General features: G+C 46.2%; 2 protein-coding genes across 16 annotated transcripts in view; both read right to left on the minus strand.

The window, feature by feature from the left end:
• Positions 1-51,474: 51,474 nt before the first annotated feature.
• Cacna1b (calcium voltage-gated channel subunit alpha1 B) lies at positions 51,475-227,440 on the minus strand. 9 transcript variants are annotated; one of them, XM_076937500.1, is made up of 47 exons: positions 227,046-227,440; positions 226,058-226,163; positions 222,841-222,980; positions 197,565-197,656; positions 195,680-195,832; positions 194,168-194,358; positions 174,549-174,652; positions 173,297-173,412; positions 172,375-172,431; positions 171,593-171,682; positions 160,288-160,497; positions 157,123-157,235; positions 151,890-152,002; positions 149,944-150,075; positions 149,651-149,723; positions 143,187-143,304; positions 140,185-140,252; positions 137,146-137,252; positions 134,210-134,272; positions 129,991-130,773; positions 128,977-129,194; positions 110,022-110,145; positions 107,287-107,416; positions 106,940-106,999; positions 105,795-105,901; positions 103,176-103,272; positions 101,655-101,815; positions 99,836-99,973; positions 99,177-99,378; positions 98,755-98,919; positions 97,626-97,736; positions 96,899-96,982; positions 86,643-86,759; positions 86,210-86,275; positions 84,926-85,017; positions 82,632-82,776; positions 79,953-80,080; positions 73,052-73,148; positions 70,372-70,480; positions 66,428-66,535; positions 65,861-65,973; positions 64,986-65,113; positions 58,530-58,665; positions 58,272-58,388; positions 55,507-55,711; positions 55,005-55,249; positions 51,475-54,658 (listed from the first exon to the last, which is right to left on the minus strand). In XM_076937500.1, the coding sequence occupies exons 1-47, from the start codon at positions 227,327-227,329 to the stop codon at positions 54,128-54,130; spliced, it is 7,047 nt and encodes a 2,348-aa protein (XP_076793615.1). In that variant the 5' UTR covers positions 227,330-227,440; the 3' UTR covers positions 51,475-54,127. The 9 variants fall into 9 exon arrangements, with proteins under 9 accessions (XP_076793615.1, XP_076793614.1, XP_076793612.1 ...); XM_076937499.1 differs by having other exon boundaries at positions 129,991-130,770; positions 171,593-171,685; XM_076937497.1 differs by having other exon boundaries at positions 171,593-171,685.
• Positions 227,441-253,111: 25,671 nt separating this feature from the next.
• The window catches only part of Ehmt1 (euchromatic histone lysine methyltransferase 1), a 137,378-nt gene continuing 129,955 nt past the window's right edge, over positions 253,112-260,534 (minus strand). For all 7 annotated transcript variants that reach the window (XM_034505488.2, XM_034505490.2, XM_034505487.2 and 4 more), the window contains 2 exons: positions 255,398-255,573; positions 253,112-255,244 (listed from right to left, as the gene is read on the minus strand). In XM_034505488.2, coding sequence (XP_034361379.2) covers positions 255,064-255,244; positions 255,398-255,573 — 357 coding nt within the window. In that variant the 3' untranslated portion in view covers positions 253,112-255,063. The remainder of the gene's footprint in view (positions 255,245-255,397; positions 255,574-260,534) is intronic.

The following is a 260,534-nucleotide window of genomic DNA, read 5'->3' on the forward strand; positions in this document are numbered from 1 at the left end:
TGAGAGTAAAGATAGTTCATTTCTTTTATATGTCCCACCCTTGTATGAATCCAGTTCTCACCTCACTTTTTTAAGTGTATGCATATATTTTTAGGTGCTTTTTATAAATCTGTGAAACGCTCAAGTTATGATGCCATCTTGTAATACCCCAAATTAACCTTTAAACCCCACCTGCCCAAGGGCCAGGTAACTTCCTGTAATGCTGGGAGCTGTAGTTCTTAGAAAATAATAGCAAAGCCTCATGGGAAAGTATGGTGGCCTATGGGTTTGTCCTTATAAATGCCAGCAAAACAAACAAACAAACAAACAAGCAAAACGTGTCTGTGTCTTGAGGCCACTTAGTGGGGAATTCCAGGGAGTGGTCCTGAAGTGGTCCAAAGCCCATTGTAGTCAGTATTTAATTAAAAGTTTGCCTTTAAATCAACTGATAGAACTGGTTTTTCTCCAGCAAATGTCAGGATTAACAATGTATGTAATGAGACATTTTAACAAAGTTGAATACAGAGTACAAAGCAGGATAAGGTAGCAAGGCCCTGGACTATGGGAAGACAAGCAGGGTGGCTACGAAGGTGACCTTGAGGAGCGCTCTGAAGGTCCAGTATGCAAATGAATGTAAATTGGTCTTGGGATCCATCAGATACAGGAATATTAAATAAAAAAATAATTAAAACATAAAAATATTAGTCACTTAAAAAGTTATGCGCCACATGTTTTTACCATATTTTAGATGAAAAAGTTGGGCCATAAATTTAATATTAAAATTTAAACACATGGATAATACTGCTGAACTATATATTCTCTACCCTCTTTGGGATGATTATTAGAAAATTTCATATTTCATTGTGGAATTGTATGTGAAAAATGGGAACAGGACCTCTTTGTGACAAGGCACAGTTAAGGAGAAGACTTCGTGACAAGGCGTGGCTGAGGAGAAGGCTTTTATTATAAGTATGAAGGAGAAAATAGCCAGAGGCATCTGAAAGTATTTAGACCAAACTGGACCATGAGAGGAGAGAGAGGAAGAGAAGAGCTGGGCCAAAAGACCAACAGGTCAAGAGACTGTGTGACTAATATGGCTGGGTTTTCATAGGAAAGAGAAGCTGAGAGCAGGGATGCAAAGATAAGCCACTGAGCTGGAGTTTAGGATAGGGGGTAAGTTCTGAGAGGTACTGGGAGGACCCATAGGTAGTGAGCCCTGTCCTGTGTTTCTTTGGGACCTGAAAGTATATATTTGTGTTAAACTGGAGTTTCTAGTAGAAGCAATTTTAAAAAAAAGACAAATATAGTATTTGTGAGTCAGTGGAAGGTTTTAAAGCCTGAACCAAATGAGTCCAGATGGGGAAGTTCAAATGATTCCAGGCGCACCGTCTGCTATGACATGAGATATTCTCGGGTGGGAAGCACCCAAGCCACTCCTCAGATTCATCGATGTGTTATTAATGTGCAAAATACTTGGGCTTTGTGGATACTGGGGCAGAGAACACTGCAGTTTATGACAACCCCAAAAAGCACTAGGACATATCTTAGCATACCTCTGGGGAGTTGTAAAGCTCTTGAGATAATGGCACCGTAAGAAGCGTAAAATTACTGATAAAATTACTTTGAAAATTCTACAACAGCTTATACCTATAAATGTAAAAGATAAAATAAATATAAACTTAAAAGGTATTCTTGGGAATCTGGCAGACATTCATAGTACATCTTGCTCAAATTGTACATCATCTGGAAAACTTGATAAACTGAGGTGCCATGTTAGATTGGCATCAAAGGTTTTGAGAATATTTTATAACAATCTAAGACAGCTATGAGCTTCATGGCTTCAGTGTCCCTTCATGTTAAAAGTCAGGAGAAGTTCATAAGGCTATCTCTGGGAACTATAGCCCACCACATACACATACAGAGAGAGACAGAGAGAAAGAGGGGGGAAGGGAGAGGGAGAGGGAGAGGGAGAGGGAGAGGGAGAGGGAGAGGGAGAGGGAGAGGGAGAGGGAGAGGGAGAGGGAGAGGGAGAGGGAGAGGGAGAGGGAGAGGGAGAGGGAGAGGGAGAGGGAGAGGGAGAGGGAGAGGGAGAGGGAGAGGGAGAGGGAGAGGGGATAGGGGAAAGGAGGGCAGTTTTGGTGGTGGGAGATCCCAGATGTCTATTGGGGCAAGGCTTTATAGTAAGCAGCAAGCAGGAAATACGCGTGCAAGCATCTAATTGGAAAGTTACTGTGGCCTTTAACCTAATTGTCTGGTGTTAGGAGTCATATCATAAACGTAACTTCTGCTCCCCTCTGCACTGCTGCTCAGTAGGCACGGGGTGGTAGGCTTATAACCTGGGGTGCAGGTTTGTCGGAGACACTGGTCTTGTTGAGGGTGTAACCTGGAAATTCTGCTCTTGTTGTGGATTAGCCTAGAGACTGGAGCTAGGCTCAGGTTTTGTTGGGAGGCAACTTGGAAACTTGTCTCGGACTGCTCTGTTGCTCTGGTCCTTGGGTCAGGGCCTAGCAAGAGACTTGAAGAATGGAGACAAGACAGGGTGTGTGATCAAGTCCAGTTTCTCGTTTATTGGCTCTCTTCATGTCTCTCTTATTGGCCCTTCCTGTCTCTCCTCTTGCCTCTCTTCTTGTCTCTCATTTATTGTCTCTCTCTTATTGAAGGGAAGAGTGGGGTATTTATACACTTTGTCACGTGCCTTGTAGGCACGTGGATACCAAGTGCCTTGCAGGTGTGGATATGACGTAAGCCTTACAGGCGTGTATAGTGTGGATAGCATGTGCACCGTGCGCCTTGCAGGCGTGGATACCACGTGCGCCTTGCAGCTGGGGGCACTAAACAGCAAAACAAGATATGTGAGATATCAGAGTGTACTTTGCTGTTGTAGGCTGTTGAAAACCAAGTCCCATGTTAGGGTATATGGCTCGAGATGGCTGCAAAGCTGATAGCCGCCTTCTGCTACAAGTCGGCTCCCAACAGAAACTAATGTTAGGTACCAGCCTGTTAGTTTACCTGAGTTCAAACTTAGGTCAGGTTCTCTAAAATGGAGTCTGAACTTAAAAGCTTTGGCATCTCAGTGTGTCATCATCTTTTTATCTAGGTGAGCAGACATTACATTTCCACCTCTAGCCCTAAACCTGACTCTAACTCTTAACATTAACCCTAACCCTTAACCCCACCCAGTCCCATCCAAGCCACTTTTCAAGTCTGACCTATGTGGGTTGAGTTCTGAGTCCAGTAGACAAGTCTGGAGCTAGAGGCCACTGCTGGAAATGGTCTTATGTCTGAGTCCCAAGCCCAGGCTTCCAGTGTGAGGAGGATCCTCTCTGAGGGCCAACTGGACAACTGCTGGCTTATTGCTCAGACCTGAGGCTCCTCTCCTTAGTCCTTCAAGTCCTGCCCTGCTCTGCCCACCCTGCTCCACAGATGCAGAGGCCTGTGTTTCTTTTTGGGACTGGTATTTTTTTTTTCCATTTCAACTGTGATCAGAAGAAACGGGCATAGAAAGCTCCAGAACTACAGAGTCCAGCCGTAGGACCCCACCCTGAAGCAGTAGTAAAGTTGAGACAGAGGGAGACCCATAACTTTTATGCAGTAAGTTAGCTCTTTGCTTAGCTCTGGCTAGAGTGGAAACTGTTACCTTAGCACCCACAGGAATGAAGTGAGTTGGGTCCCCTGGCCTGCTGAGTTGACAGGCCTGGCATGACTGAGGGAAGGGGTTACAGGACTTCTGGTGAAAGCTTCCTGCCCATATGCCATATCAGGAGGCCACACCTGATTGGCAATTGACCCTTTAAATAATCACTTAAGGATAAGATAAATAGCATCTGAACTTCTACCACCTTGATAATCTTACCACATATAGGTATGTGGATATTTACACACACACACACACACACACACACACACACACACACACACACACCTATTAGATCAACTTTCACAAACCACCACTCTTCCCACTTCCAGGAGAGCCCTGTCACTAATACCACACGGACTCTGCAAACACAACAGTCAACACTACATACACACCTCCCGGTTTTAGATGACACAGATCTGTCCCACTAGCTCAAGAGAAAGCTATGACAGGGCAGGTTCCTTTGCAACAGCTATCTTTGTATGTCCCTGCTGTGTATCCTGTCCACCTTCCTTCCAGATTGAAACATTCCATCTTGCAGGGAAGCTCTTTAAGACAGAAGGTAAACTACTCATATTAGCTTCAGGAAGTCCCTGAAACTGACCAGATTCACTAGGCCCCTCCCTCCCAAGAGTAAACAGTAAATTCTGCTCAGCATCTCTCTCAGAGAAGCCAACCTGCAAAGAAGAAGCTAAGACCAGACCAGCTGCCTGAAAATCAGAAACCAGACTACCTGCCTGAAAGAGGGTTAGATGAATTGAGTGACTTAAAAGGGACATTCTTCAACAAAGCTGCCTGCAGACTGTGCGGTGTGTGCTCTAGGTTCCCATCCTGAGCTGGTGGGTTTGGATAATGGCAGCTGTCTTCAAGTTGTCTGCTCCTGTAATTCACCCCTTACCCAATAACTCCAATAAGACTCACTAGTTCACCAAGTTGGACTTTGGTGGTATCCACACTTTGGTCTGCCCTGGACTCTCTATCTGGGGTGAGTAGATGTCTATGTTGTGTCTCCCCAAAACAAGTCTTGTCACACAATAGCCTCACCGTGGTAGAATTTGTGAAATATTGTACACCAAGTAGGTCCATCAGGAGATGCTGAACGAGGGTTGGGGTATCAAAGATCTACTAAGGAGAAGGTCCAAACAATGCCATACATTAATCGGAATGTTTTCTAACTCCAAATCTTCCACAATAGAATAGAGACACATTTGTTAGTGGCAACAGGCATGTTACCTTTTGATAACAAGTTTATACTGCAATGCTTTCCATCTGAACAAGGGCAATAAGGCACTAATGTAAGGTTTGAAAAGGTTTCATTCATAAAACATTCTCTTTTTTTGGGTTTTTTTTTTTTTTTTTTTTTTTTTGGTTTTTCAAGACAGGGTTTCTCTGTGTAGCCCTGGCTGTACCTGGAACTCACTCTGTAGACCAGGCTAGCCTCGAACTCAGAAATCCACCTGCCTCTGCCTCCCAAGTGCTTCATAAAACATTCTTAGCTTAGTGACTGGTTCACTATTCATACACCCAAGGATCAGCCACTGGTACTAGTGACAATCATATCATAAGAAACAAGGCCACATAATCCTACAGGGAGATGAGCGCATGGGAGACATTAGCCTACAGGGAAATAAAACCACTGGTTGACAAACTTCTTCTGTAAAGAACCATATATTAGAGTAAACATGTTAACATGTTAGCCAAGGCTAACCTTATGTATTCACCATAAAAGCCATAGGGTTTTTTGTACCTTATATTGATAATTGAAAGAGTATTCTTGGGTTATATTGATAATTGAAAGAGTATTCTTGGGTTATATTGATAATTGAAAGAGTATTCTTGGGTTATATTGATAATTGAAAGAGTATTCTTGGGTTATATTGATAATTGAAAGAGTATTCTTGGGTTATATTGATCATTGAAAGAATATTCTTGGGTTATATTGATCATTGAAAGAGTATTCTTGGGTTATATTGATAATTGAAAGAGTATTCTTGGGTTATATTGATAATTGAAAGAGTATTCTTGGGTTATATTGATAATTGAAAGAGTATTCTTAGGTTATATTGATCATTGAAAGAGTATTCTTGGGTTATATTGATAATTGAAAGAGTATTCTTGGGTTATATTGATAATTGAAAGAGTATTCTTGGGTTATATTGATAATTGAAAGAGTATTCTTGGGTTATATTGATAATTGAAAGAGTATTCTTGGGTTATATTGATAATTGAAAGAGTATTCTTGGGTTATATTGATAATTGAAAGAGTATTCTTGGGTTATATTGATAATTGAAAGAGTATTCTTGGGTTATATTGATAATTGAAAGAGTATTCTTAGGTTATATTGATAATTGAAAGAGTATTCTTAGGTTATATTGATAATTGAAAGAGTATTCTTAGGTTATATTGATAATTAAAAGAGTATTATTAGGTTATATTGATAATTGAAAGAGATTCTTAGGTTATATTGATAATTGAAAGAGTATTCTTAGGTTATATTGATAATTGAAAGAGTATTCTTAGGTTATATTGATAATTGAAAGAGTATTCTGGGGGGCTGGAGAGATGGCTCAGTGGGTAAGAGCACTGACTGCTCTTCTAGAGGTCCTGAGTTCAATTCCCAGCAACCACATGGTGGCTCACAACCATCTGTAGTGGGATCTGATGTTCTCTTCTGGTGTATCTGAAAACAGTGATAGTGGATTCATGTACATAAATAAAATAAATATATCTTTTAAAAAAAGAAAAAAGAAAGAGTATTCTGGGTTTGTTAACCTATGCAGACATCTGGAGATGCTGCCTGGAGGTTCCCCCTCCTCTTCTCCGTGTCCTCCTTTCTCTTCCTCCTCCTCCTCTCATTGCCTTTCCTCCTTCATGATGACTGTTAACTATGTTAAATTATATTTTTAGTTTATAACAGAAAGTGAAACTGTGTGAGTTAAGAGAAAATTCTCTTATCCTCAGATTTCTCTTTTTGCTTCATTTTCTGGAGGCCTGTCTCTGTTCCATGGCTCTTACTACACAGAGGGGCAAAGACATCGGTCCATCCTACAATATGCATATCTCTGTGCACCAAGACTTCTATGCAGAGGCTGTTTCTCATCTTCCTGAACTTTTAAGAGTAACTTCAGACTTGTCATTTTCTTCCTGGGGAAGCCAAGATGAGAGATTAAGTGTTTGTGTCATTATGGTGATACCCATAGATGTTTCGGGAAATACTAAAAAAGAACAGCAAGTTCTCAAGCTAAACCCAGCTACTCTTGGCCCCAGCAGGCTGGCTGGCCTGTTCTTATCTCATGGAGGCTCTGACTCAGAGCTCCAAAATCTCTCCACCCAGCTCGCTAAGTTCCCACTGGTGAGTCACTACCACAACAGCCCCATGCTTCAAAACCCTCTGTAGTGCACATTTGGCAAACCCATGCTTTCCATCGTACCTTTCTCTCTGGAACCGAGACAAGCAGCTGTGTGAAAGAAAACACAACACAAACTTAGTTCAGAAACAATGGTAACTCAATCTCTGGGTGCAACAACTAGAATCCTATTCTAGTAAGCCATATTAAATCTAAATCCTCCCGAAGCAAATCCTGGCAGATCCGCCATTGAAACTGGGAGACACTAGTAGCTACATCTTGTCCTGTAGCTGTCCCATCCAAAAGGCCCTCACTCTCTCCTGCTTCCTCTCTTCCTCTGTCCAACCTGGAAGTCCCACCTACTCACCCACTGATTGGTTCCTTTATTCATTGGTTCCTTTATTCATTAGGAAATGGTTCACAAGAAGTCACCCAAAGTGCAATTAACATCAAAATACAAGCAACACCAGGGCTATCCACAACACATAAACGGGGATGTTTTGCCAGCTAAGCTCTGAACCAAAAGCCTCTTATAAGGAGAAAAAAATTTTCTCAGTGTGAAATGTGTTTTCTGTGGCATAGGAATTTCAATACCAAAAATGTTATCATTACTGTGGCAGGACCTTTTTTGTCCATTGTATTTGCAGTGGATCTCTGTCATTGGATTGAGAAGAGGTGGGCAGAGCTAGGAGTGGGGAAGAGGAAGGAATGGGAGAGAAGGAGGGAGGAGGAGAGGTAAGATGGCAGGAGACCCTTGTGTCTCTAGCAGTTATTCATATCAAGGTTAGATAATTTGGGTTAACAATTCTAATTGTGTGGGCATCTTGTGTATTGAGTATTTGTTGATATATAAATCTATTTGGTTAATTTTTAGCATTAAGAGTCTTATTTCGCCAGGTAGTGGTGGCGCACGCCTTTAATCCCAGCACTTGGGAGGCAGAGGCAGATTGCTGAGCTCCAGGACAGCCTGGTCTACAGAGTGAGTTTCAGGACAGCCAGGACTACACAGAGAAGCCCTGTCTCTAAAAACAAAACAAAACAAAACAAAAAAAGTCTTATTTCTACTGGGTACTGGAATTGTTATATCTACCACATGGGGGTGGCAGAGTTGGCCCAGGAACCATGATTAGGGCCATAGACTCCATGGAGCTGACCAGCAGAGGCAGCAGCCATGCCATCGTCTTGTGGGTCCTGGGGTTGGTGCCACTGGCCAATCATTAGCCATTAGTGTAGAAACTTAGAGTGGGGACATGGCAGCCAGGCAGGGAGATAGTTGGACCTGCTGCTTTCTCTAATATTTCTCACAACAGTTACTATTAACCTATTATTAAAAGTTAAATCAAATTATTGTTATTAAAAATACTCTAATATTTCAAGCTTCTGAGGCTTCTGTGGAGACAGCATCCTTCACCAAACAGCTTTGGTGGGGCTTTGTGATATTGTGACAACATCCTTAATGAAAGCAATTAAATCAGAAGGCAGAGCATCACAAATTAGTATAATGTTCATTTGTTTTGGTCATTAGGAATACTTGATACATAGGAGAAAGACAATTTTTAAGAAAGAAATTTAAAACAATATACCATCTTTATCAACTTCCTGTATAGTGTGACTATTCACTCACTTTTCACAAGTAGAATCTGGCATGATAGCAAGATAATGAGATGAATCAAATATAGTCCACAAATAAACTTTACATTATATAATGATATACTTTGTTGATTCCAAGTTTGTCTTGTAGTATATATCTTTCACATAAACACTGCTATCTATTATCTCATTTAAGTAGCTTTGACTTGAACTTGGCAATGGGAAATAAACCCTCAATTAGTCATGACAGAGAAGAGCAGCTGCTTGTTCCAAATGCTGAGCGTGCTCTCCAGTTGAGATACTCTGGTGTGTGGAGGGAAGGATCTTGCTGACAGCACTGTGTAGATGTGATAATTAAACTACTCTGTTGCCGCCAGCAGCAACCGGGTTCACCTGTAAGAGAGGCTGAGAATAGGGAAACGAGCGGGAAGAAATGAAGCCAAGACAAAGTTCTCTGATCAAGGCTCAAAGTTTAATAATTTGCTTTCACATATAAAGGGAAAGCCCCACCCCCCAGAGTCTCTTCTCAGTTCAGCCCAGGGGCTGGGCAAGGAGATAGCAGTCTGGAAGGTGTCAAGGATAGCTCAGCAGGCAGTCCATTCTTCTTAGCTTATGTAGCAGGCTCCAAGGTGCCAAGGCTGGTAATGCAATGCATCTCCTAGGTCCTACTGTTGCTTGGTCTATTGTGGTAAATGACTTTGCAGGCCTGCTCAGGCCTGGGGAAGGGCACAGTTCCCCCCCTTAATTTTTTAAAATGGCAGTGCCAATATCTGGACGGGGCACAATTTCATTCCATCTAGGGTCTCGAGTGGCCGGGCGACCATGCCTGTCTTAAGTTGGCGTTTATATTACTCCTATATTACCCGTCATTGAGGAAATCATACATAGCATATTGATGTATGCCTCTGCCTTAGATTTATGGGAGCTAAAAATTACTCCTATAATTACCCGTCATCGAGGAAATCATACATAGCATAATGATATATGCCTCTGTCTTAGGTTTATAGGAGCTCAAAACACTCTTACCCATCATTGACTAACCAGCCATCATTGGCACACTCTTTAGACCAAGACCACATTCAGACCAAAGGACCTGTGGGCATGCACTGCATGCAGTTCTTCACAGCGATGTGTAACTGCCATGATGAATAGCTGAGCTTGCTGAGAGCAATCCTGTGTGAGGGCAATCAATCTGCTTAAAATATAAGATTCAAAGGTTAAAAGCAACATGATTATTCAAGCAATGTAGAAAATAAGGTTGGAAGTGGAAGTATTTCATTATCTAATCCAACTGCTAATTAGCAGGGATCAGACACAAAGTCTGGCCACCAGGTGGGTGGCTTAGTAAAAATTACTCTCCAATAAGAGTGGAGACTATATACCAAGTTAAATAACCTGGTTGATAAAGATTTTGAGCCATCTTCATCATTAGAATCATAATTATTAGGCTCAAGATCTGTGTCCACTTGAGGACCAGTCTTTCAGGCAGCCATCGGGCTCCATTCTCTTTGTCTGAAAAATGTAGATTGACCCATGACCCTAAATTAAAGCAGGATCAGGACCACACCAGGATCAGGACCATTAAGGGGTCTCTCCACAAGACCCTGGCAAATGAGCTAGAAGTAACTGGATGCCAGTAGCAATCCACTGCAGACTGACCTTTAGCATCAGTTTGCAGAAATTTTAAAACAAGACAAAAGCAAGGTATGCTTTTGGTGACCTTGGGGGGGTGGTATAATTCCCCCTTTCTAGTTTAAAAAAGCCAATTTTTTTTAAAGAATTACTTGTAAAACCAGGGAAGAAGCACCATTAGCTGCTTTTCCCATATTTAGAGAGTTATGAAAATATTATTTTAAAGTTTCATAATCTCTTTCACAATTTCTTGTCCTTGAGGATAATAAGGAAATATCAGTAATATTAAATTGTCAACAAAACATCTCAAATGTTTGATTGTAGCCAAATAACTGTAATGGCCAGTTCCATTATCTATCTTAGTCTGATATGGAACACCAAGTATAGGAAAATAATATAGGCAATAACTAATTATATTTTTAGTTGCTCTCTTGTTAAAGTAGTTGCAACTAAAATGTCTAAAAGGTGTCAACTCACATGTACATATTTTAATTTTTTTAATAAAAAATGAGTAACATCTATCTGTCAAAATTGGTTACATATAAGTCCTCAAGGCTTAACACCATTATGAAAAAATTGAAGATATTGAAAACAAGTTTTTGCAATTTAACTTGCATACATTTTAGAAATGACAAATTGTTATCTTAAGCTATTACTCTTCTGGTGTTGTAAAGAATAAGATTGTATGGCCAATTATTTTTGAAAGGCCTAGAATATGTCTAGTATACAAATCTGCTCTGGCATTGTCCTGTGGTTCAGACAATCCAATGAGCTTTTAATTGCCTTATAAAGTTAAGAAACAGTACATGTTTCATAAATTAAGCTGCATTTTTATAAATAAAATGTGAGAATTAGCTATATTTAAAAAAGAAACAATTTTAAGCAATTATAAATCATGAGCCATATACTGGCTATGAGTATATAAATTGAAAGCTTGATTTTTTTTAGCATTTCAAACAGTGGCTACAACACATAATTTAATTATTTGTGTTGAAGCAGGGGAAACTCAAGAAGATAATCATATGATTTAATTACATATACTGTCTTCTCAATAGATGAGGCATCTGTAAATATAGTAAATATAGCAAACATTTTTTTCTATGGGCTGCATGCATAGTAAATTTTAGGAAATATAAAAGCATGTATAGAGGAAAAACTGTAACATATGATTATCAAATTTGTCTAAAATGTTTGCCATGTAATAGGCCAAATATTATTTTTCAATAACCAATTTAATTGCTATTTGGAATAAAGGAATAAACCTTTTATCCAAAATGTTTTTAGGATTTTATCATATAATCTTGTATAAACACAATTATAATTTAATAATAGGATGTTTAAACTTTATTTGTAAATATAGAAAAATAAATCCACATTAATGCTTTCTTTTGTCAAAGGGCTGCTGTGGACATATGAGTAGTAACAACACAAATAGCCAACAATTTATCATAGTCTATATAATTTATCCGTTGATAACTAACAGCTTACTCTATTTTCAGCAAAGCTATCTCTCCTTTATTAGTTAATTGTCAAGGGGAATTAGGACTTGCATCCCTTTGAAAATATCAAACAGAGGTTTAAATCCTCCTATAGTAAGCTTAAGATGAGGTTTTAGCCAATTAATATCTCTTAACAACTTTTAAAAATCATTAAACGCAAATCAAGATTAAAAGCAAACCTTTTTCTTTTTTGCATGTACACTTACAAGCCACAAGATGGCGCTAGATCCCTACCACAAATGGTTGTGAGCCCCCATGTGGTTGCTGGGAATTCAATTTTTCTCTAGCCTTTAACGGCTGAGCCATCTCTCTAGCCCCAGCTATCTATTTTTATTAGAATTTTCTGTGTCACAATCTGCTTAGGATATAACTGAGGTCTCAAATATTGAAAGGATACTGCCTTTGAATCCTTTCTGGAGCAACGAGTACTCCAAAAATTTTTAAAGCTCGTTATATTGGAACAAAGGCTTGCAGAAAAACTTCTTTAGAGAAATCCGCTAATAAAGTATCACATAATGAATAATATACACTAAAAGATTTAAACTCTTAATTTTTTGTATTAAAGCAACAACAACAATATATAGATATAGATATAAATATAAATATAGATATAAATATAAATATAGATATAAATAGATATAGATAGATATAGATAGATATAGATATATTGTAAAGCAATTAACCATTCTTTGAAGCAATCATTTTTAACAATAGCACTTCATGGGCTCTCAAAAATTACGAGCAAATTTACTGACTGCAAACCTCCCACCTTTACCAGAAATGTAAAGGAATGGTATAAAAACATCTTTTGTATCTATAATAATTCTATATGTGTTTATTGGAATGGCAGCTGGAGTAGGCAAGTCAGGCTGTATAAGTCTTAAATTTGAACTTTATTTTGGATTAATTTAATAACCAATCTTTTTTAGCTGAGTGAGAATATCAGATAAAAGCCAACTTTATCCTCTAATAATTGTTACATACATTAGAGGAACCCAAAGCATCTCATTTTTAACAACTTTGGATATAAAGGAATAAAACAAATTGAACAATATTTTATCAGCAGGTACAATTATAACTCATGGAGGGAAGTAGGCATAATTTTAATGTCTCCAGTATAATTATAACTCTCGGCCCACAGACTGTTGTAAAGTCTTTGGGTCTTAGATTTATCCCTCCTCCACTGTAGAAACAAGCAAGGCAAAAGACAAATTCTGGTAAACACATTTCTAGGACCTGGTCCTGAAGGCCCAGGACAAAAGGGAGGCTAGCACCTGGGCTTCTGCAGCTTAGTCTGCATTGTCTTAATTCAAAGGTAAATGCTCTTAATCTCAGGCCTGTTCTCTGAGGCCTGGCTAGGCCTGAACTGCACATTTTTTTTTTAACTTTAAATTTTAACTTTAAACTTTAAAAGACACCTGTTGTATCTTTTCTCTATAAACATAGGTAAATCAAAAAAATCTCAAACTCTCGATAGAACTGCCAACTGTAGCCAATGGAATATTGGCAGTTTAACTATATTTTTAAGCCTCTTTTGCAACATTAGAGTATAACCATATTTTTGAGAAACAAAGCCAATCTTTAACGATGGAAGCAATCTATTTTCTCTAAAATCAACACCAAGTAGATTACCTTTATGCTATAAAGTTTTGCTGCCAATTCTTATATATGAATACATGATAATGCAGCTTTTAATATCTCACTAAAGACACATTGTTCTTAAATCCTATCTTTATACATCTGGTTTCTGAATGACTCTAACCCTGAGTTACCAATCTTAAGCCAACCTTTGTTACCAAGGTTGTAAACTTTTTTTTTTTATATCCAATAACTTTAGGCCTATAATCTATAACTAAGACATGTAGAACATATTTATACCTTAAAACCAATTAGAAACAAAATGAAGTGACAGCACATCTTATATATTTAAACCAAACAAAATTTCTTGCTTTCTCTAGCTGTAATTTTAAGATAAAAGCACCTCGTCACAGAGATTTTTCTATGACAAACAACTCTTAACTTCCTTATTGAATCCAAAAAACCTGCTGGTCACTTTAAAAACAGCCTTTCCAGCTGAGCTCCACTCTTAGCTACAGGTGTTAAGCAAACTTATCAGCCACTGCTTTGCATATTAAAACTGCCTTTGAAAACCAAGTTAAACTAGACCAAGTGTTAGATCAAGCAATTTTAATGATCTTTTGAACATTAAACATAGAACACAAAACATAGACGACCAATGATCCATACAATGAGACACGTGGACAGAAACACAATGAGACACGTGGACATTGGCACACCAAGGGACAAAGAAAGCAGAATTATGGATTCTGTTCAGTGCTCTGCTCTCTTTTGTTTTTCAAATTCTTTTAAACCCAGTTCCTCTTGTCTAAGGCCACCTCTCTTGGGCCTGCCAAATACTCTCCTTTCCCCAACTCACTGTCACCCCCTATTCGATTATCAATAGCATCTTTTACAAGCTCCCAAAGGCAAAGGGTGTTAGGATCTGCCTTTGTAGTTCGTGAAACCTGTCCAACTGTTTCCCAGGTTTTCTTATTCAAGGTTCCTTCCTGTGGGAACCATGGGCAGTATGAATTTATCTCTGCCAAAAATTTTTCTAACATACTATTTGAAACCCCTGATCCTCCCGCCTGGAGCAATCCTTGTAAGCTGCGGGCAAATGCGGTTTTGAATTCTCCTGTCCCATAATTCGTTGTCACCACCTAGGTAAATTCGACGCCGGGCCAACGCCTATTTCCTAGACCCTATCCCTGACAAACACACTTCCTGCAAACACGGCCTTCAACAATTAACCATAACTAGCGCTAGTATCAAAATTGTTTGCTACTTACTAAGTGTGCAGGATAAAACTTCTTCTTCCATTTTCCGTAGAGCTCTACACAAGACAACGTTCCTCAGCTTGTCCCTCTCTTGTCCTCAGGTCCGTCCCTGTTCAAGGCGCCATTCTGTTGCCACCAGCAGCAACAGTGTGTAACCGGGTTCACCTGTAAGAGAGGCTGAGAATAGGGAAATGGGCAGGAGAGATGAAGCCAAGACAAAGTTCTCTGATCAAGGCTCAAAGTTTAATAATTTGCTTTCACATATAAAGGGAAAGCCCCACCCCCCAGAGTCTCTTTGTGGTTCAGCCCAGGGACTGGGCAAGGAGATAGCAGTCTGGAAGGCGTCAAGGATAGCTCAGCAGGCAGTCCATTCTTCTTAGCTTATGTAGCAGGCTCCAAGGTGCCAAGGCTGGTAATGCAATGCATCTCCTAGGTCCTACTGTTGCTTGGTCTATTGTGGTAAATGACCTTGCAGGCCTGCTCAGGCCTGGGGAAGGGCACACTAGTCAAAACATGGCATGGCATAAAGTGAGGATTACAGAGATTCTTTCATCAGTAAAATGCATGCTGGGTAAGCACAGCAACCCATGCTATAACAGGCCGGAGAAAAGATCACTAGGGCTTGTGCACAGCTAGTTTGCTAAATAGATGAGCTCCAAGTTCAGTGAGAGACTCTGCCTTAAAGAGTAGTGTGGCACACAGTTAAGGAGACTGGCACCAGACTGCCACCTCTGGCACATGCCCAGACCATGCCTACAGGATAAGGATAGCTAATGAGAGAAGCCTGCATCCAAAACAACGAAAAAAGGGAACCATTGAGCATGTGTCAGCCTACAGCACTTCCAGTCTGTGTATATTTGATTTGATATTTGGAATATTGGAAACAAATCATTTCTTTAAAGCTAGGGCCTCACTGTGTGGCATGGAACTCACAGACAGACCATCCTGGCCTTGAACTCACAGAGAGCTGCCTGCCTCTGCCTCCTGAATGCTGGGATTAAAGGTGCATGCCACCATGCCCAGCAAATTATATTTCAGTTTAGTTTAATCTGCTTTTGTTTTGGTTCAGTTTGGTTTGGTTTTACTGGTCAGTTCAATTGTGTAGCCATGACCTCGTGTGGAAGAGTTAATTCCAATTCTAGAAAAAAACCCTTTAATATCTAAGTTATTATAAATCTTATTTGTGGATTATAATTTGATTTGTCCAATTGTTATCAATCTAGATTCTACTTGTGGGAAGTGAGCAAGTAGTCACATGACAGAAGACGTTAATAATGAAGGCATATTGTTTTAAATTTCTTTCTAAAACAGTTGTCTCCTATGTACCAAGTGTTACTAATGACTAAGAGAACATATATGAGAAGTGACTTCTGAAATAACTAAATTGACTGTTCAGCAAATGATGAAAGTGGAAGTTAAGAAACCGTGTTTTTGTGATTGCCATTTATTTTCCATGCACACAGCATGAAAATTATTTAGTGTTTTTAATTCTGGCTAACTATACTATGGATTATCTCAAACCCTCATTTAACCTGGAAATGTGGACTATTGAGGTTAGAAGTTTTCTTTTCTTTATTTTTTTAAATAATAGTCTCAGCATAGGCCATGAATATTTTTCTAAGATATGTCCTTTAAAAAAATTTTTTTTTAGATAACTTAGCTAGTTTTGATGGTCACTTTTGGCTTTAGCATCTGGCTAACTTTGAAAACCACATAAGTGTTTTAATTAGAGGCTGACTTTTTCTGTATAAAAATCATAAATGCATAATAGATGTTACATACATTATATTACATTGGATATTATAGATGAATATTATATACTTACATTATTCATAGAAATGGATAAACTCATAGATGCCCTGACTGTGAGGGGCAAGATGTGTACTTGTCTGCTACATGGGACTGTGAAGCATTAGTCCCCTGGGTCACCAAAAAACTAAAGATCAGTCACTTAACTTCTCTTGATTCATTAGCTAAAGTCATATTATAAAACAGAAGAGGGCTTGACCTTCTCTTCATGCAACAAGAAAGTTTACGTATGGCTCTAGGTAAACAATGCTGTTTTATGCTAATCATTTAAAAATAATTGTAAAAAGTCTAAACTTAGTCGAAGAACCATAAAGAGAGAGCCAACAAAATCTGGTATAAAAGTTTGTAACTTGTCCCCCGGCCTCAGAGAAAAATTAAAGTCAATGGTTTGACTCACTGGAACACTCAAAGTGGGGGATGTTGAGGCCTGTCTCCCCCACTTAAACCCTCTGGTATAGCTGTAGCCATGTTGTTCCAGTCCCCTAGCTATGTCATATTGTTGCTGTAACATGCCTGCCAGTCACTCACACAGAGAAGTTACTTGATTCAGAGCAAGGTCATGCTGATCACACATCTTGTGATGTTCTATATGACCTTTGTTAATCTTAAATTCCACAAAGCTTTATGTAGGCCCATCAAATTAAAGGTCAATATGAACTGTTATATCTAAAACGACTTTAGTCAGAGACGACCACCAGGTAGCATTTCCTGCACCTGCATATGAGTTCACTGTGGAATTTGCAGTTTTAGCCTTTATAAGCTGACAGGGAAAGATGTTCAGGTTTGTAGCCTCAACTCCAGAATTCTGAACTATAGCCCTGATAGATCAGTCTTAGGGTGTTCTTTCAATAAACCATCCCTGTCTGACTAAGATTGGTGTTTATGTGGTTTGTGGGGCAACTCTTGGACTCCAACATAATATAATACCCCAATGAGAGCAAATTCAGAAAGAAAGTTTTAGTTTGTTTTGGCTCACAGTTCAGCATGATATATGGTCTACCATGATAGAGAAGTCAAAGACGCATGACCTGGTCATGTGATCTCATCCAACTCAGGAAGCAGAAAGTAATGACTCCATCTTATACGGTCTAGGACCCAAAAGCCCAAGGAATGGTGTCACCCAGTTTTACATATCTTCTTGCCTGAATTAACCCAATCAATGCAATCCTTCACAGGCATAACAGAAGATAAATGTGTGTGACTAGAGGCTTGTCTCCTAGGTGAATCTAGATCCTGGTAATATTAACCATGATTACTCCACAAACCTTTATTTTTTAATTTTTTAGAAATTTGTATGTGTATGAATATTTTGTGTCTATGCCATGTTCATGTCTGCTACCCACTGAGCCAGAAGAGGGTTTCTATCTCCTAGAATTGGAGCTACAGATGGTTATTAGCTGCCATGTAGAAGCTGGGAATCAAACCCAGGACCTCTGGAAGAGCAGCCACTGCTCTTACCAACTGAGCCATCTCAGCAAAGCCTTTCTAATAATTAAAAAATTTTAGTATCAATATTAACATAGTACCTCAACTGATTAGACACAGTTAATACTTTTTTTAAAGTAAGATTTATTCTTTGGAGAATCTACGAAGTTGGATTTAAAGTAGAGATAATCCCATAAATTTAATTCCTCTTTGAAGATTTATAATAGGCTCCTGTTGAGTTAAAAATTAGATATATTTTTGATCCAACTAATAATGAATTATTGTATGAAGGTCATAAAAATTGAGTCTTTTTAAACATAAAGACTTGGTTCAAATAAAGTGTGGGCAAACAGTTTTAAGGAAGAGGTGATGGCTGAAAGGATCTGGGACTTTCCTCCTCATGAGCAATGTGACTGCAAATAGCTCAGACTTTAAAAATATCTAAATATAAAAGGGCTTTTAAAATATGGTATAGAGGAGCTGAGGAGATGGCTCAGTGGTTAAGAGCACTGGCTGCTCTTCTGGAGGACCTGGGTTCAATTCCTAGCACCCTCATGGCAGCTTACAACTGTCTGTAAACCTAGTCCCAACACACACACACACACACACACACACACAAGGTCTAGAGAGCTCCGATGCATGGCATGAAGCTCTGTTGGGTTTCCCTACTGACTTTTACTCTTTCTCTGATGCTCCACTCCCCACCGTATGCCTGCCTGCTACTTGCCCACCATGTGGTTGATGTCTATACCAACTTAACTCAAGCAGTATGCTTTTTCTCTCCTCTTAAACTCCCACCAATGAATAGATAATAAACATATCTCTAAAACTCTCTGTCTTTGGTCCATGAATTTCATTCTTCAAATTCTCAAGACAAGAACCTGGAAGTGTGGGTGCATGGAGGCTTTTGTGACCATTTAGCTTCCAGAAGTCTCTAACTCTCTAAGAAAGACTTTTGTCATTCTCAAAGACACCCCAGTGTCCCCATGCTATTTCTGGTATGTTGGCTAGGACTGATTCTGAGGGAGACCGAGTACATAGAACAACATTCTACAGTTTTGCCTTGTTCTCCATTTCCCACTTCCCCCAGCTATAGGCAGCTACAGGTATTTGGTCTTCCCTGTCCCTTATACCTTCCTTTCCTTTTGCACATCTCTTGCTTGGGCAGTAAGCAAATTTATTTGAAACAAGGTAGAGAGAGATGAGAGATGAGAGATGAGAGATGAGAGATGAGAGGGAGGGGTATAGATGGTAGATGAATCGATAGATGATAGGCTGATAGGTTGGTTAATTGATGTGGAAGACCTGAGTAAGCCTCTTTCTTCTGCTTTCTTTTTCTATTACTTGTGAGGTCAGGAGCTGAAGTATGTCTAGGCCTTTCCCTACTCTGTGCCTGGATAGGGAAGTGCACAGCAGTGGCAGGTGCCAGGAGCACTTTTAAAGAATTCACACATATTCACAGAGACCCAGTATCAAATCCCTCCTATGATATGAATGTGAATTTCTAGATGTGAGAAGGTTGATAAGGTGCATACGTGAGCAAATTTTGGCTCTACAAGGTCTTAAAGTCTGCTGTTTCTTTCTTTCTTTTTTTTTTTTTTAGATTTATTTATTTATTTCATGTATGTGAGTACACTGTAGCTGTCTTCAGACACACCAGAAGAGGGCATCAGATCCCATTACAGATGGTTGTGAGCCACCATGTGGTTGCTGGGAATTGAAGTCAGGACCTCTGGAAGAGCAGTCAGTGCTCTTAACTGCTGAGCCATCTCACCAGCTCCAAGTCTGCTGTTTCTAACCAGTGTGGTACTTGGTACTTTACAAGCCCAGGCTCTTATATGAGGCTCCTATTCTCTGGGATGATGATGACATATACAATATACATTTAATGCCTCTCTTTCTTTCTTCCTTCCTTTCTTCCTTCCTTCCTTCCTTTCTTTCTTTCCTTCTTTCTTTCTTCCTTCCTTTCTTTCTTTCTTTCTTTCTTTCTTTCTTTCTTTCTTTCTTTCTTTCTTTTTGGTTTTTCAAGACAGGGTTTCTCTGTGTAGCCCTGGCTGTCCTGGAACTCACTCTGTAGACCAGGCTGGCCTTGAACTCAGAAATCCGCCTGCCTCTGCCTCCCGGGTGCTGGGATTAAAGGCGTGTGCCACTACTGCCCGGCAATGCCTCTCTTTCTTGGTCAGTTTTTCATTTGTCTGTGACTGCCCTCCATGTGGTAGGAGACACATGTTACATTTAACTTCCTATCTTCTCTGCCTGGGCATGAGATTTCATCTCCTTTACCTCTCTACTGTAATTTCCTCAGAGAACTAGGGAGTCCTCAGATGGCATCTGGTGTGGGTACACCTGACTCTGCCTCGGGACACAGTGCCCAGGTAAGACATAAAGCAGCTGAAACTTTAATTCAAGATTAGCATTTTATTTTGGTTTTTGAGATAGGGTTTCTTTGTGTAGCTCTGGCTGTCCTGGAACTCACCCTGTAGACCAGGCTGGCCTCAGTGATTCACCTGCCTCTAAGATTAACTATTTTTAACAAGTTGATTTATATGAGACATGATCTCATGGAGATCACTGATCTATCTGAGCTTAGCCCACTGCCTGCTTGGATGGGACAAAAGTAACACTGAGATCACTTTCTCCTTCCATTTCCCCCACACATTCCAAAAGAAACAGCACCACACATGGGCATTGGGCACATCTCTCTACTTTGTCTGCTTCTTTAATGGGTTCCTTCTCAACAGCAGCTTGTACCTCAGAGATGAGGGGAAAACAAGATACAGACGACATCATTTGATATTCCAAGTTATAATTGGCAGTGGGGTATGTGGACTCACCTTCCTTTTGTAGACACCATGAAGTGTCTTCCTCCTTTCTGCTGCCTTGACTTGTTTGGGGTTTACATGCCTATGTCATACATTCTGCTATACCCAGGCTGACCTAACTTGGGTGTTTTTGTATAAAAACAAGGGGTAAACTGTCCATATTTAAACTGTGAGATGTGTTGAACACACATGGATTCCTGCCATGATGGACCTTTTTTATCATGGAGCTTATTTCTCCACAAGAACAAAAATACCATGCAACTTTGTATCAGTTTGGGCTAATGCCATTATCAAGATGGAGGTGACCATGTGCCTTGACTGATACCTTAGCTGGTAGCATCATCAAGGTTACAAAATATCAGTACCCATAAATCTTGTCTTTGAGCCCTCAGGAAATTACCATAGCCATAGAAAATTCATAGGCGTTTAGCCACACAGACTAATTCTCTTCTCCCAATCTTGTTTGCTTTTTGATTTTCACATTTCTAGATGCTAGATTGGTAATAGGATCATGGAAATGGAATACCAGTGTGGCATTCCAATGCAGGCTCTTACTGCCATGTGATGATTCAATATATCTCCTGTATCAGACTAAGAGAGTAATACTAGAACTCCATGGTAGGTTATTTGGATTTAGACACATTATATAGTTACAGTCTATACTAACTGGGTTAAGGGAGACTCAAGTGTTTCCCCCAGCCATGTGTCTCCTACACTGCCCAGCTACCAAAGGAGTCAGCACTTTGGGATGACTATATGTGGGAAACTAATTTTCAGTAGCCCAGGACTTAGTCTTGGGAAATCACAGATCCCAACCAGGACCCAAATGATAGACCAGACAATCTGCTGCTCTCGGGATCAGCACACTGGAGTGGGAGGCTACGGTGTGAGCTCAGTGGGGTCTTCATGTCTACTCGTTCTACCAAGGCTCTTGGGGACTGCTTTTCTGTAGCTAAGATAAAACACTGTCATTCCCCCAAGCCCCTTTGCTGCCCACTTGTCTGCTTTGTTTGGGCCGGTCATGTCTTGGGTGCCCTCACCTTTGCTTTGACTTTTCAATGTGTGTGACATAGATAGACTAAGGAAAGAAAACATTCTGTTATCTTTTCAAGTTTTTATAGCTGTTACTATTTTCTGTGTACATTGTTCTCTGTTGGAGGACTTAATTCCAAGTTACATGTGGTAAATTACAAAATGACTCTCCTAATCCAGATATCACCTTTAAAAGGAAAATTCACCCAGAACACTACTGTACTTGTCTCTTATCCTGATTCATGGGATGGTCAAGAGGGAACCTGGAATAAATGACTGAATTAATAATATGTAAATAAAAGACTGGGCTTTAGGTCTGCATGAGATGAGCTAGCAGCAAATGATTGCAGTTTTTTGTTTTGTTTTAGAATTTTTTTTTCTAGAAGGAGCTGGGTTGTCTGGAGATCTCTGGAGAGTGAATGCAGCTCTTTTAGATTTTTTTTTTTTCTAACAGGATTTCTGATTTTGGTCAGAAAATCCATGGAGAACAAACACAGCTCTTTTAGATTTTTTTCTAACAGAATTTCTGACCTTGGTTGGAAATCCCAAGAATTACTTAGGGAGCTAATACTGCTCTTTTAGAATGTTTTCTAGCAGCTACCCGGAAAGAGCTGCTTGGAGAGTAAACACAGCTTTTATAGAAATTTTTCTAGAAAATAGAAGAATTTTTTTTCTCGCAGCTTTTCTGACTTTGGTTGGAAAATTCATGGGCTATGTAGTGGGATATCTTCCCACTACATTTGTACAAAGCTCAGCGATTGGGCTATATGAGAGGTAGGCAGAGTGAGGAGTCGGGAGGAAGGGAGAGGGAGGAAAGGAAACGGAGGGAGGAGAGGAAAGGAAAGACGTAGCAGCCATGGAGAACTATGAATGGTTCCAGAGCAGTCCTGGGTAACAATTTATATCTAAATTTAGGTATTGGGTAACAACTCTAATTATGTGGGCATCTTGCTAATTGAGCATTTCCAAATATATAAATATTGGATAGTCTTTAAGCATTAGAGTCTTCATTTTACCGGGTACCTCAGGCATGGCAGATATTCTGGGGTTCAGTCAAGCTTTGTGGAGACAGCACGCTGAATTGGCAGAGCCAACCACCATACTGGCATCTCGTGGGTGTCAGGGCTGGTGCTTCTAGCTAGCCAGAGCCGAGGTCCAGACCCAGAACCATGGGAACATGGCAGCTGCTTAAGAATAAGCCAGACTGGGCACCAGTTTTATTAAATATTACCCCCCTACAGAGCTATCCGAAGAACATTTAATTTTTTTTTTCTAACATGAGAGAACTGTCTTCAGCAAAGAGCTGACTTCTTGAGCTGACGACAGAGCCAAGAACTATTTGCTAAGAGCTGACTAGGGAGCCATCTGGAGCAGACTCCAAGGCTGTCAGCTTGCATCAATGATTTGACTCTGAGTTCCTGCTCTCCAACACCCCTTCTCTCAGAAACCCTTCTCCAAGCCAAGGCTGGTCCTTGGAAGGATGTTCTAAATGTCATTTTGCAAATATTTTGCTATGTACCCACTGATTCTATTTGCTACTTGCAAAAAGCATGCTTATGGTAGATCATTCTCTAGATTATAAAAACAACAACAACAAAAAAATCACTTTGGGCTCCCATTGGCTTCCTCTAAGATTTTTCTAGAAACTTACAAATCTTCATAGTTTACCAATCTGTATACAGGTAATGGCAATATACTATATTAGACTATGTATGTGCTTGGAGTGAATTTTCTTTTAATGAAAAGATAAATGTATCTGTAATATTGCTATGTCTTATAAGAAAGGAAAGGGAAGGGAAAGGAAGACAAGGGAGGGGAGGGGAGGGGAGGGGAGGGGAGGGGAGGGGAGGGGAGGGGAGGGGAGGGGAGGGAAGGGAAGGGAAGGGAAGGGAAGGGAAGGGAAGGGAAGGGAAGGGAAGGGAAGGGAAGGGAAGGGAAGGGAAGGGAAGGAAGCCAGTAAGACACAGAAATGTTACAAGGGTGTAAGAGCAAAGGTGTTTTTACAAAAGAATGACTTTGATTTGATAATGCTTTGTCCTAAGAGAGCTGGGTGCTTCAAAAATGGAAACTATAAACACAAAGCTGACAATGTTAGACAAGTCATTAAGTTCTGAGTAAGGCACATGAAAGGTAAGACTCAGAGATGATATATACATGTTATGAAAATTGCTAATGTCAAGGTTCAGGGCATTGGTATGACACCTCTACTAAAATCAAGGGAGTTCTCTTTAAGTTGTTGAACTGTTCTTGTTAACACTGACTTAAAAAAACAAAAATATCTGTCTAATCGGGGTTTATTTAAAGTATTTTGGTTTTGCCCAAGCTTTATATGAATATTACACAGTAATTGAAAATGCCAGAGAGGTGTAATTAATCTTCTGGATGTTTAAAAACCATACTTAGAGGCCTGTACTAATGTGGTCTGAGGGACCAGTGCAGGCTCTGTCTATCAGCATGTGACCCACACATTTTTCTGTATCAGACTAAGAAGGTAATGCCTGAACATAGGGGCTCTTGCCACGGGATGCTGGAGCATCTTCCGGAGTGTTCTTATTGCTTCTGTAGTGGTTTGACAAGTCAAGTGCAACAATTTATCCTTCATGTGTTACCACTTGGCCCTTGCTACTCTGGGATCCAATTATGTCCCTTGTATTTAGGGCACACCTTTAAGGCCAATGGAAACTCTAATTCCCCAAACTCCAAAACACAGTCTAAATATCAAGAAATGAGTTCAATCTAGACCCCAAGGGGATTTTCTGTTAGATAAAAGCCAGAATTCATCAGAAACTTGTGAAACTGGCATTTTCTGGTACCATGGCTACCCATGGTACCTATCAGCACCAAAAGTACCTGTTACACATTCCAAAGCCCCTAGCATCCTAGCCCCTCTCACTTCCTCCCCTGCCCTAAACTCCCTTCAGCTCATGCCCCCTCCCCAGCTATTCATGCTCCTTCTAGCCCTGCTCTGTGCTCTGCTCCTGCTTCTGTTTTCTCTACTCTCTCCCTCTGATTCCCTCCTCTTGTCTAGTCTGCTGGCCATGTTCACCCTACTTCTTTCTCTCTCTGCTCTGGACTCTTCCAGATGCCTCTGGCTATTTTCTCTCTCATATCTACAATAACAATCTTCCCTTTAACCATACCATGGAGCAGTCATGTTGCCAGTTTATACATCTGGTACCAACTACCCAGACGTGGCACAAATGAATCCCTTTCAAAGGGGGTGAGCCTCTCCTAACTGAGCCAAGCTGGTAACTTGACTCTCCTAAAGTATGGACCATTTGTTTCTACTGGCTTCTGCTGCCCACCATAGTTAACTCCAAATTTTAGAATCTAAGTCTGCAGCTGTTTCATCTGTCCATTGTTCTCCTCAGTACATGGCTAAGGGTCACTACAGACTTGCCTGCTCTGCCTCTGCTGGCTCCTGGAACCTGCTACTGCCACAAGTTATACCTGTCTCAGGCAGCTTCTCACACCATACTGAACACACATCACATAGAAAGGGATGCCTCTCCTTTTTGATTTGGGACATTATCTCTTAGCAGTTTCTTGGTCTGCTTGGGGATGCCTGGATTGGAATTCTTGTCACCAAGACACCCTTGTCTCTCCCATCTTTACTCTTTCTCCCCACATGTTCTCAGCTTGCTCCAGGAGTTTGCTCTGTCTTTCTTGTTCATCCTTTACTCTGCTCCCAGCTGCCTCCTTGCTAGCTCTGTCTCTCAGCTTCTTCCTGGAGCTTATTCTGTTTCTCAGCAAGGCTAACCGCTTGTCTCTCCTCATATGTCCCTAAGAGCTGCCTGCTCTGTCTCTGTTCCCCTCCTTACTTGCTGAAGCCTGCTGCTAAGTCCTGCAGGCACATCAGGCAGTTCCCCTACAGCCTCCTGGGTCTCTAAGATATTGGAATGCTACCTCTGATGGAGTTGCTGATGGTGAACCTTTTTCCTAAGCCTCTCACACCTTCTCTTCACTCTGCTTCTAAAGGATGCCTTTCCTGCTTGCTCCATCTCTCTGCTCTCTCTGACCATGAACTCTTCCAATTTGCAATACTCCTCACCTCTCTCTCTAATCTTTCCTTGTTGACCTCAGAAATTTCATTAAGGTTAGATGTCTTACTGCAAACATTTTGGCCTTGGCACAGCTCAATGGCCAAAGATGGTACACCAGATTTCCAAATTTTCACCGGTTGTAACAGCTCCTGCCACTGCACAAATGATTATAGAATCTCTTACCTCCAAACTTTCTCTGCTCTCCGCTCTCAACAATCGCTTTCTGAGCCTCCTCTGTCCCCTGCTGCTGTCTGATTGCCCAGTCCTCTCTGCTCTGCTTGTCCTAATCCTGCTCACTAACTTATGCTTTACAGATGCCTTTGGGATATGAATAATATTTAAATATTGTCAAATGTGGCTCTGGAATTGGGTTATGGCCCTCCCTCTTCAGCCCCATTAAAACTTTCCTCCAAAATCTCTGTCCTGAGACAGACCACCTGACAAGGAGAGCTAAACAGAACACCAGGAAAATACATGATTAAAACAGATAAAATGTAAACTACTTCCAGTATGGATTTCTGCTGATTTCATACTCCTCTTCTTAATTTTATTTAATTCTGTAAATACTCTCTTCTCTTGTATCTCTAAAACTTTTGTGTACATTTATCTTAAGATTTGTACAACTATTGTGTAAACTTTCTATAGCTCAGGATGTATAAGTTCATTGGGTGCGGTTTAAAAAAATTGAAAAATCTGTAACAAAAAAATTATTTAAATTTTATAATAAAAAGGGTTTGTAGTTTAAAAATCTATAGCATGCTTATAGGTAACTTAAATTCAACTCTTGTTTAGGAAAATAGATGGTTTCTAAAAAGGAAAAAAGTGTGTGCGTGTGTGTGTGTGTGTGTGTGTGTGTGCGTGTGTGTGTGCCTGAAGGCTCAGCTTGCAGTAATTTTTAGCAGCCATTCTTGTTGCCATCTTCACTGAAGTCCTCAACAGAATAGAAGCAACAATGTGACCATCAACCATCTCTACTAAGGTTAAAGAGAAGCTAGAGGAATGGCTCAGCAGTTAAAAGCACTGGCTGCTCTTCCAGGGGATCTGGGTTCAATACCCATCACCCAGATGGCAGCCCACAACTGTGTTGTTGTGGGTGGCTCTGTGCTGCCTGCATTCTGATGTTAATTCTGCTCTCCTGGGAGGGGCTTCAGACAAGGAGTGAGTCACTCAGGTGACTTCTTGTGAATCAGTCCTAATGAATAAAGGAGCCAATCACTGGGTGAGTAGGTGGGACTTTCAGGTTGGATGGGGAAGAGAGAGAAGCCTTTTTGGATCCGGGATAGTATAAGGGCAAGATGTAGCTGCGAGTGTCTCCCGGTTTTATGGTGGATCCACCAGAATTCGTCACCGGAGGAATTAGATTTATATGGCTTACAAAATTCGGATTCTGGTTGTTGCCCCAGCGATTGAGTTACCATTGTTTCTAAACTAAGTTTGTGTTGTGTTTTTTTTTTTCTCGCAGTGACTCGACTGAGTTCAAGAGAGAAAGGTACGGTGGCAAAGCATGGGTTTGCCTGGTGTGTGCCACAAAGGCCATGGGGGGTTTTGGCGTGGTAGTGACCTGCCAGAGAGAACTTAACAAGTTGGTTGAAGAGATTTTGGAGCTCTGGTGCCACGGGCCCGCTGGTGCTGGGCTTAGCAAGGGAACTGCCATTCTTTTTTAATATTTCCCGCAACAGTTTGTAACTTTCATTCCAGTGTGTCCTTCATCCCCACACAGAGTCATACACAGGCAAAACACCAATGTGCATAAAACAAATAGGGGAGACAGGACATGCCATGTGATATCTCCACCTCGTGTGAGCCGACTAAGGCAGCATTCGTACATCTGAGCCCTCCACTCGTCACTGTCTCCTTTAGACTAAGGAGGCAACAGTAGTTCTCAAAAATACTTTGGATTAGAATGCACTTTTGTATGATGATTGCTGTCCTGAGCGTAATAATAATGAGGTGAACCGAATCATTGACAAGGCTTATGGAAAATAAGACTTAAAAACAATGTTTCATGAATAAGGTGTATTTGCTTAAGGTCTACTCAAGTTAACAAACTGACTTAGAGATATGCATCTAACACTTATTTCCTTGCTAACTGTGTTCAACAGGTTTCTAGAAAATTTTAGATAAGGAACAACACATGTTTGACGAATAAAATATTTCTGATTAACGAGGTTTATGAATTCCTAATGTCTATTTGGGCTAGCAGAAACTGACCTGAAGGTGTATGTTTGGCCTCTTTGTCTTCGATAACTTTGTTAAGCTTTAGCTATTTACATAAACTGAGCCATAAAAAATGTGATATTCTGTAAAGGTGCACCGTAAAAGGAACAGGAAAGTAAGGTGGATTAGTCTCTCTGTGGACTGTATTCATGATTTAAAGTTTTATTTTGATGCTAAAGGATCTTCAGTTAAATCTTCAATTCAAAATTTCAGACTCAGACTTAACAAGGATAAAACTGTAAAGTCCTAATCTTATAAAAGGTACTAAACTGTTAAAAGATAAGGAAGACAAGCAAGTTAATGGCCAGTCACCTTATAAATGGTCAAATTTTCTTTAATGTTCTCAGAACTATGCTTTTAGTTATGCTAAGTACACATGTAATTAATTCACAGGAACAGCTTTAGCCTTCTGTCTGTGCTGCCAAAGTTGATCCTGCAGCAAGTGACTAAGAATTAGCAAAGTTTATTTAAAATCAGGTGTACTTAATAGGCTAGATGATATCCCTCAAACTCCCCTAGAGAGATCTGCTGAATATGGCATTTAATGTGTTTAATTTAAAGGGCTTCCCTGATAGAAACTCCAGCTCTCAGTAGCAGCAGCTGAGGCTATCTTAAAGCAGATGGGCAGCAATGAACTCCAAATGAAGCTTACTTCAATCATGGTAATCCTGACCACTGGACAGTATTACCCATGTAACACTGGACAAAGAACTGTCCATGCCTTGCCTACCACCGGGGCCCTGCTCAAATTGTGGACACTGTTGGATTGACTATAAGGAAAATGCCTCCATTTTAGGGTTAAAATCACCTTATAGTAAAGACAAGCTAGGTTTCGGATTAAATCTCTGTTTCACAAGGAGTGGGCTGTGCCCCACCTGTGACCTTAACTGCAAATGGTTCTGTACTGCGTGTTCCAGGATGGCATTCCAGTCGTTGTTTCAAAAAGTTGTTTATCTTGCAACACTACCTTTGTTTTAAGAGGTTATATGACCGCCTATGACTACCTTGTTTTGTCCACCTTGCAGCCATGTCTTTGTTTCAGGATGCCTATGTTCTGCTCCTGTAACCCAATCTATTTTGGAAACCACCTACCCCTGAGCTATAAAATCCTCATCATCCCCATACCCAATGCTCACCTCTCAAACCCCTTAGCTGGAGCTTAGCCGGCAGCTGCTTCAGATGTAAAAACCAGGCCCATATATTTGAATGAAAAAGCTTCCTTTAATTAATTGTTTGCTTGAATTAGTTTGGCCATGGTGATATGGGTCAAAGATCTTTCCCCTCCCATCATTGCCTTGCCAGAGTAGGTCAGTTATCCCAAGTTTCTCCTGCACAGGAAAATCTCTTAGGCTTTTTGGGTCTGTCAGCTGAAGGCTGATGCTACCCCATGAAGTCGATGGAGACTTCATGTTGTCCCTGACAACCGCTGCCCCAGCAAAGCCATAGAAATCACCATGGCAGCTCAGGCTGATGATCCAGGTAGCAGGTAAATCTCTGTCATTTTAATTGATACAGAGGCCATTTGGCTTATATTTGCTTGCTCAGATTTTATCCTTCTCAGATCTCTGATGGTGTTGATAGCAAGCTGTGCTGACCGTGACTCATCCTGTTACACACACCGAAGCCCCACTCTAGCCGGGCTCTACCAACTCCCCCTCCAGTGCTAGTTTGCAGTTTATGGGCTCCTCTCCTGTCTCAGCTGCTTTCCTTTATAACCCACAAGGCTGCTCCTTTTTCTGACCCTGATGAGTCCCCCAGATGCCTCTAGCTGATCTCGTTCCTGTTGGCACTAAACCTCCAGCCCATCCATGGAGCAGTCTGGATGGGAGCTTCACCACCCTCCCTTACAGGAGTAGCTTTAGTATTTTCCCACGGCCAGTCCTCAGTGTATAGCAAACTGGTGCATCTTTGGATTGCACCCTGATACAGAATTTGCTTTTTCAAACTTCTACTTGTGCTTCTGTAAGGATGTAATCTGAATGTACGGATGTTATTTCAGGTCTCGGCTTGAACTTAAAATGAAAAGATCCTTAAGTTTACACTCAAAGATTAGCTGTCCCCGAGGCACAGCCCGGGAGAAGCACATTCCAAAGACGCAAACAAACATTCCAGGAAGAAAGACCCAAGATAGGAGTTTATCAGAGAGATGGGCCCTTAAAACAATAAACCTGGGTAAACAGAAGCCACTTAAGCTGACCCTCTTTGTTGTAAAAGATAAGGTGCAAATTTGAGTTACTTAGAAACCAGGCCTGGGAATGGAAACCAGGCCTGGGAACGGCTGTTTAAAATCCTTTATGGTTACTGTCTAAAAAAATAATTAACCGTCCTTATGAACTCTGTAAAAATGGTATATAAGCTGCTTGTAGCTTCAGCTCAGGGTTCCTCTTGTCTGCATACAGGGGAACCCCAATATACTGGTTATCATCTTATCATCAATAGCCTCATGTTATTGCAGTGAATCCCATCTGTGAGTGTTTCTGGGGGAGCATGTCCCCTGGTTTTGGATCTTTAAGTCCAACACTTCTGGCCCTATTTTTTAAAATCACATTAATTTTGGCTTGGGATTTACAATTTCCAACCATTTCTGAACTGTTCCTAAACACATTTCTGAACTTTCATGGCATTCATGTGAAGCAATGTTTTTAGCAATAACTATAAAATTAAAATATCAACTCTAAAATCATGTTGATGCTTTCTGCTTTCTATGTACAGTATAAACATTCAGCTAAGATTTCATTCTTTGTGTAAAATAATCGAACATCTCTATCTCATTAGCATGCAAATTTGCTTTAATTTTTAATAAATGGAAATATATGTATATGAACCATTTGAAGATTAATTTCCTTATAATTTATTTTAAGTAATTTTTTTTATAGAAGGCAGCTTTACTCTTCTGAGCTGTATGGGTGCAAATATCCCAGGAACTTTGTGGGGCATTTCCCTGCTTATAAGGGGGGTGTTTATGTACATATTTTATACATGTATGTTCCCAGGATCCTCTGTGCTAGAAGAAAGGCCACTATGCCTGTCAAAGATGATGATGAGCTTTCCGGGTAAAGTAGCCTCCGTTTTGTATAAGATCATAGCTGTACTTTCCTTTTATATCTGACCACAATTCTTTGCTTCTGCTAAAGCACAGCCACCTAAAAACATATGGGAAAATTATTGGGCATACTAAGGACCACCAAAAGTCCTTTGCTCTCATTCTCAGGTTCCTGGGAGCTTCCCCATCCCCCACACCACTTTCAATGACTCCCTGCCAATGGCTACACTAAGAGCCAATGAGACATGTTTCCACCATTGCCACATTTTCCCTATGGTGTGCTCCATACCCCTAGTGCTGGCTGGGTGTCATTTCTCTATCCGACCAGCAGACAGGAACAAGGCAACTCGGAGTTCTTCTCAACACAGTTTATTCAGGATCCTTAACCATCCCCTCTCTCTCAAAACCCCTCTCTCCTCTCTCTCTGGAAGCCCTTCTCTCCTCTCTCTCTAGAAGCCCTTCTGCTTCAGCCCCTTAACGGCCATCCTTTTATACCCCTGCCTGTCCCAATCAGCACCTGCCACATGGGCATGTCTCATTGGTGCACCTCAAACAGCTCGATTCTGCATGGCAGTGAGTCTACGCAGCAGTTCTGTGGTCGTGGCTCTGTTAGGGAAAGGCGGGCAGCACGCAAACCGCCAAGAAGTGGCGCTCCTCACAATTCCCCCTTATTTATTAATTTTGGCAGAGAGAGTGCCTGTCTTAGGTTGTCCCTTTCAAGCAATGCTCCTTACCCGTCATGGAGAGTCAAACAGCTTTGGTTTGGTCCCTGTCTTAGGTTGGTAATGTGCCCAAGGAGTCTTACCCATCTTTGACTACCTCTCTAGCATGCCAAGCCACACTTGAGGAGACTGTCCATCTCCACTGCTGCAAACACTTGTCCTGAGATGTTTTCTGTTGGGCTTTCATCTGACACATGCACCAAAAGGCAAGGCAACTGATGGGGACCAGGCACATAGCAACCTTCCCGATTCCCACCCACTCCTTGATGTGGGACATTGCTTGAAGAGTCCAGCTAGTCAATCCGGAGGCCAGGGAGGCATCCACTCTGGTCGAGTTAATGTGAACAATGGACTGTCGTAATTCTCTCAATCAATTTCCTGTAAGAAACTGAGAAAGGCTTTTGGAAAGATTACTAGCATGGCTTATAAAAACTAGCATTGCTCCTTATCGCTGGTAGCATCCACATCAGCAGAAGAGTCTTCCTTAGCATCTCCATTCCTGTCTTCTTGCTGTATAACCCTGGTAAGTCTTTTTGGAACCCAAATTGGCTGATGTTGATCCTGAGGAAACACACAAACAGACCCTCTCACCCACACCAATACTGGGTCAGGGCCACTCCATTTTCCTGTCAATATGTCCTTCCACATTACCATGCCTTTATGGGTAGCATCGGGATCAGTATGGCGATCAGCTGCAGACTGTCCCTGCTTATCCAGAGTCAAAAAAATTTAGGGTAAAGAGGGCTATAGCCACTCTCTCTCTAGGCTTGAGCTGGAGGCTATTCCCCCTCTTTGTTTAAGAAGACATTCCTTTAGGGTGCGGTGTGCCCATTCAGCAATGCCCTGCCCCTCAGGATTATAAGGCAAACCATGGTTAAGGTGAACTCCCATGGTCTTACAAAAGGACACAAAGGAAGTAGAGGTGTACGCAGGTCCATTATCTGTCTTTAAACATTTAGGCATGCCCCAGGCTCCCCAGGCTTCAAAACAATGAGCAATGACATGGCAAGCCTTCTCCCCGGAATGCAGGGAGGCAAACATAATTCCAGAAGCACTATCTATAGATACATGGATATATTTTAATCTTCTAAACTCAGGGAAATGGGTGACATCCATTTGCCATGAATGTAGGGGGCATAGGCCTCGGGGATTAACCCCGATTCCCATCTGGGGTAACAATGGAGCACAAGCTTGACAAGCTTTCACTATATCTCTAGCACCAGCATGAGGAATGCCAAAGCGAGATGATAGGGTTTTAGAATTTACATGAAACTGACTATGAAAGTGTCTTGCTAACTCCAGGGAATCATAGAGCACAAAATTTGCAACACCAAAACAGGTCTTTGAAGCTTTATAAACAATATCATTTCCTTCGGTCAATGGACCAGGTAAACCAGTATGGACATGAATATATTGAATAAAAAAGGGTTGTTCCCTATTCCAAATAAGAAATTGCAATTGGGTAAGTAACTCTCCTATGATGGACTTTAGGTTTATTTTACCTACAATTTCCAATTGTTTAATAGCATTTACTACATATTGACTATCAGATATCAAATTAAAGGAACGAGAAAATCATTCAAAAACCTTTATCACAATCTGTAATTCTATAACTTGAGGGGACGCTGGAGGAAATTGGGTGGTTACAGGCAACAATCCTGCAACCAAAAATGCTCCACATCCTGTCTTAGAACCATCTGTAAAAATAGTAGGGCGATTTAACAAAGGCTTTCTATGGGTGATCCGTGGAAAGACCACAGGATGAGCATTAATCAATTGTAATATAGGGTCCTTTGGAAAATGATTATCCATTGTCCCATTAAAAGTACATCTCAAAATTGCCCAATCATCCACAGTGGCCGTCAATACTTCAAGTTGAGCGGCTGTATATGGTATACCTTGTTGAACCAGCAGTAAAGCTGCCCTAGCTTCCTCAGTGAGCTGCCTAGGAGAATTCAAATTTGGATCACCAGGTAGGATATCATACAATGGTTGTAGCTGCCTGTTGGATAAGCGAAGGTACGGTCTTACCCTTTGTATATCTCCCAATAATCTTTGAAAGTCATTCAATGTCCCCAGGACATCTGTACAAATATGAATCTTTTGGGGAACTATCCATTCAGCTGATATCCTAGTTCCCAAGTACTCAACAACACTACCTTTTTGTACCTTTTCTGGGGCTATGACTAATTGTTTTGTCTTTAGATTAAATATAATAAAATTGTAGGCATCATCAAGCATTTGTTCTGTAAACTATCTATCATTCTGCAGTCTAAAACTAGTGAGACTTCCAAACTACAACAGTCTGACTTAACAATGTATTAATAATGAACACATGACCTGAACTTTTACTCTCTTGCTTGATGTAATGTTTGTCTTAAAAGTTAAGAAATCAAGTCTTAGAAGCACAAGGGCCTTTTATTTTTAATGCAATTTAAAAAAGAAATCCCTTAAATACTGTGTGTTCTTCTTATTCAAGGGCTAGGCTAGTACCAAAGTTTACAGAAAATTAAGAGGGGTGCATCAATTCACTACCCTTTCTTAAGCCAATTTAAAAACACCCAAACTTTTGCTGACCTCGTTCCTTCGATAGATACTAATAGAGGGGGGAAAAAAGAAACAAAGATGGTTTGGTACTCCTGGAAAAACTTCTGTGGTTGGTATCGAGTGCCTTTTACTCCCATGACTGGTACCCCTCGTTCCTCGGCCGTCTTAAGGTCCTTTCCCAAAACCGAAACCTTATCCACGGCCTGTAAGAACTTTTTGTTTCACTTTTAACTCGTCCCAAAACTGGGAAATTATATCGTCTTATCTGAGAACTTAACTTGTCCCACTTGCCTGAGAACTTTATAGTCTCTGAACCAAGAGCTTTCTTTTGTCCTACTTACCTGGGAACTTACCAGGTAGCTGCCCTGACTGCACTGAGTTCAGAACTCCCCGTATGGGCCACCACTTGTCGCTTCTCTATCCAACCAGCAGACAGGAACAAGGCAACTCGGAGTTCTTCCCAACAGTTTATTCAGGACCCTTAACCATCCTCTCTCTCTCTCAAAACCCCTCTATCTTCTCTCTCTGGAAGCCCTTCTCTCCTCTCTCTCTAGAAGCCCTTCTGCCTCAGCCCCTTAACGGCCATCCTTTTATACCCCTGCCTGTCCCAATCAGCACCTGCCACGTGGGCATGCCTCATTGGTGCACCTCAAACAACCTGATTCTGCGTGGCAGTGAGTCTGCGCAGTAGTTCTGCAGTTGTGGCTCTGTTAGGGAAAGGTGGGCGGCGCGCAAACCGCCAAAAAGCGGTGCTCGAGCGCACCCGCTCCTCACAGCTGGGTTTGTGTGTCAACTTGACACAAGCTAGAGGCATCAGAGAGAAAGGAGCCTCGGTTGAGGAAATGCCTCCTCCGTGAGGCCCGGCAGTATGACATTTTTTCAATTAGTAATCAATGGGGGAGGGCCCAGCCCATTGTGGGTGGAGCCATCCCTGGGCTGGTGCTCCTAGGCTCTATAAGAAAGCAGGCTGAGCAAGCCACAGGAGCAAGCAGATAAGCAGCACCCTCCATGGCTTCTGCCCTGCTTGAGTTCCTATCTTGACTTTCTTCAGTAATGAACAGTGCTGTGGAAGTGTAAGTCAAATAAATCCCTCTCTCCCCAAATTGCCTTTGGTCATGGTGTTTCATCTTGGCAATAGAAACCCTAACTAAGCCACCCTCTATAAAGCCCACCATCACAGTTGTTGTTACTGTGCCTATTGTTGGCAATCAGGCACCTCCATGGCTTGCCTCCTTGGCGATGGTCAGCCCGTGGGATTCAGCAACAACAGGACATGCCCAGAGGCCACACATTCCCATTGCCTCCTCTCACATGTCCTGCATATGCACCTTGCCCCAATAAAAGGCCACACTTTTCTTCCCTCCCCCTTCCTCCCTTCCTCCACTAGAGACAGCATCTTCAACCTGAACCCCTCCTCTTAATAAATTTCCCATGTGAGGCCTATTGTGCCGTGTTAGTTTGTCAGATTTCCCCACTTACACTATCCTAGATCCACCAGTGGTGGTGTCACTTGGATCCTTTGTTCCAGTGCTAATGCACCCTACCGTGGGTGGGGTGAGCCCACAGGCCAGGACCCTATCCTAACAAGTCTACCTGCTGCACGTGCTCACTTTCCGGCCATTGGATCACTAGATTTCTGCATTCAACTCTGGCTGATTGGTGAGTTTCCTCTCCTGTTGGCTTAAATGCCCCCTTGGACCTGAGGAATCAACTGTTGAGCTCCTGGCACCCTTCTGGTGTCCTTTGAGATGGAGGACCACCCCGCCCATCCCTTCATGACTACAGCTAGCCCTTTTTGTCAGCCCCACAACAGACCTCTTCCCTTGGGCAAAGTTTCTTCTCTCTTCTCAAGGACAGCGCCTCCCTTTTCTCTCAAAAATCTTGGTACCAGGTGATCTGTGTCTCTCAGTCATCTGTGCTGCCCCACCCCAAGCCCCACCTCCTGCCCTGGATATCATATAGCCTGATAAGCCAGCTTGAACCATGAGTGGTCTTATTGCCTCTTCCCTTGGGACTCCGATAGTGGTTGGCAATGATAATCTTTCTCCTCACCCATGGGAGTTACAACTTCCTCTATACCTCCAGGTTCCCCACTGGGATGCCTCATGAAGAACCTCAAACCCCTACACCTAGCCCCTCATTTAAAGGTTTCTAGACTCATGTACCTTTGCAGACAGACTTGACCTCTACACCCACGAGATGAAGACTCTGAATGGCCTCCTAATGGTACTTTTGATCCCATTATTATGGGGGATCTTTATAATCATTGCCAGTGATCCACAAAATGGAAGGTTTCCTACATTCAGGCCCTTCCTTACCTCCACTCCAAACCTCTCTATTCTTCTTGTTCCCTAACTTAGCTCCTTCTAGCTATGAAATCTCAACCAGACAGAAACTTAGACTATTCTTGATCCAGCTAATGAGCCTCCTCCTTACCATCTTCATCCAGCTTCTCCAGTCTCCCCAAGTCTCTTCAGCTTCCTCTCCTCACCCAGCTTCTCCAGACTTATTCCCCTCCCATCTCCAGCTACAGGCCACACTAACCATCCCAGGCCAAACCTATTTTCACCCCACCTATATATAGCTTTTAGCCCTCCCAATACATGCTCTCCTTCCACAGCCAAACTCCCTCCTCCTTCCCCAACCCAGTGCAACCTAGCCTCAGTTCTTTCTTTGCAGGGAGACCCTGAGGTGGATGGTCTAGTCAGGGTACATGTCCCTTTCTTGTTAAGTGAACTTTCTCAAAGAGAAAAACGACTGGGATCCTATACCTCTAACTCCTCCATCTTAATTAAGGAATTTCAATATATCACTCAATCTTAAAGTCTCAATTTCCATGATATATACACAATCCTCACAAACTTCCTGAGGAGCACAGGTGAGTTTGGAAGCAGGCTAGAGCACATGCAGATGAAATATACTAGACCAATGCAGCACAGCCAGTCGGGTCTGAGGCAGTGCCAGACAAGGATCCCCAATGGAATGGCAATACCCCATGCAACATTTTAGCTAGACAGCAATGTACAACTTGCCTCCTGGACAGTGTCCTTAAGGCTGCTCTTAAACCAGTAAATTATGAAAATTTGTAAGAGGTCATCCAGGACAAACAGGAAAACTTGTCTCAATATGTAGAGTGCCTTACAAAGGCCCTCTTACAATATACTAATCTATACCCTGAAAAACCAGAAGGCAAACAACTTCTGTTGACATGTTTCTTTTCACAAAGCTACCCTGATATTAAGGCCAAGCTTAAATGTTGGAGAGAGAGCCCCTATCTCCACAGGAAGAAGTCTTAGAAGTGGCCTTTAAGGTGTTCCATTGGAGAGATGAGAGAGCCTGCTAACAAAAATACCACATGCTGGCCAAGGCTGTTTAACTAGCTTTGGCAATTGCCCTGGCTCCCTGGCCTCCTAAGACTTGGAAATCACCAGGTCCCTGTCTCAAATGTAGTCAGGAGAGTAACTGGCCATGGGCCTGCCCTATTCCCCGAAAGCCATGGGGACTGTACTGGCTGGTTTTGTGTCAACTTGACTCAAGCTGGAGTTATCACAGAAAGGAGCTTTCCTTGAGGAAATGCCTCCTTGAGATCCAGCTGTAAGGCATTTTCTCAATTAGTGATCAAGGGGGGAGGGCCCATTGTGGATGGTACCATCCCCAGGCTGGTAGTCTTGGGTTCCCTGAGCAAGCCAGGGGAAGCAAGCCAGTAAGTAACATCCCTCCATGGCTTCTGCATAAGCTCCTGCTTCCTGACTTGCTTGAGTTCCAGTCCTGACTTCCTTTAGTGATGAACAGCAATTCAGAAGTGTAAGCTGGATAAACCCTTTCCTCCCCAACTTGCTTCTTGGTCATGATGTTTGTGCAGGAATAGAAACCCTGACTAAGACAGGGACAATGTCCAAAATGCCATCAAAAGAGACACTGGGCTATCTATTGCCCCTGCAGTTCCAGAGCAGCCCACATCTATTTGGCTAGGCCTTGGCATCTGATCTGCTCTACTCTTTCTCTTCTAGATCAAAGCTTATTCAGTTTGTTGATGACATTCTCCTCTGCAGTCCCTCTCTACAAATTAGCCAAACTAACACTTCTGCTCTTCTAAATTTCCTGTGCAGCCAAGGTCCAATTGCCCACCCCTCAGGTCACCTACTTGGGAATTGCAGGGAGCCGAGGCGAGCAGTGACAACATTTGCCATTACAAGATGGCACTGGCATCTGGTGCTCCCACAAGTAAACAACTAAACTGTGCAGGTGCAAGAGGCGAAAGCACACCAAGCCACTGCCCATCCCGGGGCGTAATATGGAGTGATGAGTGAACAGCCAATCAGAAGTGAACACGCTACTCTAGGGTGCATATAAGCAGTGCCTTTTCCGGGTTTGGGGTCTTCTGCTTCAGCTGATACAAGAATAAAGCCTCGCTGTAGTAACTACCTGAACACTGCCTCCCGTGTCTCTCTTGCGGGCAAGGGGACTCGGAAGGGGCGCGGAACATCTGGTGCCGAAAACCCGGGAACTTCAAGGCGCCGCGGAGACCCCCGCCCCCTGAGACTCGGGGCGGGTTAAAAGACTACAGGATCGAGGTACGTCTCTGAGAGGTATGTTTGGGGTGCAAGCCTTGGTTGCGAACGGATTTTCACTCATTGCCACCACTGCACTAGTTGGCCTCTTGCTTGTGTTGCTTTTGCTTTTAGCTTATTTGTGTTGTGAAGATCCAGCTTGCAGCACAGCTATTAATGCAAGTCAAGAGGTTTTAGAAGAGGTCCACTCCAGTGTATCAGAAACAGAGCATGTTAGCCGGCATCAGGCCAAGGAGCCTGGGGGAAAAGATAAGGGAGGGAAGCAGGCAAGAAGGCCTGGACGAAAGAAGCAGACCCAAGAGTCTGATAAAAAGGGAGAGTACTCAAAAGAAACAGAGGCCACTGCAGGGCCTGTTAAGAATAAGGACCCTTCACTGGCTGGTGAAGAGAGAGTGGAGGTCAAAAGGACCCCCCTTTACCCCATTAAGGAGCTTGCCGCCATAGACCTTAGCAGCTCTGAAGAAGATCTAACGCAAGGAGAGGAAGAAAGCCTAGAGGAAGAGGCAGCCGCCTATGAACAAAACAGATATGGACCAAAAAATAACCGTCCTGAGATAAGACTAAGAAAGACCTTGAATCCCTCGGCCCCTCTCTTGCCTCTGGCCTACACCCTGGGCAGCATCTCTAATTCATTTCTCAGCCCAGGAGATCAGAGACAGCTACAGCTGGCATTTCCGGTCTTTGAAGGGGCAGAGGGAGCCCATGTTCATGCCCCAGTAGAGTATAGGCAGGTCAAAGAATTAGCTGAGGCAGTACGTGCATATGGAATTGGGGCTAATTTTACCGTATCCCAAGTGGAGAGATTAAGTGCAGCTGCTATGACGCCAGGAGACTGGCAGGACACAGTGAAGGCGGTACTTACCAATATGGGCCAATATTTGGAATGGAAAGCACTCTGGCATGAGCAGTTACAAGCACAAGCCAGAGCTAATGCAAGCATTGAGGGTCAACAATTATGGACTTTTGACATGCTGGCTGGAGTTGGCGTACACGAGAACGACCAGACCACTCATCCCGGGGAGGTCTATGCACAGATAGCATCAGCCGCAATAAAGGCATGGAAGTCTCTCCCTAGGAAGGAAGGCAGTAACCTTTATTTGTCCAAGATAATTCAAACATCTAATGAGTCTTTTTCTGATTTTGTGGCCCGAATGACCGAGGCAGCGGGTAGGATTTTTGGTGACCCAGAACAGGTGATGCCATTGATAGAACAAATGGTCTTTGAAAATGCTACAGCGGAATGCCGCACAGTCATTGCCCCTCTTAGGAACAGAGGGTTACAAGACTGGTTAAGAATCTGTCTCGGCCTGGGGGGCCCCCTTACTAATGCAGGACTCGCGGCAGCTAATTTAGAGATGGCTGCTGTCCTTCTACAAGGTCAGGGATGCCATAGACCCCTGCCACGGCCTGCAATTAAGTGCTTTGCCTATGTGGTTAATGATAAGGTTACATCCAAACAATACCATGAAACCTCACCTCAAATTGTGGAATGCCTAGTGGTGTCAGAGGTTCTGGAGATCTTTCCAGGTCCCTTAAATATTGTTTCAGATTCCTTCTATGTGGTTAATGCAGTAAAAACATTAGAAGTTGCTGGGTTAATTAAGACATCTAGCAGACTTGTAGAAGTTTTTCAAAAGATTCAGCTTACCCTGGCTAAGCAAAGATTCCCTGTCTTTATAACTCATATTAGGGCTCACTCAGGCTTACGGGGACCTATGTCCCGTGGAAATGACCTGGCAGATCGAGCCACAAAGTTGATTGCAATTGCCCTTTTGCCAAAATTGGATTTTCATAAAAAGTTTCATAAAAGGTTTCATGTGACAGCTGAGACGCTACGATGTCGATTTAACATCACTAGAAAGGAGGCTAGAGATATCGTGACTCAATGCCAAAACTGCTGTCAATTCCTACCTGTTCCCCATACCAGAATTAACCCTCAGGGAATTAGGCCATTACAGATCTGGCAAATGGATGTTACCCACATCCCATCCTTTGGCAAATTACAATATTTGCATGTCTCCATTGATACCTGTTCTGGAGTTATGTTTGCCTCTCCATTGACTGGAGAAAAGGCGGCCCATGTTATTCAACATTGTCTCGAGGCTTGGAGTGCCTGGGGAAAGCCTAAAAATCCTTAAAACTGACAATGGACCAGCCTACACTTCTCAAAAGTTTGGACAATTTTGTCGCCAAATGGAGGTGACACACCTGACCGGTCTTCCTTACAACCCTCAGGGACAGGGCATCATTGAGCGTGCTCATTGTACCCTTAAAACTTATTTGATAAAACAAAAAGGAGAAGTTGAGGAAGCTCTGCCCACGGTGCCACAGGTTATTGTCTCTCTGGCACTTTTTACTCTTAATTTTTTGAATTTGGACAGTCAGGGCAACACGGCGGCTGATCGCCATTGCCTGGAACCAACTAGGCCAAAAGAAATGATAAAATGGAAAGATGTTTTGGCTGGTCAATGGAAAGGCCCGGATCCTATTTTAATAAGATCCAGGGGAGCGGTTTGTGTTTTTCCACAGGAAGAAGACAACCCGTTTTGGTTGCCGGAACGCCTGACGCGACGCCTCACAGTTGTGGATGATGATTCCTCAGTGGGTTACCCTACGAATGCTTTTGATCACTACATGGATTCTCCAAGCTTGGGTTCCTAGTATATATAGTGAATTTAGATGGGCTATCCTATCTGCTTTTCCAAAACCTATGCCCTTGCCTTCTTAAAAGGCGCCGCTTCTGCTAAACAGAATTTCTCCTATACCTTTAACTATACCGAGCGAATTAATGCCTCACTCCAGTTTGTGTGTATCCTTCATTTCTTTTCATCTTATCCAACCACTCCTTTAATACTTGTACCAATGTAACTTGCTTTATGTCCCAGTGCTGGTCTGCTCTTGTCTATAAGCAGGCCCTAATAGCCAGAATACCACAATGGATCCCTATCCCCGTTCAGACGTCTGGGACCTTGACTTTATTTCGACAGAAGAGAGATTTTGATATAATGGCAGCCATTGTCACAGCTATTATGCTCGGAGCAGACGGTGCTACCATTGGAGCTATTGCCATGTTTCACCAAGTACAAACCACTGAATTTGTCAATATTTGGCAGAAAGAGTTAGCCAGGCAATGGCTACCCACTCTTCCTCCACAGCAGAATTGAAAGGAGGTATTATGATACTCAATCAGAGATTAGATTTGGTTGAGGAAAGACTGGATATCTTATTTCAGTTGACATAAATTGGCTGTGACAGGAAATTCGGAGCTTTGTGTATTACCAACATTCAATACGAAAACTTTACAAAAGCAGCCAATCTCTCGCGTAAATTGTCCTTATATCTTTCAGGAAATTGGTCTGAAAATTTTGGTAATCTTCTTGAACAACTTCACAGAGAAATTATTCTTGTCAACTCCACCCGCCTGGATCCCTCCATCATTAAAGGACTTTCTTCTTGAATTTCTTCTGCCTTTTCTTTCTTTAAGGAAAGGATAGGCCTGTTTGGTGCAGCCCTATGTTGTGGATTAGTGTTCATGTTATGGTTGGTCTGTAAGCTCAGAGCCCAACAAAAACGTGACAAGGTCGCTATCGCCCAAGCACTCATAGCCTTGGAACAAGGATCTTCCCCTGAAATTTGGCTATCTATGCTAAGAAGGTAACTGATGACTGAGACCCTCAGTCGATGCATCCCAAGGGTTCAGCCCATTGCACTGGGTCAATGAGAGGTCTAAGTCTAGCCAGCCCTTGCCTGAATAACTGTGGTACCTGAATGTTTAGAGGTGTTTGCAAGTGAGTACTTGACAGGGAATGTTCCACGAGTGTGGATAGATTTCCCGAAAGTATGCCTGATTGCACAAAGGTTTGATGCCAAGAAACCTCCTCCCCTGGTGGCGCCCCAGGGTGGAGGCTCCCTTTCCCCAACAAAAGGCATCGAGATGGGTATGGGAAGTATTACTCATTGCACGACAACAAGAGAAGAAACCCATTACAATATCTCATTTTGCACAGGGGATCAGGCCTCTGCTTTCCCTCACTGAGTTGGTACCGCACTTGATAGGCAAAAGGCTGTTCCATCTTAATAAAATAGAAAGGGGGAGATGTAGGGAGCCGCAGCGAGCGGTGACAACATTTGCCATTACTAGATGGCACTGGCATCCGGTGCTCCCACAAGTAAACAACTAAACTGCGCAGGTGCAAGAGGCGAAAGTGCACCAAGCCACTGCCCATCCCGAGGCATAATATGGGGTGATTAGTGAACAGCCAATCAGAAGTGAACACGGCACTCTAGGGTGCATATAAGCAGTGCCTTTTCCGGGCTTGGGGTCTTCCGCTTCAGCTGATACAAGAATAAAGCCTCGTTGTAGTAACTACCCGAACACTGCCTCCCGTGTCTCTCTTGCGGGCGAGGGGACTCAGAAGGGGCGCGGAACAGGGAATAACAATTACTCCAACCCACAAAGCCATTACCTTAGACAGAAAATACCTAATCCAGTCTCCAGCAGTCCCCTCTACTAAAGAGGAGATTTTATCATTCCTAGAAATATCTGGCTTCTTACATTCCTGGGTCTCTTCCTTTCCCCTCTTTTCCTGCCCCTTATTTGAAGCAGCCTTAGGCCCCACCCCAGAATTTCTTCTCAATTGGTTACTGTGCCCTTTCAAAGGCTCCATCAGACCCTTCTTTGGGCCCCAGCCTTATACCTCCCAGAGATAACCTGTCCCTTCTCCCTCTATGTAATAAAAAAGAGGGATGTGGCTTTGGGGTCCTAGGTCACCAACTAGGACCCTCCTTTGTACCCTTAGTGTACTTGCCAAAAACATTAGACCTGACCCCCCAGGGATAGGCACCCTGCATACATGCTTTCACAGATGATGAGCCCCTTGCTTTCACAGATGCTGAGCCCCTTATTCAAGAGTCCAACAACACTAACCTTTGGGTCACCTATCACTATCTTCTCTTCTCATAACCTACCACAGCATCTAACTTACAAAGGCTTACAGATTCTACTTCCTTCCAGGGTTCTTTCCCTTCAGAAAGCACTAATAGAAGACTCCACACTTACTTTCCAATCATGCCCACCTCTTAATATTTCCAATCTTTTCTCAACCAAACACTAATCACTCCCTATCCCACTCCTGCACTGAAACTTTAGAGGAACTATTACCTCATCCTTCACACACACAGGAGGGCACATTGCATCAGGCCATCTATATCCGGTATACAGATGGCAGCTTCTTTTACATAAAGCACTATAGTGTCAGATACGGAGGTGGTTGAGGTATGGGCCAGATACTTATTCTGCTACATTGTATTCACAGTGGAGCTTAGTGATTAGGCAGTAGAAGAGGAGGTGGAGCTGGGAGATAAAGAGAGGAAGGGGAGGGGGAAAAGAGGAAGGGAAGAGGAGAAATAGAGGAAGGGGAGGAGAGAGAGGCTATCAGCCATGGAGAACCACGGATGGGGCAAAAGCTGTCCTGGGTAGCAACTTCTATCAAAAGGTTAGACATTGGGTAACAACTCTACCTGTGTGGGCATCTTGTTTCTAAATACATAATCCTTTAGATGATCATTAAGCTTTAAGAGTCTTATTTCTACCAGGTACTGTGAGGGTAGCAGATGTTGTCTGGGATTCAGCCGAGCTTTGTGGATGCCATGTGGTGAATTGGCAGAGCCATCCCACACACTGGTGTCTTGTGGGTGCCAGGGCCTGTGCATCTAGCTAGCCAGAGCCTAGGTCAGAGCTGAGCAGCAGCAGGAACATGGTGGATGCCTGGGAACAAACCGGACCAAGTCCCATTTTCTAAATATCACCCCTACATGGACCCTCCCTGCCCACATCACTAATCAACAGGCTGAACTAATAGCTCTTACCCAGTGCCTTTCAATCAGCACAGGAACAATCCCTAAACATCTATACAGACTCCAAATATGTCTTCCTTATCGTCCTATCCCATGCTGCTATCTGGAAAGAGTATGGGCTACTTACCTACAACAAAAGTAGGATCAATAACTAATGAGGTCCATTTCCTTTCATTTCCCCACAGCTACTGAAATCATTCACTGTCAGTCCCACCAGGTAGACAACTCTATCATCTCTATGGGAAACAACCTGCTGATGAGGCAGTTAGAACTTCAGCCCTTGGGGAACCTAGACTGGTTTCACCCACCTCAGGACATTCTCACACTATGGCCCACTCCCCCCACGCCCACCCTCACCCCATCAACCTGATAGTTGTCAAACTCTGTCCTATCTACACCAGCTCTTTCATCCTAACAGCCAAGCCTTATTTTGTTAAAACCCACCTACAGCCCACCCCTGAGGACCTGTGTTTCTTAAGATCTATCACTGCCTCTTACAAAATCTGTCAGATGTCAGACCCCCAAATCCAGGTATCATAGGCATCCTTTTCTTACATACCAGCTAGAAGTTCCCTCCCTGGGACCAACTGGCAACCTCCCCACATGCCCACTGCAAAAAGTGCCAAGTACCTCCTGATCTTGGTGGACACCTTTTCAGGGTGGGTGGAGGCATTCCTCACTCTCAACAAAAGGGCTCAGATAGTCTCTGATCTCCTTCATGAGATCATCCCTCAACTTGGAATTCCAGCCTCCCTCCAATAAGACAATGGCCTGGAATTCACCTCCCAAGCCTCTCAAACCCTATCTAAAGCCCTCAACACCCCTTGGTATTTTCATATTCCACACCACAGCCAGTCCTCAAAAAAGACAGAACAGACTAACCATTCCTTGAAAAACACCCTTGCTAAACTGCCACAGGAACTTCACCTCGATTGGGTGAAACTCCTTCCCCTGGCTCTTTTCAGGCTATAGGCTCTCCCTAAGTGACCTTTCCTCATCTCACCATTTGAGCTCACGTATGGACAACTAGTTCTGACTCCGGGTCTTTTACCCAAACCCTCCCCATCCCTGATCACCTCCTCACCCCCTAACATCCTCTCTGCTCCCTCCTATGGGACTTACTGACCACCATCTACCATGGGCACATACTGTCTCCTGTCTACTCCCTATCAACACTGGAGATCAGGCCCTTCTCTCCCCTCCAGACCTAACTCCTTTTCTTTAAGTGGCAGGGTCCCTTCAAGGTAATTCTCATAACCCCCACAGCCGCTAAGCTTGAAGGACTCTTTCATTGGCTTCACCTGTCTCACATCCAGCTCTTTTCCCCTCCACCTCAAAATAACTCTCTTATACATCGACTCCAACAGGACCCTGCTTCCTTTAAGCTTCAGAAGGCAATGGGACTAACCACCTTGCTCCTAATTTTATAAGAATGAGGCTCTGCTCAGTCAGCAGCACTCAACCCTACTGGATTGGACATGAGTTTCTCTTAGCTCCCCCCCCCCATTCATTTCTATCCAGGGTAACCTTATATATGGAGATTCGAAGGTCGAGAAACCCTCACTTATAACAAGGTCGAGAAACCCTCACTTATGACAAGCAGACTCTCCAAATAGGATCAGAGAGTTGCTCTAAAACAGGATGCCAGGAGCCAATCAGAATTCTATCACCCCTATATCCACTATTCCTTCTAAATATTATGACCTTTTTGTTTGTTTCCTTTTTGACCAAGGGATTATTGTTAGAAATGGCCAGACAAATATGAGGACTACCCATATTCATCTTGCCAATTACTTATGGCAACATCACAAACCATTCACCTCTTCTATCTATGACATCAGACCCTCTCTTTTAGATCCAGGACCCATGGGATCCCAGGTGGGAAACAGGCATTGCTGGTAAACTCTACTACACCAAAAATCTGGGCTCCCCAAAAGCATGATTCATATCCAGAGAAATTCTGTCCTAATTATCCAAACTCTAGAGATAGGGGAAATAGGAGATGTAATTAAACACTCCTCCAAGGTCATTACTACTTTGACATCCCTTCTCCTAAATTATGCTACCTTGTCATTTAACCTGCTCCAGACCCTGACCTTGGCCTATCAACCCCTTAATGCTACCCAACCTGGCCACTTTGGAGATTGCTGGTTGAGTGTGCCCCCTGGAACCAGCTCACAACTGTCACAACTTCTCCAATGACTCTGTCAAATAGTCTTGCTTCACCTTTCACCAACTGCCCTTACCCTGGTGTTGCCATGACACCCTACCTCTTCTATATTACCCTCTTTGGCATGGCAGACTATTTTAAGGCATCTGGGACACATTCTGTAGGACCATTAAGTTCCCTAGACTGTAACAAAACCATAATTCTAGATACCTCATCTTGATCATAGTTCCCTATAGTACAGAACATGTCCATTCTCTGTGGTACTCAGGTATATCATCACCTACCTGCCAATTAGCCAGGAGTTTCTACCTTGATGTTTCTCTTTCCTAAATTAGTGGTGATACACGGAGAGGAGCCCCTACCGATCCCAATGGGTGTGGACTCACTCAATAGCTGCCAGGCATAACAGGGTAATTCAAAGTTTGCCTGCCTGGCTGTTACAGGAATCAAGTGTTGCCACAGGAACAGCAGGACTGGCCACTTCTGGAACATTTCTCTTCCCAGTTTATCCAAGATCTTAAACAGGTGGCCCAAACCATACTCACTCGCCAAGGACAGATCGATTTCCTGGCAGCAGTGGTACTTCACAACTAACTGACAGGGACTAGACATTCTTACAGTTGAGGAGGGTGACCTTTGCCTTTTTCTCCAAGAAGAATACAGCTTCTGCACCAACCAGCTGGGTGTAGTAAAGAACAAACTCTAACAACTCCAAACAGACCTCCAAAAATATAAGGAACAACTCAATGCCTCTGATCCCCGAATCTCTGAAAACCCCATATGGAAATGGATACCCCCCTTTCTGACCCCTCTTCTTCTCATTTTTCTGCTTTTATTATTTGCACCCTGCTTTATCAACCTCCTCTCCACATTCTTCCAATGACAAATTCAAAAAGTTTCCAACCAAACAATTAATCAGTTCCTCTTACAGGATTAACAACCTCTGGCCACAGAGGAGCCTGATGCCAACAACTATGGAATGTGTCCTGATGGTGAGGATCAACTGCACCCCAAAACTGACAATGCCCTGGACAGCAGGAAGCAGTTTAAGAGAACCAGCACCCCTATCCCTGTATCTCCATCCCTCCCCTTTTAGCTATCCTTTTTATGATAAGAAAGAGAGGAATGTTGGCAATCAGGCACCTCCATGGTCAGCCCTTGGGACTTGGAGACAATGAGACTATCAGGCACCACCATGGCCAGCTCTTGGGACCTAGAGACAATGGGACCATCAGGTACCTCCAAGGCCAGCCCCTGGGACCTGGAGACAATAGGACCATCAGGCACCTTCATGGCTAGCCTGAGGGACTCTGACAAGACACAACTAGCTTCCCAGAAGGGACACGTTCCCACTGTTGCCTCTGTGGCATGTCCTCCTGTACATGTGCCACAGCCCCAATAAAAGGTCCTGCTTTCCCTCCCTTCTTCCCTTCCTCCACCCAGATGCAGCCTGTGTCCCCTTACCCCTCCCTCTTAATAAACCTCCCATGTGAGACCTGTTGCATGATGTGATTTTGTTGGATTTCACTGCTCAGATCCATCACCTATCCTGGATCAGAGGCAGCCAATCCCCTACCCCCAATCCCTGAATTAAGCTCTTGAGTGAGGTTTATTGCTTGGCATGATTTTTTTAAATTTAAAGCTTTATTGATGTATGTGAGTACACTGTCACTATCTTCAGACACACCAGAAGAGGGCACAGGCTATTACAGATAGTTGTGAGCTACCATGTGGTTGCTGGGAATTGAACTCAGGACCTCTGAAAGAGCAGCCAGTGCTCTCAACCAATGAGCTATCTTTCTAGCCCCTTGGTGTGATTTTTGTGGTATTCTTTGGCCCCTGATCACCAAGATACTATTTGAAGGGACTCTCACCAGTCTGAGCACGGTGAGCATGGCTCTGGCAGGCCTTGCCTTTCTCCCCAATTCCTTCTGCCTTGCTGAAACCATTAGATTAGATTCCTAAAGCTAGCCCGCAAAGACTATTCCCTTATTTGACCTCTTCTTCCTCCTGAGTCTGACTACTAAGGTCCAGCTATCAAAGTATTGAAGTCTGGCAATCAAAAGCCCCTTTGGCTCACCAAGTTAACATGCCCAATTAAAATTAAACACCTCATCCTAACACAGAGTTCCCCCTTGTACCTTTATAAACTGCATTATTCCTATGTGCCACTCTCTAAAACAAATACCCCTCTCTCTTGATCCCCCCTTTTCCCCTCTCCTTTGTTCCCTTTGCCTCTCCCTCTTCTGTCTTTGTCCTTTATTCCTGTCCCCTGTCCCCCTGGGACTGTGCTGAAACCTTGGTGGGGGGGGGGGGTCCTGAGCTGGTAATTTTCCTTTTACTATTTCACTGCAAAACCCTTTCAAAACTGTTTTTATTCTTCCAATTAGGAAAAATATGCTGAGATTAGTTGTCTGGCCAGAGCTTCCTGAAATCCATGAAACAGTGCATAAGACTACAGATAACGTATATGAGGTAAATCTGCAACCAAGTGTTTCCACTCAAAACCATTAGGGAACATGTAGGATGTGAGGGCACCCTGGCTGGCACATCTGTCGCCTCATGGATTCAGCTGACATAGCTGATTACACTGGTTCCTCCTTCCTCCCTCACCACACTTGGTGCATCCCTCCTGAGGCTGCATGCCTAGTCAGAGGACGACCTTCCCCCAACCAGAGGAGGACCGGCCTTCAGTCAAGGATATACCAGTAGCTGTGTTCTCCTGATAGAAACTCTCAAGGGACTACTTAAGTGGGACCAGTAAGAATGAAAGAAGTAAGGGTCTGCTTGCACCAAGCAACTGGACCAAACTAACCCAGCCTTGCTTCTGGAGAGGGCAAAGACTGCAGTGGCCACTGCAGTGGCCTCTATGACTTGCAATGCAGAGTCTGCCTGGGGAAGCTCGGTGCTGCCAGGAAAAATGGGCTGTGCTCTAGCCAATACCTAACAGGCGCCTGACCTCACTTTCTTCAAGTTTATTTCATGAGTTCATGGGGGAGACATGAAACAAACATCATTCCATGACAAACTGGGGAGGGGTTAGCTGAAGAAAAAAAGATTCCATCAGATCCCACTTGGGAAATAACTGACTGTCTTAGGGTTACTCACTGGAGCATGGGGGACAGAAACATTCTCCCCTCGTCAACCTTTGACCTCTGATACAATTTAGCACCACACCTTCTGGATGGGTGGGGGTAGTAAATGGAATCTTGGCGGGGGGGGGAGTATCTTCAATCTCCTTATATCCAGAAGGAAAATTTCAAAGACCTATTACTGTTACCATATACCTAATGTAGCTAAGGAAATGGTCACAAAACAGAAGTGTTTATTTTAAAAGCTTGTCTCTCCTACAACTTAGAAGGGCCTCAGAACCCAACACCAACTTCTCTAAAATATAATCAAGAATAACCCATCATCAAGTAGGAAAAGCCAGTTTCCAAGACCCTGGAAGAAGACACAACCAAATAAACCGAGCACTTGAAGCTGCTTTTACACTCAGACCACAATGTAACTAAAAGCCAGAAAAAAAGCTAGCATCTCTTTCATCTGTATCTCTCTCGCTTTTTGGGTCTATCTAGAATTGGCAGTACCTTGCCTATTTCATTCAGTCAAGACAGAAGCACAGAGAAGAGTGACCCAAGGCATCATACAGTCAGATTTTTGGAATGTCTTGCTCCAAACACCCTCAGAGGGCAGCTAAAAGTATCAAATCAGCATCATCCTACCCCTGTAAGTTACCTTGGATTTCAGGAACAGCAGAGGCTTGCAGAACACTCTCCCTAGATGGAATTGATTGCCCTCCATGATAAAAACTCCCCCAAAACCCTAGAAAAGCAACCACTTCCTGAGAACCGGTTTGTACCCTCAGAAAAGAACTTTGGACCACTTTGCAGATCTAGAATAGACACAATGACCAACTAGACCACACCCTTGATGGGGACTTAATTATGGATACCTCTCTTCTCATCCTCCCAATTCTTTATTTAAGGCTAATACCGTGTCAGTGCCCAGTTGAACATGGATCCCTTTAGATGGTCTTGCACATTAACTCTCCTTTGCTTCCCACTATTCCTCTTATCTTTGTCATGTTTTTTTTAGATGGCAGTGGCCTTAAAACTATTAGACAACTGCCTCATATACTGTTAACCTCGTCGTGTGATTGGCCCACTCTTTGTCCTTGCCCACAGTTCACACTTCACATTTCTTGTTCTAGATTTAAAGCAGTCAAATCAGTGTGGGACTGATGCCTTTTTAGGCTCTTGACTTTTAAGGAAGTGAACAACAGTGTCAGAGCGGCCTGTTGTTAGAGCCTGTAGTTCAGACGTGAATCTCCCAGTGGCCTCAAGAGCTGCAGAACCTCAATACACCCATCCACACTGGAAGAGTCTGGGTACGTACAGCCTTTCCTTCCTACCTAGCCCTCTCTGTAGTGTCTTCTGAGAACCACAGGGCACCAGCACCTTTCCAGCAACTAAGGATTCTGGGTATTATTGCTCTGCATAATCTAGACAACTCTCATGGGGTTCCAAGCAAAGCTCACTGCTATTGTCAAGCCACATCTTGCTCCTGCATTGACCCCAGTGCTCACAAGCACACTGTTGAAGTTCTCCATTCCTCTTGAGCCCTCCTGGCACTGCACCCTCTCCACCGACGCACTGAGACACACTGTCCTCAGGTATCACCCAGCTGCATCCTGGATTTTGATTTTGATTTTTTTGGTTGTTTTTATTTAATCCAAGGACTTTGCTTTATACAAAAAGTCATTGTAGAAACAAGAGCAGAATCCAAAGTTTGGTTTGTAAATATTATTCAGGCAGCAAACTAGTCAAAGGACCTTTTTTTAAAGTAGATCCCATTTGTGTTTCATGATTGGATTTCTCTCTCTCTCTCTCTCTCTCTCTCTCTCTCTCTCTCTCTCTCAACACTGTTAAATATAAATTTTTGCGACAAACCTTCAATTTATATCAAATATAATTAAAAACTAACAAATGAATACATTGTATCAAAAAGTACGAAGATATACATTTCATGCACATACTTATATAATGTATATATGTGTATATTTTACATGCACACATAACTTGTTCAAACTACAGCCACTGCTTGGCAGGTTCCAGATGCAGACAGCTGGTTGTTGCATTTCAAATTTGGCAACTCACTATGAAATTTCAGGGGGGACAGACAACATCTTGAGAAGAGACAGTACAGAAACAAACCCAAAGTCAGAAAGCAAGACATCATGTCTCCTTTTCTTGCCTCTTGTGAGTTTCATGTATGCCAATGCTTGGAAGAAAAGCCAGCTCTGTGAATGTGGGATACAGATGATTCCCAACCCAAGACTGTCTAGCAGCTGTAGTTCCACACAGAATGTATACATTCAACACTCAAGAGAAAAGGGGCTGGAGCTGGAACAGAGACAGAACATCACTATCAAATGCACATCCTTTTCTGTTGCAACATGGGTGCAGTCACATGCGCAGTCCAAGGGTCCTGTTTATTTTTACCCTACTGGAATAAAATACTCTGTTATCTTTAAAGTTTCAGGGTATTGTGCCTTCATATAAGGAAATTCTATAAAAGGTTTGGTCACAATCATGCTGAAACTCTAGACCAAGTGGTGGTCTTGTGTTTTGTTTCTACTAATGTGTCTTTTGTTGCATAGCCCTATGGTTGACAATAGCCACTTGAACACACCTACACACACATACACACACACACACCTGAATCTCCTATGACGTGTGCATGCTTACACACACTCACGCACGCTAACACACATACACACACACACTCGCTAACACACACATGCAATCACACACACCGCTTCTGTGAGAAACATGGGGTAGAAACCAACAATCCACTAAGAAGTCATCAGAAGTTTCAAAACACAGAGAACACACCAAGGAGTGCCTGCCTGTCTATGTGCAACCTTTCTCTCCTAGCCTCCCAGCCATCTGTGCACACTCAGCACTTTCCTGAACATGGGTTTTCCCTTTGCAAAGTAGCCATGAGGTTTTATTTGACTGTTGCCTCCCCAGTGCTGGGCCAGGGATCTGACTCAGCTCTAGACACCTAGCCTGTTCCAGAGCTAGTTCCTCCCTGCCAGTTTCTAGTTGTGCTGCCAGTGCAGGCTTCTTCCTCTAACCCCAGCCCCTTCTTTGCTAGCGTTTTGCGCTCTTCAGCATCCAGTGAACACTAGGTTTGTTTTGTTTTTGTTGTTGTTGTTGTTGTTTTTTTAAAAACACAACAGAAACCATACCCTACTTGGCAGGCATCCCATCCCTGAGAATCAGATTTAAAAGGCTAACAGTGCCTCATGCGAGCACACATTGCGCTGCTCTGGCTTCTTCAGAACCCATCACTCAGGGAGAAACATGGGCACTACAGCTGCTTCTCTGACATGCTGCTGGACGCTGTCAGTGTCCCTAAGACACAAGGCCCAGTGCTGCTCTGAGCAGCATTCACCCAACCCACCCAATGCTTCCTGAGGCTGTACCTCATCCACGATGCTCAGAACCAGAGATCAGGCACTTGGTTGAGCAGAGGAGCCAGGGTCATTGAGGACATCCCAGGCAGGGTAGAACACATACAGGTACATTGCACACAAGTCACTGAAACAATGCAAAATGGAGACCTTCCTACATGTTGACTTTTTTTAAAAGTTACACAAACATTTCCTTCCCTGTTTTGATTTGTTTTTCTAGGTCAACTATATAGAAATGACAAACAGTGAAAGTGTTGTGACTGAAAACCAGAATCAACAGCAAGGACATCCTCCAGATTTGGTCCCTATTATGAAGACAATGTAGGTGAAAGGCAGGCCCTTGAGTGCATCTCTGCATACATGTGCTATTTGACTCGAAGACCACAACAGATGGGAGATTACTGACGCTGGCAGGTGCTGCCAGGCCACAGTTGAGCTCCTTTCCTTGCTTTCAGGGATACCCTATCCCCCATGCCACACATTTGGACAAACCACACTCTCCATGAGGCTCAGACCTCCTAAGAAAGTCCCAAGGACCCACCCTGGATGCTGGAGGCCATGACATAGGATTTGGATTTGCTGGGTCCATCTCAACTCAGCTACCTCCTGCTTAGGATCCAACATCTGGCATGGAACCCAGGAAGGCAGTACACAGGAGGATAGAGAGAACCATATCCCTCTAAGAAAGGGCTTTATTAGTCTATCCAGTGTAAAAGGGAGGGAGGGAGAGAAGCAGGAGCCTCCACCACAGAGGCCACGATGTGAGGGCCCTCCTCCCAGGGCTGTGACCCCACAGCCCAGAGCGGATGATAAAACTCATCAACTGGAACCCGCACCCATGGAGCTGGTGCGTGGGTGGTCGTGGTGCAGCTAGCACCAGTGATCCTGGTCTGGGTGGTGGTAGCTGTGCCGAGCCCGGACGCCGGTGCTGAGTCCCAAAGTGCAGTGGTAGCCATTGGGTACACGACGGAGAGGGTGAGACTGGGAAGTGAGGGAGGACACATAGGAAGTCCTGGAGGAACGGCCAGAGTTGGTGGCCACTGCCTCTTCAAAGGTGAGTGTATCCTCAGGCAGGGTGTGGGCTGAGGCCTCACTGTCCAGACGCTGCCCTAGGTAAGGGTCAGAGCCAATGCGGGAGCCAGGAGCTAGAGGCTGGCTCAGGGGCTCTTTCTGGAGCAGGGCGTTGTGTTCAGAAAGGCCGCGGCTGAGACGGCCAGGGGAGAAGGCTGGAAGGCCACTCTGACCCTCAGCAAAGTGGACAGGCGAGGAATTGGCGGTCTTGTAGGTAATGCTGGGGCGTGGGGTCAGGGGAGTCTGGGGGAGCTGCCTCCGCCCACCTCGGCCTGGGGTGCTAGCACCAGATGTTGACATCAAGGGGCTCCCATTAACGGAACCACTGCCCTACATGAAAAAGGGAACAGCAAATAAAAATGAAAATCACATTAAACAAACACAGTACACAGACAATAGAGTTATTGTTATGATGGGGTGCAGGGAGGGCCCGAGGCAAATGGAAGGGAAGCAGGAAGGGGGGATGCACTGATCAAGTGCTAGAATTCCAGTCAGAGAGGAAAATAAAGAAGAGTGATTAGAAGTACGTGCTGTTAATTTAGGACAACTGACCAACTAACTGATCCAGGGGCTTAGTGGCCAGAAAGGCAGACATGGGGGCGGCGGAACACAGAGGTGCTCAAAGGTCTGGGGAAAGCAAAATTGGAACATTTGAACCATACTCCCGCTTGATTACCTGTGGGTGGGGTCCTGGCTCTAGTGCCGCTGTTGGTGATGTGGGGTGGCTACTGAGGGAGGGCTTAGGTTGTGGGGGCTCCCGGCTCCCAAAGCGGTCACAGGAATAGAAGCGCTGCTTCTCTGAAGAAGAGGACGAAGGCTGCCTCCGCTCCTGGGACCGGCCTCGCTCCTGCTTCCGGTCCCGCCGGCAGCCCGTGGACCCTTCTCCATGGGGCAGGCCAGATCCTACAGCAGTGCTTGGTGCTGGCCAAGAAGTAGAGAAGTTAGTTTAGTTGAGTCCTGAGCGGGGCAGAAACCTCTGGCTCTAGACCTACAGACTCGGTGCTTGAGGTAGCCAATGGCCCTGCCTGCTCCCCAGAACTGGGACTCATATCCCCTCCTGCTGTGGGCAGATTCTGGACCCATATGGTACACCAAAGAAGATGGCCCTATGGACCACCAAACCCTATCCCAGGCAGGCCATAAGCACTTATGAGGCTCCTGGGACCCTGTATACGCACCGCCTTCTGTGTCAACAGACAGGCTGGGCCCCTTTTCCAGGGACCTTTGCTTCTTGTCCCTGCGCCGGTGGCAGCGGTGGTGGTGGTGATGTGACCCCTGGCTAGGAGGAGGCCGGTCCAGGACTGTGTTGCAAAGCTGTGTCCCATGCGGGCGTGGAGCCAGTGTGGAGATGGAGCGCTTCATGGGGCTGGCATTTGGGGCCGGCTGCGACAAAGGGCACGGGATGACGAGGCACATGGCCAGAGGTAGCAGCGAGGACAGAATAGGAGTTAGACAGGTAGGGAGGGGCCATGGCTCAGTAATATTAAAGGTAATGAATTTCCAAGATGGCCAGCTTTGTCCCTAGACCTGAGACAAAAGCTTAGCAGCTTAAAACAAAGGCCTTATAAGCTTTTGTTCTCCCACCTGCAGCAAGCCCCTGGCTGATGGGCTGGCCCAGCCAGCAGCATCAGGGTGGTTTTTTTTGTTGTTGTTGGTTTTTTTTTTTAAATTTTTTCTTGGATATTTTATTTATTTACAGTCCCGATGTCATGCCCTTTCCCCATTTCCCCTCCCTAGAACCCTCTACCTCACCCCTCCTCCTTTTTGCTTTATACCATTTGAATTACATGCAAGTATTCAGGTCAGTTCTAGGTTAAGGGACTAGCAACACAACAGATGCAAATAGTCAAAGAACGAGCAAGACAATAAACACAAATAGTCAAAGAACAAGCAAGGCAATAACAAAATTATGTGAGCACTCTCGTGATCACTGTTTCTAAAGGCTTATCAGGATGACCAAAGTATGAATTATGAGCCTACTTCCCTGTCCTAGTCCTAGGTCATTTTCATGTTTGAAGCCTACTTCCTTGTTCTAGCCTAAAATTTAGATTCCTATCTGAAATTACTTCTTTGTTCTAGCCTAAGATTTAGATTCCTGCCTGAATCTTTGTTCTAGACTAATGTCAGCTTCCTGCCTGAAGCCTACTTCCTTGTCCTTGGCTAATGTCATACTCCTGCCAAGCAGTCCATTTCCATGTCCTTGGCCCATGTCATATTCTTGCCAAGCAGCCCCAAAGGCTCTCTGCCTCTCCCCCTTTTTTATTTCATTAACAAGACTGAGCCTGTCTTAGGTCGTTCTGGTATCAGGATGTATTACAGGACAGTCAATCAACTATATTCAGACCAGTTAACCCTGAATTAGAGGAGAAAAATCTTCAGAGACTTAAAACAATGTCAGCTGTCAGGAAGAGACTGGATTTTTGGCTTCCCAAGTGGGTCTTGTTCTCCATGTGTCTGCTGCATGTGTGTGTGTGTGTGTGTGTGTGTGTGTGTGTGTGTGTGTGTGTGTGTGTGTGTCTGTGTGTGTGTATGTCTGTGTGTGTGTATGTGTGTGTGTGTGTGTATGTCTGTGTGTGTGTGTGTGTCTGTGTGTATGTCTGTGTGTGTGTGAGTATGTGTGTGTGTGTGTGCGCGCACACACACACACGCACGCGCACGAGCAAGCATGTGTGTCCCCTCTCCAGATAAACCTTTTCCGGTGCCAAATGATCCTGTCTGTGCTGTCTGTGGTGCTGGAGATTTCTCCAGTGCTACCTGTGTCCTTGAAGTTCTTTCCGACCTTTTACTTCTTTCACTGGCAGAGAAAGTGAACCTGAGCAAGCCCCAGTCAAGCCAGAAGGAGCCATTTGTGGGACAGAAGTCTGTGGGTGGGGCATCCCTCCAGGCAGACTGGAAGCTGGGTTGCTGGCTTGACTGAGGAACCCTAGTGGGACCCACACCTGGCTAGAGGGAGATGAGTTCTTTTGGTCCATGCAGAGGATTGACTCATCCCCACCCCAATCATGACATACAGAAGCAGGACATATGGAAAGAAACTGCAGTGGAGTATAGCCGTAGCCATCTCAACATTAAAGACTAGAAGGAAGCACCTCAGCACGTGACACCATGGGTTGGGGCCACAGCAAGGTTTCTGGAAAAGAGGGCAGAACGGGGTGGAAAAGCACTGTAGGCTACAGCCATTGGGACACTAAAGGGAAGACATGGCTGGTGGGGATGAGAAGGGTGAAATAAAGAGACATGACACATCCATAACCACAGAAAGGAGGAGGATACCACCAAAATACAGAATACAGGCCTGGCAGACCCTAAGGACGCAGATCAGCCGGAGGCCTCTTCTTGGCTTCAAAAGTGACCTTGAGAAAGGGCTTGTCAACTCTAAGTTGGGTGTCCCACTCCTGGTTAAATGTACTCATGAGAAAAAAAACCTCACAAAAGGCCAAGAAAAGAATAAGGGTTCAGGGACAAGGCAGAAAGGGTCATCCCAGAGCCCCAAACAGCAAAAGGGTAAACTGAGGTGCAGGCATTACTTTCTGGATTGTAGCATTTGTTCTGGTCCTAAAGTCGAACCCAAGGAGAGAAGATGGCTCAATAGAGCTGGAGGCAGCAGGGTGGAAGGGTCTGAGGGCCAAAGGAGACAGGAGAGTCTGGGAGGCAAGTGCTGGGGGACACCAGAAGTGGGGGTACCAGAGCTAGAGGAAGACACCAAAGCTGTAGGCCCAGAACTCAATGGTTAATGTCTCTTTGTCTCTGGCCTTAGGATCGTCCTAGTGAGGTAGGCACTTTGTAACCCAAGGGCAGGAGCTGTCCAGAGTTCTACAGTAGGTGACTTAAGGCAGACTATCCAGGAGCCACCCAGCCTCCTCTCTCTATGGACACCATCAAGCCCTCTCCTCTGCTGCCATCCCATCCTCTCCACAGCTTAGATGGTTCCAAGACAAAATACCTGTGTTTCTGCCGCCAGGCGTGGCATAGAGGCTGCTCGGCCTTGGCTCTCCAGCCCAGGCTGGGGCTCCTCATCAGGTCCTTTCAATGTCATGTTCTGCATCTGGACATCCACAGCCTGGAGGACAGCAGGCTGCTAAGTAGCACCTCCCAGAGCCACCCACCCCTGTCTCACACATCCTCATCCCCAGCTTCTGTATTCCTGGTATGTCTCACACTCCCCGTCCTCCCTCAGACAAGGTCCCCAGGAAGGGCTCACCAGTGTTCCTGGCTGCCCCACAGGGATCTCTGCAGAGTGGCCACGTTCTAGAGGTGCTCTGGCCTCATAAAGTGCATCCTGGGTCCTCTGCGTGCCCCAGGACAGCGACTCCTTGATGCCACTTTCCTGAGTTTGTCTGGGGAAAGAAATGTCCTACAGGGTTAGAGACCCATGGGCTACAGATCACAATTTCTGGGAATCTCCACCAGCCAAAGTCTTGGCAAGTAAGGGCCAGTCCCATTCCTCCCTGACCTCCCATGCATCCCAGCACAGGACCTCCAGCATGGCCCCCAAGCCAAGGTATAGTACACAGCATGGGCTCACTATGGTTCCAAGCTAAACAGTACTCTCAAGGCAGAGGACTTGAAACACTTATTCTGAGGAAAATCAGTTCCATCATCCCATAATCTGGTGACAATCAGCAAGTTCTTCAACCCTAGTGGTTCTTCTGCAATATGGGCATCAAGCATCTGTCACAGACCATGGTGGGAGGGGACAACTATGTGGTGAATGTAAATAACCAACAGCTAAAGACACTCCAAGACCCTTCCTAGGCCTCTTCCCTCAGGAGTCTCTTACTGATAACTTTTCCTCACACCCAGCTCTCTACACATCTCTATCGGCTTCCTAATTACCAGCCCACAGATGGTCTCACTGCCTGCCCCTCACACTATGTCTGCTCCTCATGGTGCCTGGAAGCAGTCACATTCAGGGTAAGATGCCTACAAAGCACTGACTCCTCCCAGGCAGCCCCTCTCCAAGGACTACATGTACATCATACAGGTTGGATGACACGTGACCGCAGTCAGCTCAGCACACTCAGTACAGGACCTGACTTCTGAACACAGAGGATGCTCACACAGTAGGCCAGATCTATCCTCGCTGGGTATTTTAAACAAGAATCATCCATTGTCTTCTGGGTATACTGCAAGCCATTTCACCTGAATGACTCTTGAGGCAACCCCAGGAATGGGCTCTAGATGAGAGGGGGGGTCAGGCTAAACACCGGCACACTGCCAGCCCTGAGGTCACAGTATAGCTCAGACTCTCTGTTGCTGGAACAGTGAGATAGGGTGTTCTCTGACTGTGTGGAGTGATATTATTGGAGGTGTGGCCTTGTTGGAGGAAGTGTGTCACTGGGGTGCACTTTGGTGTTTTAGAAGCTCAAGCCAGGCCCAGGAATTAAAGAAAAGTTTAGGGACAGTGTGGTGGCACATACCCTTTAATCCCAGCAGTCAGGAGGCAGAGGCAGGTGGGATCTTGAGCTTGAGGCTAGCCTGATCTACAGAGTTTCAGGACAGCCAAGCTTAGTCAGTGAAGGAAACCACTGAAAACAGAAAGCTGGTGGAAAGGTATTGGAACGAGGAGACCATGTTCCAGCCAAGAAGAACTTGGCAGCTTCAGTCACATGGTTCTGGCTTTAGAGTCAAGGATACTAGAAAGGGGTTATGGAATCGCCTTCTGCAACTAAGGAAAGCCACTGAGGCCAGTCATATGTCAGGGGTGTCTCTGCATGGAAGCCCAGAGGCCATTGTGTGAATCTGTGAGGGTGAAGCCTGGATTGTGTTGGAGACCCCAAGATGCTGGAGATAACAGAGCCTTGGGATACCTGTCAGGGAAAGCTGCTATCAGGGAGTGGAACCAACCCAAGAAAGAAAGAAGTGTACTGCAGTCAACAAGGCTGAAAGGAGCTGGAGATTCAAAGAGCATTCTGACATCAGACACAGAAATCCAGAGTCTGGAGTTGGCCCAGTTTTCTGGGTTTTCCCCCATTTCTTTCTTTGGTCCAGTATTTCCTCTCCACGCCCTCTTTCCTCACTCTGGGAATAGTAATGTATATTATATGCCATTGTATGTTGGAAGCACATGATCTACTTTTCATTTTTATTTTACAAGGGTTACAGTTGAGAGACCTTAGGCTTTTAAACATTGCTGAGACTGTGATAGACTACAGGGACTTTTGAAGTTGGACTAAATGTATTTTGCATTATGATTTGGCCATAAGCCTATGGGGCCAGGGAATGGAATGTGGTGGTCTGAATGAAAATGTCTCCCATAGACTCATAAGGAGTGGTGCTATATAAGGTATGACCTTGCTAGATAGGTATGGCCTTGTTGAAGTGTGATAGGCTTTGAGGTTTCAGAAGCTCAAGACACACCCAGTATCACCCTCTCCCCTTCTACTGCCTGCCAATCCAGATCCAGCAACTGGATCCACCCTTTCATCTCCTTCTCCAGCACCACGTCTGCCTGCATGCCACCATGCTCCCCACCATGACAATAATGGACTGAACCTCTGAACCTGTAAGCCAGCCCCAATTAAATGTTTTCCTTCATAAGAGTTGCTCTGGTCATGGCATCTATTCACAGTAATAAAACCCTAGGACACTGACCTTCACTGACCTTCCATGAAAGCCTTCACAGCCTATAATTATCAAAGTATTGTGTCTTATTTCCCTTCTGGAAGCCTGGATCAAATCAAGTCAAAGGCATCTCACATTTTATAGACTATAGTCATGTGTTCCTCTAAGATACACATCTCACAGAACATACATCCCTTCTCACACAGTTGCATATACTTCCACAAGAGGGACCCTAACTAACTTGTACAAGGGAAAGCATGTAACTGAGGTTGCTTGCAGGGTTCTGTGTGGCAGCTCTTAGGATGCACTTCCACAACTTAGAGCCACTTCTTTTTTTTGTTTTTGTTTTTGTTTTTCGAGACAGGGTTTCTCTGTGTAGCCCTGGCTGTCCTGGAACTCACTCGGTAGACCAGGCTGGCCTTGAACTCAGAGATCCACCTGCCTCTGCCTCCCAAGTGCTGGGATTATAGGCGTGCGCCACCACTGCCCGGCGCTTAGAGCCACTTCTAACACACTTGTAGTCAGGATTCCCCTCTGCATTGCCTGCTGCCCACAGCGTGAACTTGAGCCTGACTGCATGAGGCTGATAGGGATACCGCCTGTAAAACAGAAACAGGTCCAGACAAGATCTGCATGTTGATCTCTTGCCATTTTCAGGGCCAACTTGAGGTGGTGAGTCCCTCAGAGCCAACAGATGAGGAAAGATCACTACTCCTGGAAGCCAGCTATGTAGGAAAGCTGAACGAGCCTGCCTTCAGTGTGTAACCAGCCCTGCTCAGAGCCTGTCCACAGCCTTGGGTGAGAAATGTGATCCTAGATTGATTTCAAGAAACACTGTCTAAGAGTAAGGTGAAACAAAAGGACCTGGCCTTCATTTGTCTATGAAATACAATAGCCTCAAAAATCAAAGCCAAAATGGGAAACCAGGTGAAAAAAATTGGCTCAGCAGAACCAGGAAGATCAGAATTATAATTGTCTATGAAGAGGCATTTGATAGCTCAAGGAAGAAACAATTTCTTTTTATTTTTAAAAGATTTATTTATTTATTTATTTATTTATTTATTTATTTATTTAATATGTGTGCTCTATCTGCATGCCAGAAGAGGGCATCAGATCTTATTATAGATGGTTATGAGCAACCATGTGGTTTTTGGGAATTGAACTCAGTACCTTTGGAAGAGCACAGACTTGTTGAAACACATGAGTCTATGGGTGCCATACCTAGGCATAGCATAATGCAAAATACATTTAGTCCAGCTTCCAAAGTCCCAAAGTCTGTAATAGTCTCAACAATGTCAAAAGTCCAAAGTTCAAAGTCTCTTTTGACTTTGCAACCTTTTAACTGTAATCCCCTACTAAACCAAAAATCAAAAAGCAGATCACATACCTCCAACATTACAGGACATACATTACCATTCCAGAACACCACAGTGAGGAAGTCATGGACCAGGGTTAGACCAAAAACCAGCTGGACAAACCCCAAACTCTGGGTCTCCATGTCTGATGTCAAAGTGCTCTTTAAATCTCCAACTCCTTTCATCCTTGTTGACAAATCTGGCATTCAACAGCAACAAACTTCATTCTCCTGGGCTGGTTCCACTCCCTGTTAGCAGCTTTCCTTGGCAGATATCCCACAGATCTGGCATCTCTAACATCTTAGGGTCTCCAAGGCAATTTCAGCATTACAGCTTCTTGTTCCAATGTCTGGGATCCACACATGATCTTCTGGGCTCCTCCAAAGGGCTTGTGTCACACCCTAAGCTCCACCCTCTGTAGCACTCTAGGCTCTGGCTGACTCCACTCCACTGCTGCTGCTGTTCCTGGTGGTCATCCAATGGCACCGGCAACTCCAGCATGCTGGGGTCTTCCACAGCAACTAGGCCTCACCAATAGCCTCACATTGGGTCACTTACTTCATGGTGCCAAACCTCAACTTCTTTGTTTGACCCTTAAGTCCTGGGCTGTCAACTGCAACTGAGGCTGTACCTTCTCAAGTGGTCTATCCTGGCCTCTCAGTGTCAAGCCTCAGCTGCTCTCCATGACCCACTCATACCTTCAAAACCAGTACCACCTGGTGGTTCTTACATATTACCAAGTCCAGTTGCAGCATGAGATACAACCTTGCTTATCTCTAGAACACAGCTTCTTTGTGCTCTCAGAAAACACTGCCCAAAAGATTTCACCTCAGTGATGCTGATCTCTTCTTAATCACAGCTAATTTCTTAGCTTTAGCTAACCAGCATCAATTGTCCTAGTCAGCCCTTCTACTCTTGACTCTAAAGCCAGAGCCACATGGCCGAACCTGCAGAGTTCTGCTGCTTGCTGGGGCTGGAACATGACCCCCTTGTTCTATTACATCTTTCATTGCCTAAGCTTGGCTGTCCTGGAACTTGCTCTGTAAACTGATCTTGAACTCAGAGATTTGCATGTCTCTGTCTCCTGAGTTCTGGGATTAAAAGGCTGTACCACCATGCCTGGAACAGGAACTTGGAAATTGCTCTGTACCAGGCTGGCCTTGAACTCAGAGATCTGCTTGCCTCTCTATCCTGGGATTAACAGTGTGTATCAACATGCCTGGACCTAAGGTTTTCAGGGCCACAATTCTTCAAGATCCAGATCAAAAGCCTGTATCTTCCAGCCACAAGATCTGGATCACAGGTGTGCCCTAAATTGTTGGATTGTGGTTCATTTAAGATTAAAAGTCCAAATAAAAACACTAACTAATAATAACGCCTAACATGACATAACCATTCCTTGTTAAATGACAAATAAATAAACAATAAGCTTAGCTAGGTGGGCTCTTGCCCCAAAGTCATAACCCACTTAATCTGTTTCTTTCCTTGATTCAGCGCCATTGCACGTCCAGGTACCCTTTTATTACTTGAACCATGAATTTTGTATTTTTCCTTTATAAGCTTGCTATGCTTGATCGGAATGCTCTTCATGAGAGTAAACCGTAGGGAAAAGTCTCTGCTGGACTTTTCCAAGACTTCCTTTGTCAATGCGATTAAATCAAAACCACTTTACCTTAGCCTCAGGTAGACTCTTCAGATAAGGACAAAGAGGTACCACATTCTTCACCAAAACATCACAAGAACAGTCTCTAGGTCACATACTAAAATTATTCTCCTCTGAAACCTCTTGTGCTAGCAGGCCTCCACAGTTCACCCTCAGCTTCACCATCTTCCATATTCCCGCTAGGTTGGTCCATTAAGCCTCACTTAAAACATGCCATCGCTTTCCAGAGTCCCACAATCCCCATTCCCCCAAACAAAAACATGGCCAAGCCTATCACAACAACACCCCAGTCCCTGGTACCAGTCTTAATTAGGTTTCTATTCCTGTGAAGAGACACCATGACCAAGGCAACTCTTATAAAGGACAACATTTAACTGGGGCTGGCTTACAGGTTCAGAAGCCCAGTCTATTATCATCAAGGCGGGAACATGGCAAGGTCCGGGCAAGCATGGAGCAGGAGGAACTGAGAGTTCTGCATGTTGATCTGACTGCAGCCAGGAGAAACTGAGTCTTCCACACTGTACAGAGCTTCAAAGCCCGCCTCCACAGGGACACACTTCCTCCAACAAGGCCACACCTCCTAACAGTACCACTCCCTATGGGCCAAGCACATTCAAACCACCACAGCCAGGTACATGCAGTGCCTGTCACCTCAGGAGCAGCACAGCTACCTACTCAGTCTCAGTGATATCTACCTAATTCGGTGAAGCTCATCTCAAAGTCCACCATGGAAACCAGCAAATAGAAAAGCCTAGCTGCAACCATCTTTATCAGGTTCCAAGTGTCTGGTGTACCCAAGGGTAGAGGTCGACATTAAGTTGCTTCAGAGCTCATCCCTGGAAGTGGGATGGGACCTGAGAACCTCCCATCCTCAGAGAACTGTTCTTGTTTTGGATGAGTCTCAGGTATTTCGGGATGTGAACTAGAGGCCAGACTCTAGGCAGTGTGTGGGGACAGATACACACACACACACACACACACACACACACACACACACACACACAAACACACATTGGCCTTGAGTTCTTCTAACCAGCACTCACAGGCCACACCCACATGCCCCACCCAAACTCACATGGCACCTCCATTGCTGAGGGAAGTTGCACTCTTTTGCCGAAGGAAAACCCGAGCTCCTCGGAGCACAGCGGGCTGTGTCTGCTCCAGGGTGGCCTTCAGAGGGTGGAACAGAGAAACAGGACCCATCTACAAAGGAGAACAAGGAAGAGAAGAGGCCTGTGCCTGAGGACCTCAGCCTGGTACAGCATGTAATAAAGTCCAGTCTCCTTATTCTGCAGCATAAAACCTTCTGCTTTCCCAAGAGGAGCATGCAAACAGAACAAGGCAGGCTCAGGGACCCTTCTAGTATCGCCTCAGCTTTCCCCCATAAAGGACTTCAGGAAAACAGTCACCTAACCCAGAGCCTCAGTTTTTCTACCTACAGAGATGGGTATTGGTCATATACAAAATCAGTCATCTCATCTGTAGGTTACAGTGGCTGGCACCTGGAATTCCAGGCCAGAGACTGGGAGGATATCTAGTGAATATGCCGTGACATGGGGCCAGATAAACATCACTAGAAGCTTTGTGTGTCTACAACAGAACCTCCACATGGTGGTCACCAAAGACACAACTGTGGTAGCACCGGAGAGATGTATCCCACGCCTCCTAGACAGCCATGAGCAAGGACAGCAACAACTCTGGCCTACAGCATGCATCTCTCTGGTGTGTGCTTGTGTGTGCATCTCTTTCCATCCTCTAAAAGTCCTTCTCAGATACATTATATCCTCTCCTGACAACCACAGAAAAGGTGACACTGCCAGGGCTTCTGTCTTACCCCTAAACCCAGCTCTTAAACTCAAGGCTCCACAACACTCCCGAGCAAGTGGCTAGCAGAGAGCAGGCAGTTCAGCCATTAAACTCTGAGCAGCAATATGTCTCCCACAACTGTACCTGCGATAGGCCTCCAGGAGCTGGGTGAGTCTGATCTCTGGTGGTTTTGTTCTGTTTGTAGAAGTCAAATATCATGAGAGCCGCATATACCTTCCCCACTGTCATCTCATCAGCTAAAGAGAACAGACGAAGAGCCAGAGGGCGAGGTTTGGAGGACATACAATACAAAGAAGCCACAGAAAACGTAGCCAGGTAAGGAGGCAGTTTCTTTCTCTCATCCCATGTGGGCTCAGCCACAGGTGCTAGTGCCGTGTCTCCTCTAGTTACAGAACAGTGCACTCTGAGCAACTGTTCCTGTGTCTCCTATGTTGGACTGATGCATCCCTACAAGAGGCCATCAAATTGAGCACCAATACTAGGCTTTGCTCTTGCATTTTTTAAAGTGTTGTGAGATATATTGTCAAAGTAGGAAGACTCCAGGTCATCGCTTATGGCCCCTGTGCTACTCAGCATGGCTACACAGGGATGAAGGGAGCCCATCTCTCCAAAGCAATGCATTCTCTAGCTATGCTCCCATATGCCCTGAGGGAAGGTGGGGTCAGAGGCTACCTTTCACTCTCCACTTACGTTTGTGGGGTGGTACCAGTAAGTCCAGAGTCTTCTGGGGCAGATTAGCCCACACAGAAGATATCTCCTTTCTCAGCTCAGCATCACACTGGTGCTGCTTTGTTCCCGCTGGGACAGGACAAGAGGGAAAGGAAAGACATGTCAGAAGCAGCCCTGCAGGCCCCTCCTTCAGGCAGAGACCATGTGTGAGGAGGCACATGTAGAGGAAGATAGGATGGAGTCGGTGCTAAAAGGAAGATACAGTGTGAAGACACAGTGACACGCAGACTAGCTGGAGACCTTCCTGCACAGTAGAAGGTACTACAACTGTGTGTATATGTATTTGTGTGAGTGTGCAAAACAGAATCCAGGGTATGTGTGTGTGTGTGTGCATGAGTGTGTTCATGTGTGTTCGTGTCTGTGTGTCTGTGTGTGCATGTATAGGATAGAATCCAGGGCCTCTGTTCTGCAACAGAGCTATAACCCCAGCACCTCAAATATCTTTTGAAGAGTAAAAGTTTTAATTTTGATGTTTAATTTATTAGTTTTTTATATGGTTCATGCATTTATTTATTTATGTCTATATGTTGTGTGTGTGACTGTAGAGTTGCCCATGGAGGCCAGAAGAAAGGGGCACCAGATCCTATTTGTGAACCTCCTGCTAGGGTCCAAAACCTGATACTCTGAAGAGTAGTAAACACACTTAACAACTGGATTCATGCATTTTTCTAAAAAGAAATCTCCACTAATCTCAGTTGTCAACATTTTTTTCCTTCTAGAGGTTTTTATCATTTTAAATTTATGACCTCTTTCAAGTTAAGTTTTGTAGGAGGTCAAACTATGTGCTATGTACTGAAAAGTATGCCCACTATTGCTATGCAGAAGTCATAAGGACCAGTGAAGCCCAGAAGATAGTTAAAAGTGCCCTATTTTCTAGGCAGAAAAACCCAGAAGATAGTTAAAAGTGCCCTTCTGAGAAGATAGCAGAAATCTTGCTCAACCTCTCACTGTGAAAGCACAGAGCAAGAGGAGACCTCAGACTAAAACCCACCCTGCTAGCACCTCAAGAGTGGAATCAGAGTTTCTAGAACCCTGAGAGATGTATTCCCTGGGCAAGCGGCCCAGTGTGTGGTGTGCTGTGCCAGTGCCCATGATGTTTAAACTTGACAGAATTTAGAGTTGCTTTGTAGGCAGATGCTAGGCATGTGTGTGAAGGTGTCTTCAAAGAGGGTTAACCAAGAAGGGAAACTGTATAAATGCAGGCTACAGCACTCTGGGCTGAATAAAGGGAAGTGAGTGGTAGCAGGCACTTCTGCTTCCTGCTTAGGGCTGCTCTGGCACCTCCCACCATACGTGATGGACTACCCCTCGAGCAGTTAGCTAAAATAAGGCCTTCCTCTTTAAAGTTGCTTTCTGTCAGCAATTTTGTCAGAGCAACAAGAGATAATTCTCTTATATTCAGAATGTGTCCATCTCACTAATGTACACATTCTGAGCTGACTGTGAGTCAAAAATCTTTTCCTTTGTAAATGGCTGTCTGACTTTACAACCACTGCTCTTTGGGAAGGAACAGTATCTTTTCCATATCAATTCCCTTCTCAAATGTGCAGAAAATCAGTTGGCCCTATGTGTGTGGGTTTCTCCCAGCCACACCTTGACCAGCATAACTTCATGGGAAGAGGCTGTTTCCTGCCTTTTCTTCTTTTCAACAGGGTCATTCAAGTTCTACATTTCTCCATAACCTTTGGAACTGACTGTCTGTTGGAATTCTGTCTGTATGACAGCGATTAGGACAAGGACAGGACTGATACATCTCATCCACAACATATTCTGATCCGTAAACAAACCCAGGCTACTCTTACTTATTTAGGTCTCTGATTCTTCTTATAAATATTTTAAAACCCACAGGATAAAGTGTACAGACAGACTTTTAGAGTTATCCAGGATACAGAAACATTTTCAAGGAGGCATTTTAAGAAAACATTTTGGAGTTATTTTCTATTGTTAGTTACTAGAACACAAATGCTTCTGTATGCTACCTTTGTATACGTGTCAGTTTCAGTAACTTTAAAAACAGCCTGAAATTCTGCAGATAATGATACAACTCTGACAACAAGCACTTTCATTTCTTGCTCTTTTTATTATATTTTTATTGTTGAAAACAGTCCTTAAGTTTAAAGCTATTTTGATCATCTCCTCTCTCTCCCTTTCTTACTCTTGCTCTTTCCCTTGTTTTGTTGAAATGGTTAGCTGCAGTGTTTCATAGATATCCTTTATCATATATTTCTTGGATGTCTCATTTAATTTCAGGTCCACAAAGGACTATTCTTAGCAAGAATGACCACTGGGTCCTGTCAAGGCTCTTCCCTATGTGACCGTGGAGGCTTCACGCAGTTCCTATTATTGTTTTGTGTAGTAAGTTATACTGTCCGAGCTTTAGAACACCGAACCAGTCTCCCACGACTGGGATAAACCCCAAGTGGCCCCGTATATTATCCTCGTTCATGTACTGATAGATTTAGTTTGCTAAAATTGCACTGAAGAGTTTTATGTCTAGAGTCAGTTCACTAAAACTACATTGAAGAACTTTATGTCCACATTCAAGTGAAGATTGTTTAATTTCCTGCCATGTCTTTGTTTGTTATGTCATAATAAAGTACATTTAAACTAAGAGTAAGAGTCTAGATGGTCTGTATTCACTAAACTGATAAGACTTCATCAACAAAGCCAGCTAGGCTGGAATTTCCTGCTGGAAGGTTGTTTGTTATCAGTTTATCTAAGAGGTAACAGTGTTACAAAGGTTCTCTCATATTTTCACACTGTGTGCACATGTGTGAGGTGCATGTGCACCTGTGTGCTCATGCTTGTGTGAGCCACCTCTCTGTGCATGTGTGGAGGCCAGAGGAAAACCTCAAGCATCATCTTCAGGAGCCTAAAGTTCACAAATTAAGCTTGGCCAGAACCTCAAAGAAATGTGCCTGTCCCCCCAGTTCCCACAGTACTGGAATTGTAAGCACACATTACCATGCCAAACATTTTATGTGAATTCTGGATTTATCAAGTAAGCCATTCCTTATCCCTAAGCTTATCTACTCTTGAATGAGTTTGGTAGTTTATATTCTTCAAAGGACTCATACATTCTCCTAAGATGTTGTACTCAGAAAAGCCAAACAACAACAACAAAACTACACAGGAAGTAGAATCTGAGGAAGGCTACAGACTGGGCAAAGCCTGAGAACCACCTGAGAGAAGTTGACAGAGACTAGGCCCTTGAGTAGCTGGTTCTTATGAAGGAAGAAAAGGAGGAACATAATGGACTAGGAGATACTCCTTTTAAAGAAAGGAATCTAAGAGTGTGCTCACATATTGGCACACATAACCCCAAACAGAGAAAACAACAAAGCAAGAAGCAGACAATCAAACAATGGGTACCAACCTTAGGGATACAGTGAGAAAAGATGGGACCTGGTGCACAGAGGGCTGACCTCCACCCCTCACCAAAGTAGCCAAGCTGTATGGCAAAGATGAAGGAGAGTGATGAGGTACAGGATGCCCCCAGTAGAGGGGAAGGGAAAAGAAAGGGGAGATGGTTCATGTTGCCTATAACACGACTGGGGCAGGCTATTATTGCTGGATGTAATGACTAGAGCAAGGGATTGCACTTCACCATGCAGTTTCCTCCTTAAACATGAGATAGTATGGTACTAATGCAGTTGTCACAGGAACAGTCAGTGCCAAATAGAGCAGGTGAGTCTATCCAGTTGTCCCCCAGGCAGAGCCCATCCCTTTATGCTCCTCTTTACATGCCTAAGTAGATTACTTTATTTTGTGCATGTGTGTGTGTGTGTGTGTGTGTGTTGTTTTGCTTTGAAATAGGCAGTCCCACTAGTTACCCAAGGCTACCAGGAAACCTGATAAGGATTGGCTGACCAGTGCCCTCCCTTTCCCAAGGCTATGTGACTCACCTGGGGCAAGCTTGATCTCCAGTGCTGTCCGGATGAGGGCCATCAGGGTGGATGTAAAGTGTACCGTCATGTCCTCATTGGATATGGGCATGTTCATGCGAACCAGGCGCTGGGGATGAGTAGGGGCAGATCAGGGCCAAGCATATTACGGTCACTCCCACCCTAGAATTAGTGTTTGGGCTCTGGAGCTTGGCTTGGCGTCCTGAGAGTGGTTCTGGCAGGTGCCTGGTCCAGAAGGCTGGGTGGGTGGAAGTTTTGCCAGCATTCTCTCCTCCCGGACCCCACTCTCATCTGAGCTGAGATTCTCCTGGCTAGAGAAGAGCAGAAATCCAAGGAAAAGCTGTAGCAGAAGCCAGGCCCAGGAGCCTGAGTCCTGCCCACTGACTATTAATGCCACAAGTGGGTATGGTCCTGGCTGAGGAAGAAGGACCTAAGGCAGAGTGTCACTCCCTGGGACAGCCTAGCACATAATTGGAGAGCCTATCCTATGGCTTTGCTTACCTGTCCTCTATCTGCAACTGGATCACTGGGTAAGAAGTGGCAGGCAAGAGGCCTCTCTGAGGTCCAGTCCCAGTGAGGCACTCCTCAAGAGAGATGTTCTTGCTTAACTCAGGTCTTAACCACAAACATGGGGCCAGAACATACACTTGAAGACAGACGTAAATGCATGAAGAGTCTTAAGAGACCTTCTAAGGGTCAGAGCAGAGCAAGCTGCTCCCATCTCTCTGAGTGGCCGGCTCCCTTTCTTTTCTTGTTTTTCAGAGACAAAACATCTTGAAACCGGGATGTGTCTGAGTCATTCCTCTGGGTAGACTCAGCAACTGCAAGAGACTTCAGCTCTCAGAACATCTGAGGGAGGATACGGGTCTCAGGTGCATCTGAGAACACTCGGTTGGCCATGAAGCAACCCAGGAATACTAATGTCCTCTATATTGGTTTGAAAACTAGAGACAGGGCTTCCTCCCTGAGGCAAGCACCCTTCTTTGGGGGGAGGGCCACACAGCCCAGCCCCTAACATCTTGCCCCCAAGTTCTGTATCTTCATTGTGCTGGAGGGGCACAGGGGTGCAGAAAATAGGAGGTAGGCTCTTATCCTATGAATGCTGGCAAAGACCCACCGGGCACGTCCAATTACAGGACCAGGACCTCACGTGTCACATGTGTTACACACCAGGAAAAGCCTGCTGCCCAGAGCATGGCATCCCTGCAGACCAGCACCGATGGCAGTGTGAGAGGCCAAGGAATTCCTCTTCCAGGGGAGGGGGTCGGGATGGGAATGAGAAAAGAGCAAGCAGATTGTTCTAAGAGGGGGAGATCTGTCCAGGACACCAAGGGTCACCCTCACCAGGGCTCCTCACAGCTTTGTCCCCAGTCACGGAGGACAGACAAAGATAGAACCTCAGAGGAGCAGAGTGGCAAACCCAGGGCAGATAAGTTCCAGAAATGGCACTAGAAGCGCCTCTTGGACCCTCCCCCATCTTGCCCTAAGCCATCTGCCACCTACCCTGAAGCCTCCCTTGGTCTGGTCATACCCTGAGCCTCAGGATCCTTAGGCATGGCTAGAAAGGGCAGTGCAACCCTTCCTGCCCACCTCTGTCTGACTGGGTGTCATGGGAACAGAGCTCTCCCTCCTGTGGATAGACATGCATGCATGCAGGGCCTCTGCAGGTTTCAACACACATGCTAGATAAAGGCAGGAAGAACCCAGAGGCATCTGTGAGTGGTGGGAGAGCTGTTTGGTTCCCACAGACTACACTCAATGAAGTGGTGGACAAAAACCTAGAATGGGGTACAGACAGAAGATGGACAGAGTACAGTGGACCAAAGAGGGAGGAGCCGGCAGGGAGCTCTCAAACAGAGGCAAACACAGTTGGCACTGTTTAATGGGGAGCAGCAGGGCTGTGAGCGCTGAAGGCAGGTGGAACGACCTGTGACTGGGCCAGGAAGGAGGTCTGGACGTGTCCGTGTTCACTTCCTTCCTCATGACTCAGTGTTCTGTGACCCCTGAACTCCTGAAGCTGGGACCCTCAACCAAGGGCATCCGAACAGCCTTTCCTTTTTCACATCAAGGACCCCCCCCCCCTTCCTTCCCACTGGGAAGCTTATGAAGCCCTTGAAGTCTGTAGCTGGGCATAAATCCCTACAAGGCTGAGGTTAGTTGGGGTAGAAGGGTACAGCAGAGGAAAGCAGCAGAGGCCCACAGGCCCCACCCATCCCCTGCCCAGACCTTGCAGACTTGATGACCACCCTTGACAGGAGCAGAGAGGCAGGGCATCCAGGTAGTCCCAAGCCCAGAGTAAACAGCCTTTGTCCAAAAGCATTGTTTTGTTGGTCTTCTCCTTCTTGGGAAGGCACGGGAAGAGAAGGGAAAAGGGCCGGGGAGGCCGTGTCTCTGGCTCCATTGTCCCAAGCTCCTCAAGGATGTCAGTGGTGGGGAAGCCAGATGGGGAATCGGGTTAGTGCAGAGACTTGTGCCTCTGTCTGGGATGGGAACAAAGGGTTTCAGGGTGGTGAGGGAGCAGCGGCAAGGCAGCCAGGTACAGCCAGACAGCCAGACAGACCCTAAGGCAGCAGGTGAGAGCCCATGAGTGCTCTGTGGGCTGAATGAGGGCCAGGTGGGCCCAGCCAAGCACAGACAGCTCCTGGGTTAGATGCAGGATCAGTGCAGGGTCAAGGTCTACCTTGTATGCAACTCGAGCCGGGCATTTCTTCCCCAACCCCAGAGGTGGGGACATGTGTTTCAGCATCTCAAACATGTCATTGTAACTGATGCGCCCACTGGAAACCCGTTCCAGAGGCCAGGCATAGTGGGGTGGTCCACAGGAGAGGCACACGGCAGGAGGGGCAGAGCAGGGAGCGGGCAGGGGAGGAAGCAGACAAGAAAACAGATTCAGTTAACCAAAGTGTCGGGTAAATGCCCCAAATCAAAACAAGTAAAATGAAGGTATCTCTGCTTGACTTGACCCTTGCTTGCCCCCACCCCCAGCCTCACCTCCTCATAGGCAGCCCAATGCAGGGCAGCGGGCAGGGGTGATGTCTGAGCTAATGAACATGGAGGGGTGAGGAAGGGCTGCATCGGGGCGGCTTTGGGTTATACATTTCTGACTTTACTCTTTTAGAACCACAGACAAGGCCAAATCAGAAAGAGCTGGTTCATCGCGCGGGAAGCACTGGCCAGACTGTGTGGAGATGGGGCTACTGCTGAGAACCGTCGCAGCAGCCTCGCCTGCCTCAATGGGCAGATTGGGTTTGCTTTCACATAAGGCCAGAGGCTAAAGTGGAGAAAAGTCTACAACAGACTAGAAAGCTACAAAAGGAGTTCCAAAGCTCTTAAAGGACTGAACTTAATGACCGGGCAAGTCAGCTCCAAGCCCAGAGACGCCCGAGGCCAGCCCAGGGCAGGGCTGCTGCTGAGGTCAGGGCTGGATAGGAAGGAGACTGCGGGAAGGGAGGAGCTGAGTAAGCTGTGGCCTGGTGCCACTGGTGCCTCTGACAGCACAGGTTGGGACCAATGGATTGGATGTGCCCCCTGTGGGCTGGGGCGCTCGGGGCAGCATCTTGGGGCTGGTGTAGCATCTTCCCAAGTCAAGAGGCTGGGGCTTCCCTCTACCCCAGAGCACCTGCCTGTGGGCTTGGGGTCTCAGAGACACAGCAGAGTCCAGCCTTTCTCCAGAGGGCAGATCTGTCCAAACCCTGCCCTCTGCTCACAGTTCCAGGCCAGGGCTTTTCTCCCTGACCTGAGCACATCAATCGAGAAGCGACGCAGGAGGGCTCCCCTTTCTTCTTCCCACTCTGCCTTCCCCCAGGGACCTGAAAGCCTCTCCTGACCCAAAGGGACAACTGCTTCTTGTTTATTTGCACCCACATACATACTTCCCTGGGCTCTCAGTCTCTGGCCTGTCGGCCCATCAGCCCATTCATAAGAGCCTACAGGAATGCTGGGTATGATGGCTGTTTCCTTGGTAAAAACAGGTCCTGTCTCACCCACATGCCACCCGCAGAACCCTACCCCCCAACACCCAGCCAACTGGAACTGGCAGACTCAGCCTAGCCAGGCCAGAAAACACCTTGGGCACTGTATTGAAGGTTGCCTGCCTCCAGCTAGGGGACATAAGACAGGGAACCAAAGCATCCAGGATGCTGGAACGCAGGGCAGGGCAGGACAGAGGAAAGAGAAGGTGAGGTGTTGTCATTCCCAAGTCAGGCAGGGAGTGTGTGCAGTGTGTGCGATTCGGGCAGGGAAGTATGTCAGATGGAGGCTCTGAAGTTGCAAACCTTGTAGGCCAACCTACGAGGGCAGTTCTTCCCTAAGCCAACGGGTGGCGCAATACAACGCAACAAACTGTACATATCCTTATAATGAATCCGGCAACTGGAAAGGAAATGTCACAGGTTATGGCAACAAGGCATGATGGAGCCCGTCCCACCCACCCACCCAGTCTGCAATGGAAGATGAGCTGTGAGGTGGAGGTGAGGGGTACAGCTACACAGGCTAGCCCCTAGTGGGACCTGGAGTCTAGTGCTCCCAGGAAGTGTCAGCCCCAAGTTAACCTCTGAATATGAAGCCAGGCAGGAAACACTCAGAACAATGAGGAAGGAAATAAACACCCCCACCCCCACCATGAGCCCCACCATTGGCCAGTCGCAACTGGACTTGCTGTCTGTCCTTCCTTCCGTTCCTGAATGCCGAAGCCCTTCTCCATGTCTCCCTCTGACCTGGCTCTCACTACCACCATGCCCCCATCCACTTCTCAGATGCAGAAACGCTACTCAGAAGTACACAGCTAAGTGCCTCTCAGTTGTTCTCATCTCCCCGGGCACACTGATGTTCCCTGGGAATTTGCCAGCCTAGACAAAGAAGCCCTCCTCACAGAGATGATACCTTTGGTCACCATGGATCCTTCTTTCTCCTATGTGGCTAATCAGTTTTAGGTCATGCCCAGTTTTCTTCTAGAAAAGAGGATGCTCTACTTGGGTCTCAACATACTCGCTAATCTTGTTGGCTCCTACGGACATTGTAATGAGGGACCAACTACTCATCGAGTGCATCCTATGACACCAGTGGGAATGTGTGGACACGACGCACGTTACCCATGTTTGAGTGCATCCTATGACACCAGTGGGAGTGTGTGGACACGATGCACGTTACCCATGTTTGAGTGCATCCTATAACACCAGTGGGAATGTGTGGACACAATGCACGTTACCCATGTTTGAGTGCATCCTATAACACCAGTGGGAATGTGTGGACACAATGCATGTTACCCATGTTTGGGAATATTTTTCCAAAACAGCCAAAAGTTTTCCCACTGTCTACCAAGTGGAAAAAAAAAAAAAAAAAAGCTAAGTTGCCTGCTTAGCTCGTTTTCAAGGTCTCTTCACTGGGGCCTCATCCGGTCTCCCAGTTCTCCCTCCGTCTGTACCTGCCTCAGAGTTGCCTGGCATTCAGTTCATCTCACCTCCTTTCATACAGCTTAGGTACATGAGATCCTTCCCTCCTCAAGTGTCCTGGCCCCAAGCTGCGGCCATCTAAACATCCTATCTCACAGCCTTATTTGTGATTTCACCTTTGGGGCCCCAGACCTAGGACGTAGCAGATGCTCAGGAAGTGATTACTCAACAAATGGATGAATATGTGTGTGGCTCTCGCTTTCAGTCCCCATGCTTCATGGTGAAGCGACAAAAGGGAGGCTGGGGGAAAGGCAGCTCCCAGACGCTCGGTGCCTTTCTAGTATCCCACAGCATATGCAAGCTCACACAGCACACAGATGATACATAAACATCCTGACATGTGCATACATACATGGAATGACATTTACCATACACACACAGACGTGTATACATATATAGTCTGTCACACACATACACACAGATAAACTCACATGGATACACAAAACATATGCGTGTGCCTATGTGTGCACAATGTATATTGCATGAGCACATGCAGAGGACATACAGGCTCATCCACATACACACACATGCATATGCTCACACACATCTGTGCTTGTGCATACACATACACAAATGTCAGAAAGTTTGACAGTTTGTCTGTGGTGTCAAAGTTTTTCCCAAATGATGAGAAAATCACATGGTCACATGGGAAATTAAGACAGCCACCTGCTAGGTTTGTCGTGAGCCTATCTGAATGCAGGACCCAGCTTTAACCTGCTTGAGTGCTCTGTCAAGCCATCCACCTCCTGGAGGAGACTGTAGGGAACCAGCACCAGCCTCAAAGCACTTTGAGGTGCACATGCTCTTTAGACTGCTTGATCTTGATGTCATCTGGCCATGATGTCACCTCTGCCATAAGGCTCATGTTTGGACATTTCTTCAACTTGCTGGTGACATCCAGGGCCGCAAGCTCTCAATTCTTGAATTAGAAGACAGACTGAACTCTCACTATGCATGATCACAAGTCCACACTCAGGCCAATTCCACTTGCTCAGCGCCACTGTGCCCATTACCCCTTTCTTGGTTATAGCTGATAGTAGGAATGGGTGCTTGGTTCATGAGGACTAGGGGGATGCTGTTTCTTCACTGCTGGCCTTCAGTGAAAAGTGAGTCCTACAGACCATCTGCTTTTTGCATCTTGGGAAAATATTCCAGAAATAGCAGAAATTGTCCAGATCATAGCCAGGGTAATCTGGTAGTGCTAGTGAGTGATTTTGCCGCTGGAGTCTCTCCTGCCATTTATATGTCAGTCTCCCCACCGCAACCTACCTCAGTGACACCTAACCACAGAGCCAGCGCGATATTCCTGAGCCTAAGCAACTCAGTAAGAGTCCTGGGCACCATAGGGAAAGCATACGAATATACAGATATGAGAAATGTCTACAAAATCAAAAGTAGTCAAGTACAATATACAATAACAACAATAAGTGGTCCTGCTGCTTATGAACTATGTAAAAATGGGAGATTTCTCATAGAAATGAAAAATATACACAGATATGATGTCAGTCCAAATAGCCCCAACAGAAAAGACTTCTGTCCCAGGGCCTTGATACAATACTGTGAAACTTCCTAGGCTACAACTCCAGGTAGCACCTCAGAACACACACTGTGAACGGCAGACAAGGCAGCTGAGAAACTGAAAATACAATTGCAGTCTGTTTGTCTGTCCCTAGGGACAGAGGAGAGGCTGAAGGAAATCTAGCCCAGCAGAAAAAAAGCAAGTCCGCCTCCCCCCCCCCCCCCCCCGCCACCTCCCCCAGAGTTTACTGAGCACTGTCTCACTGCTGAGCATCAGGGGAAGGGGAAGGAAGCAGAAGTGTAGGAGCTTGGGGAGGAGGACTCTAGCCATCGGCCTGATCATATCCTGTAGTTCTCCAGTGAGACTTCCATGCCCATCCTGATTTCAGCCCCTAGAATCTACCAGAAACCTTAAGCGTGCCCAGCCTAACCACGGGAGCCCGACTTCATTCTTCCAACTATCCTACAGCAAAATGCTGACCACAGACCCGTGAGAAGCAGACAGAAGTAGCTGGGGAGCTGCGGACAGCTGCCATTTCTTCTCCATCCCTAAGGCACAGGAAGCCAACACTCACTCCTCCAAGGAAAAGTGTGCATTCGCAGCTTGGCTCCTCAACAATTGTAGTAAACATGAGAAGAGGCTTGTATCTTCCCCAGCAGCCAGTATTCTTAGCCTCTGCCTCTCCTCCAGGCCCTCTTACAGGAAAGAGCCCTCTGCAACTACCACTTAAGTGGCTGAGCAGATGAATGGGTGAATGAGCCCTTAAATGGGAAATACCAGAAAGCAAGGGCAGTGTGGGTGTGGTGGTTAATGCTGGTTGTCAGCAGAACAAAGGCAAGCCTCTAAGCATCCTCTCTGAGGGAATGACTAGGTTGGACTGAGATGGGAAGACCACGCTAGATGTAGTTGGCACCATCCAAGGGCCAGGGTCCCAGGCTGAATACAAAGGAAACTGAGATGGAGCCAGCACTCATCTCTTATGACTATGGCCCAGTGTCTCCTGCTCCTGCCACATGCCTTCCCTCCATGATAGACTATATCTCGTCTTAAATTATAAGCCAGAACAAGCTTTTTCCCCCAAAGTTGCTTTTGTGAGATACAATCACAGAATCAAAAAGGTAACTAACACAATACACAAGTGAACACGTATGCGAGAGGAGATGGAGGGATGGAGAGTTGGAGGAGCAGATGAAATGAGTGGTCCAAGCATCATTTCAGTGACTAAGTGGGTAGAGGAATGAACAAGCACACAGATGGAGAGCCCCTGATGCCCTGCTTGCCTGCCTTCCTGAATGTGGTCTCTGACAAGGGAGATTTGTGTGACATCACCATGCAGTGCTCTCTATAGACTGTGACATCACCATGCAGTGCTCTCTATGGACCGTGACATCACTGTATCATGTTCTCTATGGACCATGACATCACTGTGTAATGCTCTCTATGGACTGTGACATCACCGTGCAGTGCTCTCTATGGACCATGACATCACTGTATCATGTTCTCTATGGACCATGACATCACTGTGTAATGCTCTCTATGGACTGTGACATCACTGTATCATGTTCTCTATGGACCATGACATCACTGTGTAATGCTCTCTATGGACCATGACATCACTGTGTAATGCTCTCTATGGACTGTGACATCACTGTATCATGTTCTCTATGGACCATGACATCACTGTGTAATGCTCTCTATGGACTGTGACATCACTGTGTAATGCTCTCTATGGACTGTGACATCACCATGCAGTGTTCTCTATGGACCGTGACATCACTGTGCAGTTGTTTGAACATGGCTTCAAACAACTTAGACTTTTGAACCCAAAGCAATCCAGAAGGCACTTGCTATCTAGAAACAAATCAGCCTTCACTTATGCAGCACAGTAACAGTTTTCTCCCTCCCCAATTCCTCTGGTTTAAATAAAGCTCCACCCAGTTCCCGCCACATGCAATAAGGGCTGGCAACAGACATACACACTGGCTCCTGTCCCCGAAAGAAATGGCAGAGAGGAAAAACTAAGTCCATCAAGGAAACATTTTAAAACTTACATTATGGCAAGTGGGGATATAGCTCAGTTGCTAAAGTATTTTTACTTTACATGTTCCTGAGTTCAGTCCTCAATATTTCAAACAGCAGCAGCTGCAGCAGCAACAACCCTCCCAAACACACACACACACACACACACACACACACACACACACACTCTGCTCTCAAAGCCCTCTGAGTATTACACAGGTGTGTCCCCACACTGTCTCTTCACCCTCCCCCACTGGACCTCCATGTTCCATCACAAGACAAGCCTTGAGAGAAGGCAGGACACTTCTGCGCAAAGAGCCCTGGAAATCTTCCTTGACCCTCAGGCATAGGCACTCTCCTGAGGACCACACTGAGGGTCGCTGCACCAAGGCATGGGGTCAGAAAGGAACATGCTACTGCATGAGGACCAGTGCAACCACACACAAAACTGGGTAAGTCCCTAAGCCTCAGACCAACACCTGAAGGGGACATGCACATGGAACTGTCTAAGATCACCCACCCTGGCCCTGGCTTGAGAACCACAGGAAATGACAACCAACCCTGAGGAGTACAGAGCACTGGAGGTCACTCACCACGCAGCTGGGTCGTATTCAGCCCAGACTCGAATGAATTCATCTAGGTGGTGAGGCCCTAGGATGGAAGAGTCCCGCGTGAGGTACTCAAAATTGTCCATGATCACAGCAACAAAGAGGTTCAACATCTGCAGGACAAGAAGAAGAGGTGATACACACTCGGCTGCGTCTTTTTTACCTGCTCTCAAGCTCTGCCTGCAGTTTGCAGGAAGAACTGGCTGGACGGGAGAGGCCACTTTTATGTGACCTGCTGGGACTTTCTAGCATCTAGTGTCTTCTCAGTACCATAAACCCCAGCTTTTACTCCTACAAAGACTAAAACACAGAGCAGTATTTCCCCACAAGCACCCTTGTCAGAAGAGAACGGGCTGGACTGTAAACAGTACTTCCCAGCCTCAGCCCCAGACCCTGCAGTGCATTCAATAAATCTATTTTACTAATCTGAAACAATAAATAGACACAAAAACCAACTGGCCATAGTGGTTTAGACTGTTTCTAGGTTCTTAACTTTCTTTGGCTGGCGTATAAATCTTATGTCAACAACACTATTGTACTAGTGTTTTGTTTGAGGTCTAAGCTGGCCTGGAACTTGCTATCTAACAGAAGATGACCTTGAGTTTCTGATGTTATACCTAAGTGTTGAAATTATGCTGGGCATCAAACTCAGTGTTTGTGAATCAATACCCTAGTGTTTGTGAAGCGCCTTGCCACCCCCCATAATAGTTCTGAAGTAAATTTTGAAATTGAGATGATGAATCTGTCATCTTTGTATTTCAAGATTGTTTTGGCTATTTCCTGGCAACTGAGCATGGATTTGAAGATCTGCTTTCCCATCCACCCATCCTCAAAAGCCACTGGGGTTTTATTTGACATGTTTATTTTATACATCACTTGCAAAAGTACTGCCATTGTGATAATACTAGTTCCAGCTCATGGACATGTGACATCTTTCTCCACTTAATTAAGTTTTATTTCTTTCCATGGATGTCAGCAACTTTCACTTGTTCCTCAAAGTTTCACATTTACAGGGTGACCTGATGGCTCACTACAACTTAGATTCCAGACTAGAACAAGGATTCTGTTGGCAAGGTGCCCACTGCAGAAACATTAAGAGCCAAGTTTGGGATCCCAGTCCCCATGTAAAGCCAGACACAGATGCACACATCTGTAACCCTCACAGCAGTGAAGCCCATGGACCATGCGGCTTAGCCAATCTGGTGAGCTCTAGGTTCAGCAGGAGCCCCTGTTTCAAAAATGCAAGCTAGGAAACAATAGAGAAAGACACCTGACATAAACCGCTGGCTTCCACATGCATGTGCACCCACACATACACATGCACATACCCACAGAAACACACGTATAAACATATACACATAAACAGGGAGGGAGTTGGAGAAATGATTCAGCAGTTAAGAGAACCTGCAGCCCTTTCAGAGGACTGGAGCTGGGTTCACAGAGTCCATGTAGGTGGCCCACAGCGGCCTCCAGGGGATTAATGCCCTCTTCTGACATGTTGGAGCACACTTAAACACACAGTGACACATACATATGCATAGGTAAAAACAAGTAAATCTCTTATTTTTAAGGAAAAAACTCAGACTTCTGGATCCCTTTTCCAGAGATGTGATAAGTCCGATGAGGTGGGAGCCCATATCCTCCTCTTCTCCTTGTGTATATATGTATATGTGTATGTATATGTATATTGTGTATACTTGCTCTTGTTCTGTTGTGTGGGCACTGGACACTGTGTGTGCATGTGTGCATGTGTGCACACAGAGGCCAGAGTTTGACTTCATGTCTTTCTTTTTCACTTCTCTACCTCATTTTTTTTTTTTTAAAACAGTGCCTCTCACTGAACGTGGAGCTCATGGATTCTGCTACACTGACTGGGCAAAGAGCTTCAGGGGTCCAATCAGCTCTATGCCATGCTCACTCACCAACTTGGTTACATAGCTTTCCCACAGGTGCCGAAATACTCAGGGCCTCCTGCTTGAGGGCCAGGCCCTTTCCCCACCTACCCTGAGGGCTCTGAACTTCTAACCAGCACTGGAGGAACTCGTGCAGCTCATGCCACACACTTCAGTTGCTAGGCTGTGCATCATGAACACAGAGGACAGTCCAGGTACACAAACATGTCAGCACAAGGATAGCTCACTCACATCTCCAGCCCCAGGATCTGTACAGTACTTCTATTCCCTTCCAACCAATCCCTGCAGAGCTTCGTATGTCCAGCAGAAGGACCTGCACTTATTGTTTAGAAAATTCCAGTGGCTTCTTTTTTTCTTCTTTAATCAGCTCTACCTTGAAGTTATAGATCAGTCCTTCCCTATTCTCGAAACCTTTGAGCCACTGTCACCCCCAACGTCCTGCTTACTCTGCGGCATGGTCCCTGACTGTCCAAACAGAAGCCAGAGCCAAGTTATAGATATCTAGCATGTCACTTCCTGCTCCTGCTGCAAGGTTCCCAGGATTCCGCATGCCTAAGAACCAGCCCAGTAACCTTTTCCACCATATCCCAATGTTACCTACTCATTTCCCCAGACACACGGCTTCACTGACCTGCCTTAGACAGCGGACAAAGACTTTAAGCATGGACTGACATATATGTGGACTGGGTCAAAATTGGGACCCAACAAAGGATGACCCGAGACAGGCAGACATGGGCAAAAAGGGACTTACCAGGAAGGAACAGAGGAAGATGAAGGAGACAAAATAGAAATAGGCAAAGTCGCTTCCACATTTATTGGCGTTGGCATTTGGGTCGCACGCCCGGTTGCCCAGACAAGACAGCATGATCTCATGCCAGGCCTCCCCAGTGGCACTCCTGAAAAGGACAGAGCTGTAAGCCCAGAGGGAGCTGTGCAGTGAACCCAGAGCCTGACTAGCAGAGCCCTTGGGAGAGCTAGGTACAGGGAGCCTCTTCTTCTGGGTTTCTGCAGAACCTGGATTACAGGAGATTTCTAGACTGACTGCTAACTAAGGACGTCCTGGGCAGGATCTACTGCACTGGGAGCTTTCTCATCCTCTTTGTGTCTGGAAGTGAATCCTTTCCTCTGGAGTCAGTCTATCTGCTAATTGCTACCTGAGGAGTGCTGAACAGATTGATTCCATGCTGTTCACAGCAGCCCAGCAGGCCCAGAGTGAAGGTGGCTTTGGCACTTCCCTTCCCTTTGCCATAATTCTTGCCAGTCACTGCAGAAGCCCAAACTCACAGCCCTTTCCTGTGCCCTGGGAATTCTTTCCCCACTGTGCATCGCACCCTCTCCACTCAGTCTACTTTCACACTGGCCATGGTGTCTCAAAACTACCTGTAGCAGCCACCTGAGGATTCTTGGGGACTTTGCTTATAGACACGTGGCCAGCAAAGACAATGGGAAGTCTATGTGAGTGTATGTGTCTGCTCCTGGGTAAGAACAGAGAACACTGAGCACTGATATCAGCAGGGGTAAGGAGCCGCCTACTGGCATGCTGCCCCACTCGTGACAGAAAGTTCAGGAGGAAAAGAAATCTTTGAGAACAAAGGCCTCAAACTGAAACTGACGTCACGGGTTTGCTTCAAATCTGTGTGGCATGAGGCAGAATATCAATCCATGATGAAATCTGATGAATCTCTGAGGCAGCCTAGAGAAATATGACTCTGGAAAGTGAAAGCCTGGGGGTGTCTGTTAACGATTCTCTTCAAGCCACTCAGAGAAACAGGCTGATGTTCACTCCTCTCCATGGAACTGCCATGAGCCCAAGGAGGAGATGCCACAGGACTGCATGATGCATTTGCATATAGAAACAGATGTAGTGGAATCTCAGGAAGAAGTCCCAAGGCAGGGTCTGAATCCAGCACACCTCACTATCGACCCCTACAAAGAGCATGCTTGCTGTCTGGAGCCCGGGATGGCCAAACAGAAGACTCCACACAGGCAGATAGGTACATCACACCTCCCTCCTACCCCACACTCACTCCCAGGCCACGAGAGTGGATGGCTACATCCCTATAACTTGTGAAGATGGGCCTCTTGCTCTGGACCCTGAGTGTCACCTGCTACTTTTTTGATGGCACCAGGAGTCAGGGCACTACAGACCCAGTGAGAGCAATGAGTGAGGGCAGAGGACGGAGCTTGTGCTCTGTCATTCATCACCAGTCTGAGTAAGTTGAGTTCCTGTGCCCACTGACTAGCTGAAAACGCCCTCTCAGGGCCCAGTTTCTCCTTCATCCATTGATGTAGATGACCAATATGGTGACTGGGTAGACAGTGTGGTACCAGCATGTCAAATGAGACCTTTCTAAGTACCTCTATCCTCCTAGACTGTACCAACCTCTAGACACTTTGTGGGTCTCACTGGGGAGCAGAAACAGTGTGGTGGAGGCTGGGTTGGCCCCGGAGTCCCTCCTATACATACTGTTTCTCTGTCTATCTGGCTGGTTTTGTGTCAGCTTGACACAAGCTGGAGTTATCACAGAGAAAGGAGCCTCCGTTGAGGAAATGCCTCCATGAGATCCAGCTGTAAGGCATTTTCTCAATTAGTGATCTGGGGCGGGGGGCACTGTGGTTGGTGCCATCCCTGGGCTGGTAGTCTTGGGTTCTATAAGAAAGCAAGCTGAGCAAGCCAGGGGAAGCAAGCCAGTAAGTAACATCCCTCCATGGCCTCTGCATCAGCTCCTGCTTCCTGAACTGTTTGAGTTCCAGTCCTGACTTCCTTTGGTGATGAACAGCAATGTGAAAGTGTAAGCTGGATAAAGCCTTTACTCCCTCCCTAACTTGCTTCTTGGTCATGATGTTTGTGCAGGAATAGGAACCCTGACTAAGACAGTAGACAGGAGCCCTTTGGGAAGAATAAATAGAAAGCAAGTAACTGTAAAGGCCTACTTGATAGAGACAGCATAGTTTTGGTGTTGGAAGGAAAGTGCTCTATGCATGGAACCAGTCCTCTGTCACAGTGAAGAGTGCACGCGTTCTTTAGGCTACAAACCAGCACACCTGAACAACAGCATTAAGGCTTGCAGAAATGTCCGGAAGTTGTTGTGTCGGTTGATACTGGTGTCATCATCAAGGGCAATGTTTCCAAAAACCTGAAATGGAGAAGATAATAGTCTACATGCTGGATGTTGGGGGCCGTGACCAGTAGACGAGGCGAGAGAAAGCGTGCATGCGATACTGTAGACGGCACAAGGGACAATGTGGTTCGCAGCACAGACAACCCTTCCGTGGAACACACACGAGTATCAGGCTTCAGTGTGTCCATTTGGGATTCTGAGGCTGCCCACGGAAGCAAGTCCGAGCAACCAGGACAAATGGGGCTTGGGTTCTGCTTTGAATGAGAAAGTGCCGTTCAGGTCACTTGCTAACGCAAAACTGTAAGTAGGTTGGTAATGGCTCAGGAAGTGTTCTTTGGAATCTCTGGGACAAACGGCACAATAGTCTTCTGGGCAATCTGATAGGTTGTTTTCAGGGTGAGAAATGCAGATGAGTCAAGAGCCATGCTGAGTTTAATACCCAAACTGTAACTGAAAGTCTATAAACTATCATATTTCCACAAAGAACAGGAAAACACAGACCACTGAATATCCATTGACAAAAGCAACATAAAACATGCATCTTCATTTTAAGTAGCCCCAGATCTCAGAAAACTCCAATCCAAAATGAGTTTTAGAACTCAGCTCAAGACTTCGGCACCTCCCATCACAAATCAATACCCAACCCTCTCCCATCTACACTGTGAGGAAGTGGCCAAGATTTGCAGCTAAGCTGCTGATTTACATCTTTTGAATGTTCTTTCCCCCAAAAGAATTAGTACAATGTTCTCTGGAAAAATTTTAAAAAAAAAATGTAAGTTATTGTCAAGTTCAATGATCTGTGGGATTCTGCTTACACACTGTGAAGAATTTTGTCAGAAACGTCTGGCCTGAAAAGGATGTTGGCTGCAGACAACACAAGGGCCATCAGTCAGATGTCAATCTAAAATAAGTGTGCGCCTCAGCACCCTAAGCCCTGCTGGACCTCACTTTCAAAAACACCAAAACGCAGCTTCCCAGAGAAATGGGACTGGGCAGAAGGAGATGCTGAGCCCCCACTGTGCTGCCTTGGTCTTCTCTGCCCTCAAGCAGTGCTTCCGAGGGTTAGTTCACTTGGCGTTTATACCATGTCTGCTTCACAGTTAATGATAACTTTATCGTATCACAATCACTTAATGACAGTGACCCATACCCTTCACCCAGCGACAGGAGACCTGTGTCCAATCCAGTCTGGGCAGGTGGCACCCACCTGCATGCCGATGATGGCGTAGATAAAGAACAGCATGGCGATGAGGAGGCACACGTAGGGCAGCGCCTGCAGACACATGAGCACATCAGTTCCAGGGCATCCCTGAGGCAGCACACACCTCAGCCTGGTCCAACTCCACCCACTGACCACTGAGTCCTGCCAGCATCGAATGGCCTTGTCTGTTTAATCTGTGACTCAAGAGCATAAGCCTAGCTCAGAGCTGTATGGGCATTAGCAAAACAACCTGCTACTAACACACAATGTCTTAGAAAACTGCACCAGGATAAACAGATGCCATAGAGGCACACATGAACTGCCCTGACTCAGCCTTCCAGAGGAAGGTCCACTCTGGGTGGAAGAGAGGAAGCATGGTAAAGGATAAGAAAGCCTCCTCAAAGGGAGTTATCCAGGCCCCATAGAAACCCTGCTTTACCTTAAAGGACTGGACAAACGTCCAGAGCAGGATGCGAATGGTGTAGCCCTGGCGAAGCAGCTTGATCAGCCGTGCTGCCCGGAAGAGACGGAGGAAGCTCAGATTGATGAAGTTGTTCTGCAAAGAAGAAGCACTGTTTTCACATCTTTTGTATCTCTCTCAAAAAGTGCAGGCAGGCTGCTTCCATCCTACAACCCCTCCTCAAGTCCCTGTGACCCCTAAGAAATGTATTAAGAGAATAAAAATAAAGCCATTGCTTTAGTCTAAGCAGCAGCTGGCCGCCAGAAAACCTTCCCAAAGAAAAGTGTATCACTATAAGTCACTTCTCATGAAGCAAGTCGGAGAAAAGTCCCTTCATACTAGGGCCATTCCCCAACAGTAAGGGACATAAAGAAACTCATCCCTTCTGTCAGGTAGTGCTGGAAGATCACCTATGAGTCTCCAATACTGGTAGTCTCTCCTAGAACATTACCCAACTGACCAGATACTCCCCAGAGGGCATTCCTGAAGTGGCCCCTTCCTAAGCTTACCAGCCAATCTTCCTTGCTGGGCTCAATCAGCAAAGGCCTTGCCTGTCTGAGACACTGGCTGGCTTCTCTCGGACTTGACCAGTTATCAGCAAGCATTCTTATAAAGGGACATGTTCTAGAGAACCCAGGACATTTGGCATTGCTCCCTCAGTGAGGGGTTCAAAACCAAGCAAACAAAAAAAAATTAACATTAAATCCAAGACTCCAACAATTACCTGACCCTGGGCACCTTGAATTATTGGCAGGCCTTTTCAGGGTTCTGGATCTGGGGAGGTATCCATGCATTGCAATGGGTACCTGTGGAGTCAGGTGTTTTCTGCCTGTTTAGACCCCAGGTACCTACACTATCACCTGAAAGCAACTCCTTGCCAACTGGCATTTGTCAATATGCAAGCAGCTCAGGCTTATATACAATTGTGTTGTCAAGATTCAGTGACAAATAAAAAGGAAAGAGAACAGATGTGCTGAATGAAACCGCAGAGCTGGTCAGTGCATGCAGACAGAGGTAGGATGAGTCTGAGAAGACACTCCAGGGCTGCCCATCTTAGCAGAGCACACATTCAGCAAGGCTGGGTTTCATGCTTACTTCCAATGGATATGTCTGCCTTGTCTGTTGCTCCCACTCTTGGGGACAGCTATTTGTGGTTCTCAACCAGAATAACAGCATTTTTGCACTTTCTATGCAAGTAGTAGGTGTAGACACCTTGAATCAGGTGACTCTGGGCAGGATGTTGTAGCCCTCGAAACAATACATAGAAGGGTCTACAGACACAAAAGAGCCCAAACTATGTCCAAATCAGCAAGGGGGGCAAATATCACCACACTGAAAGATGGCCCAGCCTGTCAGATCCTAAATTGAAATGAGGACAGAGTCTCATTAATAGACATGGTGGCCAAAAACTACTGTCCACTAACACCAAGAGCCCTTTGGACAAGATGAGTAGACAGGGAGACAAGTACCTGCCCCTCTCTGAGCTTCTACTTTGAAACTATCTGTTCAGCTTTTTCTGAGGGACACGAAATTATAATAATATAATGCTTGCCCGCCTCAAAGAAGTCTGTACTAAGGTACCTGTCACAGAGAAGACTTCCTGAAGATTTGGAGGGAAACAAAGGCTTGCCTGTGGTCAAGGGAGGACAAAAGACAACAGGGATGGTGAGGAGATGTCTAGGTGAGCTGGGGAGTGTGAACCCAAGACTGAACCACAGTCATCTCTACGTTGTTAACACAGTTTCACACCTCTCTCCCAGGCTTTTCTCTCAGGAGCTCCGTAGTGCTCAGGACCGGACAAGGCAGCAATGGATAGGCAACCCTAGAGTGCTGTGAGCCTAGCACAGAGCAATGGGTTAGGCACCGCCATGCCAAGCGCATGCAGCATGGCAACAAGGGAACAGCTGTGCACACTGTGCTTTCACCTCTGGCTTGGTCATCTCACTGGTAGTGAGCACACATGTCCTGTTCTCCCAAGACCCACGGTTTCTGCTGCACAGGAAGTGACTCCACTAGCAGGATTGTCCTTGTTTCCACTTCACTAAGCCATGGGTAGTCTCACTGTAAGGATCACTGACCCTGGGGGACACTAGTCCCTAACACTTTTCCTCAGCTTCCTTGTTCACAACCTAGAGACACCAGAGGGATACATAGGGATAATTGGGGGTGGGGAGGGGATAAAAGTACACTAAGCATTGTAAGACACTCCCAACAAGGATGGCTGGACTGACTAAGGCCTGGAATCCAGCCCTACTATGGCCTCTAGTTAGTCACAAGACAGAGAGAACTTGTTCCTCAATGTCACCTGAGCATAAAGCCCAGACCTATGGAGACCTGCTGGTCAAACACCAGAGGATAAAATCTTGCAGCTCCAAACCAGCCACTCTTTTTCCTCCATTCTAAAGGGGACATATTTTGAGAGGAGGAGGAGAGGGAAAGAGACAGACATTAGGTGGTCATGTATGCTATGAAGAGGAAGATAAGGGACAGAAGGTGAAACCGTATGGCCTGGTTGGAGGCCATAAAGAAAACATGCCGTGGATGTTTCTGCAGGATCATGGTGACTCCTCAAAACTCAAGCTTCCAGTTTGTAATTCCAGTTATAAGACCCTACCTACATGAAGCATTCAGCCTCTGCAACAGAATTAATATCTGCCTATGTGGATGGACTTCCATAGTCTCAAGAGAAGTAAGCTGCTACCAAACTCTGGAAGAGGCCCTTGAGGTCCACAGGAGCCTAAGTAAGGCATGCTTGCAGGTCTATGCTATGCAAATAGACACGGATGGGACCCATGTGTTCTAATACACTAGGGCAGAGCCTCCTCCTGTTCAGGCCCTACACAAACTGTGCTGAATCATGGAATCCTAGTCTCCAAACCCTCCCTAAACCTTATTGCCTCAGCTCTGACACTCTTAGGAGGTCCTGTCTACAAAGGACGGCTGCTACTGGGGTGTGGTGGTTTGAAGATGTCCCCTGTAGGTTTTGGACATTGGAAAACCTAAACAGCAGCAGGATATTTGAACAGCCAGCAGTTAGGGCTGTTTGGGGAGGATGCGGAGGTGTGGCCTTGCTGGAGGAAGTATGTCACTAGGGGTGGGCTGTGAGGTTTCAAAGGGATTGCATCTCTTTGCCTTCATCCTATGGTTTGAAATGTGAGCTCTCAGCAGCTGCTCCAGCCCATCCCTGCCTGCCCGCCCACCTGCCTGCCATCATATTCCCTGCTATTATGGTGAGAAGCTCCTACCTCTTTGCAATGGTAAGTCCCAAATACATTTTTCCTTCTGTAAGTTGCCTTGATCATTTTGTTTTATCATAGCAATAGAAACCAAGATTAATGCATGGGGTCTCCACCAGAGCTCACCTTGGCAAGGCTCAGTGTTCTCTTTGTGTTAGCGAGATGGGGGCACAGCACAAGAGAGGTAAGTGTGTAACAGAAACCATAGATCCACAGGGTTGAGGATCAAACATATTCTACAAAAACTCAAATTTGACTGAGTTTCAGCAGAAAGATCTGCTCTAGGTACTGCCAAGTACCCCCACCTCCCAAAACCCCACTTTCTCTCCTCAGACAGATCAAAAGAGCATAGCAGAGGTCTTGAGGAAACTCTTGCTGCTTTAGAAAGTACACAAGGCCAGAGGTGAGTAAGCACAGCGAAATCTTGCTCATGCCTCCGAAGGCAGTAGGCAGAAACCCCGAAACAGGAGAGGAGGAGCCGGACAAGCAGAGAAAAGACACACGTAAGAACTTTAAAGTTGTGAAACCAACCGTTTCCTATAAGTGATGTTTTCATGGATGGGTATTTGCATATTATGTACAAATTGGGGTGGTTTGAGCAGCAGGCGCACAACATACAGACGGAGACATGGGTTTTCGCATTGTATGTTGGTTGGATGGCGTGAGTCAGCAGGTAGGTTAAGGTAAATCAAGAACAAAAAAACAAGAAACAAAAGAGAAGATGAGTCACCAACAGAAGCAGAAACTCGAGCTCTGAATATGTAACTAGAAAATGCAGGCTTTTGTTAAACCACAGAATTTTCTGAAAGTGTATCCATTCAAAGCATGTTTTTGAAATCTATAGGTTATGCAGACAGTGAGATCCATTTGCATTTTGTTTGTAATGCAAATCCAAAGATGAGTCACAGAAATTACTGTTATTATTTTTATTTCCAGGCAAAGAAATCAATGTCAGTTTTATGAATGCTCAGAGCCCTCTTCTAGACACCCCTGCAATATCTGCTGGTTTTTAAGTTGGAGAAGGAAACTGACACTCAAATTTTTGCCTAAGGAAAAAAGGGACACTTGCAAAGAAAATGCATAAAATGAAACACACGCACATATACACAGACACACACACACTCACACGTACACGCACACACACACACCACAGAATGCTGGTCAACAACACGACAGCTTTCTTTTCTTCCCATCTCCTCCAGGCACAGCCTGAACTCCAAGAGCAAGTTTTAGGAAACGCAGTGTTAGGAAACGCAGCTAAGTTTCCTAACACTTGGCCCCCAACCACAATGCTCCCAGCCTCCCAGCAGCCCTGCACTAAGTCTTATGATGCTTCAGACCATACAGATCAGAGGCTGCCACAGTTAGCCAAACAGCAGCACAGGCACAGAACAGAGGGCTATTTTTGCTTCTGCACCACAGGCCTCTCCCTGGAACAAAGCTCTATGGCGTGTTGTCAGCCAGTTTCTGGGCCTTGCCTGCACCCCTCTTTTTAGGTATTTTCAGTAATCAGCAGTCCAGGTCTCTCTAGGAAAGGAGGTGACCCCATGTGGAAAGCCCCCAACACTGTCCTTACAATTAGGATTCTGATGCTTGGATCACTTTATCTAGTAAATAAAGAATCCTGTTTTCAGGGAGGCAGTACACAGATAACAGAAAAGCAGCAAGTTGCCTCCTCAGAAACCACACTGGGACTAATACTTCAGCGTGAGATGCCCTGCCTTTCAGATTCTCTAAGACCAGGAACTAAAAAGACAGATTTTGCTTTTCTATTTAAATGCCAGGTTCAGTTTTTCTTCTTGCAATAATTACATCATTAGCACTGTGAAACCATGAAACATAACGTATATACAAACAAGTGTATTAATCCGAAGAAAAAAATAAATGCCCATGTGTTTGTAGTTCAGCCTAAAAACTATCGCCATCACTTTTGAATTCTTCCTGCTTCTCTTGCCAATATCTAGATGTGGTAGCAATCTTTAATTCTTACGATAACTGCTTGTCCTTACAGGTTTACCATACACTCTTACGATGCACTCATTTTGTGCTTGCCTACTCTTGGCCTTTGCAATGGTAGCTTGTGCAAACAGTTCAACTTGTTCAAACATGTCTCTAATAATGAGTAGCATCCACACTGATGTGGGTATAGCGTATGCACCTGCACCACTGTCTTCTCAGGGTTATTAATACACCCCAACAGCTTACACATTCCACGGGTGACGGCATATATCTGTGTTACTATAGCATCTGTATGAAGAGTTAAGCTGAAGATGTGCATATTGACAACTTTTTGGCTTCTATAAAGTTTTCCAAATAGGTTATACAGTTGACAACTGTGTGAGTTTTGGATGGTCTGTGTCCGTCAACCCTGAGCATTAGAATGTCTAGTGGTTGACAGGCCAGCTGGGATGACATGGCAGCTCAATGTCTTCAGTTTGTACTTCTCTGATTACAAATCAGGTTGACTACCTTCTCCTATGCTAATTGGCCATAAATAGTTTTTAATTTGTAAACTGCCCATTTTGTTGTGCTTTTCTTCCTCACAGAACATCCTTGTTTCTTAGACCCTTCTATGACCCACTTCTGTAGCCTTGTAGGCTGGCTCCCATGCAGTTTATTTTATAAACAGTAAAGTTTAGTGCTATATTTAAAGAAGGAGGGAGGGAGAGAGGGGGAGATGGAGAGAGTGGAGGAGGGAGAGAGGAGGAAGAGGAGAGGGAGGGAAGAAGGAGAAGAGGGAGGGGAAGGAGGAGAAAGAGAATGGAGGAAGGAAGGAAGGAGGAGAGGGAGGGGAGAAGGAAAAGGAGAGGAGAGAAGGAGGGGAGGGAGGGAAGAGGGGTGTGTGAGGGACACTGACTCTGGCCATCTAACACACCGGTATCTGAGTATCGCGGCTGCTCCATGGATCACAGTGAGCCACATCACTGCTTCTATACAGAAGACAGTACTGAGTCTAGGTTCCTAATTCTTTCCACTGATTACCACACTAATTTTGATCTAACTAATCTGCATGCTCTTAATTATCTGTTTAACATCAGTCCTCAATACTGATAGGGACAGATCATGCCAGGTTACACAGCCATGCCTGTTCATCTTCCTAAGGGCTTCTGCACTTCATTGTACATTCTAGAGCAGTGTGACATTTTTTTAAACAAATAAAAAAACACTGATATTTTTATTGTTTTGACTAAACTTGCTCTTAGTTTGGGGGAAATCAATAACTATGATACCAGTTAGCATTATATATAGCTCCATTTATGTAAGTGGTCTACATTACCTTTCACTATAGCTTAGTGATTTTTAAATATAAAGATTATGTTTTATAAAGGTCATGGCCAAAATGATTGTCCTTGCAATGAAATGTAACTGACAAACGTTATTATGGAGTAACTAACAACTACTTAGATTATTCTAGGATCTGTCCATAATAATATCATCTGTGCATAATCACAGTTTTGCTTGTTTATTGTCTAATCCTTACGTATTTTATTATTTTTCTTGTCTTACTCTTTCAGTAAATACTGAATGTCTAGCAAGTGTTAAGCACTATTCTAGATACTAGGAACACTGCGGGTTCCATGTTCCTGAGCTGACATTCACCACTGAAGCTGGGTGCTGGAGAGAAATACCTTAGCATTGTCTCTCTCTGACCCTGAAGGGTCTTCTTCCCAGACTTCACTATTGCATTAGGTTTGCATGGGAGCCCCTTCTGGGTCAGAACAGGCCTTTCAATTGTTTGCTTTTCTCCCTACAGCCCCAGGTTAGATGTGCATGTAAGAAGCCATCAAATGATCTGTGACTCAGTGTAGCTCTAAAGGTACAGAGGCTGGCAACGGGTTTTTGAAAGTGTCTCAGAACATCCATGGCCCTGCAATGTGTTCAAGTGCATTTCTCTTAGCATGGGGCTCCCGAATGAAAATATCTTGAGGTATGAATAGATAATTTCTCTAAAAGAGAGTTTTCCCTTCTTTTTTATTATTTATTCTTTGATAGTTTAATATAGATGTATAAAGAATTTCAGTCATTTTACCCTCTTTCTCTCCTCCCCTCTCCTTAGTGTCTCTCCTACTTCCAGGTCTTTTTTGTGCATATGACCTGCTAAATTTGATTAGGGGTGCTTGGATAAGCATAGATAAAAGGTTATTTAGTAGGACATGGGGTACTTTGCAATGGCTACATCACTAAAGAAAATGGCACCTTTCCCAGCAACAGTTACTGACCAATAGTCCCTCAGGGATGGGTAGGGCCTCATGAGTTTCTCTCCAATCTCTGATGAAATGTTTAACAGTTCAGTGTTGTGCCCAGGGGTAACCACATCACACAGGGTTTCGTGTGTCTGAGTGTTCATGTGTGTATGGGTTTGCAAGTGTATATTTGCATATTCATGTGAAGGCCAAAGGTTAACCTTCAGATCTCAGTCTCATTACTTTGTTGGGTTGGGTTTTTTTTTTCTCAGATAGTGTCAACATCACACTGACCAGAATCTGTAGAACATCATCCCAAAGCAAGCAAAGGAAATACACAGAAGACAGTGGCCCAAAGATGACCTACTGGGGGACCAAATACATCACCCAGAAGAAAGAAAGAAAGAAAGAAAGAAAGAAAGAAAGAAAGAAAGAAAGAAAGAAAGAAAGAAAGAGAAGGAGAGGGAGAGGGAGAGGGAGAGGGAGAGGGAGAGGGAGAGGGAGAGGGAGAGGGAGAGGGAGAGGGAGAGGGAGAGGGAGAGGGAGAGGGAGAGGGAGAGGGAGAGGGAGAGGGAGAGGGAGAGGGAGAGGGAGAGGGAGAGGGAGAGGGAGAGGGAGAGGGAGAGGGAGAGGGAGAGGGAGAGAGAGAGAGAGAGAGAGAGAGAAAAAGGAAGGAAGGAAGAAGGAAAGAAAGAACGAACCAGCGAGATGTAGCCGCAGCGCTGGACATGTACTTTATGGAAATGGGTGCTCAACACCAAGTTCACCAGCGCCCCACGGAGGGGCCTGGCGCTCTCGGCAGCTCTTCAGGAATGCAGAGCCGACTCTGTGTTCATCTTCTCTAAACTTTGGGGTCATCATAGGCCCCGTTCCAAAGCTGGGGAAATTACACAGGGAACACCCAAGGCTATGGCAGTCACATGATTGAAATGGGGGCTTTCTCATGCCAAAAGACCAGTATTGCCATGCACAAATTTCCCATATTGGCCAGTGTGCCTGACCCTAACTATTGTGAAAGGCAGAGCTGCAGCTACGATGGACAAGAGAGAAGTCTGCCTGGGACTTGGAGCTCCCAAGGCTGTTCCCGATGCCGCGGCCAGTCTTAAACTGTGACTGGATTACCAGCCTAACAAGAGGTAGACAAGGGAACAGCAAACAGGAGAAGTCCAGGGTAAGAATGTGGACGGCCTCATCAGGCCGGAAAGTAGAGCAGTAGAGGCTTAGCCATTTGTCTGGGACTCTAGAAATGAGTGAAGAGACACAATTATGACATAAGGTCAGCTTGAACTAACACACCAGAGCTCCAGTCTGTCTCTCAAAGACCCAGAAGGTAATCTCTGAAGATGCGCCACACAGCCAATGTGAGCTCTGAGTAGAGTAGGGCCAGGTAAGAGCCTGCACTCCACTGTGCTCCTGTGACACTAGCACCAGTGGTATCCCTAGCTCAACAACAACAAATGCAACCAGAGGCCACTTCACCTCCACACATGCACTCGGGACAGCCGGGGCTGCAGACTGGCCCCTGGTACAGGCCTTTGCCTCACAGAGTGCAGGGGTGAGATCCCACCATTTCCATTCACTGCAGAGACCCCTCTGATGGGAAGCCTGGCCCATCTCAAAGGTGCCTGAGGATAACTCAAATCCTCCTTTCCTACTTGGCTCAAAATAGCATTTCTTATCCTTCTCCTACCATAACTGTTCCCTAGTCTTTACCTACATTTTCTTATTAAGAAGAAACTTTTATATGAATATCCATTTCAGTAGCTGCTCCTAGAGATGAGATTTTTTTTATGTTTACAAGTTAATATGCTATACTGAAAAATGGTGCTTTATGATTCCAACTCTGAAATCTGCTGAGTTTAATGTCCCCATATAGGACAAGTTTTAAATATTATCCACATGTATTTTTGGTTTTAGTTTTTTGTTTTGTTTGGTTGTTGTTGGGTTTTTGAGGGGTGTTTTTTGAGACAGGGTTTTTCTGTGTAGTTCTTTCTGTCCTCAAACTCACTCTGTGGAACAGCCTGGTCTTGAACTCAGAGATCTGCCCGCCTCTGCCTCCCAAGTGCTGTGATTAAAGGCGTGCACCATCACACCCAGGGTTATCATATGTTTAATGGAAGGATCTCTAAATAGAAAAGTAGAGACTTAATAATATACATTCTTGCTGGATTACAAATTCTTCCTGGGTTTGGCTTATATACTCTTGATGCCAAGTTGTTAAATACATCCAACACACACGCCCGTGTGCACATGCACACATGCACGCACACATGCACGCACACATGCACGCACACATGCACACACACATCTTAGATTCCTATGTTCTTGGTCAGCTGTTACCATGAAGCTCCAGAAGATTCTTAAGCTACCAACTTGAAACCTCTAAGAACCACCTTAAAAAAGATTTATTTTATGCGTATGAATGCTTTGTCTGCATGTATGGCTGTGTGCCACTTGCATGTCTTGTATCCAAGGAAATAAGAAGAGGTTGTCAGATCCCCTGCATTTAGGGTTACAGATGGTTGTGAGCCTCCAAGTGGCTACTGGGAATTGAATCAGGTTCTAACCAAGAGTAGTCAGTGCTCTTAACTACTGAACCATCTCTCCAACCCCAAAACTATATTCTTATCCAAGAAGAGCAACTATTGACCCAACACCCAGTCATCCAGCTCCATCTCTGGAGACCAGCAGTAACAGCAACTCAAGGGGCTCATGATAAGGCAGTTACAGTGGGACCTGGGGAAACACTCAGGGGACAACCCTCTAGAAGGAAGCCACTTTGGACCCTGCATAGGGGACAGGAAATGCTACTTACCGCAATCTCTGTTACTAAAATATCAGTAATACTTCCCAAAACGGTGACAAAGTCAAAGACATTCCAGGCATCTCTGAAGTAGTTCTAGAGAAAAAGAGGGCGGTCAGTGCTGATGGCAAAGGCTTACCCAGGCAAGGAGCTGAGGGTCGTGGTCAAGGGTGATAGATGCTTAACATAAGGCCAATGACAAGCAGATGTCACAACAGGCATGCGAATTCTTCCAGACTGGGTAAAGGCATAACTGAGGGTAAAGGTCCAGAAAGGAGAGTCTCAGGCTTGCAAGCCTCCCAGTTCAGGACAGGGCAAGATTCAAAGCAATTGAGTGCAAAGAAGCTACAGGTGCTACAGTACTACACAAGTGCTACAGAGGCCATCGAAAATGGGGAAGGATGCTAGAATGCAGCCCATCAAAAATCAAAGAGCGAGCTGAGGCCCATACCAGCACCCCAAAGAGCGAGCTGAGGCCCATACCAACACCCCAAAGAGCAAGCTGAGGCACATACCAGCACCCCAAAGAGCAAGCTGAGGCACATACCAGCACCCCAAAGAGCGAGCTGAGGCACATACCAACACCCCAAAGAGCAAGCTGAGGCCCATACCAACACCCCAAAGAGCAAGCTGAGGCCCATACCAATACCCCAAAGAGCGAGCTGAGGCCCATACCAACACCCCAAAGAGCGAGCTGAGGCACATACCAGCACCCCAAAGAGCGAGCTGAGGCACATACCAGCACCCCAAAGGCGATGATCTTCAATATGCATTCCATAGAGAACATGGACGTGAAGACGATGTTCAGGCACTTCAGCATCAGCTCGTACTCATAGGGCGCATCGTAGAACTGCCAGAGAGAGAAGGGCTGAGGGCTGCAGACACACCAGCCCCAGGACCCAACCGGAAGCAACGTAATATCCACGCAGGCCCACAGTTTGGTTAGAGAGGAGATTCTCGGGTGTGCTGAGCTGCCTGCGAGCTGTGCAGAGCTCTTCAGCTACAGCCTTTGGGAGTCATCACCTATGTTGAGGTAAGGTTTTTGGTGATACAGCCACATTTGCTCTGTCCCTGTTCCTGCAAGGAACCCCTCACTCATAATCCTATAGGTAACCCCAATAAAAATGTATTGGTTTATTGGTTCACTTAGTTGGACTTTGGCAGACATGTTACTTGGTTTGTTATGGGTTCCCTATCTGGAGTTAATAGGAGGATGGGGAGGGGAGGAGAGGAGAGGAGAGAAGGGAGAGAGAGAGGAAGAGAGGGAGAGGGAGAGGGAGAGGGAGAGGGAGAGGGAGAGAGAGAGAGAGAGAGAGAGAGAGGAAGGAAGAGAGAGAATATCTGAATGTGTATCTGTGTGTGACAGTGTGTGTGTCTGTGTATATCTGCATGTGTCTGTCTGTGTGAATGTGTGTGTATATCTGTGTGTGTGACAGTGTGTGTCTGTATATCTGTATGTGTCTGTGTCTGTGTGTGTGAATGTGTGTGTATATCTGTGTGTGTGACAGTGTGTGTCTGTATATCTGCATGTGTCTGTGTGACTGTGTGTGTGTATATCTGTGTGTGTGACAGTGTGTGTGTCTGTGTATATCTGCATGTATCTGTGTGTGTATATGTGTCCGTGTATTATCTGCATGTGTGTGTGTATCTGCACGTGTCTGTGTGTGTATATGTGTCCATGTATATCTGCATATGTGTGTGTATATATATCTGTGTGTGACAGTGTGTATGTCCGTGTATATCTGTGTGTGTGTGTGTGTGTGTGTGTGTGTGTGTGTGTGTGTGTGTGTCAGCATGTCTACCCTGGCTCCTCAGAAAACCTCTCACACACAACAACCCCTGGCAAGTACATGGTGGGCCTCACATACCTTCATCATCAGCACCACTGTGTTGAGGGCTATCATGGCCATGATGAAGTACTCAAAGGGTGGAGAGACCACAAATGTCCACGTCTTATACTGGAACGACTGCTTGTTTTGAGGCATGTAGCGTGTCAGGGGCTTGGCGCTGATGGCAAAGTCGATGCAAGCCCTCTGTAGGGAGAAAAGGGAGCCATAAACTCAAACGTTGCCCACTATAACTGGAACGTCCTCACCACACCCTTCAGGGAGCCCAGAGAAGAGAAGGCAGTAGAGGCAGCTAAGCTCCCTCCAAATAGACCCAGCTGATCTGCAGTCTCTATTTGCAGAGAAAAAGAGGTCCTGCCTATGCCAGCCACAAGCCATGTCCAGAAGACTGATATCTTGCTCAGAGTGCTCACGTCCCAGGATCCCACAGAACATCAGCCTACCTCATTCTTTTCCAGGCTGCATTCAGACATCACCTTGTCCCCCTGTTCCTGGAAGGTGATAATGATCAAGGCCACAAAGATGTTGACAAAGAAAAAAGGGAAGACCACAAAGTAGACCACATAGAAAATGGAAAGCTCCATCCGAAACCCGGGGCTTGGCCCCTGCTCCTCATAGGTGGCGTCCACAGAGTGTTTCAGCACCCTAAGTAAGGAGAGAGCGGACTTCAGCAGAGCTTCCAAGGGAGCTTGGGTCTGCACCTCTGGGACAGGACTCAGATTTGCATGGAAGAAATGGAACTCAGGGCTGTACTTCAGGAGCACCATACATCTCTGGAGCTCAAGGGGAAGGGTCTGCACTTCAGTGTCAGACCTCAGAGATAAGACGCAGGTTTGCATCTTGAGACTAGTGCTCTACCTCAGGGACTGAGTACCTAGGGACAGGGCCCCTCATAGAAAGGGCTTGAGTCGTACTCCAGGAATGTGGTTCATTCTTCTATCTCAGGGATGAAACTCAGTTCTGCCTGCCAGGAGAGGGAACTGGGCTTTTATCTATACCACATCTGACCTCATCATGGGTTAAAAGTAGGGAAAGCCCGCAGACTGCCTTGGTGTACCCATGTCTATGTACCACTAGCTACCATGATTAGTTTGGCACTCACATGGGCCACCCCTCTCCTGTGGACACCGTGAACAGCGTCAACAAGGCCCAGAGCACATTGTCATAGTGGAAGTCATATTTCTTCCACTGCCTTGGCTGGGCTTCTACTTCTTCCTTCTCATAATCCAAATACTGACCCCTGGAGACAGGAAACAGCAGACAAAGATGGTAATCAGTTCAAATGCCCATGTATTTAAGTCAAATGGTTGCTGAAAATTCACCAAGACCACTGCATGGAGAAAGAGAAGTCTCCTTAGTGGTAGTGGTGAGACAGCTGTAACTCACCGACCGACTCACCACGCAGTCCATAAAATCAAGCTGCTCTGACCACCAAATCTTTATCATTGAGATGTATAAACTTCAGAACTAGCTGATTTCATTGTGCAATGACTTTTTTTATAATAAATTTTGATTAAGAGTAAAAAAAAAAAACAATGGACCGAAAATATAAACATTGGTATCAAATCTATATAAGTCTTTGAAGAAGACACATGGCTAATCTTTACTTGGGAATGGAGTCTTAGCTAGATACCAAAATCATGAATAACAAAAGTGGGGAAGGGAAGTGGACTTCAGCAAAATTAAAAACTTTTGCGTCTCAGAAAACACCATAAAAAAGGTAAGAGAGGGCTGGTGAGCTGGTTTACTGGGTAAAAGTAGACACTGTCAAGACAGTAACCTGACTTCAATCCCTAAGTTATGTGTGAGTGAAGGAGAGAACCAACTCCCACAAGCTGTCCTCTGACCCGTGCAGGCGTAGGACGGCAGGTACCACCAAGCCCCAATAAATATAGTAAGTCATTTTTAAAATAAGAGTGCTCTTGGTGTAACAGCGGTACACGCCTTCAACCCAGCACTCAGGAAGCTGAGATGGGGTAATGAGTACTGTCTCAGGTCTTGTCTGGAGAGAGGGGGAAGAAACTGAAACTGAAAAGACAATCCAAACAATCGGAGAAACTATTGTTAATCTTTTGTATTTAAAACAGGTAAATGCAAGTAAAATCAATACCAAAAGACAAGCTAATTTTTAAAATGGATCAAATATCTGAACAGACATTTCTTTTGAAGACCAACTATTCCATGAAAAATGTTCAAAATCATCAGTTATCAGAAGAAAAAAAAAAAAAAACCACATCAGAAGCACATTGAAGTATCACTTCATTCCTAGGATAAATGTAACTAAATAAAAGCAATCAGGGCAGGCAAGATGGCTCAGCAGGTCATGGTGCTTGTTGCAAAGTCTGACCACCTCAGTTCAATCCCTGGGACCTAAATGGTGGAAGAAGGGACGTGCCCTATGATTGCACTGGCTGTGTCACGTGAGCACTGCCACCACCTTACATGCATACACACACACACACACACACACACACACACACGTACGCATGCACGCACACACACACACACACACACACACACACGTACGCATGCACGCACACATAAATAAATAAAAGCAATGACAATAATAAGCATTGGTAAGGATGTAGAGAAATTAGCACTCTTGGAAATGCAGAAGGGCTGGCTCAGGCACTATGATTACCATCTGGCATCTCCTCCAATAGTAAAGCAGTTACCATATTACTCAGGAGTTCTGCCTTTAGGTATACATCCAAGAGAAATTGAAACACACACCTACCAAAACAACAACTTGTGCAAAAGTGTTGATGGCCACACTAATTGCGATAACCGAAAGGCAGAAACAAGCCAAATACCAGCTGTCAGGTAAAATGTGGCACATTACAGAGCTGGTGTTAAGCCATCGGAAGGAATTAGGCATGCACATCACATAAAAGCTTCACACTGGTTAAGCCTCAGTTTACCGGCAGTCCCTCTCCAGCTCCTTGGATTCATCAGTGCAATAAAAGAACTTCCCTTTGAAGAGCTGGACCGCAATGACGGCAAAGATGAACATGAAGAGCATGTAGACAATCAGGATGTTCAGGACGTTCTTCAGGGAGTTCACCACACAGTCAAACACAGCCTGCATGAAGGAGAGAACAGAGCCATGTAAGAGTGCGCCCACACAGGAGAGGACATAGTGGAACCGGGTGGTCATTAGGGTGAGCTAGGTCACTGAGGGAGGGAAGGAGATGGGGGTTAGCTAGGAAAGGGGATGGAGGGGATCAAAATAGAGAACAGGACAGTGACTGGCTCAGAACCTCAGAAACACAGAGGCCCAGACTCCAAGAAGCATTCAAGAACCCCTTAAGGCTCTCAAGCCTATGGCCACAGAAGGCACTACTGCTAGCTACCTTAACAGCTGTCATTCTCACAGGAAGGGAGTGACATCCTGGCTTTTATCAGTGGGATGGAGGCACCAGACCTGCCACCTGGATGCCCAATAAAACTGGCCTAGCAGTAGGCTGGAGCCAGGCCACAGGAAGGAGGCAGAGCACCCAGGCCTGCACACAGGACATGCACTAACCTTGTGCACCATCCCTGCTTTGTCCCTGGCCAGCAATAACATTGATAAAGGGGAGAACTAAAGCTGTAAACAATGGACTGTGTCCCGGAAGACTACAGGGCAGAGAATTCGAATGTGTTCTGGGATCTAGATGTGACTGAAGATCCTCTCCCCTGGACCCTGAGCTGATCTGCCTCTCCAGCTTCCTTGATGACACACAGCATTCTCCAAGAGATCACTGGTTAGCATGCTCTCAATGCTGCCAGCTGCCTGGGCCAAAGAAGTTTCAGGCCCATCCATGCTCTGTGTGTGTGTGTGTGTGTGTGTGTGTGTGTGTGTGTGTGTGTGTGTGTGTGGTGTGTGTTTCTGATGCCTCAAATACAGATTGTGCCTTGGCCCAGAGACTCCCTGACACCTTTCCAGTTCTCCTCCCCACGTATCACTTCACACACACAACTAAGCCACTCTCCCTTACACTTTGACTAGTGTCTCTGAGGTTTAAATGTCCAAGCTGTTGAAAATCTACTGCCTATGTTTTAAAGAGCTAAAGGAGTATAAACACAGAAAGCATTTGTTCTGGCCCAAGCTAATCATCAAATTGGATTTACACTGCACTTCCTTCACCCAGAAACTCAGCAGTACCTACTCTCTTTTACTGAGCCCAGGAGTTGCTTTCTGGAATCTCTGATTCCTAGCATCTACCCCTACATCCTGTGTCCTCTGTTCTTCCCTGTCCTGCCACAGTATCCCACCTGGTGCTAGTGGCTAAGGAAGAGGGTCCTCTGCTGGGAACATACCTCCTTGGAAAAGGGTCTTAGATTTGAGCGAGATTTGTCTCCTCATACAGGTGAACAATCTGTGAAGACACATGCAACCCACCCACACCATGTACCCACTTGTACGGCATACTCCTTAATCCCCAACTCCAGACTCCAACCTTGAGCTTAGGCAGCCGCTTGATGGTCTTGAGGGGCCTCAGGACACGCAGGACTCTCAGAGACTTGATGGTATTGATGTCTTTCCCTTTGGATCCTCTAGAAGGGAGAAGTGGCTGATGTCGGTGGGCAGAGGGCTGGCTCTTGGTCTGTCTAGTAAGGCCCTGTGCATTTTGTCTTGGGCCCCCAGATAGAGGGCTCAGTGGGGGAGTCTTCCCAAGGCTGCCTGAGAACAGGGCTAGGGCCACTGCCAGACCAGAGCAGCACAGCTGGTGACCAGGGAGGCTGATTTCTCAAGTGGGAAGGCCTATGCTCTTGGCTGTAATGGCTACTTCCACCTGCCCAGGGTTCCTGACAGACACTGCCAAACCAGAAGAGTAGGGTTCTGTGAGCCTACCTATTCTGCCAGAACTTTATCGAGCACTAGAGGGGCCACTGACACTGCTCGTCACTACGGGAATTTCATTAGCTCCACAGGCCGCCTGAATGACATCAGCTACAGAATACCCCTCAAGTGACCCAAGGGGAAGTGGGGGACAGTAAGAAAGAGACATTCAAATACAGAGACAATGCTGGAGTCTGCAGTAGAGTAGGGGAGAGAGAGAGGAGGAAAGAAAGAAGAGAGGGGCCAAAGGGAAAGGAAAAGGGAGAGGCAAGGACTGAGAGAGGAGGGCAGAGAGGAGAAAAATGAGGGGGAAAGAATAGCTAGGGAAGATAGGAAGAAGAAGGACAGACAGACCCAGAGAAGCAGGCAGATACCAAGATGACCAAAAAAGGAGCAAGCAGGAGAACTCAGGTGGGGGAGACAGATAGGCAAAACTCCAGGTACCAGCTGCAAGCTCAAAAGTCCAGGATTAGAAAACCAGATCAAGAACTCCCTGAAAACCAGAGTGAACACAAATGCTGTCTCTGCCTGTTGGAGGTTAGGGGTGGGAAGAATCAGCAGAGGCCAGGCCTACAAGGCTAGAGAGGCTTCCTGAATACAGAGAGCCCTATCCTAGCCAGTTCAAACATGACTTCCCACCTAGATCCCTGAGCAAGTATGGCTAAGTCTGCCCCAAATGGCTTCCCTAAGACGCCAACAAAACTGTAGGGTAAATAGAAAGCAGCCGTATATCCCAGGCCTCCTCCACGGGAAAAGAAAGATATGGTCCCACACTTCCCTTTCCTCAGCCCCACATCTCAGAATCAGATCAAACTGTCCTTAAAGCGGGTCATGGTAATACAGCCTAGAATCTCAGGCTGATTCTAGGCTGTATTACCTAGGGAGACGAACTGCAAGTACAAGGTTATACTGGGCAGAGTTTGTTACAAAAACAACAAAACCTGCCTCTTTTTTACCCAACACCTCCAGTGCCCACGTTTACCCATCTCCCACCGCTGTACACCAGGACACAGACTGGCCCAGGAAGGGTGGCAAGAAAAGAGGGAGACTTCCAAGAAGCTTTCCCCTCTTTGCTCGTTCAGAGGGCCAGAGCCTGAGACCCATCCTCTTCCTGCTTCCATCTTGGAGCCTCTCTGACGGTTTGCCTGAAGTTCCCCAGGGTCCTTGCTGACACTCTAGCAATTCATTTCTTTTGTCATAGACAGAGGGCCCAATTAAGTTACCCAGGAGACACTGGGAGGTTCTGGGAAGGGGACTGACTGAACGGATGGAGGAGAAAAGAAAACTGTATTGCCAGAGAGTACCCAAGTGAGAAGACACTTCAGGATGTCCTGCACCATGGTGTGGGCACTGCTGGCAGCTTCTACTCAGATTACTCACTACATTCTAGGCCAGTGATCAAGCTTCTAAGACCTACACAGACACCCTGCTCACTGAGGGCCTCCCTACCAAGGCTAACCATGCCCAACCCAGCCCAGCCCAGCCCAGCCCCGACCCCAGCCAGTCCCCACAGGCATGGCAGGAATGATGGCCTGGGGATGGCTCCTGGGAGGAAGCATGCAGCCTAAACAGGGTGGAGGTGGATGAGCAGGTGGTGAGGCCATGATGGATGGGCCAGAGGCCAGAGGTGTGCCATGATGTAAGGCAATATGAAAGGAAGAGAGGTATTACCCCATGAAGCTCCTACCGGAGTCCAGCATCGAGAAGACAAAGAGAACAGAGTCAGTGGGGAAAACAAAACACAAGCCTGACTGGTCCACCCGAAGGCCAGATAAGTATAGACCCTCTCTTTGGGGTCATTCTTGTCTTTAAATCTCATCCCACAATTTCCCTACATCACCTGTGCCTGCCCAACCTAGACTCCCATGGAGGGTCTAGTCCCAATATCACCAAGTTATCAGTCACCAAGACAGAAATCAGTGAGAATAGTCTCATAGGCCCAACAAAGATGTCTACTAGTTGGGGTAAAAACACAACAATCCCTCACTCAGGCAGTCACCTCAGAGCAGGTAAGCAGGCTCCAAAGGAGCAAGCCAGGTGCCCCAGATCCCAGCCAGTCCCCAGGAACAGACGGTACCAGTCTTCAGAACCACAGTCCAGATCCAAGAAAGCAAGACAGCCAGCCCTGCTCGCACAGTTACAGAGCTACAGACCAAACATGAGCCCATTCTTCCTACACCCCACTGTAGTTCTGACTGGACCCTCTGGATCCAGAGCAGATATAAGGTTTACTTACGAGAATGCAAATGCCACTAGGGCTCCACTGACAACAATGAAGTCCAGAATGTTCCACAGGTCCCGGAAGTAGGCCCCAGGATGCAGCAGCAGGCCCAAGTCTATCATCTTAAGGGAACCGTGGACATTAGAGTATGTAAGGAAGAGAGAGGCAGAGGCAGACTCAGCCGCAGAGGGACATGGTGCTGAGTCTGCAGTACAGGGATCACTGTGACCTCATGCATCTCAGACACACTATGTACCCTCACAGGGGGTACAACACAGGTCACACTCTTAAACAGCTTCAACAGGGCCTTGGCCTCAATGTCCCTAGAGTGCAGGCTCCAACCTCTCCTGAAGCCCCACTGTGGTGAGAGGTGTGTCTCCCCTGTCATCCCCTCTCTAGCAACAGACATGCTCCCTTAGAAAATTCACGTAGCCCAGACCTGCAAGGCTCAGCTGAGGAGAAAGAACAAGCTGAAAAGACCATCATGTCCTAACTCTGCCTTTTCTGCTACAGTGATTTTTGGCAAATACCTTAACATCCTAATCTGCAAAGTAAGCTGGTCACAGACTGTAAGTGTACACAAAGCAGAAGTGACAGAGTTACACTCCGGAAGCACTCTGCACAGGCTCTCTGAACTGACTAAAGCACAGAGGTGCACACGTGCCTTCTGCTGCACTGACGTGTGTGTGTGTGTGTGTGTGTGTGTGTGTGTGTGTGTGTGTTTCAGTGCACTGAATGTACATCTCTGTCAGACAAGGACAGTCACCTTCGTCCTTGCCCATGAGTAAATCTCTAGATTCTATAGAAATTAGTCTTCTGCATTCAACAGTGCTTCTGCTGTCTCTCTTTCTTCGTGGCTATGAGGCAACCTTGGAGAGGAGGCTGAGTGTACACACCACAACACACACACACACACACACACACACACAAATAAAGCCCAAATCTCTATGCTTGGGAGCCAGTACAGCAGGACCAAGTACCCAGCAGCATTCCATGGGACAGCATGACACTGGGGACCCTTTGTGGCTGCTGAGACTTTTAGCCATCAAAATATTTCATGCACACACAGCCATGTACATGTGCACATCTGCTAAGTAAGCACATGCCAGATGCACACATTACATGCATCCACGGAAGCTGCAGGAGCCACCACATCTCACCTTTATGACCATTTCAAAGGTGAAGACTCCTGTAAAGATGTAATCCATGTACTTTAAAGCCTAGAACCAAAAGTGGCGTTACTTTAGGCGGGCCTGAGTCATTGGCTCCTATTTTCTCCCCAGGTCTTTGGCATCCCTCTGTGAAGGGTCCTTTGGTGATTCTTTGGTGGTTGGTTGCTCTGCTAACTCTAGCACATTTACCAGACAAGGGTTAAAGGAGGTAGGCTTTTCCAGACCTTTGGTTCTCAGAACCCAGAGGGAAAAAGAATGTCTGATGGGGGAAGAGGCCACCACAGCACCACCCGATCCATGTGACCCCTGGGAATCTGTCCAGTTATGACACTCACATTGTTCCGGAAGGAATCGGTCTGCACAGGGTCCTCAGCAGCCAGGGCAATGCTGCTCAAGGCAATGACCACGAGAATTACCATCTCAAAGTACTGCATGGTCACAATGTAATGGCAGAAGCGACGAAGCCTGTGAGAACAGAGCTCAGGTCACCATAGGTCAATGCCTGAATCTGCCAACCTCACCCACAGAAGGGCTCATCGGCTGTCCCTGTGCCAGCATCGTGGAGCTCTGTCCCTTAGTTCTGTGGCAAAGAAATGGTCAGCAGTCCCAAGACAGAGACAGAGTTTCTGGGAGAGGCATTCCAGGTCAGGGATCAGCAAATGACAACTCAAGGCTAGATCTTATGCCGGTAACTAACATTCCGTGGGAGCATGGCTACCTCCACTCAGGTGTGTGCTGTACCCCAGAGCAGATGACAGCGACCATTCATCCCATCATAGATCATGTAAAGCAGAGGGAGAGGGATGGAGGGGTGAAGAAAGCATTTTAGTAGAGCAGCTTGGCAGAAAGCAGGCCACTCTTGCCCTTGAGTGTCTGCGCCTCTGATGAGTGCAAGCTGTGTCTGAGAGGCCTGGGTTCCATGTCAACATGCCACACATCAATTGAGCAGGACCTTTGGTTTTCAACATTACTCTGCATCAATGAGAAAGCCAGGTTCCTGGTTACAAGAGACTCCACTCCAGTGAGCAATCACCACTTAGCAATGCAGAGATAAATAATCAGAGTCTCTCAGTCGTCAAGAACTGAAGCAGCCACTTGGCCAGGTTGGAGGGATGAACCCATGCAGCAGACAAGAAGGAACAGCCATGGACCCAGCAAGTAGAACAGGCATCTCTCCTACCATCAGCAGTGCCTCCCCCAATTCCACAGCCCCAGGGATGTCTGCTGTCAAAAGCTAGCAGCTTCTCAGCCATGTCCATCTCTTTCCTTTCTCTGCCACCCTTTGCTTATCCTACAAAGCTACTCTCCACAGGCCCCAGGCAGCATGCTGGCCTTCTGTCCCTGAGCCTGCCCTCTCCTCCTCTAACTCAGTCATCCAGCTTATGGCTACATTTCCACTGTTCAGCTGTGCTCCCCACTCACCTGGCCAGGAAATATCCCAGATGTCCTACTTCTAAATCATCTAGCCACTAACTGGACCCCAAAGCTCAGCCAGACTCCCCAGAACACGTCTGGTCTCATGGATTGCCCTGCCTCTTGTCAGTAAACAGGAATTCATGTATTCCTGATAGCTCCCTTCCAAATGGCATTTCTAATTCTAATTTATCATCAAAATTCTGCGTCTGAAAATTTTCCCCAAACACTTCACTTCCAAGACTCTACTGTAACAGCCAAAGTCATAGCTCATCGTGTCTTCCTTGTCTATCTCTTAACCAGTCTCCTTTCCCAATTCCTTTCCACCAATGGGAAGCACTGAATTGTGGTCAGACAGAGCCTCACTGTGCTCCGTCTTCCAGAAGAAAAAGGAAGAAGAAAGGGAGCTTGTCTTTTATCTAGCTACTGTCTTTCCAACTTGCTGCCTTCAGCTTCCAGACATCATAAACACCCTCTCCACTTCACCCTACACACTCAACTGAGACATCCCTCCCTTCATGACAACTCCATCACCCTCTTCTGCCTGCTAGAGAACAACAAAGGAATCCCCCCATTTTACATCTCTCTGCTGTGCTTAAGTTATCTGCCTGGCTGACACACTGTCACTCCAGGGAAGGCAGAGAAGGGTGTGTCTCTGTTACTGTTCAGTCCTAGCAGAGTGAGCTCGCAGGAAACAGATGTTGGATGAAACACTAAAGGGTGGAAAAGGAGGGACTTGGTGAGGAGAGCTGTGAGGGGATTCTTGGAAAACTAGGGGGTGCAGCAGGGCAGCCAAGAAGTAACGACCGCTCTTCTCCCACAGCCCCGCTCCGCCCTGGCCAGGGGGCTTCTGTAGAGCTCTGGACCTCTCCTTTACGACTGCTCTTCTCCCACAGCGCCCACCCAGCACTGGCCAGTGGGCTTCTGTAGAGCTCTGGACCTCTCCTTTTGCCCAGACTTTTCTCTCTCCCCTGCCTCAAGTGCTTGATCCCATTTTCCTCTGGGGCCTGACCTGACCTTTTCACTGGTTCTAACAGAGCCTGAAGCCACATCCCACCTCCGCCTGCTTCTCTCTAGTTCTCATCTCTGTCTGGTGTCTGATTTATCACGATATCATCTTGGCTGTTTGCCTTCTCCACTATGTCACATGCTGTCCATGAAGATGAGTCTCTCCTGTCTTGGTCATCACCGCATGTCACCATATACAACGTTGTCTGCATGTGAATGCTGTTTGGATGGATGAGGTACCCAAGTGATGAGTGGATGATAAATTGTGGCCAGTGTGGGAAGGGACACACAATGGCACCCGTGGGAAGGTGTATTGCAGGAAGCTATGGGTATAACAAATGTAAAAATGGCCCTGTGTGCAGCCATAAACACAACAGTAGAGCGGGTCACTACGCAAGCTTTCAAAGTAGTCGTCTGGCATCAATCCAGCCTCCACCACCAAGACTGGCTCGAAATCTATACAAGGCACAAAATTTTGTGCTTCTGTGGTTTTGCCTATAAATTCAGGTAACAAACGTGTCTCGTGGGACTGCTAAGACAAGCGTGTTCAGTAAATGTGTAAAATTAGTCTCTACAAGGTATATAACCCATTTAAGCTGGTTAATACGCTCAGATACTCATGACAAAGACACAGCACAAAGAGACTCACAGGTTGGTGGGGCTGAGACAGAACATGGAGCTGTAGGGAACGATGGGCCGGGGGCCTCTTCTCAGCACATCCTCAGCTTCTGCCTCCTTCTTGCCCTCTGCTTGGCCTTCCAGGTCCATGTTACCTACAAGGGCACAGAGCCTCAAAATTAGGATATGTACGCACATGAAGTCATATCACCTGGGCCTCTCCCAGCTCCACATCATGGACAAGTGAGGCAGACTACCATATGCCCAGCCAGGGAAACGTGTCTGGCTAAGAACACAGCTTTGCTGAGCACATGACCAAGGCAGCAGGGGCGGCACCACTTCCAGACCTAGAGACAGAGGACAATCTGACATAGAAATCCTGCCGGGCCTGCTCACCTCCTACACTGGGATGTGAGAGACGTAGTGGTACCACTCCCTTGATATGGAAACCAATGTCTCCTAGATCCTAGTGAGCCATTCCCTCTGCCTGGCAGATCTCTGGGCAGCAAGACAGGGTAAAGCAAGGGGCTTCCTGGAACCCTATCATCCAAGCCTAGCTTGGCTCAGCCTGGAGTTTCTCTTTCAGGGCTCTGGAGAACAGAGGCCTTGCCAGCCACCCCACTTGCAGACCCAGCTCCCTGGGCTCCCCCCTAACTCCTACTCACTGCTGCCTTTTCATTGTCCCCTCCTCTGCCTGCTCAGCAACCCCCATCTTTGTGCTCACAAACTCAGCCCCCAGGATTATAACAGTCAGGAGTGACTTTCTTTTTAGGTAAGCTACATACTTCTCTCAATTCTTTATTTGTTAGCTATAGGAGTACATATTTCCGTTCTGATGGATGACAGGGTGACCAAGACCTTGGGACATCAGAGGAGAGAGTGCAACGACCTGAGCCACCTTTCACTACCAAATCTTTTTATGCCTCCTAAAGAACATATACAGCCAGGGAAGATGATAAGGAGCAACAAAACGGAGGTGCCCATGGCAAAGCCACTGTGGAGATCAGACTCCAGCTTCACCCTGACCCCTGGCCACTCATATGCAGGAAGAAACAGCTACAGCCAAGCAGCAGAGCTGGGCTCCGGAGCCAATCACCCACTGGCAAGTGCTTCAAAGTAAAGGGTTTTTTTTAAGTGAACACCATCAAATTTTCCTGTCAAAGTCTTCTAGAGAAAATAATGGCTAATACTTACCAACCCTCCAACATTCTATTAATTCATAAGACATTATCTCTGGGGGTAGAGAAAGTCTTTTAAGATCTTTAATAGTAAAAAAATTATAAAATATGTAACCACAGGAAATGTACAAAAAATACTCAATCCTCCCAGGAAGGATCCTGAAAACAGACAGAGTTTACAGGACACAAGAGGTACATGGAATAGTAAGTGAACAGAGGAGAGACATGAACACCATGCTTCCTGTCTCTGAGGAGCCCAGTCACAGCAGAGGCCCTCAGTGGGATGTGGCACAAGAAGGCTGTCTGTGAGCCCATTTCCTGTGACAACTATATTTTCACTCTTCGCGTTCAGAAAACGTTCCCATGATGAGCCACGCTACTTTTATAGAAAGAAATCTTATTTTAAACTGTGCCTTTCGAACTCCTCCCCAACAAATACAGCAAAGCCGAGAATAAGTAAAGTATGAAAAGAACCAATCTGAGTTGAAGAACTAAATTATTCAAAAAGAAAAAAAAATAAAGACACCAGAGCCTGGATGACATTACTTCTGAGAAAGTTGCCATAACAAACTCATGGGGGAAAGCATATATGTATACACATATACATGTACTACAGTGAGTGAAGGGGAGAGGTCATGGACTGGAAAGAGAGCCAGGAGGGAGCAAAAGAAGGGTCAGGATGAAAGCTACCACAGGCTATGAAAATCCACTGTTGAAAGAAAGTTACTTAAATCAAGATTTGTTTATTTCTTTCTTTGTTTGTCTGTTTGTTTGTTTTGGAAACAGGGTTTCTCTAGGCATCCCTGGATGTCCTGGAGATTTGCTCTGTAGACCAAGCTGGTCTTGAACTCAAGAGATCAGCCTTTGCCTCCCAAATGCTGGGATTAAATGTGTGCACCACCACTGCCCAGCACAAGACATCTTACTGACAAGTCAACACATGGAAACAGGACATTCAAGTAGAGCTGCAGCTACAGACAGGGTGGAACAGGAAGAGTGACAGCCAGGACTCCAGGAACGCGTGCCACCCACCACTGGCATCTGTTTTCTTTCTTCTGGGTTAAAATCTGGACTGGCCCAAGGAAAAGCTATGTGGGAGAGTGACCACTGCTGCAGACATGGGATCCCTAGCCTGGCACTCACTAAGACAGGGCAGAAATGGCCTCCATCATCAAACCACAGGCCAGAATTGGCTCCCCTTGAGCAAGCCAGGGCTGCTGGGAAGATGATATATAAGTCCTCCTGACAAAACTACAACAGAATTTCTATAGACAAGAGGACCTTAAAATAATGTAGCCCATTTTCCTATCAATCTGACATGGCACTGGGTGCTGTCCTTACAAAGGTGAGAGCCAGCTTGTCTGTTGCGTGAGTATCTGCCAAGTGAGAAAGGGAAGTTGAATTAGTGATCACATTCTAAGTAGAAAAAGGAGATGCCAACCACACACAAGGAAGCAAGGCCACCACTATCAACAGGACAGACATGACAGAAAATCGAATGGTGCCACTAAGGACTGCAGAGCTAGGTTTTTTTTTTTTTTTTTTTTTTTTTTTTTTTACGTGACAAATATAAAATTTGAGAAATAAAACGTGAATCTTTTCAAAACTTTCAAGCAATAAAATTCTGGGCCAGGTTCAGTGTCCTTCTCCTGTCCCCTCCCTCACCCTAGTCTTCCCCCACCCAGCCCACCCCAGGTCAACCAGTCTCTGTGACAGCTGAAGATCAGTACCAGAAAAAAACCCAAGAGCAAATTTCCCTGGGAGGAAGAAGCAAGAAGTGCATATGCTCTCTGAGACCATTTCCCATTTGACACACTGAGCAACAAACCAAGCAGAATTCACCTGCTTCACAGAGGCAAGGACAAAAAGACTGGATTTGAGAAACCCTGTCTCGAAAAAACAAAAACAAAAACAAAAACAACAACAAAACAACAACAAAAAAAAACAATGGTGTCTAAGTCCAGAGTGATGAACCAGAAGGAAAGAGTAAAGGCGCAGGCAAAACATCGGTGTCATACCAAATGTCGGTGTGTGCAGAAAAGACCAGGCTCCCTGGCAGCAGAGCCCCTCCCAGTCCTGTAGCCCACAGGAGATATAGCTGTAGGGTTCAGACAGTGGACTAACTGATCTCCATCCTGGGTGCTAACACTGTTGAGAAGGAATCTGCTGTACTTTATAGAGACCATTTCTGTTTCATTCTTGTTCTGCTTGCAGCTATACGGACTCCCGTTTCAATATGCCAGCTGCATTATCAGGAACACACAAATCATGTTACAGAAAAAAAAAAGCCAATAAACTGGAAAATCTAAATAAACACTGTCTTTATAGACAAACAACATTAGTTTCTACTTTAGGAATTCTGAAAAAGGTGTAAAACACTAACAACAACAAGGAAGGTGACTGAACAGGATGCATGCAGCAAAGGACATCTTGACCTGTAGCCACTGGGTTCTCTGGCACAGTCTATTCCAGGGAGGTAAGCTTCCACAGTCAGTTCCTAGCAGTCTTAAGGAGCTTAAAGGACTGTCATGGAAGGCCAGGCTCTTCTGTAGGAAGTGAGGGGAAATTTGAACAGAATGGTAGTGTCCAATACACAGTCTTCTGGGAAAGACATACAAAATGGTCCTTGGAATATACTAGACAGGAGAACAAGGACTCTGTAAAAAGGTCCACAGTATGTGAGAAGATCAAAAAGCCTACTTAAAAGGACTCCCCGGGCCAAAATGGGAAAACTTGAAGATTCAAAAATCAAAACAATTAATTGCAAAAAATCAAAATACATCAAATGCATTAAAATCCAAATTTTCCAAATAATAATATATTTGCATTAGTTGCTAAGATACTGATTTGTTGCTTTGAAAATTCATAAATAAACGGACAAAAATAAGCATGTCCTTTCTTAATACAAATACAAAATTTATTTCAAGGTAACCAAGTATTTCATGAGTAGTGATCTTCCTCAAAGTTAAGATCACAATAATAAATTCAGAAGAAATAATGGAAATCTGTGGTCTTACTGAAATCACACATCTGGTAACATCATCCTTGTCACTGGAGCTGTAGGGGGAAAGGCTGGTGGGAAATTTACAAGGAAGGACTTCATCTTAGCCACTATCCATCCTTCCACCACCCATGGAGACCACCGAAGTGATGCAGCCCTGGGACCGAGTTACCATCAATAGAGCTAATCTTATCAAACACATCTCTAGACATACAGATGTTAGATGTCTAAAGATTCTTTAGACATCTTTTGATTCTCACAAAAATCGCAATGACAGCTACCTGTAGGAGGCCAAGCACGCTGCTAAAAGTCCTAAACACAACAGAGTTGCCAACAACATAATTTCAAAGGCATGTGGTTCAGAAGCCTGTCCACAAACCCATCAGTCGCAGAGTGTGGTCCAGGTAAAGAAAGTACTTCATGTCCCACGATGCAGTCTACCAGACCTAGCATACCCCAAGTTCTACACAGCAGATAAGCAAGGATAAACAAGAGGGGAGATGCTTAACAAAGTAGAAGTTTAGACATATTTAGAAAAAAAAGTCAAATGAATGACCCATGTCTGGATAAAGATTCAAACCAAAAAAAAAAAAAAAAAAAAAAAAAAAACCATAAAAAGATATTTCTGAGACAACTGTATGATTTGAACTTGGAATGTGTACTGAACAACATAAAGAAATTACTATCAACATTCAGTACAATAAAGCCACCATGATTATTTTAAACCCCTAATTGAGATGCCCAGTCCATGATTATTCTGAACATGGCACAAGGAGAACAAGGAGGGGGGAAGACTGGCACATAAAAGCAGGCAAAGGTGTGAAGGCAGAGTGTGGGGCTCCTCGGAGAAGGGGTAAGGGCAGAGTGTGGGGCTCCTAGGAGAAGGGGTGAGGGCAGAGTGTGGGGCTCCTCGGAGAAGGGGTGAGGGCAGAGTGTGGGGCTCCTAGGAGAAGGGGTGAGGGCAGAGTGTGGGGCTCCTAGGAGAAGGGGTGAGGGCAGAGTGTGGGGATCCTAGGAGGAGGGGTGAGGGCAGAGTGTGGGGATCCTAGGAGGAGGGGTGAGGGCAGAGTGTGGGGCTCCTCGGAGAAGGGGTGAGGGCAGAGTGTGGGGCTCCTCGGAGAAGGGGTGAGGGCAGAGTGTGGGGCTCCTCGGAGAAGGGGTGAGGGCAGAGTGTGGGGCTCCTCGGAGAAGGGGTGAGGGCAGAGTGTGGGGCTCCTCGGAGAAGGGGTGAGGGCAGAGTGTGGGGCTCCTCGGAGAAGGGGTGAGGGCAGAGTGTGGGGCTCCTCGGAGGAGGGGTGAGGGCAGAGTGTGGGGCTCCTCGGAGGAGGGGTGAGGGCAGAGTGTGGGGATCCTAGGAGGAGGGGTGAGGGCAGAGTGTGGGGATCCTAGGAGGAGGGGTGAGGGCAGAGTGTGGGGCTCCTAGGAGAAGGGGTGAGGGCAGAGTGTGGGGCTCCTCGGAGAAGGGGTGAGGGCAGAGTGTGGGGCTCCTCGGAGAAGGGGTGAGGGCAGAGTGTGGGGCTCCTCGGAGAAGGGGTGAGGGCAGAGTGTGGGGCTCCTCGGAGAAGGGGTGAGGGCAGAGTGTGGGGCTCCTCGGAGAAGGGGTGAGGGCAGAGTGTGGGGCTCCTCGGAGAAGGGGTGAGGGCAGAGTGTGGGGCTCCTCGGAGAAGGGGTGAGGGCAGAGTGTGGGGCTCCTAGGAGAAGGGGTGAGGGCAGAGTGTGGGGCTCCTCGGAGAAGGGGTGAGGGCAGAGTGTGGGGCTCCTAGGAGAAGGGGTGAGGGCAGAGTGTGGGGCTCCTCGGAGAAGGGGTGAGGGCAGAGTGTGGGGCTCCTCACATCTGTCTCTACTTCTCATACATTTCAATTTTCCCAAACAAAAAAGGGGTTTATTTTAGCAACCACGGAGCTGTACAAAGGAAAAATGGTTTGAATTAACAACTGGCTGCAGAACAGAACAGGAGGCAGAGGACAACAGAATAATAGTCCCAGTGGGAGAGAAAATAACCAACAGCTAGAACTCCATACAAAGGAAAACCCACTTCTTACAACAATGCCAGAATAAAGGTTATACAGAGAAATTACCACTGTCAAACTTCATTTTAATAAAGCAGAATGAGGGAGGGAAGAAACCCCCAAAATGATCTGGAATACAGAAGTAATGGAAACTAAGAAGGAACAATAGAATCAACAAAAGAAAGGTGGACAATACCACACAGAGCCATCCAGGGCCCTCCAGCCCTTGGATATTGCAACACAGTTATCTGCAAAGTCCATAGTCAAGAACTGTGTGACCAGGTCTCAAACAGGTGTACACGTGCACGCACGCACACACACACACACACACACACACACACACACACACACAAACACACACACACAAGAAAGCCCCATACTGTTGTAAGTAAAGCTTACAGTTTTCAGTTGGGCCAAGTTCATCATTACCTTGAGCCACTGCCACAGGTTATTACTGCTGAGAGAAACATCTGCTATTCGGAAGTTCAAACCATACAGATGAATAAGGTAAAATACAGTGAAACTTGACAAACATAAAATAAAAAATGAGCTTCAAAAATGTATTATAATCAGAGCCATCCTTAAGAGTGAGATCTAGAGCTTAAGACTCGTAAATGACGTAGAGTCCAAAAGTGTGAGCTGAGGACATCGAAGTGTTGCCAGGAGAAGGGTGTCAGGACACAGGCAGGAAACACAACGTGGAAAAAAGGAGATACAGGAGTCACTAGCAACACCCACCATCTCAGTGGTCGCTGATAATCACTTAAACAGAGCAGCCCCATAGAGAGAAGTGTTCAACAGGGGAGGGAGGGAGGGAGGGAGGGAGGGAGGGAGGGAGGGAGGGAGGGAGGGAGATCAGAAACTTAGCCAGGGCTCTTAGTGCTACAGGCCTGAAATCACAGACATCAGAAGACTGAAAAAGGAAAACCTCAAGTTCAAAAATGGCCTGGACTACAGTGAGTTCAATACCAGCTTAGGGTACTTAGACCCTGGAGTGGAGATGTATGTGTGTGGTGGGATACTCACTTAAAATATACAATGAGCCCGACTGGACAAAGGGGGAGAGCACCTCCCATGGACACCTGTGCTGCTCCTTGTACCCTCCATAAGTCATAGGTCAGTAAGGAAAGAGAACAAAGTCACCCCCACTTGGCATCTCTCACATACAGGAGATTTAAAAGCTATGAACCTGGACAAAGAAGTGAGCAGTCTTGGTTTAGAGTTCATGAGAAAATTGAGGCCGGTCATCATTCTGGCTAAGAGATTCATTTTTAAACATTATTCATGTCATGAGTACACTGACAGAAGAACAGCATGTGGCGGGCCAGCAGCATGGCCAGGTGCCAAGGAGAGTTCAGGCCCCATTGCCATAGGGAAACTGACATCATGGCATTGTGAACTCTGAAGGAGTTCAGATCCATGCCGCAGGGTTGGGGTTCCTTCCGGTAAGTCTCAGGGGCAACAGGAGAAGTCATGTAGTCAGCCCGTCTTCATCTTCATGGGTAGTGCAGGGAGGGAGTGAATTCCAGGGCAGGAATGCTGAAATTCTGAGAAAGCTGGGAAGGAGGGGTCTATTTAATGACATTGTACCCATTAAAAGGGTGGGAAATGTTACCACCAGTTACCCTCTAATGTCCTAGAGTCTGGCAACCTGAGCCTGTGAGCTTCTTTGGTTTCTGCCATTTCCCTGGAACCTGTACACATGGGAGTCTGTAGGAGTAGTTAGGGATTCAGGGACAGGTAGCCAACTTGCCACTTCTTCCTCTATAGCAACTAGAGAAAAAGAAAAAAAGAAAAAGGAGGCACTGCAGGCTAGCATGGTCTGGGCAACAATCTGGTCTGGAATCTAACAGGAAATAGAAAGATAAACTGAGATCTGAAGAACGAGGCGGAGACCGGAGAGGAAGAGGGTGCATCAGAAGTGTGGTGATGTGAACGTTGGACATCAGCTGGGGCCAGCCCTAGAAGACAGGTCCCATCCTTAACAAACCAATCTAAGAATAGGTCTGAGGCCAGAAGAACCAGAACACTGCACTTGGGGACTTAAAAAGCCACCTAAATCCGGTTACTGACGATGAGAATCACTACAGTCAGACACTATACGCTGGAGAGGTTTCAAAGGTCAAGGCTGTGACGGAGGCATACCACAACCTAGAGTGCCAGAACAGCCAAGAACCTGCCCCAAATCCTGGCAAGGACGCTAAGTCTCATCGTCCCAGGAAAAGACAATACTCTTGAACTAAAAAGCAAACACTACGCCACTAGCAAGTACAACTGCCTAGCCTGTGCTCCACAGAAGCAAATGTAACTACCAGGAAAAACAAGCAAGCAAAATAACAACAAAAAGGAAGCCTTTATTTTATCCTTATCTGAAAAGGTATCCAACATGCATAGCTTCTATAATAAGAAAATGGAAACTTAGGATGAAAACTATTGATGAAAATATCTCTCTCTCTCTCTCTCTCCTCTCTCTCTCTCTCTCTCTCTCTCTCTCTCTCTCTCTCTCTCTCTCACACACACACACACACACACACACACACACACACACACACACCTGTAAAGCAGGAGAAAATTAAAACAACTCTCAAACTTGAAATGATAAATATCATTACAGAAGTCAACCGCCAATGAGAACAAGTACCTCACACCTGACCGTCTTGGTGAAGGTTGGTGGAGACATGAGAGAGGTCAGATGGCTGCTCACCAAATACAAAGTGAGAAAAATAACCAAACTAAACAATGCATTTAAATCATTTCAGAAACGGCAAAGGAGGCCACGGAAGAACAGACAGCTGAAAGTTCTCAGGGGAAAAAGCCAGAATAAGGAATGAGTTTTAACAGGGTTAGAAAGTCATAAAGGAGGCAGGAGGCAAAATAAAGCCAAGCCAACCCATGTGTTACCAGAATGTCTAATGCACGAAAATAAAACAATGTGACAGAACTACTCATTAGAAAAGTAATTCCAGAAATTCTTCCTGAAATTCTGTTATCACCTACCAAGTGATTTTCAACAAGAGTGCCCAAGTAGTTGAATGGAAAGGGACAGTCCTTTTTCAACAAATGGTGACAAAGTATTGGAGATCCAGTAAGGGCCAGGGGCCAAGAGAGATCCTTAATCTTTACCTATGCCACATACAGAAATTAATTCAAGATATGACCCTTCTGGAAAGATGAACTTTAAGCTCTCTTCCCTCTCCATCCGGCGAAGCACACCTGAATAGACCTGATCCTTGAGAACCATGTCAAGATGAATGTGAAAAGATTTTGAAGGGCAGGAAAGAAACAGCAGATTAGCCATGGAACCTTGGAACCACAGAATAGCACAGTAAGAACGCTGTCTTTTCTGAATTTTATTTTATGCCTCATATGCCCTGACTCGGTGTGAAATTCACAAATATCAACCAACACAGATTTCAAAAAGTCCTCGTGAAAGGACTTGGAAGCACGAGAGCCTAGCAGAACAGATGACGACGATTGCTACACTACAGCCTAACTCAAAGGAAAACAAAACAAAACAGAAGGGTAGTCCTATCCCTACCCAAACAAGTACAGGCTGAGGCAGGGGCCTGGACCTTTATCTTCACTGCCTATAAGAGGCAGCCCAAAGCATTGGCTGGGGTGTGATGACAGTCAGCTGAATGGAAGCAGGGCTTTCCTCCTCACCCTGAGGTAAATAGACCCAGAACTAGTGCGATGACAGTGTGGATCACACAGAGAGGCTGGACTTTAAGAGTCACCAATAATGATGAAGCATCCCTTCCTTGGGGTACAGAAATGAGTGCTAGTGGGAACTAGGAATTGTACTGCCAGCCAGAGGTAATTAGGTTCATGGCAGTCACATGGGAGCAGTGGAGACCTGATGGAGAACTGGTACACCCACCCTAAGCCAGTGATAATGAGTGGGTCTCTTCCACCGAGGCCTATGGCAGCCAAGTCAGAATCTATTTTCCCACCTCACCTAGAACTAACAAGACAGTTCTCCATTCTTCTTGAATATATCACAGCAGACAGGCCAAAGCAAAAGACTTAAGACTCAGAGGCTCATGATCTAATTCTAAAGTAGCTAGATTTCAATAAAAAAAAAAAATTACTTATCACACCAAAAACCAGGAAATCAAATTGAACAAGAAAAAACAATCAATGGGCACTAAGAAAACACATGTTAAAACTATCTGACAAAGACTTTAAAACATCATTCCAGGAATTCTTGACAGTTGGGAAAAAAAAAAAAAAAAAAAAAAAAAAACTTGAAACAAACGAAAAGTAGAAAATCTTGGCAAAGAAATAGAAGACCCGAGGAAGTACATGATTGAAAAACATAGTAACTAAAATGAAAAACTTAACAGACAAGTGGGCTCAACTGGAGAACAGAGGACACAGAAGAAAAATCCATGAACTAGAAGATGGAAAAATAGAAATTACCCAATCTGATCAACAAAGAGAAAATACACTGAAAAAAAAAAAATCAAAGGAGCTCAAGAGTCTTTAGGAGAACAGCAAAAGACCAAGCATTCACACTGCCAGAGTCTCAGGATAAAAACAGAACAGGCAGAACCAAGGAAGTGCTCGGAGACGGAAAAGATGAAATATTCCCATTGCCAAAGACATTAACCTACAGATTCAAGAAGCTGAGCAAACCCCAAACAGGATAAATTTGAAGAAGTCCACATCAAAAATACATTGTCCCCAAACTTCTGAAATATAAAGACAAAACAAGCCTTGAAAGCAGCGAGAGAGAAACAACATCTTACCTACAGGAAGAGAACATTTCGAGTGACAGTGGATTTCTCATCAGAAACCATGGACTCAGAAGAGGCACACGTTTTTTTCAAGTGCTGAAAAAAAAAGAACTGTCAACCCAGAATTCTAGACCCAATGAAAATATCCTTCAGGAATGAAGGGAACATCAAGACACTCTTGGATGAAGGAAACTAAGAGACTCTGTCACCTGCAGACCTATGTCAAAAGAATAGCTACAGAAAGCTTTCCACAGAGACAATTTATGAAAGGATATAGAATACCAGAAAGGAAGAAAGAATAATAAGGGGAAAATGAGTAAATACAACACACTTTCCTTCTCTTCAGTTTTCTATGTTTGATAGCTGAAATAAAAATTCAAACATACTCTGTTAAGATTCTAAACTTATACAGAGGAAAAATTTAAGAATAGTACATTATAAAAGAGAGAGAGAGGCATATAGAGAGAAATTTTATATTGTACTCAAAAATGACAAAATGAGTATACGAGGCTAAGTTACATAATAAAATACCTAAAGCAATTAGCATATACAATAGACACACTAGAAAGAACTATAGATAAATCAAATTGGACTTTTAAATACATTCAAAAACCCTCCAAGAAAGGTAGAGAAAAATAAACCAGAGAAATAACAAACAGAGAGAACAAACAGAAAACAAAAATTAAGATAACAACTTAAGCGCTGTCTTACCAACAATTACATTAAATGTAAATGCTATAATGCCAAATAAAAGAATTTGCAGTGGATTAAACCATGACCCAACCATATGCTGTCTATAAGAAATTCATCTCGAATGTAACTATACAACTAACCTGAAAATGAAAGGTAAAAAAGATCAACCATGCAAATTTTATGACAAAAATAGTAAATATATTAACCAAGACAAGACAGACTTCAAATCAAGGAAAATTACCAGGTTCAGAGAAAGGCAAAGCACAATGATAAAAAGGTTGCTGCACCAAAAAGACAAACCACAAATGTGTTTCTATCTAACAGCAATTCACAAAAATGAAAGTAACAACTTACAGTATAAAAGAAAAAAGGTAGATTAGATCCAAAATAATATTTAGAGCATTGAGCATCCTTTTTATCCTCAACAACTGACAGATCCAGACATAAAATAACACCCACACAGAAAGGTCAACCAACAGGATGAAATAGGTCCTTATACAACATTCCTCCCAGCAATAGCAGAACACCCAAAAAACATCTAGCATGACTCATACCCTGGGCAATGGGAACAAAACCTAAAAAACTAAATGACAAATGATAATACAGAATGTAGTTACCGACCACAAACTAATAAAAGTAGGAGTTGACAACAGAAAGACAAAAAAGTCTACAAACACTTGGATACTATCCCTGTATCATTTCCCTGTATCATCACAATGACCAATTGAGCCAAAGAATAAATCTCAAAGAAATTTTTTAAGTAAAACTAAACAAAAATTAAACTATATCCCATGAAAACCTATGGCAGAAACGGAGGCAGTTCAAAGAGAGAAACTTGTAAAATGTGTGTATTGGAATAGCAGGTGGCTAGACAGATGGTTCAGGGCTTTAGAGCCTTATTGCAGGGGATCTAAGTTCAGTTCTCAGCACCTACATGGTGACTACAATCATCTGTGACTTCAGTTTCAGAGGATCTAATGCTCTATTCTGACCTCTAAGGGTACCAGGCATGTACACAGTGTGCATACATATAAACAGGTAAAAGTATTCATTAACATAAGGGTTTTAAAGAAAAGCAGAAAAATAGAACCAATAAGATATATAGATATAGATATAGATATAGATATAGATATAGATATAGATATAGATATATAGTGTTTGTTTGTGTGTATGTGTATATATATATACACATATATACATATACATATGTATATTTTTTTCCTACCACAAGAAAATTAGAAAAAAAGAACAAAGCAATGGAAAGTAAAAATCAAATTAAATTATATGCATTATTTGAATTTTAATTATTTAAATAATTTTAATTATTTAAATTAAAATTTAAAATTATTTAAATTAAAATAGGACCAACAAGGTGTTTTAGTGAGCCAAGGTACTTGCTGCTTAAGCCTAGCGATCTTAATTAATTCCTAGAACCCACATAAAGGTAGAAAGAACCACAGAATTGTTCTCTTAACTCTGCATGCATGTGTACACACAAACACAAATTTTAAAAAAAAATCATGAAAACAAAGAAAAAAATCACCAATAAAACAATTCAATCTTTTCAAAAGATCAATAAAATTAACAAATGTGGCAAGACTGAGCAAAAGAAAAGACGAACATGCATACCAATCAAAGGAATGACTAGGAGCCTGAAGATATCATAAGAGTAACAGGGACTAAGGCCAACAATATACATGTAGAACTGGCAACTTCAATGAAATGTAAAAGCCCCTGACAGTCGAAAGCCAATCAAATGAAACTGATAACATAACTCCATAGCTACCCATGCCACAGCCCTCAGACAAGAAATGCTTGTTTGGCATTTTCTATCAAATACTTAAAGGACAATTAGTACCCAGTTCAGCATAATTTACTCTGGAAATAGGTCCGTTAGGTCCAAAGCATTTTATGGCTCCATTCTTACTCTGATGCCCAAACCAGACACAAGCACATTATGAAAAATAAAACCAAAACTGAGTGTGCTAACACAGATCTAGCTGTATGTAATTCCAGCACTAGAGGCACTGAGGCAGAATTGTGAGCCTGAGGAACAATGGTATTGAACATCACAACCAGGACATGGAAACGAAAAAATAAATGTGAAAGAATTAAATTATTCATTTATGATTCCTTTGTAAAGAATTTGGAAGAAATATACAAATACATGTTCAAGGTAAAATATGCCAAAATTATGTAAATTAAGAAGTTAGAAAAGGAACAACTATAAAATAAAACAAAAATAATAAAGATAAAATGAAAAATAATTTTTACAACAAAACATGGTATAAATGTCAAATGAACTAAAACATTGATTTTCATTTTATAAAGATTACAAAGTATATAAACTGCCAACTAATCTAATCAAGAAAAAGGAGAAATCACAGAAACACTAAAACAGAGTTCTAAAAATAACAACAACAAAAATCAACCAAAACACAAAAACCAGTTGAGGCCAGGTGCTGGCACACACCTTTAATCCCAGCACTCTGGAGGCAGAGGCAGGTGTTGGAAGCAGCCTAGTCTACAGAGTGAATTCGCAGAGAAACTCTGGGGGGGGTGGTAGTGGGGGAGGGAGGAAGGGAGAGAGGGAGGGAGGGAGGGAGGGAGGGAGGGAGGGAGGGGGAGAGAGAGAGAGAGAGAGAGAGAGAGAGAGAGAGGGAGGAAGAAGAGGCGGAGGAGGAGGAGGGGGAGGAGGAAGAGAAGAAGAGGAGGAGGAGGAAGAAGAGGAGGAGGAGGAGGAAGAAAGAGAGAAGGAATTCAAGCCAATATTCTGTATAAGTTTATGTAAGTTAAGGACCCTAGATTAACTCTATTGCTTGGTGGGTCCACAAGCATATGTGTACATTCATATTTGTACACGTGTAAAGGTGTGCATGTGGAGGCCATTGTTCAACATTAGGTATCTTCCTGAATCAATCCCCACCTTTCTGAGGGGGAGACAGGGTCTCTTACTGAGCCTGGAGTTCACTGGTTAGCTGGCCTGAGTGGCCAGCGAGGCCCAAGGATCATCTCCCCAGTTCTGAGGTTACAGACTCAGTGCTGTGCCTGCCTCCTCATGGCTATGTGGAACCTAAACTGGGGTCTCATACTTGTGGGACAAACTCTACCCAATTATCCATCCCTCAAATCTGTACATGGGTAATTTTTAACAGGAAAATACAGTTTACCAAGCTCATCTCGAGACAATATATAAATGGACCAATATGCAAAGAGCTACCATTATATACACCCATAAGGTAATCTTACAAAATTCTAGGAAACACTTAAGAGACTGTGCCACAGCACTGAACAATCCCAGTTCTCTTTACGAACTGACAAGTACATTCCACAAACTGGTTCTTCATTTGAGCAAAATCCCCCAGTTCACAATCTCTTCTTTTATCCTGCCTAACACTCCAGAAAAATATGTCACTGCAATATTGTTAGCTTTCCTGCCAGATGTTCACACAGAAGAGTAAAGCCAGCCAGAACATAATATAATGTTTTTAATAGGATAATGCAGAGAAGAACTCACAGGCAGGTGTCCAAATCCCACTGGCAGATTATTAGAATCATGTATGGGTGTTTTTGAAAGGTGCCCTAAACTTCAAGACAGAAAGATCCAAAGCAATTCCTCATGCGCAGCTAATTTAGCCAGTGACCAGCGACACTCACATCATTTTATGTCCTAACGTGACAGTTTGTGACATCTCTGTGTTTAACTGCTCTCTCATCGTATTTTATGAAACTGTGGGGTTAAGGCAGCATGTAATATGATACTTTTTATTATTTTAAATAAGAAAGGCAATGGATTTTTATTTATTATTTAAGAAAGGCAATGGATTTCTTGCTTAACATGTGTAAAGCCCTCTGTTTGATACCCAATACCAGGAAGATAAATTTTAATTTAAAAAAAATATTGGCCATAATTAGAGCATGTGCTTTTCAGAAATGGGATATTGAGGTTGAGAATGGTGTGAGTATATGGCATTAACTTCCTAACCTCTCGATGCCTAAACAGAATATGATAAAGCCATGGTACTCACCTCACTTCAAAATACCAAGCCAAAAGTGTAAAGAGAGCTTAACAGACTCTAACAACACATTTCAAAATAAGTATAACTGTCCTACTTAATCTGCATAATTACACTAGGTGCCATCCATGTGACTCTCCAACTTGGTGAGAGAGGAGGCTGTTCCTCAGGGACCTTGAGGTGGCCCCACAGTGGCCTCTCCTGCCAAGAAGACCCCACAGGCACCAGACAAGCTTGTGTCACTCCTGGGCACTATAATGCTCATGTTGGTCTTGGTGGTAAAAGCTCAAAAAAAAAAAAAAAAAGTAGCCACTGATATCCCTGTGTGGAGAGGCTACTGGGGAAACAAGGTTAGCCATCCCGGGGAGGTGCCAGGCCATGGTGGCCCTGTGCTGGTATGCCTCGTCTCTGCCCACAACACACTGGCATCATCTGTACTCCTTCATCCAAGATGATGATGATGATGATGATGATGATGATGATGATGACTGGTATTAATGACTGCTACACACCAGCTAGCCCAGTGGTTCTCAGCCTTCCTAATGCTGCAACCCTTTAATACAGTTTCTCATGTTGTGGTGACCAACCCCCCCAACCATAAAATTATTTCATTGCTGCTTCATAACTGTAATTTTGCTACTGTTAGAAATTGTAGTGTAAATATCTGACCCCCTCCCCAAGAGGGTCACAACCCACAGGTTGAGACCCACTGAGCTCGGCATACACTGCCACTTTGGCAACTTCTCCAGCCACCTTTGATGCCATTTCCAAGACCCACAGCTACCTGACCCCTGACATCTGGAAAGAGACTGTGTTCATCAAATCTCCCAATAAAGAATTCACTGACCATCCCGTGAAAACATACACAAAAGTCTCCATTTAGAGGTCCCAGACTCCAGCAGTAGCTTCCACACAGGATTTTTATACCACAAAAATAAAATGAACTAAATCTGCTAACAAATAATGATTAATTGAGGTAGAGTCTAACATTGTGTAGAGTTCCAGATCTGAAATTCATTGCTATAAATTTCTGCATCTAAAAGAAAATATGGCCTCCATGGGTTCTGAAGAGACTTAACAAAATTTAACACTTTTGACAGGCAATTAATTAATTAATTAATTAACTAAAATAATCAATGTATATTTTAAATATAAGTTTATACATAGGTCTCAAGCCAGAATCTTTACCTTAGTATCGGCAAAACAAGGCAAGGGTACCAAACAGCCTGATTGTTACCCACCAACACAGTCAGACAGATTAAGACACCCAAAACTTGGAAGAGAGATACACTCACTCATAGAAGTTTTGATAATGTACTAAGAAAAACAAACAGAATCAACATTAAAACAAATGCCTGATTTGAGGATTCAGGAAACCAGGATAAGCAATGAACGTAAAAAAAATTTAAAACCTCAATAGCCTAGATTTCTTCTTCTGGGAGAAGCTGTAACAGGCATCAGATTAACCCCCAAAAGCAACAATCGAGAACACCAGACAGAGCACACGTCTGGTAATAAACACCTCTGATTTCGGCACTCAGAGGGCAGAGGTCACCATCAGCGTTACACAGTGAGACCTTGTCTCAAGAAGAAACATGCCAGGCATTCAGAAACTAAAACTCCAAGCCAGAACCTAAGAGAAATGCAAAATACATTTGAAAAAATAGACCTCTGTGAAAAATAGACAAAGAGGGGCCAGAGAGATGACTCAGTGGTTAAGAGCACTTCCTGCTCTTGCAGAGGGCCTGGGTCAGGAACCAGCACCCCCATGTCAGCCTGTGACCATCTGTAACTCCAGTTACAGGGTTTCTGAAGCCCTGTCAGTTCTGATTGCTCCAGTAGCAGACATGCACATGGTGCAAAAGGAAAATACTTACACACACATAAAAAATAAAATAACATATATATAAATAAGATATATATACATGTATATAGAGAATGCTAACAATTATTAAACAAATCAATTAAAAATGGCAAAAGACCTGAATAAAAACTTCATCAAAGGCACACAAAAGTCAAGTATACACAACAAAAAATACTCAAGACTATATTTCATTAGGAAGTTGCAAGTGTAAACAAAGTCCAAACCACTGGTAACACCCAAGTCAGTAAAAGGTGTATAACAATAAGCCCTTCACTCATTGCTATGGGAAGAAGGCAGCCCAGGCACACTGAAGACAGACCGCAGATCCTACGTAACTAAACCCAGTCTTACCCACATACAGCTCCACAGTCATGCTTACTTACATATGCACTCATATGTAACCCCAAACACGCCTGCCTGTTCATCACTATCAAAACTGGAACTAACTGGGATATCTTCCAATAGGTGGATGGATAAAGTTCCAGCCAGTGGACTTTTAATGGAGCAAGAAACGAACTACCAAGCCATAAAATTCTATAATGATAAACTTTGTTCTCTTTTTTTCTCTCTCTTGTTTTTTTAAGCCAACTTGAAAAATCCGTGTGTTCTGATGAAAGATCTGTGGCTGCCAGCATGGACAGGCCGAGTGTAAACAAAATCCCAGCGGAGTCCCTGGGCTCAGTCTCAGGCGAGGTGGCTGGGAAGACAAACTCACTTGGGCACAGGGCAAGTGAAACAAGAGTGGCCAAGATCAAGTTTCCTTAGAGGAAACTCACAGAAACTGGTGGCTAAGCAGCTAGAAGTCAGCGTCCTGCACAGCTTACAAAGTGACTTGCAAAGTGTGAGTGCACATGATTGTGCACATCTTACTATGTCACACGGCCTATGCCAGAGCTCAGTGCTTCCCCGACCTTCCGCAGGCCCTGCCTCTCTCCCTGGAATGCTTCTTGGTTTGCTTTCCATTCTAACATCATCACTCACTACAAGGCATATTCACTGTGCTCTTACTGCATGCTCCTTCCTGGTTGCACACACATTGGAGCATACAAGGGAAGAAAGAGTGAGTCAGACAAAGATGGCGGCAGGGTTGGGGGGGGGTAAGGCTCCAGGAACGTGTGAGCACATAGATGGCAGTTCTGCCCTGCCTTCCTTCCCTAGCACCAGTCCTTATCACTGCTTGTCAAGCAACAAAAGATGAACATTGTGGTCTTCCTGGCTACTCTGTGTTCTCAGCACTCTGACACCGAGCCTGGAATAAGATAGCAACATGAAAGCATTTTTAGGAAGCAGGACAAAGGTATTTAACATTGATCTGCCTCTGGAGCAATGAAAAACCAAGAGATATCAAAGGACTGATACTGATAGCAGAGAACTTCCTCTCCTACTGAGAGAAATTCAGAGAAGCAAGCTGGATCCCCAACCACTAGCATAGAGCGGCAAGGACTGGGGTAGCTGGGCCTGCCATTGGTTACAAGGAGATACTCACTGGGAACTACAGTGGTCTCCCCAGGAGGGCCTGTCAGTGTCACTGGGACATGCACAGTGGTGCTGGGGTCTGAGGGCTGACTGCCCATCCGGGTGACATTACGCTGGTTGTCTGCATCCTCTGGTTGTTCATCCACTTTCTGCAGACAGGTGCTGGGCAGCATGTGCAGAGGGCCCACACCTGTAACTGCAATGGCCTCCAGGTCACAGTGAGGTTCCCTGAAACCAGAATGCTTATTAGTCTGATGCAGTATGTGAAACCTAGTTCCTTAGGGCTATCCCTTTACACAAGGCAAGTAAATCCTGGGCTACAAGTTCTCCTGGTGTTTTGAATAGTTTCTGTCTCCCTGCACACTTACATTGTCTAAAGGGCTAAAAGGAAGGTATGGAGCCGATCCGTCTGCTTTTAACAGAGCAAGGCACTGTTGGATCAGAGTCTGTATGTGGATCAACTTGAAGCAACCCAGAGCAAGCCATTTCCCCTGGACATACTGCCAGGATCCCAGAAGGAAAGGCCCAGTACAGACACAAAGAGACAGCACTGGGCTAGATCTCTAACAATGACCTCTAGCTGTACCTAACCTGGGTTCCTGAGCCAGAGATAGCGGCTTCACCCCCGACCTCTGATTTCCAGGCCTCTTGAAAAGTAAGAACCAAAATCAGGCCAGCACCCTGTTTCTTTTTGGGAAACTGAGCTAGTGCCTTACTTGTTTCTTCTTTCCCAGCATCCTCTCCTTCAGGACAGTATTTTTCTTCTCCTGGGTTCACTGGTCTTCCCAGGTCAATGTGTTTGTAATGTCTCCAGTCTCTCTCCCTAAGTCTCTCCCTGGGTGTCACTGAGCACACAAGGAATTTTGCCAAGGGAAGAATTGGGAGTGTGTGTAGAGAGGGTGGGAGTGGTGACAACAGGAGCAGCCTGGCAGTCACCCTATACCTTTCCCTATTTTAGTGAGAGCTCCTAACACCCCCACTGCCCCTCCACACACCCCACTCCCCTTTGGGACCTCTTACATACTTGGGCTGGTGATTTCGGGTTTCCTTATCCCCATCCACCACGTTGCTCTCCTTCTCTGCAGCCTCCCTCTCTGGGGGCTCAAGTGTTGGTGGCACCTTATGCCTTGCACGGTGCCTGCGTGCGGGTTCCTCGCTGTTCTCCGCCTCACGGGGACCCGTGCGCGGGCCTCGATGTCTTGCGCGTCTCTCGCCCTTGGGTACAAGCACCGGCGCAGTGCCCTCCTTGCTTGTGTCCTGTGCATGCCGGTGGGCACGGTGGCGCCGAGGCTCCCGTTCAGTGGCCTCTTCTGGGGATCCGCGCCTGTGGTGATGCCTACTGCGCTCACAGCGCGCTTGCGTGTCAGCCCCTGGAGCCTCCTTGCTGTGACTTCGACGAGGGCGCACACGCTCCTCCCGCGCCCCGGTCTCCGTGCTTTCGGCCTTTGGGCAGTCTGTCCTGTCCTGTTCGCCTCCAGCAGGGGCTGTGGCTGAGGTCTTGTCCCTATCACGATGCCGGTGGTGCCGGCGTGGTGGGTCCGCGCTTTCGGTGGCCTCCGTGCATTCAGGCTTTGACTTGTTCCCGACGGGTCCCCGCAAGCCATCCCGACCAGGCTCCACCACTAGGGGTCGGTCCATGTGTGTCTTCATGTCTGGCCTCACGTGGCGCGTGCTGGCATAACGCAGGCGCTCCTCAGGGTCCATCTCGCTGTACAGTGCCTCACAGCTGGCACGCAGGTTCTGGAGCCTTAGCTGACTGGCCCGCTGCTCCCATACTGAGCGCGCCTTGGCCGAGTTCTGCTGCCTGCTGCGGGGAGACTGTCATGAGTGTCACCAACACTTATCTCTGCCTTACAGGGAAACCGCAGATGAATACAAGCGATGAAGGGATATGGGGACAGGGAAGGAGAGGTGACTAGAGCCTTAAAGACTCCAGCAGTGTTGCAAATCAGAGGAAGAATACCCAGAGGTGGGGTATAGCTCCCCCTGTCAGTGTCCTGGACAGGCTGGCTGACAGCAGTAACAGGCTGGTGATGGGCCCTAGCTGCCACTCAAGCAGGACAACAATGGCCCAGAGTCTGAAGGGTGCAAGGCTGTAGGGATGCCAGGTGCCAGCATGAGTGGGTAAACAGAATTTCAAGGTAGATGGGCAGCTAGCCAGTGGGAAGGAAAGACCATCTTGCAAATGGAGAAGGTCTGAAGGAGGCACCCCTGCAGCCTCCCTTGGGAGCTGGCCCAGGAGGGACCACACAAACGGACATTTCCCTAGAGACACTCACACATGGCACCTCCCAAGGAAGTATGTAGCCCTGTGGTGGGCAAACAGAATCTCTTCTGCATTTTGAAGCATTCAGGCAGCCCTTAGTAAAGAGCCAGTATTTGGCTCAACCAACTACCAGGAGCCCAAGTCAGGTCTAGAACGCCCTTTTCTCTCTTGGCTCTGTGGGGACCCTTTACTCCAGAGAAGAGAGCCAGGCACACTCTTAAAATTCCCCAGCACCAGAGATGGGCAGCAACCTAGGTCAGTCCTCACTGAACAACGAAGGGCCTCATCTTCATTCAAACATTACTGGCCAAGATATCTGTTCCTACATCCAAAACCTTTCTCATTCTGGTTTTTTTTTTTTTACAGGGTAAAACTAACCACCCCAAAAGGTGGCCTTGGCCCCACCTCTGCCAAGTAGAAAGCACATCTGAGACTAGAGCCTCATCCTCAAGTCTTGGGAGGCTTCTGGATGACCTTGGCAGTGTCTGTGGTACCACTGACGACGGCCATGGCACCTGTCTCTGGGTTCATACCCACCTCACACGTCCTTTATAACCACCTCAAGGACAGGTGCTTCTCCTGTGCCCACCTCACAAGGGCAGACACTGAGCCTAGAAAGAGGACAAGACTTACTTGGAGATCATAGCTAGTCACTGACGGAGTTAGATTCATATGCATACAGGGCAGAAGGGAAGAAGTGCCTGAGGAACACACAAGCTTTCAGTCAAGACTCCATCTGCCTTACAATGCAGGTGCAAACTGTGCCTGAGGGAGCAGCCCAGTCACTGGACTAGACATACTGGAAGCAGAAGGAGAGCAAATCTTACCCCACCAGGTACTGGCTGGTGAGGAGCCTGCTCCTAGCAAGTCTGAAGCTAAAGAACAACAGAGTCTAGGCCTCCTCCCCTAGGCTCTCAGATGAGGCTAGCAGGGCAGCAAGAAACATCTGCTGCCAGTTCAGGACCTCAGCTGCTATGTGTCCTCACTGAGACATCAAAACCATGCTATCTTTACTCCAGGAAGGCCCTGTAATGCCCACAGGGCTTCCTTGCCCGGTAGAGCTCATCTTTGAACAACACTGAAAGGCAAGAAATGGAAGAAGGCCTGAGGATAAGCACCCTTCTTCAGGAATCCTAGGATGGTTGATGTCTACTTACTACCTTGGGCACCTCAATCACTCCGATACACCAAGATGGGCCTGGACTCTGAGTCCTCTGATCAGCAGCGAGGTGGCTGGCTCAAACAAGCCTTTAGGGTAGGGCCGACGTCACAGTTGGGCAAATGGACAGTGAAGATAATGGGCTCGTGCAAAGGCTTAAAGCTTCGGCTCTGTGGTGTAGGCAGGAGTGGGCTCACTCAGCCCTAACCTTGCCCCGAGTATGACTCTCTGTCCAGTACTATCTCAAGTACAGAAAGGAGCCAGGCTGCCCACGGGAATGAAGGACATCACAAGGCCTCAAAACATAAAACAAAATACCAACTCACTGGGCCAAGGCCACCCACTCACCTCCTCAGGCTGCTACAGCCCCCAGCCCACTGCCTCTGGGACCTACTATCACCAGACTGCTTTTAGTGACCCACAAACCCATAAAGACCAGTGGGCTCCTTCCAGGTCTCTAAAGCTTTTTTTCCCCCACCTCTGCCCATTGTAGCAGCACAGACAGCTAGCACCATTCCTCTTTACCAACTTTACAAGCAATTCAAGATCCTCTCTTAAAGGCAAACTGCTCACTGACCCATAGTGCTATATGGCTGGCAACATTACTCAGGCAGAATCTACATTTAACAGGGCCCTCTAAAGAGCCAGTGGGTTAGAGCAGCTCTCATGATATCCTGTTCCCAGATTATAGATGCTATACAGTCATATCTGGAAGGCGAGAGGCTCTCAGCTGCAGCCCTGTGGGCAACTCAAGGCTCAGAAAGGAATTTTAGACTGGGAGGTCTCTAGGCAGAGCCGATCTGTCACTTGCTGCTACAGGAAGGATGAGATATCTCCCGTATATACAGGAAGGATGAGATATCTCCCATATATACCACAGATGCCTCCCTTCTGCCATATGGACCACTGAGGACACAACAGGCTTTCTCATCCTGTCAGACATCAGAGTCCAACATCCAGCAGCATCTCACACTTGTGAGAAGACTGGGATTGCCCCATGCTATTGTCAAAAAGGCACACAAAGCAGGCAAAAGACATGCAGGGCCCAACTACAAACATTCCTTCTCCAGCATGAGGATCCACTGGGAGAAGACAGTAGCAGCGCCTCCCCTAGGAGCTTGGGTGGGGACCCTCACTTACAGATGCTGGCCCTATCCTTGAAGGGAGATGCAGGAACACATTCCCCAGGGAGAGCTACTCAGGCCAAGTAGCCAGGCTAGTGTCACCCCCAAGGAGGCTAGCTTATTCTGCTCCCCATCTTACTTTCCTTCCCTGTGAACACCAGTCCCTTTCTGCTTCCAGACCCTCAGTTCCCATCCTGGTGTTTTCAGTATTCTCCTGGCCTACTACAAGCTCTACAGAAGCTTTGTTCACGCTAAAACAAAGGCTGCTTCAGAACAACTGACACATTGTCCCCAAATTAAGGAGGGATTAGGAGGAACTGAGGAATGGTCCCAAGGGCCCTCTTTGCCATCCCTGTGCATAGGGCTTCCTGAGAACTACAGAAGAACTTAATCCACAGAGTTCCACCCTGTCCAGAAATAGATAGATACAAGACACTGGAGTGACTGCATACAGACAAACAGCAGACAAAAGGACAGAGACCAGAAGGGAGAGGAGGACCAAGCTCAGAAAGATCTGAGCCTCTGCATAGGACTTGGGGACAACAGGGAACATGCCCACCATTCCCACAGAAGGCTGGGCTAGAGCTGCCCATGAAGCAAATGACTTTGGGGAAAAGCAGTCAGGAGTGGAGGGAGGTGTGTGCACATAGTTATCATGGAGCCACAGATGGAGAATCATAGCAGAACCACTCACGGTGAGTTTACGCTGGAGACAGATGAGCTGCGAGATACAGTACCTCGAGTTTGCTTTACAAAACTGCACATGCAAGAAACAAAACATAAACAGGAGTGAGAAAACCAGAGAGAATGTTCTGAGACATGAGTGACACGTGGCGCCACATCAGTGCAGGTGCGGGCCACAGTGCACATCTGGCAGAAGGCTAGAGATGCATCTGCCAGACAGGCACTGGCCAAGACCAGCGCTAAAGAGAAGCTGAGAACCAATTCCATATGTGCAGGAAAATGAGGCTAAAGGGAACCAGCAAACCCTACATGGCCGGAGACAAGACACAGTCCTCCCAGAGATCATCCATTGCCACAGCTTGGCCCACACCACCCTAAGGAGGAGTGGTCTGGGAAGAGTTAATAGCCATCTTTATAGCAGTTCCAATAGTCTCCTGTACCCAACATCTCGGGCAGACTGACCTGAAGCTGCTGGCCTTGGATGAGCACATGGCAAATATAGGAGAAAGAATACCTTCCCCTGTGGGGCTACCCAGGTCCCTTGCCTTCCTTATACGGACTTGATCTCTGCCCCTAGACCCTCAGTTCCCAGACTTAAGTCCCATGGCTTCCAGGTCACAATGACCCCTCCAGGAAAAAATCAGGCTATGTCACCAAGCCACCTTCCATGTGGTTATTGCAGCCATTTCCAAGTGATGTACAGAAGTTTTTCCAAAAACAGTAGAGAAAGCGACAATCTCTTTACAGCCCTTTCCTCCCACACTAGCTTCACAGGGATGGTCGGGAAGGTCCCCAGGGCCCCTGTCTAAGGCCTAGTTATTTGCACACTGTCAACTGAAAACCATTCAATTTCACACAGCCCCGGTGTGAGCAGGTGTGTCAGCATATCACAGCACTGAGGAGAGAGTGGCTGCAAGTGTAAGATTGTGAGTATGAATCTAGGACTTGTGAGTGTGAGATTGTGAATGTGTGAGGTTGTGAATGTATGTAAGGACATGTGAAGTTGTGAGTGGGAGGCTGGAAGTTGTGAGTGGGGTTCTCTGTGTGTGTAAGCTAGGACACTAGATAAGAATGAGGTGCCACAGCAGAGAGAAGAAGGAAGGTACCCCACGCTTAGTGTCCTACTCTTCCAGGAACCTAAGGAGCTTCCATGGGAGCACACAGGACTGCACCCCATCCCAGCAATTCTAGAATCACCTGTCATGTTACCCAGAATGCAGGAGGCCTCAATCACCTTGCATGCTGACGCTCCTTCAGCAACCACACAACACCCCAAGAGAGTTCCCCTGTGCTGACTGATATAAGCCACAGCTGTGAGGGAAACTGCCAAGACAAGAGGGTTTTGACAGCTTCATTCTCTCCAGTCTGGCAGCAAACCACAAGAGAGAACTCACACAGCTCCTGAGCCCTCAGAGGTCTTAACATGAGTGGCAAGAAGCACTCAGCACCATGTTCATGGGAAAGGGCTCCCCCAGTGTGGCCAACTCTCCAGGATCTCTCCTCAAACCAGAGTAATTCAGTTAATATTGTGCTCTCCCATTCTTGGGGACACAGTGCATCTACAACAATGTCTCCAAGCAGGGCAGCGAGGGAAAGCAGGCCTGAGCAGTTTCTTCTGGGCAATGGAAGGACCCTATACTCTTTTCCCTAGGCATCAGTCAGACAGGAGCATCTTTGGGAATGGTAGCCCCGTAGGCAGCAGGAGCTGCTCACAGCTAGGAACTGCAGAGGAGGCAAGTGTTAAACAGAGCATCGCTTCATAGCACATGTCTACATGAAGCTGGGAGCTGATCATGCCAAATGCTTACCTGTCATCCTCTCTACAACAGACCACCACCAGCTCACAGAGCTCAGATAAAGGAAATCAGGAAGACACCTGATAGGTTTTATCAACTCAGAATCAAATTATTGAATTAAACTGCCCAACCAATCAACAACTGAACTGGCCAGATAGTGAAACAACTGGATAGGCTTGTAAGCTGAGCTCTGCAAGTCACCTAAACAGCCCTAATAGGATGCCATGCCCTAAGCCCACCTGGCTCTGGGCATTGGTCCCTATGGGCTGCAGCCATTTTGGCTGACAATTCCCAGGCCAAATGCTCTCTGCCAGGCTTAGAGACAAGTCCTCTAAAAATACTATCTGGTGACCTCTGGGAAAGAACAGAACCACTTTACACACACACACACACACATACACACACACACACACCCCTCAATCACTACATCGACATCCACAACCAACCAATTCCAACACATAATTCAACAGTGTAGGCATAAGTCACCACAAGGTGCTGAGTCGAAGCCACATGGCCCGCCTAGGAAAGGAGCGGAGCGTGGCAGGGAGAGTGTGCAGCCTCGATGCCAGCAGGGTGTACTTCTCCCAAGATTTGACAGGCCATGTGCCCAACTTTCCTGACTCCTAAACACTAACTTTCCCCGAAGTCCCTAACCGTCTATAAGCTTCACTGTACCCGAGACCGGGGTGAATGAGGGAGACTGGATCTTCCCAGAGTACACTCGCCCTTTCTCAGCACAGATGCCTCCTTGCCGAGCACCTGCAGAGACAGTTTTTGGAAGTGGGCTGCCACTAGAACCTTTTGTCTGTCTTACAAAGTACATTTCTAGAAAATTATGCGTAAAATCTACATGCTGAATTCTCACTCTCCTGACACCTTGCCAGGGCTTTGCCAAGATAGGCCTCCCAGACACCAACCGTCCAGTGACTCAGAAGCCCAGCTAACCCCACCCAACATGAAGGCCACACACTCACACTCTGCTAGCTGGGAAAGCCGGAAGTATGCTCAGCTGAGCTCTTTGCTCAGGCTTCTTTTAACACAATTCAAGGGAATGGCTGTGTCTTCAGCAGCCCTGGCCAGGGCAGGGGTTCTGAGGACACGGGCTCTGCTGCTGCCCAAACCACCCATATTCCATTCCCGGGAGCCTTACGCAGCAATGGAGATGTTGGCAGCAGACATGGGACTGACTTCAGCTACTTCTTTGGCCTTCTGAAGAGCAAGTTTCTGATTGGCAGCTTCTTCCATCTCCTCTTCATCCTGTTTGAACAACAAAACAGTCTTCTCAGGTCAAAACCAGACTGGGCACTCTGACGCTATTAGTTCTTCTTCCTAATGCCTCTATGCCTCCTCTGCGCTCCAGACCCTGGAGCAGACATCCAGGTCCTGGGTGGACAGAGTGCCTTTGTGACCCAGGGTGAGTTCTCTTAGTATCCCCCACGGCCTCCCCTCCTGAGTCTCTGGCTTGAAGGATCAGTATCTGGGATTCCTGTGTCAGTGCTGTCTAGCTTGTGTCATCTCCAGCCTGTCCATGAGCTGGTGGCCCTGTGTCTGTGCTAGTAGCCACACCCCATCCTGATCATCCTCAGGCAAGTGCAAAGACACTACCAGTCTATCTTTTTTGTACCTCAGGCTCACCACAGCAAATCTGTCCCTTTCCCATCCCCTTGTCCTTCTGGAAGCTCTTAAACCACCTGAACAAAGCTGGCCTAACCCAGAAAGCTGGATATAAGGTCAAGGTGCCAAGCTCTTCCCCATCCCCATCAGAAACCTCTGAGTTTCTCTGCCTGAACTAATCAGATCCCATAAAGCCACACCTGACTATTTGCTGCTGCAACAGGACCTGCTTGTGTGCAGTTACCTTCCAGGAAGACAGATGGACAGCTGACCCCATGTCACTAAACAAAGCCGGGACTCTGAATCAGTACCGCTGTTGAGCCCAAGGCACAAGCAGGAAGACCTCTATGCTGTCCATCTGAACTAGTAGACCCCATGTTTTCTTAAAATCCCCAAGCCTAGGCCTCCTGAGGCTAATTCCCCTGAAAGCTAACACTCCTCAAAATGTAATTGAATCTTAAGGAACAGAAAAATGAGAGAAAAAAAAAACAAAACAAAACTGCTAGTCGCTGCCCAGAAACTGTCAATGCAGAGGAGCCCCTCAGGCCTCAGGTCCAGGAGAGATGGCTAGTTCCTCACATAGCAATCCTCACATAGGCATGATATGAGACTGGTCCTGGTTTACAGCCTCTTGGGAAAGAGCCATCCTAATCACTCCAAGGTATGTATTAAATGGCCTGAATATCCTACAAATAATTCAGTTTGAATTTATTTCCACTTCACCGAAAAATAATCAGTGCTATATACATTTGTGAACGTGTTTACCATTTCACTATCAAATGTGCCCTATAGGCTCACCTATTAAATGCTTGGTCGGTTTCTGTTTAGGAAATGGGGCCCATTTAGAAGGCACAGACCACTAGGGGATGTCGCACATGGTCTGTCCCCTTCCTGTCCATTTCTGCTTCGTAGCTACCATTAGGAGAACAGCTATGGTTTGCCACAATTTGCTGCCATGATGTCTGACCACAGGCCTACGTACAATAAAATCAGCTAACAGTAGACTGTAACCTCTGAAATCACGAGGCAAAATAAAATTTTCTACTTATTTATCCTTTTTCTCTAGTTTTGTTTGTTTGGTCACAACAATGAAAAGCTAATTAACACAGGATGGATTAAGTCCTCCCTTCTAGTGCTCAGGCCTGGCCCAGGCAGTGTCATGTGGCCAGACAGATAGGCTTTTATTGGTCCAAATTCTTAAGGCAGGAGGATTCTTGTTTAAGACTCACCATAGAAAGTTCTGTGTACAGGCAGGTCCCTGCCTCCTCAGTTTACCATCACCCACATGAGACCATGGAGAAACATCAGGACTCAAGTGTACTTCTGCACAGGAACTAAGATTGCTAGTATGCCAAATTCACATGGTTCCAGAAACACTGCCATCAAGGATAGCTCTGGAAATACATAGGCTCCTCCACCCCATGTAGCCCAGCCAGGAATCTGGATCATAGCCAGATGGTAATACGCAGCACTGGCCAGACTGATGAGAGCAATAAGCCAGCTGGTGCCACTCCTGAGTCCTCGGGAGCCAGAGATCAGAGCAAAACAGGATCCCAGGACCTCAGGCACAGCTACATGCAGGAAGAAAAAACACTAAGCAGAAGCCAAAAGAGACTCATGGCCACTACACCGAATAAGCTATGCCCTCTTCAAAACACCTAATCCAGCCTTCCTCAGTCCCAAAGTGAGGAAAACACTGGCCTGCTAAGATCAGACTTGGGAGATGTGCACAGGTGCCAACTTAAGCATCAGAGAACACAGAGCACCTCTTACAGAGACATAGTGCACATAAGACATCTGTAATGCACTTGGTGGCAGCCTCTGTGCTGGAGCCAGAACTTGAATCAAAATGAAAGCCTAAGGCTGTCAGCAGGCAGCCTAGCCACCTAGCAGGTAGCTGGACACAGAACTGAGGGTTGCTAGAGAGGGGGTTCTGTCTTCTACAGGGAAACCAGAGAGAGATTCATATATAATCATGTTCCCCACTGGGCTTGGACATAAGAAATGAATATTGAATGGTCCCTGTTGGGTACTGCCTAGAGAAGAAGCTGCCCTGCTGTGACACAGATGTGCACAGACAGAATCGCGACTGCCAAGCTAAGCATCCGAGGGTGGCACTACAGGCAGCCTTGCTGCCCTTTCAGGCATTCAGAACCAGGCATTCCCTAGGGCTCACTCATACGTATCATCTGGGGACACTTCTCACCCTCATCACACATGTGCAGTGGGGCCTGCACTCCTGTGACGTGTGTAGTCCTGTCCAGCATGTACCTCCTGTGCTACCGTGCTATAGCCTGCTGTTCATTCCTCCTTTCAAAGCCACATGTTCTCTGGGAGCCTGTCCACACATTTACCTACCTTTATGGCATGTCCCTCCTTGCCTCTGTGGCAATCCTCTGTACCCGGAACCCAGATTAATAGCTCTTGGTTCACGACTTTGAGAAGATTCCCCTGGAGAGAAGTCACATGGGCTCTGACCCAGTAGCTACCTCCCTCATGCCTCTATAACTTCATCAGACTAACTGAGCCCCAGACTTTCTAGCACCTTCTAGGCTCCAGGTGGTGTTTTACATACCTTGGTCAACTCCTGGGCATTGGCAAGGTTGTCCACAGCAATGGCCAAGAAAACGTTCAGCAGGGTGTCTGGTTGGTTCCAGCTAAGGAAGGGAGCCCTCTGCCCGAAGTCTCCTATCATTCCACCATGGCTGTCCATCTACCAAGTCTCCAGCCTCAACCCCCTGAAACCATCAGCCCATTCTGAGCCCTGCTGTACCCAGATGCACAAGGCACCCTCCCCTATGGCCTTGGTTCTCACCAGCTGAATTGCCCCTCTACAGTTTCACATGGCTTAGCCTTCTCTAAGAGAGAGAGAGAGAGAGAGAAAGAGACAGACAGACAGAGAGACAGACAGAGAAAGAGACAGACAGACAGACAGACAAGGAGAGCTCTTCTTTTCACTCAGGATCTCTGGGAATGATGCTGTAGAACCAAAAATTGGAGGCCAGGCTTAATCAATTTGCCTTTGCCTCCTTCAGAGGATACCCGGTCTGCTTCCTTTATCCCCAACTCATCTCTGTTCTAGTGTGCATGAGAAGCCTTGAAACAAACACACCCTGCCTTTACAGGCTCCAGGGATGTCCCACACCTACTGGGGCTACGGCAAGAACCTACCCAACCCAACATAGTAATCCAACTCTGAGCAGCACCTCCCAAGCCTCAGCTCCTACCTAAGTAAGGCTCACCAACCTCCCTGCCTCACAAGTTCCCTTCTTTTTACTTTTTACTTGTTACTTTGTGAATTCCTGGACACTCTTCCTCAGCATGTTCCCCAGAATCACACTGGAAATGGGAGGGTAAATGCCCAACACTGCATCCCACCCTGAACAGACCCTGAAACCCTATGAAGTCCTGCCAGCACCCTTTAGGAACAAGGAAGCCAGTCTCACAGTGCTTGTGGTGGTTTGAATGAGAATGGCCCCCACAGGCTCACAGATTTGAATACTTGGTCACTGGGGAGTGGCCCTATTTGAAAGGATTAGGAGGTGTGGCCTTGTTAGAGAAAATGTCTACTGGAGGTGGGCTTTGAGGTTTCAGAAGCCTAAGCCAGGCCAAGTCTCTCTCTTCCTACTGCCTTCCAACCAGATGGAGAACTCTCATCTACTTTTCCAGTACCATGTCTGCCTGCCGCATGCTGCCAGTTTACTAAATCTCTAAAATGGTAAGCCAGAGCCAATTAGATACTTTCTTTTATAAGAGTCGTGGTGTCTCTTCACAGCAACAGAACAGTGACTGACACGGGTGAGATAGCTAAAGCAGGGCCCTGTGTGACATAAGCATCTTCCCTGCATCTCTCCAGGACAGAGTTATTCTACCATCCCATAAGCCTCTTCCCACAGGGAAGAGAACTATCCCTGGTTATGACAAGCATTGCTACTGCTCACCTCCCATAGATTTACACTTGTAAGTTATCTCAGGATTGGAGATTACCTTGGTACTGCTGGCGCACTGCCAGTGAGATCCCTGGCATCAATCCTGACAACCCAAAATATTGCAGACCCTACTTGATGTCCCCTGGTGAAAGGCTGACCACAGGGCCCAGTGCTCACAGGACTTGGGCCTCTTTCACCTTAAGTCTGCAAACTCATTCTTACCAGGCAGTGCCATTCTCCCTATTGCCCTGGCTGGTACCAGGCAAGCAATAACTAACTTCTGCTACAGCCAGGCCTTCTGGCTGGGGCCCATGATCCAGGGCATGATGACGGAATAGGATAGGACATCACAGCCTTGCTGAGACCAAGCAGAATGCCTCTAAGTACTACATACCCTATGGACTAACCCTACCTATACCTAGAGACTTTTTTTTTCATGCCCAAAGCAGAGCTAAAGGCAGCAATCTGTGGGTATCCAGCCAGAAGAAAATAGAAGTGCATCAGAAACCACTCTAATTAAACAGGAGGGTAGGCATCTGATGGCTGACATGCCTGGCCTAAGTGTCAGTACATAATTGCCGTGATGGCTATTCTTGGTTGTTAACATCTGGAATTAACTAAAACCCAAATATAGAGGGTGCAACTGTCAGGGATTTTTGCTTAATTTGAAGGAGGACGATCCATTTCTAATCTGGATCTCTGAGCTAGGAAGACACACCTTTAATCCAGATCAGTTAAGAAGGAGATACCTTTTTCCTGGCAGCCTATATAAGGGCATGGAAGAAGGAAGCTTTTGCATTTTGCCTGCTTGCTCTTGCCTTGTTAGCAAGTCCATTCCTCTACTTGCCCGTGAATTAGAGCCTGCTTCCAGGATTCCAACTTCTCTTGAAGTCTAGTCTTGTGGACTGAACAACTGCCAAATTCTTGAACTTCCTTGTTGGATTAGCTGGACTGCAGCTTGTCATTCTAATAAATCCTGTATCAACACACGTTCATTCCGTACGTTCTGTTACTGTAGAGACCCCTGACTAATCTGACTGCTGTGGCAAGTACGAGGCCAGCAGTACTGTTCCGGACCCTCCCCAAAACCAGGGCTATCCTCAGCTTCCTTCACTCTGTGCTCACATGCCCTCCAGGCAGGAGGATAGAACACCAATCCTGGAGTATAAGAACCACCTTCCCAGAAGTAGCTGTGTAACAATTCACAGATGTTTGGCTCTAGCTTACAATGTGTGTTTGCACTGTAAAACATTCTACCACTTTCTCTATATGAGGTTGGCTCCTAGGCCAGCATATCAGACCCTGCTTGTGAAACTGTTATAATACACATTCTCAGACCCCAACCCAAACCTATTAGCTTAGGTTAATGATGAAGAAAGCCTTCTTCCCTAACCATGCCATATTCATACCTTCTTGCAAGGACCCCATGGTTATTCAAAGTATTTCCTGAGCCCCTGGTAACCTGCCCCAGCCTCTAGATAACCCTTTCCCATACAGTGCCTCCATATGCAGTGCTCTGGCATCCTGGGGGTGCACATCACCACACTCTGAGAAGGAACTGCCCTTCTGGAGGAAGCCATGAGGTAGGTGGCTTCCACAGGAAGAATGCTGCATATGAACCACTTGCACTTAGCCCCAAGAAGGATACAGTTTCCAAACAGTGTCAGGACGATGAAGTAAAAGGAAGAAAACATGCCTTTGCTGACTCCACCTTGTGACTCGATCCCATGATACATCACTGCATTCCAGTCCTCTCCTGTCAGGATCTGACGGAGAGAAAATCAATATACAGCACATCAGTACCACACCCCAGAGAACACAGCACACGGGCACACATACAAACATAGATTTGAATCAGGACACAAACATCAATGGGCCAGTGTGCCCATGCACACAATTTTAAGATTACAGGAATTCCAAAGGTCCAGGAGACAGAGGACGGAGGCACAAAAGGTGAAGCCATCTGGGGTTACCCGACCATGCTATCATTTCATAGACAGCAAGAGTCAGAAAAGGAAGCAAGCTGCTCAGAGCCACATAATGGAGACTAAGTGTTTGACTCTCCAGGCTCCTGCCACCTTCAGCCTCATACATCCACCCTCACAGACTGACTGAATGCAATTTCTGCCCCATCAGCAAACCATTACCTCTACTTTGACTCTGAAACATAGAAACAGCATTGACAGTTCCCATCTGGGAGCCTGGACAACTCACTTGTGCCCAAGCGCTCGCTCGCTCGCTCTCTCTCACTCTCTCTCGCTCTCTCTCGCTCTCTCTCTCTCTCCCTACCCTCCTTCCCACCCTTTGTTCTGGTCAGATATTTCACTTGATCATTTGAAAGTATGATTTTTTTCACATAAGCTTCTAATCTGCTTGGAACTCTGGGTAGTATGGCCATGGTTATCTGTTATTTCTTATGGGAGTCCATTTTTCCAGACCCATATACTGAATATACCAACCTTCCCCACTGAGTTTAATGTCATATTTTTCACATAGTCAACTCTCTATCCATGGAAAGCACATCCTGAGGCACCATATTCTGTTCTTTAGCATTTGATCTTTATGTATGTCATGCCATTGTCACAATGAGAGCAACCCAAGAAGTCCTGAGACTTGTCAAAACAGGTAAATCCCTCCTGAATCTTGGTCACTCTTGGAACTTTCTTTTCCACCTGCATCACAAGTGTCAGCTGTTGGACCCAAATCAGCAGCTGAGACAGGCAACCCCGTGAGACAGACAGACAGACAGACAGACAGACAGACACACACACACACACACACACACACGCACATGCACACACACACACACAGCTGACTTTCTGGTCTATATGCCACTTGACTCGCATTGTTCCTGCGATCATAGCGTCAAAATACTTTGATGTCATGAAAACTTTTTCCCTCTGAAATGTCTTGCTTCAGCTGTTCCTTGAAGCTATATAAAACCCAACTTATAGCTAGCAGGCTCAAGAAAAGAAACAGAAAGGCAGTGTCCAGCTCTCTTCTTCTTAAACCAAGTTAAGTAATTACTCTTTACTTGTAAAAAAAAGTTTCATCTAAGTTTTCAAATCTATTGGCTAAAGTCGCCATAAAATATGGGGATTTCAAAAAAAAACTTTCTCTAAATTGTTAATCCCATTAAAGTAAACTATTAAATCCATCAAAGTTACAATTTGTTCACTTTTAGATTTTGATGATTGCATTTAAGATTATAAATTTCATGCTGGAGAGATAGCTCAGCAGTCATCAACACACAACACTTGCTGCTTTTGCAGAGGACCCAAGTTCGAGTCCTAGCACCAACATGGTGGTTCACAACCATCTGTCAGAGACCCTGAAACTGGTAAGCCATCTTTCTAACCCCGAATTATGAAACTAAGTGGAAAACAATTCAGAATACTCCTATACCTTTCAAGCAGATCAAGAAATTAAACACCGGTGGCTGGAGAGATGGCGTAGTTGTTATAGCCCTTGATGCTTTTGGAGACGACTGGAGTTCAGCTCCCATCACCCCCATCAGTAGCTCACACTGCTATAACGCCATTTCTAGGAGACCCAACCCCCACTTCTGGTCTTTGTGGGCATTCACACATTCACACATACCCACATACAAATAATTTTTCATTTTTAAAAAGAAAAAAGCATCCCAGTGAGGCTTACATCTCTTGGTGGGACTCACCAGCTTCGCCTTCCCTAGTTATACAGTGTCCTGACTTCAGGGTTTATCATTCCATGCAAGCTTTTTCAGAGCAGACCGTATTATAGAACAATATCGAATTACACTAAAACCTGTTCTATTCCACTCAAAATTACACGTGTGAGAGGTATCCATGCCGACACGTGTAGCTGTAGGTCAACTGTTTTCCCTGGTCCCAAACAACACACTTACACATTCCCTAGATGACCACTCTGATGTCCAATGCCATCATTACAGCTATTGCTGATCAACTGTCTCACATCTGTGCACCTGAGCATTAGGGCATAGCCAGCACAGGACGCCCTGATACGCAGGCTTCCTGGGATGTTAGGAAGGCACTGTCCAACTTGACTTTAACCACCCACCATCAGCACATGGAGGTTCTAGAAGCCACGTCTTCTCTAAACTCTGATATAAGCTTTCCCGATTTTGGCTACGATGTGAGGCGGGGAGGATGTGTCACTGGGGTTTAGTCTGTATCTCCCTGGATGACGTAGTCAGGACTATGACTAGCTTATGCACCAGTCATCCCTTCGTTTTGCTGTTGGTCTGTCTTACCCTTCTTCTACTACGGAATCTCTTCTCTTTGATTTATAAGTGTTCTCAATACATTCTAGAAACTAAACTTTGTTATGTGCTGACACTAGAATGATCTCCCTGGCTCTGGATTTTTAAAAGTATTTTAGTGGTGTCTTCCAGTGCACATCTGGCTGTGTGTTTATATTTTCTTCACTACCTTCCCTGCCTCTACTTAATGATGTGGTGCCACGTAAGCTCTGAAAATTTTGGTTTGCTCATTGTTCATACCAGGTACAGTGTAGAAATAAATCCTGCTCGTGGCTCTTTTTTTTTTTTTTTTTTTCAATTTTTCAGTTGAGAGATCAGGACAGGAAGTGGCACGTGCGTGCTGCAGTGTGTGCGCGTGGAGGTCAGGACAATTTGTTAGTTCATTCTTCCTTCTAACTTTATGTGAGCTCTGGGGGTGGACTTAGATTGTAGGGTGGCATGATGAGTGCTCCTCCCCAGCAAGCCGTCTCGTAGCCCAGTTCCATGCTCTTCTGTATGACTGACCAGCTGACCCATGCCACATGCAAAGACAGCACATATACTTTATTTTTAATGAGTATTTTCCTTTCTTGTCAATTCTAAAAAATATCCTCAATGTTGTTCTCATCCTACTGCACTAAGGCTGCTGAGACCGGTATAATCTGCTAGAATCCACACATCTGCTTCCACCCTGCCAGATGTGAGTTGTCTCCTGCAAATGCCTCTTCCTTAGCATTGAGTATATTCAAGAACTTCCTAACATCAAGTTGTCTTGCAGTCTAAGAAAAATCCAAGGTATTAATGAAGACTTTTTTTCTTTTGTTTCTTATTATTTTATGATTCTGCTTTCCTTTGGAGGGGGCTCCTTGCTATACAGTCCAGGCTTGCCTCAAACTCACAGTCCTAATGCCTCACCCTCCTGAGGGCTGGAATTACACATATGGACAACCACACCTAGCTTTTGAAGACAGGCTTAAGTGTACCTTTACTTAACCTCTAATTCTTCTGTATTCTTTGCCTCTGCCATCACGACATGCATTTTTCTTTTCTCATACTGTCCTTGTTTAGTATTTCCTACCAATGATATTTTAGCCTCATAGAGTGAGTGACGAGCTTACAGACCCTCTGCAGTCTGCACACTTGATATAACCTCCAAATATTTAGGAGAACTCATTATAAAGCTGTCTTAACTTGCTGGCTTTGGTCTGCAGTGGCTCTGGCCTCCCCTTTCTTCCTCAATGTATTGTCTCTCCTTAATGGTCATCTGAAGTGCTCCCAGCAGCCCCTGGGCACAGTCTTACAATGTTCTGGTCCTCCCCCATACTGAGTCACAGATCAAAGACTCAAGAGTTCCAGGCTCTGAGACTGTATCCCAATATTCCAAAGTTACTGCTCAAGACCTTCTGGTATCTGTCAGTCATGAAAATGTCGGCCACCACAAGTTTTTACTATGAAATGCTGGTCCAGGGTGGCCCTTGGGATGTGGTCTTCTGCACTATAGTGGCACAGCCTTTACGAACACATGTTCTCTGAGTCCGCCTAGGACACGACACTCCTCCATCTTCTTAGTCATTTCCTTTCTGGAACTGAACTTGGGGTCAGTGCATGCTAAATAAAGTCTCTACCACTCAGCTGCACCTCCGGCCTCAGCCCCTTGACCTTCAAGTCCAGCATAGCCAATGCAACCCCTTGTTCGCATGCTACAGTCAGCGGGCACCCCGCTCTTGCCAGCTCACCTGCTCACCATGCCCTAGAGGGTATCCGAAGCACGGTCTGCCTATGTTTTTTAACTTGGATTGCTATAACTTTAATTTCCATGATTTCTACTTAGTTCTTGTTCTCTGAGTCAGGTGCTTTTCCTCAGTCTGGGGATTTCTGAGGGTACTTCCTTGTCCCTTAACCTAGGTCAGAGTCAGGCGAGCTCGCTCGGTTATCCCTATCCTCCCAATCATGGGTGCTGGTCCCCTCCAGGGTATCAGGATTTCTTAGTATTTAATCTGCAAGCCCCCTTGAGAAAACAAGAAGGTTTTTCTTTCCCTCTTTGCAGCCTCCAACCCACACTTTCATCCTAGTCTGGAGGCAGGATCTCCCTTCCTGGATCTTAAGACATCCTGTTAAAGACAGGACAGCCTGTCCACTTCTCTAGCCCCCTCCAGTGTTCACAGTACCCAGCCACATATGCACAGCACTGGTGCAGTGGCATGCAGCCTCTCTCTCTGCCCCTGTCCTGTTGCTGTGCTCAGAGCAGAAGGTATGTGACATTGGCTGGTCAGTTCTAGTCACCTTGAACCTCAAGGGAATGTAATCTCAGATTGGTCTATGTGGCACTTTCTCCACTGATGATTGGTGTGGGAGGCCCCCACCGCACTGGGAGTGGTGTCACCTCTGGGCAGCGGTCCTAGGAGACAGAAGTCAGACCCTGAGACTGAAAGCAAAGCAGCCCCACCTTTGCTCCTACCTGGATTCCCGCTCCGACTGTGACCTGGGAGTGTGTAAGCCAAATAAACTCTGTCCTCTCCAAACTGCTTTCGGTGATAGTGCTTATCACAGCAACAGAAAGCAAACTAGAATGGAGGTCTAGTCAGAACCCTTCAGACAAAAAAGGCCCAGTTCTCTTAACTATGCACTTAGTTCCTTTACTGGGAAAAAAAGACACAAAAACAATAAAGCAGAGACACAGTAAGACTGTCCTACCATGGTCTGGAGCCATGCCAGGGCTCTGACTGGCTAGAACCTGTCCAAACTTATTTGCTTATAGAGTCCTCTAACCTGGCCTCCAAACCCCTGGGCCTTGGTCAAGGACTGCCCTCTCAACATGCTCACTGCAGGCCTTGGGATGGGGTTCTGCCAGCCTTCTTTCCTTGGTACCTGGGTACCCTAATCCATGGCCCATAGGAAAACATGTCTTCCTATCATGAATCTCTAATCCCCAAGCAGACACAGTGGACTCTGCCAGGACCCAGGCTGAAGCAACACATCTCTGTCTCCAGAGGCTGACAGGCCCTAATCTACACTAGGGATTCAAACTCTGGAAGCTACTGACCTGTTAGCAAGCTAAGGTATCGTTGAGAGAAAGGGAGTAAAGACAGGTTCACTTAGAGAATCCAAGGATGGGGCATGAATATAAATCCTAGGACCACAGGATTCTCTTGGCCAGTTGTTAATTGGGTCTAGATCATCGGCCAGAAACACGCCCTCCTGGAGAGGGGAAGCAGAGGGTCTTCCACACATGTGGGCTCAGATCTGGGCTTAGGTCACCCCTTTCAGAGGCCAAGACCTAAGCTAAGCCCCATCCATCCTGTCTGTCTCCAGAAGTTCTCATGGCAGCCAACAGTTCCTCCTATCCTGTCCACTCTTAGACAAGGCATCCAAGCAAGAACCAGGGAGCTAATAAGGCTCCCACCAAACAGACAATTGGCCCACAGCTTTCCAGGGGCACTGGCGGGCACACACCCCAGAATGAAAACGAGTGAGGCCACTGGGCCTGACACCAAACAGGAGAAGTTCAGGAAGAGCTTTGCTTTGTCTCTGAGGACAGACGACAAACAGCCTCAGGCCTTAGAGCTAATGAACTGATGAAGTGGACACAGACACGTGGAGAGAGCCTCACCTTCCCACCAGCTCCCAACTCCCCTCATCCCTGATAAACTGATGAAGTGATAGCTCATAGACAAAACAGCCCAAGGAAGTATCACCTGCCACCCCCACCCCCACCCCCACAGTGGCAGCCCACTTTTCCTTGACACCAGACCTGGGACCTGCCAAGGCTCATTAAAAGATGTTGAGGTTATGTTTAAATGTGGGACTCTAGTTTCACTAACTTTCCTCGCTCCTGGGGAGATGAGAAGCAAGGAGAGACCAAGAAGCCTCACCTGAAAGACAGTGAGGATGGCAGCCGGGAAGGTATCAAAATTAGTGGTTGGAGTCTCATCTTGAAAGTTGAACCTGAGGAAACAGAAGTATTAAGTAGAGTAAGTCCCATCAGGAGCCTGATGTCCCCTGACATCAACGTGCTCACTGCTGGCGCTCGAAACCCTCCAATTCTCGGCCCCATTGGAGAACCTTCAGGAAGGAGGCGGGTGGAAAGGCCTGGGGTGGCAGTGTGTGCTCTGAGCTCAGCCTCCCCAGGGGCCCTGGCCTGCTCTCATAATCTGGGTCTACTTACTGTCCCCCAAACAGCTGCATCCCCAACAGGGCGAAGACCACAATGAAGAGGAAAAGCAGGAAGAGAAGGCTGATGATGGACTTCATGGAGTTGAGGAGGGAAACCACCAGGTTCCTCAGGGAGTTCCAGTACCTGAGAGGCGGGAAGGGGAGGAGAAGTCCAGCCGGGCCACCCCAGCTCTGCTTCACACTCACCCAGGCTCCCTGTACTCAACGTGAGCCCCAGCCTCCGTATGAAGAGAAAGACGCCGCTGCTGTCAGGCGGCCAGGTCCAAACCCAGACTACAGTTTCCAACCCTCTAGCTTAGTGGTCTCAGCCTTCCCAATGCTGCCTTAATACAGTTCCCCATACTGCGGTCATCTCCAACCATAACGTTATCTCATTGCTACTTCACAACCGTAATTTTGCTACTGTTATGAATCATAATGTAAACATCTGGTGTACAGGATAGCTGAAATGTGACCTCTGTGAAAGGGGTCATGACCCACGGGTTGAGAACCACTGCTCTAGCCACCCTCCATAGCCTGTCCTCCAAGAAATGTGGGTAGATTCAGAAGTATTAGAAAACTTTGAAGTGCCTGGCCTTCTGGCCTGGAAAGAGACAACCTGTCTCAGGACAGTATCACTGACCTCTTTGGGAGGATCTGAAGGCCCAAAACTTGGGTAAAAGCATTTTTCTGGGGCCTCTCTTACCAGCACACCACAGGTGCTCGAGAATGGGTCAAAGGGCACACTCAGCTATTTGTCAACCTAGCTGGACAGAATCCCTGCATAAACCTTTTCTCCGTTCTTGCATCTCTATCCTCAGATGGTTTGGAGTTTGGATTTAAAATACTCGGAAAGGCCTAGCAGAACTTCAGTGGACCTGGGAGGTAACTATAGGTGCACGTGCTGCCTGGACTTGGTGTGAACATCTTTTGGCGCTACAGCTATTGGAACAGCACAAAGCACAAGGACCTCTGAAACAAAAGCAGGCTCAGCCCACAGCAGCCTCTACTACTGCTAGACATTTGTGAAGAGGGCCCTCCTTCCTCCTACCCCTCCCTCCTGCATCTTTGATGGGAAGCAGAGGGTCTTGCCCCTGTGTTCCATCCCACGTCTCCCCCCTGGGTTTCAGGCTCCTCGTGTGCAAACAAAGGAACTTTGTTTCCAGAGTTAAGATTTATGTGAAATGGAACTAAAAACTGAGTCTAGTTACTGTCATAATTACCAAAGCTGGGATCAGGAAGGTGGAGAAATCAAGCCTGGGAAAAAGAGCCATGTAGGCACCAGGCTGGCTGCCGTGAGGTAAGGCCCAGGCTCCCAGCCTCTGCACAGTAGGTGGGCGAGCCTGGGTCAGGACAACGGGAAGACCTCTGAGAACTTCTTTCTTCTATTTTTCCTAGCATAGACATTCTCCTTCAAATGCATCATGCGTTTTTACCACATCCACACCTCAGTCTCTCCAGCTTGTTCCCTTCCCCCACAGTCTTGTCTAGGTTTTGATGTTGTGTGTGTAGAATGCACGTATGAGAACAATCACAGTATGTGTCTCTGAACAGAATGTACTCTGTACTGAGGGTGATGACCTCTAGGTCCATCTTTTTTTTTTTTTAAAGAAACAAGAATTTCCGGTTTATCTATTCACCATAAAGTCACCTTTGAAGGCCTGGAAGATAAAAACTGGTAGCTTTAAGAGAAGATGGAGTAAAACTGCAGGTGCCACAAAACATAAAGAGAACCAGGGAAGTGACCGCAGCACTTTGGCCACTGAGGACAGCCCTAAGGATGCCCTAAGACCCAAAGGCTCTTGCCATGATGGTCCCTGCATGTGTTGTTTCACAAACAATATTGTACTTAAGCAAAAAGGCACAGAAGAAACTCCAAGATGTCCGCCATCCCCTGTGTTCCAGCCTTACACGCTGCCTCCACCAATTCCCCCAACCAGGAGCGTGCAGATGACATACTTGGTGACTTTGAATATCCTCAGCAATCGGAGAGCCCGCAGCACACTGATTCCAAAGGAGGTTCCTGGCTTGATGGCAGCCCAGACGACTTCAAAGATGCTCCCCACGATCACCTGAAACAGACAGCACCAACACAGGACACATCTGTAAATCACCTGAAACAGACAGCACCAGCACAGGCATATCTGTATCTGCACACCTGAGCATACACGGATGGAACGAACACTCATGTGTCCATGTCTGAGCATGTGCGCTGGTGTGACTGCCATCTCTCAGTAAACGCCCACTGTACTCTCCAGTTGCACGAGCCACAGATGCCATGTTGTCTATCTTACTGCCCTGATCTCTTCTTCCTGGAACACTCTAGTAGCCTGTGGAGAGGCTCAGGTGACCAGGAACAGAGCTTGTGGCAGGCAGGGCCATGAGCCTAGGCAATAGCCCCAAGATGGAACTGGGATAATTAAGGCTTCGTCAGAGAGCAAGCCTAAGGGTGCATCACATTGAAACTCTTCCCTCACAGCCAGTGAAGCATGATGCATTTGTTGCCTTAAGCCATTCACCCCTGAGATCACTGCTTTCCAAATAGGAAAAATCATTATGGGCTTTAGAAACACATTAGTCTACTATTGTAATAAAACAAAAAAGTAGTAAGTCGTAGTTTTGGAGCCAGAGAAGAAGTTCTGAGTGGCCTGTCAGCGAATGTGCCAAGTGCCCTGGACACTGAAAACACTGCCCATCAGGACCTACAAGGACACAAGGAAAATCCTGGTGACAGTTAGAGGACGTGTGTGCCATGGTCTCCTGGCAAGAAGTCTGTCCACAGTTGCTTGTAGCTGTGGGAACGGTGGAAACTGAGCTCAGTAGACTGAGGGGTAACCTGCCTCTGGAGATTCACAAGCCAAGCACCTGGGCTCTCTGTCTGCTTAGGCCAAACATAAAAGGCAAGAACAATCTTACAGAAGGGAGCCAGGACCTGCTGGTTCAGAAAATGCTCAGCCTTTACAGATACCAAATGGTGCCAACGATGAGAAAGGGTATGGTCTAAAGATGATGCCAAGAATAACTTCCATGATTTCAATGGATCTGGAAAAAGGCAAAAGGCAGTTCTGAAAGGGGATCACCATGTGACTCCAAAGCAGTCCTGGCTTTAGTCCCGGCTAGTGTATGACACACAAGCCAGTCATAAGGGAGTTACAGGTCACCTAGATCTAGGGAGTAAGAAGTTGGGTGTATGACCAACTCTGTACTGAGGAACCAAGAGACTTGCTTGCTCCTAAGTCAGTGAGTCCTCCCAGATGTTAAAGGATGCTAACTGTAATATATCTCAAGGAAACATGAGCAGAGGACCTATTCTGTAGGAGTTGATTTTTATCTAATGGGGTAAACCCCAGGAAGGTCTATAATATATCCATAAAAATAGCCTCAAATGCCCAATATGCCCTTTTTAAAGTACATGTAGATGCATGCATACCATGTTCACTGCAAAGGACCAAGGCAATAGAAAACAAACCAGGTCCCTGGGGCTACCGAGAGTGCTCAATCGTTAAGAGCATGCACTGATCTTGCACAGGACCCGAGTTTGTTTCCCAGTGTCCACAGTGAATAGCTCATAACAATTTGTAAGTCCAGCTCTGGGGACATCTGACACCTCTAGCCTCCATAGGCACCTACACACACAAAATTAGAAATAAAATCTTTTTATAATTTATTTTTATTGGATATTATATTTACATTTCAGGTTTTATCCCCTTACTCCCCTTACCCCCAACACCCAGGAACCTGCTATCCCATCCCCCCTTCTCATGCTTCTATGAGAATGTGCCCCACCTACCCCCCCACTCCCACCTCCCCACCCTCGAATTCCCCCCCACTCGGTGTTCATCCTTCATGGGACCAAGAATCTCCTCTCCCACCTATGCTCGACAAGGCCATCCTCCCCTTCATGTACAGATGGAGTCATGGGTCCCTCCCTATGTGCTCCCAGGCTGGTGGTTTAGACCCTGGGGAGCTCTGGTTGGTTGGTATTGTCACTCTCCCCATGGGGCCACAAATCCTTTCTGCTCCTTCAATCTTCTCTCTAACTCCTCCATTGGGAACCCCATGATCAGATCAACGGTTAGCGGTGAGCATTGGCCTCTAAATATGTCAGACTCTGGCAGACCTCTAAGGAGACAGCTATATCAGGCTCTTGTCAGTGTGTACTTCCTGACATCCACATTAGCGTCTACCTTTGGTGACTGTACATGGGATGGATACCCAGGTGGAATGGTCTCCAGATGGCCCCTCCTTCAGTTTCTGTCCCACACTTTGTTTCCATATTTGCTCCCTTGAGTATTTTGTTACTCCTTCTAAGTAGGACCGAGGCATCCACACTTGATCTTCCTTCTTCATGAGCTTCTTGTGGTCTGTGAGTTGAGTCTTGGCTATTCCAAGCTTTTGGGCTAACATCCGATTATCAGTGAGTAAATACCATGTGTGTTCTTTTGTGATTGGGTTAACTCACTCAGGATGATCATTTCTAGTTCCATCCATTTATTCATCCATAATGAATTTCTCGAATTCATTATTTTTAATAGCTGAGTAATACTCCATTGTGTAAATGTACCACATTTTTTGTATCCATTCCTCTGTTGAAGGACATCTGAGTTCTTTCCAGCTTCTGGCTATCATAAATAAGGCTGCTATGAACATAGTGGAGCATATGTCCTTGTTATATGTTGGAGCATCTTCTGAGTATATGCCCAGGAGTGGTATAGCTGGATCCTCAGGTAATGGTATGTCCAATTTTCTGAGGAACCGCCAGACTGATTTCCAGAGTGGTTGTACCAGCTTGCAATCCCACCAACAGTGAAGGAGTGTTCCTCTTTCTCCACATCCTCGCCAGCATCTACTAAGACCTGAGTTTTTGATCTTAGCCATTCTGACTGGTGTGAGGTGGTATCTCAGGGTTGTTTTGATTTGCATTTCCCTGATGACTAAGGATGTTGAGCATTTCTTAAGGTGCTTCTTGGCCATTCGAGTTTCCTCAGTTGAGAATTCTTTCTTTAGCTCTGTACCCCATTTTTAATAGGGTTCTTTGGTTGTCTGGAGTCTTAATTTCTTGAGTTCTTTGTATATATTGGATATTAGCCCTCTATCAGATGTAGGATTGGTAAAGATCTTTTCCCAGTCTGTTGGTTGCCATTTTGTCTTATTGACAGTGTCCTTTGCCTTACAGAAGCTTTGCAATTTTATGAGGTCCCATTTGTCAATTCTTGATCTTAGAGCATAAGCCATTGGTGTTCTGTTCAGGAATTTTTCCCCTGTGCCTAGGTATTCGAGGGTCTTCCCCACCTTCTCTCCTATTAGTTTCAGTGTATCTAGTTTTATGTGAAGGTCCTTTATCCACTTGGACTTGAGCTTTGCACAAGGAGATAAAAAGGGATTGATTTGCATTTTTCTACATGCTGACCTCCAGTTGAACCAGCACCATTTGCTGAAAATGCTGTCCTTTTTCCACTGGATGGTTTTAGCTCCTTTGTCAAAGATCAAGTGATCATAGGTATGTGGGTTCATTTCTGGATCTTCAATTCTATTCCATTGATCTTCCTGCCTGTCTCTGTACCAATACCATGCAGTTTTTATCACTATTGCTCTATAGTACAGTTTGAGGTCAGGGACAGTGATTCCCCCAGAAGTTCTTTTATTGTTAAGAATAGTTCTCGCTATCCTAGGTTTTTTTGTTATTCCAAATGAATTTGCCAGTTGCTCTTTCTATCTTTATGAAGAATTGATTTGGAATTTTGATGGGGATTGCATTGAACCTGTAGATTGCTTTTGGCAGGATGGCCATTTTTACTAAATTAATCCTGCCAATCCAGGAGCATGGGAGATCTTTCCATCTTCTGAGGTCTTCTTATATTTCTTTCTTCAGGGGCTTGAAGTTCTTGTCATACAGATCTTTTACTTGCTTGGTTAGATTCACTCCAAGATATTTTATATTATTTGTGACTATTGTGAAGGGTGTCATTTCCCTAATTTCTTTCTCAGCCTGTTTATCCTTTGAATAGAGGAAGGCTACTGATTTGTTTGAGTTGATTTTATATCCAGCCACTTTGCTGAAGTTGTTTATCAGGTTTAGGAGTTCTCTGGTAGAAGTTTTAGGGTCACTTAAGTATACTATCTTTTTAAAAAATATATATGTTTTGAGTCCCTATTGATGGAGCTGAGAAAACTGTCTAGGTGCAAATATGCACTACCTCTCACAGAAAGAGAGCTCAGGGGCACCCAGAGCCCAGTGGGCACCCAGGCTGCAAGCAGCGGCTGAGACTACTGACACTTCTGTGTACCTGTGTACCTGCAGCTCCTCTGTGCTTCCTTCAAGACCTGTTCTGAGTAGAAGTGCCTATGAAAGATACCCCACCGCACTGCTCCTGCGGAGTAGGATCCTGATGTGGGAGAGGCCATTTGCCACGCTTTCACAAGTCAACAGACTGAAGACCTCACAAACTTCAACTTGAGCCTGAGAAGAGGAAAACTTGAAGCTCTGCTAACGTTCCCTTCCATCTGGCCAAGCTCCCCTCCCTGTCCAAATCCAGCCTTCCAAGTCATCCCACACAGCTGTGGACTTCCACTCATCACCTAGGCAGGTGCCAACAGGACCAATCCTGAGGCTTTGGGCTAAGCACATCCTGCATGCTCTGTTGCGCAGTCCTGCCCTGAGCAGGACCGCTACTCTCTCTCTACTCTCAGGGTAAACATCAGTATCAGCAACAGCTCTTGCTGAGATCACTCTGACCCATAGACGTTAGGAAGACACCAGGCCAGGCCAACCACACACTCTTCAAAATGGTAAGACCAGAACAGCATTCTGTTCTTTCCCGGAATCACAGGGACAGGTGCCCAGGCTAGACTGCAGGATGGTAGGATGCTAGGCCACAGTCCCCTAGCTCACTGGGAAAACTCAGCTACAAGTGACAAGATCCTAGGCGCAGAAGGTGCTACAGAACCTTGACTAAATTGTTGGTCTATACAAAGGATCAGAGAGGAAAGGGCATAGCCTTCAGGAAACATTCTGGCCACTAGGTGGAGCTCCGAAAGGCCTCCCTCTACAACCAGTCCCTCCCAGTGTCTATGCAACCTCCTGGCCCACCCTGGATCACAGAGCTCAGCCCACTGAAAATACATAGGGGAGGAGGCTGTGCACAGCTCAGACTCACCTGACAGAAGGGGCTTAGCAAGGCATCTTACTCACCCCAAAGTCAAAGCAGTTGAAGGAAGACCTGAAGTAACTTCTAGGCCCTAGGCCATACATCTTCAGGGACATCTCTGTGAGAAAGAGACCCAGGAAAACAAACTCTGCAAAGTCTAGGAGAAGTCAGAGAAGAGAAGGGTTAACTCAGACCCCTCTCATCTGGCCTCTGGCCAAGCCTGACAGCACCACACCGCTGACTGCCACTTCCCACCCCCACCCCAGGGGCTTGCTCTGAGCCCCCTACTCTGGCCACAGCTCAGGGGGAGAATAAAGAACTAAAAGATCACAAGGCATACCAGGTCCAGTCTGTATGGTAACAAGTGCTCAATGGTTGAGCGAGCTGCCTCCAGATACTTCAGAGGAGCCTCGCACAGTAAGGCTGGGCACAGCCCAATGGCCCTTCTACCTCCAGCTCCATGCTCCAGATCCCTAACTCCATTAGAGATCTCAGCCTCCTTATAAGAAGCCCCCATAAAAACTTCCCAACAGCCTTTCTTAAGAACCCCAAGAGAACCATGTTTGATTTGAACTTTTCTCTCCACCAGTCATCTAGCATGAATTCCCAAAGGCGCCAGATTTTGTGACCTCTGATCAGGGCAGTAACTCAGAATCCAGAGCAGAGCCACACGAATCACAAAGTCATGACAAAGAATGAAATACAATGCTCCAAGATCCCTGTCACAGAAAGCCACTAGCCAACTATCACAGGGCCTCTGTCAAAGACATGGGGCCTCCTTATGACACAGATAATGGAAGTCTACTCCTCCATGCCAGTGCACCCTGGGACTCGCCTGCACCCACCACTCTCCAAATGCTTAGTCAATTTTGCAGCAGTTGAGTTATTCGCTCTGTAGCATCACACAGAAAGGAGAAATCCATTTTATAACCCAAGAACAACTTAATTGAGTAGGCACAGCCACTGGAGCCTCTGTGAAAATTGTCAGATACCTGTATCTAACTTGGGGTGCTAATAAATAAACCAAGGGCAGAGACAGGACCCTGCCCTATCAGGCTTAACACCACCCAAGTGACCAGCATCAAGCCTAAATGTTGCTAGTCAGCAGGTATAAAATATAGAGAGAAAGCTATAGCTGCGCATACCAGCCTGGAACAGCTGAGTAGACGAAAGAGACACATAGCAGAATGAAAGGGCCCAACATTCCTACCAGAAGCCCAAAGTACCTGCATACCCACAAGAGTGACTCCCGTGCCACTGGATTTCCCATAGAAATGGGGCGTCTGCCACCCATACACTACAGTGAAGCTTTTCAAGGACCAATCTTGCTTTTCAGAAAAATAAGAGGGTTTGACAAGTAGCTAAATTTTCAGAGAAAGAGGTCAGAAATGTCCTTATATTCTGTCAAGACAGCCTAGCTTTAGATGGCCACCTCCCTCTGAGGCAAGAAAGGATTCCTTCCTTAATTTTTGCATTATTCATTCCACTGGCAGGCACCAGAGCTGCTGGGAGCTGGCTGGGGTGACAGCAGTCATCTCATCGCTTTCTCTAGAACTTACAAGCTAAAGGGAAGCAGAGAGAGATGATTAAATGTGTTTTTCTGCGGTCAGTGAGATGGCTTGGTGGTAAAGGCTCTTGTCATCAAGCCTGACAACCTAAACTTGGTCCCCAGGACCCATATCATAAAAAGAGAAAATTAACTCTTACAAAAAAAAAAGTTTTGTTTTTCTGTTGTTTTTTTCTAGTAAAAGGCCAGTATGCCATGGGAACAGAGCTCAATGCTGTCTATGTAATGAGTTAGACGTCATAAGACACATGGGATGATAAGGTTCAACATCTCCCCACTTCACTTCCAAGCTTTGGTTTCAAAGGTTCTCGAAGTGCTTTGGGACCATTAGGGCTGAGCAGCCAGATGGACAGAGCCCATTAGTAGTATTGCAGAGCTCCAGGTGGTCTGCTCCAGGTACAGCACGCCCTCAGCCGTTTGCAAGCCTGTACTACCTTACTGGGTCAGCCTAGCCACCAAAGACAAAGCCTCTTTCCCTCAGTGAGGCCAAGAGAGTCGGGAATTACAGGAAACCTGTGAGAAGAGAAAGCATCTAGGGGCACATCTCCTTGCAGGCCTAACGCAACATTGGGACACTTCTAGCCTTATGCCCATACACATCAGACATGCAAGCAGACAATACCCCACAACATATACACATGACCTACTCAGACAGCAAAGACTCTGTGGTTAAAGACTCTTGAGATACCACTGGCTCCCATGAGAGAAGTACAAGCCTGAACAATTGAGGGCATAGCAATCAGATCTTTGGTTCCCACCCAACCCCAATGGGGGATGGAGACATGGGATGTGAGCCTGGAGAGCCAACAAAAATAATAAACTCAGTCCCAAGAAAAGTCCTGAGATACCAAACCACCCCTTGGACACAGGCCTGCTGTTGTGTGATGCACACGATCCCTGACCTTTTCCCTATGGGAGCAGAAGTCAGGCTGGCAGTTGGTGACACCACTGCAGCCGAGAAGGGTGAGTACAACCAAACCCTGCAGAAACGGAAAGCAGCGTGTTGACTGCAGAGCAGTGCGCCCTTCAACACCCGAGTGACGAAGCACCCCATGTGACATAGAGGATCCTTCTCTGAGGACCAGTTCTTATGTTAGACGAGCAGAGAAAGTCTTCCTCTCCGCCTTCTCTGAACTGAAAGTGGGACCAGCTGAACATAACTCAGATCGCAGTGACTGGTGAGGGCCTCATGGACATGAGATAACAAGCTGGTTGGCCCCTGTGGGGGAACATGAACACTCCCCAATTCAGCCCATGATAAAAAGACAGAGTGGTCAGGAGATCCCTGGGAGAATGCAGAAGCACAACTCTGCCTCTACAGGCATCCGGGGTGCCAACAGCTGCCTCAAGACGAAGAGGCAAGAAACCAAGTTACTGATGACTGAGTCTACCAGCCTGGTTTACCACTGATTGCGCCATGATCTACTCCCATAAGAAGCCCTCATTTTATATCAAGACATAATCATGATGGACATCTAGCCAGATCAATTAAGGATCAGGGGGATCTTCAGGCCTCAGACACAGGCCAGGCCAGTGGCTGTGCAGTAGAGATGGGGTATCATCCAGAGCATCCAGTACCAGATATCCAGGTTACAGAGTAGAGTGATTGGGAGGGCCCTGGGGAAGCCACTAGAGTACGTACACAGTGCAGTGGTGAGCCGCTGAGGCTGATTATAGTGCACCATGGCCACACACAGCGTGTTCAGGGCCACCACACACAGTACCACCCAGTAGAAGCTCTGTGCTTTCACCATACGCCGGATAAAGAACCGGAACATCTTCTCTTTCCTCCGGAAGTACGACGAGCTCTCCGTCTTCCCACTCTTGAGGCTGGCCCGAGCAAAAGGAGACCCTGCAGAACAAGCCTTGATGAGGACTCAGGAACCATGGGCTACCAGGACAGGCACCACCCACCCATGGGCATCCCCTTAATATCCACGCCCACTCTGAGGACATCTTCCTGAGCACAGGCCACAGAACCACTTACCTCCATGGCTCCTGCATGGATTCTAGTCCTTTCTCATTTCTCAGACTAGGGAGTCCAGAGCTACTAGGTGCCAGACTGGATGATCAACAATCAATGTCTCTGGTCCTTAGGACCCTGGCTAAGTTCCAAAAGGACAGTTCTGACATGGGTACCCTCTGCAGGTATTCCAAGATTTTACCCAACGGGATCAAACCCACCATTAACACCATCTGTGAAATGTGGCCTGGGGGCTCTGAAGTCTAGGATCAGCACCACTGACCACCTGTTTCTTAAGCAGGTGCATGCTTATGCTCTGAAACACAGGTAAATGCGTGTGTGCACTGGCAGCTACTGTCTTGTTCAGAGTGCTAAATACTCATGATCCAGAAAGGTTGCTGACCCTGCTATAATCTGCTTCCTCTCTTATATGCAACCAAATGGCTGCCTCCTTCCTCCTGTAAACATTCACTATTCCTGCTCCACCTTGGCCTTTTCCAGATCTCCTCATTGGCTTCTGAGTTTGGGTTTTGGTTTCAATGTTACACATTGTCTTTTCCAACATTCCATCTAAAATATGGTCCGCAACTCACTCCGGACAATGACAATAACCTCATCACCAACAATCACTGTTTGCTACTGGGCCCTATCCACACAGATGGTTTCAATAAATGCTGATGCAGCTGAGACTGGTCTGTGGGTACCTGAAGGTTCTGCATGGATGGGGGTAGTAAAGGGCACAGCTTCACAACCTACCTTCTTCACATCTGTACTACCATCCTAGTTTCTGCCGAGGGCCTAGATAGCAGGTGTTTCTAGGAGCTCCTCTGAGAATACACTGCACCCCAGCTAAGAAGCCTCTGAATGTCTGGGTCTCTCTGAAGGGAGGCAAAGTGGTATATTTTCTATATACCAGTGTGTACACGCCCAGGCTTTCAGTGGTGCACTAAAAATGTTATCAGTCTGGGGAAATGAAGTCAAGTCCCTGAGCCTCTTGAGAAATGTCTCCATAGCCAGGACCCAGAGGAAGCCCATAAGCCAGTGAGACTTCCATGGCCTCAACAGTGAAGGCCTGGTTCTAGATGCCACCCCAAGAATCATCACCGAAGGCTCTGCTCCCTCACAACCCGCCCCCCATGAGGCCAGACTCAGCCTCACATCTGCACCATGTGGGTGGCTACTTCCACAAATCAGGGCTCAATCATACAAAGGCCAGTGCTGATAAGGGCTGTAAACAAGGCTGTTCTTCTCACAGGCATCAAGGACTAAGGAAGACACAGCTTGCGGTGCAGACAAGCAAAGACCTGTACCAGGCAGAACAGAAGACATGTAGAGCAAGGCACTGCCTCAGACTCTCCATACCTACATTCCTGCATACTCACGTGACCTCATGGAGTCACACATACACTTTCAGCACACATCTAGTACCTGGCCAGGCTCACTCTGGCTGAAGACCCAACCAGTTGCTCACATATTCAACAGGCACACAGCAAGGACATCTGTCCATGCACAGGGCCACACACAATACAGAGGGCATGCAAACCACCGTGAGTGAGTCACTCAACAAAGTCTCAGGGGAGACAGCAAGGTCACCCATACCCAGATCACCATTCCATCCAAAAGAGAGGCAGCAAAACTCATGTATGAAGGCCTCACAACTGCTCAGTCACACACCACACAGGATCAACTGTGACAAAGCCACACTTCTCTCCCCACAATGTCCTTGAAGTCCCCCAGCTCCTCACTCTAAACACACACTCAAAGCAGGACAGGGCCTTCAGGGTAATCTGAAGGCTCTTCTGTTCCTCATCTCCAAAATATAGAGTTTCTAACAGCAGATTCAGTGAACCCTGGAGTGCTTGGGCAGGAAGCATAGGCAGGAAGGCAGATCTAATAGAATTAATTATACCAGACTTCTTAACAGAAACTTTAAAGGCCAGAAGGGCAATGTTTTACAGTCTCTAAGAGATCACAGATGCCAGTCCAAACTACCCATCAAAACTTTCAATCACCATACAGAAAAAAGCAAGATATTCCATGACAAAACCAAATTTAAATAACATCTTTCCACTAATCCAGCACTACAGAGGATACTAGAAGGAAAACCCCAACACAAGGAGGGTAACTATATCCAGACAAGACAAGAAATAAATAATTCCACACCAGCAAAACCAAAAGAAAACACACACAGCCTAACACCACCACCACCAAAATAACAGGAAATAACAATCATTGTTCAGTAATATCTCTCACCATCAGTGATCTTAATTCACCATTAAAAGGCACATATGAATGAAGTGGATGTATAAACCAGGCTCCATCATGCTACTATATACCAGAAAGACACCTCAGCAACAAAGATAGACACTATCTCAAAGTAAAGGGCTGGAAAAAGGTTGGACCCAAGAAACAAGCTGCTGTAGCCATTCTAATATATAATAAAAATAGATTTTCAACCAAAAGTAATCAAAAGAGATGGAGGACACTTCATCCCCATCAAAAGAAAAGTCCACAAAGATGATGTCTCAATTTTGAACATCTATGCCTCAAATGCAAGGGTACCCACATTCATAAAACAAACTTTACTAAAGTTTAAATCGCACATCGAACCCCACACATTAATAGTGGGAGACTTCAATACCCTGCTCTCACCAATGGATGGGTCATTGAGACAGAAACTAAACAGAAAAATAATAAAATTACTGGCATTATGAATCAAATGGACCTAACAGACATCTAGAAAACATTTCTCCCAAACACAAAGGAATATACCTTCTTCATAGCACCTCATAGAACCTTCTCTAAAATTGACCATATAGCCAGTCACAAAGCAAGCCTCAACAGATACAAGAATATTAAAATAACTCCTTGTATCCTACCAGACCACCATGGGTTAAAGCTGAACTTCAACAACAACAGAAACAGTAGAAAGTCTACAAACTCATGAAAACTGAACAACTCTCTACTCAATAACCTCTGGGTCACGGAAAAAATAAAGAAATTAGAGACTTTCTAGAATTCAATGAACATGAAGGCACAGCATACTAAACTTATGGGGCACAATGAGAGCAGTGCTAAGAGAAAAACTCACAGTCCTGAGTGCCTCCATAAAGAAACTGGACAGTTCTCATGCTAGCAATTTAAAACTACATCTGAAAACTCTAGGAACAAAAGAAGCAAGCACATCCTAGAGAAATAGATGATCGGAAATAATCAAACTCAGGGCTAAAAATCAACAGATTAGAAACAAAGAGAAAACTACAAATAATCAACGAAACCAAGAGCTTTTTTTTTTTTTTTAAGAAAATCAATAAGATAAACAAACTCTTAGCCAAACTAACTAAAAGGCAGAGATAGTATCCAAATTTTAAAAATCAGAAATGAAAAGGGAGACATAACAACAGACACTGAGGAAGTTCAAAGAATCATTAAATCTTACTTTAAAAGCCTGTACTCCACAAAATCTGAAAATCTAAAAGAAATGGGTGATTTTCTAGACAGATACTATTTAGTTAAATCAAGATCAGGTAAACTATCTAAATAGTCCTATAATCCCTAAAGAAATAGAAGCAGTCATTAAAAGTCTCAAAAAAAAAAAAAAAAAAAAAAAAAAAAAAGCAAGCCCAGGGCTAAATGGTTTTAGTGCCGAACTCTACCAGACTTCCAAAGAGCTAATACCAATACTACTCAAACTATTTCACAAAACAGAAACAGAAGGAACATTGCAAAACTCATTCTATGAGACCACAGTCACCCTGACACCTAAACTAAACAAAGACTCAACAAAAAGCCGGGCAGTGGTGACGCATACCTTTAATCCTAGCAAGGCATTAAATGGGATTAAAGGCAGAGACAGGTGCATTTCTGAGTTCGAGGCCAGCATGGTCTACAGAGTTAGTTCCAGGACAGCCAGGGCTATACAGAGAAACCCTGTCTCGAAAAAACAAACAAACAAACAAACAAACAAACAAAGACTCAACAAAAAAAGAGAATTTCAGACAAATCTTCCTTATAAACATTGATGCAAAAATACTCAATAATATACTTGCAAACAGAATCCAAGAACACATCAAAGACATCATCCACTATGATCAAGTAGGCTTCATCCCAAGAATGCAGGGGTGGTTCAATATTTTAAAAAAAAAAAAAAAATCAATGTAATCCATGATATAAACAAACTGAAAGAAAAAAAACACATGATCATCTCATTAGATGCTGAAAAAGCCTTTAACAAAATCCAACTCCCCTTCACGTTAAAAGTCTTGGAGAGATCAGAGAGATCAGAGATACAAGACACATACCTAAATACAATAAAGGCAATAGATAGTAAGTCAATAGCCAACATCAATTTAAATGGAGAGAAACTTAAGGCTATTCCATTAAAATCAGGGACAAGACACTCTCTCCCTTTCTCTTCAATATAGTACTTGAAGTCCCGGCTAGAGCAATGAGACAACTGAAGGAGATGAAGGGAATACAAATTGCAAAGAAAGAAATCAAAGTATCACCATTTGCAGATGATATGACAGTATACATAAGTATACGTAATCTTAGTGCCTAAGTTAAGGTTGTTCTAATAGAATTTTTGCCTGCAAATTTCATGATATCCTTTATTTTAGTAGCTGAACAGTATTCCATTCTGTAGGTGAATCACTTTTTCTTTATCCAATCTTCAGTTGAGGGATATCAGGATTGTTTCCAGTTTCTGGCTATTATGAATAAAACTGATTATGAACAGTTCATATAAAAAATTCTACCAGAGAACTCGTACAACTAATAAACACCTTCAGCAAAGTGGCTAGATACAAAATTAACTTTAAAAAATTCGTAGCCCTCTTTTATACAAACAATAAACGGGTTGTGAAAGAAATTAGGGAAACAACATCCTTTACAATACTCACAAATAATATAAAATATATTTGTGTAACTCTAGCCAAGCAACTGAAAGACTTGTGTGACAAAAACTTCAAGTCCCTGAAGAAAGAAATTGAAGAAGATTATCAGAGGATGGAAAGATCTCCCATGTTCATGGGTCAGTAGGATTAACACACTGAAAATGGCAATCTTACCAAAAACAATCTACAGATTCAATGCAATTCTCATCAAAATTCCAACATAATTCATTACAGATCTAGAAAGAGTAATTCTCAACTTCACATGGAAAAACAAAAAACCCAGGATAGTTAACACAATTCTGAACTATAAAAGAACTTCTGAAGGTATCACCATCCCTGACTTAAGTTGTACTACAGAACAATAGTAATAAAACCGGCATGATACTGGTATAGAAACAGACAGTTTGATCAAGGAATAGAATCAAAGACCCAAAAATAAACCCACAAACTTATGGACACTTGATTTTTGACAAAGAAGCCTTACATAACTGTTCTCTGAGAGGCTCTACACAGCAGCTGGTGGAAACCAATGCAGAGACCCACAATCAAACATTAGATGGAGCTTGAGGAATCTTGTGAAAGAGTTGGGGAAAGGATTAAGGAACCAAAAAGCAATAGGCACTTCATAAGAAGACCAACAGACTCAATTAACCTGGACCCTTGGGGGCACCCAGAGATTGAGGCATCAACCAAAGAGCATGCATGGACTAGACCTAACCTTCCTCCCACATATGTAACATATGTGCAGCTTGGTCTTCATGTAGGTCCCCCAAAAACTGGAGCAGGGGTTGTCCCTGACTCTATTGACTGCCTATAGATCCTGTTCCCCATCTGGGCCGCCTTGTCTGGCCTCAGTGGGAGAGGATGCACTTAGACCTGCAGTCACTTGATGTGCCAGGGTTGGGTGATATAGAAGGTGGCGTCTCCCTTCTCAGAAGAGAAGGGGAGGAAGGAGGGGCTGCATGAGGGGGGAATGGGCGGTTGCAATCGGGATGTAAAGTGAACAAATAAATTAATTAATGAAAGAAAAGAAGGAATGAAGGGAGGGAGGGAAGGAGGGAGGAAAGGAGGAAGAAAAGAAAGGAAAAGAAAAGAAGAAAGTTACATAGTCCAAGCAACATGTCATCATCCTTGGGTTCTGTGGGGATGGGAAATAATCTCAGAGTTTTATGGATTTAAGGATAATACTAAGTTAATTAAACAAAACAAGACTCAGAGAGAAAATGAATCTGGTGATTTGAGTAAGAATGGCCCACATAGGCTTATATACTTGAAAGGTTGCTTCCCAGTGGGTGGAATGTTTAGGAAGAGTTAGAAGGTGTGGCCTGGGTGGAAGAGATATGTCCCTGGGGGACGGGCTTTGAAGTTCAAAGGCACATACCAAGCCCAATACCATCTCTCTCTGCCTCTACCTTGTAGATCAGATGTGAATTCTCAGCTACCATGCCTACTTGCCGGTCACCATGCTCCCCACTGTGCTAGTCATGGACTCACCCTCTGACAGGGTAAGGCAGCCTCCAATGAAATGCTTTCTCTTTAAGTTGCCTTGGTCCTGGTGTCTCTTCACAGAAATATTAACAGTTAATGAACACAAACTTTTTAGAGAAAAAGAATTCCGTTTTTAAGCCATTCGGCAGATGAAAAAGGAGATGAAATAGACAGGGGACAAGCAATCCCACTGATGGCAAGCCTGACCATGAGCCTGAGGAAAAGACCGATGTTTATGCTGAAGCTGCAGCCCAGGAGCCAAGGAGGGCTGCCCACAGCAGTCCAAGTACCAGCTGGTGATGAGCCAGGCAGAGCTCAGGAGCACAGGGACTCAGATCGGCAATAGTGGGAAAACAGGAAACTCTCTCCTGAGGAAGAGCTAAAGAATAGGGGGTCCTCAGGAACTGTATGGCAGGATGCTAAGGGGCCAGCATGCAGAGGCTCCGCTGAAGGTGCATGCTCCAGGTTAGGAATAGGACCGAACAAATGGAAACAACAATTTAATGGATGAGATAACGCATCTCAGTGGCAAAGAAAAATAAACACAGGAGCATACCCTCAGAACATGCCTAGTCCAGCGTAATTATGAGAGCAAGTGAGGGGAGGCCCTTGGTAGAATGGATCTGAAACTAGACACAGGAAAAGAACAGGGCACATGACAAATAGCAACTTCATCTGGGCAGCAATGGAGATAACAACTAGAAACCACAGAAATATCACACGAATAATAAAGACAAAGCATCAAGAAAGAAATCACCTAGGAGAGGGAAAAACTACCAGTTAAATGCAATTAAAAACAATGATAATAACAACAAAAAGAACACAACAGTGGTATAATGTCAGACAAGATCAAGAAGACCAGTCATTGGGCCTATATTCCCAGCACTCAGTAGGGAGGAGGCAGATACAGGAGGACCACCATGAGTTCAAAGCCAGCCTGGATAACATCATGAGCTCAAGGCCAGCTTGAGCTAAGTGTGCGGTGAAGTAAGGCTAGGCCCTGTGTAATGGCACAGAGCTGAGAAAGCACAGCAGCCTCGCCAGCCGCCCTAGGACACACACAGAGCTGCGTGGTTAACACAGCAGGAACACCTACAGCACCTCTCCCAAGTGACCGTTCTACAGGACAGAAATCAAAGAACTCGGAATCTCATAACAAGTTTGGTAACTCTCAGCTATGGGATATACAGTTTTTGTTTACACTAATGAAACATTAAGATTACTTACAAAGTTTAATTTATAACACTAAGGAGATTTGTTGGCCACATTTCCCAATCATTATCTGATAAAATTCAGATTAAAGATGGTCCAAAGATCATTGCTCCTTCTAATCAATTAAGAAGGGGGGAGAGGGGAGGGGGAGGGGGAGGGGGAGGGGGAGGGGGAGGGGAGGGGGAGGGGGAGGGGGGAGGGGAGGGGGAGGGGGAGGGGGAGGGGGAGGGGGAGGGGGAGGGGGAAGGAGGAGAGGAGGGGAGGGGAAGGAGAAAGGAAGGAAACTAGAAAGGCACTGGAGAGAAGGCTTACTGCTCTTGCAGAGGAGCCATTTTTGGTCTCCAGCTCCCTCATGGCGACTCACAATCACTTACAGGCACACACACATGATACATATATGCAAGCAAAACACTCATGCACATAAAATAAGGAAAAGAAACTTAAAAGAATAGGCCTGGAGAGAAAGCTCGGTGGTGAAGAGTGCTTCGTGCTCTTGCAGAGGCCCCGCATTCAATTCCTGGCACCCACATCAAGTCGCTCACTGACACCTGCTACTCTAGTTCCTGAAGATCTCATACCCTCTGGCCTCTGCAGGCACCTAGCGTGTGGTACACATAAACTCACACAAGCACGCACATACAAACATAAATAAAAGTAATTTTAAAATAAATTAGAAAATAATAAATCAGAGCAATATAAAATATAATGATAAAGTAATAAATTATAAGTGAGAAAACAATAAAATTAGAAATATAATCAACGAAATCTAAAAAGCAGGATATCTAACATTCATCAATATATACATGTTAGTTCTATATGATCCTAATTAGGAAAAAAAAAACCAGAAGGTACACTGGGGACCACCACAAGCAACAAAGCCATGCTGACAGGGTCTGTGTCAGCATCAGAACCATGAGCAGCTTGCACACACAAAACACACACACACACACACCCCTGTGTGGGCCTGTGCCCAGCCTCCTACAGACTCCTCCAATGCCCTGTGCTCTCAATCAATCAAGGCCTCTGGGCCTCCGACTCAGCCCACAGCCGTGTCTCCTCCCTCTCTGCTTCCTTGATAGCTCTCTTACTCTCAGACACACCTGACTGGACTGGCTTCAAACAGACCTGAAGTCCAAGCATTTACCACTCCCTCTCTACTACCTCTAAAGCTAGGCACAAATCCTGTGTGTGACTTGTACACTGGCAGTCGCAAACTGGCTTCCCTGCTTTGTCTTGTGCGGTGTCATTCTCTCTTCAGCATCCCCAGGGGACACAGCTGCTGCTCCAGTGAAAGCCAGACAAGAGGCCCTCAGACCAAACACAGCTACCTGGAATCCTTGCCAGGACCTAGCCTACCTTTAAGCTTTGACAGTTCCTCACAAATGCTAGCCACATTCCCGTCTCTGGGTCTGGATACTTGTTTCTAGAAGGTTCTTTCTCAAGATGGTCTTTTCCAGCTCCTTATTCAAAGATGCCCTTTGTCTTAGGGCCATCTATGGCCATTCTGCTTGAAACTGTACCACGGCATCTAGACCTTTCAGACCCTTCCTGAGCCTTCTGTCCTTGAAGCACATCTCCATCGGGTGTGCTACGCATTTTGTACAGTCAATGCTTTGTTGAAACAGACACCCCAAAGATGAAGGGCCCTGATCATTTGCCCAATCCAGCAGGTCAAATGCCTCAAACAACTGCTAGACTATTATTGCCATTTACTAAATATTTGTTGAGTGAACAGACACAGCAATAGCTAAATACAAAAGGGATTGAACTAAGAGTGTTCCATGCAACTCTATAGAAACAAAAAACATAGATACTTAATAAAGTACAAATCACAGAACTGGCCAGAGCCCATTCGAAACCCTCTGGTACTCAGTGACCACACGAGTCTTCAGGTTCTGTCAACTATAAACAATTCTAATGCTTCTGTAGTATAATCTCTTTAAGAATTCTTTTGAGAATTTCTTACAATGTATCAGGATCAATAGTCTCTTCCTGCCCCTCCCCCAAGTCCTCCCAGATCCACCCCTCCCTTCCCCACCTCCTCCAAATTTCATGCCCTCTTTTACTTTTCCTAATAACCGACAAGGTCACTTTGTACTGCCTATATATGCATGGGTGTGGGGCCACCCACTGTCCTGTGCTCAGCAACCAGGAGCCACACAATTCTAACAGTCTTCAACTAGATAGACACCACAGGGGGAAAAAAGATTTTCAAAAATTCTAATTCATTTCAAGGAAAATTATCTAAATATAACAATATTTTTTAAAATTAGATTTAGATCTGTAATACACACTGGCCTGTCATTGCTATAAAACAAACACAACTCAAGAGAAGTCCATGGTGTGTCCACTCATGCACGTGACAAAAGGGTTAAGATCAGCAGCAGTCAGTAATGCAAGAATTAGTCCCAGTCCAATGTTTCTCTGTGCTCATGCAACTGGCCTCAAAACTGGAAGAAAAATGGCCAGGCATGCTAGCACGGGCCTTTAATTTTACCACTTGAGAGGCAGAGGCAGCTGAATCTCTGTGAGTTCCAGGCCAGCCTGATCTACACAGTGAGTTCCAGGACAGACAGGACTAATAGAGAGACCCTGTTTCAAACAAAACAAAACATCTAGGAAAAACGTAAGGAAACAGGAACTGGGGTAAAAGGCAAGCGTTTTTTTGTTGTTGTTGTTGTTGTTGTTGTTTTTTGTTTGTTTGTTTGTTTGTTTGAACTGCTAAAGAAAGGTAATAACACTGGAATTCCCAAAAATGCAGAAACCTTTGCCTTAGGACACCTGCCCTGGGAAGCCCATCTGTAGAGACCGCTAAGAAAAGACAAATGTTACAAGAAGTTAGGGCAACTTTTCTCATTATGAAAAAAAATAGAAAAAGTACGTGGCAAGGCATCAGGGAAAGCCAGTGAGGGGGCGGGGCACAGGCAGCAAGCAGGGAGCAGGATCCAGGCGAGTGCTGGGTCTGAGTTTCTCCCACACAGCCGCAGGAGAGCCTGATTCATCCTGGCAGGACGAAGCACATTAGGGTTTCCAAAAGGGAAATGCCAGGTATTTGTGGCACTGAGGGAAAGAAAATTCCTAGCTCTACAGGAAAATTTAACCAGTCTCATTTCACTAAGAAGGACACAGAGGCTGGGTATTATAGGCCCATGCCAAGGAAAGGAGGATCGGGAAAGATAAGCAGAAACTGCCCCTTCCTTCCTGGGTTCTCTGAACACAGGGGATAATGTAAGCATAAGTTGTAGCATCCAGGGAAGGGTTCTGTAGAGAGTGGCCAGGTATCATGAAGGCAAGAATCCCAGTAGGCAGAGATGCCAGAAGGAGCCCATGTCTGTACTCGACATCCAGTCAGGGGCTTCCCAGCATCAGGAGCATCTGCAGAGACTCACCCACAGCACAGAGGTCTACAAACCGGTCCTCCCCCTCTTCTGCGTGGATGAGGTCATTTCGGCTCTTCTTGGTGGCAGCTCTCTTCAACACTGCTTTAAACAATGGATAGTGGAGACCAGTGTGAGTGGTAGCATCAGGTAACCCATCTCAAGCCACCTTTCAGCTGAGAACAGTCCACTCGATCTCAGCTTCTGTCCCAACAGTGAGGCAATGCAACTCCCTGACCCTCTCATCTCACACAGAAAGGACATGGAATTTTGAAGGTCACTCTTATTTCTCCTCCAAGACAAGGACACTGGGGAGGCATGACTACCAATAAGACTTAGACACAGCCATCTGGGACAATGGCAGGGATGGGGGTGGAGTGAGGGTTAGTACAGATCTGCACTGAGTGGCCTGACCAGCAGAGAAGACTGAACCCCATGCTGCCTGTCCCCAACCTCAGCCTTCCTGTGGCTGGGGCTGTGCAGACAACTGCAGATGCCCCCAGCAGTGGAGGTCCCCAACTCTACTAAGGGCTTTGGATGGTGTGCAGAGTCTTCTACGGCCTTAGGACTAACCCTAAGTCTACAGACAGCTCACCTCAAACCCTGCAGGTATGAAGCTTCTAGAAGCAACATTGTCTAACATAACTTCCAACAAAGACATAATCAGGCAACTCAGATTCTATGGCTCCTGTGTTGCCATGACAAATGTAAAGGCATCTAACACAGAGCAGTGTCCTGGAGAAACAGGTATCTGAGCTCCCACCATGTGAAGAGACGCTATGGAGGCCACTTACCATCCAAAGGGGACCTCTCTTCTGCATTCTTGTCCTCCTCTGCCAACATGACTTCCTCTGTGAGGGACAAAGCTCAGGTCAAGACCTTTCTACTCATCCCCTGAGAAGGACTCATCCCAGGAAATCCCGCAGAAGTGGTCTGAAGTACCTGCCTGCCCCATTATACACACCTACATCAGCAGGCTGTGACTGCACGCCTCCTACCAACACCCAAACCATGCCCCAAGCAGAGACCCAGCAGCCTTAAGTCCATCCCAGGTTCAACCTACAAATACTCCTCCTAGACAGCAGCTGTATGGATTTATCACTGTGTGTAGCTTTATCACTGAGGAAGCGTTTGTAAGACCTCAGGCAGAAGAGTAGCCCACATGGAAGGGAGCAGCTCATACAAATGGAGCATCTCACATGGAAGGGGGTGATCAGCATGAATGGAGTAGCCCACATGGAAGAGAGTAGCTCACACAGAAAGGAGCAGCTCACATGAAAGAGAAAAGCCCACACAGAGGTAGCAGTCTACACTGTGGGGAGTAGACCACATAGAAGGAGAAGCCCTAAAGAGGAGAAGCTGCCCATATGGAGAGGAGCAGGAGACATAGATAGGGGTGCCCCTGTGGAGGGAGTTTCCCAAACAGCAATGGCAGGAAGCACCTCACACAGAAGGGTGGAGAAGGAGGTAGACTAGAGCTTAGGTTTACAGTGTTCAGAGCATGGGTGACAGAAAGGGTGGAGCACTAGCAGGGTACTCACTCAGGTCCAGTGTGGAGTAAGAAGGCTTGTGAGCCTCACATGACAGTGTGCTATGAGTCAGTCTTCTACACTAAACTCCACCCCAGAGCCCAGGAGCCCTAGATGGCGGCAAGGTGGACATAGTACAGAGTGGAAGTGCAGCTGCACACACACACACACATACACACACACGCACCTGCCTTGAAGATCCACTCCAAGTACCCATTCAGTTCTCGCTCAATCTGCTGCTGCCGACGGAGCTTCAGGAAGGCACGGCGGTTCTCCACTCGTTCTCGCTCCTTGGCAAACTCTCTACACCACGCAGGAAGGAAAAGCAAGCAGCTGCAGTGAACACTGGTATGCAGGACAGTGCTGCTTTCGAAGCTCCTGCCAGCTCCCGCACCCTCACCTCGGCACACGACCTGCTCCAGCTCGGGGGAATCAGAACACACGGAGCCATGCCTCACTAAGGCTGAGCTAACAGCCTACTATGCTCCGCTTACCTAGCTCGCATTCATCCTCTCCCTGGCTCATTTCTAATCTCTTTGGATCAAGGTTGAGACCCCCGTCCTCAGGTGCCTTCCAGCCTTAATTAAGAGCTCTACTCTGCCACTGTGGAGTTTGAATAGGGATGGCCCCACAGGTGCACATATTTGAATGCTTGGTCATTAGTGACACTACTTGAGAGGGATTTGGAGGTATGACCTTGTTGGAAGACTTGTGTCACTGGAGGTGGGGCTTTAAGGTTTCCAAAGTCCACACTAGGTCCAGAGGGTCAGTCACAGTCACAGTCTGTCTGTCTGTCTGTCTGTCTGTCTGTCTGTCTGTCTGTCTGTCTGTCTCTATCACTTCTATCAAGATGTACAACTCTCAGCTACTGTTCCAGTGTCTGCCTGCACACTGCCATGCTTCCTGCCATGATGATAATAAATTAAACCTCTAAAACTGTAAGCCAGCCCCCAACTAAATGTCTTCTCTTATGATAGGTGGCCTGGTCATGGAGCTTCTTCATAGCAATGCAACAGTGACTAAGTCAGTCGCCTAAACTGGAGGTTCAGGTGGCCTGTGCAAAGGTACCCTGGAAAGAGATGCTAGTGACAGCCACACTCAGTATAAGACACACACAGAAACTGGAGAGCAGAGAGCACTATCCCCTATGTCTACACTTTATCCTGACAGTAGCTCTTTGAGGCTACAAAGCTCTATTTCCACCCATCTTGGGAACCAGAGGCCTGGTCAGGACGAGACAAATGGAGCCTTCGGGATTGTGTTGCTCAGGTAGGGGCAGAGTCAGGTCAGGTCGGACCCTCTTTATCAGCTCTGTGGTGTAACTTCCTTGACCCATGTAGCGTGGGAGCTCCAACAGGAGCCTGAGTGCAGAAAACAAGGGTGTTGTACGCCCATGGACCTAAGAAAACGTAGGGCATGCCCCAGCCCATGGTTCTTACCCTGAAAGCACACCCAGCACCAGGTTGAGCATGAAGAAGGAGCCAATGATGATGAGAGGAATGAAGTACAGCCAGTTCCATGTGTTGCCAGCCGCATCGTTGGTCTGGAAAAAGGAGGTAAGACAAGTAGGCAAACATTTATGGTCATATCAATGTGCTGGCCCCTGGGATGGCCACAGCAATGTGCTGGCCCCTGGGAGACCTCCTCAGAAAGGTCCAGCCAGGGGTCCCTGGCTCCTCAGGATACCCTGAGGACTACGTGCCTCACCTCAGTCTGGTAGGACTGCTCCTTGATAGGATACCTATGGCTTCCATGAGCAGCTTCAAAGATACTTCCTCCTAAAAGAAGCTCTGTACACTCCAAGGTTAGGGCTAGCCCCGTCTGGTCATGTCTTCAATAGGTCTCCACAATGCACTCTCTATAAGCCTCTTAGGCTGCATCTTTCACCCTAGGCCTAGCCCAAGATGGCTCAGTACCCAGGCATGATCTGAATAACTAAGAACATAACAAAGCCCTCAGAAGAGAAAGCTCCCCTGAACCCAACTTAATTCCATAAACAACTGTTTTTCTGTTCATGGACTCCAGTGGACTTGGCTAAAGGTAGTAGCGAATCTCTTTCCCCGTGTACGGCCACTCTAGAAGCAAACCACAAATGAGGTAGACACTAGGGATGGGCACCTCCCTTTAGAGAGCTGGACACAGGTAGGTGGACACCTGAGCCCTGCCTGAAAGCCAGGCTTGTCACCAAGGCCCTCCCTTGTCAGGATCTCTGCCTTCAGCCTGACAGCCTTACACTCTGTTCTTTGGCAGCCCTAGATCCCTGGACTGACTGCAGGTCACCAAAATACCTGTCCAAAATAGCCCAGAACTGACATTCAGAATCCCACACCCCACCTGTGCACAGACACACAGCACTGCTGACCAGTGGGCTAGACAGCCACCAAGGTCAGCAACCTCCCTGCAAGTCCACCCTCAAAATCATCTTCCTAAAAAAAAAAAAAAAAAGAGGAGAATGCTGTTGCAACCAAACCCATCCATCCCCCACCAGACAGCACAGCTGTGACCACACCCCTCCCCCACCAGACACCACTGCAGTGACCCCATCCTTTCCCCACCAGACACCACTGCTGTGACCAGACCCCTTCCTCACCAGACACCACTGCAGTGACCCCATCCTTTCCTCACCAGACACCACTGCAGTGACCACACCACTCTCCTGACCAGAACACCTGTATTTCTCCTTGTAGATCAGGCTCTGCACAAGCCAAGTCGCTGCACTCTCTCTCATCTTAAATGCAAAGCCAATCAGAACTTCTGCTTTTGAGAAGCTAAGTAGTCACATTCTCCTCTTTACTTTTACTAAACAAATTAATACTTATCATTATATAAATCATTATATAAATCATGATATAAATCATTATATCATCATTATATAAAAAGTTAGCACGGGAAAATTCCAAAAGAAAGTAGATCAGCTCGGAATCCAAGACCTAAGGGGAACTCCCTGGATTTTGTCTTTACTTCAGCTATCCCAGTCTTCAAGCCAGTCTCTGTCTCCAGCCCTCTTTTGAGTGTTGGCCAGAGCTAAGAGACCTCCAAAGGATACTGCCTATTGCTGCTGCCTGTGGCTACCCACTAGACATGGAAGGTTGTTGGGTCCTGATAATTAGGGTTAAAGTCTACCATTGTCCAGAGGGCGCTCTTGAGCATGGGGCAAAATGGAGAGCCACTGTTCGATTAGTCATTCTTTACCAGCAGGGCTCTTTGTCTGCAAGCCCCAAAACCCCATATCCTCTACCTACAGAATGTTGTAGCATCAGTGAGATTACAGGTGCAGCTTCCTTTCTCCTGATCTAGCAAGCACCTGGAATCCCTAGAGTGTCTCTCTGTAACAAATGAGGTAGCCTAAGCCAGAGCCAATGATACACACCCACTCTAGAAATCCGTACCACCTTCCCCAAATCTACATAGCCCTTGGTTCACCCTGATAAAAAGTTGAGCTGCCTCTCTGAAGCTGATCTCAGTAGTTATTTCTGTCCAACTCATGGGCCATCTGAACTTTGGTTTTTGACTCTATGCCCTTTGTCCTCCTGGGCTGGGGGCCAACAGCCCTCAGGAGAAGGGAGGTCCACAGAAGGTAAGTCCCTATTGCTGAAGAAACCACGTACTTCAGAAAAAGGGCCCAGAGACCCTAAGCTAGAATCGACCATAATACCCCTCTCCTTGAAAACTAGCTTTCACTGTACCAAAAGATGCCATGCAAGCTTCCAAAGGAGGTAGGCAACCAACCGTCCTACCCAGGTATGATGCCTATGAACCATATCAATGACCAGTGTGGCATGATAACCCTAAGGCTGCAATAGTGGCCCACATACCTTGGCTGTAACCAACAGCTCTCTGATGGGACTTAAGACCTGCTCAACAAGGAGGATACCATGCCTGCCACTGGAGACCTAGCTAACTACTTAGTGCTAGTGATGTCATAGTTATTGGAGGAGAAGCTAGAATCTCTAATTTACTAAACCAGCATAATTCCTAACAAAAAATATCTATAAACATTTGACCTCTACCTGCAGAATGAATGTAGCAACATTAGATACAGATTAGATACAGATAAGTTTGCAACCCCCCAAAAGGGAACTTCTCTTTGCAACAAATGGATACAGCTAGAGAAAATAATAAAAATGCAGTGTGGAGGCTTCCAGCTATACCCTCCTATACCTAAGGCTCAGAGAACATTGCAGAGAAGGGACAAAAAGACTGTAAAGAGCCAGAGTATCAGGAGTTTGCTGTGAGACTGTGTCTTTATAACACCAGAAGTTATACCCATAACGTCTCATCAACAAGATCTCCCAAACATGAACTGAGCAAGAATAAAAACAACAAACATGGTAAACTGGAGCGGGGGCCAGACCCTGAGGCCTCAACCCTACACAAAGAACCACAGGTAACTGGGGAAAGTTCAGAGTGGGAATGGAGACCTTCTCAGGGAAAAGCACACTGAATAGCCATACAGTGACACCCAGCCCTGAAAACATGCACAAGTAACGTTATATGGACTGGACAGGTTATATTTAGGAATTTATATATGTGATGGCTTGACTACATCTGGAATTAACTAAAACCCAAAAATGGAAGGCACATCTATGAGGGTGTTTTTGCTTAATTTGAAGTAGGAAAATCCACTTCTAATCCAGATCTTTGAGGTAGGAAGACACACCTTTAATCCAGAACTATTTGGAGCCATGTTTCTGCTGGAAACCTATATTATATGAGGACTGGAAGTAGGAAGCTTTTGCTCTTCACCTGCTTGTCCTCACCTTGCTAGCAAGTCCATTCCTTCATGGCATTAGAGCCAACATCTTAAGGATTCCAGCATATACTGAAGACAAGCTGAGACATCCAGCCTTGGGACTGAGCACCTACTGGATTCTTGGACTCTCCATTCAGACAGCCATTGTTAGATTAGCTGGATTGTTGGGAGTCTCCATTCACACAGAGCCATTGTTAGATTAGTCATTCTAATAAATCCCCTTTCTATACACAGAGATTCATTCTACAAGTTCTGTTACTCTAGAGAACCTTGACTAATATACCCTCTAAAACTATAAGCAGACCTCCAGTTAAATGCTTCCTTTTATAAGAGTTGCCTTGGTCATGGAGACTCTTCACAGCAAGAGAACTAAGATAAGGATACTCACTGCTCTTCCAAAGGAGCAGGTTCAATTCCCAGCACTCACATGGCAGCTCATACCATCTGTAACTCCAGTTCAGAGTATCCAATACTCTGTCTAGCTTCTGATGGTACCAGGCAGGCATGTGGTACATGCAGGCAAAACATCCATACACATAAAATTATACACACACACACACACACACACATATGAATGACAATATAACCCTCAAAAGCCTCCTCTCTCCCTCCCCCTCCCTCCCCCACCTCTCAATAAAGGGCCAGGAAAGGAACAACTTAACAAGACAAAAAAACTTTTAGACTGAACTTTAGTATATTTCTTCAGCCAGACACCACAAAGCAGGCTGTGGTGTCATCTCTGAGCCCCGACACTCCTGCCAGTAGGAGCCAGTGGGAAGCCTACACTCACTCTTTGAAGGTAACCACGTACAAACACAGGTCTCATTAGGAAAGAGGTTTCAAAGGAAATTTTAAAATTCATTAAACTAGAGGAACTGCTCTCTACCAAGGTCCCAAAGCTCCAACACTAGGCTGGGACTCAGGAAAAGACCTTGATCCTCCTTCTTGTCTTCCATTCCCATCTGCCCAGACTTACTCCTCCTCCCAGTCCACCTCCATCCCCTAGTAACTCGGCCTCTTGAAGAGCCTTCGTTCTTTCCAGCCCCTTCAGTCTTTTCTTCTAGTCCACATCTCCTGCTTTGTGACTCCCTGCCAATCTGCAGAACAGTTCTCTATCAGGGATCCTAGAACAACCACACGGACTAGAACCTAGAACTTCTGTCTACAGGGCACACACAGCCAACACACTTGCTTGGAATTCAGGGACCCCACAGAGTGAGACACAACCACCAAAGACTGGAAGACCCACTCAAAAAAAATGAGACCAGGGGGCTGGAGAGATGGCTTAGTGGTTAAGGGCACTGACTGCTCTTCCAGAGGTCCTGGGTTTGATTCCCAGCAACCACATGGTGGCTCACAACCATCTGTAATGGAATCAGATGCCCTCTTCTGGTGTGTCTGAAGATAGCTACAGTGTACTTATCATTTAAATAAATAAGTAAATAAATAAATAAATAATGAGACCAGATATTTACACCAAGAAGCAGTTCCAACATCATAACTCCAGATGTCTAGATCCCAGCACAAAAACACAAATATGAACAACCTAGACAATATGTCTCCTCCAGAAGTGAACAACCCTATTATATTAGGCCCTGAGAAAAGCAATTTAGCTGAAGCACAGACAGGGACTTCAAAATGACAAGTATGACTATGTCTAAGAACTCTAAAGAGGATAGGAACAACTGCCTTAACAAAGACCATGAAAGAGACAAAATAATGAAGGAAATAACGAAAGCAACTCAAAACACACAAGCAGAATTTAACAAATTCTAAAGAAAGAAAGAAAAGCCAGAGAATCAAATTGACCTTGAGTAAGAAAGACTAAGACCTAAAGATATATATAGTTTTGTTTCCTGCACATACCATTACCAAGATCAGAAAGTAACACCTACTGTGAACAAATGCCCGGTTGTCAGCGATCAAGACAGGGCAGAGGACGAGAGACAAGAAAGCGTGGCTGTGGAGGACAGGCAACCACCACCCCAGGCTGAAGTATTCTTTCTGTATCATATCAGTGTTAGGATCAAACCCCAGCTGTGGTACTGGTCTTTGTGATGGCTAATATTGGCTGTCAATTTGAGCAGCTCTGAAACCAACTAAAAGACAGCTGCTGGGCACTCCCGTGACAGATGCTCTTGCCCAGGTTACCTAAAGTGGGAGGAACCGCCCTAAATGTGGGTAGCACCTTCTGGTGGTGACCTGGATGGAAGCAGATGGGAGTCAGAAACTCTGCCTTCAGTCTGCTGGCAAGTTCACTTGTCCAGCGACTGCCACTGCTACATGACCTCACAGACATACACATTCCCCAGCCTTCTAGTGCAGACTGGAGACCAGCAGCTCTCCAAGAACCTTCCAGGCCCTGTGCACCAGGATGGGACTACTGACACATCCTCCTCTGTAGACTGAGCAACTACCAGATTCTTGGCCTCTCCAGTGTGAGACAGCCATTGTTGGGACAACTCAGGCCAAATCAACTAAGCCAACCCAGTAAGTTATCTTTACTACCGATTTTAGGTTAGTACCTCTGGAAGGAAGAGGATAAGGGGTAGAAACACACATGTCTTTCTGTACGGCATCTGATAACATGACTTTACAATGTTCTTTTTGTATTACAGATTTCCATTGCCTTAAGTCCACATTTTTCTGTATGCAGTTCTCACTCATTAGTCTTCTCCCTGAAACAGCAGTCTTACTGGCAGCCTTGCTTCTTCCTTCTCCCTTCCCCCTTCAGTCCTTGCACCCTGGATTTTACCACCCCTACCCCCACCAACAATGCTTTTGTCAAGGATACCAGCAGCCTCCATTCTTACTACATGCTGGTCTTTGGCCTCTCAGCAATATCTGACTCCACTTCTTCAAACAACCTGCTCTGATCCAGGACATAGTTCCCAGTATTCCTCCTACCCTACACAAGGTCCACACAGTGGCTCCTGCCCCACTGGCCTCCAAAGAGAGAGTCCTACTAGAGAGAGACTGTGGACATCTGTCTGTCAACTGCACTCACTGTCCAGGAGTCTCACCCTCTCATAACTCTCAACACTGCCCATGTACATTTCAGAATTTCAATGTACATTCCATCGCTTCTGTTCCTTCTAAGCTCTGTCCATTCTAAATCGCTTGGTTAGATTTGTTAAAGATTGTATTAATACCATACAAGTGCTTATACTTAGACACAATATCACGCTGTACACCAGGATGACAACTTGTGATTCCAAGATTGGAATCAGGCACAAGAAAAGGGAGGAATGAAGGAATCTCAAGCCTCAGCCTAAACAATAACTTTCTCCAGAGACATGATCAGGGAGAAGCACATTCCAAAGACTTACATACATTCCAGGAAAGACCCAAGATAAGAGGATTAAAAGGTTATCAGGAAGCTGGGCCCTTAGTGCAATAAACCTGAGTAAACAGGAGCTATGATAAGATAGACTTAGCTAACACTCATTGTCATAAGATAAAGTGCAAATATGAGTTGCCAAGAAACCAAAGCTTGGGAGCGGCCGTTTGAGGTTTTTGTGGTTAGCATTGTCTAAGAGGTGACTGTAAGACTGCCCTCGTAAGCCCTGTGAAAACCGTATAAAAACTGCTCTTAGCTTTAGCTCGGGGTTCCTCCAGCCTGAGTGTGTGTGGGGCTGGGGGGTGGGGGGAGAAGAAACCCCAGTGCACTGGATCAATAAACATCTTGCTTTTGCATCGAACTCACTGTCCGTGAGTGTTTCTGTGGGAGCACATCTTCCCAGTTTGGATCTTAGAGTCCAATATTTTGGTTCCCTGACCAGGAATCTCATGCTCCCTCAGACCCCATGGCTCAGGGATTGGAAGTCCACTTGAGCAGGTTTGTGTGCTTTTTATTTTGTGTCTGTGAAGTGTCTGGACAAGCCACAGAGAGTAGTCTGTTTTAGACCCTGGGAGAGGGTCAGGTTTTCTAGAGGAAACTCATCAGGAGTGACCAAAGCGGCGGGGTAGATGTGCTGACACGCTGCGGGCCACGGGACACTGGAGGACACTCCAGAGTCCCTCTGGGAGGTAGGATCGAAACGGTTCTTCTCTGTCTGAAGGTGGTCTGTCTCCAGCCACCGCCACCAGGTGCAGCTTCTGTTGCTCTCTTAATGCACTCTCGTGTAGAACGTCTGTGTCTGATTCTGATTGTGTTGTTTGTTGCCTGTGGTATTGGACTGGTAATCTATTTTGACCGACCTAACATGGGACAGATGCTTTCTATCCCGCTATCTTTGACTCTTAACCACTGGACTGAAGTTAAGACTAGAGTTCATAATCAGTCAGTAGAAGTGAAGAAACAGAAATGGCAGACATTGTGTGCCTCGGAGTGGCCGTCTTTTCAGACGGGATGACCACTGGAGGGATCCTTCTTTCTATAGAAAGTTAGATTAAAGGAAGAATTTTTCAGAAAGGTCCCAGTGGACATCTGGACCAGGTCCCCTATATAACCATCTGGGAAGACCTGGTTCTCTTTCCCCGTCCATGGGTCTGCCCATTTGTTTCACTTTCAGGTTCACTGAGGACCGAGGTGTTAGTGCTGAAAGATGGTAATGAAGAAAGGAAAGCCTCGCATCCCATGGGAGAAGATGAGGAAAAAAGATCCTTCCCACATCAGATGCTGACCTCCTCCTTTCAGATCCCCTTCCCCCTTATCCTCCAACTCTTTCCCCCATGGCAGCCCCGGTCCTACCTCCGGGGGTTCAGGGGGCTGTGGCGCCAGCGGGGCTCTCAGCAACCCCAGCAGAAGGAGGCCAGGAGAGTCTGGCTGTCAGGACATGGAGTAGGCAGGCGGGGACCCCCGAGACCACTGTCTTGCCTCTGCAGGCCTATGGACCCTCCCCCATGCTCAGGGCTGCCAGTCTCTCCAGTATTGGCCCTTTTCGTTGGCAGATCTTTATAACTGGAAGACTCATAACCCTTCTTTTTCTGAAAACCCCCAGGCTCTGACCGGCCTGATTGATTCTCTCCTCTTTTCACATCAGCCCACTTGGGATGATTGTCAGCAGCTCTTACAGACACTCCTCACTACTGAGGAAAGACAGCGTGTCCTCTTGGAGACACATCTTGGAAGAGCATCCCTGGGACAGATGGGAGGCCCACCCTCCTGCAGAATGAGATAGATGCAGAGTTTCTGCTGACCCAACCCGACTGGGACTTCAACACACCTGAAGGTAGGGAGCACCTGAAGGCTTACCACCAGACTCTAATGGCAGGTCTCCGAGGGGCTGCACAGTGCCCTACTAATTTGGCAAAGTTAAGAGAAACGGTCCAAGGGCCTACCGAATCCCCTTCAGCCTTCATGCCGTATGACCCTGCAGAAGTTGGATGGATTACAGGACAAGTCTTTGAGAGATCTGGTGCAGGTAGCTGAAAAGGTGTTTTGTAACAGAGAAAGTGAGGAAGAGAAAACGCAGAAAGAGCAGGAAGCTAGGGAACTGAAGAAAGAAAAAAGATAGGAAAAGAACTTGACTAGAATCTTGGCCACAGTAGTTAGGGAAAGTGGAGAGCCAGGTGAGAGAGCACCAGGCAACCGAAGGAAACCTTTGGACAAGGATCAGTGCACCTATTGCAAAGAAAAAGGGCACTAGGTAAAAGATTACCCAAAGAAAATGGGGGATGGACCCAGCTGAGCCAGAGAGGAAGCCCCAGGCCACAAAATACTGGCCCTGGGTAAAGACAGTGACCAGGGAGGATTGGGTTCAGACCCCATCCCCAAGCCCAAAGTAACCCTGAAAGTGGAGGGGAAGCCCAACCAGTTCCTGATGGACACTGGGGCCCAACATTCAGTCCTTTTTCAAACCACAGGCCCATTGTCTGACAAGAGGTCATGGCTCCAAGGAGCCACTGGCAATAACCAATATGCATGTACTACACAAAGGACAGGGGACCTTGGTGTGGGCTGGGTATTCCACTCATTCTTAGTCATTCCAGAATGCCCCTACCCTCTCCTGGGCAGGGACCTGCTTGCAAAGATAGGAGTCCAGATTCATTTCCTCCCGGAGGGCCCCCCGAGTGAAAGACAAGCAAGAAAATGTGTTACAAGTATTGACTATAAAACTTGAGGAGATTTTGGCGCTATTTGGGGCACTAGACTTGCCCTCTTAAGTGAACATTATCCACTGCTCTGGCCACCAAAAAGAGACCTCAGTGGTTGCAAGAGGAAATAACATGGCTGACAGAGAAGCGAGGAGGGTAGCGGGTGAAACAGTTCTTGCCATGGCTGTGACAGAAAGTAAAGCTGAACCCACACCTCCATTTCTATATATGGCCCAAGATCTGGCCTTAATGACTAAAATTGAAATGAAGTTTGATAAGGACTTGAGGGTGTGGAAGACCCCAGCTGGAAAGATAATTCTGCCCCAGAAAGAGGCAGATGGTGAAACAAATTCACGAGTGGACCCACCCTGGAGTTAAGAAACTTGTGGCTACCATGTTAAACTCCAAGTCCCATGTACTTGGACTTACACGGTTGGTTGAGGATAGTGTGCATGCAGGTGTACCCTGTCAGAAGGTAAATGCCTGCTGAACCAAGGCTGAACCTGGCAAACGCCTCTGAGGGGACAGGCCAGGATCCTATTGGGAAGTAGACTTCACAGAGATCAAGCCCGCCAGGTATGGTAATAAGTACCTCCTAGTATTTGTAGATACCTTCTCCGATGGGTAGAGGCTTTTCCAACAAAGAAACGATAATGGTGGTGGCAAAAAAGATCCTAGAAGAAATCTTACCATGGTTCAGAGTGCCTAAGGTAATTGGCTCAGATAATGGGTCTGCCTTCACTACCCAGGTAAGTCAGGGACTGGGCAAGTACCTGGGGCTTGATTGAAAACTTCATTGTATTTATAGACCCCGAAGCTCAGGTCAGGTAGAGAGAATGAATAGAAGCCTAAAAGAGACCTTGACTAAATTGTCCATGGAGACTGGCAGTACAGACTGGGTGGTGCTCCTTCCTCTGGCTTTTTTTAGAGTTAGGAATACCCCTTCAAGGTTTAACCTAACTCCTTTTGATATTCTGTATGGGGCACCCGCTCCTCTGACCACCTTAGGAGAGATGACTGAACCTACTTGTCATAGTAACAGTGATTTGTATGCTATGTTAAAAGGACTTCAGGCGGTGCTGCTGGCCCACGCCTATGAACCTGGGACCCCGAAAACAACCCATAGGTTCCAGGTCAGAGACACAGTCTGCATCCATCGGCACCGAGCCCAAACTCTAGAACCACGCTGGAAGGGACCATTTCTGGTGTTGCTGACCACTCCCACTGCAGTGAAGGTTGATGGAATATCGGCGTGGATCCACACCTCTCATGTGGAACCAGCTCCAGGGGGACCATCGCCCAACTGGCAGTCTGGTGCACTCAAAACCCACTCAAGATAAGGATCCAAAGGCAGACTAAGGCTGACTGACATGATCCCGCCTGAGGTACTCATGGTCTGGACCGTGATCCCGTTCCTGGTGGGAAGGCCTGGACTAGCCCTTGGGGTAACCCTCATGTCCCCCAAAAGCTGACATGGGAGGTCCTCTCACAAACTGGAGACGTTGTATGGTCAGTTTCAAAGATGGTGGCCCCCTATACCTGGTCCCCCCCCACTCACTCCAGACGTCTGCCAGTTGGCTGCAGGGTTATCAACATGGGACATCCTGGACTATCACACGTCTGGGCATAAAAGCCTGGGTGGATATGGACTACCCAAGTATGGTGGGAAACGGACATGCTCTCTCAAACATTGTGACAAGAGAGGGGTTGAGAGGTTCGGGTGCAGTCATCCCCACCTTAGAGCCAAATTAAGAAAAATCCCTCTTTATGTTTGCCCCTGTGACGGACTATCAAGAGAGATGAGTCGCACCTGTGGGGGGTTGAAAGGATTCTATTGTGCAAGCTGGGGGTGCAAAACGTCAGGAGATACATGGTGGAACCCTAAGTCCTCCTGGGATCTGATCCGCCTTACAGTGTAATAGCTAAGTCAGTGCTGCCCCCCCCCCCGAGTTGGAATGGAAACATCCAGCCCCTTGACCATGGAAGGTGGACTGGAGAAGGCCCCTGTACAGTCTTCACGTGCATCCCATTATCCATCCAATCTACTAAACCTGGAAAGAGGTTGACTACAGGGTGGTTAAAGGCAAGAACATAGGGGCTCAAGTTGTATCTTTCAGGGTATAATCACGGACTCACTTTCACTATTAGATTAAAGGTTGAAGCTCCAGATTATTCTGCAATAGGACCCAATCCCATCCTATTGTCACCTCCAAATGGTAAGAGAACAGGCCCCCCTTCGGAGAAGCACCAGATCCCCACCCACCCACCCACGGTACTTGCGGCCCAGAAAGCTGTATTAGATGAGACTCAGCCAAATTTGGATGGGTCAGAACCCAGGCTGGTCCAGATGATAGAAAGGGCCTTTGAGGTGTTAAACTCTACCAACCCAGAAGCCACTCAGGCTTGCTGGCTCTGTTATGATGATGTAGCCACCCCTTACTATGAGGCCATGGGGCTAATGGGTAACTATTCTATCTCTAGTTCATCTACAAGCTGCCGTTGGACCTCTCGAGGTGCCAGAATCACATTAACAGCAGTCTCCAGACAAGGACTCTGCCTAGGAAAAGTGCCACGCACACACACTCCCACCTGTGCAGTAGGACCATCCATATAGCACAGGGAGACAATGTCAGTTACCTGCTCCCTTCTGAAGATGGTTGGTGGGCATGTGGAACAGGACGCACCCCTTGCATTAATTCAAGGGTACTGAACCAAACTCAGGACTTCTGTGTCGTGGTTCAGCTGGTACCTAGGTTAATATACCATGCTGAGAATGATCTCCTATATGTGTGAGGAAAGAGATCCCACCAAACTAAGAGAGAGCCAGTTAGCATGACCCTCTCAGTCCTTTTGGGTCTCAGAGTGGCTTCAGGAGTAGCCACGGGAGGAACTGTGCTAGCTTTACAGTGTGGATATTATTGAGGCCTCAGAGACATTATCAAGTAGATACTAAAGCAATGGAAGAATCAATTTCTAAGTTATAGGAGTCCTTGGCCTCTCTTTCTGAGGTAGTCATGCAGAACAGAAGGGGATTAGATCTCCTCTTCCTCCAACAAGGTGGGTTGTGTGCAGCCTTAAAAGAAGAATGTTGTTTTTACATAGATCACTCCGGAGTATTCAGGGACTCAATGGCCAAAGTCCAAAAAGGCTGGCTAAGAGACAAAGAGAAAGAGAACAGAATCTTGGGTGGTTCAAGTCGTGGTTCAATAAATCTTTCTGGTTTACTACCTTGGTTTCCGCCATAATGGGACCCCTTATAATCTTGCTTCTATTGATCACCTTTGGCCCCTACATTCTAAATCGCTTGGTTAGATTTGTTAAAGATTGTATTAATACCATACAAGTGCTTATACTTAGACACGATATCACGCTGTACACCAGGATGACAACTTGTGATTCCAAGATTGGAATCAGCCACAAGAAAAGGGAGGAATGAAGGAATCTCAAGCCTCAGCCTAAACAATAACTTTCTCCAGAGACATGATCAGGGAGAAGCACATTCCAAAGACTTACATACATTCCAGGAAAGACCCAAGATAAGAGTATTAAAAGGTTATCAGGAAGCTGGGCCCTTAGTGCAATAAACCTGAGTAAACAGGAGCTATGATAAGATAGACTTAGCTAACACTCATTGTCATAAGATAAAGTGCAAATATGAGTTGCCAAGAAACGGAAGTGTGAGAGCAGCTTTTTTTTTTTTTTTTTTTTTTTTTTTGGTTTTTCGAGACAGGGTTTCTCTGTGTAGTCCTGGCTGTCCTGGAACTCACTCTGTAGACCAGACTGGCCTCGAACTCAGAAATCTGCCTGTCTCTGCCTCCCAAGTGCTGGGATTAAGAGAGCAGCTATTTTGAGGTCAGCCTTTGTGGTTAGCATTGTCTAAGAGGTGACTGTAAGACTGCCCTCGTAAGCCCTGTGAAAACCGTATAAAAACTGCTCTTAGCTGTAGTTCAGGGTTCCTCCAACCTGCATGCGAGGGAACCCCAGCACACTGGATCAATAAACCTCTTGCTTTTGCATCAAAGCCCCTGTCCGTGAGTGTTTCTGTGGGAATGCATCTTCCCGGTTTGGACCTTAGGGTCCAACAGAACCATCCCTAGGAGCTTGGAAGCCAGTAGTGCTGATAGCTGTGTGGGCTGTAGAAGTCCAGCTCAAGAGGTTTCAGAGAAGGACAATATTAGAGAATTTGCCCCAGGCTACGTTGAAGAGTTCTGGACTAATTTCCCAGCAGAGGTGATTTCAAGACAGCCTAATATTGACTGGCACATGGTTCTTAGTGATCACTCTTAGGCAGGTCCACAATGAAACAGTGCCACTGGGGCAAAAAGAGATAAAAACTGTACAGTGTGAGGAGAAAGAGTCCCAGGAAACTTAATGGAGAAGCCATGGCTTGTGCAGAAAGGGATGAAGAGAGATGGGTACCCTCGGGGCAGGACTCCACTCAGCCAATCCTGCAGCCTGTGAATAGGAAGGTCCTGAGGAATTATCTGCTCCTAAAGTCAAAGTTTCTGCAAATGTAATCCAAGGAGGGAGCCAGGGGTTCCAGACCAAGCAGGCAGCAGTTGGTAGCATTGGCCATGTGGTTCTGGCTTTACAGTCAGGATGGATACAGGCATAAGGGGTTGTGAAATCTTCTGATGTTAAGGAAAGTTGCTGAGGCCAGGTGTGTGGCAGGGGAGTCCCTGATGGAGGCCCAGAGAGGCCATTAAGTAAAGCTATGAAAGTGAAGCCTGGGCTGTGTTGGAGGCTCCCAAGATGCTGGAGCCTTGGGATGTCTGCCAGGGAGAGCCACCTACTGGGCGTGGAATCAGCCCAAGAGACAAATGTGTTGCTCAGCAGAGCTGGAAGGGCAGAGCCATTAAGACCTTTGCCATCAGACATGGAGCTAGTCCTATAGATTTGGAGTTTGCCCTGCTGGGCTTCGGCCTTGCTTTTGTCCAGTATTCCCTTTGCTCTCTTCTGGAATGGTCATCTTTATTCAGTGCCACTGTATGTTAGGAAGTAGAGGAGAGAACTGTTAAGAATTTGACTTGAGTTTCTGTCCTGCACTTTGTCTCCATATTTGCTCCCTTGAGTACTTTGTTACTCCAAGAACGACCAAGGCATCCACACTTGGTCTTCCTTCTTCATGAGCTTCATGTAGTCTGTGAGTTGGATCTTGGATATGGTGATCTTCTGGGCTAATATCTAGTTATCAGAGAGTGAATGCCATGTGTGTTCTTTTGTGATTCGGTTACCTCACTCAGGATGATATTTTCTAGTTCCATCTATTTACCTAAGAATTTCTCAAATTCATTGTTTTTAAATAGCTGAGTAATATACTCCATTGTGTAAATGTACCACATTTTTTGTATCCAAAGTGTGGGACAGAAACAGAAGGAGGGGCTGTCTGGAGCCCATTCCGCCTGGGTATCCATCCCATGTGCAGTCACCAAAGGTAGACTCTGATGTGGATGTCAGGAAGTGCATGCTGACAGGATCCTGATGTAGCTGTCTCCTTAGAGGTCTGCCAGAGTCTGACATATACAGAGGCGAATGCTCACAGCTAACCATTGATCTGATCAAGGGGTTCCCAATGGAGAAGTTAGAGAGAAGACTGAAGGAGCTGAAAGGGTTTGTGGCCCCATGAGGAAAACAACAATACCAACCAACCAGAGCTCCCAGAGTCTAAACCACCAGCCTGGGAGCACATAGGGAGGGATTCATTGCTCCATCTGTACGTGTAGGGGAGGATGGCCTTGTCGGGCATAGGTGGGAGAGGAGATCCTTGGTCCCATGAAGGCTGGACACCGATTGTGGGGTAATTTGAGGGTGGTGAAGTGGGAGTGGGGGTGGGGGTGAGGACACATCCTCATATAAGCAGGAGGAGGTGGGATGGGATAGTGGGTTCCTTGGCAGGGGGAATGGGGTAAGGGGATAAGATCTGAAATGTAAATAAAATATCCAATAATTTTTTAAAAAAAAGAATTTGTCTTGAGTTTAGACTCTGAAACTGTGCCTAGACTGAAAGACCACAGGGACTTTAGAAGTTGGATTAAGTGTGTCTGTCTGTCTGTGTGTCTGTGTGCATGTGTCTGTCTGTGTGTCTGGCTGTATGTCTGTCTGGCTGGCTATCTGGTTGTGTGTCTGTCTGTGTGTGTGTGTGTGTGTGTGTGTGTGTGTGTGTGTGTGTATGTGTGTGTCTATGTGTCTGTGTGTGTCTATCTATGTGTGTGTGTGTGTGTGTATCTATGTGTCTGGCTGGCTGTATGTCTGGCTGTCTGGCTGTGTGTCTGCCTGTGTCTGTGTGTCTATGTGTCTGTCTGTCTATCTGTGTCTGTGTGTCTGTGTATGTGTGTGTCTGTGTATGTGTCTGTCTGTGTGTATGTCTGCATGTGTGTCTGTCTGTGTGTGTCTGTGTGTGTGTGTGTGTCTATGTGTGTGTCTGTCTGCCTATCTGTGTCTCTGTGTGTGTCTGTGTGTGTGTCTGTGTGTGTGTCTGTGTGTGTGTCTGTGTATGTGTCTGTCTGTGTGTATGTCTGCATGTGTGTCTGTCTGTGTGTGTCTGTGTGTGTGTGTGTGTGTCTATGTGTGTGTCTGTCTGTGTGTGTGTCTATGTGTGTGTCTGTCTGTGTCTGTCTGTGTGTGTGTGTGTGTGTGTGTGTATGTGTGTGTGTGGTTTGGGGTTTTTTGTTTTCTTTTTTGTTTGTTTTTGCATTATGATATGGCCACAAATCTATGGGGTCAGGAGTAAGGGAGGAGTATGCTGTAGTTTGAATGAGAACGCCCCCCCAATGGGTCCATTTGAAAGCTTGGTCTCCAGTTTGTATATGGGAAGATTTGGATGTGTGGCTTTGTTGGAGGACGTGTGACACTGGGAGTGGGCTTTGGGGTTTCTACAGCCCACTTCATTCCCAGTTGGCATGTTTTTTCCCTCCCCTCTCCACTTACGCTTGTGGATCAAATGTAAACTCTCAGCTGCTTCACCAGTTGGCTTTAGTCATGGAGTTTTGTCATGGCAATAGAAAAGTAATCAAGACAACTTCCATGTTACCACTTCAAGTTAAAAACAGTTTTGACTCCATAATCAGACATGACCAGTCCACAAACTGCCTAACAAATTTCTTGCCAGCTGGGCAATAATGTGTGTTTAATTCCAGTACTTGAGGACCAGAGGCATGGGGAGCTCTATGAGTTCAAGACCAGCCTAGTCTACATAGTGAGTTAGTGAGTTCTAGGACAGCCCCTACACAGAGAAACCCTGTCTCAAAAAAAAAAAAAAAAAAAAAGCCAAGAGCTGCTCTCCTGAGCTGGTAGCCATGGCTGGCACATTCACTGGGAGAGGCAGACAGCGCCCCTTATTGTTCCTCTATGCTAACCCAGTTGCTCCTTCCTCAGCTTCTTGTGAAGGTACTCACCCAAGGCTGTCACATCAGGGGAAGGGAGAGGTGAGGGGACAGCCTGTCCTGGTGGTGCTTTCCTGAGACAATCCATCTCTCTGGCCTGTCAGGAAAGTATTGATGACAATTCCTCACAAGCCACTTCTGTAAACTCTTCTGGAGCCCCATTACCAAAGCAAAATCAAATAATTTCCCCACAGGCTAGACAGGCTTCCCATCATTACCACAGCCACTCAGTAATCTGCTCCCTGTGAGGAACAACTTGCCGCTCTGGCTGCAGTTCTCCTAACTGCAGTTGGTCAGAGACAGGATCCCCCACTCCCCATCTGTCTATCTCTACCCCAGACTCACCACTCAAAGGAGCATTTGTCTTAGGAGTCCAGAAATGTCAAGAGGTTAAAGGCAGGTTCTCCCTAAAAATCCCCTGAAAAATCTTACCTCCACCAGCCAGTCTTTGTGGAGTGCTGTGGGGTGAGAACAAATCACCCTGGTTCTTGGCTCCCTGCTCTGGGCAAACATGCCACCCACATCCTAATCACCTCAGCACTGTCTCTTTGGCTTCTGGACTTTAAAAGGCTCAAGCACTCTCAAGTTAGACACTCTGTGTCCTCGGCCTTTAATATGCGCAATAACATGTGCTATCACCTGGTCCTCATGCCACTGAGTCTAATCTAAAATATGCTGGATGAAACCCCTGTGGCCATTCTCTGGCTATTCCTTCCTGGATACATATACAGACAGAGGCATCTGCATCACTGTGGCTGCCTGGCTAAGCTCCGGTGGGCTCTGAGGACTGTAGATACCTGGTCAAATGGCACTTCATTTTGGAGAGGCTGGCAGGAATGTGGCCAATATGGAGCTGTTTTTAGGGTCCATCTTTGTGGAAGTTGCCTTGTGATAGGTAAAGATGACAAAGCCCTATTCCTGCCTTTGTCCTTACAGTGTTCTGCATTAGTCTGCCATATCACTGTGTCACTGAGGTGCAGTCTTGTGCAGAGGACCCGTAGCCAGCTTTTCCTTTAACTCTTCATTTGCCTGTGATCAGCCCAACAAGCATTTGCTAAGCGCCTGCTGAATTCCTACTCCTGCCATCACTTGGGTCCCTAGGAACCCATAGGGGAGGCTCAGATACAGCTGCAGGAGTCCATGAAACAAGACACAGAGCTCCAGGGCCGTGTGGGTGCCTCTCCCTCAACCACAAACGACAACACCTCATGCCCCACTCTCTAAAACCAAACACTTCTACCTATGCAAAACCAAGGGTCCACCCGTCACACCTTCTCAGACTCTAGCTCCAAGGCTCCTGCATCCTCATTCTCTCCTTCCCAAAGCTCATGAGAGCTCTTCCCTGTCCCTGTCCCTGCCCCTAGCAGATGGCTCACAGGATTCTGTGACAGAGTAGGGGAAGCAACAGTCTTCCTGCAAGACTGAGATTTGCTAAGCGTTAGTTGTAGAACCCCAAGAAGAACCTTGAGTATACAGGGAAACAGTAATTAAATGGGTCACCAGCACCCCAGAGGCCTTATCTTGGACATCCATCATGGCCCCATGGTGGTTTAGATGAGAAAGGCCTCCAGTTTCATAGATTTGGTTACCTGAAAGTGGCACTACTTGAAAGGACCAGAAGTGTGGCCTTGTCAGAGGAAATATGTCACAGGGAGAGGTCTTTGAGGGTCCAAAAGCTCGTGTCAAGCCCGGAGTATGTCTCTCTGCCTACAGATGAGGACACAGCTCTCAGCTACTGCTCCAGCACCTCGCTACCTGCCACCATGCTGATGATGGACTACATCTCTAAAACTGTAAGCAAGCCCCCAAGTACATGGTTTCCCTTATAATAGTTGCCTTGGGCATGGTACACAGCAATAGAAGACTAGGACAGCGACCAAACCCAGATGACCTCCAATTGCTGAGACAGACTAGACTCCTAATGAGAACAGGGGAAGAAGTGGAGGGTTTATCTGACTTACACTGCCACATCACCATGCTCGACAGAAGACCAGACAGGCACTCAAGGGAGGAACCTCAAAGCAGGAACTGAAGCAAAGACCGTGGAGGAGTGCTGCTTACCGGTTTGTTCAGCTTGCTAACTTATACAACCCAAGAACACCTGTCCAGGGGTGGCATCACCTACAATAGGCTGGGACCTCCAAATCAATCACTAATTATGGAAATGCCTTATTGCTTGCCTACAGGCCAATCTTATGAAAGCATTTTCACAATTGTGGTTTCCTCTTCTCCAATAACTCTAATTTGTGTCAAGCTGACAAAAAGACCAACCAGGACAGTAGACAGAACATCCAGAAACAAATATGAAATACAAGCTCCAGGGGCATCCCAGCAGGAGATGCAGAGGTTCCTGGGCCTCAACGCAGTCCTAACCCTTCTCTACTTTACCTGGCCCTCAGACCTCACTGACCCTTGACTCAATCTAGAAAATTCCAAAGAGGAACATGCTACTGGTTAAGAGCAGGCTACAAGCCTGGGGCCTGGGCAAATTAATCAGCTTCCATACAACCCGTTTTTGATCATTTGTACAACAGGCCAACAGAAGCGGGGCATGACTCATCCCAACAGGCTGAACAAACAGCAGGCTCACAGTATCATCACCAAGAGTAACAGCTGCAGCAGCTGTGTCACCTCTCCTGCTGTTTACCAGTCTCCTCTTGATAAAGGAGGCTGCAGGAGGACCTAGGTCAAGAGGATGAGTTCATACTGACCACCAGATCTCGATAAGATACCTGAATAAAGGGGTCTCTATTACACATTAGAATAGGAGAGCCGGCTGTGGGCTGGGCACGTGCTCTCAGTCACAAGTGTCCCTAAGAGAGACCCCTCACATCCTGGGAGCTCCAGACCTCATCATCATGGCTAAGGCCAAGATGCAACTCACATTGTAGAGGATGTCAGTCCAGCCCTCCATGGTGATACACTGGAACACTGTCAAGATGGCAAACAAGATGTTGTCAAAATTAGTAATGCCAAAGTTGGGTCCTGGCCAGTACTCCCGGCATTCGGTGTCACCCTCACACTGACGAGCAGGGGGGTCCTTGCCACAAGGAAAGTCACCCACGGGCTCTGCATCTGTGAGGAGAGAAAAGCAAACCTGAGACCTAAGTCTCTGTCGAGTCACCGCCCACCCTTCAGCACTCCTGAATCCTCTCACTAACTAACCTTCAGCTGCCGCCCCCTCAGCCTCAGTCTGCCCTCTGGAGCTCCCTGCTGCCCCTCTCCTGGAACCTTCCCATTACCATGCAAACATGCTCAGGATAGATCCCTTCATCTTAAAATCAGCAGTAGCAGACACTTGTAAGCTAACTCTGTGGCCTGACTTCTCTCTCCTAGCCTGAGAAAAGCCTGATAAATGATCATTAAGTTTATTTCTCTTCCAATTTGCTTGATTAAGGCCTTCAGAGGTACCAACGGTTGAGTATTTGTGGTCTTCTCTGTGCATAGACAGTTCTGTTCCCTCCTCTATAATTGAAAATTACAAAATCATGTCATTCCTGACATGATTTTTCCGTCACTTTCTTGTCTCGTGGGACTGCCATAACTCCCACCGCAATACAGACCAGAGGCAACTGCCCATGGCTTGTTTTGTTTTCTACTTTAAAGGAAAAGCTCTGAACTTACCATGATATTTAATGTTTGCAGGGATTTGACAAAATAACTTAGTTCCAGTCTAATAAAAGGGTTTTTTCTAATAATGAATAATTTAAATTTTAGCAGGAGCTTTTTCTAAAAGATCTAAAAGATGTGGTTCTCTCACTTTATTTAATTATGCCTCAACCCTCCAAACACCCTCCAGCTTCTGTCCAGCATATGCCCAGCCTGTGAGTGGAACTCACTGCAGCTACGCTCTTGGAGCACCCAGGGGGCTGCCTGCCAGCATCGTCCCTGCACTCTCTCCTGCCCTAGTTGCTTCTGTTGTTGCCTCTCCATTGCACCAGTGGGACCAGAGGATGCCGCCATGCTCAAAGCCCTCCCTCTGCTCTTTCCATTTCCTGTACAAGGCTCAAGCTCTTAACCACAGCCCTGAAACCAGACGACTTCCTCTCTCTCAGTTTTCTTCTTTGCACTGTGCAGTTACTGTCCCTGGAACTGGGGTGGTCCGTCTGGGTGGCAAACAGCTGTCCTCACCCTGTTCAAATCTCTGTTCATCTGTCAGGTTTAGCAGGAAGGCCACCCCTGGGACCTTTTGCAGGGCATGCCCCCAGGCTATTCTGTACTGAATACTTTTGTTTCCTTCCTAGATGTTTTCATAGTGTTACTTCATCCATGTGGTAATTCACTTATCACTATTAATCAAGCTACTAGAATGTAAGTTCTATTTCCTAGGTCTGGAAGCTCAAAAGTCCCTCTGGCCCGAGAACAGGTACCTGTCTCGGGGCTCTGCAGGGCTCACCTGTGCTGTTGGGGAAGCAGGCCTTATGGAATTTGCCCATATAGAATTCAAGGCCGATGATGGCAAACATGAGGATGGCAAAGAAGAGCAGCAGCCCGATCTGCAGCAGCGGGACCATGGCCTTCATGATGGACTTGAGTACCACCTGCAAGCCTGAAGTCAGAGGACAGCACGGGGAAAGTCAGAAAGCAGAAGCAGCAGCATCAACGGAGGAGCGCTTAACAGTGAGCGCCCATGTGGGCTAAACAGGCAAAGTGTAGGGCCTTAAGGAGAAGTGAGGTGCGTGGTGTCTGAAAGTGGGGAGAAGGAAGACGATGGGTGCTGGAAGCCTGAATTCAGGACAAGGAATAGGCACAGGCAAGAAAGGGAAAGGAGAATTCAGTGTCTGAAGAGAGCAGAAAACCCTAAGGAAAAAAGAGAATGAAATACACAGAAGAGGGGCGGGAGAGATGGCTCAGTGGTAAGAGCACTGACTGCTCTTCCAGAGGTCCTGAGTTCAATTCCCAGCAACCATATGGAGGCTCACAACCATCTGTAATGGGATCTGATGTCCTCTTCTGGTATGTCTGAAGACAGCAAAAATGTACTCATATACATAAATCTTTAAAAAAAAAATACACAGAAGAAACAGCAGCATCCTAAGAGGGGAGATCAGGGAATCTGGGGAATAAGGAGTCGGAGACCCTGGGAAGTAAGTATAGAGTTTCCTAGTAGACCCGTCTCCTTAGGAAAAGAAGGTAATTCTCCAAAACCAGAAGTGTTTTGTCACTGACCTAGGACAGAGAACCTAGACAAAGGTTATAACCTTCAGTCCCTCAACCCTTCCATCTTGACCTCAGCTCTTAGATATGGAACTGAACCCTTGCCTATTCTGAGCAGAACAGAAAGCCAATGAATGATTTTCTTGTAGTAATCTCAGGATAACACAACACCGAGTCCCCGCCCAGGCCCTTAATAAGTGGAAAGCCAAATCTCTACTGAACTGAGGGACTAGTCATAAGGAAAAGTCTGGTCCATCAGGCCTCCTCCTGCCCACATTTGACTCCTTCAGTGGCACAGAAGCATACCTTGCTGACCACCTCAGCACCAGTCTCTCTGGGGCTAAGCCAAGGTTGCCTTCCACAGCCTTAGACACTCCCCTGTTCTACCTCCTTGCTTGGTCTCTGTTCTTCAATCCCAGAAAAGGAAACTAAGAAGCAGAAACACAAGCCAGGAAAAATAACAGGGCCACCCTCTGGGATTTGGGGAGAATAAACTGAAAAGGTCCTTACGGTTTGAATCAGATGTTCCCCATGAGCTCAAGTATTTGAATACCTGGTCCCTAGTTTGCAGCATTGTTTGGTAAGGTTACTGAATTTTAGGACATAAAGCCTTCCTGGGGAAATTACATCACTGAGAAGGGGGAGTGAGACTTTATAGCCTGGCCCATTTCCTGTTTCTCCCTCTACTTCCTATGTGACTTTAAGGTGTGATCTTTGGACTTCCTGCCCCTACCACTTGCTGCTTTGCTCCCCCACCATGCTGGACTCGAACCCTCTAGTACTGTAAACGAGAATAAACTCTTCCGTAAGCTGCTCTGTGGCCGTGATGTTTATCACAGCAGCAGCAAAAGATAACTAACACAAGCCCGTTCCTTTTTCCTGGTGTCAAAAGTAGACCTCTAATGGGTAAGGGCGCAGCTCAGTGGTGCAGAGAGTGAGTCTATGAGAAGCAGCACTCACAGGTAAGGGCGCAGCTCAGTGGTATGTGTTTGTAGTATCACAAGGCTCTGGGTTCCATCCCCAACACACACACAAAAGTGCTCAAAAGGCCCAATACTCAGCAGCCACGGCTTCGATGAGGATGGAAGTATTATATTGGACCTGGTTGTCTTAGCTGGACTTACTTGGAATTCCAGACACCAGCTTCAGGGGCCTAAGCACACGCACAGCCCTCAGGGTGCGCAGGTCAAAGTCAGTTCCAGCTGTGGCGAGAATCCTGGCAAGAATAATGACAAAGAATGTAAGAGTCTCCGCACTGAGTCTGTGAGAAACAACACTCTCTCCAGCACCTGTGTGAGTCCATGTGCAACAACACCCATTCCACCACCTGTGTACTATTTCTCCCAAAAGCAGCAACACATGCTTTCCTGTGTCCCCTACCACCCAACCATGAGCCAAAGCAGGTCACAGCCAGGCAAAGGGGGACAGAACTGACTCCCGAAGGAGTACTGACAAGGACTTCATCTGTATGCTGTCCCTAGTTCAAAGACATCATCTGAGTGGGCACTTAACCCACTCTCTAAGTATCAGGTACACTCACTCCAACTGAGTCCACGCTTGACCCATATTCCCAAATCAACCCTAACTATACTTCCTGCTGCTCTGTAAAAGATAGCAACTCGCCACAGCAGAGGGTGACTAGATTCTGAAGGATGTCTGAGCCACACCTCCCATCCCCCTTCTTCATGCTATTCTAGGGAAATAGGGGCTGGAAGGAGGATTCAGAAACTCAGGAGATCATCATGGAGTGACGTCAGCAGAAAGGCTGGAACCATGAACATCCTGTGGAAGCATCCGTCCGTAGATGCTTCTGTCCTAGTGTTTATCACAGCAACAAGAAGTAAATAAGCTGTGTCTGGTCCTTTTTCCTTGCTGCCTGGCTCCCAGGGGTCAGGAGTGGAAAGCTCAGGGAAAACTGTACTTCTCACAAGACTGATTAGCCATGAACTAGTGAGGTTTTCTGACCTTAAAGACAGATATTTTTAATTAACTAAGCATAAAAACCAGTAATACCCTATTGAGAGGAAAGTAAGGCACTCTGCACTGTACACCATCAGAGCAGCTTGTTCTGTGCTGCTGTTGCAAGTGACTGCACAGGAGACTCCCACAGCCCTCACAGACTTCCTCAGGAGTCTCCGTGAACACAGAGTTCATATGGCATTACTGCCAGAGCGGTAATCTACTCTGTCCACTTCATCCATATCAGCTTGAAACTGGGTCCACTACTTGAGTACATCTGATGCTGGGATAGTTGCTATGGTGATCTTCACTTCTCAGAACCTACCTTCAATCCATCATGTACACAGAAATGGCTGCGACATCATGATCCAAGAGCTGCTCAGAGTAATGAGTCAGAAGAAACTCTGAGACTTGGCATCTAAACTCATTCTGCACCCATCTTCTGTACAGGTCATCTTGTACAGAAAGGAAGAGTTCACAGCCAGTAGCCCGGGACACCCACATGCACTACCCCTGACCTGAGCCTTGCTCCTCCTTCTGAAGAGAACAACACACAGCTATGTGGACCTACAAGCCTACCCAAGCCTAGCCCTACAACCAGAAAAAGGGCAATCCTCCATCTACAGTCTTAGTCTGTGGTTTCTATTTCTGCACAAACATCATGACCAAGAAGCAAGTTAGGGAGGAAAGGATTATTCAGCTTATACTTCCACATTGCTGTTCATCACCAAAGGAAATCAGGACTGGAACTCAAGCAGGTTGGGAAGCAAGAGCTGATGCAGAGGCCATGGAGGGATGTTACTTACTGGATTACTTCCCCTGCCTTGCTCAGTTTGCTTTCTTATAAAACCCAAGACTACCAGCCCAGGGATGGCACCACCCAAAATAGGCCCTGCCCCCTTGATCACTAATTGAGAAAATGGCCTTACAGCTGGATCTCATGGAGGCATTTCCTCAACTGCAGCCCCTTTCTCTGTGATAACTCCAGCTTGTGTCAAGTTGACACAAAACCAGCCAGCATTCCTACCGTACTCCCTACTAAAGTCAGTCAGCCAGAACCAAACAAGATACACCCAAGCCCAGCTCAACCACCAGCCAGGTGATGGTCCTGCCTTCAGATAAGCCAACACGAAGCCACTGGCTTGCAGCACTTTTAGGCACACACACACACAGCCTGAGAGTCAACCAGGAATCAAACAGAATACTTGATGCTGAAGAAGTTAATGAATGAAATAAGGATGAATAGTTGATGATGTCTACACAAACTTGGATAAGTAGCAGTGGAATCTTCTAGTCTTGAAGATGGTAGTGTTAGCTAATTCAATCAGACGAAAAGACGGAGAAGAGTGACCAGAGCTGATGAAGCTACAGGACAAGAGAAAGCAAAGGAAGATGTGCACATGAGAGCTCCAGAGACTGAGGCACAGCGAGGCCCACGAAGCACATTTAACAAAACAATAGCTGAAATGTGTTCTGCTTGGAGAACATGGGGCCTCTGGATTCCTGAAGCCATCAGCCTAGAGAAACTTGACTCTCTCCAAGACATATTAGAACCTAACAGCCAAAAGAGAATTCTCCAATCTCATATTAAAGAGTTACATATAAAGGACTCCTGTTACACGATGGTAGGTGTCTCAGGACAAACCTTGGAGGCAGAGAGATAACAGGATATATTCAGAATGCTGAAAGGGAATTCTAAGTTGCACATACCCAGCAAAGCTGCCTTCAGAAATGAAGAAATAAAGTCTGTCTCACATAAGCAAACACAGACCAGCCCTATGACATAGGATTAAGGAAATCATTTATCTATAAGTGAAGACAGCCATCATGAAATATATAGAAATGTGGAACTTACTGGTAGAGAAGAGATACAAATGAGAAAGGGAAGAGATGCTTATCACTATAGAAACCACCAGACTACAAAGAATAGTTCAAAAAATTAGAAAAAAAAACAAAAGATATATATATAACAGCCAAGAAGTAATTAATATGACAGGAGTCACTTGTTTCCTATGAATAATGATCTTTAATTTAAGTAAGTCCCTCAATAGACTGGCTAAATGTATTTAAAAAGAAAGCCTGACTCTCTGCTACAAGGAACTACATTGCCTCAAGTAACGTCACAAACAGGACAAAGAAAGCCAAAGAAGGGAACTGTACCATAATGAAAGGAGGGGTCTGCAAGAGAAGACGACACTGTAAACAGACACGGAACCAACACGGGACCAAACAAGGGCATGAGGCAAATACAAGCTCTACAGGAGAAACAGGTCTCACTGCAATGATGACTTAAGGCCTCAGAACCCACTTTTATCAAATGGGCACACCTCCCACACAGAGATCAAAAGGGAACATCAATTAAATGAGGTCTGGACCAAATGGACCTAACGTAGCTGCAGAACACTTCATGCCACAGTTCACAGTTACAGTTTTCCCATCACATAAAACCACCTTCAGGAGAGACCATACTCCAGCCAGCACAATCACAGCATGCGTCTTTTCCAGCCACAGTGAAAGAAAACGAGAACTGACAGCTATGAACATCATACAAACACAAGGAAATTAGACAACAGGCTCCTGAATAATCAACTCATGGAGAAATTTTAGAGAAAGATTAAAAGTATTGTAGAACAGGTAGAAGGGAGGGAGGGAGGGAGGGAGGGAGGGAGGGAGGGAGGGAGGGAGGGAGGGCAAGCATACGAAAGTATATGGGATACGCGAACACAGTTACAAAGCAGAATGAGCTGACTGTTCAGAACCCTCTAACAACCACACTTGCAGCAAGCAAGAGTAGAGCAAGTGGCAAGTAGCAAGCAGGTGAGGTCACCACACTGGTACTCACAGCATCCAGCAGAGATGAACTGCTAACATGGCTAGAGCTTTCACTGTGGCATTCTGGGCGGAGGTCTCCTTAGAGATGAGCCTCCTCTGGCTTCCAGTTTCTACCTTAGCTGGCATTTTTATTCCATGGGATAAATAATACTAACCTCTGTTGGAAATGGTTTTTCTCCTAGCTGTTCTCAAAGGTTTCGTGCTTATAATCCCCTTAGGCTGTTTGCTATACCCTTTCCCCTTGTCATAGAGTCAGGGGACCAGCCTGCCCCAGGACAAGGAGTCTTAGGAGACACTTGAGAACATCTGGGGATGGAGAGATGGCTCACTTGTTAAAAAGCACTTGTTGACAAGCAGTGGTGGTGCACACCTTTAATCCCAGCACTTGAGAGGCAGAGGCAGGCGGATTTCTGAGTCCGAGGCCAACCTGGCCTACAGAGTGAGTTCCAGGACAGCCAGGACTACACAGAGAAACCCTGTCTCAAAAAAACTCAAAGAAATAATAATAATAATAAAAAAAAACAAAATGAAAATTAAAAAAATTTAAAAAGCACTTCTTGTTCTTATAACTACCCGGGTTTGATACCCAGCATCTAAATGGTGGCTCACCATCATATGCAACTCCAGTTGGAGATCCAACACCCTCTTCTGGCCTCTTTGAGAACTAGGCACACACCTGGTACACACATATACATGAGGAAAAAACATTCACACATACACACACACACAAATAAATCTTTCTGAGCTGAACAGAACAAAGCAAATAAGTCTTCCCTTAAAAAAGAAAGAATGGAATAGAATAGAATTATATTATTAATAGAATGAAGGGCTGGATAGAACTATTCCATTGCAGAGGGCCTGGGTTTGATTCCCAACACCTATATAGCAGTACACTATCATTCCTAACTCCAGTTCCAAGGGACCTGATGACATATTCTGGCTCCCACAGGCACTGCATTAGCAACAAAATATCCGTATATATAAACTTTATATATATATATATGATATTAAACACTGAAAGATGTCAAGGAACACAAAAATCAAACTACAAAGTAATAATTAAAAAGTCTTACCACAATACCCCAAAGAACACTATTAAGGAAAAATGAAAATTTTATTTTTAGCTTGGCCTAAAGACACAGGCCTGTGATCTCAGCTACTTGGATTGCTGGATTGCTGAAGCAATCCACAACCAGATGTTCTAGACCAGCCTGGGCTACAGAGTGAAGTCAAGATGCTGTGCATTCGTTACTTAGTGAGCCCTGTCACAAAGTCAAAAGTAACAAGAGGGCTGGGATGTAGCTTTGTGGTAGGGCACCTGAAGAGCAGGTACAAGACCTAAGTTCAATCACCACCACCAACCACACACACACACACCACACACACACACACACACACACACACACACACCACACACACACACACATACACCACACACACACACACACACCACACACACACACCACACACACACCACACACACACCACACACACACATACACACACACCACACACACACACCACACACACACACACACCACACACACACACACTACACACCACACACACACAACACACACAACACACACACACACACCACACACACACACACCACACACCACACACACACACCACACACACACACACCACACACACACCACACATACACACACACATCACACACACACACACATACCACACACACCAGAAAAAAAAAAGAAGATAAGGAAGGGAAAGGAAAAGGCACTTCCAGTGCATGTAGCAGAAAACAATTGACATGAAGGAAAAAATAAATCCCCATAAATCATATGAAAATTACAAAACGCTTTATCAGAAAAATCAAAAAGTCACAAAACTGCTGTGTGTGTGTCTGTGTGTGCGTGTGTGTGTGTGTGTGTGTGTGTGTGTGTGTGTGTGTGTGTGTAAGCTATTCAGAGCCATTGGCAGCCAGGGAAATTCACACCCCAAGCTGAGCAGGCTATGCTAAGCCTGGTGCTGTTTTTCCCAACAGCTCTGCTGAAGGAAGAAAAATTTGCAGAATCATTTCAGAGAGTGTCTGGCTAATTCCAGTAAATGTTAAAATGAGCAGCCCTGTGACTCAGGAAGCCACTTCTAACTATATAGACAATATATTCAGGCATGTTCACATAGCTCTTCATAAAAGTCAAAGTCAGAAATACCCTACTGCTTTCACAAAGGAAGGGGAAAAATAATCATGGAACATGCATACAATGGGCACATTATACTCTGGTTAAATGGATGAGTATAATATATAACACATAATATATAATATAATAATCATGGAACATGCATACAATGGGCACATTTCATTCTGGTTAAATGGATGAGTATGCAAAATTCAATAGCCCTGCATTTATTGATATATTACATGTTTAAAACAGGACTGGCAGTGAAGCTCAACTGGTAGAGTGCTTGCAGAGGGTGAGTGAAGCCCTGGGTTTGACCATAAACAGTCCTGCGGAATAAAGCCCAGCCCACTTCCATACTCAGGCTCTAGGACCCTAGGGCTGAATCAAAGCCAGAGCCCCTTCTAGCCCACCACACCAGCCATCAGGGGCTGTGCTAAGACCCACAAATGGTGCCAGAGGGATCTTCACCTTCATCTGCTCAAGAGAGGCAGGTTCCTTGGTGGATGAGCAGGTCAGACTCCAGAAAGACTTAGAACTAGACATAGTTCTACTTCTGGTTGTCAACTTGACTACATCTGGAATTAACTAAGATGGAAGCAGCTAGGTACACCTCAGAGGGATTTTTTTCTCAATTTCATCATTTAAAGTAGGAAGACCCACTTCTAATCCAGATCCTTAGCAGTGGGAGGATCCACCTTTAATCTGGGCCACGCCTTCTGCTGGCAACCTAGACATGGGTGTGAATGAAGGAGCTTGTTCTTGCTCTCACTAGCAAGTCCACTCCTTCACTGGCATTAGAGCCTAAGTCTTCACAATTCTAATGTATACTGAGACATCTAGACTTGTGGACTGAACAACTGCTAGATTCTTGAACCTTCTGTTAGTAGACAGCCATTGTTGGGCTAGCTGGGTCACAGCATGGAAGCCATTCTAACACATCCTTTCCACATATGGATTCGTTCCAACACTTCCACCCTGAACAGTGGTCCTCACCTGTGGGTCATGACCCACATAGAGGTCATATATAGATATCCTACATATCAGATATTGACATTATGATTCATAACAGTAAGAAATTATGAAGTAGCAACAAAGTCATTTTATGGTTGGAGGGGCACCACAACATGAGGAACTGTATTAAAAGGTCACAGAAATAGAAAAGTTGAGAACTACTAGCATAGAGAACCCTGACTAATACAAAAACATTTATGAAAAATCAATCCTTCTGTGCCAATACTTGAGTTATGACTAAGAAAAATTATCAGAACACAGGCAACTGTACTGTGGTATGTACATGTATACACACACACACACGGGAGGTGGGGGGAAGCACAGACAGGCAGACGGACAAAGACAGAGATGGGCAGAGAGACACTAAAAACAAATAAAGAACTGTGAACTTTGACCCCTGACCTCCACTCCCCAGGAGCTCACTTACAGGCTTGCATCACCACAGTGCTCCCTGCAATCAGCATCTTAAAATAATTATTTTTGTTTGTATTTAGTATCCTATTTATACAAAAAAATAATGGACACCAAAGCTAGACAGTAATGGAGTTGTATGGTATGGTCTAACTGTGAAACATTTATATCACCCCTGAAGAAGTGTTGTGCCCCCCCAGCGGGCCTCACAGTGCCCCACCAGACTTGGTGGCACTGCTGCAAATGCCAGTCTGTTTGTTTTTGTTATTTCTGTAAAAGCCGGGCAGTGGTGGCGCACGCCTTTAATCCCAGCACTTGGGAGGCAGAGGCAGGCGGATTTCTGAGTTCGAGGCCAGCCTGGTCTACAGAGTGAGTTCTAGAACAGCCAGGGCTACACAGAGAAACCCTGTCTCAAAAACCAAAAAGAATCACAAGAAATAACGTTCATGTGCAATGGCCAATGGCTTCCTTTCAGGACGGTGGGGGACATCAGTCTGTCATGTGCCAGCCTTTCGAATTGTGTCCCATGTGTACTTGCATAGACCGCTGCTGTCCGTAATGACCACTCTGTGATCTGACTTGGGTCGTGGACTGTGAGCCGCTGATGACCGCCCCCTTGGCACCAGCACTTCTTAACTCTGGGTTGTTTCGATGGGACAGGTTCCCAGAGCGTGTAAACATAGACATCTCCTCACATCATTTCCCTGGTGAACTGTAGCACCCACAGTGGGAAGTCCTCTCAGGGACAGAGGCATAGAGGAGAGACAGGCCCACCGCCCACCTCCAGTCTCGAGTCCCAGCTGGATGTCCAGGGCCACAAACCCACAAATCATGAGTTGGCAAAACAGCTGACTGACCAGCACCTGTCAGCAGCTGCATCTGGGGCCCTAAGCTAGAGGGAGACAGAGAGGGGGAGGGGGAGGGGAGGGGGGAGGGTTAGCTGCTCTCAAGATCTGCAGCCACACCAGCAGGGACTCCAGAGGTGACTAAAAACTGATGTCCTCAGGCTCCATACACCGTGGACACTTGGCCGGCCCCTGCATACCCTCTCTGCTTCTTTCTGCCCCATCCACCCACACTGGCTCCTCAGGGCACCTGTAACAAGTGTGGTGGGTGAGCACAAAACTCACAGCACCCAGCAGCCCCAAGCTATGTACATATTTTTGGAGCTATCTGGAGCCAGTCATCAAAACCATGAGGACATCACTGAGTCTGCACATAGTCTCTACCTAGAAGGCACATGTAGGATTCACTGAGCTCCAATACTGTCTGTCAGACAGTCTTGCCAGCATGAGGGTTAAGGGTCCTCTGAGCAGAGCTAGCAGCTCTACCTTGAAGCTCCCATTTCATAAAGCCCCAGCAAGGGAGCAACACAGGTTGACTGTGTGTCTCTAGCTGCCAGGACAAGACAGCAGTACTATGCTCTCCCAACATTGCTACAGGCAGCCCTCTGACACTTAGAAACATCTAAGTTTGGGTAATAGATTGGCTCTGTGTGTGTGTGTGTCTGTGTGTGTGTGTGTGTGTGTGTGTGTGTGTGTGTGTGTGTAGAGAGAGAAAAAGGAAATCTATCTCTCATGGGCCACCACTCCTGCAATGGAGATTTAAGAAGAATCTCTGTCCCTGATAAGGGCTAAGACTAGAGGCATCTATTCACCCACTAGACTAGCTAAGGATGCCTCTCCACTCTCATCCAACTCACTCCCTAGGCTCAGGGAGTCATACCTAGAGGAACTTAAAGTTATAGGCTCCTGTGACCAAAATCTAGAAGGTCTAAGGGGCAGCAATTTGAGTCATAGACACTTGGCCTGTCTGCTTGCCCAGACTATCTGCATATCATCCTTTATCCCGGACACAGAGGTCATAGAGAAGTGCCATGCCTGTGCTGGGACTCCCATGAGACACTACTCAGATGTGCCCAGCTGTATCATCACTAAGTGGCAGGGTCAAACACCCGTGTCCTTGCGACCTACTCCCCAGCTCATGCCACCCTACTTGAAAAGGGCAGCCTGCATCACATGCCCCAGCTCTGGCTTATCCAGGGCAAAGAGAGCATCCCAGCAGGGCAGGCCCAGGGAGGCAGCCTAGTCAATAGCAGGCAGTAGCAGAGGCATCATTACCCAGGACCGCTTTGTCACTCACTTTCCAGGTGCTGGTGTCACCAAAGAAGCTGCTTCTGGTTTCCATAGAGACAGACTTTCTGAGTCTCAACCAAAGATGCTTGGGCTTTCTCCCAGCCTTCAGGCCTCATCCCCACTCCAAGAAGACAGGAGCAGACCCAGGGCTCCCTGCCTTTCCTGTAGTACAAGCCCAGGCTCTGTGATAAGCCTAAGAGATGTCATGTAGGATGGAGAAGAGACCCTGAAAACATTCCCAACACAGGTAAATGTGGCTGCCCACCTCCTGTTCCGACTGATTACTGTCGGCTCTTGCATCATCAATGCCTCAACTTGATGATAATTCCTGTCTGGATATCATTAAGCTCATGGTTATTAGAACCCAATATAAACAGGTACCCATCACAGAGTCAAGGATTTGACTCAGGATACAACTCAAGGTGAGAATATTTTAAGTTTTTAATGTTTTAAGTTATATTTTAAGTTTTAATTATTGTGCCTAAGAGATCTATGAAACAAAATTGTGTCTAACCTGTAAGCCCCGTGCCTAAGGACAGATACTCCCTGGAATGCTGGGGGGATTCCATAACAACACATGGTTTCACTCCCTAAACAAGTTTATTTGTCCTAAATACACCGGATGGGCTTGATCACATGTAGGTGGAAGAAAATGTGGGCAGAAAATATGTCAGGATGCAAGCTTGCCCCTCATTGGACCTGTTGGAAAATATGGTAACCCTATGGTTTTGGCTTTTTAAGCCACTGTAAAGCAGGACTTGTCACCATTTCCTGGGACTCCAGAATGATCCCTACCAGACCCCATCATCCTGGCCAGTATTTAATTAAAGCTTGTTTCAAACTTGGTTCAAAAATTGGTCTTTCTCTTGTGATTCTCAGGTTTAACAGGCTGAAACTACTCAAAGATAAAATGTCTGAAAAACAGAAAAACATATAAACCAGCAGAGTGAAGATGCTGAATAAACTCTAAACAACCAACTCACAGACCGTCCAAGCAAGACACAGCACAGAAACCCTCTGGAAAACTAAGAACAAAGGTCTTATATTTTGGTTGTGAGCCTAGCCTTTAACAGCTGAGCCATCTCTCCAGCCCAAGAACAAAGGTCTTAAGGTGGGCAGACACACACCCTGATGATGATGGACCCATCACAAACCACACAGGACAGCAGGAACCACATAGTTTAGAGGCAGAAAGAAAACTGTCAGCTGAGAAAACCCCCTTCAGGGCATCCTCTAATGAGTGAAAGGTACATTTCCTTCTCCCTTTGAAGTCTGTGAAATCTAGTTGAGGACTGTAGAAAAGTCAGCTTTCTTGGATGTAGTTCTAAACATATACAGAAGAAATACTTAAAGCAATTACAGAATTTCTCCTCCTATAAACTAATAAAACACCCTCAGGAGACTGGGGCAAGTTTTGCATCCACAAATGCACCACTTTAAGAAACCACTACAAAGCTATATAAGAAACAAACACACACACACACACAAAACACTACAGAGCCGAGTGTGGTGGCACATGACATTAATCCTGGCACTTGGGAGGCAGAGGCAGGCACATCTCTAAATTCCTGGATATCCTGCTCTACAGAGTGAGTTCCAGGACAGCCTGGGCTACACAGAGGAACCCCATCTCAAAAAGAAAAAAAAGCGCCAATAAAAGGTGTGTGGACTGAAAAGATGTTTAAGACCACTGGTGGTTCTTCCAGCAAACTCTGGTTCGACTCCCAGCACCACAGGGCAGCTCATGACTGTCTGTAACTCTAGTTCCAGGAGATATGATGCCCTCTTCTGGATTCTGTAGGCACTGCATGCACATGCTGCACAGACACACATGCAGGCAAAACACCCATCCATACACTTGAAATTTTAAATTAATAAAAACTTTTAAAAATACTGTAGATAAATCAAAATAGAATCCTAAAATATGTTTAAGTAATACAATAAAGGCAAAAATACAGTTTGGTTAAACAAAAAAACAAAACAAAACAAAAAAAAAAAAACAGATAGCTGATTTAAATCCTACCATACCAGTATTATATCAAGTAGATATGGTCTGAATAAAACAGAAAAACAGTAAGCTGGAAGAAAGATCTACAAACTCCAAGTGAAAATTAAAACCTTCCGTGCTACTCTCTAAACAATTACAAAGGCAAAGAGAAAACTAACAATATTTTCTAGAATAATGCAGCTAACAAAAGTGTTAAGAAACATTCTACATGGCATTATATACAGGCTTTCCAAGTGTCTACAGGAAAATAAAACAACATAAAGCAAATATGTCTGAAAAAAATCTTGACACAGTTTTAAAACTGAAATCAGACTAATGTGCTTTTGGACCATGATAGTGGAAATGACAAGATTCTGGGAATCTCCACACACTCGGAAGCTAGGTACACCTCTGAGCAAGGCTGAGGCCCAGTAGGAGCCCAACGCAAACTTACTAACACACCAAACTAAGTTAAACTGGCAGTACATTGAAAGGCAGTGCAAACGGACAAAGGTCCAGCACTGAGAACATAAAAACATACATTGAAAAGGGCAAACCATCTCAAGTCACCAGGCTAAGTTTCTCATTGAAAAGACTGAGAAAAAAGTAAAAGAAACTTAAAGAAAACAGATGGAAGGAAAGAACGTGAGAGCAGAATAGGTTTTCAAAACTTATGAGAAGAAAATTAGAGTTGACTTTTGGAGGAGATTATTTAACCAAAATTGATGAACCTCTAGCAACAGTGGCAAACAACCCGAAAGGTAAGAGGCCGAGTAGAGGCCTCACGAGACTTCAGACCAAACCCACAGCTACGACTCACACAGTATGAGACAGATGAACCTCAATATCCCCCGGGACAACTGAATGTTGAATTTTTAAACTCCTCAAAAGAATAAATCTCCAGTATTAGAGATAGATTCACTCCAGAATTCAACTGAACTGTCATTTTGATGTAGTGACTTCTAGAAAAGAAAACTTTCTAAATTTAATTTATAAAGCTTGTATCTATGAGCAAACCCCACATTACATAATCTTTATTTTTAAAAGACAGAGTTCCATTGAGATGGCTCAGTGGGTAGTCTCTTGCTGCCAAACCTGGTGACAGGTTCAATCCCCAGGACTCACATGGTCAGAGAGAACCAAGTTCTACAGGCTATATGCACAGGCACATACATATATACATACATACATATTTATATTTAAAAAAACACACAAAATAAAGGTTCGAATGCTTTGCCAGCTGCTGATTCATAGCCCATGAACTGAGTCTCTATAGTTTACTAATTTTTGTCTATTTATTTATTAAAACAACCATTGAACTCAGGGTCTCATACATGACAGGCAGTACTCTATCTCAGAGCTTCGTCCTCAGCTCAGGTCTAGTTGAAGTGTTTGATACCAAATGTCCATTATCACATCATCAGAAAACACAAATCAAACAACAACAATTTCAATACATCATAGGCAATACACTGCCTGTGAGAACAGGTAAATGAAAATAATGATAGCCCCAAATGCCAGCAGAGACGGAGGTCTCTGCACACTGCAATGGATTAAAGTTCTTTAAAAATACCTAAACATGGGGCCATAATATAGCCTGGTTACTACATTCTTTAGCGACACACACAGACACAGACACACACACAGATGCACAGACACACACAGAGGTACACAGACACATACACACACAGACACACAGATACACAGACACACACACAGACACACAGATACACAGACACACAGACACATACACACCAGATACACACACACACAGAAACTGCATGTAAAAACATATGGAAACTCTCCACAGGGAAATGGTTAGACAAACTGGCCCCCTTGATCTGTACTTTACTGTACTTCAGACAGTTTTTATAAACCATGTCCATCAAGTGTACTGAGCCACTTCAACAACATTTTCTTGCTTTTGTCTTTTGCCACAACTTAGTAACTACTGCAGTATTCCAAACATTCTTACTAATTTGCTATAGTGACCTGTGTTGCATGATTTTAATGGGAAGATACAAAAATCATCTATTCAGGGCCCTGTAGGAGGATCTAAGATGGGAGGAGTAAAAAGAGGAAAAGGAAGAGGAGGAGCTAGAAAGGGCAGAGATGTAAGAGGAGGAAGAGCCACGCAGGTATGGAGAGCAGTTGTGGGTAACAACTTATATTTAGGCTAGCTAATTGGGAAACAACTCTAATTATATGGGCATATTGTTATTGAGCATTACCAAACACATAAAGCCTTTGATTAATATTTAAGCATTAGAGTCTCATTTTCCTACCAGGCCCACATGGATGGTGGGATGGTCTGGGCCCAGCCTTGTGAAGACAGCATGGAAGATTGGCAGAGCCATCTCCCACATTGGCATCTCATGGGTGCCAGGGCTGGTGTTTCTGGCTGGCCGTTTCTAGCTGTGGCAGCACGTGGCCATGGAACATGGCGGCCGAGCTAGGCAGAGCGGCCGCAGCTTAGATAGTGGGCTTGACCAGCGGCCTACATGAGTGTGGGAACTCAGAGATGTTTACCTAAAACCTACCACCTACAGGAGTATGGGAACTCAGAGAAGGCTACAACATCAGGACATGCCCTTGGCAACCAATGGACAGCTCTACTATGAACAGCAGAGGAAAGGAAAGGCACCCTACAATCCTCCCTCCAATCCTCAGAAGGCAAAGGACCAACGGAGCTCTCTTCTGAGGGCCTCAGGTAAGCCATCACACACACTTGCTGTCAAAATGACCACAGTACTGCTCAGCCCAAAGGACACAGCCCCGTATGTGTGAGCTGAGCTCTGACACTTTTACCGTGCTTGTTTGGGAACAAGATTCATGGTGAGACACGTAGTTCCACACATAAGACAAGTAACTTAAGAAATGTTATGACATGATCGCTTCACTAATCAGCAAATTCCCCATCTTGCCTTTCGCCTTGGGCCTCTCTAATCTGAGACACGGCAATATTAAAATTAACAGTGACCCAATAATGACCTTAGAGTGTCAGAGTGAAAAAAAGAATTGTACATCTCTTGCCTTCAATTGAAAATTAGGAATGATGAAGCTTAGGGAGGAAGGTATGTCAGAGGCAGAGACAGGCTAAATGGCCTCTCACTCCAAACAGCCAAGTTGTAAATCAAAAGCACATTCTGGAAGTCTAATGATCATACATGGAAGGGAAAGCTATCAGCCTACTGCTGACAAGGACAAAGTGCTAGTGGTCTGTAGAAACCAATGAGCTACCAGAGCTGCTCAAACATCACCTAATTCAGACTCCAGCCTCTCTAAGCCCAAGGCAGGAACACAAACAGAAGCAGCAGGTGCTGGGTAACCACAAAAGCAAGCAACCCGGGAGGCCCCGCTGAGGGAGGTCGACCCTGCTGCTCCATAAAACAGAGCTGAGCTGACCACACACCTGTTCACAGTATGCCTTACTGACCACAGGGCCAGCTGCAGAGGCTTAGTGCTCAGAGACAAAGATTCTGTCAAACATTGCATCCAATGACAACACACTTGGTGGCCTAAAGAGCTGTGATGTAGATTTTAAATAAGATGGATATTGTTGTCCAGCCGAACACAACAGACATTCTGTAACTCACAAATTAAGTAATTATTCCACCATAGATACTCTTCCAATAAACCTGAGGAAACAGACATTAAGACTTCTGAGAACTCACTGTGCTAAGTGGCAGGAGCATTGATACCTCAGGGTGGATCTATTGAGACACAAACACAGGCTGGAAGATGTTAACCTTCATGGGGAATTTGAGGGCAGATGTGCAGCTGTGAAGTCATGTAGCAAGAGACCTAGAGTTACAAACGCGGCCTGAAGGCTTTGTGAATCACTGTCACCTCGTGATTGAACCTGAACAGACACCAAGCTGCTTCTTACAAATGGATGTACAAAGTCATCTCCTAAGGTGGGGAGTCGTGACCTGAGGCTGTTTCCTGCTCCTGTGGACACTGCTGACCACAAATGGTTTGCACTCCACAGCATCACAGGAATTCGTTAGTAGAGCAACGGCAACTTAAGAGGACCAACCTCAATTCTGAAAGACGTTCCAGCGCGAACAGCATGCTATCAAACAGCCCTGCAGACTGAAGAGAAGTACGGGAAAAGACTTTACTATAAGGCCAACTCCACTGCTGTCTTAGGAAACCACCAGGCACCACTTTCTTCCTCAGCTGCCACCAACAATACGATCTCAACAAAAGGCTCAATGAATTAAGCAGAAGTGCACTTAATATAGTAGATACAATATATATCTTTTCTATGCATTATAGCAATAAGAAGTCCTGACCTGCTTTATTGCAAAGTGGACTTCATTGTCGTTGCTTAGAACCAGACCACAATATCTTTGAGGCACGCCTGAATTAGCAATAAAAGAAGCAAATGCTCATTGTCACATCATCTGCAAAGGATTGTGCTCAGTGGAGAAGAAAAAGCCCTAAAGGTGGATACCACTCATGTAGTATTGTCGAAACAACAAAATCACAGAAATACAGAAGTATTAGTGGTTGCCAGGCGTGGGTTGGGGTGAGGATGTAGTGAGTCTGCAGAGCTACAGAAGGGCACCATGAGGGTTCCCCTTGGAATGGGAAGCTCGGCATCTTGGCTGTGGTGCTGTATTGTATTTGTAAGGTGTTCTCACTGGGGAGCGCTGGGTAAGGATGCAGTGCTCCCTCTATACTACTTATGGTAAATCTACACTTAGTTCACAATTAAAACTTTACCTTTTTTTTTTTTTTAAAGAGGTGTTACTCTTCAGAGCTTACAAGTGCCCAACCCACTGATCTTGCCTGGTCCACAGGGCCACATCCCTTGTACTTCCGGCCCCAATCCTGCCAGTGTGTACCAGTTAAGTCTGGTGAGTCTGTGGAAACTCACATGGCAGCCATTCCCAGTTAGAACCTCTGGCCCCTCCTGTCTGCCCATCTGTGGGCAAGAGCCAACCACTCCCTCCCTCCATACTGATTAGGGCTGTAAGCAGAACAGGAAGCTAGCTCTGGGCTCCTACCCACCAGGGAGCAACACTACTTCCTGAACTAGGGTCTGAGACAGATGCTGAGAAAAGTCGGAACCAGGGACTGACTACACCTTAGACAACACAACCCTCAGACTGCACACCCCAAGGACCTTCTCTCCTCCCCATCCTCAGCCTCTTCTGGGTTCAGTGGCTCACCAGAGGGAAATGAAAGACATGCATCAGGAGAGGCCTGGAACAAGGGCTAATGAAGCCCTCCACAGTGCTCACCTAGGGACTCAAGGCACTAGAAGATCAGGCTAGCCCAGGATACCAGGGGGCCACATACCACATACCAGGGGGTCTAGTCCCCTGGACTTAGATCTGCATCCTGTTCCCACCCTCCAGAACAGGGAAGAGTACAGTCGAGTCAGAGCTGCCTAGCCTACGTGTGGTTTGTGATGACTGCTGTGCAGTCACGGGCACCCATGCATGCACGCACACAGCCCTGGGGGCACAGTGAAGGTGAGAGTTGGAACTGCAGCCAGCACTACAGAAGGGAAGGGGGTGATATAACACAAGCCCCATTTCACATGGACTCCAGCACTGCCTCCTCAGCCAGCCAGGGGCACATAATCCTTCCCAAAGGGTTTCCAGGCTCTGAGGAACCCAGAGATGGTCTCTGTCCAGCATGAACCCTGCGCCAGGCCTATTGGCTTTGGTGTGATAGCAATGAGGAAGGAAAGCACCAGAGAGTAAGTGTCACAAGGTTAACCACAAGAGCAGCTATGTGGCCTGCAAGGAATCTGTCCTAGAAACAACTGGTTGGCTATACTGCAGAAACAGAAAACCAGGAGATGTTACACACAGGATGGAGACCAGCACAGGAGAGAGCCTCTCTTTCTACAGCAGCAGGGATGGAAGCCCAGGAAATACGAAGTTCCTGATGTGCCATCAAAAAATCCAAGCTGAGGAGGAGGCCGCCTGCCACCCTGCTCTCTGTCCAGGGACTAGCTCCAAGCCTAGTAACAGGGAGAAGCCATTAGCAGTCATTCTCACCTCAGTGTGAATCACAGCTCTGGGCTCCAGTGTGAAGAGGGATGTTGAGCAGAAAGGAGTGAAGCTGGTGAGTTCACTATACTTTGCTCACAAGGGCCACCCTCACTGGGAGTGAACAACTTCTGTGGCATCTGTGGGAGTGTAGCCACAGGATGCAGCACCAGCTACCACAAGTTATAATATCCCTGGCATGGATACGGCACACCACACCAGGGCTCCCGTGCCAGAGCACCTGCGCCTGAGCCCATCTAGGAAATGCCAACCAGGACAGGTTGATGGTAGTGAGCTCCAAAGGCCGAGATTACCATACAGAACTGGGATGTCTACTCAAGATGGAAACTTGGGAATTTACAAGGCCCCTCCCTCCTAAATGGTGACAACTAGTTTAGAGCCCATCTCAAAATCCTGACCAGGCCTATACTGGCCCAGTTTGGGAAAGGGTCTAAGGACCTGAGAGTAAGGTACACATTGCACCAGACCCTTACTCCTTTGTCTGACACCTGCTGGCCTTGTGTCACGCCCTTGCTGGGTGCTATATGCCCAGATCATAGCTCACAGTAAGTATCCAGCACCCTGGGTCCATTCTGTGTCCCAATACAATTCCTTGTATTCTGTGGTCCCCTACCAGCCTGGGCACCCATGGTGCTAGGTTTTACAGGTGCATATCTCCTTTCCCAAGAAGTTCCTCGTCTCTGAGCTGTAGTGGTCAGGTGTGAGATGATAGGATGAGAACATGCACTTCTCCTGGCTGACCACCCTGAATGCTGACTACCTAGAAACTTCTGGGTCTCACTTTGAATAATCTGAGAGGCCTTGGAAGGTATGAGGAACAGGGCAGGGCATGTGTCCTAAGGCCTAGAATTCCTTGTTACAGGTGAGCTATTGGAAGGTGGCTACTGGGGATAATGGATCCTCTCCACCTTAAGTCAGCGGTTAGTGGACTTCAGGAGCACTTCCCACCACTCACCTGTGGTCTAACCCAGAGACAGGGAGGCCTTGCATAGCTGCTGCACAGCATACAGCCTTAAGGGCACATGGCCTAGCTCATGCCCCACTCATCAGGAAGGCCCTGCTCGGCTTTCATATAAGGCAGGCTTTAGAATTCGTTTTTCCTAGGAGCTGTCCTTAACCTAGAAACACACAAGGACGCTTATTCCCTAGAGATAACTGACAGGGCCAGAGCGTGAAGCTGTTTCAGACTGTAGATATCTACCTACCCAAGATCAGGGAAGAGCCTGAGCCCCTGAACACAAATCTGTGGGGATTGTCCCTGAGAAGGGCCTGTGTTCGTGATCCAGAAGTATAGAGTCCTGAAGCAAAGGAAGAAGCGGGGAGAGAGGGAGGGAGACAACAGAGAGTAAGCTAGGTCCTCTATAAATACCCACTTGCAGGGGTGTGTGCCAAGGTGGAAGGCTGGGTGCTACTCATCAGAGCAGGGCATCCCTGGGGCTTTATGTAACCAACACAGGGCTCTAGGGCTGTCCCAGGGAGTTGTGGCCAGTGAGAGGCCACTATCAAGACAGGGGATCTGCAAACTGCGATATGCATACCAGTGCTGGACCCACATGTCACCTCCCTCATCTAGTGCCACATTCACATGGCAGTCTCCATAGGGCTGCCTATGAGCAGAGGCCTGGCCTCACTGTACGGGGGCTTCCCTATGTCCTAGGTCTGGCAAGTTCTCAGATGCCACAGGACCCCTGAGTATCGTGTAGATACTACCTGGAGGACATTAAACCTGATCTCAGAAGATAGGGATCAAAGGTTTCCTCCATGTAGCTAAAGAGACTACCTCTCAGAACTGAACTCCTAATCCTAACTGCTCCAGCCACACTTAGGGGCAGCAGATAATCAGATCCCTAGAGGTAGGAAAGAACTGAGTCAAGTGAATGTCAATTGACCAGCACCAGAAGCCATCCCCCCCCCCGCCATCCCCCCCCGCCATCCCCCCACCATCCCCCCCGCCATCCCCCCCCCGCCATCCCCCCGCCATCCCCCCCGCCATCCCCCCACCATCCCCCCCCGCCATCTTCCCCCCCCCCCCCCCCGCCATCCCCCGCCATCCCGCAGAGCCTCAGGAGAAATACTGGGAAGCTACAGAACAGCCTCCTGTGTGGACCTGCTAGACACACAGCCACTGTCATGCCACTCTCTTGTACCCTGCTCAGATATGTCTTGGGTCACTTGGCAGCAGGCACAGCATTCCCTCAGCACTGTCTCCTTGCCCGGTGGCAGATGTCCACAGTGCTCATCCATTTGCTCCATCCCTAACTTCCTTGTGCCTTCCCAGCCTGGGAGGAGCACCTCCCAAATCAGGCTCCATCCTTGTGCCCTAAAGGCCATTAGACACCAGTGGCTTAGCCCTAAGTTCAGAGTCTGTGGTGGCCATGCCTGCCTCTAAACTCACTGTCCACCTTCCCTCCCAGTGAGGCAGCCCACACTCCTCCTCTTCCCAGGAGATGAGTCCAGAGAGGAGCCTGAGCTCTAATTACATGTCCTGGAAACAAATCTCGGTTTAATTTGAAGTAAAACGAGACGCTGTGGTTGGAAATGCTCCCCAGGGAACCACCTGCCTGAGCCAAGATTTGTTCCTTTGTGTCTCCATAGGCCATAAGGGAGCAGGCTAGGCCACAACAGAGGTACAGCATCCTTGGTACTATGGATTTAAGTCGTCTAGGCCAAAGGCTATAGCAGGGGTTTCTGGGGATCCTGAAGAATGGATGCAGTGATAGGGGATGGGGGATGGGAGGGTGGGGGTGGGGCAGGGCAGAAGTATGATGGGCACCGCAGGAAGCTCAGGGAACACAGCAGCCGAGAGAAGTGGGTGTCAGGTTTAAAAGACACCAGCGGCTCCTGTAGACTGAGTCTGCCTCTTGAATGCTTTGAGACCTGGCCCTTTAGCATCTACCTGGGCGGAGGCTGTCTGTGCCCAGTGACAGCCCAACTTGATTGTCCTGCACCCAGACCACAGATAGCCCTTGTCCCTACATCCTCTTCCCTGACATTCACTAAAACTGTCTCTCAAAGACCTCCTGACACCATGGCAGACAGTACTCTGCATTCAGCTACTTTGAGCTTCCCTTTCTCCAAGGGCAAATGGACAGTTTGTTTTATGTATCTAGACAAACATGGCCTGCAGGAGGGCAAGAATCTAATCAGTCACCTCTGTGTCCCAAGAGACCTAAACAGTTGGCAAGGCAAGAGGTATCTCCAGCAAATGCCTTCCAGGTGACCAAGCAAGGTAATGGCAGACAGTGAAGAAGAGGGCCTGGGAGGGACGGGCTGGGGGTGCAGGGCTGGGAAGCTCAAGTGCCCCCCTTATTTGCTTGCTCTCCCACTCTCAGCCCTCCATCTTTGCTCTGCCCTACATCCATCTCCTACATCTGTCTCCTGTATCTTGCCCCTCATCTTCACACATACTAGCAGATGTTCCTGCTTCCAAATTCAGTGGGAACCGTCTGTGAAGTCACCTCTGCCCACTTCAGCACACCCTCTTCAGCCCCCAGACACTCATTTCCATTGGACAGACCAATATATTGACCTGGACATGTTTTCACTCGGACTCTAGGGTTGGCCTTCTCCAACTGCATCAATTTTTCCTGGGCCTTCCCACCAATGTTCAGGTAGACTGTAAGCAGCCTACTGCACCACTCTGGACCTCCATCCCCTGACCACATCAACCAACTTTGTTTCTCTCTCCTGTTTTGCTAAAAAGCACCCTATGCAGTGAGCAGTATTATTACTAACAGGTTCCACCACAAGGCCCCCACGCCCAGCAGGCTCAGTCCTCCACACGCCTGGTGCACTACAGGCCATAGCACATACTTCCCCTACAACGTCAGCTTTGCTGTGCAGAACATACTCTTCTGAATCCCCCACTTCACACAAGTGCACCCCTAGGTTTCCATCACCTCCTTGCCCAGGCAGCACATAGCTGTGGCACCAGGGTGCAGTCCAAGATGGCTTCTCTTGTCCCCAGGGATCCTGTCGGCTGTCTGCTACACTCTTGGTCAGGACATTAGCCACAGCTCTTCCCAGACACCAAGTAGCTTCTACCCTTAAGCCTTGAGGTTCACTCATGCCCTTTCAAACCCGAAGCCTCCTCTGACTGCCTACATAAAGCTTGTCCTATGTGCTCCTTACCCACTTCCCCACCAAGACCAAGGTTATTTGGTCCTTCCTGGACACACTGAGTTGGTCCATGCCGAGAGCATTGTGACCTAGCCAGGATGCCGACCTGCTCTGGCTACAGTCTGGGAGGTGGAAGCCCAGAGCTGCAGCATCTCTAAGCACTATCCAGGTATGAGATTCCATATACTGATATATGAGATTCCATATACCAATGAGAACTAGGCTGGGCAAGATGCCGGGCCTCTGCTCCCAGGAAGGGGCTCAGCAGTTCTGTTCCTGTGCTCATACCATCTGGCAAACACTGAGTGTGTGAGTGATTAATGGCTGATAATGGATTAATGATACTAGATAATGGATTAATGAACAGTGTCAGCAGAAGGAAGATCAAATGTTCAAGGAAATGAACAGCTAACGGGAGAATATAATATGGATAGGCACGGGGTGAACAGGCTGAATACTAGCAGGGCACAGCTTTCAGGTGGTCTCTGGCTAAGCTGGGATGGTGGCTCTTTCTATCCTCTTCCAACTAGGGTCCCAACAGAGCAATGCTGGACCCTGCTCATCCTATATGCAGAAAGAAGTGTCCTTGGAAAAGAAGGTGGACAATGAAGCCTGCCCCTGTCCTTCCAATCAGCTGTAGGACCAGGAAGGAAACCAGTCTCCTGGTAGTAAGGCAGAGCCCATATTAAAAGATTTAGGGCCTTGTCCCACCCTACCAAGGGACAAGAGTCTGGGCGGTAATCCATGGGCTGGTCCAATGAGAAGCAGGACTCCTAACTGAGGGGCCAGACTTTCTGAGAACAGGCTAGCCTCAATGCCTGGAAGCTTCCAACATCTCTGATAATCCCCAGTCCCAGAAGCATCCCTTCGACCAATAGAGGACCCAAAACCAGATCCTACCTATGCCCCAAGAGCAGCCAGCACCCAGCATACCTAGCTGATCACAGCCCATGCACCCTATACCCTGCTGCAGATAACAAGATACCTGAGAGGAAGGCAAGGAAGACGGCAGCAGGCACCCAGCCTTGGCTTCTCTGTGAGCTTGGGGGTAAAGGAACAACTCCCTAATCTACTATTGCCCAGGCATCGGTCACAACCTCTACCAACATCAGTAGAAGAGAGACCCCTGCTGGCCACTGGGGATATGCCTGGCTTCACTAAGCAACAGGCCAGGGTGCTGTCTGCCTTTCCCCTCTGGGCCTCTAGCCTTCTAAGCACCAATTAAACAAAGCTTAATTAAAACAACAAAATAACAAGAAAGTGCCACACCTCCACATATACCCTGTCATAGGGACCTCAGCTCAGGAGGGTTGGAGATGGGTTCTTCCCTGGGTTTCCCACCAAGACCTCCCACAAACACAGGTACATCCGGGTCCCTGTGAATCTGTAGCCTACAGGAGCATCAGTGCAGCTCCTAGTTTGGCTCTGGTCCTGCATGTAGGCCTCCATGAGACATGCATCACCCTTCCACCTGGGGGGTTCCCCAAAACTTGGCACTATCTCAAGGAATTCAATGCAAAGGGAGAGGCCTCAAACCAGGACACCAGCTTTCTTGCAAACACAGAATGCAAAGACGCAAAGGGCAGTGGGCAGAGGAATGGAACACGAGGCTAAGACGAGATGGGTGACCGAGGAGAGTGAAGGAGGCAGAAAGGGGAGGAGGAGAGAAGAGAAGACTGCTGTGTAAGAGGCAGAGAAGGAGATAAACAGAAAATGGACAGACCAGACCAGAGTGAGACAGTCCTGCCTTCCTTTTGGGGGCCCTAACATCAAGCATTCACGGGAATGTTAGCATTCCTGTCTGAAACCACCCAGCAATAGACTGTGCTTCCCCACCCCCAGTCCTCTTGTATGTTCAGAGTTCTGGACAATCTAGAGGTCCTATAGGCAACGGTTGTGTGGGGAACTCTGGTGTCCCTCCTGATCTCCTATCTTCAGACAGCCTAAACCTGGGTAGAAGATTCGAGTAGCAAGGTCCAGCATCCCTTGTCAGCCTCTCCTCTCAACATTCATTAGTTTGGCCACCACACACTACACCCTCCTAGATGCCAGCCCTAACACAGGCTCAGGGGACACTCTGAAAAATAAGATGCCATCTTGTCTTCAGGGACTTGACCTCAAGGGAAGAGAGCTGTAAACAGCTGTAGTTACTCCTGGATGCCCCAGGTAGTAACCCTGGATGTGGGGAACACCTAACCCACAGGGGCCACACTGTTCACCAACCCCAAGTGATTCTTCACTTAAGTCATCAGTGGAAAGCGAGTCTCCACAAACTACAGAGGGCTTTCGATGAACACATGTCAACACATGCCTGCTTTGGAACGAGCAATCCACAGAAGTGTGCAAAGATTACCATCACATGGGAGGCACCGAGGCCACCAACATACTAAACTCCCTGGGCATACCAGACAATTCTAAGGAACAAACTTCTCTGCCCCATCCTCAGCATTACAAACATCATCCTCACAGCAGAAGCAACAGAGTAAAGACAGAGCAGACTCCCATGTCTCTGTGCACCTTACTTAAGAGACCCAAGGTCATTATGTGATTTCCTTTATTCCTCAAAAACTGGGACCCATGGTGGCTGAAGCCCCAGACCTAGGCTTCCCAGTTACCTCTTTCCTACTCTCCAACTGTCCAACCCCCTCCCCCCACACCCACACACACCAGGCCTCCATGGAGGTGAGTGGTCAGTGAAGATGGACGCACACCAACTCACATTTAAAAAGGGCTCTCACCTACTGTGGGCTGGCTCCGCACGTCCCAGTCTGGGCACTCAGTCTCCAAGCACAAGGCCCAAGGGAACATGATACTGCCACCCCTAGACAGGATGGAGCCTCTGGGGAAGCCACAGGCTCTATGTGAGCAGCCATCATCCCAACCACAGTCTCTGTTCACAGCACAGTGGCTCCCCAGACCTCAACCTCCACCAGAACAACAGAAGAAAGATGGACAGCGCACGCCCACTGGGTAGATAAATCAGCTGAGGTGGCTTGGGGACAGACCACACACTGGCTTCCTGGGCAGTGGGGAGTTTTATTTTGGTCATTATAAGGAAGTGCTGATGTAAAGAAGCAGTGGGCATACACTGTGACTAAACACACTGGGGACACAGGGACTGGAGACATGAGCCAGCAGTTAAGAGCACTTGCGCCCTGGTTCAGTTTCCAGCACACACATGGTAACTCCAGTTCTAGGGGCCCTCATGTCCTCTTCTGATCTCTGAGGGCCCCAGGCACATGTGGCACACATAAGCATAAGCTATCACAAACACTCACTCATTAAATAAATCTAAAACCAAGAACATTACCAGGACAAGAACCAGGAACATGTACTCAGCCTCACGCAGTGGGATAGCACAGAACTATGGGGCTAACTCCTCAGACAGGAAGTGGCTCAGATTCCACATGTTCCTCCAAGATCACAGATGGATAAAGCCTTCCTCAAAGAAGCCCCTCACTTGCCAGTCACCCCACCCACAGTGCCCAGTGACCACCTTGCTTTTAGGGTCTGTAAGCAAGCTCTGCCAGACAGGCCACTAGGAGTGAGCCCATTGGGAAAACATGTTACAAACACAAACATGGCCCTCACAGCAGAAGCTACGGCGAGCAGATGGGAACAGATGCCTATGTTACTTGAGCGGAGGGAAGCAATCCCATTTACCCAGGAGTCAGAGCACTGGGTATCAATGCAAACATGTCTGCTGCCTCCACCCCACAGCAGGGCAGCCCACATGCAACTGCACTCAGCCTTGACCCACTTACCCCGTGAGGACCACCACGAAGTCCATGACATTCCAGCCATTCCGTAGGTAGGAGCCCTTGTGGAAAACAAAGCCCAGGGCTATGATCTTGATGCCCGCCTCGAAGCAAAAGATCCCGATGAAGTAAGGCTCCGTGTCATCCTGAGGAAGAGCACAGGACACTGTTTACCTCCGTCCTCTCAAAAAAGCAGCTTGGCCGCAGTTCCTCCGTCTGATGACCATACCTTCTACCCCAAGGCACCCTAAAGACTTCCCCAGCATGCAATGCTCCCACTAGCCTGAGTGTGCTCATCTGACATGGCTCGGAATATGACCTGTCATTTGTTGGCACGAGTGTCCTGATCATGTTTAGGAGTTCTTAGGCCTCTACTCTGTTAACCCAGCTTCTGCTCCACTCACAGATCACCCAGGACCATCCTGCTGGAATCATGGGGCAGACTTTACTGAAGGAGATTTTTAAAAGGCAGTGACAATGCTCTTTGGGGATGCCTGTAAATCAAATCCTTGTATTAAGTATAGCAACCCTTTCTATACGACAAAATCTTCTCCATTCTAAGAGCACAAAGACACAGAGAGGGAGTAACAGGGCAGAGAGATCACAGGTAAACCCAGAAGCCATCTCTGTCTGGCCACTATGCCAGGTTACCCAGAAAGCTTGGCATCCTTAGACTTTGCTTTCGGACTCATTCATACATGCAATACACATAGATAAGCGGAACATGCAAATTCTGACAGGAGGCAAAGCATTAGGATGCTGTAGTGATGGTATCTGTGGAGATCAGAGGGCAGGCATGAGGCTAGGAGGTAGGTGCAACCCCAGGAACTCAGATGGACCAAGGCTCAGGGAACGTCATCAAAGGTATGGCAACAAAGGTTTCTGGGGCTAGACTCTAAGGAAAGATTATTGTTGGAGAAAACAGTGGGACAAAGGAATGAAGATAGAGACTCTAGTAAGATCCCTAAGTCTGCTTCTTAGCCAAAACCTGCAAGACGTGATGCTGGGGAGAAGGATGGTACATGACCACACATGTAGTAGGAGCACCGTGTGCAAAGGGGGGAGAGCAGAGAGCTTGAGGGAGCTGGACAAGCAGGATTAGCATGATTCAGTTGCTATTCTCTGGAGCAGCAGCTTTAAACAGAGGAAGAAATGATGGGAAAGTGCCCGGTTTCCAGAGTCCACTCACACAAGGATTGGCCCCTAGCACCAGCTCCAGCAAAAACTGCTTCTCAGAGCCACTATGCCCCATGGAGAAAGATTGGGCGTGTGGCCTAGTGGTCCAAAGAGCTGCCAGATGAGACAGGGCCACTAACTTCTTCAACGGAAGCTTTTCTCCAAGAAGTCTGGCCCTCGAGGGCTCCATGCCTTGCCAACACTGTAGCTTACCCTTTGTCTTTTGCCTGCAAGGAGCCAGGCCCCGAGACTGAGTAATGGCCGCCCATGGCCCTGAAGTTTGGAACAGGAGGTGGCTATGAGTAGGAGTGAGTATATGAGAGGAAGCTCCATCTGAAGGGGTTCTGAGCTACACCATGGGGCAACGAGCATCCATGATGGCCTACTGCCCCCATCCTGCCTCCTAACATTGACTCATGACAAGAATGAGGCTCCTGGAGTTTAAATGGGAGAGTCTTATTCCTCAAGGGGAGGGACTGCTGACACCAAAAGGAGGAGCTGACTTCAGAAGGTCTTCACAGGAGGTCAGAAAAGAGAAGGGCCACCAGCAAGGAAGCTCCGCCCTAGGCTCGTCTACCCAGCTCCTGTAAGCCAGACCCATGATTGAGGCTGATGGGGGTGGGAGATGGGTAAGCCAATGGCTTGGGAACCACTGGACTGCAAGCTCAAGGCTTGGGCACCTATAGAAAAAAGTTAGTATGAGGCAAAGTCCCCGGAGATGAGAAAGCCCACCCCATGCAAGGCTGGGGTTAGCAGCCAGCTTTCCCACTCACCAGGATAGGTCCGAAGCAGGCATATACTGTGTGTTCTCCCAAGAGCTGAACCACTAAAATCACATCTCCCCATTCCCACCATCACCGAAACCAAGCAAACCTGATATACTAACACAGGTACTCAGAAAACCGCACATCAGACTGGTCCATAAAAGGATGCCTCTGTTCATGACCTCCTTGCACTGACCTAGGACTATCCTGTGACTCTCTTGGCCATACCTGACAGAGTTCCCTAGAGACTTGGTCACTACCCTCGGCCTGCCGTTGGTGATACTCAACCTGATGAACCTCCAAGCTCACCGTTTCCCAGCCTCTGGAATAGGTGCTCACCACAAGGTAGAGTAGGATAAGGACCTACTCTGCCAGAAGCCCAGAGGAACACAGGCCCTCTTGGGCATGCCAACAAGTGCCTAAGAACCATTTCTTACCCTCTACCTTGAAATGTGACTAGACACACACTCCTTCCCAGCCTACACTCCAATCCCACTCAGTCTTCTTGTGTCCTCCAGAAAGGTCCTCAACGCCAAGGAGCCATCCTAGATATCCTCTCACTTGGTTCCTCTCGATGGCCACCGACTCATAGTCACCCACTCTTCCAAGCTACAGGAGAGAGTGGGAAAGGAGGCCACACCGCTGTGCCACGTCTCACAGTCACACCAAGCACATGCTAAGCCCAGGAAAGGGGGCAGCAGGAAAGAGCTGTGGCTGCTCACGTGGCCTCACCTGTGAAGTGCTGTTACCCCTCAAACCTCCAGAGACCAGAAGGCTGGCCTCCATTCCTGCCTCTTGCTACATAAGAGTCATAATCCCAGCAGTATGGCCCCTGATCCCCAAAGCGGACACCACTGGGTTCTAGGAAACTCTTGGCAGGACACTAGAAGAAAATATGGATTTGGAACATTTGGAAAGAAGTACTTCCTTAGGGAGCATGGCGAAAAAGGTGGTCAGCTGGCCACAGGACTACCCATAAAGCCTGATACTCTTGTTCTCTTCAAAAGAAATGTCCCTCTCTCATTCTAGGTATAGAAATCAAGGCCAGCAATAGCATGCCCCAGCGAGCCATCTGGGGAGCAGGGGCAGCTAAAGACACAAGACAAACCAGCTGGAGGTTCCTGGTCTTTCATCAGGTTGAACTGACCACCCCAGCTTCCGGGCACTGGAGGTGGAGTTAAAGGACCCTCAGATGAAGGATAGGACCCTGTCTCGCTCAGGCACATCAGACAACCTGCCACTACTCCCACCTTTCAGGCCCCAGACCCTCAGCCAGCACTCACCAGTCGTTCAGACATGGGAGTCTTGTCCCCATCAGGGAGGTGCTGCTCCAGGGCCAGAACAATGCAGTTGGCGATGATGGTGGCCAGGATCATGTATTCGAAGGGCGTGTGTGGGTTAAGGACTGGCTAGGAGGCGCTACGGAGGTAGTGAAGAAGAGGACAGCGCAGTGCAGCAGCTGAGTACTGCTGGCCGACACCCACCTTCCCTCAGATCAGGGCTAGTCTTCCCAGCTCCCCGCCCTAGTTTTGGGGGCAGCCAAGAGGCGGGGCCTTTGCAGTTGCCCAGCCCCTCGTTAGTTCGGACGCCATCAGCACCACGGACAGCTGCCTGGCCTGGCAAGCCAGCGCCTCGGGGGAACCCTCCTATCGCCCCCCAAAGCAGTAGAAGCAGACCCTGCGCAGGCGCACACCCTTCCTAAAGACAGCCACAAGTAACTACACCCGCACGTGAACATAATGTACTAAGAATGCCTACCACACGCACGCGCAGCACCGGCTCGTGGATGCCCGCACACAAACGCAGGCACTTGCAGTCAGCACGCGCACAGACCTGCAAACCACACGCACACCTGCATAGACTCAGATTCACCCTCCGTGTCCTCCAGGCCAGCCGCACACTGTGTGCCCCAAGCTGGCTGCCCAAGACCAAGTGCACGAAGGGATAAGTCTCAGGTCAGAAGGGGCTCCGCCCAGAGTGCACCTGGTCCGTCGTGGCCTCCACGACCACACACGCGCACACCCAAACCACGCACACACGCACTCGGAGACCGCCCCAGAAGCCCAGCCCCGCCCCGCTCCTCCTCGCTGTGCTGTGGGGTCCGCGACGCGTCTCTCCCAGGTCGCACCCCCTCCCAGCACCAGAAAGATGGCCACTGGGCGCCGCCGCCCAGGCCCCAGCCGCCCCTCCCAGACCCGCCGCGCGAACACCGACGTCGCCCTGGCCCCTGACCTCCGCCAGTTCCCGCCCGGCCAGGCCCCCGTAGGATATGGCCATTCGGTGATACGCTTAGCGTATTTGCGGACGACGTTGTCCTCGCTGAAGACGAAGAGCGAACGGTTGACGGTGAAGCAGTTCTGCTTGACTGGGATGGGGTTGTACAGGGCCATGGTCCGTGCGCGCTGCGCAATGGACTGCTTGTACAGGACCCGCTGGCCCGGCGGCAGACCCCCCTGGCCCGGGCCACCCGCCCCGCCGGCCCCGCCGCCCCGAGCCCGCTCCCCGCCGCCGGTGCCCCCATAGCGGCCGCCCAGCTCGTCCCCGAAGCGGACCATGACTCCCGGGAGCCGCGAGCATCCCCGGCTCCACGGCCTGGCACCGAGGGCGCGGCGCGCCAGGGGCTCCTAGCCTAGCCGCAGCGAGCTGCCTGGACCTCGCCCGCCAGCTGCTACCGCACCCGAGCCGCGGCCCCACGCCACGCCCTATAAGGGGTCGGTCACGCGGCAGAGCCTAGCCAATCCGCGTCAGTCCCACCCCCGAACCCCACAGACCCCGCCCCCGCGTCCGCCCCCGTCGGAGTCCGCGGCGGTCCTCGGGGAACGCCGAGTTGCTTGCGTGCACCCAGCTTTAGGCAGCGTGAGCCTCTGCGTGCCCCCGGGGCGCCGCCCAAAGCCTTGGCCGCGTCTGATTCCCCGCTCAACAGCCTGAGAGGTCCCCGGGTGCCCTCGCGTTCCTCGAACCCGAACAGACCCTCCCCGTGGGGACATGTCTGTGGCATCCAGAAGCCGCAGCCTAGGTTCTCATTGGCGTCCACACCCCTGTCCTGCGGAGGCCATGTCGTCAGCCACTCCCTCTCGCTGCTGGCCATCGGAAGCCGAGGCTATGGTCGCCCCTCCATTTTTTTTTTTTTTTTAAGTATATCCTTACATGCCCTGCTTTGAAATTCCTGGCCCCTAAGGGTTTTGCAGTGGACCCTGTCAAGAGTTCTAAATGCCGCTGTTCATATACCAGTCTCTAAGGCGCTCCAAGATCTCAGTTCAGACAGTCCTTGCTCTGCCATTTCATTCTATAAACATTAAGACAGAGCCTTCGTGGTGCACCTGTTTGCCACGCCCAAGACTCCACTTTTACCGAGCTGACATTTTTTCTACCAAAGGTAAAAGAAGCATCTACCTATATAGCACTTAATGAGTGTGATAGGCACCGTGGGTACAACAGCATTCGGATTGACATCTTCCCAAATCACACTTGAATGGCAGAGAAGGAGAAAGGGTCCTCTTCACTCTTGCAGGACATAAACAAAGGCAGGTCACAGTGCTGTGAGGAGCGTGGTAGGTGGTAGGTCTCTTCTTTCTGTGGCCTGGATCAGAGATGTTGCTCCCAAAACTAGTTATGTTGAAGGCCTGGTCCCTACTGAAGCAGCAACCAGAAGTGAGGGCTTTGGGATCTTGAGAGGGCTCTGACTTCATGAATGGATTAATCCGTTGATGGATTCATAAATTAATGGGCTGCTGTGAGGTTGTGGAGAGGAGAGGTGAGACCTAGCTGAGGGGAGTGGCCTGAGAGGCTGTCTGGGTCTTCAGTACCTTCCTCTGTGTCTCTCATTCTCCTACTTCCCTCCCTCCCTCCCTCCCTCTCTACTTCTCCACCCTTTCTGGCTCGAAACTCTGACTCCCCACAGGTTCAAAACAATGGTACCACAGCAACCTTGGGCCAAAACCTCCGAAACTGTAAGCAAAACCACACCCTTCATTCATCCTCTAAGTTGTTCTTAGGAATAAAACCTGAGCCACACATGTGCCCAGGGCCAAACCTGGTGGACACTGTCCACTTCTGGAAGTCGGGTGCTCTCCTTGCTGGCATCTGACACGTGCCAAAGGATTCCACTGGCTACACAAAGAACATAGACTGCAGGAGACATAATTAAAACTTCATATAATTAAAAGTCTGCTTGAGGACAATAATCTTTATCTCCTTTCTTTCCATGATCACTGTATATGTTTTTTTTTTTTTGTTTTAATGCTTATTACCTATGACTCACCATATCAAGCATGGGAAGGGAGGTATAAAAGACACCTATTTTTAAAATCACTTTATTATATCCTTTTATAACGATTTTGTTCATAAACTCTTAAACTTTTGGGGTTTTTTTTCACTTTAACATATTCATTTACTTTTTTTTAAGATTGTGATGGATTGGAGAGATACTGCCGAGGTTAAAAGCACTGGCTGTTCTTCCAAAGGACAGGATGTGATGACACACTCCTTTAATACCAGCACTCCAGTGGCAGAGGCAGGCAGATCTCTGTGAGTTTGAATCCAGCCGCCTCCTCCTCTTCTTTTCCTCTTCTTCCTCCTCTTCCTCCTCTTCTTTCTCCTCATTCAAATTCAACCTTGTCTACACAATAAGTTCCAGACCAACCAGAGCTAAATAGTGAGACTCTGTCTTTTTAAAAAATAATTTTTATTTTTAATTGTATTGTATGTGTGTCTGCATGGATCCCATGGCCCTGGATCTGGACCCACTGTGGCTCCTCCCCAGCCCACTTATTGACTTCCCCATATCATCAATTACCTATCTCTCCAGGAAAGCTAAACTCCACTGAGTAGCTGGCATCTTGTAGCATTATGTAATTTTTTTTCTCCAGACAGAAATATTCTTTCCAGCATAGAAGCTCTTTAAGCAGGAAGATTAAACAACTTGAAATAGCTTCAGGAAGTCCCTGAAACTGACCAGATTCACTAGGCTTCCTGTCAGAGTATGCAATAAAGATAGCTGAGTCACTCTCAAACAAGACAAACTACAAAAACCAAGACTAGACCCGCTGCCTGGAAGAAGAACAGGCTGAGTTGTGGGGAAGAGGTTGAGGCCAGAGTCACTTGGAAAGGATGGTCTCCATCCTGTTGAGCTGCCTGCAGGCTGTGCAGTTGCTCCAGGTTCCCAGTTTTGTGAGCTGTCACTTATGCTGGGGTAATGGGCCTTGGTGATACAGCGGTCTTTGAGTCACTTCCGCTCTGTAAGCAACCCCTCACCCATACTCCTATAAGTGAGAAACTCGTTGGGTCACCAGGTTAGACTGTGATGGCAATCGTACTTGGGTCTGTCATAAGAGCCCTATTTCAGGGTGAATAGGGTGAACAGGTGTGTTGCATACCCCCAGAAAAGTTATGATACACAATGTGTGAGAACTACAATCTCTGGTCACCATTGTGCATTTGATCTAACACTTGTATTATGTTAATTGAGTCCCCCAAATTGCACAAGAATCTACACATAAGATGCTGAGGGTCCCTGACCCCAGTTGGTTTAATTGGTAAATAAAGTTGCAAGCAGCTAACGGCTAGGCAGGGGGACAGAGGCAGGACTTTAGGATTCCAGGGCCAGGAATAGGGGGAAAAAGAAGAAAGATCTAGCCACCATGTCAGAAGTGAAGACCAGGTCTGACAGGTGCAAAAGAGAGAGCATAGCAATCAGGTAAGCACTGAGGAAGAACAGCCCCAGGGGCTCCCGACTTGGTCTAGGGCAGAAAAGATGGAATATATAATTTTAGTAAGTAATAACTCAGGAATATTGGAGCATGGGTATTAGCTACATGGAGGTTTGAGAGTGGCCCAACCATTGAGCTGTTTAAAGCATATTAAAAATATAAGGGTGTGTGTGTGTGTGTGTGTGTGTGTGTGTGTGTGTGTGTGTGTGTGTGTCTGTCTGTCTGTCTGTCTGTCTGTCTTTCATTCGGGAACCCAGAACATTGGAATTGGCAACTACATGTCACTGAGTTGCGAGCTCTCACATTTCTAGTTAAACTCTTGAATTTCGTTAGGCAGATAGAGCAGCCACCATCCCCAGAGTTGCTCTTCAGATGTACTGAACACAATCAGGGCTGGTACCATTCTCTGAACAGTAGAGGGAAAGCTGAGGGGTGTGGGGTTGCCAACTGACCTATTGCAGAGAGAAGCAGAGAGACCATTTGATAGCTTTAGCTGCCACCAATACTGGGCAGGATGATTCAAATAGAAAAGACTTCTACTTGCCAGGAGGAAGTGGCACACAACTTTAATCCCAGCTCTCAGGAGGCAAAAGCAGGTGGGTTTCTGTGAGTTTCAGGCCAGCGTGGTCCACAGCGCAAGTTCCAGGACAGCCAGGCCTACATAGAGAGACTCTGTCTCAGAGAGAGAGAGAGAGAAAGAGAGAGAGACCGAGAGAGAGAGAGAGAGAGAGAGAGAGAGAGAGAGAGAGAGAGAGAGCAAGAGAAAGAAAGGAAAGGAAAGGAAAGGAAAGGAAAGGAAAGGAAAGGAAAGGAAAGGAAAGGAGGGAGGAAGGGAGGGAGGGAGGAAGAAAAGGCTCTGACTGGTCCAGAGGAGGCCTGAGCTGTGAATATGTTGGGCATCCTAGAGAAAGGAAAGGGAATAGACTCTTGGCTTTTGGCCTGAGGGATGGTGTGGGTGGTTGTGCTCTGTAGTGAAACAAGGAAGAGCTTGTTCATCACAGGGTATTTGGCACAGATGTTAAAAGCAATCCAGATGGCAGGTCATAGCCAGGGGCTGTACCTCATGCCTATCATCAGGCCTCTTCTCTATCACATTACCCTGCTCCAGTGGCCAGAAGGCACCTGAGGAAAGAATGGGTAAAGGTGGGACATATGTACAGACACACACACACATACAGATAGACACACACATACACACATACATACAGATACAGGCACACACACACACACACACACACACACACACACACACACACACACACACATGCTGGACCATCAGGCAGCCTTCATTCTATCCTGTCTCTGCCTCTGGCTCTAGCTCCTTCCTCTGTTTGCAGCCTATGGTTACAATACACTCATGAGGTGTCACTGCACCATACACTCTATCCACCTGCCTCAGAGTCACCATTACCAAGAGACTCAGTGAGATAGACAAGACTCAGGTATCTAGTAGGCCAGGAGGACACAGAGCAGCCCCTAAGCCAAGTGTGGGCTTTTGTGCAGCTTCCCAGAGAGTTAGGAACAAACATGTAAAGGAAAGTAGAGTAGCTGTCACCGCCATAAAGTATGGGATGCCAGAAACTAAAACATTGAAAACAGGTGTAAATAACTTCATTGTAGAGGAAGGACTCACAGTGCCACAGATGATTTTCCTAAGAAGTTCTCACAGCAGTGTAGATAGCCTGTTCAGTGAAAAAGTGGCCACCATGCTTGTAGACAGCTTATTAGGTAAGGTGTGTAAATAGCCAGTGCAGTAAGGAAGTGCACACAGGAGTATAGATGGCTTAGGGATACTGTGATAGTTTGTACATGCAGGGAGTGGCGCTATTAGGAGGTGTGGCCTTGTTAGAGTAGGTGTGTCACTTTAAGACCCTAGTCCTAGCTGCCTAGAATCCAGTATTCTGCTAGCAGCCTTCAGATGAAGATGTAGAACTCTCAGCTCTGCCTGCACCATGCCTGCCTGGATGCTGCCATGTTCCCACCTTGATGATAATGGACTGAACCTCTGAACCTGTAAGCCAGCCCCAATTAAATGTCCTTTTTAAGAGTTACCTTGCTGGAGAAATGGTCCAGAAGTTAAGAGCACTGTCTACTCTTCCAGAGGTCCTGAATTCAATCCCCAGCAACTATATAGTGGCTTATAACCATCTATAATGAGATCCGGTGCCCTCTTCTGGCCTGCAGGTAGATATACATGTAGGCAGAATGCTGTATACATAATAAATAAATAAATCTTAAAAAAAAAAATAAGAGTTACCATATCATGGTGTCTGTTCACAGCAGTAAAACCCTTAGACAGGTGTGTGTGTGTGTGTGTGTGTGTGTGTGTGTGTGTGTGTGTGTGTGTGTTTATATATATGGATATATATCTAAGCTGTATATATGTACATATATATTTGTTGAGGGTGTATATACAGCTGTTGTAAATAGCTACAGAGTTGCACATGTGTGTGTACAAAGGAGAGACGTTGACGTCATGTATCTCTTGCTCTCTACAGTCTTTATTTTTTGGGACAAGGTCTCTCAGTGAACCTTGTTGTTTTAGCCAGGCTGGCTAGCCTGTAAGGTTCCGGGATCTACCCAGACGTTTTTTCATTGCTGTTTGTTTTTCTTTAATGATAAATGGTGACATTAGGTGTGTATACTGACGATTGATTCATTATAAAGGAGAGCTGCTGAGGCAGGAGGATGGTGTGGTGCCAGGTGTACAGAAGAGACACAGTACTCAGGACAGTCTGCTTTTGTGGAACAGAGACCAAGCCTGGGCTGTGTGTGGGGGTTGGGTAGGTTAATTGGGAAGGCCAAGGACTTTGTCTTCATTGTCTCTCTTTCACATAGACATTAGGACAGGCATGACAGGTGCAGATCAGCCTTGGGAACTCTGGATTTTAAATGGTTGTTTAAGAGTTCCCACTACAGAAATGTCAGGGGATGGGACAGATGCTGGGAAAGAGTGACCAGAGAACTGTGACTCACCTCTACGAGCCTGTTCTCCATCCCAGACCCTGACCCCACTCAGCAGTCCCACCCCCTTTCCTCTACTTTTTGGACAGAGACTCTTGCTGTGTGTGACCTCACTCAATGCTCCCCACTGCCCCAGCTTCCTGAGGACTGGGACTACACATCTGTGTCACAATGCCAGACACTGCTCCCCTTCACTTGACTTCAACAGCCCTGGTTTCTAACGCCTCCCACTCAGGCACCTCTGCCTCTTTGTCCCTCCTTATGTCTGTCTACCTTGTCTACAAAATGCTTAAGCCCCCAGGGTCGTACCAACTAGGTTCCAACTGCTGACAGTCATGCACTGCAGACTGGTGTCATCCACATCTTCCAGGAAGATATAGTCCCTGGGTTGCTGACTTGACTGCCTTGTGCCTGGTGACTGTCACCATGCTCTGATGGCGTCCAAGGACAGGCCCTTGCTCCTCTCAGTGGGAATGGCTGTCACACGGCCTCTGCAAGGCCCCTCTTCTTATAATTGTCTTTGCTGTCTGCCAGATGAACCCTACCTCTACACCTATGTCCTTCTCCTGCCTATACAGAGGGGCAAGAAGTTATTCTTTTGAATATATTTACCTTAAAAGTAAGAGACCTTCCCAGTGGTTCTGTGGTCAAAGTCTAGGAGCCCTGTCTCTTACCTGGTCCCCATCTCCTGATTCCTGCAACCCTAAGCCTGCTCAGATCGTCACAGTACTCAGCAGTATCCTCTCTGAGCTTTGCATGAGATACCTGAGGGCAGAGTTACGCTCCTGTACTTCAGCGTGAACCGTTTGTTGTTAGCACATGTATTCATCTGGTGTGGAATCATTGATTTCTGTCTTGTGTACTGGGATATTTCTTGCTGATGTGGTCTCCTGGTATGAAGCAAGAACCTGCTGATCTAAGCCCAGGAATGAAGTTGTAGCCATTCATAGTACATGCTCTGTAGCCCCGATGGGTCTGCTAATGCTGCCACAGGCATGGGTTCAACTTCACACCCTCCGAGACTCATGCTGTTGGCTATAATTTTGCCAGTCTGTTCTATATTTCAGGTATCATGCTTTGGTTTTAATTTGCATTTCCCTAATTACTTACAAAGCTGAGCAGCTACTCCCCCTTTGTTGTCATTTGAGGGTTTTCTTTATGAAGGAGCTGTTCAAATTTTTCATTCACTTCTCAGCTGGATTTTCTCTTCCACGCAAGTCCTTACTAGAAGTGTACGGTCACAGTATCTTCCCTTACTCTGATTTGTCTCCTGTTTTGTGATTATTTTTATGTGATTTGTTTGTTTATTTATTTATTTATATGCACTTGTTTATTGATTTATTTATATGTGAGTGCGGGAAACTGAACTGGGGCCCTTTGGATGAGCAGCCAATGCTCTTAACCAGTGCGCCATCTCTCTAGCCCCTGCTTTGTGATTGTTTTGATGTGGAAGTTCATCGTTTTCATAGCTATAATGTACTATAAATATATTGTATCAGTTATTTTTCCTGTTGATGTGGCCAAATGCCTGACAAGGAGCAGCAGAAGATATAGAAGCAGTCGTCCTGGGCACAAAGACATGTCAGCAAGGCAGGCCTAGAGCTGTGGCCATGGCAACATGAAACTTCTTGCTCATAGTTAGTGGAGAGCTGGGCAAGGGGGTGCCAGCACCAGCTTTCTTCTTGTTCCCTTTAGTCCATCCAGGAGAGCAGCCATGAGGTTCCCCACATTCAAGGCCATTCATCTCCCTTCAGTTAATTGTCTCTGGAAATGCCTACACAGACACACCCCAAGTTGGGCCCTCATTAATGACGTAAGTGCTTTAGGTTTAGGTTTTTGTTTTTGGATTTTTTTTTCCCCAAGACAGGGTCTCTCTGTGTAGCCCTGTCTGTCCTGACACTTACTTTGTAGACCAGGCTGGCCTCGAACTCTTTCTCTTTGAAAAGACAACACTGCATCCCTAAGATTCCTGGTTTTCCTAGTGATCTGTGGGCATAAGGGCCTCTGTGCTCCCAACATTTCATGATGCAAAACGCATTTGAACCCCAAGGTTCTACCTCATCAGAAATTCTCCTCTCAAATGAATCTGTATTGTTGTGCTCTGAATGGCTTCATGAGACTCTCCATCCAACTGACTTTGTGCTTTGGGTACTGAACCCTGAGAGGTTCTTCTTAGTCGCCACTGTGACAGTAACCTCCTGCCTTCTTTTTGAAGCATCGAGGACAGGTTTGTTCTGTTGTGCTCCCTTCTGACATTGGTGTGATCTGGCCTTTCTGTTTGAAACCCCTTCAACACACTTTCCTGCATGATTTGAAGAAGGCATCTACTTCTTTTTATTATAGCATCAAACTGCTGCAACACCGTTTATGGGAAGGACTGTCATTCCTGGGCCCTGCCTGCCTTCCAGGTAAGTCATTTGTCTAAAGCATGGTCTCCTAAAATTTCACAGAAATATGAAATATCCTCATTAGATTTTCTTTCAGAAACCTCTCACTCTCCTTGATCCTTGAGTCCCCTTGTAGGTTTATAACCAGACAGTCACAATAAACATATACAGATAGTACGGTTTTCATAGAAATTGCATAAAATCAATTGAGAGCCAGAAGCAAAATCTTTGTGATTCTGAGCTTTTAATATCACAACAATGTGTGTCTACATTGGGTAGGGTCATCCTCTCCACATTTCAATAAAACCTGTCACTTTTTAATAAAAACTCTACACATTTGTCCTGTTGCTTCCTGTGATGTTATACCTGTTTTCATGCTACAACAGGATTAGTTACCTATTTCTCTGCTGTGACTAGATGCTTGACAAACACCTTAAGGAAGAAAGAATGACTTTTGGCTCTGAGGAAGTTCAGCACACCATGGTGGGTTAGCGGTTGGTATGGCGACGGCGGCAGAGGGCAGCTGGTCATCTTGTCTCCTCAGGCAGGAAGCAGAGAAAGACAGATGCTGGAGCCCAGCTTGCTTTCTCCTTGATTCAGTGAAGGACCCCAGCACAGGGGACAGTCCCCCTATGTTCAGGGACTGCTTCCTTCTTCCTCCATGAAACCTACTTGGAAATATCCTTAGAGCAGCTGTTCACAGAGACCCTTCAACGCAGTTCCTCGCTCTGGTGACACCCCACCACCAAAAAAATATTTCATTGCTACTTCATAACTGTGATCTTGTTACTGCTATGGATTGTAATGTTTTTTTTTCTGATGGCCTTAGGTAACCACTATGAAAGGGTCATTCACCCCCAAAGGGGTCTCGACTCACAGGTTGAGGACCACTGCCTTAGAGGCACATCCAGAAGTGTGTTCCTGTGCTTATTCTAAATCTAATCAAGTTGACAATGAGTATTAACCGTGAAAGTGCCACCCCTTGTCAACTTGATACCTAAACACATAAGTTTTGTTTTGTTTTTGAGACAACTGTAGCCCTGACTGGTCTTGAACTCACAGAGCTCCACCTGCTTCTGCCTCCCACTGTGCCAATTCTAAACACATATTTTTAAAGTCATAACATATCACTCATGAACCACAAACTTTCATGCTTATCTAACAATACAAAATGTATTTACTTCCTCTCTAAAAGTTCCTAGAGTCTTTAAAACTATCTCCACTGTTCAAAAGCCCAGTCTCTTCTGAGACTTGAGGCAATCTGTTAACTGAGGCCCACTATGAATAGACAATGACACAGGCAAATGTCTATTATTATTATTATTATTATTATTATTATTATTATTATTATTATTATTTTATTATTTTAATTCTGTTAAATGTATGAGTGCGTGTCTCTATGACAGAAGATGGTATCAGATCACTTTATAGGTGGTTGTGAGCCACCAGCAGCCAGTGCTCTTAACCACTGAGCCATCTTTCCAGCCCAGTAAATGTTCTTTTAACTAAATAGGAGACTTGAGGCACAGCAAGGAAATATCAGGCCAACGCAAGAGTAAAACCGTTCAGGGTGACCATTAATGCCTGCATCCCCGTTTCCAGGGTCTGACAGCCTTAGTGCTGTCATCTAGGCTCTAACAGCCCTGCAAAGGATCCTTCCTTCTCAACACTGCCACCTATAACACACACGAACTTTCCCTTAGGCCAGCTCTATCTACTCTGTGCCAACAGCTCTCTTTGGCACACGACTGTGGGATCACAGTCCTGGCATCTCCAACATATTTAAATTTCTGCTTCAGCTTAGGCTTCACCTTAGACCACCTCATTCAATGACCTCTCAAGGCCTCCCTGTAGGAAATCTGACCCCACCACATGGTTTATGCTCTGTGTCTTTCTGGAAACTCTACATGAGTCTCCATGACTCCCTCAATCCTTCATCTCTCCTGCCTGCAATGTAGTGCCATGTAGACAATACTGCCAAATTCTGCTACCAGTCTGAGATGTAGCCTAGCTCCTGGACTCCAGCCTGTCTGGGTCTCTGAGGCTGACCTTGAGAGAATATCTCCCTAGGATATTGAGGAGGAACCCCCTGAGTGAGGGCATCCTCACTTGAGGTTCTCCCCTTTCAATCAATCTGCATTTTCACAATGCAGATTGAGAAAGCCCTCAGTGGTGTGATTTCGTACCTTTCCTGTTATCCCAGTGTGGAGCTCAAATGTTCTCTCCAAAATGTGCACCATCTTAACAGCACAGCGCTTCTTCTGCGAGGTCCTTTCTGAAACTTTGTGACTGCTCACACTTCGTTCCTTGATTTCCTCTCTGGCTGCTCTTTCTTACTGTCCTCTGAACAGGGGCCACAAGCAGAAGCCATGCTGCAGGCTGAACGCTAACCTGCCTTCACATTTCCTGCAGTGAACTCCTTAGTCCATTATCTTTTAATTCAGTGTGGTAAGATTTTCAGGACCTAGGAAAAAAGCAGTCACATCTTTTCCCCAAAATATAAGACTCAAGCCCCGTTCCTTAGTCAAAGCCTTTGTTCCTTTGTGAATGGTTTTTATATGTATGTGGTCATGTATGTTCAAATAGACATGTACATGTATGTGCACATGTATATGTGTTCAAGTGGAGGCCAGGCATCAACCACAGGTACTGTCCTCTACCTTGTTTTTTGACACAGGGCATCTCACTGGCCTGAAGCTCACCAACCAGTGTAGAATGGCTCGTCAAACCTCAGGGCCTGCTTGTCCGAAGCTCCCAGAGCTGAAATTAGAAGTATGTATCATCATATCTGTTTTTTAACAAGATAGGGACCACTCAGATCTTCACCCTTTGAGACAAGTATAAAATACTTGGTAACGCCAACCAAGTTTCCAATCTTACTGTCTTATCTTTGCTCAATTGTTTTTAAAGAAAAAGAGAAGAGAGGAAGGCAGGAAATCCACGTAGGACATTCCTGCTTTCATGCACTGACCTGAAACCACAGGCCAGCTCTATGCTCTGGATCTAGATCTGTCCCACAGTGACACTGCTGTCCTGCCTGTCTGCTCGAGAGCTCCCCCTACTGTCTGTCATCTTCACTAAAGTTGGAACTACAACACTCCAGGCTGCTTGCCCACTTATCTGAGGTTTAACTCTAGAAATTTCAATACTATCTAGTCATCACTCCTCATGAGGCTTGATCTAGCCCACACATATCCAGCTGTGTCTGTATCTTTTAGATGTGAACTCATGCACATGGTATCAGGAGAACATGTGGCACTGGAATTCCCAGTTGTTGGGAGTTGGTGTCCCTGATGTAAATGGACCTTCATGAATGGTGATCCTAAAAAACCACTCCCAGGAGGGGGATGCTGTGGCTAATGAGGCCTTTGAAGAGCAAGAGGCAAAGGAAAACCAAGCTCCACAAAGGTGCTCCTGGCTGACTCCTGTGTTCTGAAAACCTGCGTAGATGATGAGACAGCGTTGTCCACGTAGCTGATGGCTCAGCAGGACATCAGTGTGCACCACAGTAGCTCCTATCACTGAGTGAAAGAAGCCAGGCTACACTGGTCTGTGAGTGCCAGAATTATATGGGATCTGGGATTGAGATGCCGAGTAAATACAACAGAACCTGGAGGTACAGAGTTGAAATCCTTCCTCAGTTTTCAGGCTTAAGACCTATTGTTGAAAGAGGCAGCCAGCCAGGGAGAGCTGGTATGATGGGTGTGTTAACACTGCCCTCCACACTTACTTCTTGGCCAGATAAATACGAGGGTGTTGGTCTGTGATTCCTCGGTAAGAGCTATGTGATTAAATGACAACTGCTGAAACATTAGCCATAATCCTGCTGATGGCACAGTGCAGTGTTGTAGCTTGTGACTGTGTTTTATGGGAACCAGCTATCTACTCAAGAGCAAAGGTTTTACCTATTAATAAAACTGAGTTGGAATTGATCAAAATTAATAGACCCCAAAACACAGTTCAAATAAAAACTTATCCACAAATGCCTCTGCAGGCCTAGCCTGGGCCATGCTGGCTCAGGTCTCAGAGAAGCCTGCACATCTCTGCTTCTCTCCATCATGGAGTACATACACTTGCTTCTGTGGTTGCCTCTGTCCCCATTCTGACTTGTTTCTTCTTTGCACAGACACCCTGAGAATGGGCCGGTCTGCAATGCCAAACACTACTGGCCACACATGTCCCCTCTCGTCCAGGCCACTGTCCTGCTGAGTCAAGTTCAGACTTGCTGCCTCTCTCACCTTGATCTCTGTAGACAGACAGACAGACACACACACACACATGCGCACGCACACACACACACACACACACACACGCACAAGCACACACATACACGCACAAGCACATGCACACACATGCACACACACACACACACACACACGCACTCATGCATGCACACACACGCACGCGCACACATGCACACACACACACAGGTACCAGGAACCACAACAGGACCAGCAATGGGCTCTGTGTCCTCCTTTAGCCTTCAGAGCCCAGCACTAAGCACAGCCCCTCCCTGCCACTTTCAGATCCGTGCTCCGCAACAGGCTTACGTGAACCATAGCTCACAGCTTCCTCCCCCACTTCTTTGTAGAGCTCATGGCTGGTGTTTCTCTAGAACACTGTGCCATGCACATGATCTGCCTTGCAACCCCCACCACTGTCTCATAAGTCTGCTCCAGGTTACAGCATCCAGCAGTCTGAGTTCAGTTAGTTTACTCAGCCCCTGGCATTTGGGTTAGACAAGTCCCTCTGGTGGAGGGTGGGCCTACAGACTGTTTCCAGGAGAAAACGACTGCTAAGTACTTTGTGTTTCCAAGTCCACGGCTCTGTCGGGGTGCTGAGCCTCACACATGAGGGTCTATTAGATGTCTCTCCTTGATACCGAAGTGGGATTCAGATAGTGGGGGGAAACTGACAAGTTTATAACAAAGCTAACCTGGAAGAGCAGAGAAGAGACAATGGAGGGAGGAATAAGGAAGGAGCCACAACTCATAAGACGCAGTGTAGACACTGCGACATAAGATGCAGTGTAGACACTGCGACATAAGATGCAGTGTAGACACTGCGACATAAGATGCAGTGTAGACACTGCGACAAGTCCTAGGTCAGGCAAGGCGAGTACAGAGTAAGTCTCAGGAAAGCAGGGAGCAGGCCGGCTAACCTTCATTTACTGCTTGACTGGGTGTGAATCATCATGGAAACACAAGCTGGGTGTATCTATTGAGTGCTTCTAGGAAGATGTGAGGAAGGGAGATGTGGGCAGTACCACTGACACGGCTAAGGTCCTGGACAAAATAAAAAGGGGAAGGTGTGCTGAGTGCCACTGCTGGTCTGCATACCAGGCGCTATTGGCAAAGGCTAAAGAGTTGCAGCTCTTGGAAGGGGAGGGGGAAGGGGAGTTGGAGCAAGGTGGGCTGCTGGGGCGGGGGGGGGGGGGAGCTCTTCCTCTTCCACTGCTGCCCAGGAGTCAGGCAGCCAGCTTTCCCAAGGTATTACAGCTCTGTAAGACTCTCATTCTCAGAGGATCTTTGACATATGTAGCCACTCTCAGATAATCTTTGATGAAATAACTCGTGCACTTCATTCCTTGTGGATAGGGTCTTATATACATTTTGGGGTGGGTTAGGGTCTAGAAGCAGATGCTTTTTATTGGCTTGTTCTCTCATGTACATGTACATGTAGAGGGGGTTGGGAGTTGCCCCTACATGACTAATTGTCACAATTCTCTCCATGGGGTGTCGTGGTCATGTGTTCCAGAACAGGAACCTGGTCGGGAATAAATTAAATGCCAACCATCTCAGATATGAGAATTACCAGAGTTTCTGAATTGACTTGACCTTACCAGGTTTTCTGTCTGGTGGCATGGTCCACTGCCCTACACACCACAGGCCTCTCTGCCTCCTGACTAGAGGAAATGAGGCAGTTACCTTGCCTCGGCTGCCATGTTTTCCTTTCTTTAAGCAGCCCCTTTCCTCTTTAAGTTGTTTCTAACCAGTATTTGTCACAACAGTAAGAAGGACACCAATACAAGGGCAATAATCTTATGATGCTGAAGAGAGGATGTCTCAGCCCTGTCACTTCCCACCACCCACACGAGCACTGGAAGCTCAGAAGTTTGCCTAACCCACAGGGCCCACTGTTTGGCTGGGGCTGAGAGCCACCAACTTCAGACAAAGACTGTGGGGAGCCGACAGAAGGTGGCTATCATCCTTGCAGCCATCTTGAGCCATATACCCTAACAAGAGACTTGATTACAATAGCCTACAAGAGCTGAGCACACTCTGATAACATCTTTTTTTAGATACCCAGGATTTTCCCTTGGGTGTGTGAGACTTAAAGGTGTGTGACTTAAGGGCGTGACTTAGAGATCAGATTTAGAGACAAGACCTAAGGGCATGACTTAGAGGCGTGGCTTAGAAGTGAGACATATAAAAGACGAGAGGCAAACAGGAGAGTTCAGAACAATTTGGAGAACAGAGAATCAGACAACAGATTATTAGGCACTCGGGACTACAACTTGGCACTAGGAATTAGGTTAGAGAGTACAACTTAGAGTACAACTTGAAGGAAGAACTTGGAATTAGACATTAGGCACTGGGCACTTGGAAGGGAGCTTGGAAAGAAGCTTGGAACTTGGAGGCAGTAGGGACTAGGAACTAGGGACTAGGAACTCAAGACTTGGGACTTGGACTAGGAAGAGAGACTGAAGAATAAACGGGATTGAATCACACTCTGTCTGGTCTCCATTCTTCACGTTCATCCTCACTCTCTTTCTTGCTGAACCCCGACCTGCAGACTGGAGCAGCTTGGGGCAGCTGCTCTAACGATTTAGCCCCCAAAGCTTTTTGGCAGTGCAGGTTCCAACATTGACAAAGCGGCTGCAAAATTATTGGCACCTAACGAAACAGCTCAGGCAGGAACAAAAGACTGCTCACCTAATTGAACAATAGTTGAAATTGTGGGAGATCACTCAAAGTGTCTTAAGAACATCATTGGGAAACTAAATAATTTCATCTAAAACACTAGCAATCTATAATACAAGAAATGTCTTTTCTAGATATTCAAAGAGCTCTTTAAGATCAATAATAAAAGGTTTAATGATTGAACTAGAACTAGGGAAAGGATGCAAGAAGTTACTTCACAGTCTCCTGAACGAACTTTCAGCCCTGGGGACTACAGTTCTGATATCTGCGCAGGCTTTTAGACTCTGGGCAGGACTATCCTAAGAGGAAGCAACAGCTGTGATACCCTAGGCCTGCAGCAGACACTCTGCACATCAAAGCTTTGCTTTTAAGAGCTGTGTAAACTTCCATGCTGGCTGCCCATGGCAGGGCTGGGGGTGGTGGCAATCCTCCTAAAGACAGTCACCATGAAAAACAAAGGAACTTGTATTTGTAAATCCAGGTAGGCTGCTGGAACACTCTGTACATAGGACAGACAGAAGGAACTGAGTGTTCGCTACTGCTCTTGTTTCTCTATATAATTGCAGGAGAGACAGGATTTGACAGGGTCTCATATAGAGAAACCTGGCCTTGAATTCCTGATTGTCCCTCTTCCACTTCACAAATACTGTGAATACAGATTCATGCCACCTTACCAGAGATGGTGTTTGAATGAGAATAACCCCCCATAGGCACATATTTTTGAATTCTTGGTTCAGTTGATGGAACTGTTTGGGAGGGATGAGGAGGTGTGGTTTTGTTGAGGAGGTATGTCACTCGGGGCAGGCTTTGAGTTTTCAAAAGACTCCTGCCATTCCTAATATGTTCTCCACTGCACTCCTCGTAAGCTTTGGACCTGGGGCAGGAGAGAACAGATGCACAAAGCTGTCCTCTGACCTCCACATATGATCTGAGGTACACACATGTCTTGCCATTATATACACGTGTAACAACAGCAATAGAAAATAAACAGACAGCTCATGTACATGTGATTCACATTTAAACAGAATCAGAAGAACTGGCCCTTCAAAAAAAACCCACAATGTCTAAAGATGGACATTTCTTTGAATTTAAAATTTTATCTTCTGTGCTTGAGTATCTCACCCATGTGTATGTATGTGCACTGTGTGCACGCCTGTGGCCCATGACAGCTGGGGAGGAGGAATGTCAGATCTCCTGCAGCCCAGTTACAGATGGTTATAGGTATTAGTGAGCCCAGGTCTCTACAAAAGCAACACGTTCTCCTATGCACTGAGCAATTTCTCCAGCCTCCAAAAGTTGTGAAAAGCTGACTGCCTGTGTTGAATCGAAAGCATAACACTGCAGACATCCACTACTATTGTGTGTATATGATATATATGAGTATAGGCAGATTGAATGTACATGTAGATCAGAGAACAACTTTTGGGAGTCAGTCTCATCAGTCTCTCTGGGTTCTAGGGATTGAACTCAGATTGTCAGGCTGTGGGCACATGTTTTTACCTGATGACCATCTCCTTAGACCCTTGTATATTTTTGAACACATAAAAATGCACTGAAAAATCCACAAATATTTAAAGAGAACACACACACAGCCACACTCCTAAGCTAGCAAGGTGGCTCAGTGGGTAAAGGCATTTGTCACCAAGAAGGAGAACCTGAGGCTAATCCCCACACATATTGTATATAGAGAGAAGTGACTCCCATAAGCTGTTCCCTTGTGGGACCTTGTGACAGTTTCTATATGCATGGCCCAGGGAATGGCATTATTTGGCGGTGTGGTCTTGTTGAACTAGGTGTGGCCCTGCTTGAGTAGGTGTGTCACTGTGGGTGTGGGCTTTAAGACCCTCATCCTGGCTGCCTGGAAGTCAGTCTTCTCCTAGCAGCCTTCAGATGAAGATGTAGAACTCTCAGCTACTCCTGCACCATCCCTGCCTGGATGCTGCCATGTTCCTGCCTTGATGATAATGAACTGAACCTCTGAACCTGTAAGCCAGCCTCAATTAAATGTTGTCCTTTATAAGGCTTGCCTTGGTCATGGTGTCCGTTCACAGCAGGAAAACCCTAACTAAGACAGATCTGCCTTGCAGGAATGAATATATTCTAAAGAGATATTTGTACCTCTCTTTTGCTATTAGACTACTAAAACAATAAACCCCCAGGGATATTAGACTTTCCCCAGCAATTTCTTCTTTCTGGAGGAAGAAACAACTAGAGAGCCTTGGGAGCAAGGCAGAGGAGGAGTCTGTCGGCTGCTCCTGTAGCAGAGTGATGGGCAGGACCCTTGGACAAGCTGCTTTCTTCCACACACGTCTTGCTTTCTACTTAAAATTGACCTTATGCCAGGACTCCAAAGATGGACTTTGGGGGTGGGAAGGTTACTAGCTCTCACTGTCACCTCCAGGACAGTAGATGCTACAATTTAAGACAATCTCAAACAGACAAAATAAAACAAAAATACAAAATTCAATATGAATGAATGTAATTCACATTATTCATCAACTAAGGAAGAAATATGCTGTGTGAATTAAAACAGAGAAGTATGGTGCTGGAGAGATAGCCCAGGGGTTAAGAGCACGTGTTGCTTTGTAGAGGACCCAGGTTCAGTTCCCAGCACCCATATGATGCTTCACAAACGTCTGTAACTTTAGTTCTCCAGGGGACTCAAGGCTCTCTTCTGCCTTTCTCAGGCACCAGGCACATGCACGGTGCATATATACTCATGTAGGCAAAACACTTATACACATAAAAATAAAGCAAGTCTTACAATTTATTTAAAATACAGAAAAGTATTTAAACAAAACCCAACCTTCATGTGGCTAGAGAGATGGCTCAGCAGTTAGAGCTCTTGCAGAGGTTCAGGATTCAGTGCTCAGCACTTACCTGGAGGGCTCTAAAGAATTCCTCAGGCTGTTATTCCTCCTACAACAGAAGTAAAACACCACCACATATAGCATCACTAAAATTCAAGCAGGCTACAGATGTAGCAAAGTGTGGTCAGTATCTACCTGAGAAAGGAAAAGTTAGAGCTCTCTGAAGAGAATAAGCTAAAAAAAAAAAAAACTGCTAAAAAATTTTCAAGGAAGATCAAAGGGAGTGGAGAGGGAGGGAAAGAAGGGAGGGAAAAGGAATGAGGGAGAAGGAGCAAGTCAGTAAGTGAGCAAGACTGAATGTGGCTCAGCTGTCAGAGTCAACACAACATAAATGAAAATTCCAGAACATTATCTCCTGATCAGCAGATTCCAGGGTAAACATGGAAACTCAGTCAACACAACATCAAACAAACGAAGTCAGATCTCTGATGCTTGTTTATTACTTCCTACAGGGGCCAAGGAGACATATAGAAACAGGTGGACACAGAGGCGTGTACCTGTTATACCAGCACATTGTACCACACAGCATTATACCTGTGGTAAAATGAGCAGAGGCATAAGAATGATCTGGAAGCTTACGAACCAGCTAGCCTGGAATAACAGAAACAACTAGACAAACTGCCACACCAGAGTTGAAGGCAAGAACTAATTCCTGAAAGTTGTCCTCAGACTTCTGTCTCCTCACTGTGGCGTGTACAAACATTGTGTGGACACACATATACAGACTTCCTTACAAAGAACCAGCAATTACATACTGAAGGATGCAGGTATATTGATTACTAAGATGCAACAGAAAGCCCCAAATTAGAATTAGAACCATAATACATCAATTGATCTTAGATAAAAGAGCAAGGCTAACAGAACATCCCAGCGTGCCTCTCCTTCAAGCACGGCACAACCATTGCCACAAAGAAGGCTGGCAGGATGTGGTGATCTCTATACACAGTAAGATGTGGTGACCTATATATAGGTTTGGCCCCAAATTGCTGCAAGGAAATGAGCAGAATCAGTGCTAGCCAGGACGAGGGTGATGGTGATGATGACATCACCATTGTGAAGGACCGCCGTTCTCTTGCCCTGGGTGCGCATGGTCTTGGGGGTCAGAGTTGATAGGAACTAAATCTGTACTGGGGTTAGGGACTTTTTCATGCTGGACTTTTCATGAGGCATCCATGTCGGGCTGAGACTTCTGAATGATGAAGTTATTCTGGAAAACTTCCTGTCAGGTGGCTGGGAGCTACTCAGGCCATGCCTACCTGAAGCACCTTCTCTCTCTACCCTCACAGCTTCTGTTTAAAAGAAATGAAAAGAAAAAGCAGAAACCTTACAGTGGCTTCTGTGATGTCCAATTCTCAATTTCCCAAAGGAAGCCATCTCAGTTTCTTTTTTCCTGTGGTGATAAAACACCAGGACCCAGGAAACTTATAAAACTAAAAGATTGTTGGGACTTAGCTGTTCAGAGTGAGATCTGACCATCATGGCAGGGAGAATGACAGCAGGCAGGCATGGCATTGAAACTTCACATCCTGATCCACAAGCATGAGGCAGAGAGAATGAGCTAACTGGGAATAGTGTGGGCTTCTGAAACCTCAGATTCGACCCCTAGTGACACACCTCCTCCAACCTTCCCAAACACTTCCACCCATGGGGACCAAGTATTTGCAAACATTTGAATTTATGGGGACCATTCTCATCAAACCACATTCCACTCTCTGGCCACCATAGGCTTGCTGCCATATCATAATGCAAAAACAAAAGAAAACAAAAAACATAAAATGAAAACAAAAGCATACACTTAGTCCAACTTCTAAAGTCCCTATGGTCTTTCAGTCTAGGCACAGTTTCAGAGTCTAGACTCAAGTCAAATTCTTAACAGTTCTCTCCTCTACTTCCTAACATACAGTGGCACTGAATAAAGATGACCATTCCAGAAGAGAGCAAAGGGAATACTGGACAAAAGCAAGGCCGAAGCCCAGCAGGGCAAACTCCAAATCTATAGGACTAGCTCCATGTCTGATGGCAAAGGTCTTAATGGCTCTGCCCTTCCAGCTCTGCTGAGCAACACATTTGTCTCTTGAGCTGATTCCACGCCCAGTAGGTGGCTCTCCCTGGCAGACATCCCAAGGCTCCAGCATCTTGGGAGCCTCCAACACAGCCCAGGCTTCACTTTCATAGCTTTACTTAATGGCCTCTCTGGGCCTCCATCAGGGACTCCCCTGCCACACACCTGGCCTCAGCAGCTTTCCTTAACATCAGAAGATTTCACAACCCCTTATGCCTGTATCCATCCTGACTGTAAAGCCAGAACCACATGGCCAATGCTACCAACTGCTGCCTGCTTGGTCTGGAACCCCTGGCTCCCTCCTTGGATTACATTTGCAGAAACTTTGACTTTAGGAGCAGATAATTCCTCAGGACCTTTCTATTCACAGGCTGCAGGATTGGCTGAGTGGAGTCCTGCCCCGAGGGTACCCATCTCTCTTCATCCCTTTCTGCACAAGCCATGGCTCCTCCATTAAGTTTCCTGGGACTCTTTCTCCTCACACTGTACAGTTTTTATCTCTTTTTGCCCCAGTGGCACTGTTTCATTGTGGACCTGCCTAAGAGTGATCACTAAGAACCATGTGCCAGTCAATATTAGGCTGTCTTGAAATCACCTCTGCTGGGAAATTAGTCCAGAACTCTTCAACGTAGCCTGGGGCAGATTCTCAGGACAGGAGCAAAAACCAACCACATTCTTCTTCCAAGTACCACACGAATGGTGTCTAGCCACTTGCTAATATCGTCCTCCTCTGAAACCTCTTGAGCTGGACTTCTACAGCCCACACAGCTATCAGCACTACTGGCTTCCAAGCTCCTAGGGATGGTTCCTGGTTACATTGTTCAACCACTTTCCTGGAACAAGGTCCAAAGTAGTCCCTCATTTCCCAATAAGCAGTGTGGTCAGGCTGTCACAGCAGCATTTTAGTCCCTGGTACCAAGTTCCGTCTGAGTTGTTTTCCTATTGCTGTGACAAATCACCATGACCAAGGCAACTTATAGATGGAAGCATTTAATTGGGGCTTACTTTCTAGCTTCAGAGATGAGTCCATGACCATCATGGTGGGGAGCCGGGCGGCAGGCAGGGAGGCGGGCGCTGGAGCAGCAGCCGAGAGCCTACAAGTTGTCCATAAGCACAAACAAGAGGCAGAGAGGGGATCTAGAGTAAGAGTGGCGTGGGTTTGGAATCTCACCTCCTCCAACAAGGTCACACCTAATCTTTCCCAAACAGTTCCATCAACTGGAGACTAAGCATTCAATTATATTAACCTATGGGGGCATTCTCATTCAAACTACCACAGAAGTTTACTAAGTACCCTAGGCTATCCAGGGCTACAAATAGAACATCCCAGGTGACAGATACACATTAAAGCAAGGGTAGAACTTGTCCTTCCCACCAACCAAGAGTCAGAGACAACCTGACTGCAAACTCATACTATGGGCTACTTATCAGCTACACCATGAAACTCTCCTCCTCTCTCTGAGGCCTGAGAAAGTGACCCCTGCTTTACCTCATGCGCCTAAACTCTCTTCAGAGTTCCTGCCAGGCTGACTTTCTGTGACATTACTAACTCCCCTAACGAATCTCAAACGCAAAGGGACAATCTGTGTCAGTGAGCCCTTGAGAGTGGCCCTTCCTTGTGGTCTGCAGTGCTGTCTCTAGGGAATAAATGTCTCTTTATATTTCCATATGGAGTAAAAAAAAATCCATCTCGACATGTCTTACACTTTCCACAAAAATTTTTGATGGACTATAGGTCTAAGTGAAAAAAGGAAAAATATAATAAAACTTCCAAAAATATATATTAATGTCCTTGCAGTGGTCAAAACTCAACAGATATTCAACATTTTATATCACGTGGAGGAGACTCTACTAAGGTTGATTTAAAGGTCAACAAAATATTTCCAGTGTTTTTTTTTGTTGTTGTTGTTGTTGTTTTTTGTTTTTTTGGTTTTTCGAGACAGGGTTTCTCTGTGTAGCCCTGGCTGTCCTGGAACTCACCCCGTAGACCAGACTGGCCTCGAACTCAGAAATCCGCCTGCCTCTGCCTCCCAAGTGCTGGGATTAAAGGCGTGTGGTATCATCGCCCGGCTTTGGTTTTGTTTTTTGAGAGGTAGAAGTTGACATGTTATATGTGATTTTGTCATTTAAGATTATAGTACTAAGACTATAATATTTGTGTAGAGAAAGACAACAAGGCAGAGAAAAAAATACATAGTTTGGGAGTAAGCATAAGTTGCTTGGAGTTCTCCAAAACACCAGCGCTGCTCTGCTACAGGCACGGTTCTAGACCAGAGGGCACCGGCTGGGGTTTCCAGACGGTGTCCTGGAACAAGCAAATGAACCAGTAACTCACAGACAGTGGTAGAAACAGAAAATAAATAAATAAATAAATAAATAAATAAATAAATAAAAGTATTAAGAAAGCAAGCACTTTGAAACAAGGAAGTGGTCCTTGGGAGTGAGACAGGTTAACAGCTCAGATGCTATGCTTGGGACTTATATTCTAGTGGTATGGACTTTTTCTGCTGTGCTCTGGGTGGGCAGGGACTGTTATTTTTCTCTGTGACTGATTTCTTTCATGTAAGAATCTTGATGCTCCTGTTTTTCCACACTATTCTCCTACTAGAGCTCATTCAGAGTAAAGACGTTTCTAGTTGAGAAATGAGGTTGGACCTGTTAGGTGTCTGCTCAAAATCTGCTCAATATCTATGTTGGCCCACTCACAAAAGTTAATAGAAAATAAACTATACTCAAAACAAAATCTAAAACTATAATATTTGTGGTTTATTTTTTGTCTTTGACCCCTTAGAACTCACTATAAACCAGGCTAGCCTTAAAAATCACAGAGATCTATCTCCCAAGTGTTTTGATGAAAGCCATGTGCCACCCTGACTAGCCCATGAACAATCTGTATAGCCTGTTTTTCAATACTTCAATAAAATGTAGAAGTTGAGACACAGTAACATAAAAACAGAAAGCTTATTGCGGGCCACAATCCTGGTCTAAGGTCCCAGACACATCTAGTGATGGCCATCTTGCTGTCAGGGGCCTGAGGGGACAAAAAAGGTACCACATGACAACAGAGAGGGAGAGGATGTTTTCTCTCCTGCCTACACAGAAACATGACTGAGCAATGGCATCACTCTGATGACCTCACTCCATCTTAAACCCCTAACAAAGTCCCCCTTTTGCACACCACATTTGGATTGAATTTCCACCCTAATACCTCATGAAGAGAGAGATCAAACTCCAACCCATGACACCACAGCTAGGCCATAATGAGCTTTAGAAGAATATAGAAAAAGAAAGTTCTACGTCCTTGTGAAGAAAACCAATGGAGGACGTAAGAGGAGGAGATGCAGGGGAGTGGGGGAGCACTCTTGTTCCTGAGGTGCAGATGGGAAGTGCTCTTTTGTAGACTCGAGGCTGAAGCTCAGTGCTATGTTAGGGCCCTAGCATGGGGTAAGGGGTCAAGTGCTCATAGCTAGCATGCACGTATGACAGTGCAGCCATAGATAGCAGTGTGTATTTACATACTACATGGGTTAGCCAATCTAGTTCCAATAGTCATCCCAGACAAGCAAAAGCACCTGCACCCGCACTAGCACACGAATGCTTTAATGATCACTGCTGAAACTAGGAAAGACACACATAGGAAAGTGTAACCATATTCTCCTAGTATGAAATTCTTTCCAAGGGTGGGGTGGAGAAGGTGAATGAAAAAGGTCAATACAGTGATGCTTTACAGACAAGAGCAGACAACCCAGACCCTTTGGTCTGGGTTATAAGTCATGGGCTGACTTCTATGAAGTCTAGAACAGACAAACAACTTGTGATAGAGGGAATCAACCCTGGTGACAACTCGAGGTTGTGGTGTCTGGCTGGAAGAAGCCAGGGCCTTGACTGAGTGAAGGAATAGTAAGATTCCTTGGCAAAGACACATGGCAGAATGTGTGCAGGCAGAATGACAAGACCAATGGTTTAAAATCTATAAACCATGCCTTGGTAAAACCTGTCAATTTAGAGTTACCACACACTGAACTCCACTTGTAAAAAGATGGTACCAGAGCTGCTGCTTTATGGAAGAGCATGCCAACCACCCCAGTGAGGAGACTGCCTGGGCAAAAAAAAAAAAAAAAAAAAAAAAAAAAAAAAAAAAAGTAGTGAATTAAAAACCAGCTAGAATAACATAGCCTCAAAATAAAAATAAGAGAAATGCAGTGATAGAGCACTTGCCCAGTGCAAGAACTTGGGTCCAGTCTCTCTCTGGCTCTCCTTCTCCCTCTCTGACATGGTCTCACTATGAAGCCGTGGGTAGCCAAGCTGGTCTCAATTTACCTGTCTCTATCTTCCAGGTGCTGGGACTGAAGGTGTATGCCACTATGACCGGCCCTGGAGTTCTTTCTAAATAAATTATACAACCAGAAGTCAAAAGACATACTCTGCTACAGAAAAATTTAAATTTAGCATGTGTATATAAAACCGCAGCATATGCAAAGCTCATAGAAATATCAGCAAGATACAGCAGAGTGGGATTAGGGGTAGTTCACAGGAGGGGATGCCTACTTTGCAGCAAATATTGATGCCATCAATAACCAAAGAAGTTCAAAACAGCACACTACAGTGTTTCCCTGTAGACAATGAAAAGAGTATCAGGGTGTACCTAATTCATTTTATGGCAGTTCAGTTACACACTACAAAGCTACTGTTAACTGAAAGGTAGATAGGGCGGCAAAAGTCAACTGCATTTACTGGGAAATACAGAACTGCAGTTCAGATTCATGAGGCCATCCTAGAGTTGTGAGGACACTATATGTAAGAAGGATGTCACACACACACACACACAGAGGGTGTGTGGAGTTGCTCACTAGCTAGGCAGAAATTCTAAACTCCGGATATATTCTGATTAGTTAGTGGGGGCTTGTGTAACAGCCTAAAGATCTTTGGTGTCCACCAAGACTTCAGGTGGCTTCAGCAGGTGTTCTCACACCTGTGGCTAGCACAGAACAACACATATCCTTTTATCAATTTGAGATGGCTTGCATAAAAACAATGCCCATAGGCTTGTAGGGAAGACATTATTCAAAAGGACTAGGACTTCTGACCTTGTTGGAGTAGGTGTGACCTTGTTAGAGGAAGTGTGCAACTTGGGGTAGGCTTTAAGGTTTTAAAATGCTCAATCCAGACCCAGTATTCCTCTCTTCCTGTCCATCAATCCAGATGTGGAACTCTCGGCTACTTATCTAGCACCGCATCTGCCTGCACACCAGCATGTTTCTTGCCATGACAATGATGAGCTAAACTTCTAAACCTGTAAGCCAGCCCAATGAAATGTTTTCCCTCTTAAGAGCTGCTATGGTCATGTCTCCTCACATCAACAGAAACCCTGAGATTGCCTTTCCCAAGAACAGAACTAGTAAAAAGGACAATGAACAAAATCATTTCCAGCACAGTTTTTATTAGTGGAACTTTGGAAATACGCCCATATCCATCAGCAACAGCTTAGGTCTTGATGCTGCTTGAAGCACACAACACACCCAAAACCACACAAATCTGATTATATTAACATGGGCACCTCCACCCTGAGAGAGATGTGGTAAGGAGGAGTAGTGTTTCCACAGAGTCAGGGGAGGGAGCCTATGGAGAGCTGCCGTGAGCTTCAGTTTCTATCTACCTCACAGCATGACTCCTCCTCTGGTCTACCTGCTCAGAGCTAGCCTACAGCTGTAGGATGCAGCAGTGATGGGAGGGGCCATAGACTAGACAGCTTACGAGCCAAGGCAGCCTGCTTGACTTTCTATCTGTAAAGTGAGATAGCTATCTGCCTTCTAGAAAAGGCCTCACTGAGTAAACTCCATGCACTGAAAATTAAAGGCTCAATTCTTCATTGAGCTTATAAGCTCTCCTGTAGTGAATGAGGCCAGACATCTATGGAGCACAGAGGTGCTGCTTTGTCTAGGGTCCCTATGGAAGGAAGATTGCAGGCATCACTTGTAGGCAGGGAGGAAAGAGCTTGACCCTGTCCACCTTCACAGTGTCCCAGTGAAGACTTTCACATATATGGGGACTCACCTGCTCCTTCAGAATGGCTCTCAACCTTGGACACTGGGCACCAAATGGATAAGGACGCAAACAAACAGCCCTCCAGGCTTGGGTGTGGCCTGTCAGACTTGCAGAAATGTATGTAACTCCTGAGTGTAGCACCCAGAGTAGAAGGGCTAGGGGTTTGTTGAAACCAGGGGAAAGAATGGGTCATAATGAAAACTCCATTTAAAGTACTTTTTTTTTTTATTGATTTCATTGAAAACAGAACAAGAAATGGTCTGAGCCAAAAGACTGCTCTTAAAACTGTCAAAAAACATTTTAACAGAAAAAAAATAAACATGACTGCATTATGAATGTTTTAGAAGAGTCACACAAAAAAACCCCACTGTTGCTGCACTAATTACAGTATTTAGAAAGGTATATGCCAAAAAAAAGTACATGACCTGCCAGGCCATCACACAAAAGGTGATGGCAAATTTATTCAACTACAAGACTAACATTTTAAAAAAGTTTTTCCTGCACTTTATTCTAAAATCAATTTGTTCTTTTTTTTTACAGTTGATGATAGTTTATTTTCATGTGGTGAGTAGAGACCGCACCAGATTCAGCACCGTTGTCTGTGTTTTGTGTTTTTATTCTTTGTTTGTCCTAATGTTCAGTAATGGTAAAAAAACAAACGAGTTTATTCATCATCATAGCATGTGGCTTGGAAATCAACAAAAGGTGCCTGCGTCAACGGAACTGGCTGGGACCAGTACAGGGTCTGCCTGCACACACCAGCCTGCTTCCTCGCAAAGAAACACCAGTAAGAGGCTTGATATATAGGGCTAGATACAGGGTTTCTTTAAAAAGCAAACCCACATTTCATCAAAATGAGTGGTGGGTTAGCCAAATTCTCCAAGGCTCTAAGGGAGCAAGTGTCCTCCAGTGGCACATGGGAGCTGGTGCCAGCAACACAGGCTGAGGGCAGCAGGTCTAACGGAGCAGCTTGTAGGTGACGATGGCCTTGGTGAGTGCCATACAGGAGCGTGACCAGACAGTATACAAACAAAACTGGCAGTGGAGCATGGGCCTCGGAGACCAGAGGGAGACTTGGGAAGTGCTGCAGCACAGTTACCACCAGTAACTCACAAGTTATGCAACATGGAGTCCCAGGTCTCTGAGGTGCAGGCCCAGAGGCATGCCCTGTCCTGAGCACTGAGCCAGCTGAAATGAACGCCTCAGGCCCAGAAATTCCTGGGAGGTGTCTGCACCTCCGGCTCCTCTTGGGACTGTGCAGACTTTCTTTCTCTCTAAATTGCAGTCACCAGAATCTGATTTTGAGGGTCCCACTGGCCCCATTGGCAATTCATAGGGGGTCAGCAGCAGCTGCAGAGCTGGTATCCGGAAGGCCATTCTCCTGAGCCTCCTGGGCTGCACTGGCTTGCCGCTGGGCCAGGGCTGCACTTGAGTGCCGACACTTGGGAGACCCACACCGGCAACTGAAGAGCTTGCCCTTGACGTCCCAAAAGCGTTCCCCGTAGTCGAACCTGGGGGAGGAAACTCAGGTAAGATAACCCAAGTACCCCAGAGCTGTCCCATTCAGGCCCAGAACCCTACATGCTGGAAGCATATTCATGACTAGGAAAGCAGAAAGCACACCTACCCAGCCAGGGTCCCACTGCACCTGTGGCTATACATACCCCAGTTGTTCCCCAGCCTGAATGAGGCGGGTACTGAAGAAGGCAATCCTGGGAAACCGCAGGTCCTGGTGTGACATGAACACCCGCACAGGCACAAGGTTAGGCTCGCAGTGGTGGTTTATGAACCGACTGACATTCCCATAGAACCGAGCATCGATGCAGTATACCTCTCCATCCTTTGGAGTAAAAAAGCGAAAGGGTCGATGACAGGCTGCAGCGAGTGACCACTCCAGGACATGTCCTTACCCCAGACACCAGCCCTGCAGTCTTGAAAATCAGAAATTGGACAGTGGCTCTGCTAGGATTAAAGAACTTTCTTTTGTGCCCCACAGGGTTCAGCAAAGCAGACTTCTGTTATAGCCTGAGGGTAGCCACAGGCCATGCTGCACCAAATCCTGCCGTGCCAGAGGTAGGAGCACAATGCTAACCTGGGACACAGAGGATAGGGTTCTAAGTGTCTCTGTCCCACACAAGTCTGCCCAGAGTCTGTGGTTGTTTCCTAGCACAGAGGGATTGTAGAATTAAGATTTGCTTAGTGGGCTGTGCGAACTCTTGAGCCATTTACAGAGCTGTTTCACAGAGATCCTGTGTGAAAAGCTCCTCTGGTATGAGTACCACATGGCAAAGAAGGCCTTTGCTGCAGAGAGTGGGCCTGACATGCAGGAAAGACCAGGAAACTGTCCTAAAAGATGACAAGGAGCTGCCAGGACTAAATGGGCACTTGGAGATTCACAGGCAGGTCTGGGACTGGCCACATGACACATCCAGAGCTTGTTGCTATGGGCCATCCCAGCTGTGGTGCTTGGGTAAGACTATTCCACACACAGTGTGGTGTGTGTGTGTGTGTGTGTGTGTGTGTGTGTGTGTGTGTGTGTGTGTGTGTGTATAAGAGGAGAGTTAGAGAAGAAAGCCAGGTATGCTGGAATCAAGTGTGTGATGAAGGCACTGCAAGACCTACCTCTGTCAAGGATAAAGCCCAAACAAGAACTACTGTAGATACCTGCATACACCCATGGGAACACATTCAGATTTAAGGCAAAAGGCAAACCCAAACCAAGAAGAGGAAAGCCTGGGTCTGAGATAGGTATATGACAACCTTTACTCTGTAACTTCAAGACTTGCAGGATATGGACATGGATAAATATACTTTAGCAATATCTCCAAAAGAAGAATCTATGAGAGCACTCACCAACAACCACTCAAATCAAAGACAGAGCAACCCATGTCCTGCATCTGCCATAAAGATAGTAATCTAAGAGACTTGGGTGTTACGGTTTTGAGACTACTTGTGTGGTGACAGCCTAGAAAGCTACAGATTACCCCAGCCTCTGACATCAGAAATCCACAGAGTGTGACATTTAATGTTATTTACTCATTTGTTGTTGAGACAAATCTGCTCCTAACAGCTTCCCTTTCCTGCATTCTAAGAAGAAATTGAGCATTGATGAGTTACTCCAGTAGTGATGAGACAGCCACCAGGCTCCAACTTCCTGGCCTACTGGGGCTGTATAGGGCTATCTCTACAATTTATCTCAATTCTGAAAGCTATGTTAGGCTTCCTATATTTTCAGATGTTTCTTTATAGATTTCTGATGGGGTTGAAAAACTACTTATATTCTCATAGCCGACCCAGACTATAAACATTGAGAAAACAGATTTGAGAGGATGGTTTTCAGGTGGCTTTCAATCTAAAGCCAGGACATAAGCCAAGTACAGTCTTTTAAGTCAGGATAGAGGACAATGTTGAATTTTATTGTCGAAAACGTTAGAGTGGGTGTTAGGTCTATCTTATACCTTATTAATTACAAAATGGTTATAGTTGTGCTCAATTTTTATCTGAGATAAAAGAGTCTTTTAAGTGAACAGAAATGAGGAAGTGCTGTGGACGGTTCTGGCATTTTGCATTCTGATGTTAATTCTGCTCTCCTGGGAGGGGCTGCAGACAAGGAGTGAGTCTCTTACGCAGGACTTCTTGTGAACCCTACACTAATGAATCAAGGAGCTAATCACTGGGCGTATAGGAAGAGGAAGAGGACGGGAGGAAGAAGAGGAGAAGAAAGAGGAAGAAGAGAAGGAAGAGGAGGAGGAGGAAAGAGGAAGAAGAGTTAGAGGCTTGCAGAACTGGGTTAGGCAAGGTGTAGGGGTAGAGTTTCCCCGATTCCATGGCAGATCCACAAGGATCCGCCACCAGAGAAATCAGATTTAATAAGGCTTACAAGATTAGGTTTTAGTTGTTGCACCCAGAGATTGAGTACCATTGTTCCTAAACAAAGTTTGTGTGGTGTTTTCTTCTCGCTGCGATTCAACTGAGTTCAAGACAGAAAGGTACAGCAGCAAAGTGTGAGTTTGTGTAATATGGCCCACAAAGGCCATGGGGGTTTGAAGCACAGGAACGGCATGGTAGTGACTCGCCAGTGGGAACTTAGCCAACTAGATGTCGAGATTCTGGAGCTCCAGTCGGTGCTGAGCATAGAGCCAGAACTTGGTTGGCAGTAGAGCTGGGAGCCTCGGTCATTCTATTTTAATACCTCCTGCAACACTATAAGAGTAGCTACTACACATGCTAAAAGGTACTCAGAACTGTGGAATCCACAAAGAATGAGTCCTTGGGCTTCTGGGTTCCATGCCAAAGTCTATACACTGAAATTTCTGGCTGACCTAGCCCATATTGAAAGCAGACATCAAACTGACTAGAAGCAACAGACAGCTGGACAGAGACCAGAGCAATACATAAATAGCAGAGATCAAATCTGAAGCTGGGCTATAAACAAACAAACAAACAAACAAACAAGCCAGCCAGCTGGGCAGTGGTGGCGCACACCTTTAATCCCAGCACTTGGGAGGCAGAGGCAGGTGAATCTCTGAGTTCGAGGCCAGCCTGGTCTACAGAGTGAGTTCCAGGACAGCCAGGGCTATCCAGAGAAATCCTGTCTCAAAAAACCAAAAAAATAAAAAAACAAAAACAAACAAAAACCCCAGAAAACAACATGTCCACTTTAAGGAAAAAAGAAAACCAAACTTTAAGAATACAAATGAGCAGTGGGCACAGGAGTGCCCACACATGTTTACACGTGCTCAGGAGGCAGAGGCAAGCAGATCTCGGAGTTCAAGGCCACCTCGGTTCACCCTGGTTTACCGTTAACAGGACACTCAGGACTATACAGAGAAATCATGCCTTGACCCCAACCCCCATTCCTAAAGGAAAAAGCTATAAATGAGCTGGGCAGGTACAGAAAGCACAGGCAGGCAGATCTCTGTTGAGTTTGAAGGCAGCCTTACAGAGTAATAACATAGTAAGACATTACTAACATAGTAAGACATTGCTTCAAGATAAATAAATAAGCAAGCAAACAAACAAATTAATATTAAAAAGTCAGCTGAAACTAGCCTGAGAAAAGCAAATGCTTTTCTCCCAGGGACAGTGTGACAGGGCTGCTCATGCTCCATGTGACACAGCACAGCAGACCGGAGTGCAGTAACTACAGAGAAGTGCAAAATCTGGACAAAGAGAAGGAGGTAGTCAGAGCCTCCAGCAGGGTCTGCTGAGGTCTCCCAGCTACTGAGCCCTCCTCCATGGAAAGGAGCAGGACCCACAGGCAGCAATACATCACTGCACAGGACAACTCACTGAGATTCCATTTGCAAGATAGCCAAGATGAAACCAACCTTCATATCCCCAAAAGACGAAGAGAGACTATGTGCTGATGACTTCCGTACTATAGTGGCAAGTGAGAAAGGAAACAAATAAAACTATACTACTTTCTGTATAAGCACAGAAAAATAAGTACCTTTATTTCTACAAATAGTCCCTGATTGGGAACAGGGGGAATAGTACCATGAGCAAAGTATCCATACCTTTTAAAGCTCCTACGTGAAATCCTCACCTCACAGTGATAGAATCAACAGGACAGGAGATGGGCTATCCAGGAAGTGACTGCTGCTGAGAGGCGACACCTGCGTGCACTCACAAGAAAGGCTCAGAGAGTTCATGCCTCACAGAACACAGAGCAAAAGGCACTGGCTATGAACTGAGAAGTGACCTCCACCAGCATGAAAACAGGGTGAGGAACAGAGTAAGTGGATGTCAGTGTTTGTGACAGCAGTCAGAAAAGACTCCAATACCCAGTAACAAAACACAGAACATGCAAACAAGCACAACTTTTCTGAGCAAGATTTTTAATATGCTTTCTACTTTTAGAACATACAAGCCTTCTGCACAATCAGAAGTCTGATAAAATGCTTGGATAGCATGCATAAAATCCTGAGCACCAAAATCCAACCTCCCAGTACCCTAGTACAAATGAACAAATAAACAACCCAGTCATTTTATTTTGGGGAATCATGATGCTTAAAGGCAAAGGCTTCTGTCACTGAACCTTAACCTGAGTTTGATCTGCAGAACACACATGGTGGAAAGAACCAATTCCTTCTGACCTCCACATTATGAGACACACACACACACACACACACACACACACACACACACTTTTTAAGAAACATATTTTGAGCGATTTTCCTATGTGAGACCAGACTGCTCAGCACAGGGGTTGGGACTGCACAGGTACATGTGCTGCTGTCATGCCTGACAAAACCACATATTCTTCAATTTCCAAATCTGAATTAACTAACACATTAATATAACTGCATAACAAACTGGTAACCCAACTGCACAGAAATAAAATTACAATACTTCAAGTCCTCAGTAAAAGACAGCCTAAGAACCAAACAGGTGCAGAAGAGCAGGACATACCCACAGCAGCTGTGCTATTTGTATGGTCCTAACACCAGCAAGGCTACTCTGACACAGACTGCAAGAACCAAGATTCTATCGATAGGTAGGGTCAGAGAAGCCCTCAACCTGAGCAGAGAAGTGAATCATCTATGGCCACGTGTCACACTGGTGACTTCAACTATGACTCCGTAATTAAACTTAAGTTTCAGCATCTTGGCCAGGTGTAGTGGCACACAGGTAATCCTAGCTCTTAGAAGGCAGAGGATTAATCTCTGCAAGTTCTTAGCCAGCCTGGTCTACATAGTGAGTTCCAGGCCAGAAAGGGCTTCAGAGTTATTAGACTTGGAGAGAGAAAGAGAGAGAGGGTGGGGGGGAGGGGAGAGAGAAAGGGGGTACAAAGTAGCT

The sequence above is a fragment of the Arvicanthis niloticus genome, chromosome 6 (assembly GCF_011762505.2).
Source record: "Arvicanthis niloticus isolate mArvNil1 chromosome 6, mArvNil1.pat.X, whole genome shotgun sequence".
Taxonomy (NCBI): domain Eukaryota; kingdom Metazoa; phylum Chordata; class Mammalia; order Rodentia; family Muridae; genus Arvicanthis; species Arvicanthis niloticus.

What these genes read in the sequence shown, in the direction of transcription:
- Cacna1b (XM_076937497.1), bottom strand. Translation starts at nt 227,329, where the DNA reads ATGGTCCGCTTCGGGGACGAGCTGGGCGGCCGCTATGGGGGCACCGGC. An exon ending in AGAGAGGTCCCCTTTGGATG is followed by an intron (nt 171,686 to 172,374) that starts GTAAGTGGCCTC and finishes CATTGTTTAAAG; the next exon opens with CAGTGTTGAAGAGAGCTGCC. An exon ending in ACGCCATCATCGGCATGCAG is followed by an intron (nt 85,018 to 86,209) that starts GTGGGTGCCACC and finishes TCTCCATTTCAG; the next exon opens with GTTTTTGGAAACATTGCCCT.